Here is a 288,358-nt window from a genome sequence, read left to right as displayed (position 1 = left end):
TTTAAAGGTCTAGGGCTAAGTGTCTATGATTTCAGTTGAATTAGAGATTTAGTGGGGGATTTTTTTTCTCTAACAATATTATCAAATTAATCTGATTGTTTAAGATTTCAATCAATTGACTTCTCCTACTTGTAATTAACTAGCCACTCCCCCTCCCCCCTCTAAAAACCTACTTTGACATAGTATCTGGATCTGACCTTTCCTTGATTCTTTCCAGCTGGGGAAGTCACCTCTTCAGCCCAGCAGTTCCAGACCTGGCTGCACACTTGAATCAGCTGGGGAGCTGTTTTATTTAATGTGCCACAGCTGGCCCCATCCAAATGAATTAAACCAGTATATCCTGAGTTGGGACCAGACAACGATAGTTTTTAAAGTTCTCCAAGTGAGTTAGAGCCTAGCCAAGGTTGAAAATCTCTCTTTTCCCATACTTTCTTGACTCATCTGCCCAGACACTGCTTCTGTGCGCTACCCCACCTTATCCTCTGTTCACTAACCCACATTATCCTCTCTCTGTGCACTACCCCACATTATCCTCTGTGCACTACCCCACATTATCCTCTGTGCACTACCCCACATTATCCTCTGTGCACTACCCCACATTATCCTCTGTGCACTACCCCACATTATCCTCTGTGTGCTACCCCACATGATCCTCTTACAAAGCTTCTCACCCCCACTCCCCACAGTAGACTGTGCTCTCTCTTTCATGTAGCTGTACAGAAGAAACAGATCAGAACGAGGCTTTTAATTCCTTGCCCCTCAACTGTGATATAGCAGACCTAGTAGCAGCCTTAAAGTCACCCATGTGCTCCCTGGCCTTGTTTAGTCTAATCACTCAGAATGTGTGTTTAACAGACGCTATGCAGTTTGAGAAGCACTGTTCTAATGGAGGCTTATGTCCTCATCTTCAAGACAGGGACACCCAGAAGCCCTTCCCTGATTCATGGGGTTTGGAGCTATATGGTGTAAACCCTGTTTCCCCAGGCTATGGACTCCACAAAATTCTGTTTCTCTTCATTATTATCATTCTCTCTCTCTCTCTCTCTCTCTCTCTCTCTCTCTCTCTCTCTCACACACACACACACACACACACACACACACACCCCACCCCATACACACCCCAGTATTTGGATTTTTGAGACAGGGTCTCACTGTGTATCATTGGCTGTCCTGAATTTTGCTTTATACCCCAGGCTGGCCTTAAACTCACAGAGATCTGCTGGCCTCTGTCTCCCAGTGCTGAGATTAAAGGTATGAAGCACCACCATCAGCCTGCTTAAGTGTTTGTGCATGCTCTATACTGCTTTTGTGAGGCAAATGTATTATTATTCTCTGTTGAAAGAAAATAAGGCCGAGAAAAGTGAGGTGACTTGTCTCTGCTAGTTTACTTCAGGACACGAGGGAGATCTGATGCACACAGCAGGCAAGCAGCTGGTGTGATACCAACTCTTCTTGCTTTGGACTGAAACTTTAAGGGCTTTTCTGAGTTACTGTGAGAGAGGGGATGGGAGGGTGAGGGAAATGAGAAGGGGCCCCCAGAGGTCTTGCTCCAGTGGCAAGCTAAACATCTCACTTTGGAAATGACCAAGAAAAATGTCATGCTAAATGCTCATGGCCCCTGTGGGAACGGCCCCCAGAGAGTGATGTCTGGCTGCTCAGTGGCTCCTGGACATGAACTCACTTCCTCTCCAGCACAAACTCTTATCTCCTGGGTATGAAACTTCTGGTTTTGTTTCCATGTGCTCTTCTTCCACACCATACATAAATCATCAAACCAGATGCCCCCCTCTCTCTCTGTCATGGTTAGGGCTTGTGTAATTTAAAGGAGTTTTTTAAAAAAAGAATCATAGAACTTGATTTTGAAAAAAACTTAGCCTTCATTTGTAGCTCACAATTGGGGTCAGCAGGCCAATTGCTCTGTGTCCACTTTGCCATTTAATTGAGATAATCACTGTCATGGGCTAAGGTGGAAATGAGACCCAAATGGTGGCTCCTGGCATTCCTTGGGCTTGTAAAACGGATGAGTAGTAGACTGGATTGTTATTTCTTCATAAAAGTAGTTGTAAGAATTTGGGCCTGTATAGTTAGAGCAGGCTTCTGGCTTTTCCGGTACAATTAAATTCTACAGGACTACCAGAAGATTGGTTGGTTTTTATGTCTGTAACAATGAAGCAGGTGGAGAAGGGGTAGGAGAGAGGGTGGGAGGAAATGAGGAGATGGGAGGTAGTACTCAGCTCTATCCAGATATTTGCATCTGTGACTTACTAGTGGCTGCGTCTGCATCACCCAGGACTTCAGTGTCCAATATGATAGTCACTGGTCACATGTGACTATTCAGTAGCATGAACTAAAAGTGAAAAATTTACTTTCTCAATCATATTAGCCACATGTAACTAAATGATAATCGACAATGCAGAAGAGAGGCTTTTCCCCAGTATTCCAGAAACTTCTGTTAGATTGCTTGCTTTTGAATACTATTCTCCATTGGATAATGTGAAGCTGACAAGAAAGCGGTAAGAAAGAGGAGAATTGTGGAAGGTTACCGAAGAATATCAAACTTATTTCACCGCTAATGCTATTTTCAAAAACTTGAGTCGTGGCTCGCACTACTGGAGGAGAAGTGCCCGATTTGTGCTTAGGAAATATAAGCATGTGCTTGTCATCACAATGGCATGGGCAGAAGTGTGAGCTGTTTCAGACACCCCCTGCCACATTCCTGATTGTACTGCCCAAGCTTCTAAGGGACAGTAACTCATCCTAGTATGTGGGGTTGCATGTATTGCTGGGAACTGACCACAATGCTTTGAGTCTGTTATACAAGGGCTGTACCACGGACTTATGCCCCAAGTCCTCTTACTTCATTCTTCATTGAGCCACATAGATATTACCTCTTGCTAGGAAAATGAGGAATCCAAATATTAATAGAAATTAGCCAGTAGGCACAGAGCAATGCCTAATTAATGGCTGACAACTTTACTTGACAGAAAAAGCAAGGCTAGACTTCTCACCACTGGAGGTCATAGAGAAAAGCTATTTTGTTTGTATGTTCTAAGCCAAGTGATGAAAAGACATTTTTTGTAAAGGGCCAGATTAAGAAATATTTTACGTTGTGTGGGTCACACAGCTTTTTATCACGACTCAGCCACCACTGTAAAGTGTGACTGTGCTTCACTGAAGCTTTACAGAACAGGTGGTGGGTTGAATTTTCTCCTGGGTGCAACCGCTCTAAGCTGTTTCCCAGATCTCTTCCCTCCTACCATGATTCATCTTGGTCATCAAATTGACTGGACTAAGACATGTCTAGGGGATTAGTAAAGGGCCTGTGTCTGAGGGCTTTTCTGAAGAGGACTGACATGTGGAATAGCCTCTGAGGGGGTAAGGCCTTCCTGGAAAATGGGCAGCACCATCCATTACAGTGGTAGTGACCTGAATGGGGTGGAATGGTTGGAGAGAAACCCAGCCTGTTGGATGCATTCTTCCAGAGAACAAGACGCCGTAGCTCTTGTTTTACTGCATCCTTTCTATGGAGATGCATTCCAGAAAGTCTCCATGGAGCATCCAGACTGTCAGCAGTGTTGGGACTCCATCAGTGCTCTTGTTTTTCTGAAGCTTTTATCCTGGACTAAGAATTTCTGGGTTCTCTGTTTCTCCTGTGTGCACACCCCATTGTAACAGGACTCTCTAATCTCCAGTCATGTAATCCAACCTAGTAAATCCCCTATACGCACGTATAAATATTTACATACATATTATTGGCTATGTTCCTCTAGAGAACAATACACCTTCCTGGCAAAATCACCCTTCTCTCCCTACACAAAAAGAGTGGTAAGTGCAAAGGCAGAAATATTGGGGTACATATAGAATTAGCTTTTTCACTGGGCGAAAAACACTCTACTTGAGTTAATTAAACGTAATTCTCATGACACTTTGAGTTTGATTCTAGGGGTCTCAGCTTCCAGAAGGGGAAGCTGAGGTGATTTGGGGTGACAAGGTGTCACACGGCAGACAGAGCTGGGATCAAAGGCCAACTTCAGTTCATGAGCAGTGCTGGATCCAGAGTGCAGTGGTCTATATTTCATTCTGAGCCAATGGTGCACAAAACACCACTGTTTAATATTCCCCAGCATGGTAATCAGGGAGGAACTCAGCCGGAGATATTCCCAGAGGGCAGAAACAAGAGCAGGGACTGAAAAAGAAATTACACAGACAGTAGCTTGGAGTAGATGGGTTTTGTCTGAAACACCTGTGTGTTAAAATGACTTGAGGAGACCATACACTGTGGAGCAGCCACTGGGCTCTGGGGGCAGCCAGAGAAGTCAATATTGGGATGAGCAGGAAGGCTTATTAATTTGCCCGGCAGTCACTTTTAGCCCTCTCTAGTCTTACTCAATAAAGAGAAATCTGTCTTTGACATCAACTTTGCTTTTCTTTAGTACTTAAAAAAAATCACAAAATCAGGATGCTGCATATAGAAAAACAGACCCCACTGGAATAGAGGAGCAGGGGTGAGATTTTGTTTGTTAAGCATTTTGTAGATTTTCCTTTGTTGTAGGAAGTGTGGGTATTACGGATGGTGGAGAAGGAGCCAGGATGAAGAAGAATCAGTGGGGAAAAAATTGATCCGCTGTGTTGCTGAGAGCCAATGCAGGTGAGAGATAATGAAATAGCCAGGCCAGGCCTGTGGGCTGCTCTTAGAGAGAGCTGGGGTGAGGCCAGTGGGTGAGATGCTCTGGCAGTCTCAGGAAGGAAAGGGAAAATGACCTTGAGAAAGTCTATAAAGGTTACAAGTTGGAAGCTGTAACCTAATGCCTTCTTCTGACTCCATGGGATTCTGCACTCATAGATTAAGGCACTTACAAATACACATGGATAAACCAGCTAAATAAAACGTTAAGGTATCTCTGAGAACAGCAGAGCGAGGAAGCCGATAGGCAGCATTCTTCCATGGTCTGAGCTTCAGTTTCAACTCCACGTTCCTGCCTTGAGTTCCGACCTTAGCTTCCCTCCATCATGGAGTGCAAGCGAGCTTTAAGATGAAATAAACTCGTTCCACCAAGAGTTGCTTTTGGTCACAGTGTTTATGGCAGGAACGAACACCAAACTAGGATAACACATATCCAGTAACTGCCTATTGGGATGCTAAGGAGAGACAGCACAGACGGGGTAGAAGTGTTTCTCCGTGCACAGGATTCCAACCCAGGTTCCTCCTAGTTCTGTGATGTCGTGGAGCTCTGACCTTTACAACAGCAGGGGATGCTGAGGTTTTATGAACTCAAGATGCCTACCTAGTGCTGGAGACTGGAGCCCCGGCGGCACACTCCTCATGAGCCTCTTCTTTGTAGAATAATACATTGTGGAGTCATTTAACCAATCAAAGCCTTCTCTAAAAAGAGTATGTGCCTAAAGGATGCCTCAAAGAAAGAGAAAAAATAAACTCACCATGAAGCAAGTCTTGCCTCTTTTTAGGTCACCTTGGATGATATTTTGGACACACTAAACTAGTCCATTTGTTTATTTTTATCACTTTTTTTCCAGATCTATTCACTAGTACCTTTTCTCCAAGTTTACTCTCTAACCCCTTTAAAACCCCTAATGGGAACTGAGAACCATAGGGGGAAAAAAAGAGAGAGAGGAGGGTAGACCTAACACTCGTACATGCACATGCACACACATCTAGAACACAAGTAATGATGCTAAGAATTATGTTGGGACACTGTATGTTAAGCTTTTGAAAAATTGTGCACTTGTGTGTGTATTTGTGTTTGTGTGTGCCAATGTGTACACCAGGCTAGTTGGACAGGGATTGTCCTGTCTTGGTGTTCTATCTCACTAGAAAAGCACTAATAATACTGGCGTGTTCTATTGTGTCTGGTTTTACATGATCTGGTGGTTTGAATGAGGCCCCCATAAACTCATATATTTGAATGTTTGATTCCCAGTTGGTGGACTCTTAGGAAAGTAGTTGGGGTGTGGCCTTATTAGAAGAGATGTGTTTAATTGGGGGGGGGGCTTTGACTTTTCAAAAGCCCACGCCGGGCCTAGTCTTGCTTTCTCTTCTTCTTGCAGACCGGTGCAAGCTCTCAGCTATTGCCCTAGTACCATGCTTGCCTGTTTGCCACCACGCTTCCTGCCATAATCATTATGGACCAACACTATAAGCAAGTTCCTAATTACACACTTTCTTTTATAAGTTGCCTCGGTAGTGGTGTCTCTTCACGGCAATCAGACAGTAAGACACACGGGTTTCGGGGACCTTGAAGTCAGGCCTTCAAGCCTTGGCACACAATTTTCCCACTGGGGTATCTCTCTAGCTCATTGCCATCCCAATGACAGTGAGCAGTTCTTATGACAGATGCTAAAGGAAAGGACACTCTCTGCAGACTTTTATCTTAATTTCCCCCTTATTTCAAGAGTTTAAAACAAAGAAAAACAAAAGAAAAATTTAATTTCACTGAGAAATCAGTGACTTAAAATATTTTGGAGTACGTTATTTAGATGAATAGGCAAGTATGAAGATAAACACACACATAATCAGCTTCCTCAAAGCTTAGAACAAAACAACGTGTATTTCCTTGTAAAAATGCTTTTGTTTTTCTTCACCCATCATGCATATTTTCTCACACCACCGATATTTTTCTGCAGCAATTTCCAAAGTATGTATAAAATCCTATTCTACTGAAACCCTTGCGATTACTTTCAATACCTGATGTGATGGACGATGCCACTGGTTCCCATCTGTAGTATTTTAAATCAAAAGCAGTGGATAGAAACAAGAATCCTAAGTAAGACAGGACCATGCTAACTGTAAGCCTCCATTTCATGTGTTCTCATGTGTGAGTGCTGAGGTGTAGGGTGGGAAAACACTGCATTCCTCCGCACATGCTGCAGTTACTGAAGGCTGCGTCAGCCTTCACGGGGATCAGGAGATACATACATACCCTCGGGTTCTCTAACATGCTGTCCCACACTGTCTCCAGGATGCCAGAGGCCCCTCCCAGCCACTCCAATACTAAAAACGATATTACAGTGAAGTCAACGAAAAAGAAAATAAATGGTTTCTATTGGGGACTGAATTGTGTCTCCCAATTCATTAGAGCCCTCATCCATAGTATCTCAGGATGTGATGACTTGAGTGTGAAATGTCCTGAGTGGGCTCATGTGCCTGAACATTTGGTCCCCACTTGTTTGCGCTAATTTTGAGAAGCTGTGAAACCTATTGAAGGTGGGGCCTCACTAGAGGAAGTGGGGTTCTGGATAGTCATAAGGCTTTATAGGCTGGTGCTGTTTCCCAATGGAGATGGATCCTCTCTGTTTCCTGATCTGCAGTTTCCTGATCTGACACGTTCTTGTCACCAAAGCTATGAGCAGATCTAGCTGCCATGCCTTGCCCACCCTGATAGGCTGCACCCAACTGCTATACCTTATTTGCCATGATAGGCTGTACCCTCAAGTCATTTTGCCTTAAGTTGCCTCTGTTGAGTAGTTTGTCATGACTGTATAATAAAGTAACTAATAAGTCTGTATTTGGTAATAAGATCTTTGAAGAGGTAAGCTAAAATGAAGACTTGGGGTAACCCTAATCTACTAGGATTGGTGTTCTTCTATGAAGAAGAGAGACACAGACATGGAGTGTATAAAACCTCAGTCAGCATCCCCTGCAGAAAGGTCAGGGCTTCCCAGCATCCCAGAACTAAAAGGGTTGGGATGCTGTGCATGAAGAACCCTGTGTACACAGCTCATGCTTTCTTGCCTTAACATTGCATTAGGCCATTACTGACCATGCATCATCCTAGTTTGGTTTCCCATTGCTGTGATAAACACTGTAATCAAAAGCTGCTCTTGGTGGAAAAAAATTTAATTCATCTTATAGTTTATACTCCATCACTGAGAGAAGCTAAGGCAGCACTTCAAGTAGGAACCTGCAGCAGACATTGAAGCACTGCCTACGGGAACTGCTACTATTGGCTTGCACTCTCTGTTTGCTCAAATAGCTTTAAATTATTTTGTTATTTTTAAAGAAACTGGGTATGTTTGTTAGCCAGTGGCCTATACAAGCTCATATCTATTTCTCATGAATCATCACCAACTATATAACTTCTTCAGAAAATAGTTGCACACACACACACACACACACACACACACACACACATGGGGTAGGGGCATGCCATATGTATGTGTTTCTTTCTTTTGTTTATTTTTATGTGCATTGGTGTTTTGCCTGCATCTGTGTCTGTGTGAAGGTGTCAGATCTTGGAGTTACAGTTATAAGCTGACATGTGGGTGCTAGGAATTGAACCTGGATCCTCTGGAAAAGCAGTCAGTGCTCTTAACCTCTGAACCATCTTGCCAGCCTGCTGTGTGTGTTTCCTGAGTTACCTGTGGCATCATGATGTCAACACTGTTGCTTTTACAGGATTAACTTTAACCTTGGACATACGTCTTTGGTGTCATACTCAACAAAACCAATATAAACACCTTGGGGTCCCATAAATCCTAGAAATGAGGATAAAACTACATTCCTCTTCTTGTGGTTTCTAATTTTACATATAAGGGCATACAACCAATATGTGCCCCCAAATTTTAGCTTGGGAAAGTAACTCAGAAGCCACCTAGTGGAGGCCAGATGGGTAGTGCATGCCTTTAAGCCAAACCCTTGGGAGACAGAAGCAGCTGGATCTCTGTGAGTTCAAGCCCAGCATGGTCTATCTAGTGAATTCCCAGCCAGTCAGGGCTGCATAGTGGCACCCTGTCTCTCCTGTTAACACACACACACACACACACACACACACACACACACACACACACTAGTCAGTCTTTGTAAAAACCTTCACCTGAGATAAACAAACCATTTTCATTATTGTATTTACTTTTGCTAAAGACAAAACAACAAAAACCCTGAACATCTAATTATCGAGTTGATTTTCTTTCTTTCCCTTTTTGCAGTCTCCAAGTATTATTAGACCACCCCATGGCATTCCTGAAACAGGTTTACCTCCACCCAGCCCAGTGAACCTCAGCCTTGTCTTAGATCAGTTGCTAGGTAACTGAGGAAGATTTATGCACATCTATTGTTAATTTTGAAGACAGTTTTCAGCTCTGCCATAAACAGCATTGGAAGCAGACACCACACTTGCACTGAGACACTCCTCTATATTTCCCTGAGGTGGGGTATTCCAGGGCATCTCTCCAAAGGTCCAAAATATGCTGGTAACAAAAGATTATGTGGGTGAATTTACAAGCTGTCTGCAAAAACAGTTCAGCACATTTGAGAGTATCCCCTTTGTACTTTGCCTGCATGAAATTTAATATTGTGTTTTCTCTCCCCCATTCTTCCAATATCAACAGAATTCAGTCCTTTTTTTTTTTTTTATTCCAGAAACATCTTCAAAATTGTTTCTCAAGTCAGTGGCCTCATTACCATCTTAAAAGCATGTTTTAGGGATAAACATTCTTAATATTATTGTAGACCACATGTGTGCTTTTTATTGTCACTGCCCAGGTAAAGTAGTAAGAAGGCCAAGAACATCATTTTCTCCCTTTGCTTTCCAACTTCAGTCCTTGTCCTCTGTCCATCCCCCTTGTTCTCTCTCAAATTATTCCTGTCATCTATTTCTTTAATTGCACACACACACACACACACACACACACACACACACACACACACACCCCCTGCTCAGTCTGAATAGATGTACTTTTATGTATGATTTCGGCACTGACCATTTGGTATCTTATAACCAGTTGGTGTGATGTTCCCCAAGGAAGACTATTTTTCCTACACTCACACCCCTTAGCTGCCTATAGATCTTTGTGGAGGGTTGGGGTCCCATGAGACTTCCCTTCCATGTGAGCATGCCCATTGGTGTCACCCTTGTTTGCAGCTTGTTTAGGCAGCCATGTTGGTGAGAATTCAAGGGTGTAACTTCTCTGACATTTCTAGGAGATAAAAATCTCACAGCAAACTTACTGTTCCTCAGGCATTTACATTCTTTTGCCCCCCCCCTTCCATTGCAACCCCTGAGTCTTAGGTGCAAGAGTTATGTTGTAGGTGTATCAGTTAGGCCTAGGCACCACATGGTCATTTCTTTCTGTATTTGGATTGGCCTATGTCTAGTTCAAGGAGATGTTTACTTGATGTGTATTAAGACCTTTACTTATCTGTGAGCATAACTATTTAGAATGTAGTTAGGAATTATGCTGGTTCAAGAAAAGTGGTAATAGTAGTTTCATCAGGATCCATGACTTCACGCATACTGGGGACTTGACTTGGTTTCCAGTACCAGGTATGACTTGCCCCCTGTTCAGTAGGCCTTACATTCAATCGGAGAACTGTTGGTTATCACAAAGGTATGTGTGTTACCATTGCATCCTGAGGATGGCATGCCATGCTGGCACTAGTCATTGTTTTAGCTCATAGGTATTCCAGCTGGGTCTGACTACTGGCTGCTTCCCACAGCCTATATGAAAGCTTATATGACACCTTCTGCAGGCATGAAAGCCAGTCTTGAGGGAAACAGGTTTTAGGTCAAATCCAGCTCAGATAGGAGGCAATTTTTGTTTTTTGTTTTTGTTTGTCTGTTTGTTTCATAATGGGCTCCCAAATCCAACTTTTACAGAGTGACCATAATTATGCTGACCCTATACATACAAAAAGTAAGTCCTGCTGCTCTGGGCTTCCAGGAGTGTCTGCTCACTGGACAGTTCCTGCAGCTCTGTACGTAGCTTTGCTCCGGGCATCTTTCCTTCTGGTTTAGATGGCTTCCTGAGCGCAGTAGTCTGGCAGCTGGTGGCCTGGCTTGGTCGGCCTCCTTCTAGTTCATCTTCCACAGTGACCTCTCTCCAGAGAGGTCCTTCTGACTGGACAACTGCACGTGCCACTCCACTGTATTCTAGCCAAGAATCTGGTTAGCTTTGCATGTTTACTAGTGATTGAAGGAGGCAGGAACAGTCGGAGGGTGATTTATCCAGGGAGTAGGAAGTCCGATGATGGTGATGTGCTGAATTCTGGTTCACATCCCGATGCCTCTGCTGCCCCTCCAGTTCTATCTCAGGTCTCTCTTGCCCCCCACTTTGCAGCCCCATGAAGCTATCTTTCCTATACTGTCCCATGTTCTCTGTTTTTTCTTATATCTAGGTATTTGTTCACAGCCTCTTCTGCTTCTACTCTGTAATTAGTTGAGCAATGTCCAATAGCAAAGCGTCCTCTGACTCCTTCCCTATGTCACCTCCATCACGTTAGATGCCCCTTCTCTGTGCTCCCAGGACAGCCAATGGCTGTCTATCGGGCAAGCTTGCAAACAATTATCTGTTTATTTTTCTGTCCCCTTCACTAAATGCTCGCACTTTTGCCGAATCAATGTCTATATATCTTTCCGTTCCCATTAGTGTCCCTGTTCCTAGCACAGTGCCTACCACCTCATGAGCACTCGTTTGTTGGAGGAAGCAATAGACAAAGGGAACATGATCGTAAGAGGGGGATCAATAGCTCCATCAGCTTAACTCGCAAATGAAGCAACCCAGACCCCAAGAGAGTCGATAATCCTAGAAACCCTTTTTAGCAGGAAGGAGAGGCAGAACTTTGGCAGGGGAAGGATCCTTACCAATAACTTATCATTTCCTGGAATAGAGAGTTTCTGCTTGCCCGTAAGCCTGCGGAGAAGGTGTTCAGAGCATCTCTTTAGACAGCCCTCCCTGTGGTCGCTCAGCCATCCTGGCGTCCTAAGAGACTGTTCATTCCTTCTTGGGTGATTCCGAAACCAGTTTTCTGTGATTTACTTTGGTCTTCTGTTGTTAGACATTTCCTCTCGTCGGAGAAGAAACCTTAGACTTCCTACTCCCTGGATAAATCACCCTCAAATTGCTCCTGCCTCCTTCAATCACTAGTAAAAATGCAAAACTAACCAGATTCTTGGCTAGAATATATAGTACTTTCCGTGTGCTATCTAACCCAAACCTCCCAAGGCACAAGTTAAGAAACACACCCATGATTACACATGGAGGAATCCACAGATACCAAGGAGTCCAACTCCAAGATCATGGCCTTAACCACCTCACAGTCTTCCTGCCTGTCTGAATCCTTCTGCTATCCTACAGGGAGAAGCCAAGCTCATTAAAGGCTCAGGATTCTCCACCCCCCAAACCCCCCATCTCTCCCCCCTCTAATACCAGCTTCATGGAGACCTAGCAGATAGCATCCTCTGAGGATTATTTTTAAAAATGAATTCCTTTCTCAGCTCTCCTCCCTCCCAAGCCCCATATGATGAACAAAAGTTGCCAGGTCGCTGGTTCCACACATGGCACGTTATTCATGGGCTGCTCTGATGAGATGAGCCAACTCATTAGTTTCAAAGCTTCGGATTAATCTTACGTTTCTGTTCCTGGAGGTGAAAGGTCAGTTTTTATCTCCTTAGCTTTATCCACCACCCAGGAGGAAATTGGATCTTTAAGCATGAGGGACCTTTCTCCCCGCGAAGCAGCTGTTCGTGCTTCTCTTCTATGTTTTGAGTAAAAGACGGATACAGAGAACTGGAACTGTGTTTTTTTTAAAAACCAGAAGAGCATCTTTTAATTAAGTAGGAGAAATCTTGTAAATTGTGGGGCAGACAAATGAGTAAGAGGCTAGTACAAGTAGTGTTGAGAACGCTAGAAACAAAACGAATGCTCCTGGCAGGATGAAGTTGATAAGATTTAGAAGGCGAAAGCCTCCCTCCCCTCCCCCAGCTCAGAGCTTTGCACTCGCCCTCTGATGCCGCCTAGTGGTGAAATCTAACATGGCACCAGCCCGAGAGAAGAAATGATTATTCAAGCACCACCTCCCAAAACACAGGTAGATTTGGGCCTGAGAGACAGCAGCACTAGAAATCATTCGGTTTCTAGAACGATTGCTAACAAACGGTAAGGGGACCCTGCTGCTGTGGAAGTGGTTCATGTCCATGAAACACTTCAAGCTTGGTCTCAGTTGCTTTCCAGACCGTGAAAGGAGACAACCGTAGAGAACAGCAGCACATGATTCCCAGGTTGCGCTGCCCCAGTTAGATCGCCATTTCTCCAGGGTAGCCATGGCTGAATCAGAGTTGCATTGAGGAGGGAAGAAAGCTGCATTGAACTCTGCTTGCTTGGGCTCACAGCAGCTATTGTCTGGCACTTAAGGCTGTAATCAGAGTGAACACACTGGCCACTGTTTATTTTCCCCACCGGGCTTTCTCCCAACATTTTCTCCCATCTCCACAGGGAGATTTGGCATTTAAAGAGAGCATGGGGGAGGGGAGAGTATGGCAAAAGGATTGGGTGAGTCCAGAGAATAAAGAAAGCAAAGCCTCTTTCTAACTGTAGATGGTTCTATGTGGCAAATGCCCTAGAGGAAACGCAAGATGCCTTACAGCATTGAGATAGATTCAGTCAGAATGAGGCATAAAGTAACTTTCTCGCAACATAGGGTCCACCAAAAATACCCGAGAAGAAGGCTGAGATGTCCCAGTCAGTAAACTGCTTCCTGCAGAAGCATGAGGACTTGAGTTCGTATCCCCAACACCCATGTAAAAAGCCAGATACGACAGCATGCACTTATAATTCCCTCGCTAGGGAGATGGAGAAAGAGGATGCTGGGGCTTGCTGGCCAGCCAGGCTAGCTGAATTGGTGAGCACCAGATTCAGTGAGGGACCATGTCTCAAAAAGTAAGGTATTGATGGAGGAGGATACCAGAAGTCAACCCCCAGCCTCCAGTCTCTAAGTGCACCCCACCCACCTCACCCACAAATAAAATAAAGATGATGCCCACCATTATCTTAGAACTGGGTGCCGCTCCTTAAAGACACCAACTACTAAATAAAGCAAGGACAAAGGTGGGGATAGCAAACAGGAAGAAAGCAAACGAGGCTATGGCAGCTTTGGATCACGTAGTTTAGCACTATATTCAGAAGGGGGCTTAATGACCCCATGAAGCGGGGCTGTTCTCTATAAAGGACAAACATGGAGGGATATCAGTGTTCTGGAGACTAGGGACCCTCCATGTCCACTCAAACCCTAGGGCTGGCAAAGAAAGGATTGGACTAATTGAGAACCAGCCATGGACTAAGCAGCTAAACATTACTTTTCTCCTTTGGGTGGAACTGTACTTGGAGGAAAGTTACTGTGTTGCCAGGTGGAGCCTGATAGCTGGCCAAATCTACCTTGCAAGGGAGAGCAGTCAGGGTACAGATGTCTTCCTGATTTTGATTGCTGTAAGTCTGTACTGGAGTCACTACATGGCCCTGTGTGGTGGTTAGCTCCTAGCTCTTCCTCTCCAGCTACACGGAGATGAGAAACATCTGAGTCCTGGCTTGCTATATACTTGACTTACTATGGGGCTTAAAATTTCTACAATGCATTCTGGGATGGTGAAGGAGAGTAAGTCATGTTCTCTGCTCAGCATCCTTTATCTTTCTTTCATTACCAACACCATGATTTCTTCTTCACATTCAGCCGTATGACTTTGTACAGGGCCCATTTCTTTCTTTACCATCTGGGCACTGGCAGCAGGTTCATGTCGGCTCAACTGAAAGTCTCTTGTGACCATAATTGTTAGCAGATGGTATGTGTATTTATCAACCGTGACCTAATAAGGACACACAACATATCTTCTCATAATTCAGTGTCGTGGGACAGTATTTGTTATCACATTCACACGTCTCCAGGTATCCAGAGCACCTCTGCTCCTGGAGGTAAGGTACGCTTGTAGCTATGCAGGGTAGCTCTCGTCTCACAGTCTTGGCTTTGCAGTGAGCTAGCAGGCTAGGTGTGGTGAATGCTCATGGCACTTGCAAACATACAAGGAAGCAACAAAAAGAAAACAGGAGATTTCTCTTAAGACCTGGGCTAAGAACTAGTATCTTGTGATTTAGAACTATATTCCTTCAGCTTAACTAGATCATCAGGCTCCCTACGACATGGATAAGATGCCAAGTGTACTCTACCTCTGGTGAAAGAAACTGCAAAGTCATAGGTAGAGAGCAAGCATTGAGGAAGGGTGACAGCCGCAGTTAAGCTAGTTAGGTCGTTTGCTACCTGCTTTGGCAAGTATACAAATAAAACCAAAAGGAAAGACAAACAACAAAACAAACAAACAACAAAACAAACAAACAAGACAAACAAACAACAAAACAAAACAGAGGTAAACAACACAGAGCCCGCCAACATTGCCTGAATCTTTAGATTCTACCGTGTCTTGACTTTGCCATTACATAGATGTTAAGGTGACCTCAATTTGGGTTTCTGTCATTTGCTACAAAGAGAAACCAGATCCACTTGTATCAGTCAGGAAGCAAGGTACGTCTACAGTGTCAAGTGCACAGAATCCTGGCAGAGTTCAAAGAGTAGGCAGGGCAGAAAAGTGGGTTCTGGGGTTGAGCCCTGCAAGGTTGCCAGGAGAAGTAGCCAAGGGTGGTGGAATATAAGAGTTTGAACAGGCTGCCCTTTAGAAAACCAAGCAGTGGGAAGGGAATAATGACTCGGCAGTGTGTCATTGGTATACTCCTGACCAAATATCTGACAGAAGAGAGTAAAAAAATACTGGAGTGGTCCATGTGGATGGCAGCCACATTGTCAAGTCCCAATTCAAACCATACGTTCTGGGAAAATGCCAAGGGAGGTCTGTGATCATAGATATTGAGAGAAGCCCTTGATCTTGTGATACTGCAAAAAGAACAAAAGAATTAAGAGAGGCCGATGAAGAAGAGTGCCCAGGACTCAGCTATTTGAATAGCTTTAGCAGCAACATTCCTGACAGCCATTACCATGTACTAAGAATACACGGTATTCTTAGCCAGATGCCAAGCACCAGGCCAAGGCTTTGCCTTTTATTAAAGCATCTAAGTCCCTATCAGTACACTAGGTATTTTAATTTCCATTTTCCAAATAAGTAAGTGGAGTTCAATAGAACCTATCCCTTTATTGTTCTTGGAATGAACTGCTGGCTGTCCTGCTTCCAATTCCTAGTAGTAAGCTATAGGCTTTGATTCTCTCTAATATATAATGCTATGAGATTTTGTTTTTGTTTTGTTTTGTTTTTATCATAAAACCCAGTAGTGACCTTTTAATTATCACTTCCTTCCTCTGAGCTTTTTATAGATAGCCCCCTGTCCTTTGAAATCAGGGCCCAACTTCAGACTGCAGAGAAAAATACCCTCTGTGTTAAAAAAAAAAAAAAAGAAAAGAAAAGAAAAGAAAGAAAGAAAAAAAAACCAACACACACCCACACACCAAACTATCTTTTTTTTTCTTTTTTTTTCTTTTTTTTTCTTTTTTTTCGGAGCTGGGGACCGAACCCAGGGCCTTGCACTTGCTAGGCAAGTGCTCTACCACTGAGCTAAATCCCCAACCCCCACGCGGAACTTTCTATAGTCTCATTGTAAAAGGTACTTGAATGGTACCCACACCCATGTCTCCAGAGAGGAACACTGTATTTCCCATAGGAAAAACCCTCCCATACTATCAGTTTATGTGGCTGAAGTGCTAAATTGCACAGAACTGATTCTTTATCCTGTTCCCCTCCCAGACATAGGCATGGCTATCAACCAGTACATTCCAAGTCCTTAAAGAGGCACAGGGCTCTTTAAGTGTACTAGCTCTCTGTCCTGTGGTCACTTCTCTGATCATTCTCTGCTTTAGTCTCTTCCCAGTTTTTGTAAAATGGGGTGATGACGATAGCCCTTAATTTTTAGAGCTATTGAGAAGAATGAAGAACAATAAACGTCAAAAACTTCTGGCGACAATGCAAAAAAAGCATAGCCAACAGCAAATGAATCTCTAGCAAGAACATAATTCCTGGAGATTAAACACATTATCCCAAACAACCAGAGCTTCCAGGGACTAAGCTACTACCCAAAGACTATACATGGACTGAGCCTGGGCTCCAACTGCATAGGTAGCAATGAATAGACTAGTAAGAGCACCAGTGGAAGGGGAAGCCCTTGGTCCTGCTAAGACTGAACCCACAGTGAACGGGATTGTTGGGGGGAGGGCGGTAATGGAGGGAGTATGGGGAGGGGAAGGGGTTAGGGGGATGTTGGCCTGGAAACTGGGAAAGGGAATAACATTTGAAATGTAAATAAGAAATACTCAAGTTAATAAAGAAAAAAAGGAAAAAAAACCCAACACATTATCAAATAATGAGTATGTCAAAGAAGAAATCAAAAATGAGATAAAAGATTTCCTGGAACTAAATAAAATGAAAATTCATTACAACAAAATCTTTGGGGTACTTTAAAGGTAGCTCTACAAGGAAAACTTATAGCTCTAAGTGCTTACATAAAAATCCAGAAGGAACACAAATAAGCAACTTAATGATGTCACTCTAGGATCTGGAAAAACAAGGACAAACCAAACCCAAATTCAGTAGATGGCAAGAAATATCAAAAAAAATGAAGCATAAATTAATAAAACAGAATCAAAAATGACAACACAAAGGATCAATGAATCTTAGAGATGATTGTTTGAGAAGATAAACTAGATAACCAAAGAGAGAAAGAGAAGATTTTTAAGGCAAAACTTAAAAAAATCTACACTTCATTAAGTCAGAAAATCTGAAAAGAATCAATAAATTTCTAGATTCATCCAAACCACTGAAGTTAAGCCGAGAAGAGATTGACAACTTAAGCAGACACATAACAATAAGGGGATCCAAACAGTGATTAAAAGAACAAAACAAACAAACAAATAAACAAACAAACAAAAACTTGCAACTAAGAACAGTCTGGGCACAGATGGGTTCACAGCAAGATTTTCAAAGAATATCTATTTTTAAAATAGTCAAAAGAACAGATACAGAAAGATCTCTCTAAAACTCCTGAGAGAGGATTGATATCCATAATATATAAAGAATTCAAAATACAAAGAGTCACCAAAGCAGGCAACCCAATTAAAAAATGGTCTATAGATCTGAACAGAGACTTCTCTAAACTGGAAACCAAAATAACTAAGAAATATCTCAAAATTGCCCGACATCCTTAGTAATTAGGGAAATGCAAATTAGAACAGCTTTGAGATTTCATCTTACTGCAGTAAGAAGCAACTGACAACAAATGCTAGCACCAATGTGGAAGGGGAGGGGTCTAACGCACCGTTGGGAGGATGGCAAGCAACCACCATGAAAATCAGTGTCTAGACTTCCCAAAGGGCTAAAGCAAAAGCTTTTCTTTTCTTTCCTTTTTACTTTTTTCAGCAGAGTCATTACAAAACAAAAAACAAAACCAAACAACAACAACAAAACAGTAGTCAAAATGCAGAGATCAACTGACCATAAGGTGCTTGCCCCAATATATATATCCACAACACAGCTCCTATACTTATGGCTTAGGGAGACATCACTGAAAGGGATGTGAAAAAGATTGTAAGAGCCTTAGGACTAGGAAAGTCTCTCACTTCCTTCCTTCCTTCCTTCAGAGAGAGAGAGAGAGAGAGAGAGAGAGAGAGAGAGAGGATTGGGGTGAGGAGAGGGTGGGTTTAAGAGGAGTTGAGGGGAGTGTGGGGTCTCAGTATGATTAAGATACAGTGTATGAAATTTTCAAAGAATTAGTTTAAAAAATTAAAGAAGAAATTTATCACCATGTGCCAAGGACCAGCCTTGGCTTGGAGGGGGGTTTTGAGGAAAGGGTGTTTGAGAGGGCAAAACAAACAACTCGACATCAAATCTGGGATTAAGAGCTGAAGGCTCAGGTTCTGCTCCAGACAGCTTTCCAGTCTTTTCTGGAGATCTCGAGACAGCCTTTTTTTTTTTTTTTTTTTAAAAAAGCCCATTCTTTTATTTACATATCAAGACAGTCATTACCCCAGGTTGCCTTTTGATTATCCCATGAATCAGCATCCCATGATCCCAGCCCCTTTATTCTTAGATGAAGACAGCAAGCACCTTTTTTTTTCTTTAACATTGCAAAAGAATTCAGAGATCTGTCTGTCTTTGTAAGCACAGATGATAAGATAGCTGGGTGGGACCCTGCCCTGAAATTATCAATCCTACCATGACTGGGCCTCGATATTCCTGCTATCCCCTCTATCCGAGGCTGACCTAGAACTCATAAATCTGCCTTACTTTGTAAGAACAAACAGTAAACTTAGCTGGGTGGGATCTTGCCCTGTGATCACCACTCCCTAAATCTCTTTGTCCCTTCCCTTAGTATCTTTCTGTCAAGCACTCATAAGTGCAGCTGCCTCTGTTCTTTTAGGTCCATGAAGCCCCTCAAATAATTCATATTGCATCCTTATACTTTGCATACTTGAAAAATTATTTTTTTGAACTCATGTTTTCAGAATTCCTTCCCACAGCCTTAAGGTCTATCCTGAAGGTCTCAGTATTTACCGCATACCCTTGACTCCTGGACTCATACTGCTTCTAATGATCATGGCGTCATTAACCTTGGAAGGAAAAACATTTCCTGAAGGAGGAACATGAAGGAAAAATACACACACACACACAAACACACACACACACACACACACACACACACACACACACACACACACACACTCATGCCTTATGCCCACAGCAACTCTTGGAGGCACACATCCTACTGGCTCTGTTCCTGGGGCAGGAATCATGTTATGCTATCCCTGCCATGGCCAAACCAGACTTGGCAACCATAATGTATCTTGTTAGTTGTAGGTTTGGGGAAATGTGAAGATAGAGATATGAAAAGGAGAATTTAATAAAATTATCAAATGCAAAAAACTGGGGAGAACATTTGCCATATCCTCAGGAAGAGAGGGAAGGAAGGGACCATCACTGCTCAGGCCTTGATACATGATATGGTAGGCCAAAGGGACTGCTTTAGAAACACTTCATATTCTTTCCTACCTTCACTTTCTTCCCTCCCTTCCCAGCAGGGTGGTTGGCCATGTGGTATGAGCCTGTACCAACAGGTGGAGAGAACATCTGATATATCTACACAAAGATAATTTCTTTCCTCAGTACTGTTGAATGATCTGCCTGGATGAATCTAGACTTTCCAGCACTGAATCTATGAGTCTGTGGTTGGCAAGATGGGTTTCAGATGGGGCTAGGGTGGGAATGGGTTAGCAGCATAAGAAGGTGACACAGAAGCTTTTCAGACCTTGGCTATTCTCACAGTTCTCTCATCTCCGAACCCACAAATCACATAGACTGGTTGCCAAGGGCAGGAGAAAGAAAAACAAATCTTCATGGTAATCACTTCCTGCTTCTTTCCTTTCCTATCTTTTTCATTCATCCATCAGAACAGAACTTTGGTCCTCCGTACAAATGGGTAGGAATCTCAGTCCAGCATCTTCCTAGTCATGAACTAGGACCAGTTTTGCAAGCCCTACATCCCCTAGAGAAAAAGAAAAGTAACATTAGTTCCACTTTATGTAATGAACGTTCTGTATAAAACTGTCAGATCCTGACAGTTTCACATCACGCTAACAGTGCTTATCCTATGGACTTCTGCAGAGATTCAGTGAGAAGGCATACGTGGAACCCTGGGTTCCATGTCTGACAGGGAGGCAACACCTCATGTTCTTGAGCTTGACTTCAGTGTTGATAAATACAATGGGCAAGAAACAGAAGCACACATGAAAGATGACAATAAGACCTCGTGTTTCCAGTGACAGTCTGCATTGCACCTCCGAATCTGTATACATTCCTTTAAACCTTGCCCTCCAGGCCTTTAGGTGAAAGTGCCTCCACCACCATGGTGAGGCCCAAATCAGACCAGGGCTCATCATGTTTCCCTGGTTCTTTCCACTCGTGAGGTCCCCGAAGGTCTGAAGTTCTGATCACTGGAGCAGGAACAGATCCGGGAAAAGCAGGAAGGGGCTATTTTAAACTTGCCACTCATATTTTTAAACATCTTGACGTCAATAAAATGCTTTCCAATTCAGTGACAACTGGGGCATTTGTTTTGATCGTGGGTTTCTCACCCACCAGTCAGTTATTTTGGTTCCAACAGAGGAGCATTTGTTTTTTGAAAGGCGGCAGTTTGGTGCATGATTTATTTCTCCTGGTTTCCTAAGCCTCCAGGATGTGTCCTCTGGGTTACCGGGTTCTTCCTCCTGACCAGGGCCCTGTGAGACACTTTCCCCTGGTCCATCTTCCTTTTCTCCACATGGTAGACTCATACAGAGTACTTAGCTTCAGTGTGACTTCCCATTCCTGATATGCTAAACTCCCTGGCCCTTTGTTATGTGTCCTCATTGGCCCTCGTGATTTTTCTCATAGTATGGACCACACAGTCTTACCACTGTCTGTGCACCTCTGTAGAACATCTGCCATCCCTGTGGGGCTACAGGCTACAGGATGATAGACACTGCCAACTATATTTTCTAGTGTCCTCCAGACGCAGTCCAAAGCATGACGCGTGCTCAATGCTAAAAATAATAATAATAATTCATCACCGAAAAGTCATAATGATTAGCTTAATAAACAGGTGAGTTGGTAACAGAAGCTTGGCTACAAAGAGTGTGACCTGTAAAATATCCATTAATAAGAAATGAATGTTTATCAAATGCCTACCATATACCATTATCCCCCAGCGCCTTTGAACTCGGTGTTGAGGACAAGGAAAAGTCTGCCTTCTGAGGAGCTGAAAGGCGTAAATGTTGACATAATTGGACCTGCAAATACCTACTCCACATTGGGATTTCAGGAAGTGCCAAATACTGGGCAGGTGTCTTGCCCAGGTCACTTTTCAGCTAGTCATTAGTATGCATGGAGCTCCCGCTGCCAGAAGGACTGTTTGCCAGCCTACTCAGTGTGTCTAATCTGCCTCTTCCCTTCCTAATTTCTTCTTGCTTGTTGTGAAAAGCTACCGGATACATGGTAGCACAGGGTAAGCCTTGAATAATAACAGTGCCAATAGCCTATGGTGTCCTGTGAGGGTGGATGGGTGAGAACACTCTATAATCCTTCTCAGTACAATCTCCATCAGCATTAAGCAGTCAGCTTGGGATGCTAAGAAATTCAAAGCAGAAAGTCCATGAATGGGGGTGAGCAGATGAGTTTGCCAAGAAGAACACAACTACAGGAGTCTGACTAGGGAAAGGGGAAGTTAAATAAAACAGCTCCTAACACCCCCACCCCCAGAGTCTCATTATACTGGCAAGAAGAAGTGAAATATGTTTTTAAGGAGAGTTTTCAGAACTGGTAATGATTATACACACCTATCACCCAAGCACTGAGGGCTCAGGCAGAAGGGTGAATAGCTGAATGCCAGCCCGAGGTTGCATAGTGAGACCTTCTGGGCTACACAGTGATACCTTTCTTCAAAAAACAAAGAGCGAGCAGAAATAAAGATGCTAGTGTCAGTGCTATTCTAGGTCTTCCCCTTCTCCAGCCATAGAGTGTTGCATCTCAAAGTTATCACCAGCATTGCTATGGGCACAGAATTTGCTTTAGACACTGAAAAGTACATAGAAGACCGACTAGTGCTCGGGGCCCTGGTATATCAGCAGAGGACTCACCCATTGCAGCAAAGTAGGGATGTAAGAAACAGGAGGAAACTTCTGGTCAGGCTGCTTGAAACTGAGTGACCTTGAAGCAGCCCAGGACTCCCCAGGCCCTGCCCACACCCACATATATTAGGTAAGTAGTAAGTGAACGGGAAACAAAGTTTGCTGAATTAGGGGAATGGAAGAAAGAGGCCGTGTACAGTGGAAGGGAAGGAAGGAGGAGGGAAGTGAGAGAGGGATGTTGCTACTGTTTATTTGAATGAAGAAGGTCCTGATCTCTGTTCTTTTCAGCGGCTTCATTTCCGCCTATGAATATGTTCCTTGATATGTAAAATGTATGTTCGATGAAATCTGTCCAATTTAAATTCCAATTTAAATTTTACTACTCCATTCTTAGTGGGAAATTTCTTCTTAATGTAAAAACATTAAGTATTAAGTATTAAGTATCACTAGAATGGAAATAAAAGTAAAATTTTTTTTAGCTACATAAATTGTTTCCCCTTTTGGTGTATATGTGTATTTACATGTTTATGCATGTGCACATATGTGCATGTGTGCATGTGGGCCACAGGTTGACATTGAGTGTCTTTCTCAATCACTCTCTCTCACTTCATTTTTTGAGGCAGAGTACCTCACTCTACTTGGAGGTTACTGATTTGGCTACCCTTACCAGCCAGCCGGCAAGCTCTGGCTTCTCCTATCTTTACCTCTGCAGCTCTGGGATGATGGAGTCCATTCATCCCCTTGGCACTGGGAATCTAAGCTCAGGTCCCCATACTTGCACAGAGACCCTTTGCTAAGCCATCTTATAGTCCCTACTTTATGTAGTTTTTCAACTGTATGTCATACAAAGAAATGGCTCTGGCAACTTCCTACTCCCGAGGCAAAATAAACAACACACTCAGAAGGTCTTTGGTCTTAGGGATCTTCCAGAACATGAAGCCAGAGAAAACAGGACTATAGGAAACAGCGAGAAAAGCAAACTTGAAGAAAAATACATGTGATTTACTTTTTACATGTACGTATATGTGTAGAAATGCAAATAAGTCTGGAAAACTACACCCTAAATATATAGTGTTTTCACCTCCAACTTAGATAATCAACATTTAATTGTTAAATAAGGAAGCCTGGAAGAAGGAGGAGGAGGAGGAGGAGGAGGAGGAGGAGGAGGAGGAGGAGGAGGAGGAGGGGAGGAGGAGGAGGAGGAGGAGGGGGGAGGAGGAGGAGGAGGAGGAGGAGGAGGAGGAGGAGCTAGATGACTTTGCTAAGGGTTAGATCTAGGTTAGATCCTAACTGTGATGTCCTGGAACTTGAGAGGTAAGGTTGTGAACTTCATCATCAGCTAAACTGAGAGAGTGGTTTTTCTGGAGCCTGAGGATTCATTTTTACATTGATATCAACATGAAGATATCAACATGATATCTTTTTTGTTTTAAAGAAAGCATCTGGCTGTGTTTTCCCAACTGTTATTAAAGCAAAATCAGATGAGAAGACAAATGCGCACAGATTGCTATTTTAGGAAACAGTTGAGAAAATAAAAATATGAAAAAATGAGAAATCAATGGAGCATCGGGAAAATGTGCTCAGCTGTGGGTGTTATTGTAGCTGCATCTTTAACTCTTTGTCAGTGGATTGTGCGTGTGCACGTGCGCGCGCGCGCGCACACACACACACACACACCCTCCTTCCTGACACCTTTCCTAAAATTCTCAGGTGCTTAGAAATAGCAAGTTGTATCACCCCCCTTCATACACCTGTCACTGGTCACAGACCTTCCAAATGTCCAAGGCAACTGTTGTGATGGGTGATGACATCCGATGCAAAGCCACAAGCACTCAGTGTTTTCTTGTGCTGTGTTTTCCTCCCTCCTAAGTCTGCTAGAATTTGGTGTTAGAATCTCCCTCTTGCTGTGCACGGTTTGGTAAGAAAAGAGCCGTGTGTCTCTTGATGCTTCCCTCTGTGGCATTGTGAAGAGCTGGTACTTGACAGGAGATCCTAAAAATAATAATGCAATTTAAAACTCCCTTCTGTTGCCCTCCACCAGTAAGTATGGGTGATAGGAGAACTGAAGTATAAGAAGCAGGTGAGAGTTTGCTCTCTGGTTATATCGGGAATGTGAGGATTTCTTTAATGATCACAGCTCACAAAGGTGCTTCAGAACCATGGGTAATGAGGACAGAGACCACGTAGAAAGGCAAAAAAGTGAGTCCTTGGCAACCTAAGACACGGAGAAGGAGAAAATGGCATCCTTAGACGTTGCTCAATTGGTGCGACAACCTCGAATCACTAGCTCTACCTTCCAGATGTGAAAATTTAAAGTACACAAGCCAATATCACAATATCAGTGGGTAGATGACCTGGGACTTAGGCAGTCCAGCTCTGGAGTTTATATGTGTAAGTGACCAGGAGAAAGGGCAGACAAAGAGACAGGAGGGAGGGCAAACCATGAGAAAAAAGCAGAAGGACAACGAATTGATGTTTTACATAAAAAGGCGAGACCTGAGACACTTGAAAGGTGGGAGATTTAGCAAACATATCAACCCAAAACACAAAAGAAAATGTTGCTAGGAAGGTTCACAGAGAAACCAAAACCAGAAAGAAAGCAACGGCCAAATATATCACCATGCCAATGCAAGACAAACCAGTGAGTGACCTGAGAAAGTCGGATGAGCCACTCAAGCTAGGCTAACTAGGTATAGATAAAATATGCATTTAGAGGGGTCATGTCCAGGCAAACTTAGATACCAAGAGAAGCAAGAATTCAAGGGTAGAAGCAGCAAAAGGGCTAGCATGCTCAAAGGACGAGGGGCAAGAGGAGAAAACTGTGGTCAGCACCTGGGAGAGAAGTATGACATTGGAAGTCTGAAGCAGCAGAGACCTTAGTCTGGGGACACTGCCTGGCTAAGCAGGAGCTCAAAAGCAAGGGTCAAGGAATCCCATTTACTTGCTGTTCTTTCAAGTCCCCTACTCTGCATTGGCTGAGCCCATCAACGCCGAAGGTCTATGACCAATAATCAGTCCTCATGGGCCGAGGGAGGGGGCGGGTTCTGGAGTGGAATATTTTAAGATGCCAACGCCTTCCCCTGAGACAAGGTTGAAGTAGTTCAGAAGGGCTAGAGAGGGGAGGCAGGGGACAAGGGTGCAGGATGATCCTATATTACCAAGCAATAATGTATTGTGAAAACCCAGCCAGCCACTAAGTCAATTTTAAGAAGGAGCCAGCTAAGCCTGGCAGAAGGTTCCTGTGTCCTGCAGAGCCTCAAATGGTGTCTTAGTGTTCCGTGGCTGTGAAGAGACACTGTGATCCTGGCCACACTTACAAAGGAAAGCACTTAACTGCGGCTGACTTACAGGTTCAGAGGTTTACTTCATTATCCTCATAGCAAGAAGCACGGTGGCACTCAGTTAGACATGGCGCTGGAGAGGTAGCTCAGAGTCATCTAGAAGCAGGGAAAGGGAGATACTGAGCCTGGCTTGAGCATGTGAAACCTCAAAGCCCACACCCAGTGACACACTTCCTCCAAGGAGACCACACCCACTCCAGTGGCCACGCCTCCTAATCGTGCCACTCCCTATGAGCCTAATGGGACCATTTTCATTCAAACTGCCACGGACTATGATGTTTATCTCACCACTGACCGCAGTTACACACACCTTATAGACATATCTTCATGGCTGCTAGGTTGCTACAATTCTAGGGAAAAGGTCACAACAATTTGGGGATGATGAGGACATTAAGGTGAGGGGACTTCTTACTCGTCAGTCTGTAGACGTCTTTGCTTCTAGTACAAGATGGAGTCAGAGAGGCAAAGTGCTTTTTATTTTCATCTGGACCCTATTAGTTCAAATGGACTTTAGTGGCACAATTGGCAAAGTGCTGTGTCAAGGAAAAGAGTCTTAAATGACAGAAGGACATTTGGGCAGAAGGTTCTCTACCTTTCTGCAACAAGGGAGAAAGAAACTAAAAGAAACAAAACACAGGAAGCAAAACCAGCTCTTTTACTTGAGCTGTTCACCACCAGAGCCATCAATCTTTCTCCAGTTACTGTGATTAGGTCTACATGAGGGCAGTAGTCAGGGCACCCACAGAGAATGCAAGTCCTGGGGAGGTGAGAAATGACACCAGGGTCTAACTGACCACCCAGAGAAGCAGGACATGGTGAGCCAGCAGTAAGAGTGTCTCTGGAAGACAGTGGCTGGGTAGTAATTGGGCCAGGGTCAGATGAGGGGCAAGCTAGCAGTTCAAGGTATCAGTCTGCAAGGAACACTGCTCATGGTTTAGAATGTTCTGGGAATAATGTGCCTGCTAATTCAGGTTTCCTTATATAACTGGAGGCAAACTGAACCTAAGAGTGTCAGAGGACTGCCCCTCGGGGAGACATGAATAACAATGTCCCCAATGCAAACTGACCTTTGCTGGGCAGCTTTTCTGCCAGTGGACTCTGGATCCCACCAATAGCCACCAATTAAAGGCAAAGTTCAAATACCTATAGGGACAACGCTGAAACCGAGAACTACACTGTGGAACACTGTTAGGAGGATCAATTATTTTATTATTCACACTTTGAACCTTTAAGAATTTTCCGTGACACCGTCTGTCTATAAAATTGTAAAAGCAAGCTGAAGTGTGAGAGGCTTCAGATGGGAGGCTTTCTTTAGGCAGCAAATGGGTGAGGAGAATTTGTGTTGAACACCACACACACATTGTGGCTTTGTTCTGCCTTACAAACACAAGGTGAAGAAATATTTAAAGAACTCTGCTTGAGGCAGTCGGGGAAGGGGGGGAGGGGAGTCAAATAAGACTGCCCATCACATCCATCCCTCTGCATGTGGTAGGCTCTGCTAGGGGTGGGGGGCAGGGTGAGGGTGTCCCTTAGGAAAAGTCTAGCCCTGCTCCCCAATTCACAAAACCTGCCAAGCACAAAACCTAACAATGCTTATAGATTTTCCTTTCTCTTATATTTCCTCCAAACTCAAAAGCACCAAACCCTTGCTGTAAACCAGGCTATAAATGGTGAGCGCTGTCTATTTTATTTTACACCCAAAGGGTTTCCGGAGAGATGTAGATTTTTTTTTTTTAAACTTAGATACATTGTAGAGCTGCACTGTTAACAGCATGGCCACTAGTCAAACATGGTTATTTCGATTTAAATTCATTGTAGCTGAAATTTTAAATTCAGTTCTTCAGTTTCCCAACCTAGTGCTCTAAAGCCACCCGTGGCCAGGACTTGTCTAGTGGACAGCAGGCAGAGAACACTCTACATTATGGAAGGTGCTTACAGAAAACACAGTGTTGGGGTCCACAAATGGGATCTGCCTCCTGTGAAATCATTTAGCTCTGAAAAGTGGCTTTTCACTGAGCCTGTCTCCTGAGACAGGAAAGGTTCCCCGTCAAGTTCACAGGTTCGTTTCACCACAGGCACATTACCTCACACATGACCTCATTTTAGACGTGTGGAAACTTTATAAGGGCTAAGTAACTCACCATCACACAGCAGATGTGTAATGTAAATCTAAGGAGCCAGACCCTACAGCCTTTTCTTACGTAAGGTGGTGATGCTACCTTCCACGGCCATCTCCTTAAGACATAGAAAACACTACCATGGGCAAGGAGCTACGGGGGAGCGGGCATTTGTTGCTGACACGCATTTAGAATCAAATAGGCTGGAGCACAAGTCCTTTTGCATCTCTGCATGGGTGACACAGGCAGTGTCACTTCTAACTCCGAGTGTGTGTAACACGGGGGCACCTAATGAGGAGTAAAAGAGAAAACATCCAACGCACTTACGCAGAATCTAACGTGCAGAAGCCGCCTCAGTGAAGTGCACGTGATTCTGATTTCCCTGCGAATTCTTTTCTACCTGGTAAACCCCACAGTGCAAGACCTGCCTTGCGCCTGGCAAAACACATTTCTGAGTCTTGCTCGCCCCCTGCTGGTCATTTTCCCACTTGAGTCCTTTGATAGCACAGAGGTCAAAGAACCGGGTGGAGGAAGAGAGACTGGGACCTTGAAGCCTCAGGAGAAACTTAGATTGTTCTAACCTCCTTACAGTCGTCACAGCCTTTTCTGCAGAGGAAGAAAGGGAATTGGTTTGGTCCCTATTTTTGTATGGTCCTCATAGCCACGATCCCAGAGTGTCTAGGGGCTGTCTTACCCACAAACACGAGATTACTTAATCTTCCATCTGATGCTGAACCCAAGTGCACTTCCTGCCCCGTCAACAGGAAAGCAGCTTGAATATGTTTACAGTGGTCCGCGCACTTCCTGTTGTCTGACACCACCTTAGGACAAGCTTCCATCACCGCTCCCCAGACTGGGGCGTTGCCTCAGTCCCTGGTCTGTTGTCTTCAGAAGGCAGTAAAGCAATGGATCCAGCTTCTGTAGCCCTTGGATTACCCTAGGGACTGTCCAAGAACTAACGGAGCTAACCCTCCATTAAAGATGTCTTGAAGACACCGAGCAGAGGGAAGAGTCCAATATTCATGGTTCCTTAAGCTTCTAGATGATTCTTCTGTGGATGACTAGATAATCACTCAACTCCTAGACCAGACCAGAAGTTCCGGAAGCCCCACAGACCACTGAGGCTCACCTATAGTTTCCGATTTAGTGTACATGAGAATTCCCATTCTTCACAAACCCCCAAGGGCTACTGTTGGCCTGAGGACCACACCAAAAGCCTGCAGGGGTAGCCAAACCTATGGTTCAGTGGTATAGCACCTGCCTAGGACTCACAAAGAAAGTTCTGGGTCCTATCCCCAAAACTACGATAAACAAAAATAAAAACAAAACCTTAAAAATTCACATGCTGTGCCACATGGTCTGCCAGGCAGTAGATGGCCCAGCTGGTCTTGTAGATTTTCACTTCCTCTGCTCCAGCTCCACCCTCGTCTCCTGCCTGCCCTTGTTCACCTAGAGATTTTGACGCCATCTTGGCCAGATGAATCTACCTATAGTTCTGCTGACTAGGTACCCCGTGGTTTGTGAGAGTCATAAAAGGTCACATCCTCTGGGATGCGTTCCCTGACTGCCCTATTCTATATGTGCCTCCCCTTATGCTTTCCTATTCTTTTCCTTACCAGACTTATTTCCTTTACTGCAATTATTTTTCAAGTCTGTTCACATAGAACACAGTGGCTAGGTTTCAAGGCTCCTGAATGCAGGGGCTTCATCTTGATAACCCCATGGGTGCTCAGTAAATGACTGCAGGACAAAAGAGTTAATAGAGCCCCTGACCAGAAAGTGTGACATTCAGACTCAAAGGCTTGTTAGTGTGCTGTCATCTTTTGACATCATGTCCCATTGTATCCACAGGAGGACTCGGAAAGAGTGGTGATGGTATCTTCAACAGAGATCAAGAAAAGCAAAGAAACCTGGCTGAGGCCATACTCCTGGAGAGGCAGAATTGGTCATGAACCGTGGATAGCTGCTTCCACACTTGCCACCACACAGAGAAAGAAAGAAGCAGAACAAAAAGATGAGAACTCTTCCTGTGGAGATTTTAAACTCTACATTCTTAGCCAAAACAGAAATGTCAAAAGGAGCCGAGATACAAAACTTCTTGCCTTTCCCTCTGGCTCTATGGTTCTCCCAGAATCACCTCTGAAGAGACCAATGATTCAGTGATGGGTGGCAGAACACTTCCCATTTTTAAAAAACTTGTTCAGAGCTTTTGGAAGCACAGCACAGACAGGAAGTAGTGGGGGCAGGACCAGAACACTTCCTGCCCAGTCTGTCCTGGAGTCATAGTGCGGCATCAGCATACAGTGCTCTTCCTCAGCAAGCTGTTGGCACCCACATGGGGATTAATCTAGACCCTGCTGTAGAAACTAAAATCCAAGCGGGGAGTGTTTGCACATACTTTCTGTATATCCTCCCAGATATTTTGACTCATCTCTGGATTACCCAGAGTGCCTAATTCAAAATCAATGATGTTCAAACAGCTCCTGTACTGTGTTCCTCAGAAAATGATGTCACAAAGAGAAAGTGTAATGTTCAGCACTGACACAGACAGAAGCCAAACTCTGCTTTTGATTGATGGCTGACTAAATCAACAGTAAGGGAACCTGTAGATACAGAAGACTGATGGCATATCATTCAGCTTTCTTTCGTACAGTCACCTCATTGCTGTAACAGCGAGGTAGCACTGGATGTGATATCAATGGTAAATATCTACCTCCTCAAACTCAAAGCCTTAACACAAAAAATAACTAACTTCCACTTCTGAGTATCACTTCAAAGACACAACCACCTTCTTTCTTGGGATTCCTCTGTCTGGAACAGGTGGCCTCCTGTAAGGGAAGGGGAAAGGTAAAGCTAAGGAGGTTGTAATGGATCAAACCTAGAAACAGAGTACAGCTTCTTTCCAATACTCTGTGTCAGAGAGACAACACATGGCTATACTTAGTTGCAAGGGAAGCTGGGATATGTAGTCTCCTGGTCAAGGTTACTGAACAGCCAGCAGTTTCTACCTTATTTCCTGAGTCTGTGATGATTTCTCTACCATGGTGCGGGGTCTCTTGAATTGCAGTTTCCAAAATTATAGAGATGACTTCAAAGGCTACTGGCCATAGGAGAGGTGTCCTTGATCTCTTGTTCATATTACAGAAAAATTCAATTGTCGGGTAGTCTGAGAGGAGACTGGAGGAAGGAGAAAAGTTGGGGAGGAAGATGAGCAAGAAAGTTTCTTTTTCTAAGTTCAATTCTAGCTAAGAAGAAGACAAGTGTGGTCTTCAATTTTTGACCTTGAGTTCAATTCCAGGTCTTTCAAAATTTCATTGCCCAAGTGAACCCTCATCCAGCATTCAGTGTCTTACAGGAATTGTCCTAGCTTACAGGAATGCTAGGTAAATGACCCAGTCAATAAATGAACATAACATCAGCTCTACTCCTTCTTTGATAGAGCCTTTAGAGACAGTTGTAATAGAAGGCTCAATTATAAATTATATATCATAGATAAGATAATACTCATTATTACAAATTTTAAATATAATATCCAGACTGTCTTTCAACACACAAATTCTCATTTAATTTTCACAATAATCATATGTCAGAGCTACTGGCTCCATTTTACAGAGGCAAGGACTGAGACCTTAAAAGATGAAATGATTGTCTCCAAACTCTTGTTTCCAAGAGACAGGCATGATTCTTGGTTCTTTTTTTTTTTTTTTTTTTTCCGAGCTGGGGACCGAACCCAGGGCCTTGCGCTTCCTAGGCAAGCGCTCTACCACTGAGCTAAATCCCCAACCCCCAGGCATGATTCTTGACTGCATAATACTGCTCCTATTCTTATCTTGCAGAGTTTTTTTTTTGTCTGTTGGCTGTTTTTTGTTGTTGTTGGTAGTGTTTTGTTGGTTTGGAGCTGCTGTTGTTTGATTTTCTAAAGTATCTATTTATTTGAGGCAGGCTCTCAGTATCCTGTAAACTCACCACCTAGCCAAGGATGACCTTGAACTCCTAACCTTCCTAAGTCTACATCTTATGTGCTGGAATTATAGAACTGCAACAAGCTAGGACTGAATCAGGGTTTTGTGTATACTAGACATCTAAACTCATCACCAGATTCTTTGAGGATTTTATTCAGAAAAGAAAAGGGGAAGTGGACACAGTGACCTTCAGTGACTACACAGTCCTCCATGATTCTCCACTCCACAGTTCTCCATGGTTCCCACAACACAGTCCTCCATGTTCCCCCACTCCACAGTCCTCCATGGTCCCTGACTCCACAGTCCTCCATGGTCCCCACTCCACAGTCCTCCATGTTCCCCCACTCCACAGTCCTCCATGGCCCCCACAACACAGTCCTCCATGTTCCCCCACTCCACAGTCCTCCATAGCCCCCACGACACAGTCTTCCATGGTCCCTACTCCACAGTCTTCCATAGTCCCACACTCCACAGTTCTCTATGGTCCCCTACTGCACAGGGAAAAGACTGAATTCTGCATGTCTCACAAGGTCTGGATTATTGTCTTATAACCTCAATTCCCTTTGGGGCATTGGCTTCCTTTGGGTTCTTCAAATACCACCCCAAGGTGTTTTGTCCATCTGTCTCCTTGATGAGATACCTTGACCTCCAGTCTGTAATAGCTGTCACCTGCTCCTTCAGGTTACACATTTCCAAATTAACATAATAACCCCCTAACCTCACATCCAACCACTCTCTCCTCTTCCTTGTTTCTTGAGTCTTTTTCTTGTTTGCTCCATTATAGCATAAATGACACCTTGAGAGTTTCATTTAATGATCCAATACAACAAATGCACTACAGGTGTGGACTCTGGTACCTGCTGGCTTCTGTGCTTTTCTGTGCTTTGTGTCTCTCACTGGAAAAGAAACTCTATGGGGGCAGGGACTTATCCTTCTGTCAATGCTATCTCACTAGATGCTTGTGAGATAGCCCAGTGACTAAGGGCACTTGTCTTGTAAGCCTGGGAACCTGAGTTCAATTCCTGGAACCAAAGTAAAGGTGAAAGAAGAGAACTGACTCCTAAAAGTTGTCTTCTGACTTTCACATGGGCATTGCAACTTGCACACCCATATACATACATCACACACACACACACACACACCACCACCACCACCACCACCACCACCACCGCAACCAACAACGTTAAAAGACTTCTCACCAGAGTGTCTCTTCACAAACACCATTCCTCCACTGTATCAGGGAGTCTTAGTTAAACATATTCAGTAAAAACAAGTCTGTTTGCTTTGAGGGGGCAGAGTGTCTGACAGATGAGTATTGAGGTTCACGTGCTGAGACATGAAGACTCATGGGCCCAGCAGAGGTGGGACACAGTGTTCACGGCCTCACAGCAGATCTACAGTAGCCAGAAATGTGTTCAGGGCCATTTTAAGACTCACGTCTGCCTCCATCCTGTATCTCTCTGCCCTGTGCTATGTGCGCTCTCTCTCTCCTCTCTCTCTCTCTCTCTCTCTCTCTCTCTCTCTCTCTCTCTCTCTCTCTGTGTTCATGAGTGTGTGACTATGTGTGTATGTGTGTAAGAGACTGTGTTCATGAGTGTGTGTGACTGTATATGTGTGTGTGTGTGTGACTGTGTGTGTGTGACTGTGTGTGTGACTGTGTGTGTGTGACTGTGTGTGTGACTGTATATATGTGTGTGTGACTGTATATGTGTGTGTGTGTGTGTGTGTGTGTGACTGTGTGTGTGACTGTGTGTTTGTACATATGTTTACTCATATAGGTGGAGGCTAGAGGACAACCTTGGGTGGTCTTCCTCAGGAACACCTTTCTAAGACAGGCTTTCACTGGGACTAGCTTAGGCTAGTCTGGCTGTCTAGAGAACTTCATGGGTCTCTTTGCGTCTGCCTCCCCAGCACTGGGGTTGTAGCTTCTGCCACCATTCTTGGCTTTGGTGCCAGTGCTGGGGACCAAACTCAGTTGCTTGAGCTTGAGTGGCACAAGAGTAGAGTACGGGCTCACTGAGCCAACTCCCACTTGGGGTAATCGACACGCAGCACCTAGGGCTTTTTGCTTTTCCTTGTTAGCAGCTTCACAGCCTTTCTAGAAGAGGGTGAGGTATCAGTATCTAAAAGAAGCCAAGATGACATATGATCCACTTGCCAGGAATAGAAACCCACTCCTAGCAGTGCCAAGAAAGTGTCCCAACGGCCTGCAGCCCTATCCTCTGAGAATATCCTGACTCTAGGCCGCCTGTGACTTGGAGGACTAGGAGATGCTTTACTAGTATCTCTGACCTCTGCCCATGACATACCAGCAGAGCAGAGCCCTAGCCCTAGCTGCTCAGGCCCAAATGTCTCCAAACACTGTCAACTGTCCCCAGGAGCTGATCCCCATCTGTAGCTGAAGATCTCTGGAATACAGCAAGGACTTATTTCCCTGATTGTGTGGTTCACATCTTACCTCTGCTATGCAACATCATCCAAGTTCCTCAATTTCTTGGGGCCTACAGTTCACTCAACAAAGTAGGAAAAGCCATGGTCCCTTCAGTACACAGAGCAAACTAACAAATATGTTTTTTTGCGGCCATCTTGTTTCAGCTATAGGATGGATCTTCTTCCTCCATTTCCTCCGAGACACCATTCTCTTTCCTACCCCTAAGAGCCTCTGTGGGCAACCTCCAACAAAGCTACTTCACGGGCTTTTTCAAAATAAAGACAAACCACATCTGTGACAGAGCAGCAACTTAAATGGTTGAAACAGACAGACTTGCTCTGTTTGATGGGATAGAATGTTCATTGCCAAGGGGACAACTAAGTACTGTAACAATCCCTAGCTCTATTGTCCAGCCACAGCCTGCTTCAGAGCCTCTGTCCCCTAAGCTGTTTGCAGAGTGGTGTTTCCTGAATGGGTATAGTTGCCAGGTTACAGGAAGACACTGTATAGTGTAAGGGCAACCGTGGAGAGCACATAGTAGGGGAAGAATAGTAGGGACACCTTTTTGTGATGTACATTCCTTACCTCTGGCAGAGGTACGAAACTGACAAAGACAAGAGACCCATAACGCTGCATGAACATGCTCCTCCATTTGCCTCCTTTGTACACGTAGGGAGTGGCTGATCCTCGCCCCCAGGATAGTACTGCTGTAGAGCTGACCTTGAAGAAATGGCCCTTCACTTAGTGCATCTAGTGAGCGGACAAATTTTAAATCCTGGAGTGACACAATTATCACCCACATAAATTAATTTTTAATGGAATGCATACACAGAATTCATTATCTTTTAAAATGAACTATTCTTATTTACTTCATGCATCCATTCATTTAAAATAAAAGTGAACTATGCCTGGCCGTAAGAACACATCCTAGCCAACGGAATTAGCGCTGAGTGGTTATAGCATCTCAGAGTCAGAGGGGCCAGTGACTGTAGAAATATTCACCTTTGCAACAGAAATCTAAGGCTCAGGTTGGAACAGCCTGTACAACCCATGTCACCCAGGGGTCAAGAACAGCATCTTTAAGAGGACTCTAGAGCTCTTGGGACTAGGCCGAGCATTGCAAGCAACATGTGGTGTGTGTGTGTGTGTGTGTGTGTGTGTGCGTGCGTGTGTGTGTGTGTGTGTGTGTGTGTGTGTGTGTGTGAGAGAGTGTTTTCCCTACTCGCTTACTTCTTCCTAGGTTGTGAAGATAAACAAAGGCAATCTTTCCAAACCCTGTTCTGCATACAGGCATGCTTCTCCAGGTGGAGACTCTGCGTAAACTCTAATTCTAATCAGTATGAGCAGTACTGGGCTTTGGATGTAGTAGACTTGGGGGATATCCCTTTCAGATACAATCCTGGTCCTCAGCTGCTGCGGCAAAGACACCTTTCTGTCATTCTTGGGTTATTTAATAGGATCAAGGCCTCTGGAACTTCACAATGTAAGCTAACCCGAGACCTGTATGTTTTCAGAATATAAAAATAAAGCCGAGAAAGAAATTAGGGAAACACCTTTCATAATAGTCCCAAATAATATAAAATACCTTGGTGTGACTTTAACCAAACATGAGAAAGATCTGTATGGTAAGAACTTCAAGCCTCTGAAGAAAGAAATTGAAGAAGACCTCAGAAGATGGAAAGATCTCCCATATTCATGGATTGGCAGGATTAATATAGTAAAAATGCGATCTACAGATTCAATGCAATCCCCATCAAAATATCAATCCAATTCTTCAGAGAGTTAGACAGAACAATTTGCAAATTCATCTGGAATAACAAAAAACCCAGGATAGCTAAAACTATCCTCAACAATAAAAGGACTTCTGGGGGAATCACTATCCCTGAACTCAAGTAGTATTACAGAGTAATAGTGATAAAAACTGCATGGTATTGGTACAGAGACAGACAGACCAGCGGAATAGAATCGAAGACCCAGAAATGAACCCACACACCTATGTCACTTGATTTTTGACAAAGGAGCCAAAACCATCCAATGGAAAAAAGAGTATTTTCAGCAAATGGTGGTGGTTCAACTGGAGGTCAGCATGTAGAAGAATGCAGATCAATCCATTCTTATCACCCTGTACAGAGCTTAAGTCCAAGTGGATCAAGGACCTCCATATCAAACCAGATACACTCAAACTAATAGAAGAAAAAGTGGGGAAGAATCTCGAACACATGGGCACTGGAGAAAATTTCCTGAACAAAATACCAATGACTTATGCTCTAAGATCAAGAATCGACAAGTGGGATCTCATAAAACTGCAAAGCTTCTGTAAGGCAAAGGACACTGTGGTTAGGACAAAACGGCAACCAACAGATTGAGAAAAGATCTTTACCAATCCTACAACAGATAGAAAGCTTATATACAAAATGTACAAAGAACTCAAGAAGTTAGACCGCAGGGAGACAAATAACCCTATTAAAAAATGGGGTTCAGAGCTAAACAAAGAATTCACAGCTGAGGAATGCCTGATGGCTGAGAAACACCTAAAGAAATGTTCAACATCTTTAGTCATAAGAGAAATGCAAATCAAAACAACCGTGAGATTTCACCTCACACCAGTGAGAACGGCTAAGATCAAAAACTCAGGTGACAGCAATTGCTGGCGAGGATGTGGAGAAGGAGGAACACTTCTCCATTGTTGATGGGATTGCAGACTGGTATAACCATACTGGAAATCAGTCTGGAGGTTCCTCAGAAAATTGGACATTGAACTACCTGAGGATCCAGCTATACCTCTCTTGGGCATATACTCAAAAGATGCCCCAACATATAACAAAGACACGTGCTCCACTATGTTCATAGCAGCCTTATTTATAATAGCCAGAAGCTGGAAAGAACCCAGATGCCCTTCAACAGAGGAATGGATACAGAAAATGTGGTACATCTACACAATGGAATATTACTCAGCTGTCAAAAACAATGATTTTATGAAATTCATAGGCAAATGGATGGAACTGGAAAATATCATCCTGAGTGAGGTAACCCAATCACAGAAAAACACAGATGGTATGCACTCATTGATAAGTGGATATTAGCCCAAATGCTTGAATTACCCTAGATGCACAGAACACGTGAAACTCAAGAAGGATGACCAAAATGCGAATACTTCACTCCTTCTTTAAAAGGGGAACAAGAATACCCTTGGGAGGGAATAGGGAGGCAAAGTTTAGAACAGAGGCAGAAGGAACACTCATTCAGAGCCTGCCTCACATGTGGCCCATACATATACAGCCACCAAACTGGATAGGATGGATGAAGCAAAGAAGTGCAGGCCAACAGGAGCCGGATGTAGACACTCCTGAGAGACACAGCCAGAATACAGCAAATACATAGGCGAATGCCATCATTAAACCACTGAACTGAGAACAGGACCCCGTTGAAGGCATCTTAGAAAGGACTGAAAGAGCTTGAAGGGGCTTGAGACCCCATATGTACAACAATGCCAACCAAGCAGAGCTTCCAGGGACTAAGTCACTACCCAAAGACTAAACATGGACTGACCCTAGGCTCCAACCTCATAGGTAGCAATGAATAGCCTAGTAAGAGCACCAGTGGAAGGGGAAGCCCTTGGTCCTGCCAAGACAGAACCCCCAGTGAACGTGATTGTTGGGGGGAGGATGGTAATGGCGGGAGGATAGGGAGGGGAACACCCATAGAGAAGGGGAGGGGGAGGGGTTGGGGGATGTTGGCCTGGAAACCGGGAAAGGGAATAACAATCGAAATGTAAATAAGAAATACCCAATTTAATAAGATAAAAAAAATAAATATAAGTATTTTGCCTGAAGAATTGACCTGAAAACTCCAGGAATATTTCACTCTGTTTAGTTACATAGAAATTAACTTTAAAACTCCTTCCTACCAATTTGAGCTTTGGGCCACAGAAGTCAGCCAGGCCTGACACAAACACAGTGTCTTAGAGGACAGCAGAGCTGAGGGGACCAGAGAAAGCTGTGCTGTGGCCGAGACAACCTGAGTTCCAACCCTGACCAAATTACTGACCACCACTGTGTGCAGGTTGCTTTATACTGGTACGTGGGAGCCTGGATTGTTACTGCCCCGAACTGAGAGGGTTAGATAGAATAGACAGGGAAAACCATGAGCGCTTAAGAGGGCCCCCTCCTCTTTATGCTGCTCCCTAAAGCTGGGACACATGCTAAGCTTCACCAATGATCTTTCACCAATGATTAGTCAGTAGCAGTCAATATCGAGTCACCAGTAATGTGTACGCCCAAGCAATGGCTCTTTAAATACTTCACAGCTAAAGGAATACGGAAATGGTGGTATCTTTTCTTCTGTGTAAGCACCAACTGGACATAATGGGTTCGTTAGTTGCGCATCCCCCAAAGATATCATGCGTTCCGTCTCTCAGGCCTTGTTAGTAAGGCTTTACTTGGAAAGGGGATCTGCGGAGATACAGTTAATTAATTTACAGATCTGGAGCTGCAACCATCCTCTGTCACCTGAATCCAATGAGAAGTGTCCCCATGAGAGATGGCGTAGAACACAGGAAGAGAAAAAGGCTTGTGAACTCAAGAGGTCAAAACTGAGGCGCTGAAGCAGCAGGAGTGCTGGCAGCCACTGCAATTCCTCTGCGCACCTTGGCTTGGGGCCTCTGGGCCCAGGAGAGAAAGTGTTGGCACTTACTCAGCATCCGGGTAAAAGAATACACCAGCATGTGAGAAGAACCACCACGAGGCCAGAAGTTGGCAGGTGGAAGGACTCACATCAGGACTCTATGCTGAGTCCTTAGCCTGTCACATGCTTTGACTGAACTGGACACCTGGCACAGGTTAGCCTTTGAAATCCCACTACAAGAAGTAGTTAAGCATCCTAGAAACCTACTCGGAAGGCACCGTCTAGTTGTCTTAATAGAATGGACCAGGTCCTTCCTCTAGAGCCCTTTCCCACCGGACACCCAAGGCAGACGGTGCTCATGGGCAGTCACTACTTCCTGCTCCAGGTCACAGATGATTCTTGGACACCCAGAGGGGGCATCAAGGTACAGCTGGGCACCATCCTGAAGCTCAGCGTGGATGAGAGCGGATGCTAACCGTGGATTCCACCTTCGTCCCAGCTCCACCTTCACGTGTCCGTGGTGTCTCCCAAGTGCCTCCCACCTGACAAGTCTTAGGCTCAGAAATGACCCACTTCAAGCTTCCAGGTGTGGTAGTTCTCTCTGTTCCCTCCACTCGCTAATCACTGTGTTGCTATGAAAACATGTCTAAGAGCTAGACACTGCACCGTTTCCATGGTAATCACAGACCACCTGCTTTCTGGACTGGCTTTTTCTAGGAAGTTCATTCAACCATTTTTCTACTTCTACCTTGGCCCTGGCCTCCTGCTCTCTAACAGGCACAGAAGGTTTCTTACAGCTGAAGTCAAATAAATGTCTTCTTGATTAGAAAAGACCTGATTGCTAAAGCCATGCATAAATGGCCCTCTGTTCTAATTTCACCCCTCCTACTCTTCCCTCACATCCCTCTTTATGTTCCTTCAAAAATGCCAAGCACAGTCCTCTGCCTTGAACACTACTCTCTCAGGCAAGGATGTCCATGGGCCTGTCTGTGTCCATCCATCCTCAGTCTGTGATCCCATGGCTACCCCTGGTCACCTATAAAATGGCAGCCTCTCATTACCCACAATCCCCCTGCTCTCATTTATTTTCAGTTCATGCTGTACATCTTATCAGGAAGATCATCTTGGACATCAGGTTTTAAAATTCCACATCTTCCAGAAAGACGGTCATGATTCAGCCATACATCTGTAATTGTCCTGGAGCTGTGGACTTAGTTTAAACATGCCAGATTCTGCTTAAGTTCATGTACCTGTTAGGCAAATAGGATAGGGTGGACTTAACTGTGACTAGAAAAAGAACCAATGCATGGCTAACAGAGTAAGGAGGTGTTTACTTTCAAAACATGGGAGATTTTTTTTTTCCTGTTTCTTGATCGTGGGTTTTAGGCACGGATCACCACATCATGAGTCTCATCCTCAAAACTTGGTGATTTTATGGGACAGGACTAAGACTGTCCCCAACCCCTTCTTAGGCATCTTTTGAGAGCTGGAGAGTTAGAAGTACAAAGACAAAGATGAAGCTCAGCGAACCTGAAAGGTGCTCTCTCACGCTGGAAGGGGCTGCTGCCATCATTGCAACCCTGGGAGATATAGATATATATATGTACATATATATATGTACATATATATATCTCCATCATAATATATATTTATATATACACACACATATATATATATGGTCAAATTCATTGCAACATGTTACATATTTTATGTGAGAATATACTTTATATGCTTATATTTAATAATTCTATTAGAATGTATTAGAATGTGGCCCAATAGAACCCACTTAAGCTGTGTAATTGAGCAATAACTGATCTTGACTCAAGATTTTAATTTGAAATCTAATTAAGCTGATATGTTAGAGTATTCAAGACACTTTAAGGACACTAACTGTATCAATTAGCTTAATTTAGTAGATTTATAAAGATTAAACACCTAGGAAGGTTTATCAATATCACAAATGAGCTACTAAAAATGAAACCAAAAAGAGGGTTTTTAAATGTGGCTTTAAAATGTCTGCTTTCATATGTAGCAGAGAATAGCCTTATTGGGGCACCAGTGGAAGGGGAAGCCCTTGGTCCTGCAGTGCAGGGGGAATGTGTGTGGGGGGTAATGTGAGGTAGATGCAGGGGGGGGACACCGGTATGGGGGAGGGGGAGGGATGGGAGGGGGCTTATGGACAGGAAACCGGAAAGGGAATAACATTTGAAATGTAAATAAAAAATATATTTAATAAAAACGATGCTCTGGTTCTTCCAATGCTAAATGTTGAGAAATCTCCCCAAACCACAGTAATTAATTTTCCAAAAGTAAAGCCATCCCCTAAACACACACACACACACACACACACACACACACACACACACACACGCACACGCTCGCGCGCGCATGCACACACATGCACACACACATGCACACACATCCACCCCACATGTCATGTCTGGCCATAGTAGATAAAGCCTAACTTCCTGGCCACACACACCTGTGGAGCTCTAATGATGGCTGCCCACGAGAAATGTTCACCAGTCACTTGACATCCCCCCCCCCTTCCCTCTTCTGTATTCCATTAACTTCCGTCTGCCCCACAAGGCCTCTTGTGAGCAGTGACAGGTGAAGCTCTGATTCTTACAAGGTCCTCTCTGGACTGCACCCGTCCTCCAGTAGAGGCCTGCACCGTCTGAAGTTTTTAAACCTGCTTGCTAGTGTTAGAATTAAGGTTGAAAATGAAATCAAACATTATTCCAAAGAGTTTGAAAGACAATAAGACTTAAAAGATACATGAGTTGAATTTAAACCTTGCTGCTCCTCTTTTCTTTTTCTTTTTCTTTTTTTCTGTGTAGAACTCACTTTGTAGACCAGGCTAGCCTCTATCTATCCTCCACTGCTGGGATTAAAGACACCACACCCGGGTTAACCTTGCTGTTTCTTAAACAGGAGACATTAATAAGTTAGCAATCAATTTCAAAACAATAAAACACAAGTCAGTGTTGTCTTTTCTGAAATCCACTGGTAAAGCACGTGCTTCTTCTCATTTACCTTAGACTAAGCTCGGAGCTTTCACCAGCTCCTGACCGTGTGTTCTGACATACACACAATGGCACATGGTAGCTGCTCAGGAAAATTCTGCTGAGTGAAGGCAAAAGGTTGCCCTTAGCCCTCTCTGGTCCTCAGTCCCAGCACTCCAAGCTTCCTAAGCAGAACTAAAGCAGATCAACAAGAGGGAAGAAGGGAGAAGGCACGCCCTCCAAGGGGAAATAAATCTTTTTGTTTACATGTCCCCAGAGAACTGAAGTGGAAGGCGGCAGACCGACCAGGAAACGTGACGCCTCTGGACCAAGAGCTCCCGCACAGTTTGCATGACAATTTCAATGTTTACAAACAGCTCAAGTCTGGAGGGAAGGAACTGAGCAGATGCGCCTTAGATAAATACTTCAGGAGGCACCGGAAGCTGCTTCCTGGGTTGGGCTCTGAAGTTTAACAATGGCAGTGGCTGGATCAGAACTGGGAAGTGGAGCGGAAAGGAGGGAAGGGTTCAGAAGTGATCAGGTAATCTCTCTGACTTTAAGATGCACCCAAAGGAAACGGAATCGTACTAGATGTCCATCTGCTGGTGGATAAATTATGAAAACGTGGCACAATCACACAATAGCATTTTATTCAGCTGTAAAAACACAATTATTAATTTTTTAGGAAAATGGATAGAACCGGGTGGTAGTGGTGGTGGAGGACCCTGAGGTAACCTAGTCTCTCTCTCTCTCTCTCTCTCTCTCTCTCTCTCTCTCTCTCTCTCTCTCTCTCACCTTTTTGGCTTTTTTACATATGTGTATCTTCAGGTCCAATCAAATATGGGCAAGGCTGGGGAAACTAGAAGGGGGCCTGGGAGTTGGGATAAAAGAGGGTTAAAGTGGGGAGGAGGATTGAGCAATAAAACGTGACACAAAATTAAAAGTGTAATAATGAGGATGAAGGGGTACAGTGGCAGAGGTGAGTGGGGGTGAGGGCCAGTGGGTGGGAGGTGAGAGTGTGGGCAACAGGGAGATGGCAAAACGCAAGGGGGTATAATGGACGCAGACTATGTATGACAACGCATGAAGAAATCCATTACTTTTTATGCTAATTTGAAACTATGGTAAAAGTTAATAAAAAGACCATAATAAGCTATAATTCAAATAAAATGCATGTGACCCCCTGGGGGTTTGTAACTGCAGCTCCTGTTTGGTAAGTCTGGCCAGGTGCCTTAGATTCTGGTGTCTCACAAGGGCCAGCTGGACACTGAGAAGACGCCTTCTCTGGTGTCAAACCATTACAGGGCCCTTCAAAAGATAAGGAGAAGTAGAATCAAATTAAAAATTCCCCAGAAGAACTGGCCAGTGCTTCATTTTGTTCTTTAGTAGATGTTTTCCACTCTGCATCTTGTGAACTAAAATATCCAGGTAGGCTGGCTTAGCTGGCTAGGGGGCCCCAGGGATCCACCTCCTCAGGCTAGAACTACAAGCAGGATGGGGGGTGAGGGGGTTTACAGGAATTACACAGTTTCTGTGGGATCAAACTTAGGTCTTCATACTCTCTCCCCACCCCACCACCCCGGGTCTTCATACTTTCAGAGCAAGCACTTTACTCATTGAGCTATTGACCCAGCCTGGGACTGGAGCATTTATAAGGATCATCTGGTCCATTTTAAAGCTTCAAGTAGTAATGAGGACAGTCATTCTGCATCTCGGAGAACTGGAGGGAAATGAGAGCACTTAGGAAGTAGCTCTGCTGAACGCTGAGATTCAGTATCTGTGTAATAATTCAGGAGTTAGAGGAACAAGTGTAAGAGTGTCCGTGGAAGTACTCAGACCAATCCACAAGATGTCAGGGCTGCACTCTTCTTTCCAATAAGTCGATAAATAGTGTGTGTGTGTGTGTGTGTGTGTGTGTGTATGAAGGCAGTTTGGTGGACTGGGTTAAAAGAGTTAAGAAACCCAGGAAACAACTTTATTCAAGATGTGGATTTCAGTTGGATCATGGACGTAACAAAACATCTCTAAGACATCTTTAATTAATTCCTTCATAAAATTCCGAATGAAAGACACACACTCAGCCTTTATATTTTAATATTTAATATTTTAATATGCCTTGTGTAGCCCAATAGCTGGGCCACTTCCTAACCTCCATGAGTTTAATCCTGAGTTATTACTTACTAAAGTCTGTACTCATATAGGCTGCTCTGAGCTGCACTCCCCAGGCTCCTTCACATGGCAGCCATGCCTCTCTGTCCTGCACTTTTCTCAGACATGATATGTCTCTCCTCTCCTCCACACTTCCTTCCCTGAACCTCCACCCTTCCATCCCCACCCTTCCATACCCACCCTTCCATTCCCCCATCCCCTATCCCCCAACCCCTATCCTCCCACCCTTCCATCCCCCACCCCACCATCCCCCCAATTCAGCAAGGAGGCTGGGAGGTCACCTCCAAGATTAGTGTATTTATTTTAAACACACACACACACACACACACACACACACACACACATACACACACATACACACACACACACACACAGAGACAGAGACAGAGACAGAGAGACAGAGTCCTTTTTTTTTTGGCTTCCCAGAAGGGTGCTTCCACCCCCCCCCCACCCATTCCCCCAACCCCCCCCCCCCCATGGTGGATCTCCTTCTCCTCAGGAATCCTAGGTCAGGAATCCTAAAAGTCCCATCTCTGTCTGTCCTTCCCAGCTCTTGGCTGTTGGCATCTTTATTTACCAATCACAATCAACTGGGAGCAGATTCCCAGAAGCTGTGTACAAACGCTTGGGTAAGCAGTTTTGGGGACCCAAATTAACATTAGAATACAAGGAACTTTAGGACAAACCCACTACAAAGCGATGTTTGGGGGACAACCAGAAATGCCTGAAGATGAAAATGTGGTCTAAGGTGACAATAGGGAATTGTTTTAATCACACTAGATGTCATGATTGCATTGTGGTTGATGAGGTCAAGGTTCTTACTCTTGGAAGATGAATGCTGAACAGTTTAGGATTGAAAGCTCATGATGTTAGAAATTCTAATGAGTTGCTTCTAACGTCTAGAATTCAGCAAGGAGGCTGGGAGGTCACCTCCAAGATTAGTGTATTTTAAACACACACACACACACACACACACACAGAGAGAGAGAGAGAGAGAGAGAGAGAGAGAGAGAGAGAGAGAGAGACAGAGAGAGACAGAGAGAGACAGAGAGAGACAGAGAGAGAGAGAGAGAGACAGAGAGACAGAGAGAGACAGAGAGACAGAGTCCTTTTTTGGCTTCCCAGGACCTACTCTGATATATAGCAAGCACTATGTCTGGCACTGCCCTCTGGGCTAATGACGAGATCAGTCGGATCCTTAGGATAAGGAGCCCAGATAGCCAACTGTCTGCAAGGAAACAAATCATACCCAAGCCTGTGGGCATGTGCCTGGAAGCAGCCCCTCTCCAGCCATCCCAGACTTCACTACAAGTCCCATCACCATCTACCGTAGACTCAGCTGAGCCACCCCTGGTTGCCAATCCACAGATACTGTGAGAAAACAGATGTGGTGTTTGGGTTTCTTATGATTGCTTTAAACTGGTACATAATTGGACAGACTGAAGCTGCCGTGTCTTGGCCTAGTTTGTTAAGCAGCTATAAGCAACGAGTATAGCATTGCATAGCTTACAGCACCTTATACAACTAATCCACTGTTCAGGAACATCCGAGTTACTGTTCTGCATGGATAATGATGCTCTGTATGCCTGCTTTAAGGTGTTTTTACGGTGGACTTAAACCTTTGGGGTTGTAAGATTTCCCAAACTGACTCCAGATGATTCACCAGTTCGCACCTCCATCAATGCTGCTTTCTTGAAAGGGCTGTAATCAGCTATGAAAAGTAAACACAAATGTATTGCAGAGGACGCTCTATCAGCTACTGAGCAGTAACAGCTGTCCCTCTGTTGATTGCTGACACTTTATCTTTCACTGGGAAAGAAACAGGGCCGTTCTCACTTATTTGTTATTTATTTTAAACGTTGTGGGGGCTGCCCACTTGTGTCTTTTCATCATTGATTTTCTATTTCTTCTCCTCCTCGTCCTTTCTCTATCCTTATCCTGTATTTTAGCTACTTTGCTTTCCTTCAGTGAGCACTTAGTTGTACGTGTTTGTGTGAATGACAATACATATGCACGCATGGCGCCTGTACATGTATGTTTGTGTGCATGTGGACACAAGGTGACAACTCCGGATGTCATTCCTCAGGTGCAGGTCCTTCCTTATTGATAGAGGTTCTCCCTTTTCTCCTGGTTTCTCTTTTCCTCTTCCTGAGGGATAAGAGTTAGACAGATCCCTGGTAGACAGAGAGACGGGAGAGGGGGTCACAGAATAAAGATGGTGACTTTCTGGCCTCTTCTTTATGCTTCTGACTTGACACAAGGCCTGGTCAGCTTCTTCTCCTGCCAGCAAACCCGCCTGTCAAGTTCAAGGCCAATGTGGATGGCTGTATTTACCCGCAGTTGTGAGCCAATCAGATTCCTTCTCTTTGTACAAACTGTGTTCAACTCTAAATTGGGGAAAGAAGACCCTCCAGGACCTTTACAAGGCCCAAGTCCTCTAGAAGAGATAGGATTCTGACTCCCCTCTCTGTTTCACAGGGGGTCTTTCTGTGTGTCTTGCTGGGTGTGTGTGTACAAGCGTGTTTCTTTACTTATAATCTAAGTCTTTTACTCCAGTTTATTCTGTCCACTGTAACTACGGCTTTCCCTGCTGCTACCTGTTACCCTACAGATTTTTTTCTGCCTTTTAATTCTTTAACTGGCAGAGAAAAATGAACCTGATCTAGACTTCTAGATAGTAACATTTATTTTAAATACTTTTTGAGAATTTCATATACAAGTATATGCACTTGATAAGGTGCACTTGTTTTACTTCTTCTGTGTCCCCATAGACTCTTTTTTAATTCATGTCCTCTTCACACACAAACATATGTATACATATACACATATACACACATATATACATACATTTGTATACATGCCCAAACATGCATGCATATACATGTGTGAATATGCACATGTACATGCATTATACATGCATACATGTATATAAATATCTGCATAAAGATATATATATATATACATACACAAACATATATATGCATATCTATGTGTGCCTAGATATACATATGTGTACACACGTACACACACACACACACACACACAACCTGTTAGTGTTGGTCAAAACACATGAGTGTAGGGCTGACTACTGGGGCATGGACAACTTGAAGGAGGGTCGGGGGGCTTGGGTCTAGCTGGAAAATAGGAACTAGACTCTTTAAGGGGGCCTGCCTGCTCCTTGCTCCTGAGGAACTAAAGGCTGGGGTGGGGGTGTAGGACCAATGAGAGAGGGAGAAGCAGGTGGAAAAGGAAGAGTCCCTGGGTCCTGTGGAACCTTTGACCCAGAGCTCCCCTGGTGGACTCCCGCTTCTGGAACCACTCCCATAATCCCAAATGGAGCTCTTCATTCTCATAAAGTTTGTGTGTCTGTCTGTTCTGTGACTGTCACCTGGTGCCTCCCACATCTGTGCTCCCCACTCTCCCCTCCTGTCACCCACTTTCCTGGCATGGGTGACTTTTCCTATGTCTATTGCTTCCACCCTCTCACACACAAGACTCCTGATGAAAGATAACCCTCCCTCAGCAGCCATCCCTGAGGCTCCTCTGCTAGGGGAGTCCTCACGAGCCCTTCTCCAACCCCATGCTGGATTGTTGGCTGGTTGATCCTGTGTAGACAGCCATTGCCACTGAGAGATACGAGTTCATGGGAGCAGCATCTTGGCCATGTCCAGAAGACGTTTCAAATATTTCAAAGCAGTCACCCTGGTCCTCTGGCACTAACTGCAAAGGCTATAAAATGTAATCCCCCACCTCTTTCCCTATCTTCTGCCAGGGAACCAGAGGGCCGGGCTGCAGGCTCTCAATATGAAACTTCCCTCATCTGTTGTATGGGCTTGGATTCTCTTCAGAGACCTCACTATGTCTTCTGAGGACCAAACTCTATTTGGAGCCTTTGCCATACTGTTGTCCCCTTGTCTATCTGTCTGTCCATGGTGCTAGTCACTGGCCTAGTGTCCTCTGGAATAGTCCATCCCATCCAAAACCTCATGTAGGCGAGGCTAGCTATCCAGTGAACACCAGGGAATCTCCTAACTCCACCTCCCCAACCTCGAGCTTACAAGGATGTACCCGTCCTAGCTGGCTTCTTTCCCCAGGTGTTCTAGAGGTTGAGCTCATCCTCGGCTTGCAAGGCAAACACTTCAGGGACTGAACTTTCTCTTCAGATCAACATTAAGCAACAAACAAAAGGATAGAACTAGGTAGCTCTTCTTTGTCTGGCAGATGTGTGGAAAGCATTTTTCCCTCTCCCTATCATCTATTTTTGAATTCAGTTCTGGATGTTTTCTTTCTTCCCTGTGTGATTTTAAGCTTTTCTCATGTTCTCTAACTGATTGCTTTTCCCACCATTTCTTAAAAGGAGCCTTTCCCCAAAGACGAGGATGAAGCAGATGGCAAATGGAAGTAAGAGAAAAGCGAGGTCAAGACGATTTCTTTCTGTCCTGTGTGCCCGTCTCTGTTCCAAGGAAGTGTGTATTATTCTGTTAATCCCTGACTCACTCTTGTCTATGCTGGACTGTTCTGACAGATAAGGAAACTGAGAAGGAGACTTGCTCAGCTGTTCAAGGCTTGCACCCTTGAATGCCATCCCTGCCTATACACGCATACCTCTTCCTAAATACCTACCCATACCCACATCCACCCACACCCCCTCTCACAGACCCAACCCCTCCCACCTATCCATATACACCATCACCCCTTCTATATACCATACCCCTCATTTCCGTACTCCCCTCCTCACTGACAAAGACTGTGCTTGACAGTAGGCCCGCTAAGATTTTATGGCAACACAGAGCACCTTTGCCTTGTGGCAACAAAGCCAATTCCATTTCTTGGACACCAAAGGGTGAGTATAATGTGTTTTCATTACCAAGGAAACTGTTGAGTCCACAGAAAAAATGGAGCCACAAAATGATTAACGCATACAAAAAGGCAGAAATGGAAATGCTTACCAGGAACTAGCTTCTCTTGGAGCCATGACTGAGCCAAGCCCAGAAGTGTGTCCTTTAGAATGGCTCACATCCTGTACCAATTAAGTGTTTGGGGAAGCCGACAATGGCTTCCTGGTGTGGGAAATCACTTTGAAAGTGTTGGGTGGTAGTTAAAGCCATTAGTCCCACTTGGGCTTCTAGGACAACTACAAAGAAAATATTTTGTAAATTGTACAAGAAGCATGGATTTGCTAACCCCTGGGTTAGCCTAAACCAGCCAAGCAATTGCTTTAACACTGTACTTTCCAAGTTGAATAATACCTACGAGGAGTCAGAAAACAGCCCTTACCTCAGAAAGACAACGAGGGGCTAGTTAACAGCCACAGGGTTCTTCACAGCAGTGAGCTGCTGAGTGAAGAGCTGGGACAAGAAGTGTTTATTCCCCTCCCATCACTGAGGGGCACAAATGAGCCCACACTTTTTGCTGGACCTTTCTGTACCAAAAAGCAGTCTGGAAGGACTGGAATGCCTTCCTAATGACTTCTAAACTGTATTAAAAGTAGATTCAAACAGTGCAGGTTTTTAAAGGCAGCAGATCTAGCTAACTAACTAGAAAATGATTTGATCTTTAGTCTCAGGAACCTGGAGTTTTTACCTGTTCGTTTCTACTGCAGAGCAGTCTGGAGGTACAAGAAGACCATGGAGGACCAATGGGAGCCTCCATGGGATCTCGTGAAGCACAAGGTTGTTCATTTGCTCTGCTTCCTATGAGAAGGTGTGCAGGCCAGCATGTCAGGGCTCTCAGGGGCTCTGACTCCAGCCTTGTGCTGAAGAAAGCTTTGCTTTAGGCTCCATGACTTTGGAGCTCACTTCATTCGATGGATTCAGACAGCAGGCTTAAGTCAGCTCAATCCCCCATCTTTAAAATGGGAATAAAAAACACCATATCTAGTTGAGAGGTGTCATAAGGATTTCATAAGGGGATGGGAGCCCAGTGTTTAGCATAGCTTTTAGGGCTTGAGATTTGGAGTCCATGGCACCCTCGGGAAGCAGAATAAACCCTGGTCTCTCCTAGGCTGTATGGATCATTGGCAGGATCTCCACAGAGGGAGAACCAACAATATTCAGACACACAGTGTCATCCACACCTAGAGCCATGTCTGTCTCTCTCCTGGAAAGGAGCTGTATCTGCAAACACTGAAGAAGTCTTTAGAGTTTCTATGACGTAAAGGTAGGAATATTCAGGTCCAGAGCCGATGTACAATTTACCTTGAGCTATCAAATAGCCATCCCTAGCCCACCTCAGTGTTGTAACTGACATCCTATGACTAACAGATAAAAAAACCTCTTGGAATGGCTTAATAAAACCATAGATTATAGTTATAAACCAGAATACTAAGATTCATCAGGTAGCCTCTGAGGCCTACTGGTGAGATTCCTTAGATTTTTTTTTTTAACTGCCTCCCTAAACTACCCACCAGGGCATGTGAGAAGCATGTTGATTTGTGACTTTCCTTGTTTTGTTACTAGAAAAATTTCACCAAACAGCTTCCAACTTGAAACATGGAATCTGAGGTAATCTAAATCTGTGTTCCTAGGCTGCAGCCACTAATAATCAACTCCAGAATAAACTCTTATTTCCCTTTGAGGTGAAAGTTGTATTTTGTTGTTGTTGATTACACACACACACACACACACACACACACACACACACACACACACGCTCGCGTGCACGCACTTCTGCACTGCTCTGTACAGCAATGACTGATGGGAGGGGAAGGAATCACATGACAGTTGGACCGGGCAGTTGGGAATCTGCAAGAGGATGTTCAGCTGGAGCCATAGTGTGAAGGGGACGTCTATAACTGCTGCAGCTCTGAAGGGAAAAGCTTCCCCTACAGAAGTTGCACTGTAGCTGCTGGGAAAGTTTCCCAAATGCAAGTGTTATAGCTCTGTTCTGGGGAGCCCCGTAGAGGGGTGGGAGGGAATTTTTCCCAGCAAAACTGCAACTCTGCTCTGGTAGGGAGATGTTTCCCCGGGGAAGGTGCTACAGCTCTGTTCGGAGAGGGATGGAGGCAGTCGGGAGCCAAGGAATACCATAAAAATCGCACCACACAACAAACCTCACACATGAGATTTATTGGGAGAGAAAATCCAGGAGGATGGCTGCCTCTTCTCAGAGGGGAAACAGCAGAGAGCTGAGCAGAATGCAGGGTTTACATAGTGTTCCTTGAGGGTGTTGGGGTGGGGCTTTCCAGGGTGGCCTGGGATTGAAGGGCCTGATCTTTGGAGCAAGCTCAGGAATTGGTGCGATTTTTTTTTTCTTGTAGGCTGGGTCCTGGCCACTCTTCAGCCTCAGCCTCCTTAGAGAATATTAGAAAAGGACCCTTGGTGCTTTTAGGAAAGTCTAGGGGCACAGCCTGGCCACTGGTGCTGCTGAGTGGGGCGCTGACCTCTTTGTAAACCCTGCCTTTACAATGCCTACACGGTTTACAAAGGGAGTCCAGGGCAGGGAAAGCCTCCCTGCTGCTCCAGTTGGTGTGAAAAGCCAATGATGTTGAACCTTAAATATGGAGGCCGACTCTGTAATTTTACATTGAGCTATGTACGGTCTTTTTCTTTAAAGGTCTTCAGCTGATTGGATAAAGCCCAATGGAGGGTCACCTGTTTTACTCTGTTTTGATTTAAATGTTAATCCACGTATTCAAGAGCAACATCGATGAGACTGCTGTTTGACCCCCAAACTGGATCCCATAGCCTATTCAAAATTAACACAAAAATTAACTACCATAAAATCTACTGTCGTGTTGGGTTTGTTGGCTTGACACAAGCCAGAGTCACCTGGGAAGAGGGAGTCTTAATTTTGGAAATTGCCTCTGTCAATCCGACTAGCATTTTGGACATGTCTGTGGGCCATTTTCTTTATCAATGATGCGAGAGGACTTGTAACTCCTGGGCAGTCTAAAAGTGAGAGCTGAGCAAGCCAGGAAACAACACACTTTCACGGTCTCTGTTTCAGTCCCTGCCTTGCCTTCCTGCCCTGGCTTCCCTTCATGATGGAGCGTAACCTACAGGCCAAATAAGTGCTCTCCTCAAGCTGGCTTTAGTCAGTTGTTTGGTCAGCCAAACAAAGGATGGCTCCTGCTCTTCTTTCTTTGTGTTCCTCTGACAAATACCACAATCAAAAGCAACTCAAGAGAAGAAAGGTTTCACTGCACCCTACACTTTGAGTTATAATCCATTACTGAGGGAAGTCGGAGCAGGAACCTGGACCAGAAACCATGAAGGAACACTACTTGCTGGTTTCCTCCATGGCTCTCTTCCTAGTACAGACTTTGCCTAATTTTTTATACAGCCTAGGACCACCTGCCTAAGGAATGGTGCCACCCACAGTGGGTGGCCTTCTACACCAACTAATAATCAAGATAATTATTACAGATATGTCCACACGGCAACCATTTTAGGCAGTCCCTAAAATGAGGCTTCTTCTCTCACGTGACTAGGCTGTGTCTAATTGATAGTTAAGATTAACTAGGACAGCTGCACTTAAAAATGTTTGTTCTGCTGCTGGCAAATTTGTATATAGAGATCTTCAACTCCAAAGAGACGCTCTCCGCAGCTGGGACTCTTGGAAAGTAATTAGGTCTTGGGGGCAGAGCCTTTATGAATACTATTAATGACCCTGTAAAAGGAAGAGAGACCCCCCTCGCCATTCTGTTGTCTGGGATTAGAGTGAAGAGAATCTCCTGGCATCTTAATCTCCAAATTCCTAGTCTCCAGAACTAAGGAATACATTTCTGTAATTTATAGCCACCAAGTCTATGGTGTTTGTCTTGTTATATTTCACACAGGCTGAGACATGAGCCATAAACATAGTTTTAGTTATTCCTGTGGTACAGTTCCCATCTTCCCTGCTTTATAGGCCTTATTAGGATCTTTCTGGTCCCAAGAGTCTCTGATTTACAACCTTCATTCATATTCTTGGAAAACATCCAGAAAGAACTCTACTATACTATGTACAAATGGAATCTAGTGGATATATTCAGGAAAATCCAATTTTCTTTTTCAACACTGGGCCCTGTGGTGAAGTTAAAATTGCAGCCAAGAGTGTCCACATGATAATCTTCTCCCAATCAAATAAGGGATGATATGTAGACATCATTTGCTCATTCATATCTTTTCTAATAATAAAAGAATTAAAGTCATACTGAGAAGTTACTACATGCCATGCTATCTTCTAAATGCTTTAAATGTATTAGTATATTGACCCTTGTAGCAACCTTATAGCCTAAGTTAAAAATGTATTATATATATTATATCTCTATCCCACTATATCTATACCTACCATCTATAGATATATAAGACAGACATAGGTGCATGTATGTTCTTTCTCTCTGAAGAAGTGAAAGAGTCATATCCCAGGCTCCACAGGTAAAGATTAAAGAAAATATCACAAGTTACATCATCTGCGCACGAAACTGTAAACAGAGATAAAAGGACAGAGTGACAGGATGAAAGATCTCATACTGTACAGCCTACCACAGTGTGTGAATAAAGTGCCTTGGAAGGTGGTCCTCTGGAGTGTGCATAAGGCTTCTGGGGAAGTCTGTCAGTTAGGGCAATTCTCAAGCCCCTTCTCAGGTAGGCCTGAGTATGTTCAGGAAACCCCAAAGATCCTTCTGAGGTCTTGTGGTTTGCTTTGCGTATGATGGGACCCAGGAGGCTCCAAGTTGTGTAGCTGCTGTTAAGAGGCTAAGAAATAAGTGACGGTTGTCTTGCAGGTCACCCAGAATAATGAAAGCTCTGCTTCCTCCACATACCCATGAGAGTTTCTGTAGTTAATAACTGCCCATGTCCCTAAAGTCTGCCCTGTCAGAGCCTTGGTCAGATAAAACAACAAAAGACATTAGCATACACTCAACCACCCCTTGATAGCTCTAAGAATTCTGTGCCCTGGAAAGTATATTAACGAATGTAGAATTCTATAAAGTTCAAAGGTCTCTGGACCCAGTACTGTCTTAATTTTTCCTGTCCTGTACCCAAAGATTGTGGTGTCTCTAGCACTAGAACCTTACTATCAAGTACTCGTGGGCAACCGAGATCAATGGCAATAGCCTGTATTAGTTGGGGGGCAGCTGCAGCACAGCCATGAGTCAAGGGGAAGCATCCTGCTTGATTTGTTTGTTTGACAATTTATGGTTGAAGGGAAAATCATTCTCATTGTAAGTTAACTCTAATTAAATTGTGTGTGTGTCCTATAAAATAGTATATTTCCATAGAGTCTCCTTAAATATCTTTACTGCTAGTTATCTCTCACACTGCCCCTGTGCCTTGAAAGGTAGTCCTCTGGGGTGTACATGAGGCTTCTGGGCGAGTCTGTCAGTTAGGTGATTCTCAGGCCCCTTCCCTAACCTTCCATCCTTCTCCTCACTGAAGCCCCTTCCTATTATCTCCACCTTTTCTTGCCTGTCTTCCTAATTGGATAGTTTTCACAGTACTAGAAGGTGCTATGCAGGTTTCTTGGGGAAAACGTCATCAACATTTGTATCCAGCTGTGTCTATCTTCAGCTGCAATAACAACTGGCTTGGTAAGCTATGCCTGTGGGTGCATTAGTGGCATGGGTGTTATTGGAGTAGCCAACCATTTGCTGATTATATTTAAGGCCTGCTTCACAGAGGAAATGCACGTTTTATGGGTGTTAGGGTCTGTGAATTGCTAAAGAATGATGTAGCATGTAGTTTTGTCTACAGCGCTTTGTGTTCTCCGTGGTCACATGTACACACCCACCCAGGAGCTATCTCAGATCTGCAGATAAAAGACACACCCACCTTAGCTCTTTTTAAAACTGGCTTACTGGCTCTGTAGCTGGACTCTTCTAAGCCCTCCGCAGCTAGCTTGCCCTTACCTTCACTCCTAGCTCAACACCTCTACATTTGTCTTCAGCTTAGTTGCTCAATTAACTTCACTCCTAGCTCAACACTCTCCATCTTCCTTCAGCCCAGTTACCTTCTGTGAAGCCCATCGGTCTTGCTGCACATTTTCGGGGCACTTTCTCTTTCCGCTTACATTTTGGAAGATCTCCCCTGAAGCTACGAGTCTGTCCTATATCTCCCAAGTATTTTGATCTCTTCCTCTCTCCTAGCCTACAGGAACCTGGAAGTCCCACCTCTTTTTTTTTTTTTTTTTTGACCAGTCATTGGCCACAGACATTTTTATTAATTGATCAAGAACCAATTGAGGACAAGGATGTTCAGTGTCAGTACTCCCAGATTCCCCATTAAAACAAATCATCAGAACCACCCCCCTTCAGAATGATACCTCAGACTCAAATAGCATGCAAAAGCAAAGAACTTTTATTCCTGCACGCAGGGGCCCAATTCCATCTGGATGGAAGGACCCTGACTGAATTCACAGATTTAGTTATAAAGCCAACTTGCAGAATTTTGGGTGGGTGATCTATACCTTGATTGGTGGGCTCTATCTCTGGGAGTCTGGGTGATGCTATGATTCAGACTAATTATTCTTGCTTTATGACAAGGAAAGGTAGCTCTAGACCTCTTGGCCACAACCTTAGCTAACTGTCCTTTTGCAAGCTGGGGACCAGTACCTCTTGACATAAGCCTGCAGTTGTTCCCGTAACTGACTCTCCCAGTTCTGGGAAATATGAACTCAGGCCTGGTCTCCTAAACTGCTAGTTTGCAACTTGTCATGGAGTCAGCCTGGCTCAGCCACCAAGATGGCTCAGTGGTTAAAAGCACTGACTGCTCTTCCAGAGGTCTTGAATTCAACTCCCAGCCACCACAGGGTGGCTCACAACCATCTATAGTGGGATCTGAAACCCTCTGAAGATACTACCAGTGTAATAATATAAATAAAATAAATACAATGTAAAAAAAAAAAAGAAAAATTGAGTCAGAACTTGGGACGGATTGGAGTGGAACAGTGTCTTCTGCACACGGCAGGACTACAACACTGATGAATTCATACTGCCTGTGGTTGCCTGCACAAGACCTGCATAAGATTAACACAGTTAACACTTCAATGTGGAGACTTGCTTTGTGTCTTAATGGGTGGTCAATTTTGGAGGACGTTCCGTAAGTTGCTGAGAAGAACGTATATATTTTAGTTTTGGGGTGAGATGTGCTGTGGGTATCTATTAGGTCCATTTGATTTAGGCTGACATTTAACTCCATGTTTTTGTTTGGTGTTTGTTTGTGGAGGGGCAGGCACTCATGGTTTCCCAACACAGTAGCTCAGGATCCATTAACAGTTGGTTTTTTTTTTTTTTTTTTTGGGGGGTGGTAAGTCAGTTTTCTTTAGGTTATGGTTTGTGGTAGGTTGTCCATGTTCTAATGGAAGGCCCTGTACCTATGCATATATGACAGAACAGGTTGAGCACACTTCAGGATATATACTTTCTGAATGAGACTCCAGTTGCTCGGGAAATACGACAACGATCACTAAGCAGAGCTTCCTAAAATTAAAACTGCTTCCTTCCTGCAAAGGGAACTTTCAGTCAACTGAGGGTTCAGTCTGCAGAGTGGGGATCTGCATGTGTTCAGCTGGCTGTTAGTGTCTCTGATACACAAGAAACTAAAAAACAAACGAACAACCCAATGAAACAGCGGGCTATGGGGGTAGGCGTCACAGAAAAAGCCTTTAACCTCAGCGCTCAGGTGGCAGACACAGGGGTATCTACATGAGTTTGAGGTCAGCCTGAGCTGCAAATTGACTTCCTGGCTTGCTAGGGGTATGTAGTGAAACTCATTTTTTTTTTTTTTTAAAAAGTGGGAGATGTAACAGAAGAGAAAATTTTCAGAAAAAGTACAGATGGCTAGGAAACATTTTTAAAGGTATTCACCATTTTTTGGCCATCGGGGAAGTCCACATTTAAACTACTTCGATATTTCATCTACCCACCCCCTGTCAGAATGGCCAAGTTAAGAAAACAAAAGGCTCTAAGTACTGACGATAGGTAGTCATGGAGACCCCTGTGCACTGTAGTACCGAAAATTGGTGCAGTTACCAGCTGGTGGAAATCAGTGTGATGGTTCCTCAGAAAACTAAAACTAGATCTACCCGTTGACATGATTCTACCTATCCTGGGCATATACCCAAAGGGCTGCTTATCATGAAGACGCGATCATCCGTGTTCATAGCTGCTCTATTCACAACAGGTAGGACATAGAAACAGCCCAGATGCCCATCCCCTGATGAAAATGTGGTACGATGGCATTTTATTCAGCTGTAAAGGAAAACAAAATTATAGACAAAGGTAGACACCATTATATTGAGTGAAGCAACCCGGACCTGGAAGACAATTGTCATGTATTCTCCTTCATGTGCAGCTCACTGAATCTTTAGAATCATGCATTTAATTTGAGGTACTGACAGAATCAGGGAAACTCGAAAGGGACAGTTAGCAGGGAAGTAGAAGAAAGCTCTCAAGGGAGCTGAGAGAATTGAAGGGAAATGTGGAATGGTGAGGAGGAAGGCTTACCTAGGAAGAGGGATGGCAGGGTAGAGCAGAGAAGTGGGTTGAGGGTCACGATAGCTAACTCTAAGGGTATTTGAAAAGCCACATGGAAATCTAATTCACACATAAATTCATATACAAACATTTAATTGAGAGTTATGTTCAATCTAGAAGTTGCTAAATAAAAGCCCACTGCCAGGTATGGGATACTTCCACTTTCTTGTTTCTCAGAGGTGTCACGGACACCCCTAAAACAACACAGGCATTTTATAGTTTATGATTGCCCACCAGAACTTGATGGTAAGGGGCTATTGCTGAAGACACCATAGCACACTGGTCACAGGCCACAAAAGAAGTAGTTAACTGGGTGGAGAGGAAGCCCACAGAAGGGAAGAGCACCTGCCAGATATGCATTGGACAAAGGATTAATATCCAGACTATATAAAGAACCTCACCCCCCAATAATAATAAGAAACATCAAAAAACAAAATTCAAGACAAAACAGAAACTCAAACTGAAAGAATAAAGATTTTAAACTATCCCCCAATGACCTTGCTGTGAGGACAAGTGCACCTCACAGCAAAGAATAACATAACATGTCCTGAGAAAAATGAGAATTAGGGTCAGCTTGCCCCAGAAGCAGGGTGGCCAAGAGTTGAACTGAGCCCAAGTTACAAACCAATGATATTGCGCTGTGTAACTGTTGCCAACTACCTATGTAATTTTCCCTATAAATCCCTTCCCCTAATTGGGCTCGGGGTCGACTCCTCTGTCTCCTGTGTGAGATACGTGTCATCCCCAGAGCTCTGGTTCCTCAAATACAACTCTTGTTTATTACATCAAGACCGGTTTCTCGTGAGTTCTTGGGGGGTTGCGTCGTCTTGAGATTTGAGTGGGGGTCTTCCCCACCCCGGTGGTCTTTCAAAACCAATGATGACCCATTTAAAAAAAGGGCCTAGAACCTGAACAGAGTTCTCAAAAGAACAGAAAAAACGTTCTTCGTCCTTAGCAATTTGGAAAATGAAAATTAAAATAACCTTGAGGTTTTTATATTATCCCTATCAGAATGGCAACTAGCAACAAACACTGGTGTGGATATGTGGGATGATGTCATTACACAGGTGAAGGCAGGACAAGATAAAACGAGGCCTGCCATTGGACAAGAAGGAAGGATGGGCGGGAGTAAAGTTTTAGAGAGAGGAGGAGACTGAAAGGGAGGCAGAGGAAGCCCCAGGGAGAACATGAAAGCTGATGTTAAGATTCCACTCTGTGTATTTACAGGATATTATGAATATTCTTAAGGGGTGGATGTGTATAGGGCTTTGTATGTTTCAGTGGGCAATTATATCTTATCAATTGGATCAGAGGTTATTGTGTTGTGTTTTCTTTCATTTGGTGATTTGAGTTTAAGAGAGTATGTGGCTGAAGGGGACACTGGGCCACCATAGAATTAAGATATGTGTTTCTGGCATGGTGGCAGCCTGCCTTGGGAACTGGATGGGTGGAGGGATTGCTGCCAGGCCCAGGGAGGGGCCTTTGGCAGTGTGATATAGGATGGAACAAAGGTGAGAGGCTTTGCTGACTGAGATGAAGATATCTACCAGATATCTTGGGGTGCTATGGTGCCAGATCTAGTGTGGGATAGAAGACAACCCTTTTTTTTAAAACAATAATTTTACAACAATATGGATATGGGGAAAGGGGAACCCTTATTCACTATTGTTGGGGTTGCAAACTGGTACAACTACTATGGAAATCAGTGTGTAGACTTCTGGGAAAAAAACTAAATATAAATTTACAATGTGACCTAGCCTATTCCACTCCTTGGTATATGCCCAAAGGACTCAATACTCTACTCGATGTATACTTGCTTAGCCCTGTTCGTTGCTGTTCTAGTCACAGTAGCTAGAAATGGAAACTACTTACATGCCCTCAACCAACAGATGATGAGAACATGGTGCCATTCAGCTGTAAAGAGAAGTGAAATCACAAACTTTGCAAGTAATTGGAAGGACTAGAAAATATCTTATTGAATGAGGTAACCCAGAGAAATATCACATGTTCTCTCTCATCAGAGGCTCCTAGCTCCAAAATTTCAGCTGTGAGTACATATCCTGTGGTAACAGCAGAAACAGCAGGAGAGAGAGAAAGAGAGGAGAGGAGAGGGGAGAGAGGAGAGAGAGAGGAGAGGGAGAGAGAGAGAGAGAGAGAGAGAGAGAGAGGGAGGAGGGAGGGAGGAGGAGGAGAGAGAGAGAGAGAGAGAGAGGGAGGAGAGAGAGAGAGAGCATTGCCAGGGTAAGATGGACAGGGGGGCAACAGAAAGGGGAACAGTAGCAGTAGGATACAGGAAATGAGAAAAATGGGGGATCCAATGGGGAAGGGAGGAAGATAACTACAGAAGAAGGAAGGTAAGACAGTAAGGCTGTCTGAAAGGCCATAAGGAATCATATTATTAGCTATCTACCCAAATAACCACTATACCTCACAAAGCCTTATGTATAAACATGCACATATAGTTTACAAAAGAGAAGCTCTCTTTTGAATCATAGAAAAGGGTTGTCCAAGAGACTCTCCAAACATTACAAACTATTGCTATTGCCCATGGTTGCCCCATAGAAGTGGAAGGTGATAGCTGAAGTCACCATGCACAGGTGTCTTCAGGCACGAGGCTCAGTGGCTCCTCGGCTGGAGCTGACCCGAATGCCTCCTTCCTGAGCACTAGCTCAGGTACCAGAAGGCACTGTGCAAGCTTCCAAAGGAGGGAAGCGATCAGCAGTCCTATCCAGCGACAGTGCCTGTAAACCTTAACAATGACCAGCATGGCGCCATAACCCTAAGGATGCAGCAGTGGAGTGCATACCTTGGTGGTTAGCAAGAGCTCTCTAAGTGAGCTTGAGACCTGTTCAACAAGGGAGAACCATATCTAGAACCCAGGGCTAGGGAAGTCATGAATTCTGGAGGAGAAGCCACAGCCATCACTTCACTAATTCAACATAATCATATTCTAAATATCTGTCCTTACACCCAAAGATGAGTGTAGTCCTCATTCATCAAGCAAACTCTTCTTTGCAACAGATTGATGCCTTTACAGATAATCACAGGCAACCAAAAATGTACAGTTGTGGATCCCAGTCCCAGCGTATACTTCCACAAAACAATTCCCACAGGTAAGGCTCAGGGGACATTATAGAAGAGGGACGAACGATTGTAGGAGCCAGAGAACCAGAGAGCTTATCAGCTGTCTCCTAGGAGTATCAAAAGCTACCCTCCTAAGAATCTCATTAGCATGACGACCTAAACATGAACAGAAGAAGGACAAAACAGACATGGCTAAGTGGATGGGGAAAGACCACAGAACCTTAGCCTTAGGTGGTTATCCAGGGCCAGAAGATCAGCCCTGAAGACAAACATACAAGTAACATTATACAGACTGAGCAAGTTACATTTATATATGTAACAATTAATTAAAAAAAAAAGAGGCCATGAACTTGAGAGAGCAAGGAGGGGTATATGGAAGGGCTTGGAGGCTGGAAAGAGATGGGGAAAATAATGTAATTATATTGTAACCTCAATATACATATTTTATATACATTGAGGTTATAATTATATGTATATAATATTTTATACATGTATGTATACATAATATGTGTAATATGCATGCAATATATGTATATGTACATATGTATATATGTATATTGGGGTTATAATATATAATATTACATCTTATATACAATCTTATATACCTATACCTATATAATGTATATTGATATATATCCCTAGAGATTCATATTTGAAATTTAATCAAGAGTCCAGAAGCCAAGAGAAGCATCTATGGTTTGGATGTGGTCACAATATTTATTCATAATATGTTTCACATGTATTAACAATAGAAAAATGACACTTGTTCATACACCAAGTGCTCTGGCATTTCTGTGGAGTTGGAGAATACTGTCAGGGTTTTCCTAATCTCTTTGGTCTTGGAAAGCTTGGGCAGACTTTCTCAAGTAAAATGCCTGTGACCACTGCCTCCAGCATGTTCATTCCTGAAAGGAGTAACAAAAGGTGGATTCCTGGAAGATCAGAAAGACCTGGGCATCTCATACACCAGTTTGTTTTTCACACAAACGCTGAAGACCACAGGAAACCCGGCAGGGTATTAGGCTACCAGCCTCAAGGGACGTCATATCATTGGCCAAAGTTTTCAGGTAAAAGGTGGTCGATCTCCTGTCATTCTCCAAATATGCCGGGGGGTGCTGAAGGCTGTGAGTATGCAGAGGCGTGTTAAGGCCCGGCCATGCTCCTCTGGTATATCCTTTGTCTTGCTGCTCATAAACTTGGAGGATATCGTGACAAATCAGCAGGAGAGCCTCCTTTCCCAGTGTTACTCTGTAATGAAGCTATTGGTGGACCCTTCCAGTGATTGAAAGGAGTCCAAGGCACCATGGACCAGAGTAGAACATATTCCCAACAACAACGGTAAGTAAGAAAAGAGTCCAGCTATTATAAAAAAAGAGACAGGTCTAAAAAGAAGCGTAAATAGGGGGCCTTACTGGGGCAAGCGATTTTATCCATTGGGAATTGTCTAGCTCTTGCTCCCTTTTGTTAAGTGTTTACAGTTTTTCCTCTTGACAATTACTTTAAAAACATAATATATTAGCACCAAGGCAGCATAGTTCTTCCCAGAGATCACATGAAACGGAACAGAGGCTATGATTAAAAGTCGGTAGAACCTGTGATGTTGCTTAACTTACACATTGGCTAATGAAACGGTCCCACAATTGCCAAAAATACCCTTATTCAACTCACGTAGCACCTTGATGTCAGCTAGGTTGTTAAAAAAATAATTACAATTTTCAAAATGTAACAGTAAAACACATTTCCAGGTAAAAGGTAAACAACAGTGTACCGTGATAACGAAAAGGCATTTTGTCATATACTACATATAACGTAGAGTACGTAAAATGCAGCGGTCTGACTGCAAGGGGGAGCATCATGCGTGGGCAGTCACAATAAAATCATTTTACGTACAAAAATATTACATCGCAATAAATAATTTCAAACATAAATATTAAACTTTACATCATTAGGGGATTCCGCAGGTTGAGTATCCCTCGTTGAAATGCTTGAGACCATCAGTGTGTGTTTCAGAAGTTTTGAAGACTTGGCGATGTTTTTCCTATTTAAAATGAGATCTCTTGGGGGTGGGGCTCGTCTAAACATGGTATTAATTTATGCTTCTTTCTTTTAAATGGAGCTGTAGTCTACTAGGAGATTTTAGCATAGGTTTTAAGAAATAGGGTAGCCAGGAAGAGAGCAATACATGCCTAAGAATGTGGGTTCTGCGTCTTGTTTGTGTTCCCTATACGCCTTTACATGCGTGACAGAAATATAATTCTGTGTATGAAACGAAGTTTCATGGCATGAAGTTTGAGATCTCATCCTGGCCCTCAATGGGTTTCGGAATTTGGAGCATTTCAGAGCTTAAATTTTTAGATGAGGGATGCTCAACCTGTATATATATATAATATATATATTTATATATATGCATATGTACACACATATACACACACATTCACACACACACACACAGATAGATCCACACACACTCACACAGATGCACCCAAATTTAAGGTGGAGGTATTGAATTACTATCCTTCATCCATCTCATACGGCTTCCTCTTCAGAGCCCCTGAAACAAACAAACCAGAAGTTACAAACCTTCCACATCAAAAGCTGAGAGTCAAGAATAGGGAAACCCTGCCCTTCCATGTGCAGAAGTACACAGTGTCACTTAGAATATTCTCTAGGTTGGAAAGTGAACTTTGTCTGTCTGTCTGTCTATCTATCAACTATAAGCACTACAGAAGTGGGTTGGGGATGTAGCTCAGTGGCAGAGTTGCCTGTCCAGTGGTGTGAAGTCCTGGGTTTGACCTCCAGTACCACGGGGGAGAGAGAGAGAGAGAGAGAGAGAGAGAGAGAGAGAGAGAGAGAGAGAGAGGCAGGCATGGAGATCGAGGGAGAGATACCTGCGGAAGGTGAGAACTGACTCCAGTGAGTTGGTCTCAGATCCATACCCCAATCCATACACACATAAATATACGAATGTAATTTAACAAGAGTAATTACAAAACAATGAAAGAGAAGAGTCCATGCCTAGAAATCTCATCTAGTACATGCTAGTACATCTCCTTCTAGCCTTCTTACATACATGTAACTTTTGTATGCATGCACTCATATTTTATGACACATGACAGACACAAGAAGATATAGAATGCATACAAAAATGGGGTCTCTGGAGTATATATGCTGAGTTTTGCATACTGCGCCCCATCTTCTCTTTTTAGATGTCAAGTCTTTCCTCAACCACTGTGATTGTGAATGTGTGTATGTGTGTATGATGTGGTATATATATGGTGTGTGTGTGTGGTGTGTATATGTGTGATGTATATGTGTGTGGTATGTGTGTATGTGTGTGTGTATGTGTGTGTATGTGTATGATTGGTGTGTATATGGTGTGTGTGTATGTGTGTGTGTATGATGTGGTGTGTATGTGTTGTGTGTATATGTGGTGTGTGTATGATGTGGTGTGTATGTGGTGTGTGATGTGGTGTGTGATGTGGTGTGTGATGTGGTGTGTATGTGTTGTGTGTGTGTGTGTATGATGTGGTGTGTATGTGTTGTGTGTCTGAATGATGTGGTGTGTATGTGTTGTGTGTGTGTGTATGATGTGGTATGTATGTGTTGTGTGTCTGTATGATGTGGTGTGTATGTGGTGTGTGTCTGTATGATGTGGTGTGTATGATGTGGTGTGTATGTGTTGTGTGTGTGTGTGTGTGTGTGTGTGTGTATGATATGGTGTGTTTGTGGTGTGTGTTGTATGTATGTGTTTTATTCTCTAGCCCAGGCTGTCCTGGAACTTACTCATTATTGTTTTGTTCATTGTTTTGGTTCTAAGGGTCAAACCCAGTGCCTTGTTCATGATGGTAAAGTGCCTTACCACTAAGCTATAGTCCCAAGTCAAACCTCCCCTTGCTCTTTTAGAACTGACTCTCTTCTAAATGCAGCTGTCAGTCACTTGTCTCTGTATGCACGAGATCTCAGGCCACCAGATGCTAATTGCTTCAGAACTGACCCAGTGATCCAACCAGACACAAGGAGAGGTCTTTTGCTTGCTTGTTTGTTTTAATATCTATTTTGTATATGGGTGCTTTGCCTGATGGTATATGTATGTGCCATGTGTTTGCTTGGTGCCCTGGGTAGCCAGAAGAAAGTATCAAGTCTTGGAACTGGAGTTACAGATGGTTCTGATCTGCCATATGGGTGGTGGGAATCGAACCTAGATCCTCTGGAAAAACAGCCAGTGGTAGGTACTCTTATCTACTGAGCCATTTCTTCAGCCCTGGGAGAGTTACTTTCCAGAATGGTTGTGGAAGGCATTTGGTTTAATCAGGAGCTCTAACGATGATGTAATCATAGCGAGACCTAGGTATGGGAAAGGTAGCGTGTTGAGGGAGAAGCACCACGAGGGCTCACTGCTGACCAATGGAGAACGATACTGAAGGGAACACACCATGTGAGCGTCCCCGTTATTTAACAATTCGTCTTTGCCTTTTGCAACACAAACAATACTAATTTTAGATGGCAATTTTGCCTACGTGTGGTGGCGTGCAACTGTGTGCAAACAAAATCCCGGCACTTGGGAGACAGAGGCATCAGAGTTCCAAGTGTGAGCCTAGGTTGGGCTAATAAGCAAGAGCCTGTTTTAAAAAATTAAAAGAATAATTTTTAACACTGATGTTTACTGAAGCACTTGTCCAGTAGTAACTCGTGTGTCAGAGCATGAATGGGCTATTGGAGGAACTGAAGGGACCACTGGACAGTATAGGGAAGGTGTTAGAAGGCCACACAAGTCGGTTGAACTTCCGTGTCATGCAGTTGAAGGCACCAGGATAATGAAAAGTGACCTGTTTCATCTCTGTCCAGCAGAGGGAGCACTTGCTGGCATACGAATTCGTCTCCTAGGGACTTGGATAGAATAAAGACTCAGTTTTCACTGTGGGCAGAGAGGGTCTAAGATCTGCATGGATAACAAGATCTCAGATGACACTGGCCCTGCTGTGAGCGGCACATCTGTGACACTTCAGTGATTGAGAGCACAGTTCATGGTGTGAGGAATCACTGGAGTCTACAAGGGAATTCACTGTGACCTTAGAAGGCTACTTAATGGTTGTGGCCTCTGCTTCCTCTACTGCAAAATAAGGACAAGAGCTCTCTACCTCATGACCGCCTGTGAGGAGTCACTGAAAACGATTCCCGTAAATTGCTGGTGCAGTGAAAGCTCAACAAACATCAGCACCACTGTGATTATTATATCCCTGATATTATTATATATAACATACTATGTATATTTTATTTTCATAAAAGTAAAAATTACTATATATTATACATATTCCAGGATATATATTATATCCAGAGATATTATATATCTCAGCCCCTACTTCACAATTTCCAATATTTAAAACATAGATTCCTGGATCTACCAGAGACCTTAGGAAGTAAGACTCCTGGAGGTGAGACGCACAGAAAGAATCATTTTCAGCAGGCAATGAAGAGAAACTTAGTGTACGAGGCCTGGGGACCTTGGGTTCAGGGGTGAGGGACAGATGGCCTCAGACACAGAAAGACAGACAAGCAAGAATGTCTTACTGGGTCAGCTTCACGGTGCTCTGTTAGGGGGAAAGGTTGCTTACCCACATCTGTTTATCACTAGGCTATAGATTAAAATGAAAGAGGTCAGGGGGTAGGGAGATCTTACCTTAGTTATGAAACTCGCACCTCCAGGCCAGTGCCGGAGGATGGCGTACACTTCCCACAGTAACCGCCGCATTTCCCTACGACTCGGGTACCATCCTGCAAAAACATGTGTCCTCTTAGACAATGTGTGAGGTTACTGTTTTGGGGACTTGTGGCGGTTTTGACGGAAAGTAATTCCTGCACCCATAGTAAGTACTGAAATGAAACTCAACACACTCATAATGGTCTAATTGCATAGGTCAGCAGACTAGGCTCACAGGGTCAAATCCAGGCTATCGCCTGTTTCCGAATGTCCTAAAAGCTAGAGTGGCATTTGCATTTTAATTTGTCTGATACGAAGCAAGGGTCTTGCTATATATCCAGGCTTGCTTCAGCCTCCTGGGTATGGAATTATAGGTATACATCTCCATGCCTGGTTAGTTTATTATAAGTATACGCCTCCATGCCTGGTTAGTTTTGCCTTTCTACAGAGTTGAGAAAAACTATGATAAGTGTATCTTGACACCTAAAAATTGTACACGATTCAAATTTTGGCACAGCCAGCATCACTCATGTCTCTAAAGCCTGTAGCTGCTTTCATGGTGTACTAAGAGGAATGGGTAGTTTGTAGCTCCAAGCTACTGCTCAATACACCATGAATCCAGCAGCGCAGCCCTAACTCGGCTGTGTGACAGATGTGAGGTGCATTGCTAGATCACAGCGTTTTCATTATTTTCTTACTGCAGTGGTGATGGTAAATCTTCATTGTCGCCTTGTCTGGATTTAGAATCACCTAGAAATGCACTTCTGGATATGTCTCAGAGGAGGGAACACCAGTCTAAAATACGGGCTCAGAGCTCAGGCTGAGTCAGCGTGGGGAAGAATCACGAAAGCATGCGTTTCCCCATTCATCTTTCGTTTTCCGGCTGTGGGTGCAATGTGATGGCTGTATCACTTCCTGCTTCTATCGCCACGCCTTCCTCACAAAGATGGACAGTGTACCCTCAGACAGCCAGAATAAATCCTTCTTTTTTTTCAATTGTTTTTATTAGACATTTTGTCACATCATTGGGACGAATCACTAATACATGATCAAGCCCATCGGACCATGATACATCAAGAAAATAAAAAGATGAGGGCAGTGGGTTTTAAATGTCCTGCTTTTAAGATACAGGGGGATGTGGAGTGTTCTGCGATTAATTAATTTTAGGCAACAAATTATTGTGTTTATTGCACAACAGCATTACAAGTGTGCTTAAAGGGGGAAAAAAAACCAGACACTGACATCCCCACCCTAAGCACTTGTCACAGTATTTCCAACTTACGAGAAAGCTGCCATCAAAGTGTGGAAAATTTAAGATAGAATATCAACACAATGTAGTTTGCTCACAAAACCAAAAAGTGGGAATAGGTGCATTCCGTGTGCCTCAGTTCTTAGCAAAATAAGAAAAATAATTTGCCGGCTGAGTTAATTATATTTTACTTAACAGCAAGAACTGAATTAGCATATGCAGGGGAAGCAAACCAGCTTAAGAAAATCAGCTCTTGGCAAGAAGAAGGGGTTCTCTAAAGTGCCTGAGAACGGGAGTGAGACCATTAGTCAGTGAGGGGCAAGGGAGGTCGCTTTGTGTAGGTATTTTTTGGCTTCTGATGAGTCAAAAGACCTTGCTGTTTATTCAAGGAGACAATACTCACTGTACAATGACTAGGATAAATGTGTGTGCACTGTCTCTGAGGAGCAGACTTGGATTCAAAGATCTCCAAGATGTGGAGAAAGAACCAGAGCAGAGGGACCGAGAGACTCCCTGGAGATTTCGGTAACTTTTCTCATCCACACGAACCCAATCGAAGCAACTCAAGAGAGAAGGCAGGGTTTATTGAGGACTCCGTTTGAGAGTACAGACTGTCATGTGGGAAAACATACGGCAGGAGGGGAGTGAGGCAGCAGGGCGAAGGGTGTGGGACCAGGGACCTCTGGGACCAGGAGAAGACCTGGAGCAGGAGTGAGGCTGAGGCACGTCCAAACCCCGAAAATCTCATCCTGAGATCCGCAGTAGGATCGCTTCCCCACCTCCGCACCCTCACCTCCGCACCCTCACATCCTGCACCACCTTCTCACCCCTGCCGTGGGCCAGCACGTCCTGATGGACACAGCCCTGTGCCTCCTACCCTTGCCTTACCAGAGGAGGTCACATAGCCAGTAGCCAGGCTAAACTTCCTTTCCCCCTACAAAGTCCCGTCCTGCAGCACCCGGAATTCTTTCTTATGCAAATGAGGCATCCCCAGCGACTAGCTCCAGCCAATGACGCGCACTCATCCTGATATGATATCCCCTACACACCCCCAAAGGTTTAAATAGTCTTTGTTTCCCTCAATAAACTGAACTAGTTCTCCGAAGCTGCTCATGGATCCTGTCTGCACCCAACCATCCCAGCTAAGCTCCCTCCCTCCCGTCCAGCCTAGTGTGAGTGTGCAGTGTGGCAGGCTACCCGAAAGGGCGAGGCAGACACTGGATGGCCCAGTCAGAAAGCAGGGAGGGAGATGAACAGTGGTACTCAGCTCATTTTCTCCCTTCCCTTCAGCCACCCACAGTTTTAGGATTAGTTGTGGTGAGACCTAGAGTCCAAACCCTTGACTTGTCCTATTGTAAGTGCTAAGAGCTGAACAGCAGCCAATATTTTGAATACATTTTTGAGGTCATAGATGAGAATAAAATCTGGGTCACTACAACTGAACCCTCAGTGGCTTTGAAAGTTAACTTTGCTATCCATAGAAAATTAGCCTATAACTGAGGGAGATGATCCTTATAGACAACCTTACACTATGTCAAAGTAATACTGTTTGAATAACGAGCAATGTTAAGTGTTTTAAATGCTCTTCCTGGGACATCACAAGTTAAGACTAAGAGATCCATCTCTATTCCGTACACACTGGCAGTGATTATGTATCCTGAGCACAAACTGCAAAGGCAATAGTGTGACCCGCACTGTGATGTGTGGAGGACATCATTTTCATATTTCAAAAGCCACTTAACCAGGCCATTTAACAAGACGCTTCCATATCACTTTCGGTTGCGAATGATTAATGGAAGAGCAGGTATCGGGGTGCAGGAGAGATGGCTCAGCAGTTACGAATGCTCATTGCTCTCCGGCACCCACAGCAGGCAGCTCACACTGGCTCTAACTCCAGCCTCAAGGAGTCCGAGGTGTTCTAGCCTCCTTGAGCTCCTGCACGCACACATCTGGAAAGTCAAGCTCATGCAGTCAGGCAGGCGCTCACAAACAAAACAATAAACTTTGTAAACAAGCAAGCACCAGAAGAAAACTCTAGTAAAATTTTACAAATGCCTGGCAGACATGAGCACACTTGATTAAAGTTGTAAAGTTGTGAAGAGATAGCAGAGTTTGGCAATGGCTGTCTACGTAAAAAGGCATTTACCAACACAAAACGTAAGATCTCCTTCCCATCAGCATTAACAGACAAATGGTTACCATAAATTTTAATAAGAGAAACCACCAGTGAGACAAAATATTTTTCTTCTCCAATATTCCGTTATAGCTTTGGTAGATTTGGGTTGAAAATGTTACCCAGTTATCTTTAGAATTCAACAGTAACCAAGCAACCAGAGCTTCCAGGGACTAAGCCACTACCTAAAGACTATACATGGACTGACCCTGGACTCTGACCTTATAGGTAGCAATGAATATCCTAGTAAGAGCACCAGTGGAAGGGGAAGCCCTGGGTCCTGCTAAGACTGAACCCCAGTGAACTAGACTGTTGGGGGGAGGCGGCAATGGGGAGGGTGGGAGGAACACCCATAAGGAAGGGAGGGGGAGGGGATGTTTGCCCGGAAACCGGAAAGGAATAACCTTTCAAATGTATATAGAAATATTCAAGTTAATAAAAACAAAAAAAGAATTCAACAGTAACATTTAAGGGAAAAAAAAAAGGTTTACTTGTGTGTGTGTGTGTGTGTGTGCGCGCGCACGCGTGCTCGTGTGTGTGTGTACGTGCGTGTGCGTGTGCGCGCAGGCCAGAAGAGGGCATTAGATCATCCTGGGACTGGAATGGGGATTCTAGGAATGAACCTGGTTACACTGGAAGAACAATTAAGTGCTTTTAACCATTGAGCCATCTCTCCAGCCCACATGACAACAGTTTTGAGAGTGTCTGTAATCTCTTGATATGTACACACACATATTACATATATATAACTAATCCTGCCATTTGGCAAAAAAGCAAAGCCAATCGAAAACCCCCAAACCCATCATCATCATCATCATCATCATCATCATCATCATCATCATCATCAATAACAACAACAACAACAGCAGCAACAGCAACAGCAACAGCAACAGCAACAACAAAAACCCCAAATCTTTTCTATCTGGCCCTTTCCCTGAATAGGGCTGCTGATCCCTAGTCTAGCCCCACACCGTCCACACTGGGCCGCCCTGGCACACTTGTCTCCTGCCAGTCTTTTCCACACCTGCATTTCTTTGGATTGCACCTCTGACATGACGGGAGCCTTCCTCCACAGGACCTTTGCATATGCCATTCTGCCTTGGCTGACATGCTCGTTTGTTCTTTCCTGTATGTGCTGCCCAGCCTGGTAACGCCCGGTAAATGTGCCGTAACTCAGTTCAAGGGCAGCCTCCACTGGGACATAACTGGCTGTTATCTGCAGCTGGCTCCCCACAACTGGATCGTGCTCTTTAGCATCCCGTTTCATGCTAGAATGTAAGCCCCATGGTGTACAAGTGCTATCTTGCTAATTTGGAAGCATCTAGGACCAAGGACTGTGCAAGGCCAATAGTGATCCTAACCACACATTTATTAAATGGATGAGATGAATAGTTGGAGAAACAAAGCTGGATTTCCTTTTGAGCTGTAAATGTCTTGCTAATTCATTTCCCTGATGCTTTTTCACACTTTGAAAATATCCTCTTCTGCAATGTAGCGCTATACTCTGCTCTCTGTATGGACTGTGCTACCTAAGCCCTGCCCCGCAGCCTCCTTGGACAAGACTGTACTTTCTCCACAACTGTGAATGAGTTGAACACACGTACACCTCATATCTTTGGGCTTCATCCCCAGAACTGGTCAAGGGTCATGAAGAAATGGTTCCTACAGCCCACTTGTGATGTCTCTTGCAAACAATGGCATTGGGTAACCTCAGGGTTTCCCCCCCCCACCCACCCAGAAGAGAGAATGAGAAAGAAAAGCAGTGCCAATTTAACAATAAAAGGAGAGAACAAAATGTCTTCTCCACCTTAACATTTTTCATGCATTTGATTGTGGGAGTGACTGGTATGAGAATGAGTCCCAACATCATCTCCTGAGTGCTGAGCTCGGCCTGGAGGCAGATGTTGGACCACCTGGTTCTCCAGTCGGGAGCTGTAAGCAGAACACAGGATGCTGACATGCTAGGACCATCTTCAGCATCATCAAAGCTAATCTAAGCTCAAACTTTCCTCATCCAGCAGGGGAGAGGCTCTGGCGCACAGGTCTGCAGCGGACGCAGCCTCTTTACAGACGTTTTGGTTTGGTTTGGTTGCCGAGGTTGGAGTTGGCTTTAATTAAGTCCAGGAGGCCTCAGTTTCCTGGAGCATCTGTAAAATGGGCAAACAAGTCTTTCCTCATTCTTTGCTGTAGTGAAAGAACACGCATTAGCCACCTGGCATAGGACTCAGCCTAACCTGCGGACTTCACAAGTGTTAGCTGTCATCATCATGAAGGCCTTTGTGCGTGTATCTGTGTGTGTTGGTAAGCACACTTGGTTTGTGAGTATGTGTGGGACCTGGGGCCACGGCGTGGTGTCGTTCTATACTTGCTGAAACAGGGTCTTTTACTGACCTACCACTCACCACATAGGCTAGACTGGCGGACCAGTGAGGCTGAGGGATCTGCCCATCTCAGCACTGGGGTTGCACGTAGGTGCTGCTATGTCTAGACAGCCATTTTATGTGAATTCTGGGAATTGAACTCTGCACTGTGGTGACTATATTTCTCTGTCCTTACAAAGCCACTCTCTGAGGACATCTATAATGGCCTCTTTTCATCAAATGAGAAAAGGCCTTGTAGTCATAAGTTGAAAATAAGGTAAAGTTGATATTGGCTTTACAGTAGTTGTACTATGTCCTCCACCGAAACTCTGCTAATTTAGGCAAAACAGAAAAAGTACGGCTAACCTCTTACTGCCCGTGATGGCACTGTCCTCAAATGACGTTGAAGATGGTCCTAGCATGTCGGCATCCTGACAGCCTCCAAATTCAAAAGCAAAAAACTTCACAGTGAGAAAAACATGGCTGCCATGGAGACAGCTTCTTTCAGAAGGAAAGGGACCCAGAAGCCCTCACTGGTGTGGAACGAAACTGGCTTTTATTTCTTTATTACAGGCGAATTCTCTTTAAAAAATAGTTTGTTAATAATAGCCCCAACTATTGCATATAAATTAACTGAATGACTCACACCCCTATTAGACATAGTTTGTATTCCCAGTTTTCACCAAGCCTTTAATTTTTCCCGGTGGACAGGATTCAGGGAAGCTGATGCCTGTGATTTAGGGAGGGGCTTATCCTTGGTGGAAGCATGTTCATTCTCCTGTCTTTAGTGGAAGGGGTAAGAGGCAAGATTTTGGTAAGAAAATCCATAACGATATTAACAGAGACATAGTTTTAGGACCTAAAATGAAATGCTAGGGTTAAGAGGACACACAAAATTGACTTTTTCTGAAACTTTGTAAAAAACATATAACACATAATTTTCCCCAATACAGTCCTCAGACAACTATGGACATACATCTATGTATGTATAAACACTGTCCGCTTACTATAGAAATGTGCAGACTGGGGTTGGGGATTTAGCTCAGTGGTAGAGCGCTTGCCTAGCAAGTGCAAGGCCCTGGGTTCAGTCCTCAGCTCCGGGAAAAAAAAAAAGAAAGAAATGTGCAATAAAATGTACATGCATGTGAACCTATGGAATTCCACTTTATAGGTCTGGGTACTTGCTGGGTTTTCACAAGTTGGAGAGCAGTACAGGCACATACATGAGATTCTACTATACTGGGTACACACACGTGCAAACACATATGTTTGTTGTGGTAAAATTAATAAAGTGCCAGAAAGGGTTCCTGTGAGTTCCCACTCCACGAGGATCCACATGCTCTACCTGTTTCTCTGTCAGTCACTTTCACACACTGTCCCCTTGGAGGGTTGTTACCACATCTGACACACACATCTCGATCTGCAGGTTGTGCTAGAGTGACCCCACGCCACGCTAGCCCCAAACATTCTATAACATAGCATGGCTTTCTGTCATGAACTGTGCTCACACTCCCAATAACCCAGTGAAATCCTTACTCCACAAACTGTAACCCAACGACCAGATTTATATGTTAAATACTCAATGTATAACACATCTACACAATTACCTTACAACCAATCGATAAGGATATAAACTGCCCACCTAGATAAGACAAATTTGCCTATAGAAATCCATCCCTTAAGAAATATTCATAACAATCTGTATCTATGTAGAGATGCATGGCGAGGATCATTTACATCTGCCTCCTTGTTCTTTCTCCCTTTCTGTTCTCTATCCCCTTTCTAAACCCTCTGTTCCTGCCTCCTTTTCTTCTCGTCCAATGATTGGCCTCATTTTATTTTGTGTCTGTCTTCACCTGCATAGGACATCAACCTACATATGTTCATTTCTTAACTTGTTGTAAAAGAATTCAGAGGTAGGAAAAGCCTGTTTGTCCTACATAATATAACTTTCATTGTTTTATAAAGCAACTATTTTATTTACAATCTTTTCCATAGCACAAGGAATCCCTGGTAGATAGCAGACTCAGAGAGCAGGCTCCCTGTGCCTTAAAATTCCCCAGACATATACGGAAGGCAGAAGAACCCCAGAACACCAACCCCAAGCACAGAAGTGGGCTTTCTTTGAGCTCCGTGGCCCTGGAGACCTATTCAAGCTCTTTGCCCTGAAAGAGCACTAGGTAGGCAGTCCTGAGGATGGTGAGCAGGGCCACAGCAGAACTGTGAACAGGCCTGAGGAGTCCTTTAATGCCACAAGCACCATTAGCGTTGAAGGGACCAGAATGTTCCTGGCAGCTGATCTCAGACCTTGGAGTTTTCCCTCATGCCTCACCTCCATAGTCACAGCCTTGCTTCTGTCCACTTAGTCCTTAGCAGAGATCTAGGCTGAGACTGTAAGAATTCATCAGACCCTCACTGACCTGCAGCATCTCCCCAAGGTTCAGCCTGGACAGCTCCCCCAGGTTCCACCTCTAGCCTGCAGTCCTTTTACCCACAGCAGGCAGCCCTTCTGCAAGTTAACAATTAGTCACAGGGCTGCAACGATGCCACATCACTGGCTGTTGCTTATGCTCCTGTGGCTGCCCTGCTTTCACAGGAGCCCAAGGTGACAATGTCAATGACCACCCGCACTGTATGTGTGGAGACTTCCAATATGGACGGTGGAGGCCTCTTCTCTCAGCAGCTATGAAGGGCCTTCACCAGAGAGTCAATGGCTAGGCTGCTGCAGGATAGTCTGAGCCTACCATGGAGGATTATCAGGCATGTAATTGTCAGCCTAGTCTTCAATCTGACTCCCTCAGATTGATCCTCATTCTCACTTGCTGTCCTGCTAAGCTGGGACGGGCCCAGAGTCAATGTGAAAGTTTCCCAATGAAGAGCAGCTCTGGAAGCCCTGCAAATATCAGGAGGTCACCTTGCACAGTTTGTTTATCTGCAGCCCATGGTGGCTTGAACATGACACATGGAGATTTCCAGAAAAAAAAATTCCTAAGTTTTAAAACACATGCCGCTCTGAATATGATGAAACCTCTCATGGTCATGCTTTACCTGCCCATTCATTTGTCCCGTGTATCTATGGCATACAGACAGCTGCTCCTTAGTAACTCAGAGCATCTCTCCTGTCTCATCAATGCTATGCCATCAGTTTGTGCTCAAGGGAGTCTGACGTAGCCCAACACTTCCTCACAGAGCTTGACCATCCCCCTTGTCACGTAGGCATAGCATGTAACATCATCACAAGAGGAGGCAAGCACAAGGCGTTTCTACAGCACATACTCACACATCCTTGTTTACAGTACATAGCTATATTGCTTTGATTTTATCAAAAGTTGTGATTAATCTCTTACTGTGACTTATTCATAAATCAAGCCATCATAGGAGCGAGCAGACAGAAGAAAGGCAGTAGTCAGAGTTTGGTATCACCTGAGATCTCAGGCCTTGCCTGAGGGCCTTAGAAATACAAGGGGGAACCTCTGCCTTTGAATGAGAATCTTAATTTGTTTTAGGGGAAGACAAGCTTCTGGTTGCACTACAGATCCGGGTTGAGCCTACATCACTGAGATCTTGCAGCTTTGTTCATGGAGAATGTGTTATTCTTAAGCAGGCTTGGAGAAGCGAGGTTTTCACTGAGGGGCGGGATTGCCTGGGAGTGGAGTATCACACAATTCCCAGAGTGCTCCAGGTAGAACTGCTCGTGTGGATATACTATAGGCGTAAATGTGAGACCCAGGTTGCTTAACTTAGGACAGAAGCTTTCAAACCGTAGTTATTGACTAGGATTAGGATATCAGCCTGGAAGACATTAGAGATGTTTAGTTCTGGTTTCTTATACAAGTTATGGACATTTGAGGACTCGGCCCGTAGTGACAGAGCAGGTGCCGAGCCCTGCATGTGTTCTCAGTGCCAAGAACGGAAGTGGAGGGGGCGGAATAAGAGGCTGACCATGGATTAATAAGCTTTGCAGGTGACACTGCAACACGCCCCTCTTCTGAGGATTCTGCTCCAAACAAAGTCACATGGCCAATGGATTTTACTGTTGCCACTAGCAAGGTAATGCTTTCACATTGCCCTCCTGCCTCATATTTTCTCCTTCTAGTTTCTAAAGTCCATTGAGTCCATGGGAAGCCAGCTGTATGTGTGTGGATAGGAGATGATATGTGGAACACAGACCGTATCTCTGCAGGAAACTGACCCTCTCCCCCAGCAACTGTCAGCTGCCAATAGCGTCTCAGGTGGCTCTTGTGAGCCCCTCCTCTCTCCATTGCTGGACTTGGGGTTGGTCTGGTTTTGCTCAGGTCCTGTGCATGGTAGACACTGTGAGTTCACAGAGTGCAACTCCGACACTTTTGCCGCAGGTATCCACACCATGTGACTCTCACAATGTTCCCACCTCCTCCTAGGAGATGATTCCTGAGTCTTGGAGGTAGGAGGTGTTCTTCAGGGAGAGAGAACACCATCTGTATGTTCCCCCAACCATAATAGTTCTGGAAGTCCTCTGGTCTGGCAGGAGCTAGGAAGACTGCAGTCCTAGTTTCTACTTACCTACCACCTTCAGGGGGAGGAGGGGGAGGGAAGAAAGAAGGGAGGGAGGGAGGGAGAGATCCATGCTACTCTCTCACGCAGAATTGTAAGGGTGGAACAGCCTTGCAGTACCTGACATGTCCATAAGATGGCACTCGAGTTACTTTTAGCCTCTGGCTGAAATTTCAATAGTCTAGCACCACACAGTCTAGCAAATTTCTAACATATGTATGTATGTATGTATGTATGTATGTATGTATGTATGCATGCATTCATGTATGTATGAATGAAGCATATATATCTTACAAAGATGATTTCATTCAACCACATTTAAAATAGTTAAACATTTCAAATATTGTCATAGAAACATAATGCACTTGTCAAAACATGAACACAATAAAAAATACTAATTTTATTTCCTGTAAAAAAGTCTACAGGATCAGGGGTGGGGTGGGGAGTAGTAGGGGAAGATATTGTGCTGTCAGGGCTCAGGCAAAGATCACAACTGTCTCTATTCCATTTGGTGGGAGGGCAATACTTATGATTAAGTCATAGCAATCACGTTGAATTGAATCAGATTTGGGACCCCTGGTTAGATTTGTGGCGAGACCAGGACCTGAGATACAGGTAGGATTCCAGAAGTTTAAAAAGGAGTCAGGAAACACATCGTCCTGAGGCGCCCTGCGGGATCTTCCCTGTGCCGGGGCTTCGGGGCAGGGCAGACTGAGTGGCTGCTTCATCCCCTGGCTCCAACCCGAGGCAACACACTTGGAGGGTTGCTAAACTCAGCCAGTGAAAGCCCAAATGCTCATCAAATATGGATTTCAGGTAAACAGCATATTAGCATTACGTGTCATTATTTGTAGTACTAGTCATTAGGAGACAGGGTCTAGCTATGTGGGCCAAATTTGTCTTAAACTGAAGGCTCTCCTATTCTGCTTCCCCAGTGCTGAGGTAATAGCTGTGTCCTGGGAACAGACTGTTTAAAAAGATGTAAATCTCCTATGCAAGCTTAAAGAAATAATAAAAACAAAGCAAACCAAAAACCGTGTCATGGTTGACTTGGCATTCTAACCTGCAGTTCTAACCAGGTAGCTGCACTCATCTGGCCAGGTTATTCTGGACTCAGATCTCCTTTCTTCCCCCTTTCTCTTCTCAGGTCACGGGTGCAGTTCCTGAATAGGTACTGGGAAACATCTCATATCTCCAGGAGGCTGCACTGGCCTGAGAACTCCGTGGAAGGGCTTTAAGGAGGAGTTTCTGCCTCACTGTCCTTTAGGATCACCATGGAGACACAGCCCCAGAGGTTTGGATCCCCTCAGCCTAGTCAGAGGGACCAGAGGGTACAATTAAACAGGTGGCTCCACAGGGTGGGTGATTCTCGGGCTGTGCTTGTCAACCACTAGCCTTCCAAATGCTTCGAGGTTGCTGACATGCTAAGTGCACAGGGTTCAACCTCCACCCCCCAAAAGTGGATTATTGTATTCCCAACTTTCCAGAAAATATCACCCCATAACCTCTTCCTACTGGAACTGCAACTGTTTCTGGGCAGAGCAAACCAAACCAAAACATCATTTTTTTCGAGGTTCACACAGGCAAGTTGCATTTGATTAGTTAAGATATTTGAGCTGTGTGTATGCTAGAGCCCTGCCCCGACCCCATTTGATCCAGTAGTCTTTCCAGGCGCTTGGATGGCTTTGCATTTAGTAGGTGGGAAAAGCTTCAACCAGTGAGTCTCTCCTGTTTCACCCACCTCTAAATTCCTTCCCATATTTGCGTTCTAAATTTTCTCTATGGCATTTTGGGGAAGAAAAGTTTGGTGAATGGGAAAAGCATGCCGGCACTGCTCCTTCAGTACAGAGCCACTGTCTTCATAAGATGTTAAACAAGAACCATCCCCCAAGCAATACAGAGCCTTACCGGAGACTTCTTGATGTCTGAAACGGCATAATTCCCTTGTGATGTCCATCTGGCAGACTCGGTTAAGGACAGCCCGGTCCCATAAAGGTTGATGCTAAAACGGCCCTGGAACACAAAGCCAACACAAAAGACTTTCAGCCCATGTGACATACCAACCAAGGCAGAGCTGACACGTTCAAAGGGACTTTGGTAAGTAGAAGGGTGTTAATTAATTTTGATGGGCGCTAATCATTGAAGGTATTTTGTTGTTCCATTGTCAGAACCAGGTGTGTTACATTCATGATTTCTAGGTAGGGATTTTATTTACAGATGGTGAAACCCTGGATCACAGTCGATTAACTCCCTCCTGAACACAGAAAGCTCTCAGGTCGTCTTTACTGACTTCTAAATCCTCTCTCAAAGCTTCCTCCTGCCAGCCTCCGTAGCACAGTAACCCCGATGTTGCTCGCAATTATCGGATTCCTTCACGACCAAAATGCCACAGTGTAATTTTTCTAACAAGATCTAGCTGCCAAAGTTTCCCGGGCTTCCAGTTCCCTGGGGCGAAGAGCAAGCACACTCTGTACCAAGCACCGCTGGGTGTGAGTTCAAAGCAGTGGCGCGTTTCCAAAGGTAGCCAGAAGAGGGCGCTCTTGGCCTGCTGAAGATAGCGCACACTCCCAGTCCATTTTCTGAACACCCCCCCCCCCACGCGCACGCGCGCGCGCGCGCACACAGACACAGACTTAGTTCGGGAACAGAATTCCCAAAGGCCACAAGGGTGTGTGGTCTGGGCCTTTAATTTTGATATTTATCTCTAAGGAGCCAGTGCCGTAGTACTAAACCGGTCTCCCCTCTCTCAAAACCAGATCCAACATTGGCGGTTTCCAAGTTGAGAATGTTCTGTGACCCTGAACATGTTCTCAGGATTACTTTCTCCCAGAACTGAGAACCCACGACTTTGAAGAAAGTTAAAACAAAGAGATAACGGAGAGCTGTTACTCAGAACCAAGCCCTATTATGTCAGAGTTAACTCCTTCAGCAATGATTAGATCAGAGAGAGAGAGAGAGAGAGAGAGAGAGAGAGAGGGAGGAGGAGGAGGAGGAGGAAGGAGGAGAGAGAGGAGGAGAGAGAGGAGGAGAGGCAAGGGAGGGGGTGACAGAGGGAGGAAGGGAGGGAGGGAAGGGAAGAGGGGAGGGGGGAAGGAGGGGTTAGTTCAGCCTTTCCAAACTTCAGTTGGTCCATTTTTAAAATGGAGGTTAATGTACATACTTCCCTCATTTACTGTAGTAATGAGAAGTAAATAAAGTTAGATATGTAGAAGCTGGCTGTGGTAGGCCCTGCCTATGATATCACTGCTCAGAGGACTGAGGAGGAAGATGGCAGTCAGATCCAGGCCACCTGCATTACCTAGGGAAACCGTGCCTTAAACAAAACTTGGGAGAAATATGAGAGTAAATAAGCTCTCATGTTGTTGATACTTAGGAGAAACACTGGCATCTGTAACAAAAATACAAGTATCACTTCTGTGTTTTCTAAATTTCTAAATGCTCCTGAATTTCCGAACTGTTTCATAACAAATTCTTGTTTTCTTTGCCCCGGTTTAATGGCAATTACTTAGGGGAGGGGCTCAGTATTACTTGGTCTATGTATATATATTAGCTATTGGTAGTAACATGTCCCTGGAAGTTGACCGTTTTTTTCAGTAAATAGCACATCTTAGGTCTTCGGGTGAAATTTCTAAGAGGAGATGTGCCTCAGAGTTTCTTCTCCCTGCAAGTTTCATAAATAGGAAATAATGACTTCCCAATCCTTCTGGAGCTAAGGCACTACAAATATGACATGGGAAAGAGGATTTCTGCTTCCAGAGTGACCAATCACTGATACCAGTGGGGGTGATGCATCTTCCGAAGAAATGTGGCAATGTCTACAGACAGTTTGAGACACTCCAGCCAGCGGCAGGGATGTATGTAACAGGCGGACACCAAGAACTCCATGGGACTGCTGGAAGTAACAGAAGAGTTCCCCTTTCCCCTCAGAGCTAGCCGGCCTGCTTCTCCAGGTCCAAGCTGCTGCACTGAGAAATGTCGGAGCGGGTGCAAAAGGTGGATCCATTCCACAACGGCCTCTCCTGCATCTGCTTCAGGGAGGGTAGACAAGTGGCTCACTTCTCCAGCCTACCCATAAAGTAGGTGAGACCAAACTTTGTTTTCCAAAGGAGGCTATGGGATGGAAGGCCTCCCTATACTGTACCTAGCTTTTTACCTGGCAGAAAAAGAGAGGTATTATTAGATAATTTAAATGACCATACTGTGTAGATGTTAGTGGTCCTTATATTGAGTGGCTTCATAATAAGGTGTTTGTGAGTATGGCTTGCTTGGGACTTCCAAGCCAGGTTCCTCTCAGAGTTTTCTGTTGCTGGCATTTTTCCTTACTATTTTCCCCTATTATCATTTATTCATTCATTTTATATCCCAATTGCTGTTCCCCTTCTGGTCCTCCCCTCACACAGTCCCTCCCCCATGCCCTGCCTCCTTCCTAATGAAACAGTTTGGAGAGAAAGTCTCATTATTGGCCTAGGCTGTCTGGAGCTTGGTGTCTTCCTGCTTTAGCCTCTGGAGTGTTGAGAGTGCACAGGACCGTGCCCAGATTCCACCGGCCACTCCCTGAGCTCCTGGTCACTGTTACTCAGAGGAGCAGGAGCCACCATGCGGAGTGTCCCACATCACAGGTGACCCAGGGCTGCTTGTTTTCTCCCTCCCACCTGCTGTCCACTCCACCTCGCTGCATTGCAGAAGCCACACCTGGTCTGCTTTGTTATTGAAGTCCCCAGAATGTAGATGCTGTGAAGGGGCTGGCATGGAAATTCCAATCCAGTCACTCTAAGAGCTAAGTACCTGAGAGGGGAAGAAACCCTGATGCTCCTTCTATCTCTCTTGTGGAACATATTTGCACCAATAATCTTGTCGTTGGCATTTAGGAGGCATATGACTTGTAACTGCTGCCTCTTGGTTGGGTGGGAGGCAGGGGGGGAATGAGGATATATACTGAGGGTCTGCAGAAAAAGGCACTTAGACCAGTAGGGATTCTATTTGTGACCAACAGGAGGGAGTGCATGAGCCAGAACTCAGCCTGTTAACAGAGTGAGAAAGACATCTACCATAGTGGAGATGGAGTCAGACATCTTGAAATCAAGTCCATCCTGTCCTTAGACATCTGTGTGGTTGGGAAAAGTTAGAACTTCATCTCAAGGGGATGGGAAAGTGAGATTCAGTGCTAATGTCTTAAGGGTGTTAAGCACAGCGTCTGAAATACGGAAAACTCTCAAGAACGGCGAGTGATTGATTTCAGGGGCAATGGAAGCAATGCTGAGTCTACTACAGTCAGAGTAAAAATAAACCCACATCCTAGCATCTGCTGAGGTGACGGGTCGGGAAATTTACTCGTACTGAAAAATATGTTTTTAAAGCAAAGACCAAGGATGAAGAGGAGGAGACAGAGGCTCAAATGGAGCATCCTTCTGCTTTGATGCCGATGCAACCATGAAGCTGCAGACTACTGCACACAAGCAGACGACCTATAAACCTTTCCCTTGAAAATCGAGTTGGAATAAAAAAAGACCCTCATGGTTTTCGTAAGTACAGTTAGTGCTCAATAAATTTTTAAGGAGCCCAATAGAGTCTGAAGTATTGTCTGAGGGGAAAATATAAATCCTCTCCCTGGCGTAGACTTTTCCTACTTAGCCATTGCTTCTTATCAGAATTTAGTAAATGAGTTCGTGTCTCTGAGTTATTAAAATAAATGAAAACAAATTACCCTTCATTTACTGAAGAATTAACTTCCCAAAGGATATGCACATAGAAATGAGGAAATCCTGAGACGGTTGAAAAAGGCAGGGCAGGGCCAGCCTCTTAGCCACTGAAATGCAAGCCACACTGACAGGATATTTGGAACTAGGCACCCTCTGAAGAACCTGCAGTGCAAGCATTTAGACCCTGGTGATGGAGGAAACACCCTCCAACCATTAAGTCCTTTGCTTTCTGTCTCTCTCCCATGGAGCACCTGTGCATGCCTCTAAAATGCTTACCGATGTTGCCCTAAAGCTCCAGGCTCACAAAACACTTTGAGAACACTTCTTCCGTAGAAGAAAGTTCACATGAGTTTGGATGAATCTGTGGTTGGGGACAAATCCATTCATCCTTCAGAGACAGGCCTGGGGTTTTGAATGCAGCCTCCAATCCCAATGTCCAGGCTTCTGAATGCTCCCAAGCGGAGATTTCCCAGCACAGCCTAACAACAGTTTTGCAAAGACCTTGGAGGAACCAATGGAAGCAGTGGGCTGGGTTTTCTGTCTAGAAGAAGATTCTTGAAGTTTGTCCTTTGCTCCAAGTGTTAAAGATTCTTGCAAAGACCACTGGCCATTTTGCAAAATTAGCCCAGGCCTCCTAACACAGCATTTTCCCAAGGCTGAACCGTGGAAGAGGCAAGAAAGCCAATGACTGTAGAGTGGGCAGAAAGGGCTGAAGACGCCGAACTTGCATTTGTGGTGCGCACAACACGAATTGTATACATCTGCAATGGAGCTAGCAGTTGGAATCAAGACACCCACAGACACCCAAGCCTCAGTCGAAGGGGACTTCTAGAATATCATAGTTGTTTGTTTTATTCTCCTCGCGGGTGATGGGTTCCTTGGGCTCAGGCGTTGTTAATCTCCAGCAACAGAGATGCGACTTGGCCCAGAGTACGTGTAAACTTGCTGAAACTGTTCTAGAAGCCCATTAACAGAGTCAAAGGAAACCCAGGAACGCCTTACAAAATTTGAGACGAGGGGCTGGGGATTTAGCTCAGTGGTAGAGCGCTTACCTAGGAAGCGCAAGGCCCTGGGTTCGGTCCCCAGCTCCGAAAAAAAGAACCAAAAAAAAAAAAAAAAATTTGAGACGAACCAATTCCAATATTTATTTATTTGAAACCATAAAACACCCACTGATTAAAAAAAAAAACTCATCTGAAGTTTTTCTCTATCAATACACATTTTCAAAAGCATACCAAGAGGGAGGGGTTGGAATAATGTAAACTCACTACTCATATGAAATTCTCAAAAATTAAATTAAGAAAAACGGTCGGGTAGAGTAGCTCAGCTGTTCAGCAGGTATTTAGCATGCGTGAGGCCTTGGGTGCAATCCCAAGCACTACAACCCCCCCCCCTCTCTCTCTCTCTCTCACACACACACACACACACACACACACACACACACACACACCCTGAAAAGCAACCTAAAACACATAGGTGGTATCATGCTACATACTCTACTTCTGATATTGGTTTCTTATTCATAACCCCATGTGTGTTTTTCTATATTTTATAATATTCAGAATTTATAATGACAAATGGCTATGCTGAGGATCACTTGAAATCTTTTTTGTTCCCGTTTCTTTGTTTGGGCCGGTGTTGGGGTTGAATCTGTGCTCTTGTGTACAGATGCTGGGTAAGCTCTTTTGGGGTACGGTGTAACTCAGTAGGCTGCCAAGCTTGTTTGGAATTCCTTTCAGCCTAGGTAGGCTTCAAACTTCTAACCCTTCGCCTCATCTTCCCAAATACCTGAGATTTCCGACCTATATCACCAACCTTGGTTCTATGCTGATTTTTTTTTTTTTTTTCTGGGACTGGGGACCGAACCCAGGACCTTGCACTTCCTAGGTAAGCGCTCTACCACTGAGCCAAATCCCCAACCCCCGATTTTTTTTTTTTAAGAGTCAGTTCTATCCACGTCTTCTCATTTAGTGACATACTGTTGGTGACAGTTTAAATCAGTTACGGGGAGAATATTTATACCAGAGAAATGAATTTTGTGGATGAAAAGCCCATCTTTAAGCATTATCCAACATTCTACTGACCGTTCGAGGAGCCATAATTTATTAAATCAAGTCATTGCCTCCAACATCTGATTCGTTTACAAGTCTTGACCACTATACCTGATGCATCTTGCTGAATACAGAGTTATGCCTGCAGCTCTGAGCGTTTCTTAGGTGTCAAGTTCCTGGTCACACTCCAAAAGTATTAGTGAGGCCCTGGATGGAACAATGCAGCTAAACTGTCCCCTGATCAACTGTTCTAGTTCTATCTATAGGAGCAATGGGCAGAGTGGCCTGAGAAGCAGCACGAGTAGCGGGTTCCTGGTAAGGGTAAGGCTTGAGGACATACCTGTGGGCATTTGGCAGCACTGTAGCAGTCCCCAGCGGTGGCAAAAGGAACAGGATGCCCTTCACTTGTCCTTGCAAACTCTAAGTCAGTGGCTGTGGGTGGGGGATGGGTTAAAGGGAGAGGAAGAAATGAAGGGGGAGAGAAGTAGGGAAGGGACAGGGTATTGATGGAGAGATGAGGAAGAGGAAGGGGAAGAAAGAAAAAGAGAAAAGAAGAGGAGGGGGAGAAGGAGGAGGTGGAGGAAAAGGAGGAGGAGGAGGAGAAGAGAAAGAGAAGGAGGAGGAATGGGAGAGAAAGAAAAAATTTGAATTATTAGTGGGCAAATGGATCCAGATGTGCTCTGGTGTTTCCCTATTACATTTGTGGTTCTGAGAGCTTTCCCTGGGCTTTATCAGCACTGACTATCTGTCTCGGCAGAGTATGGAAGCCAACAAGAGGTTTAACATGACCTTAGAATTGATTCCTACATAAACAGGAATACTTAAGCACAGTGTGACTGAGCATGGGTGAACCTCCTGTTCCCCGGCGTCCCCAGCTTAAGGACAGGGCAAGAAGCCAGGGAAGTATTTCCAGCCACTCAGGGGCCATCCCCAACGTGTCTCCTGTCCTCCTGTGGCCCAAGGCCTATTCTTGCCAGAATGTAGAACAATTAGAAGGCACATCTTGAAATTATTAATGGCAATTTCTCAAGTTCGGGGCTAGCTTAAAGTTTAAAAGGGGGAAAAAGCCACAAAACAATGGGGACCCACAGTTGTTTGTAACCCCATTACTGCTCCACACATACACAGGAGGATCAACAGCAAACCAGCAGAAGGTCTGCAGATGGTGGCTCTGGGGGATGGGTAGGGTTTTTGTTTGTTTGTTTGTTTTTATCTTTCTGCCCTTTCAGAAACAGCTCCAGGCCCAACACTTCCCACAGCAAGTCCTGCTTCTGAGGAACAAAGATCTGGGATTCCCATTCTCAAGCAAAGACATCTTCAGTCACTTTAGTAGCTCTTTGTTGGGGTCCTTCTCTTTTTAAAGCTGTCATTAGTAAATATTAATTATATATGGTGGTGGGTTATGGCCTCTTCACCCACACTTATGCACACACATCGGTGCACACACATATCTTTGGAACATATTCACCCCATTACCCTCTCTTCTCCCCTTCCTATGCCCACTCAACTTCTTTCCTTCCCAAGAACTTCACTGTCTATGTGTGGGACCCAATAATTCATTACAGTCATTTACAGTTACATGGGTGAGGAGTTATTTAAAGGGCAACTTATCCATGACTACACCACTAAGGAAATGCCTCTCAGTTGGGTAGGATTAAAGGCAATGCTTGCTACGGGGACAGACTCATGAGCCACCCCTCCACATCCAACCCCTGCCGATTTTTCTTAACAAAGAAACTGCAGACCCACACTGCATCTAGGTCTAATTTGTATAGCTGACAGCAAATTTAAAAAAAAACCCTCCATATAAATCACATTTAATCTAACTTAAGAGGGAACCAGGGTAATATTATGGGTGCAATGTTAATGAGAAAAAAATTAATCCTTCATTGTTTCTGTTCTTTCACTATTCAAGAGAATGTGTTTAGATATTTTAGTTATCTTTACCGGCAGCAATGATTAATGTGGCCAGCAGAACCAGAGTGCTGGCCAGAGTATGAAGTCAGACTGTGCACGGGCTTGTTAGGAAAGGTAATTCTGGATCCATTTTTCTTCCATAAATCAACAATCAGATCAAATTAGTTTTCTGCCTATGTGCGTGTGTGCTTTGTGCTGGGAAGAGCCGTCTGGAGGCGAATGTGTCTTACAAATGACTTTGCTACAGGGTTTCCTGGCTGCTGTTTCTTGTGCTCTAGAAACTTCTTTCTGCTTTATTGCTTTCTCTGTATAGACACCTGGTGCCTAACCCTTTCATAACCTTAAGGTCCTGATCCCAAGGCCATGCTTACTAGGACGCCACCCTGACTGGTGAATCTTCCAAATATTTATCTATTTCCTTTCCTCATTCAATGCAAACCTGACGAAGACCTGACCTATGGCAGCCATCCGATAGGCCCTGGAGTTCCCTACTGAACACGAAGAACAAAGTTTGGCCTGTTAAGCATATGGTAGGGTTGTCACTCCTGGATCACCTTCTGTGACTTCCCTCTGTACCTACCTACTCAAAGGACCTATGTCCCCTGAGTGTCTAGGAGGTGCTCACGACTGTGGGATACCTCCATGAACTTACTTATGATCTGCATGCTGGTCAGGTCAATTCGGATTTTCTGGAAACTGGAGAAGCCAGCAGCTGTGTAATCCTTCCGGCAATGGCAGTCATCCCGTCGGCTCCCGTTATAGGGACATTCTGTTGGGTTGTGCAATCTAAGCCGTGGAGATAGCGTTCTGGTAAGAATGGGATGGTTTTCTCTAGGAACCTTCAGGCATCTGAGCTCTTCTGACACCGAGCCTCTTACCTGTGCCCGTAAACTTCGGAGAAGTTCTCTGAGTCACCATGGGCCAGTGTCACGTACTCCTTGGGATAGTCAGAACGCATTCCTGCACAGAATACCTGCAAGATACACAAGGAAGGACCCAGCAGAGGCACTCGGAAGGAGTGATAAGTTTACCCAAACATTCTGCAAACAATGACTTCAATACTCACCTTTAGTGGTTTTCCCCTGACAGCCAGGAAATATTCCCCATCAACACTGGCGCTATTGAGTTTTTTTACCTCCTTGCAGTTCTGGGGTAACTCACCTAGGAGACACAAGTCATAAAAATGGAGGCAGTAGTCTTAGATGTTCAGTATCTACCAACAGAGTACATCACACAGTCTGCACTAACTTCCCAAGAGGTAGATGAGAGAGAGAGAGGGAGAGGGGGGGAGAGAGAGAGAGAGAGAGAGAGAGAGAGAGAGAGAGAGGGAGAGAGAGGGGAGAAGAGAGACAAGGAGAGGGAGATAGCTCAGTCAGTAAAGTGTTTGCCAGGCCAACATGAAGGCTTGGGCTTGGTACCCCAGGACCCACGCAGAAAAGCTGGGTGTGAATGTGCACTGTGTAATTTCGGGACTTGGGGGTGGAGACAGAATGAAAGTCCACTGGAAGTCAGTTTAATGAATCAGTCAGCTCTAGGCACAATGAGCAACTTTGTCTCAACAGGAAGGTGGACAGCGATTGAGGAAGATACTTGAGATCAATCCTTGTCTTCCAAAACCTTGAGCATACAAGTATGGGCACCCACCCCGCACCCCCACATGAGCACATCACACAGACACACAGAGGATTACTACATCTCTAAAACGGATGGACCGACAGATGAACAGTCACTTTGTCCTCCGTGACAAAGAAGGCTTCAGCAGAGTGACTTACAGTTATAAACATTGTGACAGGTTTTTCTTTCTTCTGGCTTCATATCAGTGGGACATAAGTGGCTGGGTTGATCTTCGTTAGTTAAACACTGCACAGATCTATGCATCACTCCCAGGCCGCAGGACACTGAGCACTGGAGGGGAAAGGAGAGTGAGTGGGTGGCTCTGGAGCCTGAGAGATCTGAGCATCCGATGACAGGAAGCTCGGAGTCCCAGGCTGTGCAACTGGAACGGGCATTTATTGATTTCTTACTAAGAGCGGCTGTTGTGTTAAGCTTCACATATATACACTTAAGCATTATATATCCATATATATTTCCATATATATGAAACATATATACTCTACCTCTCTCTATTTAATACCCATTTCTACATAAAGCATTTATACACATGGGCCACACTGTAGTTATACATACGCTCTCCCCCATTTAACTGCATAGTAACCCCATGAGATAGAACGGCCATTACTGCCATTACTTGTTTTTACAGAAGGAAGACCTGGGCTCAGATTAAGGAATCTGTTCAAGGTCCTCATTAACCTGGGATTCAAATCCCAACAACGTTCATCACATCACACACGTTTGCCTGAGAGCTTCATAGCCCAAAGCCAGGAGACTGTGGCAACGGGTTTTCCAAATATACTCAACAGACTTCTGTTTTGTGCCCCGAGTAAACCAAGTCCTCTCTACAGAAACAGACTGGAACATAGAGTCTTTAACAATGGAAGCAAGCAAAATGCATCCTGTGCATCTCTTGTAAGATGTCAGATTTTAATGGCTCGTCAAAAAAAAAAAAAAAAAAAGCGTAGTAGAAATGTAGAAAAAATAGGAAAAAAATGTAACATAAAACCAGCCACAGAAATCTAAGTGCTTTTGATATATTAACTCACTTCATCTTCATAGCCGTCCAGTATATAAGTGAAAAAATGGAGGACAAACCTTGGTGACTTGCCATTTCTTTGGATGAAGCAAGATGAACTTTTAGCTTGGATTTAGATAACCAGTTCTCTTCCTATCAGCCATGCCAAGTTGTAAGCAGGCAGGAGGGTTCAGAGAAGATTTGAGGTTTCAGAGTTGACAACCCAAGGCCCCTACTTACACTGCCCCAGTTACCAACTCTCCAGGTGGCTGAGACAGGACAGTCCCTCAGGTAGCAGGGATGGACGCTGGGAGGCTGTGTGCCTGGGCAGTTCACTGTGGTTTGGTAGCTGTATTCGTAATTCTCCTTGCCGGTATAAATCTCACTGCAGGAGACCAGCCTTTGCCTGTAGCCCTTTCCACAGGTCACTGAGCACTGAGAAGAGAGGGGTCAAGAGGGGACATTTCAAAGATTTCCTATGACAGTCACAGAAAGCCTCCATCCTCCACACCGAGTTTGCCCTCCTGTGGAAGCTGCAGAATGCTCTCTCTTACCTATCTGCTCAACCCTTCACCCTCCGGCCACAGCAAGCTCCCCAGGACACTTTCCAAACTAGGGCTTCACTCGGCAGGCATTTCAAAACCTTTCTTTCTCTGGGACTCCCAGAGAAGGAAAAGATACTCATCTGCCACCAGACTCCCCCTTCCTGGACCTCTAAGACCATGTTGGAAACCCACCAAAAGTGGAGGGGGAAAGGAGCCTGCAGTTGACCTGTGAGTCACATTCTCGGAGGCCCTCCATTTAGTCCCCTGTTCTCTGTGGGGCTCTGCTTTGCACATCCATCTTCTCCCAGTTTCTCTTTTCTCTTTAGCCACCAATTAGTATTTGGCCACCAAGCCACCTCTCTCCTTTCTTTTCTTCTAAATCATGTCATCATGTGACTCTTATTGATTGTAAGTATATGGCAAAAATGCAAAGGACAGGCTAATATCCCAGATAAAAACAGACACAAAATTATTAGTAAAATACTTGCAAACTAAATTCTTGAACATATCAAAGATATCATGACGAAACTGGCTTTATTCCAGAGACAATGAGGTGGTTTGGCATATGCAAATCCATAGATGCAATTCGTCACATAAATGGACTCAAAGACAGAAACCAGGTGATCTTCTCAGTAGATGTAAAAAGGGCCATAAATTCAAAATCCATTCATGATAAAAGCCACAAAGAGTCGATGAGTCCAGGGAACATACTCCAATGAAACTGACTTACAGCCAAACCCATTCAATGGAGAACTCAAAGCATTTCTTCTAAGATGAGGAACAAGAGGAGGCTATCTATCCAGTCCCTCCACCTGGTAGAATGCTTGAATCCTGAGTTAGAATGGTAAGATAAAAGAGAGAACTAGAAAAAGAAGTAAAGACATCCCTATCTACAGATAATATGATTCTATACATAAAAACCTCCAAAGACTCCACTAGAAAATGCTGTAGGCTGATAAACACATACAGCAAAATGGCAGGACACAAGATAAACATATAAAAATCCCTAGCCTTCCTGTATATCAGTGACAAACATGGGAAGGGAAACCAGGAAAACAATCCTATTTACAGCAGCCTCAAGCAACAAATCAACCCTGAAATAAAACTAACAAAGCAGTAAAAGACCTCTACTGTGGAACTTTAAATTACTGAAGAAACAAACAGAGGAGGATGTCAGAAGACGGAAAGACCTCTCATGGATTGGATTAATAGTATGAAAATAGTCATCCTACCAAAGCAACTACAGAGCCAGTGCAGTCCCCATCAAAATTCCAATGTCATTCCTTTAGGAAATAAAAATAAAAACTCATGAAAGCACCGATGAGCCAAAGAAATCCTTAGAGAAAAGAATAATTCTGGAGGAACCATCACTTCTGACTTCAAGTCATACTAGAGAGACACAGTAATAAAACCAACATGGTACTGGCACAAAAACAGACAGGTAGATCAATGGAGTAGAACAGAGCAGTAATTCTCAACCTTCCTAACACTGCGACCTTTTAACACAGCTCCTCACATTGTGGTGATCCCCAACCACAAAATTATTTTCGTTGCTACTTCATAACTGTAATTTTGCTGCTGTTATGAATCTGATATGCAGGATATCTGATATGTGACCCCCTAAGGTCACAACCCATAGGTTGAAAACCACTGGGGTAGAGTATCTACATATAAACTACCCAGCTATAACTTCAAGGTCTTTGACAAAGATGTCAAAAGTACACATTAGCGAGAGATCAGCCTGCACAGAAGACAGCACTGAGAAAACTGGATTTCTATAGGTTAGGTAACTGAAACTGGACCTCATCACTCCCTTTGCACAAAATCAAACCCAAATATCTCAATGACCTTAATGTAAGACTCTGAACTCCACAACTAATATAGGAAAAAATAAGGAAAAAAACACTCCAAACTTTAGACATAGGTAAAGATTTTCTGACCAGGAGTCCAGTTACTCAGAAAATAACTCCAACATTCAGACTCCATAGAATTAAAACATTGCACAGCAAAGGAAAGAGTTAATTGCATTAAGGGGCAGCCTATAAGGTAGGAGAACATGTTTGTCAGCTATACATTTGACCAAGGATTCTAAAGACATAAAAGTTTTAAAAATTAAAAAGATTCAAGCAACCCAATTAAAAATGGCCTCTGGATCTGAACAAATAATTTTCAGAAGTATTGTCTGGGCAGTGGTGGCACACACCTTTAATCCCAGCAATCAAGAGGCAGAGGTAGGTGGATCTCTGAGTTCAAGACCAGCCTGGTCTACAAAGTGAGTTGCAGCACAGCCACTTTGCAGAGAAATCCTGTCTTGAAAAACCAACCAACCAACCAACCAACCAACCAACCAACCAACTAACCAATCCACCCACCTACCAACCAACTAACCAACCAACCAAACAACCAACCAACCAAGATAACAGCCAGTAAAACATTTAGAAAGTGTTCAGCATCATTTGCTACCAGGGAAATGCATATTATAAGTTTTTGAGATTTCATCTCTTCTGTCAGAATTCCTACTATAATGTAAACAAATCCTGGCAAGGGTATAGAAATAGAGACAGCTTATTCACTGTGGGAGGTAAACTGATGTGCCTACTATGGAAATCAATGCAGAAGTTTCCCCTAAAACCAAGATCTAGAACAACCACATGACCCGGATATGCCGTTCTGGAAATGTACCCAAAAGACCCTATACCCCAGTACCCAGACACTTGCATACTTACTGCAGCTCTGTGCACAACAGAGAGGAATGGGGTCAGCTCAGGCGTTCATAAACTGAAGAATGGATAAGGAAGATGTGGAGCAATCTTTGTTTGTTTATTTTATGTATGTGAGTACACTGTAGCTGTCTTCAGACACACCAGAAAAGAGCACTGGATCCCATTACAGATGGTTGGTGAGCCACCATGTGGTTGCTGGGACCTGAACTCAGGACCTCTGGAAGAACAGCCTGTACTTGTCTTAATCATTGAGGGACTGAGTTTGATTCCCAACACCCACAATCATCACTGGAACTGCAGTTCTGTCGTACCTGACGTTCTCTTTTGGCCTCATTGAGCGCTACACTAAGGTGCCCAGCCTCACACAGATGCATACATATCTACATAATTAAAAATAAAATCTTTAAGAAAATACAGTGCAATATACAATGAAACTTAATCCAGCCATTCCTAAACATGAAGTTATTAAATCTGCAGGAAAATGGGTGGAGTGGAAAACAGTCTGTTAAGTGAGATAACCCAGACTCTCTTTCATTTGCAGGTCCCAGCTGCTAATTTTTACATATGCATGTTTATGTGGGAGTGAGTATGTGTAGAAGCCAGGAAACTAGAAAGGGACCATCATGGGGGTGGGGTAGGGTGATTGAGAGTGGAACAGGGGAGGGGGTACTAGAACTTGTGAAAGCATCAGGAGGGATACTGGGGTTGCGTGGCTTAAGTGGAGAAGGTGGGCAGAGCAGGGAGATGGGAGAGAGGATGGTTTGAGGGGTCTGTGAAAGCCAAGGGCATATGAAAAAGGTGCAAAGAAGTGTGATACTTGGTGAGCCGGTTAAAAAGTAAAACTAAAAATACAAAGTCTAAAAATGGTATCCTGAAAAGGTGGGTAAAGCTGACCTCACACACCACAGATAACAAGATGAAATCTCAGTGATGGGGTGGGCTACCTCCCTGTGAATTTTGGTTGGGGAGATTTCCAAAACACCCCCCCCCCAAACAGTACAAGCAATTGTCATTGTGGCTGATTGCCACATATTGACTAAAGGCACCATATGCTTTGACTGTAGGACCTAGGGAAACCGAGCTGGGATTGCGCTGGAAGCTCCCTCCCCAGTTCCACCATGACGGAATGTGCTCTGCAGGTGAGAGAATTGTCAGCAACAGTTTTACTCGCACACTTCCAGTTTGCCACTTGGGCAGCGGTGGACGTGACACTCTGTCAATTGCCTCCTAAATAATTACATTTATGTCCCTGGTTTAGTGCTGCTGTCAGCTCTGGTGAGAAATGCTTCTTTTTTGCAGTAATTACAGAGACACATGACTGGGCGAAGCTGAAAATAAGACTGTTGGGTGCTCAGCCACAAATGAGACATCCTATGACCCCCTTCTGCGCATGTGCGCGGCTCAGGGAAGATTGTGGAAGAAAGGGCAGAAGGGAAGGAATTTAAGAGCCAGAGGATGAAGAGTTTCTTGGAATGCTGGAACCTTCTGGGCATGGTGTATGTCTGTGGCACTCTTGAGTGCACAGAAGCTATGACAACCTGTATTAGAGTTGCACAAGATTGTGCCAGTCAGCCTCTGATGATGGACGGAAGAGCTCACAAGCCCCACCCCTCTCTGAGGAGTTATACAAAACTAATGGTTGGTGGGAGAGAGAGAAACATTTTCTATGGTGGTGTAGCCCACCATTTACTTCGGTAAATAACGTCTTACCCATGCTCCTTTAAGCAACACTAATGAAACTCAACCACATATCACATGTATGCACGCACACACACACACACACACACAAACACACACGCACACGCACACGCGATAAAAGAAGGACTAGCAGGGAAGGGAGGGGATCAGTGGGGAATAGGAGGGGGAAAGAGGGTAATTGGATGAAATTTTCATAATGAAGCCCATTTTAGTTTATAATTAACATATGCTAATAGAAATGATAAAATAAAACTAAGTTACAGCCATGTCACTCAGAGGACACCTCTAGGTAGTGTCATTGAGTAAGGGCCATTCTTTGTAAAGGCACAGCACAAATGCAGAGTAGGGTCAATCTGTATACCTCTTCCCCAGACCTTGGGCTCTGTAGGACATGAGAGGAGCTCCTGAAAATAGCATGTCACATGCACGTCATGTTTTTCAGGGGTGAGGGACCCATTTTCATTAATCCCTAAGGATATTTAAAAGTCATCACGTCTGCCTGGCACCTCTTGCCCTGTCGCTTTAAGCCACTCCATTTTCTTTTCCTTTAACCTTTCTGGGTGGGCCTTGAAGAAATCCTAGCAACAAGCTGGAAGGCAGTGAGCCAGAAACACGCTGAGCATCCCCGAGCCCTCCCTCCCGGCTGGCTGGAGACCTGGAAATGGGCCATCCTTGTTTCTTCCTTCTTTGGCTGCTGCTCACATGCTGGAAAGACCCAGCTGACTCCTGGCCAGGGCACTTCAGGCTACCCCAGTGTCTCAGTGCAGAGCAATGTTGACAAGCTCTGCCTAACTGAGCTGTGGGTGTTCTAGAGGGTATGACCTCATGCCTTCGAGGTCTCAGTCTGTACTGACTTCCCCAAGGCTGTATACCAGAGAAGACAGATGTTGAGACCCCAACCCCTATAAATAAAAAGCAAAAGCAGCATGCCCAAGAGCTGTACTTAAGGAGACACACATTTGCTGACAAACCTGGTCCGCAACTACGGTCAGAGGCCTCGGAACCCCTGAAAAGCATCCGGAACAACTCGACACTATGGGTCGGTTGACAGCCGTGATAGGGAACAGTTGACGGCTTCCAGCTTCTCCCATGCTGGATTCTGAAGCTGTGTGGTAAGTAGACTCCACATGCTGAGGCCTTATGTGTAAAGCTCATCATGGGTAACTTCATTGTCTAACTTGACTGCACCAACAAAGAAACGCAAACTTGCTGTGTTCACCAGGACTGCATTTCAGACCTCCTGTTGAGTTTACACAAGCTCCTCTCAGCTCCCTTCACATGTCTGTTTTAGGCCCCACACACTCAGGTGGGGTGAATGTTGAGCAAAACACAGAGAACTCTACCAAAGCAAAGGGCCCAGAGTCAGGGAATGGCTTCCAGTGGCTCTAGCATCTTTAAGCACAGTTTCTAGAAGGTGTTCTGGGGCCAGCCTCTCCCTGCGTACATCCTTGCAGTCCCTGGCCCTGCAGCCCCTGGCCCTGTGCTGTTGTCCTTGTGTTTGTCCCCAAATCTGTTTCCAATTGTTTGCTATAAAATATGCAGGTTAGCTTTCTATCCATAGCATACTTGAAACTCTGTAGAAAGCTATGTCCCAAAAGGTGTTCTTCTGGGCCTGAGGAGACAACCTGGTGAGTTTGCTGTGCAGTTCAAAGGAGTTACGTTTGGTCCCCAGAACCCAAGCAGAAGAAGCCAGAAATGATGGCATGCACATGAAATCCCAGCACTGTGGAGGCAGAGATTCATGGATCCTTGAGGCTTCCTGACCAGCCAGCCTAGCCTACTTGGTGACTTCTAGTGTAATAAGACACCCAGGGTCCAAAACCATGGCAGAGAGGAATAACCTTTGAGGCTGCCCTCTGGTCTCCACATAGGCTTAAACACATGTATACATGACTACACTCACACATGTACATGCACTCAGAGCCATTCTTTGTCATGTCTGTTGATGATTGAGGCTGCATTAAAACTACAGACAGGTACATCATGACTCTCAGAAAGAGACCACAAGTCTCTTGGCATAATAAAGCCCCATATAAGAGGCTAACCGAGAGGAAGATACCAGTATTGACTGAGTGGGAGGCATAGCAACTACAGCCAGAAGGAACCAGAACCAAGAAGAGGAGTCTGCTAGGAGGCAGAAGGCTGGAAAGGCACAGAGACCAGAAAGACCTGTGGATGGACAGAAGAAGAAGAAGTGTGAGGGAGAGCTCTCTGCTTCTGAGAGCCAGGGGAGGTGAGTCTCTTGAAATAGCCAGAAGCCCACGTCTGACAAGGAGCAGAAGAACAAAGGGATGAGAAGACAGACACCCTCTCCAAACTTCCCTTGCTGGGATCCGAATGTTTGGAAGCTATGCCTTGAGCCAGTCAATGAATTTTCTGAACACTCATCTGGACTCACCTGTTCCTGGGTGGCAATTGTATAAATGTATATCCTAATGTTCTATCTGTGTGTGTGTGTGTGTGTGTGTGTGTGTGTGTGTGTGTATGTGTGTGTGTGTGTATGTGTGTGTGTGTGTATGTGTGTGTGTGTGTATGTGTGTGTGTGTGTGTGTGTGTGCACATGATCATAGGCACAAATGTAGCAGCTAAAGTTCAATGCTGGTTGCTTTTTCTATTTTGAAAGGTTTCTCACTGAACCTTGACCTCATTGATTGGCTAGTCTGGATGGACAGGAGGATCCAGGGAGGACTCTCTGCTGCTTCCTACAAGGTCTGCAATTGCAGATATGTGCTGGCATGCTTGATTTTTTACATGGGTCTTGGGGATCTGAACTTAGGTTCTCATGCTTGCACAGTATCCACTAAGCCATCTCCCTTCACTGTTTAAGGGCTCTTCTTGCTGTCTGGAGACACATGAGACATAGCAAAGTAGGGCTTTTTACTCTGAACTCTAGACCTCAGATATATAAGTGTGTGTTGTGGTCAGGTCCAGTGCAATGTCCATCACTTTGTAATGGCCCTGGACTCTACCTTCCAGATACCAGACATATCTCTGTCAGAGTTGTGACAACTGGACATACCTCCTAATGTTGACATCTTCTGAGAGGACAAAAATCAGTGCCATAGAGTACAGGGTCGGGGGGCATGGTTGGGAAAGACTTTTTGGACCAATTTGAGTACAGACACAGTTCAACAGGCAGCAAATATATCATTAAAGGCAAATACTCACGTCATTTGGGGGTAACTTTCTGGTCTGTGTGGAGAACCCCAGGTGAATGTGTATGCTATCTACCATTGCTATCCCCTCTACTGTGAACCAAGGTGCTTCCACTTTGAATGTCTGTGTTCTTTTGGGCAATTGCAATGCTTTTGAAGTTTAGATGTTTTAGTGCTTTGAAAATACCATGAAGTTTGAAGATCAGATAACCATGCTGTTATTGGTATTGTTTTATTACTAACTAAAGGTATCTATGAAGGCATTGTCCTCAGGAGCCCATGGGGAAAAATAAGGCTTGAGAGTCATTAAATATCACAGAACATTCTTTGGTTTTGCTGGGACCAAGGTGCTTAAATGGTCAACCCACACTTGGATGGCAGAAAGCATTTGGTTTTGCCTAAAAATGTTTTCAAATAAAAATATTAGGCCCCCTTTTCAAGTTAAGAGACCACATGTAAAAGTCCAGACTTTTATCCTTTTTTTGAGAATTCTAGTGGGGGAATGGTGAATGCATGTTCCTATACAACTATTATCACCTTAAAAGAGTGTCTGGTCACATGGGTCAGCCCCTTACCTCTACCTAGCATCTCCCGACACTGAAATATTATTTTTTTTTTTAGTGTGTGTATTGAAGTTCATCTGTGTGCACATGTCACAGGGTGTATGTTGATCAGGGGACAACCTTAGGTGTTGGTTTTCACTTTCCACCTTGTTTAGAGACAGGGTTTCTATCTTGTCCTTCCTCTGCATACAAGAGGCTATGCGGATCATACATTTCTAAGCATTCTCTTTCCTTTACTTCCCATCTCCCAGTAGGGGTGCTGAGGTCACAAATGCTCAAGTCATGATGTCCAGTTTCTATATAGGCTCTGGGGATTGGAACTCGGGTCCTCATGCTTGTTCTGCAAACACTCTTATTCACTTAGCTTTCTCCCTAGCCTCAAGATACAACCTTCTGCTAGCACTTAAAGGCATCCTATGAATTATTAGCCCCTGTCATAAGTCCCTTTTTATCTCTAGTAAAGGAAATCAAGGTGACTCACAGAATGCTGAACTCAGGGAACTTGGCATTGGGTGAGAACCCATGATTTTCGGAAGCAGACCTGGAAGGTAGGTTTCCTGTCCCCTTTCCTCTGCTGCTCCTACACTGAAGGCATCACAGATTCCCCAGGACAGTACCTCAGACCATTCTCCTGTGATCCACACGTACTCGCAGGGCTGTAGGCTGCAGCTCTCACGGTCTGGAGGCCGTTGGTCCGAGTCACAATGTGCACTGTGCACTTCACTTTGGTCCTCTGCCACACATACCACCTGCCGGTACCGGGAACCTTCTCCACACGTCTTGGTGCACTGCAAGAGACAGATGGGGTGGGGTGAGATGACGACTCACAAAGCTTCAAGCTCTTATGCTTGCAGTTGTTCTATGACTTAGCTACACAGCTGTTAAAATGTGAGAGCTCTAGGTGTTGACTGTTCCTATCTAGGCACCTGACAACTTTGTCCCTAACATAGGGATCGTTTTCCCATGCATATCTGTCTGAATGAGGAAACAAAAGGGTGAATGAATGAACACCAGGTTGGATGAGGCTCTCAAGGTATTTTTTTTTTTTTTAAATTCAACACTCACTTTAACACTAAATCCATGGTCAGGGATGTAGCATAGCGGTAGAACACTTGCTTAGCCTGTGTAAGACTCTGGGCTCACTCTCTATTGCTGAAGAGAAAAATAGGAAGTAAAGGAGGGAAGGGAGAGAGAAATTGAGAAAGGGAGGAAAAGAAAAGAAGAAAAGCACTTTGGAGGCTGAGATAGGCAGATTGCTGAGTTTGAAGCTAGCCTGATCTATGTAGCAAGTTCCAGGACAGCCAAGGAAACTCTGTCTGAAAAAAGAGGGGCAGGGGAGGATGAAGAGGAGAAAGAGGAGGAAGAAGAAGGAAGGGAAGGGGAGGGGAAGGGAGGGGAGAGGAGGGGAGGGGAAGGGAGGGGAGGGGAGGGAAGCATGACCTCTTGCAGGTGATCTGCTCTCAGCTCTAGTTTCTTAGCAAATATTCACCCAGTTAAAATTGAAAGTAGGTCCTGATGGACAAGGGTGGCCATAATCGGGACTTCCCTTGTTCTCAGGAAGGAGCTGTTTGAGCAGGAAGGATGGATAGTAAAGAGGGACACGTGGGCAGTGTGAAGGAGCAGAGACTATCATCTCCAAGCCTTAGCTGCAGAACCTGGAACAGTTAGAGCCTAAGCCACCTTCCCTGCCACACCCGCTTACTTCCATGATCCACAAAGGGAATCAGAACATGTGGAATGCTTCCTTCCAACAGCAAACTCCACTTGGAAGGTAGACTTCTATCATCTGCTTGGTCACCAAAGCCTGTTCAGAGCTTTACTGTTACTTGGTATTCTAAGTCTGGATTACTTCAGAAAGCTGCAGGGGAGAGTTGCTGAGTCTTTTGCGTGGAGATTGGGTGTCTGTTGCCCGGGCTCATAAAACATCAGCAAGCTTTGGGTGTGTTGTCACACTCTTCCCTTCAGAATTCCGCATTTTAAGCTCTTCAGGGAGAGCCCAGACACCTCTCTTTTTATGCATAATGGCAGTGTCTTATTTACTCTTTCCATTGCTGTGATGAAACCCCATTTCCCAAACCATTTCCTTTCTTACAGGGGAAAGGGTTTCTCTTGCTAACACTTCCACATCACTGTTCATCGTTGAAAGCGGGAGCCTGGAGGCAGGAGCTGATGCAGAGGCCATGGAGGATGCTGCTTTACTGGCTTACATCTCATGGCTTGCTCAGCTTGCTCTCTTATAGAACCTGGGACCACCAGCTCAGGATTGGCATCACCCACAGCGGGCTGGGCCCTCTCCCATCCATCACTATCTAAGAAATTGCCCACAGCCTAATATGACGGATATGTTTTCTCAACTGAGGATCCTTCCTCTCAGATGACTCTAGCCACGTCAAGTTGACATAAAAGTAGCCACCACAGGCAGAAATTCTCTTTTATCTGCTTTGCCTCGAAGGTTTTTGAGTTTGAGACACAGCTTCACTCTGAAATGTCTTCCCCAATGTATCCTACATCTATTACATGTGTGCATGATTTATAAAGGGGGGGCACAATAATACAAGGGCTATGATATGGTTCAGTGGTAAACACATTTGGCATGCAAGTTTGAAGACCTGAATTTGAGTTCCCATAATCTAGGTAAAAGCTGGAGGAATTGTGTGAGTATCTGTAATTCCAGCACCCCTGTGGGGGAAATGGGAAATGGGACAGGAAGATCCTGGGAGCTAGAGGGTCTTCTAACTGAGCATACACAGCAGAGAATAACTCAGGATTCTCTCACAAAAGCTAATGTTTGTCCTCTGACCACCTCATATGTATGTGACTCCCAAATACTCCCATTCATACACATGAATGCACACATGTATGTCCACATGTGCACATACATCAATAATGGAAAAAGAAAGAACCCTTTCTTAAACCCACCATTTCACCATCTTAAAATGTCATTTCAATGACCCCAAATGCAAGGCTGTGCAGCCATCACTACAGTCCAGTTGACAGAACACTTTCATCACTCCAATCTGACTCCATGAAGCAGTCATTTGTTCATCTTGCCTCCCTCTCCTAGACCCTAGCAACTATGACCATGCTTGCTATATCCATGGATTTGCTTATTTTGGGGACTTCACATTCAGAGACCCACCCAGTGTGTGTCCTTTTCTGCTAGGCTTCTCTCACTTAGCATAGTTTTTCCTAAGTTCTTCCAAGTTGGAGCATGTCTCTGTGCGTCATCGCTCTCACGGCTGGGTGGTAGTCCAATGTGTGGATATGCCACACTTCATTCATTCACCCATCTGTAAATGAGCGTGTTGTGGTTTCCCTTTGAGCTACTGTGAATGAGTCTATTATGGGCGTTCAGACAACAATTTGAACTCTTGATTTCAATTCAAGTGAGTCTGTTCCTAGCAGTGAAGTTGTTAGAGCATATGATGGAGTCCTCTGTGTTTCACGAGTCATTGTTCTTTTAGGAAGCAAAGGACACATGATCAGTCATTCCAGTAGCTTTATCATTGGATTCTTAAAATGTTTAGCTGCTTGGAAGCAAACTTTCATAGCTGGCATGTTTCTAGAGGCACAGATATGAGCCGAAGTCACGGGATGATGAGAAGACTCTAAACCACTTTAAACTGGTGGGAAACTGCTGAGCCTTGCTCCCTGGTTCAAGCTTTAGGAGTCCGGAGTTTCTGGGTTTCCTTGAAGTAAACCGGCAACTATTAGGGAGTTATAATGCTTTGCTGAACGTTAAAAACCACACGACCTTCGAAGGAAACTTTACTCACAAAATAATAATTTCTTGGAAAATTAGGACTGAGGAACATCAAATCACAGCTGAACCTCAACTAAACCCTGCCATGTCCAAGTACATTCTCACTAATCCGCGAGGCTTGAATCAGTGTCAATAAGTAACAGCTCCCAGCAGAAATATCAGGGTTTGTCAACAGTTTCTGCTTGTTAAGTATTTTCTTCCCATCTTGAAGAATAGTTAACTCATAAAAAACTGTTTTGACAGGGGCAGGGAATTGCACTGAGAAAACTTAGCTAGAATAAAACTTTCTGGGAAATTAAATTTTAAACCAGGTAAATAATTGACTTCTTTCATGCTCTGGAAACCATGTGACCAAGGTTTTTCTCCTGCAAACTTAAGTCTTAGCAAAGTCACGGGGGAAATAAGTCCAGCCCATGCTACTGGGTGTTTCAGCTTTGGTAAATGCTACTTCCCCTGTCCTCAATAATCAACAGTACATCTTATCCTGGGATATTATCTAGACTGTTCTAAGGAAATAGAACGTTCCCGCTACCTCATTTCAATTTGCAGAAAGTCTTCTGGGTTTTCATTAAGGCTTTCTGAATTAATAAAGCAACAACCAGATAAATGGCTGGGTTACAGCCTTGGCCTCTGTGTATCTCAGCATGCGTTAGATGCAGAAAGGAAATAGTCGCAGTGCCAAGTTAAACAGGCTAGCACATCCGTCGTCCTGCAGGGTGCATACCTTCCCGGGTGCTGAAACTAACCGGAAATAACTTTCAAAATTGGAGGGTGAGGAGGACCTAAAATAAATTCCTAAATTTCTTTCAATATGTCGATTGGCTTTAGGTTGGTGGTCTAAGTAGGGTCATTCAATGCAATCTTTAAGTATTATAATAAAGTTGTTTTTCATCTTGAAGCATATATCTGGTCACAATTTCCCAACCACAGGGAAAAGGAAAACCATTGGACATTCACAGGTTGTACTATTTGAAGGCTGTTTGCCCCAGGGATGACAGGATTTGTCACTTCTGGTATCAGATTACTTTTGTTGGGAAGCACATGGACAGATGAAGGTCAGACCCAACTGGGGCAGTTGCTAACACTGAGTTGCTTTTGCTGGGTTTTTATGTCCCAAGGAAAGGTAAGGATAAAGGGATTCATCCACTGTTGTCTAAAAGAAAGAAAAAGCGGCCATTTGAATGGAAAAGGTAGGCGGAGACACTACTGTGGAGGTATTCGCTAACTCTTAAGTCATTCATCTGACTCACATCTGCAGTGGGCACAGGTCTGTGTTGTGAATTAGAAGTCAGCTTAATGATTTCTAACTGTTTCTGTACTTGCTTGACAGCCAGGGAGCCAGCCACTCTCAGCTTGGGGTCTCACATGTCCTTTAGGTAACCACTGAGGCTTAATCCTAAGGGTCCCCTGTGTAATCATGCAAGTCATCGTGGATTCCAGAATAGATAATGTTACCGAGATAGAAGCCATGCATTAGGAAAGAGGAGGGAGTTGGAGTCCTTCTGATACTGAAAGTGTACACGGCAGCTGATGAAAAGAAATGAAGGAGCAAGTGAGTTACCAGGGCCAGAAGGGAAGGGACCATCTCAAGATTTAGTAAGGATGGAGGTGAGCAGCTACAGCCGATGTAGGGGTGAGGATTATAGCGGGTAGGGGTTGTATCTCAGTTCTTCTCGCCTTTATCCTTTCTCAGGATGGAGGGGCCTGACACCAAGGTCTTCTATGGTAACCAAGCACTCTAACCTCTGCCACTGAGTTATTACAGGCTCAGCTCTCTTTCTGGACAGGGCTTCCCCATGTAGCTCTAGCTGGCTTCACTCTTGCCACCCTCCTGCCTTCTCATTGCTGGGGTTGTGGGCACATGCCATCATGACACTTAGATTCGGGTAAAGGCTTTTAGATGATAGGATTTGAGGTTTGGAGATTTAAAGACAAAACACAACAAAAGCAATAAAACCCCCAAACTCCAAACGCATCTAACATCCAGCACCTGGTACTCATCAGGTCACTGACACATGCTGTTGAAGGAGAGAATGGGTAATAAAGGGTTAAGGTCTAACTCTGAACACACCAAGTCCTCTCCACTTCCTGCTGTAAACATCATGAAAATCTTATCACTCAACTGACCAAGGAATTGCTCCTCATTCCAATTGTTCTGTTCTAAGGAGATGAACTCGAGAATCACTCTACAGCGAGTACAAGAAATGCTCTTAAACTTGAAATATGCTCTAAAGGGGCCCCAGTTCCTGTTCTGGGCCAAACAGCAACAGATCGGGCAGTTCTACAAAGTCACAGCATGTTCATGGCCCTGTGACAAGAAAACACAGCAGCTGCTCTTCCAGAAAGAACATTTGCTAACTGATCCCGAAGACAATGGAATGTCTTTATTCTTTAGTTCAAGAAGCAGGCATTGCCCACTCCCCAACCCCTGCACCCCCACCATTTTTGCTCCTCCATTCATAAATTCAACTATTCAAAGGTAGCTTACGTGCTGTAGGTACTGTGCTAGATGCTGGGGAAAATCTGGAAATGAAGTCCCCGCCTTAAACAGCTGCCAGTCATATTCATTGGCACAGTCACAGGCATCACTCTGAGCAGACTGGTGCTAACACCAGGGCCCTCCTACCATCCTTACGTCAGAGTTACCCAACGGCACAGAGAATCTTGGTTTTAGTAGCCAGTGGGCATTGCAACCTAGGAAAGTGAGCAATACATTGAAACCAACTCTTCAAGAGGAGCCTTGTGGCACTACCATGAAGGAACTGAAATAATTCAGGCAAGCGTCATTCTGATGGGACCAAGGGTACAAACTCTCACCGCTTGTGTTCTAGAGTCCAGGACCCTGGGCCTCAAATTCTCACCTTACATGTGAGGACTGTGATGGATTAGCCTATCTTAGCTGCTTGTTTCTTCACAATAAATGGGATAAGATAAGATTACATTGAAAAGTTAAGGAAGTAGTTCAATAGGTCACTTCATGTAAAAATACTCATCGAATGCATTATGCATTGCTTAGCAAATGCTATATTCTATTATGATTGGTATCATCAGTGTGGAGCCTCTGAACTGGGCAATTCCAAGGGAAGCCCCTCACACTGTACCTCACAGGAAAAGCTCTCCCTGGGATTGTGCAGTTCACAATTTTTGCAGCTGTAGGAAATATCCCTGATAATCATCTCAGGGCGAGCATGTGAAAGTTCTGCTTCACACAGATTCCCTAGTTGTTTCTTAACAGGAGAACGGTGTCATTTGCTCATGTAGAAAATGCACCTTGATAACTAACTAGCTAGCTAGCTAGCTAGCTAACTAACTAACCAACCAACCAACCAACTAACTAACTAACTAACTAACTCACTAACTAACTAACTCACCAACAAACTCACCAACAAACAAACAAACAAGCTAACTAACTAACTAACTAACTAACTAACTAACTAACTAACTAACTAACACTTAAGGTGTCACCAACCTTAAATGATGTGTCTCTAGAACATAAGCCTATTCGGGGATGAGATCAGGTGAAATGGCAGCTGAGAGGATGTGAGGAGAGACCAGAGGCAGACAGGAAGAGAGAAGGTGATGCAGGGGAGGGTGGGAGGTGCTGCACTGTGCAGTGAGCACCACTGACTGTTTGATGAGAACATCTTTGGTAATATCATCCCGCTGCAGGGGAGTGTGACTGAGACACAGCATTCTGCTGTGCCTACTTAAGATGGCTGCCTTGTGGTTTTCAACCTCCCCTCTAAGCCTTGGTGCTCTAGTAGGCTCACACAGTGCCGTGCACAAGGGTTTGATGGGGCCTATTTCTCCTCTGCTACCTTGGACTTTACTCTCCCTCACCAATGTGATTCCTCTTGAAACTCTCCTCCTTGGGAGAAAGCACATTAGCAGTAGGGTAAATGCTAGAACCTGTTTCTGTTTTTGTTTTTGTTTAATCATTTACAGAGTCCATTCTCTCCATGACTACGGTTAAACTCTGCTGAATTTACTATAGACAAGCCCCATCAGGCCATCTCCTCCTCATGCCATTGTCTTCTTCTTCCTCTTCTTCCTCCTCCTTTGAGACAGAGTCTCATTATGTACCCTTGGCTGGCCTGGAACTTATACAGATCTACCTGCTCCTCCTTTCTGAGTGCTGGGATTAAGACGTGTCATCATGCTTAAGTCTTTCTACATGGAGCTTGATAGCAATATTTAAGGAAGGATTTCAAAAGACCCACCTGCATAGCTCATGCAAAGACAGAAGCTTCGGGGCACATTTCTTGTGTGGTTTTCTACATTGTGGGATTCAGAAGGAATTGGGAATGGAGCTTGGATGCTCATGATTGGCTCTTGAACTCTCAAACACTGGTTACAGCATAAGCAGTTAGCTTTGCCTCATCTATGAGTACGTTCTCACTTCTTGAGCTTTGGGACAGAGACAGAGTTGAGTAGGATGTGAAGAGTGAGTTGGAGAAAATCGACAGGGGTAAGTCTGAAGTAGGAATCCCAAAGACAGTTGCAAGTCTCAGTGAGTCAGGGAGTGAGGTAACCTCTTCTTTATCTGACACAGCCAGTCCTGAGACTGCAACGGATGGCTGATTAGTATCCTTTCCAACTTTCTCAAAACAGCTACTACCATTGCCATCCTACAAATGGCAAGCCCAGACTCGGAGATATAAGAATTCTTGCTCCAAGTCATGTGGCTGAGATAGAGACCACAGTGGTATTATTCTAAGCATACAAGTTCCTGATACTCTATCTGCCTCAAGTTCAAATAATCTTAAACCTAACTGCCTTAGGTGTTGTTCCCGATACTATCTGACAGAAGCAAGAAAGGTCTAGAAGGAAAACAAGCAACATGACCAAGCAGATGGAGAAGGAAGCGTCCCTAAAGAGATGAACCACTGTGGTAAGGAATGGATCCATCACCAGGAGTGGACAGAGGAGAGCAGGGCTGGGAAGCCAGTCCCAGGGGTGCAGAATACAGTAGAAAATCATAAAGATGAGAGAAATCAGACAGGGCCACGTGTGGCTTCCTCGAGCTGCTAGACGTGGCACCCTTGGACACCTGGCAAAGTCTGTCTGAACCTTAGTTTTACCACCTGAGAAAGGGGTAATAATAATTCTCACCTCGTCTAGTTGTCCAAAAGATAAATTGAGATGATAGACAGAAAGCTCCCAGCACAGCGCCAAGTGCAGAACAATCACCCTCAAGCACGCTGCCTCGGGTTGCCAGCCAGCCTCAGTGCAGGTGGGTCCTTCATCTTCCCTCCTCAGCAGTGTGCATATTTTATGTCATTCCAGGGTCAGCAGATCTGATTCTACTTTCTAATTCTGTCCTACTCATTCTATAACCCAGCATTCTGTTCTGGAAACTGGGGTTACCTCCCTCTAATGTCTTACACCACCTCTCCCCTCCTCCCCTCAGCAACTAGACTTTCCAGCACAGACAGTTAAATGTCTGCTAAAGTCAAGCATTAACTTGAGGAGAAGGAGAATAAGTCCAGCCTATTTCTGCACGAACTCAACAGTTCCTGCGGATTCTACCAATTGTGGAAACCACTGGAAATTCTACCCTAATTGGTGAGTGTTTCACTCGAGAGCTCATTTTCTCTCCGTGACAGTCAATGGCACAGGAAAAGGGAAAATAAGAGACTAAGCTTTACCACAAGTACTAGCAGGTTAGGGCTATTCAAATGAACACAGAATAACCCAGTCCAAACACATACTAAACTATTCCTCCCGTCATCGTCAGCTGCCCTCCTGTGAAGGGCAGTTTCCTCCTCTATCCCTATACTCTTGACCAGAGGCATACCAAAGCTTTTTTTCCCCCTTCCCATTTCAGTGAACCCAGCTCTGGAATATCCAAGAACACAGGGAGAGACGCAAACAGGAATTGTCTAGAGCCTGACAGCAAACTTTTTTTTTTGGGAAGGAGCCAGCAATGCCACTGTGCTCAATGGCTTTGCCGGCTCCATAGGGTGCGGATCTGATGCTGACAAGGGGGTGGAGCGACATGCAGACTGGTGTGCACTTACTTCATGGCGCTACTTACTTGTTGCCATTGCTCTGCCCTCCAAGTGTAGAGAGGACATGGTGAGACTTGGCAGACACGCTCCGACTCTGGTCTGCTGTATGAACTGCACTCACTCTCTCTGGCTGTTTTGTGTGTCCCGATCTGACAGCCCACATGCCTCTGCTGCACTCCTTGGCCACAGGACACAGAGCACTGAGAAGACACAGGATGTAAGTAGGCACTTGGGCTCCTTCTGGAGGGCGGGAAGGGGTGGGTCACGGGGAGGCCAATGCTTTCTTAATCCAATGATTTTCACAGCAGTCAAAATGCTTTCTCATTTCCAAGGAGGGGGACACCAAGGCAAGGTCTAAAAGCTGGAAACTTGCTGCCAGTGCTGGGCAGGGAGCAGGAGCCCACAAGTGGGGAGGAAGCAAAGCTCTCAGTGGATGACAGAGAGTGGAGAGACTGTGGGGGAAATAGCACAATCCAGAAGTGATGCTGCCACATTGAAACAGACAAACGAAAAACTGTGCATGACTTCCTTGCTGGAAGATGGATGGGTTGTGAAAATTGGGAGATGCAGTTCTATAGTCTAACCCATAGAGAGCCAACCACTGACAATTAAGACCACATAAGCAGAATGACTTTCTCCTGATTCTTTATTTTTCTAGTTTCTATTCCTGGAGGCAGAACATTGCTTCGCTTGTTGTTTGTTTGTTCAAATCATGGAATTCACTTAACTATCTCTGCCTCCTTATAATCTCAAATGAATAGATGAAGAATAAAAGCTAGGAAGGGAAAATAATTTCCTCGGGCTTACTGTTTTTCAGTCCTTGAAAAATCCCATTAATCACGAAGAAACATTTTGTTGACCAAGTTGCAAAACACCAATTAACTTTCCCCTAAATTAATTTTTTAATGGTTTCCTCCTTGCTGGTTGCATAATCTCACTTATGGGCAAGCCAAGAATTATTGTCTTTATTAAGGTTTTGGCAGTCAGAAACCAAAGGCAACCTTTGATTAGAAAGAGCTGCATAACACTGCACTTGGTTATTAGAGTTTATTAGCAATTTGGGGGTGGGTATAATCAGTCTCTATTAATTTGCCTGGTGTCGAGAAACCAAGTTATCAGACATTCATGCCATGTAGTGAGGAAGAGAGAGGTCTTCTTCTGAATCAGAACCAGGTTCTTTATGTTACAATTGCACGCTTGTCCAATTTACTCGTAGGGAAATTCAAGGTGCTCTGTGAAAGATGGAAATTCTGTCAAGATGTATGTAAGCCCAAGGGGATGATTCTGCAGCTTAGGCTTCTTCCGAGAAGGCGGCTTGGGAAATCCTATTGTTTCAGAGAAATCTATGCTGGGGAAGAGGTTCATAGCTCACATCAAAGGGAGTGGAAGACAATGCTTCGTCCCAACATGGCTGCCATTGTCTGGGTTTAATTGGATTAATTGAATTGAATGAGTTTGTGACCCACAAGGAACCAGACTTTAAAGTCATTATGTTCTGGGAAGGATAAGGGGAGGACTCTTAAATACCTTGAATGGCTTTGTCTCCAAACAACAGCCACTTAAGGCTGACAGGGACTACGTGAGTTATAATATTTTACACTGGCTGCACTGGAAAAAGGACCGGAGTAGAAATGCCCAGCAAATGATAGAAATATTCAAATGTCATTAACAACAACCAAAGAGTTCTGGCTATTTAGATTTGGATCCTTAAATCCAAGAATATACTTCTAGAACGGTATGCAATAGAAATACAAAGAGAAGAATGAGGCAAACACACAGGGATTTGATATAAAGTTGGCAAGTTAAAAAAAAATCACATAATGTTTTCACAACAAATAAAAGTAGACAAGACCTTTAGAATGTCTAGTACTAATTAGGCTGTTAAGTAAATGAAACTCCTTTGCGTATGTAGCGGGTGGTGAAGTACTTATGGTGGCCAGTATTCAATGGTGGGTTTCTTCCCCAATCACTCTTTTTTGAGAAAGGCTCCCTCACAGATTCAGCTACACTGGCTAGCCAACAAGCAACGGAGATCTTCCAGGCTTTGCCTCCCTTAGAAGTGGGACGACAAGAGTGTGCCGTCAGATTTTGACCTGGGTGGCCCAGAGTCGAATCTTCATTCTCATGCTGACAGAACATGGACTATTCTGCCGAGCTATTTCCCTAGACCCCCCCAAACCTCTTTTTGAGGCTATCACTACTAAAAACGAAGCACCTAACGGGCAGTGAAGGTAAGGAGCTGAGAGTTGTAAGTGTCTACAGCTTTAACAATCACTTCTTACGGTGCTTCACAATTCTGCATGAGACAAATTGAAGACACAGGAGACCTTTATCACACAATACGTTGTTCTGGCTTCTGATTATCATAATACCGAGGGCGACTTTGAACTAATGCTTTTATTAATTAAATGCAATTACTATGACTTAAATGAAGAGTGACGTGCAAAGCCTGCCTTTCTGGACAGTGCATTTGTGGTAATCTCCTCACGGAACGAGGTATGCTCCAACTGTATTTCATTCTCCTGCACTGGTTCCCGGAAGACAACAGTTTATGTGCAGACTCGTCCAGCTTTGCTTGATGAATTCTGAGGGACTTTTGCTGAATCCCTTAGAAAAACCCAGCATCAGAAAGTCCCCAGAACGATCCCGGATCTAGCTATGCTGAGTGAATTTTTTAGTTCCAAGGCAGAGGATGTCTGCACTCCCTTTATTAATGCACCCCTCCCATCATCTTGGTAGGGCCAGTCTGTTTGAAAGGTTGTGAAAGGGGGTGTTTTTCACGGTGAGCTGAGCTGGGAGCCCGGCTTCATCTCTTTTAGCTCCCTGCTGTGCAATGCTTAGAATATAGAACTCACTGGCTTAAGTGGAACCTGTCACTTACATAGATTTAAAAAAAAAATAAAATCTGTGAAATTTCTCATGTTTGGGGGAATCGATGTATAACCTGAAAAATTAGAAAGGATTTTTGTCACACAATTTATTCTAGACTTATGCTGTGCTTTTTTGTGGTAACATTATTTTAAAAATGGGAATTAACTTGAAAATGGATGTATAAATCTTTTAGAAATAATAATAATAATGATAATAACTTCTATAAATAATAACATCACTTGCTAGGCTTTCACTAAGTGCAACCCGTATGCTGAGTTCTATACAGGGCTCTCGGCCAAGTGCTTCTCTGTTGTTGGGATGTTCTGGGCACCATAGAAGTTCGGATGTGTTTTTCCTTTGTCTCCACTAAACCCAGTTAGGGATCCCTCAGTACAAGCTGTGAAGACTCCATCTCCAGACTTCGCTAATTGTCTCGTGGGGTACAAGATAACCTCCAGTTAAGTGATTAGCAGTGTGCTAAGCATCTTCTATAAACTAAATTTCTATTTCCTAATAAGCCTTTCCAATAGACATTCCACAAACACAGTGAAGAACAGAGACAATTACCTTAGCTCAAGGGAGAAAAAAAAAGCAAAAAAAATTGAATCAAAATCAAATTTGGCACGGCAATGTGGCGAAGTCATTGTAGATTAGATTAAAGCTTGGCTCTCAGTTTTCAAACTCGGTACTACCATGAGGCAACGTTTTATACTGTGCAGGGAATTCAAACCATGTACCATCAATGTTCATGGCTCAAATAAAACCCAAATAACCAGGAAATTAGTACCAGAAAGTACTAAAGCAACTGTTTCTAGTCACCACTCACAGGACTGTCCCCTTAATGTCCCAAAGGGCACAAGCAGCATATTTACCGCTGTCTCCAGAACACAGCCTCCTGCAGCAAGCACCACAATCAGGTTGCTTCCCTTCAACACCAAGAACGGCGGTGATTCAGAGGGCAACCTGCCAGTTTCATTGTTACGTTTGCAGCAGAGATCACTTGGTAGTGAAATCTTATGAATCTGAGACATCATGGCTTGGAGAATTCCATTACATGTTGCATCAGTAAGGAAGTGAAGTCGATGGAGAGAGTTCCATGGTTCGTAAGGCCCATCCTGACCTCACCCATCAGAAAAGGGGCAGCGCCTCAGGATCAGGACCAATGAGGAAAGAAGTATTCCTTTTGACCCAATATGCTTTTTTTCTGATCATTTTAGGGGGTGATCTTCTAGAAGATCAGCATAATCCTAGCTAACTGTACCTCACAGGACATTGGCCCCAGAGGACACCATTGAGCCTTCCTATCATCAGGCTGAATCAAGAACCCAGTGGTGATTTTGTCTTAGAATTTCATCAACATCCCTTAGCCCTTGATCAAAATCTTCCAAACAAATTGAACATGAATGTTTGAGGGAAAAAGAAATCCTTTAAGACTTTACTGAGGATTTTTTTTTTTAAGTGAATTTCCTTTACAGCTTTAGGATTTCAAAGGATCCGGAAATGGAACATCCACTTTACCTCACAAAACACTCCATTTTGGGAGGAGATTATTAAGGATGGTAGAGCTCTATGGCAACATTCAATACATCCTAGAATCATCAGACCTGTTGACAAGATGAACAGTCGTACTAATAATTCTTTATATCTGGAAGACAAGATGACTGGAACATAGACTACCAGACAATAGAAGGGTCAGATTAAAAATTTGAATATGATACAAGTGAGCATTCATTTCTTTTGCTCAACATCATAGCCTTAGGGATAGCCTTGTTTACCAGTAGCTAATTAGGGAGCCCATAATCCTTAAGCATGCAGTTTTTCTCCATCAACCGGAAGCCCAAGTAATTTTCAGGTCTTGCCTCCTTTCACAATATATCCCTACAAATCAATTCTGAGTGGCTGTTTTGAACAGGTGTGCTTTTTTTTTTTTAAAAAAAGAGACATTTTTGATAATAATCTGTGTTTAAAAAAACAAAGATACAAACAAAACAGGTTTTAGACCTAACATCCTACTTTGTAAGCAATTTTAGGCGTCTCCTGGATATTGAAATAAAACCCAGTTCTTGTTTCCCAGTAAAGAGCAAACGACTCTTTTATGCATCTCTTCAGTGAATAAATTGGTCTTTAAGATGTATGACGGTTACATGCTCTAAACTTAATATTCTGGGGTGGGGGAGTGCATTAGATAAATAGATAAGAAAAGGCCAAGGAACATAGCAAAGAGTAACAGAGCATGAAAGCCTACGAGAGGACAACCTAATTAGTGTGGCATCTTAAATAATGTTAGCTGCAGGCTTTGCCTGAACTGAATAGCTCCAAAAACAAAAGGGCTGGAAGTTAAGAGATGATAATGGTCACTTAGAAACCATTAGAGAAGATGACAAGTGTGACATAGTGCCTTGAACAGGATCCCTGACAGAAGCCAGGGGAAGGCAGAGCACACATTCTTTGATTGCCAAATTAAAGCCAACAAGCAAATCCCAGATGTTTCTTTATGACACAAGCCTCAAGAGGGCCAGGCCATTGTGCTGGGGAATGGTGCCCTGCATTGTACTCTTCTGTAAAGTAGAACGCGGGTAGAGAGAACAGCAATATCAGTGGAGGACGTTTAAGCAGCATTCAGATTCTAGAGGGATTTTCCTCTGGAATATTAAAGTGGAAAATCCACAGCTCTCCTGGTGCTAATATGGCTACATCCAGAGCTGGAAGAATTCTTCCGGAGACCATGAACCCTAAGCCTAGTTTTCACTGATCCTTGGGAGTCATTAGCGTGACTCACCACAGCTTGGGAGAATGAGAAGACTGGATACCTCCTGCTGAATCTGATCAGCTCAGCATTAAGAGTAGAATGTTTTAAAAAGAAATTGAACCTCGCTACTTTCAATCGAGCACCGTGAACCATAGTGAGAGAATATACAAGCAGTGGGGTTCTAGGAGACCGACTCTAAGGACATACGAATGACTTGAGTTTGTCAAGCTTCTAAAGTTGCTTTTGCAGGTACTTGGAGTCCTGGGTCCCTCTTCTCTTCCCCATCTAAAGCATCACCCTTATCCAAACAAAATGACTTGAGACTCTACTGGATTCAACTCCCCCGACTCCCTCCCACTAGCAAAGTGCTTGGCATTCATTGCTACTTTAAATCCCCCTAAGAACCACATGGAATAGGCCCGGGAAGGTCAAACAAGCCACCCAATGTTCCACAGCTACAAAATGACAGAGAGCTCTCCTTCATGTTCCCCATTTCAGTTGTGAACAAGCAAACTGGCAGAGAGATGTTAGCCAGCATTTCATACTGACAATTGTTAGGGTTCGAAGGTGAATTGTCCCACATGTCCATCCTCGTTCGCAGATGGTAGCACTGTGGGGTGGGAGTTATCACTAGTGGAGACAGGTCGTTGGGGGTTGCCCTTGAGGGTTACAGATTGGTCCTGCTTGCTTTTAGCTCTGTCTTTCTCCTTCCTGACCTGCAAGATTTGAACAGCTGTGCCCCAAACCACTGGTCCACAGACCGTGCTGCACCAGGTGCTATGCTTTCCCTGCCATGCCAGACCAGTATCCTCTGAAATGGAAATTCAACATATACTCCTTTTTCCCAAAGTCATCTCTGTTAGATACTTTATATGATAGGAAAGAATCTCTGAGGTAAACTGAGTGTCTGTTCCAGCCAGGTGACAATAGCTCATCTCAGTGCACTCTAAGTGACACCTTTGTCAGTGGCAAATGATGGCACATGGCCACCAGCCACAAACAGAAGGGCTACTCTGTATTAGACGTCTGCTGCCTATCACCATCTGAGATAGCCCCACAAGTGCACCGAAGCACTGTTGGCTGAGGTCACTTGTCTAAGGCCACCCAGCCTGCCTGGTGAAGATTCCTCCCAGTTTGTTAAGTGAGAGCAGGGCAGAGAGACACAAGAGAATATGCTGGTGTCAGGCCCGGGGCTGGACAGTAAGAAGCAGTAGAGAAGCATCGCTCACCTGACTCCATGCGCCAGCCTTCCATCGGGGACACCGTCCTCCTCGGCACCTTCTGTGCCCATGTGGCTTAGGAAGGTGCTTACAGTAATCACTCTCTAAATGGCTTCCATCTTTTGCCAAGCAGTAAACATTTCGATGTTTATGCCCTCGACCACAAGAGACAGAACACTGCAATATAAAGCAATGGCAAGGTTGTTGTTGTTTTTTTTTTAAATCACAATGACTTTGATTTTAAAAAAAAAGAAATCGTGTCATATGCCGATAAGATCAAGTCTAATGAGAGTTACCCACTTATTTCAAGGGCCATTCTGGAGAATAACTCAAAGCCTTACAGGGAAGAAAGGTAGCAAAAGAAAAAACAAACAAACAAACAAGCCCATGCAGTGTAACATTCTGGCAGGAGCCCTGTGTGGTGTGTTGCTTCGTACAGGAGCATGGGAAGATCCTGACAATTTAACCTGAAAACTGATTCTGAAATTACTATGACCGTTTTACTGAGGGAAGTCCAGCTACGAAACTTTAAAAACACATCTTCAATGAAATATCTCCCAATTCACTGATTGGTATAAACTACATTTTCAAGATGGCTGCGCCCAACTTTTTCAAGATCGTATTTAAGGAAACTCTCCATCTATTTCTTTAAGGGAAAAAGCTCTCATTTTCCCAGCCCATTGGAAAGAGGTAAAAGAGGCAAGGAAAAAAAACCCCTGAAAAGGTTAGCTGGTGGGTGAGTGTGCCGACCTCCGGAGGGAGGCATTACCTTTCAACTTTGATCTGTGGGTTCACTGGACTGTTTTAAATGTGACCCTGTCTGACCACATCTAGGGAACTTGACTTTGATTTCAGATTAGGTTTCTCAGAAAGGTTTAAGAATCAAAGTGCCCATGGAGTCCGGACAGGAATTTGATGTGACAGCTTCTTGTAGAACAGGCAAGAAGCTGGCCCCAACGGGCGCACTGAGACCTTCAACATCCAAGGCTTCATTAGCAATTATGAGTCTTTACTCAGCCATCATAAACCGATGGCTCAGATCTTTACAGACATTTTATTTCCCAATATAATTGTCTTGTTTTCTAGAGAGGAGTAAATTTAAGAATGGAGGGGGAAAAAAAGCAAAGTCTCAATGAAAATAGATTTCACATTATATTTCTCTTGATTTCACATTTCTTATCCCCACCCCCTGCAGTAACTTTGTTATTTTTTGGCTTAAATTACCAAAGTGCCCTTTTATGCCTAATAGACAAACAGCTCCATGTAAACTAAGGAGCCAAATACTAATTTTATCATTATTACCAGACATCCTCAAAGTTATACCATTCATAAATGTGCCAAAAATGTTTTTCTGTTAAAAAACAAACCATTATAAAATTTTCCACTGGAGCTGGTAGAGAACTTAAAATATGTATATTAGTGCATTTGGCTTTAACTTTTTACTTTAAGGTTAAAATATTCATGAAAATATGATTTGGAGTAGCCATTATGGAAATCTTAATATTTTACAAGTTGGAAGGAGCAAGCCTAGTTGGAATGTCTGTATCCAAACAAAAACTACAACAGTTAACCCATAGTGTTTGGGTACATGTAGAGTACTGGGTATCATTCTTATAGGCTGCTTGTAATAAAGTTCTTAGAAGCTCAGTTTTGAGAATGGCTAATGACTTGCACAAAGATAATCTCTACTGTAAGCGATCAGCTGATCATTTTCAATAGGAAAACATGAAGTCATAACTACAATTTTGGTAAGTTCATTGGCTTAATGAACAGAACATCTATTGTGTACATGTCCTGTGATAGAAATCATATGACACACTAGAGATAAGGTGATAACAAAATTGACATAGCCCTTGACCTCAGGGAGACAAGTCACGGAAATGAATATTGTCCAAGCGATGACAAAGCTCATTATTGCGGAGTGTGACTCTTCACTGAGTTGCCTTCTAAGAAACAAATAGCTGGAGTGAGTCACAGAGAGCTCCCTGAGGTCTTCTGCGGAGCTACACCAGGGGAGCCTGAAGGTCATAAATATGAGGCTGAATTATATATGGCACATGATGGGAAATCTTAGTGGAGATTTAATTCATGATAAGGAATATTCTAACTTTTGTTTTGAAAATTCTACCTTGACTAAAGAGGCAAGTACTAGACATGAATACAAGGTCAGTGGAAATGAAGCCACCATATTTGTGTTGGCAAGAACCACTGTGGTGGTGGGGGCTTGGATGAATATATAGAACAGAGGTTCTTAACCTGTGGGTTGTCACATATCATATATTTACATTATGATTAACAACAGTAGCAAAACCAAAATAATTTTATGTTAGGGTCATCTCAACACGAGGAACTGTATGAAAGGGTCATAGCATTAGGGAGGTTGTGAGCCGCTGGTATATACTTGGGTGGGGAACGTTGGTAGATAAGGTTGTACCTTTTTTTTTTTTTAAATAAAAATGATATTACCTTATGGGTCAGGAGTAGCATGAAGGGAAGAGGGCAAAAGATGACGTTCAGATTTCTGGTTTGGGTAGCTAAATAGATGGTAATATTTGCTACCACTTTAAAGATAGTACACACTGGGAGGAAAAAAAACGCTGAGAGTCAAGAGTGTTTTTATTTGTAAGAAATGGGTCTGATACAAAGCATATGGAATAGTAGGTGGTAACATTTGCTTGACTAGAGTGAAAAAGGACTAGATTTTTAAATGTTCATCAAATAAGCATGAGTGAAATTAGTGCAAATACATCCTTAGGAATAGTCATTTCAGTGTGCAAACTGTACAAACGAACCATCCCTCAATGTGAAGTAGGGAAACAGTCCACGAGAGAGTTAATAATCTGCCAGGGTCATTAGAAAACAGGGTCTACACATTGGTAATGATCTGTAGAGTCAGAATTAGAAGAGCCTCAACATTCTCACATTCACTATGTGCTAGACAGGGCCCTAAGAGGTTATCATCCCGAAACCTTGTATAGTTTCGCTATCCCAACCTCCCAATACACTGTGATAACAGAGACAGGTACTGTCACTTGAGATAAGTCAAGTGCTATCTACAAAACGGTGCAACCACAATGCCTTGAATTCTGTTTCACACACACTGCTCCAGTACAAGTAGATAGATTTCTACTGGGAACAATGATGGTGCAACGATAAAAAAAAAAGTATTTTACTGTCAATGACGCATGCAAGGCCTGCTATTAACGTCATTGCCAAGGAACCAGTGATGAAGAGACTAAGTTCTAAATATGCCTTCAATATATAGATTAACTACCCCCATCCACCTCCATACACATTTGCTTTGGATGGGACTTGAATAGAAGTGATGAAAGAAAGAAAAAATGTTACTTTAGCATGATGCACCACACATGTTAGTCCCCTGCAATTACTAAGATCTCAAAGTGATTTGGAAATCCTCACGGAATCTCCTCTGACAGCAAACACTCTTCATTCAATGTTTTCTAAATTACCATGGAAGAAAATCAGCTGTTCACAGAAATACTCAAATCTACCAGGCTCACTAATGAGTCTATTATAACTTCATAAAGGAGCTGTCACCCTGATAATCAAATAAACACAGGTTCCAGCTCTTACATTCCAAGGGAAAATGCCATCTGATCATTTTGTCTTTTCCCGGGGAAAAGATGATATTTACATCAGCCAGCGTCACCAACACACAGTAGTTACATCTAGTACGTCATCCAGTACTCGTTATTTACTGGCTACATATCTCAAAGTTCTTGCTCCTGGGAACATTTAATTCCTTACATTCGCAGCCGAAATAGCCTCCTAGTTTGCCTGGAATACTGACTTTTTTCTCTTGGGAAATGACTCAACATAGTTAAGAGACTGATTCTTCCTTGTCCCAACTCCCACCCCAAATTTGAGCAAGAGTCCAAACAGCATTATCACTGCTTGATACTTAGAAGCACTGAGGTCAGCCGGTCTGAATGCCTGAGATTTCAAGCTTTTGTTTCTGCGAGGCCATTCAAAGGGCATGCTGGAAGCTGGGCTGTGGTCAGAAGTGCTGACGTTTTCCACTCACTACTGTCTGGAAATGTGAAATCTCTGCATTTCAACTCAGCTGGTGGGAAGGAAACTCAAGATGAAGGCAGCATGCTCTTCGTTTCTCCCCAAAGGCTTAAAGCTCTCTAGGGACGCAGTTCTAAACGTGAGGATGGATGTGGGTCTGGTGCACTGGTCCTGGTCTTGGAGGATCCAGGCATTTTTTAGTTTGAACTTGGGCTAAGGGTCAAGTTTCCTTAACTATCAAGAAGTCTGCAAGCCACCCTGGTGTACACGTCTGATGGAGAGGGATTCAACGGTGAACGCGGATGAGCTGTGACACTGCGGAGGAAATGGACATCCCTATGATGATGGAGTTCCTGATGGACTTGGTAAGTTCATCACAAAGAACTCAGAAGAAAGAAGAGGGGACTACGGAGGTAAGGAGAGGAGGGTGGGGGCCAGGTGTGCTCACAGAATATGGCTAGTAGGAAGCATTTGGGTGGGGCTTGACTTTTCTAGCTCTGGGAGACTGTGGGCCAGGACTAGTCAAACTGTACCAGATGTCTGAAAGATGTCGGTTAGTGGGTGGTCCAAGAAGACAGCCCTTGTCTAGTGTCTGCCTAGATGATTTCTAATCTCAACAGATGAGGTTTTGCCTATGAGAAATGTGCAGTGAGGGATCCTGATCAACTAGCAGATACTTCTAAGCTCAGGATTGATTACTTGCAGGTAGAGAATAACAAGGATTGGGAGACCAAGAGGATGTCATGTGCCGGAGCCAATTAGCAAAAGAGTGCGAATCTTCTAAGTGGTTCTGGCAGTCAGATGGCTAACATCATACTGAGGTAGGTGAATAGAGTTCTATTTAGACACTGTATTTATTACTTCTCAAAGTCCTTCTCTTCTGATTCTATGGAATTTGCAGATAATACCTAAATTGTTACATTTAAAAGAAGTAGTTTTTCTTGATTCTCCTTTCATTTTGCCTTTAACAAAATAAGGTTAAATGCCACCCAGAAAGTATGCCATCAGGGAGGATGCAAGACCATTTGCCAGGCTTGGGCGTGTCTTTGTCAATACAGGGACAAATGAAACGAATAGGGCACCAGTGTCACAACATTGGGGAAGACAAAAGAACAACTGCCTACAGCTTTTGTTCTACAGACTCGGGGGTCATAGTTTCAAACACTAATGAATGGTAAGCCTAGAGAACCATGCAGAAGATGGAAAAAGACGGTAGGTGTGGCTCCAGTTAACATACATTTATTCTCTTCTCTGTATACTATAGCTAGTCAGAACATATTTATGAAATGAACACACATTAAGTTGTAGAATAGAACCATAAACTACATACTATATTGATAAAGAAAGAGCCCCTCAGAATCTCTCAGTTCTAGTGCAGAACTAATCTGATATAAGCGAAGATCAAAAAAAGGCTACCCAAAGATAAAGGTTGACCATAATTACTAACCACTAGATTAGGCATCTCTTACTTAATTGTTAATGCGAACAGGATACTGGGCTAAAATGCATTAGCTTCCCTCCTTTAATCACAAAGAAACATGTGACTCAGGTATTCTTAGGGGTCCTTTATATAAAGGAAGTAGCTGAGGGCCTAAGAGTGACATCACTTACCCAGGGTCACAAAACTGGGAAGCAGCAGAGTTAGGATTTAAGTACTTCTCCATGAGCAGCATGTTAGTCCTTAGATTAGATAAGGAGCTGGGTAAGCAGGGTAATGTTCATGTCTACCTCCCTATGGGAATACCTAGAAGCAAGGGCCACAGAGAAATGCCTTGTAAGACTCTTCCAGAGTCCTCTGATCATTCAGCTTCCTAAAAGGAAGAGTGGCTAGGTAGTGCTAATAGTTCTGATATCAACACCTTTTTACAGTGGCCTGCCCCTTAGCTAAAAACACGCCCTGCTTCTCTCTTTGTCATTTTTGAGGTATATTAACTAACCCTTTGTTAACTGCCTAATATCCTGCAGTAAATTATCATTTCTGTTGATTGATGAATGGATCTTAGCACAGTTATGGATGGAAGGGTGCAGGCTCTAAGTTATGGGCTGTCAATTCACGGAAGGTCAATTTCTCAAATATTTGAATTGTAAGCCATCACAAAGGTTATCCAGTCCACCTATTAATTTCAGGCTCAAGGATTGAGAAGACACTAGATGACACACATAAGGTCAGGCAGAAAGAAAGCCATACATAGCATTTTGATCAACAGAAGAGGAAATCATTTGGCGCCAGTCTCACCAGAGGTTTTAATGGTTCTGCATGCTGCCCAGAACCATGGCTAACCAGGCACCCACTCTTGGCTTTACCAGTTGGGCGTGTCATCTACAGCTAGCATAAAGAGCAGAAAAGAGTGAATTCAAGCAGATACTATGCCCTTCGGATTTTGAAGGATTTCTAGTAAGAGTGATCCCATGAAGCCAGTAAAGAAGAAAGTCCAAGAGTTGCCTGTTCACCGGAGGTTAAAAAAAAAAAAAAAAGAACAGCTGTTTGCAAGTGGTCCACCTTGCTCCAACGTGCAACCAAGGGTTTGAATGGTAACCAAACTTTCTTGAAACACGAAAGTGGAGTGTGATCAAAGGTCTTGGGCTGGAGTCATCAAGGCAATCTGGAGATGTTCGTCAATTAGCAGCTGTCAAGTCTTGGCAGTCCAACTTGGTGTGGCCTATGTTAGTATCCAAGGTCTGGGAAGCTTCAGTTACAACTAGGGATGCTTTTGTAGGAAAGCAATTCATCAATTTATCTCTAGACTCTAGTGTTTCCTGCTGAACTGCATCTCTCTCAGGCCAAGTACCAGTTGGTCAACTAAAAGACATAGAAATGGTGTGTCGTTTCTGGTCTCCTCCGATCCACACTGCTTTCTCAGTCTATCTGGCACTTTTTCCATAATGGGGATACACTGCTTGGTGTAATGGAAGCATCTTTATACTTAGAAGCTATAAAGTAAAGCACATAGGTGGCCCCCCAATGTCCCTGGACTCTGAGTCCACAGATGCAACCAACCTTGGATCAAAAATATCTGGGGAAAAAAAATCACACCTGCACGTAACATGTAGAGACCTTTTTCTTATTATTCTCTAAACAGTGCAGAAATATTTGTAGAGCATTTATATTGATTTATAGTATTAAGGAAGACACGCACAGATTGTATTAAAAAATGCTACGCTATTTCTTACAAAAGACTTGCACTTCTCCATCTACAGACCCTGGAGGTTCCTGCAAGGAGTCCTGGAATCCTCACACAACTCCAAGATACTAAGGGAGAACTGAAAACTCCCCTGTGTTTTAGGAAGCAGTCTGGGTAAGCAAGTGGCATCTGGGTTCTAACACTAATGCAGTATGCATACATATTTGAGCCTGTTTGCAGAGATCCATGTCTGAACAGATGGGCAAAGGTCATTGAGTCAGATGGTCCTCCAATTTCACACTACTCTACTGAGAGATCAAACCACACTCCTTCCCTCTTAATGCTCCATTCAAATCCTTCATCTCTTCTCCTTCTGCCCACATTTCAGTTAAAAAAAAAAAAAAACAAGGTTAAAAAAATGCCACAGTGAATGAGATGAGAGGAGAAGAAAACAGACAAAAATAAACAACTTGACTAAGGGAAGGACTAGGATTATATTTAATTTTTTGTTTTGTTTTACAAATTTAAAGTATTCCTGTACTGCTCTAAGATTTATTGGAGAGGGTGACCAAAGACTAAGGAAGAAGAATACGGTCAGGTAAGTGCTATATTTCCCTCTGTTGTCTACCTAAAGACATTCAACACTGCCAACATCTGCTTGCATTGGTGTTTAGCAGAGATGTGAAGTCAAAGCCACTGTGCACATCACATGACTAGGTTCCCAACAGAAGTTCTCTTTTCTCTCCACGCGTCTGTTCCTCCTATAGGCAGTTCTATTTTAAACAACAGGAATGCTGTCCTTCCGTTTTCCTACTCCATAAAACCTGCAGTCATTTGACTCCGTTATTTCCTTTTTATTCTATATCCCAACTCTCAGCTAATCCTTTAGTTCTACCTCAAAGATGTTTCAATGCCTCATCATCTCCAAGGACAGTTCTCCAAGCCACAGTTCATTTTAGTTATCGCAATGTCTTCCTAGAAAGGGATTTCCCCTGCTTCCTTCCCTAAATTCAGAAGCCAGAGTCACCCTTGTAAAATACCTCGTGTTCCTGTTCAACCCATCCCACCCCACCCTAGAGGCTTCTTATCTCTCTCTCTCTCTGTGATCTAATCCTTGCCCCTCTCTACCCACACCGTTCCCTCTGTAACTCCTATATCCTGTGTCTTCCTCCTCCATTTCAGCTCCCCTGCCTTTCAGGATCACTAAATGCAGCACACTCCTGCCTCCAGAAACATACTGTTTCTGGATGCTGCTTGGTTTTCTTTTGTATTTCCCCTTATCTTCAAATAAAGATTGTCGGATACCTTCCTCCAATCTCCTTTAAACCCATGTCTCCATTCACTCTTCCGTGGGAAGCCCTACTTCTCCCCCTAAATCTATACATTTTTATCACCTTCTTTCAAAATCTCTATTTCCTTTCTTTACTGTTATTGATAGGCTTCCCTTACTCCCCAAAATACATACTTCATATGCTGAGAGAGAGAGAGAGAGAGAGAGAGAGAGAGAGAGAGAGAGAGAGAGAGAGAGAGAGACTGTACATGCATGTGTGTTCTGTTCAATCCCTAGAGACTAAAACCAAGTCTGGCATGTGGAAAACATACAAGTAATTATAAAACACACCAATGAGTGCTGCCATAGCACTGCTATTGCCATTTACCCTACAAGAACAGTGAAGTAACAAGTCCACCTTTCCCACAATGCTCAGCTTATTTTAAGGACAAATAAATAACAATCTTCTCTCCAATCTCCTGTGTACCTAACCCTACCTGACTAGTCACCCTTGTACTTTAATGCTAATTCACAACTATAAAGCTGGTTACTGTGTAAGAGACAACTAAGAGGAAGCTTATCTGAGATCGTAATATCAAACAAACAGCAAAAGGCAGAAACTAGAGACTCAGAATACTATGCTACCCCATATGCTAGACAGACACAGAAAGTTCCGCCTAGCTGGACATGGAGGCACATGCCTATGATCCCAGCATTCAGGAAGCCCAGACAGGATGATCATTGTGAGTTCAAGGTCAGTCTGGGCTACATAATGAGATCCTGTATCAAGCAACAGTGAGGATAGTTAAGAAGACAGAAAGACAGAAAAACGGGAAGACAGAAAGGAAGAAAAGAAGGAAGGAGGAAGAACTAAGAAAGAGCTCCTCTCTAATTGCTGATGGATGATCACCATGGATCTTCAGTGGTCCAGAATGCTACTTCTACCCAGAAGTGCCACTTTAGATAGAATTTTTTCAGATAGAAGTATATATATATATACATATATATATGTATATATATATGTATATGCATATATATGTATATATATAGTATGATACGTAATGAGTGAGAGACTATGGGTAGAGTTTCATTGGCAGAGAGTTCTCCTAGTGTGTATGAAATCCTGTGCTTGATTCACACCACCACTTAAGAGCACTGTGGTAATGAAACTTTTGGTACAGAGTGCTGAAGGCCTGTCTGGGATCCATGAGGAGGAGGAGGAGGGAAAGAAGGGAGAGGAGGATAAGGAGGAAGAGAAGGAAGGAAGCACATCTATCAGACAAGGAAGCCTATCAGGGCCAGGTAATTTCTATTTCTATTCTGACTAAAAACCTATGTGAAAAACACCTGCAAACTCCCACATGGCTCCCGAGACAGTATGCCCCTGTTTAACACTGACCCTTTAAAAAGTACCTTTTCATTGTGAACAGATATAGGCTTATGCGAGACTAAGAAGCCAACGGGAGCCCAGGATTTTGTAACTGAATTGTGCGGTGTGAATCTGAGGTTTGTGTTTACCAGATCCTGATAAGCTGCACTAGTGTGCCTATCTATTTGGCAAGGTCCTACCCCCTGATGTTAGGATCAGGCCATGTCCAGAAAGGCCTTCCTCACAGACATTGGAAGCCCCATCCTGTAGGTGCTGCTAACAGCCAGGTGAAAACCAAGCCATTTCAAACTCAGTGCTCAGAGAGCGCTGGGTGATCAAATCCAATTTCCAAGGTACCTAGATAGCTTTATCAAATACAGTACAGTGTAAAAAGAAATCCACTTCGAACAATGCAAACGTTCAGCCCCCACAACTAGTGAGAAGTATGACAAAAAGCAGGTCCTAGCTAAAACATTCAGATCTCAAGGATTTAGCCTTAAGGAATTTTCAGATGCAGGGGTAGGGCTAAACCATTCCACCTGAGCAAGTGATGGTGTTCTTTTAATGGAGCTTTCAGATGATTAGAGTCAGCTCAAAACTTTGGACTCTATCAGATCTGCATCCACAGCTTTCTGACACATGAAATTGAAAAAAGTTCCTTAACTTTCTGATGCCTCAGTTTTCCTACCTGCACAATGGACAGGACAAAATATATTCTGCGGGATTATATGAGGACTATCAGTTGTGGGTGTAGTACACATGATCTGGACCATGGCCCATAGCACAGAGCCAAAAAAGTTGGGAGTCTTGGCTATTATTTCTCCATCCCAGTCAAAACCATCTGGCCAACTATAGATGGGTACCGAGTGTGCCAAGTTTAGAAGTGTAAGACAGTCAATGAGATACCAACTGGAGACTGTTCAGGACTACACTGAGTCAAGCAGGTATGATTTTTTTTTTTTTAGAAGTGGCTTGTGGGTTTTAGGGAAAATCTGGACATGTTAAATCCTTAATCTAGAATTACTGGCAAGGTTATATATGTATTCAGAGGTCAAAATTCTAATATTTGGAACAAATTCAATTTATTTATTTATTTTTCATTCATTCATTTATTTATTTGAGACATGATCACATGCATCCCCTAGACCTGCCTTTAACTTACTATGTAGCTGAGGATAACCTTAAGTCCTTGACCCTCCTGTGTCTACCTGATGACTGTTGAGATTGTAGGAATGTGCCACTCTGGCCAGTTCATGTATATCAGGATTGGAGCATGGGGCACCCTCTATACATGCTAGGCACTACCCACTGAGCTGTTTCCCCAGGCCTTGTAGCTTTAATTTAAAGAGCCTTTGAGATAGGTAGTCCATTAATAACTTTAGGTTCAATTTAATTATAGAAAATGGCACCCATTATCTCGTGGAGAGCCAAGTGCAAATGCCCTGCTTTCAGTCAGGTTTTCTGCAATCTTCCAGCACCTAGTTTAAATATGGAGTGGGAGGTGCAGTGTTCCACGGTAAGTCCCGCTACGCTGTTTCTTGGGCTAATCGTAGTCTCTTGGGATTATTTCATGTGCTTTTTCATCCCTACCAACAGAGCACTCTAGCATCACAACTCCAGCACCACTTGGGCAGGGTTTTCATACACAGAGCTTGGCTGAGAACAGAGGCAAAATATGGCCCAATAGAAAAGTACAAATTAACTTAAAACATAGGGGAATGTGTGTGTGTGTGTGTGTGTGTGTGTGTGTGTGTGTGTGTGTGTGAGAGAGAGAGAGAGAGAGAGAGAGAGAGATTATTTTTATGAAGACTTATTTTTAGTTTTTTTGCTATGTGTATGTATGTTTATGTAAATGTGTGCCACCTGTTTTCAGGTTACCATGGAGACTACATGGGTGTTGGAACCCCCAAAGCTGGAGTTACAGGAAGTTGTGAGCTGCTTGACTTGGGTGCTCGAAAATCAAACTTGGGGTCTCTGAAAAGAAGCAAGTGCTCTTAACCACAGAGACATCTTCTCATCTCCTTTGATATTTTTGTAATTGCATTTGTACAATTATTAAGTATGAACTATACAGTTATCAATGCCAAGATACAGTGTCAAACTGTAGGCATCTGAGAGTCTAGAGCGTTGGTCATGTTTATGAGTTTATTGAAAGAGAAGAAACAAGATTGATTTTTTTCCTTTTGGATCCAAGAAATATGTCATCTACAATGTTCTCTGCGCATATGATCTCAGACCTTTCCATTCTGAGTATATTTGTCATATTTGTGGCATGGGATTGGACTGGTAGGCTGAGATATAATTTGTCGGCTGCTAAAGCAGTAATGATTTGCAAAGAGAAAAAACAATGTTGGTTTGGAGGAGTGGAACTCAGAAACTCTCAGAAACTCCTGTTCAGGAGAGCCAAATCAACACATCTGGAAGAGCTGGCTCCATGAATAGTTTCTTCCAATGGGTTAAAAAATAGCAGAGAAACAACCAATGTCCCAAGGTCATAAATCAGTGAGAACTACGCAAAACAACCCTTCTTTTCCCAGAGAAGAGAAAGAGAATAATTGTATAACTTCAAAGACTTTATTGACCTAAAAGTAAAGATTTGGTATCAAATATATTTTTGGAAATGTTGAGCATCACTGACCCAATGCTCATAAAAATATGAAAAGCCAAATTCTGCAAGGAGAAATCAATAAGCTTAAAGGGCATCTTATTTTGTCATCCTCACCAGATCATCATTTGGTGATGTCTGAAGACATTTTCCGTTATCACGATATAAGGGTATGCTATAGACACCAGGTAGGTAGGGGGCCAAGGAAGCTAAGAAGCACTCTACACTGTCCAGAATGATGCTACACAGAATGGAGTTCTGGGGTCGCAAGTGTCACGTTTCGGAAAGTCTGATTCATACTTATTTACAATATAGAGATTGTACTGCTGTCTTAGTTCCTAATCAGAATTGTGCTCCCCATTTCCCAGACAAATGCTCACCAGAATGAATTTTACTTTTGAACGAGTTTCCCAAACTACAACCAACATATTCAAACATGACACACAGACCCACCAGTTGCTAGGGGGTGTTGGACTCGTACACAGGGGCAGAGTTCTACTATTGATGAAACATCTGATGAATAAGAATCAAATAGGAACTATAGCCAATGTCCTGAAATGCTGAGGAATATTCCTATCTACACCATCACTATTTTGTTTATAAAAGCCATCACTCAAACCAGAATTTCCATGTGAAATTCAGCTCACCATACTGGGCCACGTTAGTACCTTTACACTACCCCACCTCCACCCAGTGCACCCCACCTCTGGGATAAGTGACACTCCTTATTGGTTTGCGAATTCACACTCTGGCTAGACAATCTACTTTCTGGAGCCTTCTGCTCCCGGCTTATCTTTACCGACCTTGTTGGGAGTTGACAGATATGGAAGGTATCCTAGGATTTCAGAATTGTATTTAACGGCAACGTCACACCCTCTCAACGGGAATGACTCCATTTTAACCAGACCTAACTTTAGCATCTTTTGAGACACTGGGTGAGGTAAAATTCTCAGGTTGGGCTACCCTGTCTTTGATGCATCCTCTTTCCTCCTTTCAACTGTCTGATGCCTGGAGAGCCTCCACTCCCACCTCCACTCACGGAAGTCACTACCAGAAGTGTCTCCAGACTGATTAAAGGTTCATTAAGGGATAAAATTGCCCACAAGTGAGAATCACCAATTCACCCTAAGGCTCCAGGAAAGTCCTTCAAGTTTCGGAAGTGACTTGATTTGAATGCATGTTGAGGGGGCAGGGCACATAATCTTCCTGATAAATGGAAGTTGTGGACTCATGCAGATTTCATTTCTGCAAAGTTAGGGTCTGGGCTGATAAGTTGGGGAGCCTTGCTCTATAGAGAGTGTGTCATGTGGGTCGTGAAATCCCTTACACCACATTTCACAGGATTTCAATTACAGCCAACAAGCTCTAGGGGACAGAGCTCCTCCCTGACACCAGCAGGTCACTGGCCACCTAAGGGGTTCTTAGATAGGTCAGAGCTGATTCAAAGGAAGAAGGGAACATGGCTTCATCAGTGTCCTGCATGCAGAACTGCAGAAACAGGTAAGCTGGCTGGGTGAGGGGGTTTGACTAAGTTCAAAGAAAACAAACAGTACACGGTTTTGGAAAAAGTCTCTTGCTTTCCAAGTTTAGACTTTGGGCAGGGGCAGGTTAAAGGCAGGGTGTTGCTATTTATTAGAATTTGAGAGCAGGGACTGTATTGAAAGAAAGCTGGGATTTCCTTGGGGAAGGGAGGCATAAAAGGCACAATTTTCAGATACCCAGAGGCTTTTTATTTCAATTACACAGGCCAGGGGGAACCATGCAGGAAGAGAGAGAACATGAAAGAGAAAACTAAGAAGGTGGGCAGATTCTATCCCGGGTGGGAGGGAGGGGGCAACACCCCTTATTTCTGTCATTACAGGGCCAAAGTGGGATTACAAACAGCTCCCTAAAGCTTATCCAAAATTTCAAAGGCTTGAAATAAACCCAGACCTACTCTTTTCTTCCCTGTGAAGAAAAATGCAGTCTGAACATATTTACTTAAATAAGTGTTTAAGAATAACATGTTTTGTAAAATTGCAAATATACATAAAAATTATAATCCTTATTACGTTCTCTCTAGAGTGCTCGAACCAACAATATTAACACATGCACACACACACACACACACACACACACACACACACACATATCCATCTCTTCATTTAGAACCTTCCAACTATGTGTTAGCTTCTCCTTGCCTGGAGACAGGCCAGCATTATTTCGTCTTTTCCTGATCAATCAAGATATCAGGTCACTTCTGAATGACTGGGAGTCTTGACTGTTTTTTTATTTGACTTACTTATTTAGGTCTGAGATGCTTGGAAGTGGCTGGGGGCTTGGGGAGGATTACTTTAGTCTTGTTCTAAAGCTTAGGTGCTCTGAGAAGGAGACTGGTAAGTACTTCTTGATCACAGCCCACCTTCAGAAAGAGAATTGGTAGCTTCATAGAATGCTTTTGCATGTATTTCAACTGTGTGTGTGTGTGTGTGTGTTGGGGGGATTGTCTTCAGTTTGAGGCACGACTGTGAATGGACCCATCCAGGTTTTCTTAACTCTGCAAAGGATGATGAGGTTTGCCAAGACCAAGGCCAACAATGGAGATGAAGAAAGAGAGGCCACCACAGCTTCTGGAATCTTCTAAAGTGTCTTTGAAATGGAGTCGGCAAAGCTAATCTGCTCAGTGTCACCTACGGTGTTCAGTGACTGTGAAAAGCTGTCTCCTTAAAGCTTCCGCTTCAAAGAGACAATGATCTCTTGGAATTCCAGAATCTACAAGGTGGATACCTGGTGCTCTCCATTTTCGCCCTTTCCCTAAAGGCACTAGTCAGGTCTTGCACTTCCAAGCCACTGCACACGTAAACATCTCTCTCCTTACATGAACTTCCTGCCACTGTGAACTTGAACTCTGCCCGGAAGGAGAGGAGTTTGTTGTAACAGCTGCTTTTGCGAGGAAAGGCTGGGGTTAGTCCTCCCGGGGACAGCTGGTTCTGATAGTCCGTCTTTACACCATCCTGCTTTTCTCTCATGCCCAGCTGTGGCCAGCTGACATTTTGTAAAACAAAGCACAAACCACCAGAAGGGCAAGAGAATGCTAATTATTGGGGCCATACTCTACTACACAGGAACCTCTCAGCGCTGAAACAAAAGTTGTCTGGGCGTTTACTTTGTTAAACTTGGTTTTTGACTAGTTTATAGCTGTATTTGTTACTATAATCCAAATTGTCCATCTGGTAGTCACCAGCAACAGGAAGTTTAGAAAAATTTGGGGTAACTATGGTTAAAAGTGTTAAATTAATACCTTCGAAGATGTAACTTCTTGCCTCTTATTTATATTGTAAGTGTTTTGTTTCGGGTGGTATGGGGATAGAGTTTCAGGTCTGGTACTTGCTAGTAAATGCCTTACCACTGAGCTGTATATACCCCTAACTGCTTTTTAACCCTTTGAAAGGACTTTTGGGACAGGGTGTGGCTAAGCTGCCCAAGCTGATTTATTTGGTCGCCTAGGCCAAGGCTTGGGATTCTACCTCCTCAGGCAGCCTCGTTGCAGGCATTATAGGTCTGTGCCACCAGGTCCACTTTATGTGTCTAGTGTTGGTAGCATGCTACTAGCGACTTCCATATCGGAAGACAGGAGTACAAAATATTTCCCTCACTGTAGGATGTTGTCAGGCTCTGGATCAAGGCATGTTTCACAGAAGAGCCGTGGGATGCAGACCTAGACAGATGATGGAGTGTGGACTAACCTGATGTGCGTTAATCTTGCTTACTACCAACTGCACACGTTTATTTAGCTGCCAGTTTTCTATTTTATAAACTTCTAGAAGTTTTGGTTTTAAAGCCGTTTTAACAATCCCACTTCAAGGCAAATGGAGAAGACACAGGGAAGGCAGTGATCATCCCCACATTCCAGGTCTTTTTATTGGCCTCTATTAAATAACAAAGGGGGAATGTGCTCTTGGATCACAACTTCCCCAGGAGAAGCCTCTGGGTCCCAGCAAGGAGGAGGCAGAAAGCGGGTCCTCCATTGACTGTGGGCCTCAGACCAATCAACCACATTTGGGATAAACTATGTGTAGTTTGTAGGGCAGGGCTTTAAAAACAAATAAATGAACAACAACAACAAAAAAAACATTTTAAGGTCTCTGTTCCCACAGCGTTGGTGTCTATTTAAAAATGATTGGACAACGTCACATGTACTTGGATGGCTAATTTTTATTTATTGAGTGAACATCATCAGGATCGGTGAGGCCATGAGGCCATGGGTTCTAGCAGCCATCTGTCCTTTTAGTTGGAACTGGTGGAGCTGCCAGCAAAAGGTGTGACTGGTCTTTGATTACATGAGTCTGGATGTCTCCATTTCCTGTTAAAATTTCCCTTGGTCATTTGCAGAGCCCAGCTCTGACTTGCTCCTCGCTGTGTCTACTGTACCTATAACAGGGCCACCCGCAGTAGGCGCCTTGGAAGGATTGGCTGGGAAATGGATGGCTTTTATTTGGAAGGGAACAAGGAATGCCAAGTCATTTATTCCTTTACATTCCCCCCAAGACAAACCTTCTGGATAAGCCCTTGCTAATGTTGGGGATCCCCTCCCAACCAATCACTCTTGGGTGCAACCCCTGCTGCCCCCAGCACATTCCAGGGTTTTCATCCCTTTCCTCAATAGAGCGACAACTGCTGAGTGGGGAGGAAGTAGACTCCCTTGAGTGCACAACACTTCTAGTTGTGCTCAGCCTCCCTAAATCCACAGAAGAGAAATCTACTAAGCCACCCTGAAGTAGCTAACAAAAGATGTGATGAAATAGCTCACAAAAGAAGTGACTTAGGCGTACAGTCACCATAAACACAAAACAAATTTTGTCGGTTGTTTTCCCTTCAATAAGCAGATGTAGACATGCATTCCGATGGCTCTGAACACCCCAGACAGGGGTGTTTCATAAATAGTCTTAATCTATATTGAATTTAGTGAATATGTGATTTCATATGTCATGGTATTTTGATAAAAAACAAAATCCAAAACAATGTATCCAGCTCAGGTTGAGCGAGACAATCAGAAGTCCAAGGCCAACCAAGGCTATAGCAAGATGTTTGCCTCAAAACAAAATAGGTCGTGTGAGTATTTCATTTTTAAAAGTGTTATCAATATGCTTATTTTAGTAAAAGTATCACTTAAATTTTTATACTTAATTATAGTTTTTTTTCTCAAAGTCGGAATCTTATGTGATCACCCAACTGTGGCCAAAAATGTATCTTTAACATGAAAGAGAGGGTTGTTTTGGCAATGCCTACCTTAAGGCAGTCACATGACATTTCTGTAACTGCTGGGTATAGGAAATTGCCAATAGCACCAATATTTAGGATATTCTGGTGTTCGGCTGAAAGGCACAACGTCCAGGTTGGGTGATATTTGAATTTTAGGAATCTCCTACCAAAAGTCTTATAATTCATTAAACATAACCTGCTTTATGTCTCTCAAAGTGGGATTAATAGAGTAGGCACATGACTTGAGAGGTCTTGTCACTAAAGCAGACTCTAGCAGCATGCACTGTGGCATAACGGTGGTCCCCCTCAGAGGACAGCAAAAGGACACAGACTGCTCAGTAAGGTTAGCTGTGGTTTTTATCACTACTTTGCAGGGCTATTTCATGTCCCATCTTTATAAACCTCTAACTCACACAAGGATCTCCTCTCCCTTATTATGGATGTGTTGTGTGTAGGGACCACTGTAAGCGAAAGGAGGAAATGGAGGACGGGCTGAGGCATTATCCTCTGGATTTACATTTTTGCCAAGGGAAGGTTGTCTTGGAACTTCCACCTTCGTTGCTATTCCATTTAGTTTTCTTTAGTAATAAATGCTTTCTGAAGCTGACTGAAGGTAAGCAAACAAAAGAAGTGGCAAACAGAAGCCTTCTGCAGCTGTCTGGGCAGAGACGCAGGTGTAATCCTGGGTGCGTACATTAGTGGTTTGTCTCAGAATCACCTCTTCTAGTCATCTTTTTGGTTTTTGTCTTCTGGGTATGGTATACCATTATCTTCAAGTTCAATCAACAGAGCATTCCAATTTTGTAATTGAAACTCAATAAATCAAGACCTCATTATTAGAAAAGAGTGAGCTAGCCAACACAGTGCTAAGCCTCACAGATTTTTGTTCATGAAACCCATCATCACTTTTGATTCAGAATTCTTTCAAAGTAACCTTTCAAAATGCACACCTTAGCTTTGCCAAGGACAAGAAGTTTAATACATGGCTGCTCAGAGTTTGGGGGAAGGCGACAGGACAGAGTTTACAAAATTAATATATATATATGTATATTTTTAATCTAAAGAAACATACATTCATTTCTAATTCACATAGCCTATTGGCCTTCATAGTCAGCTCACACATACTAGTTTTTAAACATTGCTTATGAAGTTAAATAACATGAAAAAATAAATATACTTTATTATATAAACACGTAGAAATCTGTACCACTCAAAATACTCAGAAATATGTAGATGTGGCAGCTTAAAACTATTTTTAGCAATATGGTTGTGATATTTATAGTTTTTTTCTTTCTAGTGATATAATGAGGTTGTGAAACACTGATGTCAAACATCTTCTCTTTCTACCTATAGAAACTGCACATTGTGATATGAAAATGAGGTAGACACAAATACTTAAGTTTGCCAGGCTGAAACAAAAGCATAGCTCCTGGGAGCTCACAAAAGCTTACCATCACCCTTGTTGGTAAGCACAGGCCTCAGAGGCTCAGAGAATGCTTGTTATAGAGTTGTCATGGAAACACCCGAATAAGCAGCTTCTGCAAAGAAGCACCATCTCCAGTATGATCAGCAAACAGAAATACGGGGCGTTGCAAAAAAAGAAATGTCACCTAACTGTCCTGCGAATGTGGCATTGATACCGACGCCACTTCTAGACGGATTAGCTCGGTCTAGAATGCTCTTACTTCACCTTGACAATAGAGGGTTCTCTTTCCAGTTTGTCCCATTTGTCATGGGACAGTCTATTTGCTACCCAATGTGCTCTAGGACGGGCTCGACAGAGCCAAAGAACACTATTTCCCAAATAAAACAATATCAAGAATCCAAGGACATTTTTAAACCGCCAGAAAAGACATTTTTTTGCAGGATATTTTTCTCAATCATTTTTTTTTGCCCCCTTTTTGTTTGTTTTTGTTTTTGAGACAGGGGTATTTGTAGCTCTGGCGGGCTGGGAACTTACTATGGTCTCGAGCTAGAGGTGACACCCCTGACTGAGACACTGCAACCAGTGTTATACCCACAAGAGGTCTGCAGTGACTTGAGCCAGAACCTGTAGTCTCTCTAAAAGGGACGTTTGAATCTTAAATTCAAAGCAGCTTCATGGTAGAGACTCTGAAGCTTGAAGTAACAATGACCTGGGGTTTCTTCCTCAGATACTGCTCCTTCACGGGCAGCGCAGACGTAAGTTGTCTCCACTTGACCTTGGCTGTGTCACAGAGCAGTAATTACTGTCTGATATGGCAGTGTCTACGTGTGGGAGTCCCTGGGAGCAAAAGCAACCTGCTGGAGGAGTCACTACCACTCTGGCCTCTTGTCAGTCTACGTTGCTTTCTGTTGGAAGCAAGGCGTTAGCACCTCAAAAGCATTATTCTTTCTTTTGTAGTCTTGTTAACTTCGCTGTAGTTACCATGGTTAAGCACCATAAAAAAGACTTTATGGCTAGAAACAGGTGTCACTGAGGTATGCCAAAACGTAAATTCCTAAGAACATCCATGTAAATAAACATAAAGTCAAAATCCTACAGTAAGAGTTTGAGTGATTGCATTCTCACATGTACATAGAATTAATATATTTAAATTATCTAATTAAACGAAGCGCTTTTGGTTTAATTCTTCAAAAAAAAAAGTCACAGCTTAAAAACCTAGTAAAAGTGGCCTTTCTCTTAAGATAGTAGAATTGAAATCTAAGCCAAACAAACAAAAGCTTTATGAGATTACATAGGCAGTGAGACTAGCTTTAAAACCCATAATCTGCATGCCAGAGCACAGAAAATTTAATCTCCTTTCTTCCTCTCTTATAGTTTAGATGACCGTATGCAGCCCCAAGGAGACTAGCAATGCTGTTCAGTTCAAACAATAGGCAGCTTGTGCTTACATTTTTAAGCTTTTAAATCACCAATAGGGGATATAGTAAGAGAATGTTCAAAGAAGAGAAGAGAAACCAGCATATATATATGTATGTGCATACACACATATACACATCCATATATGTGTGCGTGCGTATATTCATACATATATACACACATACATATATACAAGTCAATATATCCCCAACACTACATTTTATAACTCACTATAAATATATTTCCCCCACTTTCCTAAACAATTTATTTTAGAAAAATATGGGATGATGTAAGGGTTAAAATCTGGAGAAGGAAAACACAGATTTTTCTTCATCAAACCACAAGACTATGTAATAAGGAGGCTTCTAAGGATCTCACAGGGACCTGCCTAACCAGTGACTTTGGAACTAGTGACACACTACATTTGAGAGTGTGAATAGCCGTGGAAGAATTAGCTCAGGCCAAGTGAACATGCCACGGGCTTGAGAAGGAACATTTCATGTATGTGGAAGTGGCAGAGGGAAGTTGGAGTGTTCAGAGGACATCCTGCCTGTCCTAAGGTTACCTAAAGCCTCTTTCAAAGCATACGCCTGGAAAAGCTGCCAGTGTGGTAGACAGAATATCCCTGGAGAACCGTAGATGGGACACCGTAACTTTTCTTAAACTCTGGAATAAAATCCCATGGCCTAGCTACTGCTTCGACTTCCAGCTCAGTCGAGTATAGAGCCTTGCAACTAGGTTATAGGGCCAATCCCCACCGATGCAGCCACAAATGCTGAAACCCTTGAATTAGAAAAGCATCAGTGGGCGTCAATCATACTACTTCCGTTAATTCGCTCTTCACCTGACACTAGGAATGAGAAGGAGTTTCCCAGGACCGGACCAAATCAAAAGGGTTTCTGGAAATGACTTTACATAATGGCTGACTTCAGCTTCACTGCAATTAATGTGCTTACATACATCAGACCTACTGGCTCCATAATTTTTGCCACAGCTTAGCCAAGGTATTGTGTTGACACGGTTAATCCTTCTGTTTGCTGAGCACTGCCCCAGAAGTTTGTATAGCATTTACAGTGGCAAACCTGCCTCACCGTGTCAGCTACTGGCTACAGAAAAATAGGAGCAAAGTAAGAAATGGTCTGAGACGGACTTTCTGTCTGGGGGTAGGGAAGAGACTCCAGATACCTTAGAAGATATTGGGTCACTGGTTATTACACTGGAAAATAATAATTCTAATAATAATTAATCTCCTGGATTTCCAAAATGACTAGTCTATTGGTGGGTATAAACTTCCTGTTGATTGTGCTAAGGTATATCCAAGTTTCACAAAAGTAAATAATAGTCGCTGAAGAAAAAAATTGCCTGGCCCTCAACAAGCCGGAACCTTACTCCAATAGTCACAGCTACTACAACTTAGAAAGCAAAGATTAGCTACTACCAGCTGTTTCTCTAAGTCATTAGCAATATATACACACATTGTTCTTCTAAGCCAAGGAAGCTACTTCTTGGTGCCATTCCTGCATGAGGTATATGTTTTCTATAAAGTCACTTTGGCAGTGTCATCCAGTGTCAATTGACTGTGCTATACAAGGGAGAGCGCAATGAGTCGCTCATAGCACAGTATCTAGTGTGCCTTCACGGGCGTGACAGTTCTCGGCTATGAAGGCATGCACCAGAATACTCCTAACAATCGTCTCAGAGCTTGGGGAACAAACATGAAGCATTAGGGCCGTACCGAGCTCCACGGGCCAGTACTCCACGCAGCATCTTGTGGGCAAGCGTGTGTGTTGCACTGTTCACGGTCAGGAGGTTTGTCGAGGACTTCACAACTCAAATCTGGGAAGCGGTCACCGTTGGCCCGCTGACAGACCACCAGTCTTGTCCGCATGCCTCCACCACACCGCTTGGTACACTGGAAGAGGGACAAAGAATGCTACTGTTATTTTGTGTGAATAGCACACGACAGATTCTATTTCCCCACAGGAAGCTTTTCTTGGCTATACTTTATTATAGCATTGGGGCAGCCTAACTGACAGGCAGAGCCAAGGCAAATGACCAACAATGATACAGCCAATGGACCATGATTCCTCCTGTGAACATTAGGTATCCCTCAGTGAGGGCTTCCTTTCCATCTGTACTAAGGTCTTTTATATAGTTTACCTCATCAGGTTGAGAACACGGTTACTTGCTCATACATAATAAACTGAAGGTTGAGAAGTTAATCTCAATCCATTAACCAGTAGCCAAGATAAAATTCTTCGAGCTATACAAAACCCAGTAAATAAATAACTAGAAACTACTCAATATCAAATAAAGGGAAAAAGGCTTGGCCAGTTATATTTTATTTGATGGCAGTTGATAATTTCTTTCTTTGTTTTTTGTTCTGAGACATAGTTTCACTGTGCAGTCCAGGCTGGTCTGGAGGAACTCGCTGTAATCCAGACAGGCTTCTTGCCTCAGCCTCCTTTGTGCTGAAATTACAGACATGAGCAACCAGGCCCACGTTCAAATTTTATTTTTAAACGTTGCTGGGGATTTAATCCAAGGACTGAGTTTTACACAAACCCACAGGTTCCAGCAACTTCTATGAAGTCGTCATGGATGAGCCTTTGCTGATTCTCTTACTCTAACGATGCTCAGCTGTTTAAGTCTATTTCAAAGCCCAGGACAAGTATAGTTTTCCCCTGGGCTAAACAATCAGCATGGGAGCAGTGACTGCTAGCTGAGGTTCCCACTCCTGGCAGAATTCACCGTTGTGAGACAGGAAAAAGTTGTAGTTCTTGGACAGCGCTGCTGTGCTCAAATCCAGGAACACAGACATTCAGTTTCCCTGTTGCGTCAAGGCCAGCTCTCCCACAACATTTGGAAGGGTCGGACCATGATAACGAAAGCGTTGTAGCAAAGGCGTAGGCTTGCCTGGCTTGGATCCAATTACAGAAGCCTAATTATGGATCCTACAGGACAAAACTGCCCAGAGCGTTGGGAAGACTCACATCAAACTTTCCCCCTCCTCCCTCCCTCCCTCCTCCCTCCCTCCCTCCCTCCCTCCCTCCTCCCTCCCCCTCCCCCCTCCCCCCTCCCCCCTCCCTCCCCCCTCCAGCAGCACTACCCAGAATGACATCAGTGAGAGGCAACAAAAGTCCCCCAGGACAACTTCCTGTGACTTCTAGGTTCTGTGTATGATCTGATGAGACGCAAGACTGGACAAGTGGCCCCGTCGTCTCTTATGTCATTTTTTCTTTCTCCTAGTGCTGGGGTCTCCCAGGTGTTAATTTTCAGGCTTTAATTGGTAAACAGTCACAACAGAACAACTCAACGAACTTTAAGTATGTGCCTTTCTTACAGATTCAACAATAGAGAAGGATTTTGATTAACGTAAATATGTATATAAGTCCCACTATAAAATATAACAGGAGCTCAACACTCCCAACCATACTACTACTAATGCATATCATTCTTACTATTAATAAATTACTACAGTATCACTTGATTGATCAAGGACTACATGTTAAGCATTTAATAGATGCTGTCTCATGTAATAGTCATAAACATTATGCAGGTGGTACTATAACTATTCCAGTTTTTAGATAATGATGTGAAAATTAGGTTAAATTATTACTTGCAAATATCACAAAACTGATAAAGATCATAGCTAGGTCCAGTCAGATTCTGCACATCTCGAACCAGAGTCTAGTGGGATGAGACTGATTCTTCCCTCCTCAATTCCCCAGCTGTAGCCAAAGTTCCACAACCAGTGCCCTAGAAAAAGCTGGCATCCCAGCTTGTGTGGCCTTCAACCTCCAGGCATACAGAGAAGGAATCATGCACACACTCCCATTCACAATAGCCTGGAAGAAAATAAAGTATCTAGGCATAACTTGATCAAGGAAGTAAAAGACCTCTACAATGAAAACTTTAAGCCTCTGAAGGAAAAGTTAGAGAAAAAACACTGGGAAATGGAAAGACATACCATTGTCATGCTCATGGATCGATAGAATTAGTATTGTCAAAATAATCATTTTGTCAAAAGTTATTTACAATTTGAGTACAATCCCAATCAAAATCACAGAAAGTAAAATCAACAAAAATATGTTACCAAAAAGAGCCTGGATACCAAAAAAAAAAAAAAAAAAAAAGTCCTGAGCAGTGCAGGAGAGATTATCATTCTAGACCTCAAGATATATTCCAGAGCCATAGTTGTAATCAAAACAATACCTGCCTTAGGTTTTTCTATCGCTGTGATATAAAACGCCATGACACAAAGCAACAAGGGTTAATTTCATCTTATGCTTCCAGGTAATAGCTCATCACTGGGGAAAGTCAGGGCAGGAACTCAAGAAAGGCAAGAACCTGGAGGCAGGAACTGAGGCACAAGCCATGGCTTGCTCTCAATGGCTTACTCAACTTGCTTTCTTATATAGCCCAGGAATGGTACCACTTACAATGGTCTGGGCCCGCCAACATCAATTACTGAAGAAGAAAATGCCTCACGCACTTGCCTATCAGCCAGGTTTTTTTAAGGCATGTTCTCAATTGTGGTTCTCTTTTCACAGATAACTCTAGCTTGTGTCAAATTGGTAAGAAAAAACAAACAAACAAACAAAAACAAAACAAAAGAACCCAAAAAAACTAAAACAGTGAGGACCAAAGTGCTGGTGCAATAACAGACATATAGACCAATGGAACAAAATTGAATACCCAAGTATGGGCACACTTAATTACAGCCATCTAATATCTGACAAGGATTCCAAACACATATACTGGAAAAAAGAAAGCATCCTCAACAAATTGAGCTGGGGAAACTAGATGTCCATATGAAGAAAAATGAAATTAGACCTATATCTATCACCTGGCACAATAACTAAGCCCAAATGGGTCAAAGAGCTCATTGCAAAACCTAAAGCATGGAACTGGCTAGAAGAAACGTGGGCAATAGGACGGGACATAGGAGCAGGGAGGGACTTTCCAAATAGGACCCAATTTGCCCGGGTATTGAGGGCAACAACTGGCAAGTTAGACGTCACAAAACTAAAAGCCTTCTGTACAGCAAAGGGACCAAGCAGTAAAGTGAAGAGGAATCTCACAGAGTGGGAAAGAATCCTTGCCAGTTATACAATATGACAGAGAATTAATATCCATAGAACATAAAGAACTCTAAGTTCGAAGAATTGCTAAACTACAATTTCTCATGAAAAACAAAAACAGCAACTGGGCCTGGGATCTAAAAAGAGCGTTCTTAAAAACAGATGTTGGAGGGAAAGGAAACCCTCATTCACCATTGATGGGACTGCAAAGGGGTCCAGCCACTATGGAGATCAGTATGGGAAATTCTCAAAAAGCTGAACATAAGTCTGCTCCATGACCCAGCTACACTACTCCTTGGCAGATCCCAAAGGATTGGACTTCCTACCCTGCAGATACCTGCTCAGCTGGGGACACTGTGGGTCTCTCTGTTCATGATAGTTAGGAATCAGAAACAACCCGAGTGTCCTTTAACTGACAATAGCTGAAATGAAAATGTGGCACACATACATCATGAAATATCATCCAGCTGCAGAGGAAAATGAAATTATGAAACTTTCAGGAAGATAGGACAGAACTAGAAGAGAACATATTGAATGAGCAAACCCAGACCCAGAGAGACAAATGTCACTTGTTTTCTGTCTAATCTGAGTTTCCTAAAAGAGAAGGTAGGGTGTGGGGGAGCAGTAGAGAGAGGAGTAGCAGTGTACAAATGATTTCAAAGGAGAGATTGGGAAAGGGGGGGCTCTTTAGGGAGGGGAGAGGGAAATAAAGAAGTGGAGAGGAGGATTAGATAGTTAAGATGTGTGGAAAAGTCATAGGACTCCTTCTCTAGCTACCTAACTTTACATATAATACTGACAAGTCTGTGTATACATATAAATATATAGTTACATATATTGTCTGGGCTGAGAAGCCTTTTTTGTAGAGTTGGGAGGGACACAGTTTCTCTGTGTAATAGCCCTGGCTGTCCTGTACTCACTTTGTAGATCGGGCTGACCTCAAATTCACAGAGAACTACCTGTGGGATTAAAGGTGTGAGCTTTCTTTTGACTTGTTGGTCAGACTTATCCAGGAGACTCCAAAACATAGGTGATTGCTGTTATACTTGATGCCTCCCTGAAATGGAAGCTAAGTTCCTATTGCTGAAGACACCACGTCTTCATCAGAACTGGGATCCAGAGGACCTGAGCTCCTGCCTCCTTCATGAGGACTGTCTTTCCATAACGTGCCATACAAACTTCCCAGCTATAATGCTTAGGTGTTAAAACAACATTCAGCATGACAATATCCCTAAGGGTGCACAGTGGCATGCATACCCTGGTGGTAACCAACAGCTGTCTACTTGGACTCAACAAGAGGGAAATCACGCATGGTAGTGGAAACATAGCCAGCTACCTGAGGCTAATGAATTTGTGGTCTTGGAGGAGAACCTGCAGCCACCACTTTACTAAAACTCCATATTTGCCAAATTCATTCTAAATATTTATCCTTATACCCACCATCAAACAAATATCTCTTTGCAACCACTACAGAAAACCACAACTGTTCAAAATGCAGAGAACAAGTGGCCATATGGTACCTAGCCTCAAATGGACTATAATACAACTCGTGCACATATGCACATATGCACATATGCACACACACATACACAGACATATACATATATATATGTGTGTGTGTGTGTGTGTGTGTGTGTGTGTGTGTGTGTAAACCCAGCTATTAACACAACTCATGCACCTAAAGCTAAGGGATCAGAGTAGAGAGCTGTGAAAAGATTGTAGCAGCCAGAACAGGATGTTTGCTGTGAGATTTCATGTCTTAGAAATGCCAGGAAGCTACAATTAGGAAGTTTCATCAACATAGCTGCCTTAACAAGCCCTAAATAAAGATGGCATCAACAGATAGATGCTACCATGTAAGGGAAATCTCCTCAGACTCCAACCCTAGACCAAGAACTGTAGGCAACTAATGAAGATTGAAACTGAGAGGACGTCTTCCCCAGGGAAGAGCACCCAGATCGGTTATCCAATAACAAGTGGTCATCCTTGGAATCGTAACACAGAAGTAACAGTATACGGAACAGACAAGGTTTATGTACGTAGTTAAGATTATTATTATTGTTGTTGTTGTTTTGTTTTCTGAGGCAGGGTCTCTCTGTATAACCCTGGCTGCCCTAGAACTCACCCTGGCTTTGAATTCAGATGCTTCTGCCTCCCAAGCGCTGGGGTAAAAGGCATGTGCCACCACGGCTTGGTTCCTATTTAGGTTTATTTATATATGTATAGAGAATGTATATAAAACAGCAATTAAACAAAGACCATGAATTTGAGAAAGAACAAAGGAGTGCACAGGAAGGGCTGGAGAGGAGAGGAAAATATAATCTTAGAATTATATTCTAAGATATAATTATACTCAATTATATGCTAGAAAAAAAAAGAGAACCGCAGTCAGGAAGTGGACCTGTTTTCACACACTCCAAATACCGTGTTAGCCTTTATCAGGAAAAGTGGGCAATTCTGCAAAGCTAACGGTCAAAGAGATCTTTATTGGAGAATGGAGAACATACACCTCAACATTCACTTAGTGTCATCTGTGATAAGAGTAACACTCATTTTGGTTTTGTAAAGAATTTGAAACCTTGGAGGGCACTCCGCTATGGGAACGAGTGCACTCAAAACTATAAGAATAATGGCAAGACTCCCATAGCTACTTTAACACGTGGTTTCCACCCCTCATAGGCCTTCATTTTCTTTTTAACTATTAGCAGCTAACTAATCAACAACCCAGATTTATGCACAGCCTTTCCTCATCACCCCTTATATAGTCAAGCTTCCTCATTAGTAGTAAGTGCATTTAAAAAGCAGTATGGAGCCAACAGAGATCTCCTAGGGAATCCCAGATCCAGAAGCTTCTTCTAGATCTGGTTCTGAACAATGAAATCTTAAACAACAGTAGGCAGGCAACAAAGGACGGACAGACGAACAGTTTGCTCTTACCTCTCCCCAGCTGCCGTAAGCCCACTGGGGACACGGGCCAGATTGACAGGCTCTTTGCTCATCGGGCTTGATTCTCTCTACGCAGTCGGTGGCTGTGTATCCGTTTTCGTCCTGACACACCACAACTCGCCTCTGGGAGCCTCCGGCACAGGTACTAGAACACTAAGCACACGGAGCAGCGGATTTATCCTCAGCGTCACCTGCCTCCCCCTACCCACCCCTACATCAGCCAGACAGAGACAGCATTCCAGTCCTCACAGACAGTGGAGAGAGTTTGTAAAGAGGTTGGGTACCTCCCCAAGCTGGGGCTGTTCACTCTGTACACACATGCAGATGCCTGGACGATAGAGGGGGCCTCCCTTCACACTCTCCAGGCTGTCAGCAGGGGCTCCGCTGCTGTTAGCGTTCGTGTGTAGCGTTCTCTGTGCAGCCCTCCTGCTCATTGTCCACCCCATGTCCATTCTCATTTCTGAGAGGGACAGAAGTGTCACAGTTTGTGGACATTTTTCAAAATGTCAAGAGCATCTAGAACCAATGTTTGAGTCTCTTTCAACACCTAGTGTGCTTTCTAGCACCTTCCACTATGATGACCAGGAAAGACTGGACCGCTTACACTCAGTGAGTCTTTGAAGCAATGCGATTTTCTCTTTCACATGAGAGGTTCACTCGTACTTGATAAACTGCCAATTATGGAAATAATCGATCTTGCATGTGAACTCCTTCATTGACTCCAGAATGGTACCACCGAATGTCATTTAGACATTAGACAGTGGGCGACTACCCCCCTCGTCCCCACCCTTGCTTTTTCACAAGAACCTGTCTCCTTCAGTAGCTGGTGCTAGTAAGGCGTACTTTGTGTTTTCTGCTTCCTCAATGAACTCAGTTGAATTTCATCTCGACAAATCTCTCAATCCATTTCAGTGGAATGTTCTTGAATGGCCATTGCTGTTTGCATTTCAGTGCTTTCACACACACCCTTCTCATAGCTCGCCTATGAACCGACAGTTGGAGTGTTTCTCTTTCCAGAAATTCCGCACCCTCCACTATGATGACCAGGAAAGACTGGAACACTTATACTCAATGAGTCTTTGAAGCAATGGAATTTTCTCTAACTAACAAGCTGAGTGGTTTGGTTTTAGTTGTAGGTTCTAATTTTCGGAGAAAGTGTCTTACTGTGCAGCCTAGGCTAATCTCAAACCTATGTGTGATTCTCCTGCCTCTAGATTCTCTGTGGCCTCTAGGGTTCTGGGATTGCAGGTATGGGGGCCACCAAATCCATCCCACCACTCGCTGGTTCTCAAAGCCAGTGCCATTTAAAACCATCCTCCGACTGTGTTTCTGCCAGCCTGAGCCATATCAAGAGGTGAAGAAAAAATATGTCGCTGAGTGCATTTGATTACAGTTCAGTTTCTGTGCTGAGAAATAACAGTTGCTCACCTATCTTGGTCAATTTATAAGTGATTTAAAAAGCTAAAAACCTCTCATAGTATCCTGGGGCTATATGGTGCAGCCGTGAGTAAAGGCTCTTGCCTCTAAAGCCGATGGTCTCAGTTTGATTCCCAGGACTAATGTGGTGGAAAGAGAAAATTGACTCTGGGGAGTTGCCCTTTGATCTTCTCTCATGTGTGCACAAAGGAAAAAGAAAAAGAGGTAAAAACACACCCTATTCAGAACCGCCACTTTCAATCATAGGGCAGGACCATAGATCGATTGGTAGTGTCCGAGAACTATTTACGTGCTTTTTGTCTTACAAATTCTTTTTTCTCTGAAGGTTCTGGATATTTGCTCTCAGCCTACTTTGTTTTTTGCTTGTTTGTTTTAGTTTCAAGCTAATATATAATAAAGACACAGAGAACAATTATCTTAATAGCTTTGAGGAGCAGAATTTAAAACATTAGGCCTGCATGCTGCAAATGGACTTGCAACATCCCTTGAGCTTTCTGCCATTTTGTATCGCTCTTTTATGTTGTCACCTATGAGTTTTGTCACCCTACCATAAGGAGCACTCAGTGTTACAAGATGTGCACACCCAGTTGCCATCTTAAATGCAAAGATTCATGGGCAAATTTCACTCCCCGAGGAGGATACATGACAACATGAGGCAAAAAAATAGACAACATGAGGCAAAAAATACAAAAATAAAGATTAAAATTACACTGCCCAGTTGAAGCCTCACTTAGAAAAAGAGAAAAAATAAAAATAAACACAAGAGAAAACCAAAAGCATCATAAGGAAAATAATATTCTTTTCTGATCTAATCCTTCTAGATTGGGGACTCTGCTTCAGGGCAGAATCATTCAACTGGAAACAAACACATCTTCCCTATAAATGGATTTAAATTAAAAATAGCTAAATGACAAAACGAAACCCCTCCCCACACCAAACATCGCCAACAGCAAAACAACAACAAAAACAAAAACAACAACAAAAAACTTTTCATAACATCATCGAAATATACACATGTGACTTCTGAATTACACATTTTGTTTTGTTTTGTTTTGTTTTGTTTTGCTTTGTTTTGTTTTGTTTTGTTTTGTTTTGTTTCAAACCAGGAAAACCCAAGTAATCACTGACTCTGATCACAGGTCAGTTTTTTAGAACTGAAAACTTTCTCCTAAGTAGGGGAGGGAGACTTACAGGAAATAAGAGAGGAAGAGGAGGAGGAAGAAGAGGAGGAAGAGGAAGAGAGGAAGAGGAAGAAGAAAAGGAAGAGGAAGAGGAAGAGGAAGAGGAAGAGGAAGAGGAGGAGGAGGAGGAGGAGGAGCGCAGGTGAAGGTGCTGGGTCAGAAAGCCAACAGTCACAGGAGTCTACACAGACTCCAATCAGCGTTCACAGGCCAGTATTTCCACCACATTTACACTCACTGTGGGGGAGCGGCAGACTTCTAATTCCTTTCAGCCCAGAAATAACTTAACACAATTAGCAGTACTTGGGGAAACTAGACATAAAAAATCAACAAGACTCCCAGGGACCTGCATGCCCACTCTAATTACTCAGTCTGCAGAATCTCTTCTCATCCTTCCCTTCAGAATGCCATGACATGTTTCAGCATTCTACAACACAGTTTTGAAAAATCATCCAGCATAACAGTTTAAAACCATCCGAATGCAATTTCTTTCCTTTTGACATTAAATATTTTTCAAGGCCTTGGTGGCTGGGAGGCCAGTAATAATGAGCATGATAAAAATAACTCAGCGGTTGCCTGGCTTCATCCCGAAGCAGGTGAAGCACGCAGCCCTTTCATTTAACCCGTGAAATTACAGAAAGGACTTAACGTTGTCATCCTCTCGTAGATGAGGAAATTGAGGTTTACCTAGGAAGGGACACCTGCCTCCGTTCAGCCTGGGGGATAGCTCCTCAGGGGAACAGGCCTGCTGCCAAGCCTGCTATCCTGACTTCAATCCTCCAGCCCACACAGTGGAAGGAGAGAATCCACTGCAGCTAGCCATTGTCTGATTCTCACAATCATGCAGTGGCACACACACACACACACACACACACACACACACACACACACACACACACACACACACACACACACACATAAAAACATTTAAGAAGTAAAGAAAAAAAGAACGCCTCTTTAGGAAAGTCTCTCTGCTCTCTCTCCTCCAGGTATACTGTGTCTGGCCTTCATGGTGCAATCATGACTCCTCACCCAGGAGTGAAACCCCCTCCTCCAAAGGAGCTCTTCCCTGGGACTGAAATGAACCCATCGGTATTTACCCCACTTGACTGCAAATGTGTGCAAATAATCTTTCCAAGGAAAACGGCCTCAGAAGCAATTCTAGTCCGCTTCCCACCAGACACTACTCAAGTCGGAGAGAGAAGTAAGCAGAGTGGGTACTCACGGCTCCCCAGGGGCCAGTTCTCCACTGGTTTCCTCCAAGCACGTGTGTACGGCTAGGGCTGTCACTCCTGGGACGGAAATCCTCGTTTTGAAATGGGTAAGCCGAGCCAGTCCATTGAGGGCATGGTGACATAGAGCAGTCCTGTTCAGTCTCTGGGATATAATCTGGGTCACACTCACTCTGATCGATCACGTGGTCGCTGTAGTTGACACACACCACTTGTCGGGTTGCCTTACCTTGCCCACAAGTCACGGAACACTATGTTGAATATTTAGAAAGAAAGAGGGGGGCCGTCATTTGGGAGTCAGAGTTATGTGTTTGAGTATATGTTTCTTCGGGTGGCTAATGGTTTTCCCAGGTGCCCAGCTAAAAGCGTTAGGCTCAGCCTTGATGGCTCTCTTCCGTTTCCATCTGATGTCTCTTGCCAGAATTAATGTCGTAGCTGTCAGCTGGGCTCTTCTGCTTAGGACTTGACACACCCCACATATGTATTGTTTAGCAGTGACCAAATTACAACCTAACTCAGGCACCCATCTGGTGACTTCCCAGCTCACTTAAAACAATAGCCAAACTCCTGGTCGATTTGCTAGGCCTTTGATTACGAAGCCTCTGGCTACTGCCTTGGCTGCTCTTTCACTCTTGATATAGCGTATTTAAAGATTCTCGAACGAGCCGAGAGGCACTCATCTCAGGGCCCTTCTGTGAACGCAGTTGCTGTGGAACCACAGACGGCTTCACTCTCTTTTCCCCCTAAAGTGAGACTGTTTGTCATTTGTTGAGCCCCTATTTTCTGATAAGCATCCAAGGTATATAATCTCAGTCACACCAACAATGTGTGTGTGTGTGTGTGCGTGTGTGTGTGTGTGTGTGTGCGTGTGTGTGTGCGTGCATGTTGTCCTTCTATAATTCCTTGTCTCATTCCCTTGGGACAGTGTCTCACTAAACCATAGACTCTTGGTTTTTAGCTAGGCTGACAAGCCAGCAAGCTCTGGGGATCCTTTGGAATCTGTTTATCTCTGCTCCCCAGCACTGAGTTACCAGGGTGCCCGCCATGCCCAGCCTTTATGTGGGTGCCAGGAATGTAAACTCAGGTCCTGCTGGCACAGAGAGAGAGAGAGCTCTTACCCACTGAACCATATCCTAGGCCCATTCTTCTTTTAAGAGCAGAGGGAAAATGTGGATCAAAGAGTTCACATTGCTCTGAATCAGGCAATCAATAAATGACTAGGTCTCAGTTTTCCTGTAGCTCTGTGACTCCCTATCTCACACATATATTTTGAAATGTCCTGTAATACTAATCTTATTTTTCCACAGCCTCCCTGTTTGCCTAACCTAAGCTACTTCCTGGATTGTGGGAGGGTTGAAGGGCTGACATCGGAAGTTGCCTGAAGAAAGAAAGGTTCATCTGCTTTTATAAAAGTCCACACAGATGGTGCTCGTGTCCCTAGAAGACAGGGCTCACAGCACTGTGAGAAGGTCCCATGGCACTCCTGGAAGGGAACCAAGGGACACACCTGCCTTTGAGAGATCACAGGATGCGTGAGCAATCAGACTCAGTCAGAGAAGCCCCATCCTGCTTCCTCTCCTTGCCACTATTTGGGCTCTGTAAGTCAGTCACGTACTGATACGCCTCTACAGACTGACATCTGCAATCCACCCAGAAGGACAGGTACTGATTCACATGCTATTTTTAAATGTGCACTCCTTGGACATTTGACTAATGTTTATTTCACACTTAGCTAGATATATATGTGTGAAATAGGGTAATTTAAGTCTCATGCCCAATTCTGAAATATCATGTTCATAATATGGACCCCCCGATCCTTATCCCGACGCCGCATCTTCCAATCCCATCCAACCCCACACAATCCATGCTTACAGAGCTCCAGTCTAGAGCCTTCCAATGTCCACAGGGTGTCACGGAACACTCTTCTTTGGCTACTGGTTTAGGCAAGGTAGCACAGGCACTCTCATCAGCCACAGAACCGTCCTCGTCCCGGCAGCTAACATATCTCATCCGGGTACCTTTTCCACAAGTGGCTGAGCACTGGGTGTTGGAGTGAGTGAAACAGACATATTTGAAATGGCTTCCTAGTGCTTTTCACTTAGCCCAGTTTCTTCTCCGTTCTTAGCCACCTTTCTATAGTCAGGTCAGAGAATTTCTGTCTCCTCTGTGCACCTCCCCACTTTTCCCACCCCGGTCCGTTTCTTACTGGAGTCCAAGACCCAAATCGCCACTGGGTTCTGGGTACACCGTGTACATTTCTCCTTGGTTCCAGGGTCAGTATGGAAGGGTGACAGGACGATAGTTCACAGTCCTAGATATGAAAGGAGAAAACATTTACCTTCGAGGCAGCACATAGAGACAGTTACAGGAAGAGAGCACGCCACACTGAGAAGTCTAAATTCTCTTATTTCTGCCTGTTTCTACAAACCCATGTCTCACTTAGCCCCTGACTTCTCTTAGCCCCAGTTGCTTCAGTTTCAAAGAGGGATATGACCTGAATCCTTTTCTGGATGCTTTTAACACAGGGCAGGGTCTCCTGAATGATCAAGAAAGTCCTCCTTAGTCACCGGCTTATAGGAAAGGAGAGGAAACACTGTGAAGGGGTGTGTGTGTCTGGAAAGAGCAGGATAACATTAAAATTTTATTAACTGTTAATGTTTAAATATTCTCAAGGCTAAATTGTGTTCTCACATTTCAGGTAGTTTCCTAATCAAAATTTGCTAATCCTAAACTTGTTTTCCCAGGGGGCACCTAGAGATAACACCCGGGGCCCTGAAGGTCAACCATTGATAAAGGAATTTTCTGCAGGCCAGTGGCAGGAATTTGCATAATGCCCCTCAGTCACTTTGAGAACATTGCAGTAGTGAAGTCCATCATCTGTGGGTGGATACACTTCTCTTATTTACAGAGTGGAAAACAAAAGAGCGCACCTGTTTAAAATCACTCCCAACCTCAGGACTGCCCTCAGCTCCTCGGTTTGATACATAGTTATCAAAGGCCCGGGAGTCAGCTGACTCGGCGCAGAAGTGCTGGGGCCTGAGACTGAAGGTCACCAATGCTTGGTCTCCTTCAAACTTTAGTATGGCATAACGTTCCATACGACCTGGCTCCAGGCCTGGCCTTCTCCTTTGCCTGTGCTCCAAAGAGAGTCCCAGGGGACTTTCGCAAAAAGTAAACAATTTGTCCATGGATTGTGGGAGCCCATGGATAAATGAACACTATAGAATGAGAAAAATCCCACTGAAATTACTAAGGGAATTACTAACATTTCTCCTGATTGTGAAGACTGGCATTTTCTTGGGATGAACTACTATGTGTGCGTGTGTGTGTGTGTGCGTGTGTGTGTGTGTGTGTGTGTGTGTGTGTGTAGGCCAGAGGTTGATATTGGATGTCTTTCTTAATGACTTGGTACCTTAGTTTTAGAGACAGGGTATCTCCCACAATGTGAATCTTACGGGCCCAGGAGTTCCAGGGATGCACCTATTTCTTCTCCCTCCTACCTCAGGGTTACAGACTCACCCCTGTGCCCAGCGTTTACACGGGCCCTGGGGAACTGAACTCAAGTCCTCACGCTTGGACAGAAAAATATTTTCTGGACAGAGAAAGTTCCCCACCCCTGCAACCCACTCCATGTCATTTTGAACATTTTAATAGAATCGTACAAACAAAGTTTATAGGGGTATACCATTTATCAGGTTAACTGATAAGCAGCCATAATATGACGAATGTCGTTACATTCACCCTCCGTGAGTCTTTACCCATCAATGAATGTCGTGAATGGACCCACCTGGACACAGTCCATTGCTGCACGGGCCTTTTTTTTTTTAAATCTGAGTTCTGAGGACAGACTTGGCTGGCTTAAATCTATCTTTAGTAGTAATCAAATCTGTTACACAAACTCAAACCTTCTTTCTCTTGATGTAAATGATAGCAAGATCACTCACAGAACAGTAAGCTTGTGAAGCACCATATTTTCACGAGGGGAAAAACTGTGTGTGTGTATGTGTGTACATGTGTATATGTGCGTGTGTATGCGTGCATGTGTGTATGTGTGTGTGTATGTGTGTTTGTGTGTGTTTGTACATTTAAGCAGATATTACATACAGATATTTGTATTTCTGTGCACACTTGGACATTTTATTGAGTTACATGATGTATAGTGAAAAATTTACCAATGACATTAAAACCGACAATCATCTCAGATTTCATATAGCCAATTGGTTCTAATAAGAGACTTCTATTGATCTTTTTGTTCAACTTTTGAACCTACTGCCAAAGGATGACTATAATTGCTGAAAAAGATAGTTGAAGTGTGTTGCTGAATTTCATACAGTGTTTGGGTGAGGGGCGGGTGGGGACGTAGCTGAGTGGGTAGAATCCTTGCTAGCATGCATGAAACCCGAGGCTCAATGCTCAGGACTGCTTAAACCAAGGCAACGACACATGTCGGGAAAGAAGGATCAGAAATTCAAAATTGTTCTTAGCTACAAAGAGTGAAGCCAGCCTGGGCTGCCTGAGAACTTACCCTACTGAAATGAAATTCATTACAGAATCGGATAATAATTTTCAAATATTCACCTGCAGGCGTTATTTGTAGTGAACCAACTACAAGTTGTTAAAGTGTCTCTGTCACTTTCTGAAGTTAGAAACAATGGACAAAACAGTAAATGAAGCTGCAAGCTATAGCAACCTGTGTGCTGTGTGCTCTCTCACCACGTCAGATGCCAAGCTGTGCACTTGACCTTGTTAACAGAGCTGAGGAGCCCACACAGACGCATGCAGGGGTCAGTGACCTCACGAGCACAGGTGACTTCGATAAAGAGTATAACTTTCTAAGTGGTGAGTTGTGAGGATATATCTGCTGTCCTTCCTCCCCAGTATTTCACAGTCCCAAGAGCAGCCTGCAGCTCACAGGGCCCTGTGAAGTTTGTTGTTGGGTCTTAAAAGTTGCTTCAGACAAGCTTGAACATCGCACACTCCTTGCATTTAAGCATGAACTCCGGGAGGAATCTTCAGATAAAGTATGTAAGATTTCCAAGTTCAAGATAAAGCCAGCTAATATTTGTTATTCAAGAAGAATGAAACGCTAATCCACAGATACTTAAACAACTTAAAACAACTTAAAAAAGGAAGTTAGAGTCCAAATGGAGAAAATAAGTAATTCCCAGATAATTTAATAACCTAGCTGTTCAGTCTATGGATTTCTCTGTAGAAATGCTTCAGTTTTGTCTGAACCAGTGAGATTTTGGCCCTTTATGGCCCAAAGCCAATACCTGTGTTAAAACAGGAGACTCACCTGGGTATCGGTTGGCCTAGTGGCTGCATTACAGTCATTGTCATCGACCACTGACATGTAAGTCCCCATGATGCACTTCACTGCTCTTAGCTGGTATCCCTGTCCACAAGTGACACTGCACTGGGGGAATGAAATAAAGCAAAATGTCACCAAAACCTTTCTTTCACATACGCACCTCATAATATTTTCCAAGAGAAAAGCCCGTCTGTCACAGTGGACCTCAGGACTGACACCAACACAGAATTGGTAAAACTATGCTATCTTGCCTCACACAATCTACACTGATCAGTTATTATAATGATATTTAGAACTCTTTCTGTCTAATATTAGAGTTACACTTGTAAGGGTTCAGCTCCAGGGGGAAGAGGAACACGTCTCTATAACTGTCAGGTCTTTCACACTCCACCAGCTAGAGTATCCTGGTTAACACAGGGGTTTTGTAGACTTCTGTGATCATTAACTTCTGGGAAATAATTTCCAAAAAAATCATTGAAAGTTATCAATATTTTCGCAGAGTTATTAGTAAGAAGTAGACAAGATATTGGAAAGCACCTACATATACTATAGTCAAAAGTTAGTTAAACATATCATAGCATACAAGAAATACAGAGATCAATACAGTGGCTGCAAGGCACTCTGTCAGAATTACAGGCCAAGGAAAGGGATGGGGATGGGGATGGAGATGCTATGGGTAAGACAGCAGAAGATGTTGAAAGAACCCATCCCTACACTGAAAACGTCACTAATCAAGCAACAATGGATACAAGCCAACTGTTAATTGGAGTTTTACTGGTAATAACTTTAAAACCTTATGACTTTGCAGTAAGTAGACACGTACTTAATGAAGTAAGAAGCTGCCAGATTGAGTAACAAAGGATGACGGCAGTTTTTACTCTTCCAAGCTCACTGTGCATTCATCTCAATGTACATGAAACATTGTTTCGAGACAGGCCAGCAGTGAGGCCACACAGCCAGCATCAGTACAGCGATGAGATAACACGGGATGTATCTTCTCTGGCCACAGTGAAACCGGGCCGTAACAAAAGCAAACCTGGAAAGTTTACCAATGCGTGGGAACTGATAAATTCCCTGGATTGATGAAGCAAGCAATATGCCAGAGAACAAATGGTGGAGACATGAGAAAATACTCCGGGGGAGAAAGATGAAAAAAGCAGAAGAGAACTGGAGAGACAAGGCGAAAGCAAGGCATGCAGGGAAATGGATCTCAGCAAATGGCTACATAAGAAGAAAGACTTCAAAACAGTAGCCTTACTAACAATAGGAGCTTACCCTCAAGTTGTGGAAGGGAACCTATAGCATTGGCAATGTTCTATGGTGATGGTGATGATGATGGTGATGGTGATGGTGATGGTGATGATGGTGATACCTACGGGACCCTTTGGCCAATGACACAAAAAGATGTAACCAATCTTTGGTACTAGGGTTTTTAATTTGGTAGCATTTAGTGGCTAGTTAGGGTACCGTCCTCTATTATGCGGTGACTTTGTTTAAGTTCAGTTGTCTTCAGTGAAGTGACCCTGGGTATATTAATCACACTCTGAGTCACTCTCTGTACTCAGAAGTAGATAACCAACACGAATCAGACTCCATGGTTTTTGGTGGCTCTGTGGCCACTGAAAGAAAGAACACAAACTTGGGTGGTTAGGAAAATGGGGAAGATTTGTGAGGAGTTGAGGGACAGGAAAAAACATGAGAAAAATGTACTATAGAAAATTCCCAAAGAAATAAAAAATAACCTAAATTTTTATCTCAGGGAACAAAAGGACGAGCAAGCTAAATCCAAAAGAAGAAGAAAGTAATAAATACCACAGTGGGCTTGAATGAGTTACAGAGTGAAACAAAAACTCAGAGGACAGGAGGCGTGGCTTGGTGGGAAAGCACATGCCTGGCATACATGAGGGCCTAGGTTCAATCCCCATCACCACAAGAGAGAGAAGAAATAAGCATATGAATATATCTACACAAAGAGATTGACTCAATAACATTTTCAATAAAGTCCGAGTGAATGCTACTAAATATTAAAAATACTGCAAAGAGCATTCTAGGCAAGAATATTGATACAACTTTCAGTTATTTTTTTGAAAATTTATCCCAAAGGGCCAGGGATATTAATATCAAAAGTGTATGTGTGTTGGGGGGATATGGACAAATATCTCTTGTAAATAAAGATACAAAACCTTTCAAGGAAATACTGGCAATTAAACCCTGTAACACAGTATGGTTTGTAGTCATGTGGGATTTAGCCTAGGAAGGCAAGGCTGGCTTGCGATTAAAAAAAAAACTAATGAAATGTATCGTATAAGTATATAAAACAAAAAAAAATGCCTAAAATGGTCTATGATCATGTCAACTGAAAAAAAGTCACTTGGCAAAATTAAAAAAGAAAAAACCCTTTTCATGCAAATGCACCCAAAGAACAAGTGAGGGGGCCCTTCCTCAATGTGGTGAAATGCCCCTCCCTCCACATGCTTCCTTCTTACACAGGGCAGGGAGGGAGGTTTTCTCCTCTGAGGTCACTATTCTGAGCACACTGGAGGTCTAACTGGAGATAAAGCAGGGAGAGGTGGAAAGAGAAGCCAAGCCTAGCCTGTCTGCAGGCGTTATAACAACAAACACAGACATCCCAAAGACTCTGCAGAGAAACCACTGTAGCTAACACTCAAATCCAGCACTTTCTGGACAACAAATGAAATAATAATAATAATAATAATAATAATAATAATAATAATAATAATAGATGATGATTAATTATGTTTCCACAAATCATCAAAAATAACTAAAAGGGAAATTAAGAAAATAAGTGCATTTATAATATTATATGAAAGAATAAAAACATCAGGAAAAAATGTAGCCATAAATGTGAAAGACTTCTACGATTAAAATCTGTAGAAGAGGGGCTGGGGATTTAGCTCAGTGGTAGAGCGCTTACCTAGGAAGTGCAAGGCCCTGGGTTTGGTCCCCAGCTCCGAAAAAAAAAAAGAACCAAAAAAAAAATCTGTAGAAGAGTGAAGAAATTAAAAGGCTTAAATAAATGGAAAGGTACTTATTTACTGTATAATAAGGGTAAAAATGTCAATACTCCCCAAACAGATCTAGAGTCCACTCACACCCAAAGAATCATATGGCCTTTGTGAATCGTGAATACCAACTGATTCATACAGAAAGAGTTTATATAAAATAGGAAGAGAGTCCAAGCACCAACAAATATAGAAAAAGGAGAATACAGTGGGAGGACTCATATTTGAAAGGAGTTGAGATGGTTTCATGCTGGCATCGGGACAGGTAGTCAGACTAGTGGGGCAGAGCTCCGAGTCCAGGAACAGACGTCTATGTCTATTATGCTCTAGTGGTTTTTGACAGGTGCGCCAATACTCTTAACGGAGAAAAAGTCTCTTCAACAGATGGTACAGGGACAGCTGTTGACCCACACGTGTGAAGTCAGACTCCCATCTCATATCTGCACCGCCTGCCTAAAACCAGCATCTCCAACTATTTTTAACTCTAAAAACAAAAAGGGCATTCGTGCTATTGGATTTGCCAATGGTCTGTTCACTATGATACCATAAGCAAAGACAACAAACGAACAGATAGATTCCACTGTGCCTGAATGAAAAACATCTGTCCATCAAAGGACATCAGCAGCAGAGTTAAAAAAAAAAATGAAGCAGCAAATGAGAGAGAAGGAAGTATTTGTAAATGATGTATCTGATTTTTAAGGATCGGTACCCAGGACATGTACAGAACTCAAATAACGTCAGCAGTCTCCTGACCTCTGAACTAGACTGGATGGGACTAGGAAAAGGAATGGTACTGGGTAGATCATGTGAGAAGTGGGGAAAGGGGTACGCTTTAAAGTGGTTGACAGGTTTGTTTGATTCCCTTTCATTTGGACAGAGTTCTATGTAGCTCAGGCTGCCCCTATGCTGTCTATGTCATCAGGGTCGACTGAACTTCTGACCCTCCTGCCTCCATCTCCTGGTTACTGAAATGATAGGATATGCCAGCCTTCCTAGTGTATGTGCCATGTCTGGTGCAAGGGGTGCACCGAGGACTTGGTCCATGCTACAAGAACACTCTGCCTACAGAGCCTCAGCCCAGATCAGATGGGGCACATTCTAATCTTTTTAAATGGACGAGAAGTTTGACTAGCCTTTTCTCCAAAGAAGATATTCAAATGGTGACAAATGCATGACGGATTGACCAACATCTTTTTCTATTAGGGAAATGTGAGCAGAAGCCATAGCGAGACAGCACTTTACACTCAGGAGGAGGGCTACGATTTCAAAGAGAAAATAGCAACTGTTGACAATGATAAGAAAGAAATTGTTTAGTGCTTATATAGTGCTGGGAGGGCTGGAAAATGGTGCAGCCTCCTGGGAGAGCCACTTGGAAGTTAAAACCTAAGCACAGAATTACTATAGGATCCAGCAATTATATCCCTGGGGAACAGATTCCAAATAACTGTCATTGGGCAGTGAAATAAATACTTGTTCATTTATGTCAGCAAAATTCATAGTTGTCAAAGTGTGGGGAGAACCGAATCTCTATTTTAGATACTCATCCACACAATGGGATAGGATTCAGAAGTTGACAGGAAGCAGCATCGGACACGTTGCTATGCAGATGAGTGTGAGAAGCTTTGTGTAGTGTGAATGAAGCCTGTTATATACAGACGCCCATGCTTATGAAAAGTCCAGCTTATGCAAATCCACAGACCCCGAATGCAAATTGGGGCGTTGCCAGAGGCTATCGCAGAGTGGGGTGGGAAATAATTGCTAAGTGCGTATAGGGCTTCTTTTGGGGTGCTGGAAATAGTTTGCAAGTAGATCAAGGTCAAAACCATGAACACACTGAATAACACCAATTTCTTTAAGATAGTCAACTTCATGTCCTGTGTGTTTCTATCCAATCAAAAATACAGGCAGAATATAATTGTAATACATTCCAAAAAAAATTTTTTTTTAAATGCTGTGCTCAGTCAGCAACGTGTTTGATTTTTTTTCTCGTTGCTAACACATATTTTGGAAATTTTTTCTTACGAGTATTTTTGACTCTTTAATAACATCTTAAAAATAAGTGTTTGCCTAAGTTGCACGATCAGTTAGAGAAAGGCCAGGTCCCTTGTGAGAGAGATGGGGGAAAGGATGGATGAGAAACTGGCCTGTCAGTTGTAGTAGATATGACAGTCCCTTCTTGACAGTGAGCCCAAGGTATGTTAGCACTCTCTCATTAGTCAGGAAGTGCTATAGATATTTGGACCAATAAGAAGCACTGTTTGAGAGGATGAAAGGGCTCCTTTTCTTTGTTTAGAAATGATTTGCCACTGGACTGGGGTGTCCTCTGTAGCAGAAGATTCTAGCAGAAAGGTGACAGTATGGGGGTCTGAAAATGGTTCAGGTGCTTGCTTCTAAGTTGAGTCATTAGGACCTACATGATGGAGGGAGGAACCAGCTCTGTAAGCTGTCCTCGAGCCTCCAAATGTACAGGACAGATCTCTCTCTCTCTCTCTCTCTCTCTCTCTCTCTCTCTCTCTCTCCCTCTCCCTCTCTCTCCCTCTCCCTCTCCCTCCCCCCCCCTCTCCCACACACACACACACACACACACACACTAAGTTTTAAAAAATGTAGCAAGACAAATTTCAAAAACACTGTCAGTAAGGCTGAGGAAGCCGGAAGCACGGTTGTAAAGCTGCCTATGTATTGCATGCACGTTTGAAAATGGAGACAGAGGCTAAGGAGCAGGAGTAGCTGTGGCTGGCCAGGGCGGAGGGAGTCATTCTTCAACAGATTGCATAAGTGACAGCAGACAGCTGCTCCACTTCTACTGGGGACTTGGAGTGCTGCTTAAATAGTACACAGCACTCTCTTGCTTCTATATTAGGAAAGACTAGATTCCAAGAGCAAACTGGGCCCGGGGGACGTGCACTCTCTCCTTTTGAAATGGTAGACATGGAACCCATTACACACTAGAAGACTGGGAAAAGATTCCCAACCCGATGGTTATGATGCCGGACCCCTTTGATCTGACTACATTTGAAGACTCTCACTTATTTACGAGAGAGGTGAGTTTTGGATTCCTCTCACTGGCAGCCAAAAGATCCCTTCCAAAGCCCAGCCCAGACCCCTCTGGTCCAAATCAGCTGGCTGGCAGGATCACATACCCACAGAGGTTCACTCCAGGGAAGATCACATCTGCCAGATGCCATGTCTGTTGTGAATTTGTTTAAATACTTGTGTGCAGTTTAGAACAGGGTGAAAACCTGCACGTGGAGTTGTAACTGGAGTAATCAGTTCCAGCAGGGCAAGGTAACCCTGGAAGGGCTGCAGGACAGCAGGCTGCTGAGTGCCATGTGCTGGACCTGGAGCCACTGAAGTATGGCGCAGGCCAAGTCACACAGTGCAAGGCCGTAAAACCTCACCACTGGAATGCCCCTCTCCAGATAAGGGGGGAAAGAATGCAGTTAAGAATCTTATCATTCAAAATACCTGTCCCCAGGGACCCGCCTGCCAGGCTGCGCACTCTGGCTGCTGACACATCTGCATGGGCTCCGGCTTGGCCTCGGGGTCACACATTCTATCGCTTAATCGATCTTCACCAAACTGACACCAGACCTGGCGGTGCTTATGTCCTTTTCCACAGGTGACCAAGCACTGGAATGAGAAGCAGAGGCCATCAGGGTTGCTTCTGATCAATGTGCTGGGGCCCGTGGGGGCTGTTCTCTGATGAGAGCAGGTGGCCTCTTCCCACACCAGCCCCTCCCCACTGCTGGCAGCAATGAGCAAACACATCCAGCGAGCTTCACTTCCTTTCATCCCGTTCTCTTTCTTCTTTCTCCTTTCCCTCTTTCTTTTATCCTGGCACGGCCTCCTGAGGCCCAGGCTGGCCTCCAATTCACCATGTAGCTGAGGGTCACTGGGCATTCTGATCCTCTCGTCTCTACTGCCCAACTCCTGCCATTGTAGGCTTGCCCACTAAGTCTGGGCTATATGCTGTTGGGGATCCAACCTAGGGCTTTGTGCATGTGAGGTAAGTGCTTTCTCCAACTGAGCTACATCCTCAGCACCTCCTTCTGGCTTCTTACTCGATTTCAGGATGGAATTCTCATGCGTACTTATCATTATGTTTCACTCATATTTGTGCACCCCTCATTCCTTCTACTCTTTCCCCCACCTTCTTCTTCCCTTTTTCCTGAATCATTTTCTCTTATTCCCTTCATATTTGAGGTCTTATGGCCAGATTTGAACACAGAAAAGCAGAGTACCATGCTCTAAGGAACAATCAGTAGTCAGGATTTTCCAATCACAGTGTCTCTGTGCCTCAATATTTACATCTATAAAATGGGGATAACAATAATTTTGACCTAGAGAAACTAAAGTGTCTAGCACATACATTATGTATATATGACATTCTAAAAAATGTTAAATATAATCATTATTATTATTTGGGCTCACTTTGGAAACATTTTAAAAATGCCTAAAGAACACAAAAGACAAAGTAAAATAATCAAATGTCTCTTTACTCTTCCCTTTCCAGTCTTTTTATCCAAGGGTACTGAGTGTTAACTAAGTGTTGGGACAATTGAGCTGTATGCTCAGTATTTATTTAAATACCTGGTTAGTCAGGGCTTGCTATAAAGTTTTTCTCTTTTATTTTTTATTTTTAAGACAAGGGTCTCATGTATCTCCGGCCGAGCCTTAAATTCACTACACTACACACAGCCGAGGGTGCTCCTGAATTCCTGATCTCCCAAGAGTAGGAATAGAGACATGCGCCACCACTTCTGGCTTCTCGAATAACCGGACATTAAAATATTCACTATCTGCGTAAAATGGGAAACCGCTATCTTCAATAATGTTTTTTAAAAATAAAGGATTTAGTGTTTAACCTACTGGGAAAGCACCAAGTTTGTTGATCACGTGTCCACAAATCAGACACAGGATGCATGTTGCTACTTGACCATTCCAGCCCCATTACGGGTATTCTGTTCAGATTTGACACCTGAAATAAACAGTTAACATTGCACTCACACGCAGGGGGATAAGGGTGTGTGTGTAAGGAGCTATGGTTGTAGCAACTTTGCTTCCCCACATTTCTGGCTTGTCCAGTTAATAAGGGACGTCTCTTCTTCAACTACTTGCATTCCCTGAAGGAGGTGACGTGAGGATCCCTCTTGCTGAGGATCTCACTGGGTTATAACAATGTTGAGTTAATTAGTTAGTACATTAATAGTGAAGATGAAACTGTATCCAAAGATCCATAGACAGGGCACAAATGGGATCGCCTTGGGCATCATAAAGCAAGAGATGAGAAGTCATCATTCTGGAACACTCAGACTGGGCTTCCCCCTAACCAAGTGCTCCCATGTGACTGGACGTGTAAGCCAACGGTCTAATCTCTTATTTCAAAGACAAGGAAGACATGGAAATCTTCTTTGTTGGATTCATGTCCAAACTATTTTAACCTCACTCTTAATTAAGCTTCAGTTTCCAGCCAATGATTTGTAGTTCAAAGTAGGGGAAGGGGAGAGCCACTGGGTCAGAGTCAGCAGCAGAAGCTACTGAGCTATGAGATCCAGCCAGAGCCCTAGTGACTCTGAGGTCCCAGGCAGACTAAAGGATTTCAATCATAACGTGAATGGAGGATCAGAGTCATTGTTTCCTTAGGGTTGGGGTGTGGGAGGGAAGAACGATACAGCAGTCTACACCTCCACCAGAGGCTGGGGAATCCAGAAGCATCTGAGCTGAGCTAGAAACCAGAGCTCCCCTTTCTCACCTCTGACCACTCTCCTGTTTTCCAATGAGGACAGGAGAACTCATTGCATCTCTGTACGATGACTTTCTCCTGCTGTGCGCATTTGCTGTCATCCAGGACGTCATTGCGGGTGTTGACGCAAATTGCTCTTCTTCTCTGGGTGCCACCATCACAGCTTTTAGAACACTATGATCATTTAAAAAAGTAAAAGAAAATAGGGCATTTCTGAGTTCCTTATTAAGAATGCTTAAAATCACGGCCATGCTGTTTCTTTCAACCCTTAAGAAATAAATGCCCCACCATAGCCAACTCTAGTTTTTATTTATGAGCATTTTTTTCAATGCTAATTATTAGGTTTATACTGAAGTCAATATTATCTCACTGGCAAATTGAGACTAAAGATTGGATCTAAAACAAAAAGATGGTTGGCTGATTAGTTGTACCGTTAACAGTCTTCTGCATGTTATACTCAAATCAGACATTACAAATTAACGTTGGGAGTTGTCCTTGCAGGGTTTGACTTAGCTAGGCATTGTAAGTCAATTGCAGATCTCTTTTCCATGCGATTTAAATGGGTTTCTTAACACCATCCCAGAAGGAGACATGGGCAGCTAGCTCAGCAGACTTGGTGTCTGAGACTCAGGTGAGAACCAACTTACTTCTGTCCAGGCAGAATAGCGCCACCCGCCTGTGCTGCACTCTCCTGAGCATTTCTCCTGGTTGCTTGGTCTGGGTTGACTGCCACAGAAACTGTCATCCACCTTCTCCGTCTTCCCGTCCACCCTGCTGTATTTGGCACAGTGGATGTCTAAAGTACGGTAACCCAGACCACACTGGGCACTGCATTCGCTCTTGCTGGCGATGTGCCACCTAAATGTAAATAATGGTGGAAAACCAACATTTGTGTTAAATGCGACTGTCACATCCAACTCGTAGGACAGCTGAGTTCTTTCTTTCTTAATTCAAATACTGCGAAAGCTCAAAGTCACAGCCCATTACAAGCCAACTTCAAGCCAGTGTGTCTATGTATTTTTCATGGGCTGCCAATGTATATGGAAGTCACACAACCATAGACAGAAATGCTACCTCTGTGAAGAGTCTCTCAGTACAGTTAGTCTGAAATTCAAGCAGCAGAAAGAAACAAAACAAAACAAACAAGCAAAAAACCCCAAAACAATGAAACCAACAAAACCGAGAACTCAGCAAAGCAGGGGCAGCAATTTTTATATGTGGCATTTCGCTTGACTCCTTACGCCTGCTCTTGGGAAACTCACCGGTGGAATGTTCCTTTTTTATTTGTCTGTGTTTGCAAGTGCTCAGGGACTATTCTGATAATAACACAGGGATGAGTAATATGGAGTAAAATTAAAATTTCAAGTGTACTTCTTACACACATTATTGTTGTTGTTATTATTTTGGAATAAAGATTAAATTTGGGGGGGTAGCCATCAGCTCAATGTTAGGATCAATAAGAGACCCTGTCTCAAAGGAATAAAGCAGGGAGTGATGGAACAGGACAGAGTGATGGAACAGAACACCTGACCTCTTCCAGGTTCTGGGAAGCAGGTGCACACACCCTTGCACATATGTGTATACACTACATAGACACACACAATGCTAGAAACTTCTTAAAGATGGCAGATTCTGTGTGTGTGTGTGTATGTGTTATTGTGTGTTTCAGTGTATATGTGACTGTGTGTCAGTGTGTGTGCTTGTGTTTATATGTGTAAACTTCTGTGTCCGTGTGTGTGTGTGCATGTGTGTAGATGTGCATGGGTACATGTGGAAGCTACTAAAGGTATTGTTTCTCTGGTGCCTTCTACCTTGTTGTTTTAATCACTGTTGTGTGTGTGTGTGTGTGTGTATGTGTTATTGTGTGTTTCAGTGTATATGTGACTGTGTGTCAGTGTGTGTGCTTGTGTTTATATGTGTAAACTTCTGTGTCCGTGTGTGTGTGTGCGTGCATGTGTGTAGATGTGCATGGGTACATGTGGAAGCTACTAAAGGTATTGTTTCTCCGGTGCCGTGTGTGTGTGTGTGTGTGTGTGTGTGTGTGTGTGTGTCTGTATCTGTGTCTGTGTCTGTGTCTGTGTCTGTGTGTATATACCAGGTGTGGAGCTCAGAGTACAGTTCTCACCTTCTATCACGTGGTTTCAGGGATTCAATTCAGGTCATGAACCCTCTGAACTATTTTCCTAGCCTTACCTTATTTTCTGAGACAGGCTCTGTCACAGAGACCTGGGAATCTCAGATTTTGCTAGGCCAGTTGGCCAAAAACCTTCTTCCACCTCATGGGTTCCACTATAACCCCATCTTTGAGGTTGCACAGCCACACCACTGCACTCGAAATTTTAAATGTGGGCTCTGGAGACTGAACTCAGGGCCCTGTGCTTGCAGAAGCAGTTTATAACTGCTGTCTCCCAAATACTCATTTTACACTTTTAAAATGAGATTTGAATCCACAAGACTTTGCCACCTTTATATCCCTGATATTCACAACAAAGCCTTCTGACACAGCAGGTACACAGAATATACTAATGATGACTCTTTTTTAAAATTTTTTTTATAATGCAACAGGAACAGAATCCAAAGTGCTTGAATTTAAAATATAAATAAAAAATGCTTAATTCAAAGTTTTAAGTCAGTGATCTTGAAATGTATTTGGAAATCTAGAAAAAGATAACTAATTTCCTTTTAACCTGCAGGGAATTTTATTTTCCACTGTTAAGTCTCTTCATCTCCTCAGTGATTGGGTAGTGCGGCACTCCTCAATGTTCTAACACTTCACTCATACACACCTGTCTAGGGGAGAGATTGGGAAAGTAGAGGAACTCAGGCCAACATGCTTATCAAGGAATTTCTAAGTAATGTCCAAAAGTAGGTCAGAGTTGACCATGGGCAAGGAAAGTGGGCTGTGATTTTCCATTACACTGAAGTAACGTCAGGGAGATTTTGTTCTAACACAGTAAATGAGGGCTTATAAACTCATGCTTTATCTCATCCTGTCACAGGCCAGTTGGGGCAAACTGTCACTTCCTACAGGAAGTAAGGAAAAAAATAGTGAACTCGTTCAACAGAGGCATCTGGAACTTTCATCTGCACTTTGTTGGCTACCTCCTCATGCCTGCATGGTCACTTCCCTGTGGGAAGGTTATTTACCATCTGGGGAAAGGAGGGAGATGTCCTGACAAGAAAGCACTTTGCAGTTCAGCTGCCAGAGTCACTTCCCTGTCACCCTTTAATGCCTAGAGGCCAAGCAGAGATCCCCAAGAAGAATCTATATAAACAATCAAATTCTAAATGATATCTAATTTGCTCTATATTCTTTCTAGATAGGTATCTTTTCTTCAGTGACGTGGTCCTGGTTCATTTTATGGGAAATAAATGCTATGATTATATTTAGCTATATATATTTCAGGAAAGTATTTTCTAGTCATGTGTATGTGTATCTTGGGAGGTAGGAGCTGGAGAGCTGTGGGCTTAAAGACAACTTGAGCTGCATAGAGAGTTCCTGCCTCGGAAATCCAAGGACTGGGGATGTACTTCAATGGTAGAGCTCTTGCCCAGTAGGCAAAAAGGGCTGTGTTCGGCTACCAACACTGAAAAAGTAAAATAAAATGCGGTCCAATTTGTTAATAAGTGAGAATTGAGAAAAATGTGTTACGAATGTGTAGGGGTAGATATGGGGGCTGGATTAAACGATTCTGAGAATTACTAGAAGAAATGGGTTGCTACACTGTAGATCTGTTTGTCAGCATCGCGAAGCTCCCCACGAGGAAGCCGATCTTTTGGAGGGCTTCTCAAACACACAGGCTGAGAGTTGCTTCCTCTGACTATCGATCCCATGAACATGAGTGGGAGAAACCACTTTGGAGTCTGACTAACTGGACTCTCTGTTCTCTCAGTTGTGCTCACAGCCGATTGGCCAGATTTCAGCAGGAGTTTTGATTAGACGGACTGTCAGATGGGTAAAAAGGGACAGCGCATCTTTCTGAGGGTTGGTTTGCATCTCCGCATATTTTAGCAGGGACTTTTAATTTTCCCAACGGTCAGTAAAAAGCCCGTAGTGAGAGATGCGTCTGAGCACTGACTGAAAGCTACAGTCTTTAGCTGACTTCTAGGCACCAGCATAAGCTTGCCCCTTTGTGTGGCTCTAAAAGCTAGCCCTCTGCTTTTGACTTCCTCCACACTCTGATCTGCTACCTCTGTGAGAAGACAGAAATGCAGTCCCCTCTTATCTGCAATCAGAACTGCCTTTGTCATTCAGCGCTGTGCTTCCGGCTCTTGTCCCTACTTGGCCTCTGCAGAGTTTAAAAAAAAAAAAAAGCTTTTAAAAGTTGACTCTAAAGGGGGAATTTAGAAAATAATAACACATTGACCTCGTTATTGATCAGAATAGAATATTCAGGCCGAAGCATCATTTGGCATTATGATGAGAATATCAAAAAAATCAGTATGTGCTATTATATAGGGAAGGAACGGAAGCTCTCATGCTTATTAGCAGAGAGAGCCTGAGTTGACCATTTGAGGGGGGGGATTAAGTGGGAGAAGGTGGAGAGTAGCATGTAACACCCGTGGAGGACACACAATAAATTAGCCATTATTACTATAAAATAATAATACATATATATAATTATAATATATTATCATTATTATTATTATTATTTTATGACTATTGCTATCCTTGGCATTTGAGTCTCCAAGCGGCTTCTATTTTTGCCTCCTTCTTTTAATTTTTCTGCAGTGCCGGGGAGCAGACCCCAGGCCTCGTCCATACTTGTCCATGCTGTATCATAGACCTTTGGTTTTTGAGAGACAAGGTCTTACAGTGTAGCTTAGGCTGGCTTCAAACTCTCAATCTTTCTGCCCCTATTTCCCTGCTTCCCTCACCAATGTTAGGCCACTGTGCCTAGTTTCAGCTCACTTTAAAAGTCAGCCAATGAGGAAGCAGCACCCTTGTGATAGTCCATGCAACCAAAGGTGACACTCTTCCGAGCGAGTCTGCCTTGTCCTACCCTGGCTTCTAAGATCTGTGTGAACATTATGCTTACCGGTGTCTACTGCAGGGTAAACCAGAACTATCACATCCTGAATTGTGACTCATCTTGAGATTGCCCAAAGAGAAAAGTACTTGGTTCTTAAAGTAACAATAAACATTAACTCCTCTTTGAAAAGGGTATTTACTGGATAAGCTGGGAATAGGATTATTGAATAGCATTTGTTTGGTTTCACACGTTTGGTTTCTTGAAATGCTTTGCACAGACTCATTTTCTTTGCCACCATTAGAGTAGGAGGGTTAATGTTCGAGGTAGCAGGCCTGCAGACACTGCATGTATCATTCAGGATGTGACTAGCCCCAGTCTGAGTCAGACAATGGCGTCCCAGACGAATGGATGGCGCAGGACAAACACTGGCAGAGGTTACTTCTTTGTATACGGGATGGCAGAATGAGGTGCGTAACTACCATTCTACAGCGTTAACAAAGTGAGAATGGAAGCAGCTTTCTTCCAGAGCTGAACTACACAGACTCCCCCATTGGATGGGCCACATTTAAGCCATGGCTGCTGTGCTAGCCAGTGTGAGCTGAAGCAATCTGTAGAGCAGCTGTCAGGTTTAATATTTCTATATGTAAAGTAATGATAAAAATCTATGCTGTGATGAATATCCTAGTAAGAGCACCAGTGGAAGGGGAAGCCCTGGGTCCTGCTAAGACTGAACCCCCAGTGAACTAGATTGTTGGGGGGAAGGCGGCAATGGGGGGAGGATGGGGAGGGGAACACCCATAAAGAAGGGGAGGGGGAGGGATTAGGGGGATGTTTGCCTGGAAAGCGGGAAAGGGAATAACACTCGAAATGTAAATAAGAAATACTCAAGTTAATTAAAAAAAAAAAAGGTAAAAAAAATTGAATTAATTTTAACAAATTAAATGAAAATATTTAAAGAAAAAAAATCTATGCTGCGGTTGTAGTGGTTTGAAAGGGAATGGCCCTTATAGTCTCATCTGTTTGAATGTCACGAGGGAGCAGCACTATTGTAGAAGGATTAGGAGGTGTGGCCTTGGTGGGACGAGTGTGGCGTTTTTTTGGAAGAAGTGTGTCACTGGGATGTTCAAATGTCATGCCAGCCCTCCCACCATACACATATACTTAAGGATCAGAATATGGCTCTCGGCTACTTCTCCAGCACCCTGCCTGCCTGCAGCCATGCTGCCTGCTGTGATGATAATGGACTGAACCTCTGAAACTGCAAGCAGCCCCAATGAAATGCTTTCTTCTCTAAGAGTTGTCTTGGTCATGGTGTCACTTCACAGCAATAGCACAGTGACTGAGACAGTAGCAATACCTGAAAAATTTATAGACTATTAATTGTAGTAATAGAATCATAAAGCACATCCTCTGACTGTGGCGCTATTACATAGAGCTGTAAAAAATAGTTCTCGGCTTAGTGAGACCCTATCTTAAAATGTAGAGAGAAAGCTGGGGTTAACTCAACGGCCTGAAATGTATAATTCTCTCGGTTCCATGTCTACTTCTGTGAAAACAATAGCAACAGCAAATGCAACGAACACAAACCCAGGTCTTAGGGGATGGCTTGCTCTACCATAATTACTTGGAGGATGGCGGAAGATGTAGCATGGCTAGACTTAAGGCACTATGAAAGCACAATCTTCCTCAGCTTGTTAACAATGCTTGTCAAGGAAGTTGTGCAAGAATTCAGTGACTCGTCATCTTAACTTCCCATCAAAGGGCTACTTAGTCCTAACTTATCTAGTTAGACTCAGCTGACTGAAGCAAATAGGTTTACATGAATGACAGACACTACCTAAAATAAAGCACTGCCTAATGTTTCCATTCCTTTCCTTTTTGTTTTGTTTTAACTTTTTAACATCGTGCTTTTACAGTGACTTCTGTCCATACTTTTTGACAAGCCACTGAGCAACCTAGTCAGTGACAATAGCCTCAGAAAAGGTGTGACAGGGTGGAAAGGGCCTGGTGTTGAAGTCAGAGCCTCAGGTCAGGACGGGAAGATCCATGATGTGCACATCACTACTGCTCCTCTGATTCCTAGAATGGAACACTAGTGATTGATCGTGACACTTCTTTTCTCAGACACGCAAAAGGGGCTTATAATCTGTACTCCTGCACCAGGTAGCTAACACTGTGAAGATCGGGCATGGTAAAGTGGAACTTCTTCACTCGGCTCCTAGTGAATGGAGAGACCTTAGCGCATTCCTGTACTAGTCTATGCCAATTATCTCCCAGAGCAGTTGCAGACTTGGCATGCAGATTGTACAAGACGGCCTCCTGCTGCTGAATATTTATACACAGTCACCCTCTCAGGCAATAGAAACACTTTAGAATTTCCCACCCCCTCAATATTTCTTCCATCAGATGCCACACCTTTCTTAAACACAGAATTGCGTGAATACCTACATAGCCATATTTGGATTTTCTTCTTATTCCCTCTATGCCTCTACAATAATGCATAGCATTCTCTCTCTCTCTCTCTCTCTCCCTCTCTCTCTCTCTCCCTCTCTCTCTCTCTCTCGCTCTTTCTGTGTGTGTGTGTGTGTGTGTGTGTGTGTCTGTCTGTCTGTCTCTTCTTTCTCTGTCTGGTTTGTGTATGTGTTTGATATATGTGGACGCTGAGACTTTTATGCACATTAGAATTTTGCACTGTGTCTGCTCTGGATGGAAAGGAAACACCATGAGGAATCTTACATAAGATCTGATTCAGTGGGTTGTGAAGATCGAGTTGTTTTCTGACAAGTGCTCTCTCTGCCCTATCAACTATTTTTAATTCTTAGGAGAACAAGAAATCCAGAGTTATAGATCTCGGCTAAATGGTTTCAGAACTGGCTGGGGCTTGTGTGAGGAAAACACTGGAAGGCTAGGAAAAGATTGGCAATTCTTGTCTCGATTGCATTCCCCACAGAAACCGCCCTCAAGCCCACTTGACTCCGGAAGAAAGAGACAAGGAAAACAGAGGCCTCACCTCAAATCACAGTCTGTACCACACGCTTCAGTGACAGGTCCTGGCTGGGGCAGCCGGTCACATCTTTGATCAGAAACGGTAAGTTGATCAGACTCCCTGGTGCAAACAAGTTTTCGTCTCCGCTCCCCTAAGCAAAGAGTGGGAACATTATACTGAGGACATAATCTGCTCTAAATTACTGAGATCAAGGACTCTCCGACACTTACTATCAAAGGCTAGATAATAAGTATTTTCAGTTTTGGTGGTCGTATGATCTCTGCCACACTCCTTAACTCTACCAGGACAGGACCAAACCAGCTGCCCACAGACAGATTGTTAACTAATTGGTGTGTCCAGGCTCTAATAAAACTTTATTAGTAAAAAGAGGGTGGGGGCTGGCTGAATTTGATCCTGTTGCTGTAGTTTGCTGACCCTAATTTAACAAAAGAAAACAAAACTAATATAAATTATTGCCAGTAAAGCCACATGATAGAAAATTAAAGTGGCAGTATTGATTCTGCATGGCTTTGCACATATATTCAAATTTCTTAGGCGAAAATGACCTGATATGACCTGAATTTTATAAAGTTCAACTTGACAACCAGAAAGGTCCGAGTAAAAGAGGTGAGAGGATGCATAGAGTTAGAGAAAGGTTTGAAGATTGTATATACATAGCTGTTCTTAAAAAAGAAAAAAATAAAAATCAGTAAATCAGTAAATAAATGAAACAGAGCCCCTTGCCGCCGCCCCTCTTCCTCAAACCCGCAGAAGCAGAAACTCGAGCAGGTACCTTGGCAGGGTTTGCTGCATGCTTGCCACGGCCCATGACTGTTCCAGTAAAACTGTTGAGATCTGTCCTCAATTGGAATATTGAATGAATACCGCACATCTGGGTTGTACAACTTCCCCACTGACAACACCTGCAACGTGCAGAGAGATTGGGGAGAAGTCTGCTGGCCTGCAGTGCCGAGAGGAGAGGGCCACTAGCCAGCAGCCGAGCGTTTACCTGTAGGAGAAGTTCTTCCTCGATACGGTCCGAACAGTTCAGTCTTTCCACCACATTGTCGGATCCGCTGTACTCAATCATGGCGCTCCCCACGCGGACCTCCCTTTTGGACATGGAGACAACAAAGTCTCCATTGAGCAGGAATTCACCTCTACTGTTTGATAAAGCTGTAGACGGAAAAGAGTATTGGGTGAGGTGATGCCAGTGACCAGCTGTGTTCTAAATAAATGATAAACAAACAAACAACCAAGAACACTCTGATTGGCAAGGGCTGGCAGAAGAGAAGACCTGAGGCTTGTGAGCCAGGCCATGATTCCACTGTCTTGGTTTCCGTGTGCTAGCTATGTGACCTTGGGCAATCAATCCTTCATGTCCTCAGTTCCTTTATTTATAAATGGAGATAAAAAAACCGCCTATGTACTGTGGTTTTTATGTATGATATAGAAGTCCTCAGTAGCCTGAAGTGGCTCATACACCAGCGACAGTTGCAGGTAAAGACGCCTGCTGCCAAGCCTGACAAACTGAGTTCAACCCCCAGGACCCCCATGGAAGGAATGAACTTGTTCCTTCAAGTTGTCCTCTGACCTTCATATTACACACAGTGGCACATGCATGTCATTTCAATCAAATAAATAAAATGTTAAAAACACATGTGTTTTTAAACCTGATGAGATCATTTTGTCTTTAGCACTTACCATACAATTCTGGCCGCAGGTTAAGCCTGTTTTCTACACGTGCATCCCATTGGCCAGCCATTCCACCCTTAGTAGCTTGCAGTGTACTACTTATCACACCTCTATGAGGCTGCTGTGTTATACGCATCACACATTTGCAGATAAGGATGTACAAATGAGAAAAGTATGAGTTACCAATCAGTAACTTCATTTACCGAGGGCAATCAAACGGTCCAAGAAGAGAGCCAGCAAACATTTGTCAAGTTGGCAAATCCACTCATTCATTCTTTCTCTTGTTTGCAAATAGAACCATAGAACCGAGATAGGCTAAGCTCTTTAACAGCTTGGCAGGTTTTGCTAAACCCCAGGAACCTTTTCATACAGTGAAAACCACTTCACAGCTCACCTCTGCAAAGCCCAAGATCCCAACCCATAATAGGCCAGTGAAGATGCTGTTGAGATGAAAGGGTGGTTGAAGCTGACAGCCCGGTGAGGAGAACAGAACACTTCTATCCTGAAGCCTATTTCCCTCGCTGGTATGAACCTCAGAAAATCACATCTCACTCACTCTTAGCTCCTGAACCTGGAGACCTGCCAGTTGAGTGAGAGGCGGGGTTTCCAATGGGTTACAAAGAAATTCAATTGTTCCCTTGGCAACGCAGGGTGGTTCCAAGGCAGGTCACTTGCACATGATCGCATGATGCGCTGTCAACACCATCACAAGTCACACACCAGCTACCCCAAACCAGGGAATGAAGTGCCACATGCCAGAGTTATAAATTGAACATCAGTCTGGCTTTGTTGGCAAAGAACATGGTCTCTCCTGTGTTAATCCCCAGTCTCTTCCCATGGCTTCAGCTGCCTCTCTTGCCTCTAACCAAACTGGGGAGAAGGCCACTCATCACTGCCTGTTTCTTGTGCCAGTTAGTGGTGAGTGCACAATGAGACAAGACCTCATATGATGTAAAACCCATCTCAAGATTTGTTCCTATAACGATATGCCCACAGACTTCGGTAAAGGTATCAGTGAACTGAAATGCTGGCTTTCTCTTGCACCGCATGAGATTTCCCGTAGCCAGAATCAACCCAGGGCTAAGCATCCAAGAGGCAAGTAAGTATCACAAAAATGCTTACACCTCCAGAAGAGAGAGGAACAAGGCAGGGGCAGTACAACATGGCTTTAACCCAACAAGAGGGATCCCCTTGGAAGTTGACCTTTGACTGGCAGGCTTTCTGCTTCAGTACCTCGAGAAACAAACCATTTCCCCAAATCCAGAGTCCCCTGCTCCACTTCCTGCTAATGAGATTAGGGAAGCTAATTTCCTGAGCTGCTGTCCCTCCTGCTGCAGCCATCAGAACTAGAGTGCTGCAGACGTTCCACTAGGAAAGCATTCCTCCTCAAAACACACAGGGAGAGTGTGAGACTTGACCAATCTTCACATAGCTTTTGAGAATAAGGATGAAGGTTGCTTAGCAACAGAATGCAATGACTGGGCTCAGCAAAACAGGGTGGTTTTAGGTACTGTAAAGGACCTAAAAGGTTCCACTAACAGCACCTTGCTTCAAGCCAAGGGTAAATATGCACACACTCCAGCCAGGGTGACACCAGATCCTCCTTGTGAACAAGATCTTCTTAAAGAACCATTGTGAGGCTCCCTCAGAGGCCCGTTTTCACACTCAATGGGCTGTGACCCGCCATCCTGCTTGCACACTCCACATTTGCTTTCAGAGAGGCTTCCCTTGGGCGGAGCAGTGACTTCCCCATACTTGCCCGTTCCTGATGACCGGTCCCCTTTAACTTTCTTCTCATTCTTTCACAGGGAGATTAAGAAATGCCCAGGAAAGAAGAAAAGATTGTCAGCAGACTCTGCTTGAGGTCAGCCCCTCACACGTGCTGATTACCGATCAACAGAAGCGAGGCGGACAGTACTCGGACAGAGGTTATTTCCCAAGGAAAATAGAAGAGGACCTTCTCCTTTGGAGCAGAGGGACAGATGATTCAATGTGGTGTTTTCAGCTCTCAAGAGATTAATTTATAAGGGACGCTTCATGCCACGCTCTTTAACTTAATTAGGATGAACTTAGAACACTAAAACCACTACAAACTCTAAGTATGGGGGTGGGGGAAGATGCCTGACATATTTCGAGCAGTCATGGAATAGGAAATGTGAGATTCCCCAAAAGTAACTTGAAGCCTGTTAATTATCTTATTTTAGTTCATGCATGTGTGTGTGTGTGTGTGTGTGTGTGTGTGTGTGTGTGTGTCCCTGTGCATACATGTATTTATCTGTGTGTCTGTGTTGCAGAACCTAGGGCCCAATAGATGTTCAGTTGTAAACACACAGTTCCTAATTGAGCTACAGCCCAATCCCGGTATCATTTTCCTGTAAAGCTGCTGCTCCATTTAATACTCGGTGTTAACGGCGGATGCAGCTGTTCCGTAATTAATTACACATAAGGCTTTATTATAGCCTTTTGAAAAAGGTGAACCTTTATCTCCCAGAGAATTCCATTCTCTGTGAAGCACTAGCCATGGTGGTTGAGCAATCCAGCAAGTGTTTACTCAGGGCTTCTCACATGCACACTGCATCAGGAGCTGAAGATGCGGCAACGGCCCTGACCTTGAACTGCTGGGATTGTGTGGATGAGTAAGTAACAAGTCCTATCTCCATGGTAGTGACGGCCTCCCATTGCTTAGGTCCAAACCCGAGGATTCTTCCCTCCTTTGACTCTAAGCTGGCTCTGACCTTTGTCCTTCTCCCTCTTCTTCCCCACCCCACTCCTCCTTCTCCTTTCTTTTTCTGAGTGGGTCTCATGTAGCCCAGGATAGCCTTAAACTCACTATGTAATTGAAAAAAACCTTGAACTTCTGATCTCCCTGAGTGTATCTCTGGAGTGCTGGGATTACAGTGTCTGCCATCATGTTCTGTTCACAGACTGCAAGGGGTTAATCCCAGGGATAACAGCCCCTGACCCTTCTTCTCCCTTCTATACCACACTCAATTCAACAAATCAAGAGAGCTCCAAACTAAAGACAGATAACCCCTACCATTCAGTCTCACCTCCATACCCCTCAGCGAGGCCCAGCCACCAGCATTCCTCTTCATAGCATCTTCCTCTTTATTCTGTATTTGTTTTTCTTTTTAATTTTTGAGACAACACCTTCCTATGTAGCCCAGAATGGCCTCAAATCCACACCCTCCTGCCTCAGCCTCCTCTGTGCCGTAGTAAACCATGTTAAACTTCTCTTGGACTCTTGATATAACTTCCTGACCAGAGATGCTCAAGATGACAGCCCACCATTCCTTTCGAAATGTCCAGCAGCAGCCAGCAGCAGCTCAAAACCATCAATAGCTTCCCGTGCCCTTCAGAGTTTACAATGAGGTCCTTACAGTAGTTTCATGGTTCAACATGATCTCTCTTCATAAAACTGTTTAGTCCTAAGATTCTACCCCTGCATTTGGCACCAGGCACACAGACCTCTCTGTCTTTGCTCTTTACCTAGTTCGACTTCAAAGACTTTACAAAGAGGGGCTGGGAAGGATGAGTCAGAACAATGGCTGCACACAGCCATTAAGGGCAGGAAAACAACCACCCCCACCCCCACCCCCAGCCCCACTGAAATAAGTAGGGGTGTGTGTGTTTCTACAGGCTTGTAGCCCAGGTGATATGGTTGCCAGGTGCAGAGAGATCATTTGCTGGCCCTCAGGCTAGCCTCGGCTTCATTAAGAGGCCTGATAAGAATAATAGGAGAGATAGAACAGGGTAGGTGATAGGATCTGTGTGTGCGCACGCACACACATTCCACCACCAGCTACACACACACACACACACACACACACACACATACCCAAAGACTTTACAAACACTCCTTCCCCTACAACAACTTTCTTCATGGTCTGTCCCTATGATGTAAATGTTTCGTCTCCACCTTAGCCTTGAAACCTGCTTTCTGTGTGCAGTTTGGATTTCCAATACCACTTATCACCGTCTTCCAGTATAGACCCTGCCTGTTCGGTTTCTGCTTATTATCTTTCCCGTCCCACGAAAAGAAGGCTTCACAAAGATAGATTTTCATGATTTGAGTCTGTCTTCTTGTGTTGAAAGTAACGCTGGTGCACAATAGCAAGTGACTAGGGGACGGTGACAGAGCAGAGGAGACTGCAGCAGAGCCACATATAAGTTAGCATGACCAGCATGCCTGGCTATAAATGCTCGAGCTCTTACAGACATTACAAAACACACACGTAAGTTCTCATTTGATTCAACACTTATTGGTTAACCAGTTCTGCGGGTCCAAAGCTTGAGTAGACCTCTCTAGGCTTCACTCGGACAAATGGAATTCCTGCCAGCACATTCTAGAGAAACAGTAAATCAATTTCTTTTTTTAAAAACAATGACCACTCAGCATGACAGCTTTGATTGTTTCTACAGCTAAGTACCAGCTATGGTCAAGCCCCAAGGCCTGAGGAGGAGCCTAGTTGTACAAGGTGACCTGCCAAATCCCTTTCTGTCACTCCTCTCTTCCCCATATCCTTCTTTCACAGGGCCGAGGGCAAATTTTATAATTACTTAAGGTGATTTGAAGAGCAAGAAGTTGAAGTTAGTCTTGGTCGGAAGGCAACTAAAAAAAAAAAATCAGTGGAGGTCTTTGGTGTATTGTGCTTTTAAAAAGTGAGAAATATATACGGACTACTTATGTGGTTTAAGTATAAGAAAAGATATAAAATAGTTGTGTGGTTAGATGTAAGGAATATATGTGAGAGGAAAAATAATTGAAAAACCTATAACAGGCTGACTTCTGTAATGATGACTTAAATAACGAATGCCATGATAGACTCTTTTGGAAAGGAGAAATGGAGATAGGAATCAGGATTAATAAAAAAAATGGAATAGGCCTAAAAAGAGTCTGTTCCTGGTTAGAGCTGATAACATAAAAATGAAGTCAAATAATGCTTCTAAGAAAACATTTGCAAGTCACTTTACACAGGAGCCACACGTTCTTAAAGGGCTCCTCCAGATCTGTGCTAAAGTCAGAGGGTATTACTAAGATCTGAAGCAAATCCCTGGCTATTGAATGCCCCAACAACATAACCCCTGGGGTTCTGAGGGGTATGCAGGAGAAAAAATGATGATCATCTTCTTTACGGAAGGAAGCTCGCCTTGGGAGACAGAGGAAGGGAGGAGTACCCGGCGCTCCAGAAAGAGACTCGGGATTCCTGTAAATCTCAAGGCTGTGTTCTTACCTAGGTAGTTGTCATCCTCAGACTTCCCTGAGAAGCTGTGCTGTCGCACATCAAGGCTGGTAGCACCGGCTGGAATTCGGACAACAGTATTGTAACCTGCAAAGAATTTGGCAGAAAATCAGTATTCTGCTGAACATCACGCAGTCTCCAAGGACGGAGTAAAAGGCAGGCAACAAAAAAGAAAGACAATTACGGCCACGAGATGCTGTATAGCCAGATTAATAATATAACACAGCCAGGCTGATCTTGCCCTTCACAGTAATACTTTTCTGTATGACATGAAGTTAACAATTTATGTTTAAACATTCCCTTCCCCCTGATTCTCAGGAGCAGAGCCTTACCATAATGGACCGTGTTAAATGTTCCCGCCACTGTTTTGCATGAAGAATTATCGCCACCACAAATCCCACATTTATCTTTCCGGGCCTTTGAGTTTAAAATATGATCACATCCAGCTTGCTTTTGAAAAGAAAAACAATTGAAATAAGTGGTAAGTACTACAGAGATAATAAAATGGCAAGTCGTGCATTCCCGTCACATGAGTCCAAAGGTGACAAAGCAGCCATCAGCTTTAAAAGTTGCAAAGGTTGGGAACTCAAATTGCCCACAGTTGGCCATTTTAAGATGTGGTCACTGGACCCGCAGCCACCTGACAGCCTGGATTCTGTTGACAGAGTGAACCTCTAGATCAATGGTTCTCAACCTTTGGGGTTTACACAATCTTTCATAGAGATAGCCCAAGACCATTGGAAAACACAGACATTTACATTACGGTTCCTAACAGTAGTTAAATACAGTTATGAAGAAGCAACAAAAATAAATTAATATTGGGGGTCAACACTGCATGAGGAACTTGTATTATAAGGCTGCATCATTAGGATGGGTGAGAAGCACTGTACTAGACCCTCCTCTCTAGTGAATCAGAACCAGCATTTTAGCCAGTTTCCCAGGTGCTTCATGCAAAACTAAAATTTGAGACATAATGCTGTGTGAATAAGCAGAGTAAATGAGAAAAACTGCCTAGCAACGAAAGCTAAAAGAGAGCAGGGAGGCTGGTGTCGCACCAGGGAACTCCTGCACATCCTAAGGGATAAGTCACATCACTCCTGGCTACTGCTGATGTTGAAATGTTCCAAATTATCAGGAGAGACTGGGAGTCTGTTTCGCAGTGCAGTCTGCAAGGTTGAAATGTTTTCTCTGCATACCTTGCAAAGTATGACAGGACAATCCGTTTACCTAGCAAAGCGAGCACTGAGGTCCAGGGAGAACTCTGACCAATCCTAGGAGGACCCTGGCAACAGCCAAGTCGTCAGGAGAAGAGAGCCTTCTCATCTCTTGTTTCTTAGTGAGAACGTGTCTTTGAGAAGCTCAATGTGTTGTCATTGAGTGGAATGACAAGAGAGTCCATACTGTCAGTGCAGTAACGTCCTAGGTTATGCTCTCTTTTTAAATATTTATTTAATTTTATGTATGTGAATGTTTTGCCTGAATATGTATGTCAACCACACACATGCCTGTTGTCAGAGGTCAGAAGAAACCATCAGATCCTCTTTGAACTGGATTTAGGGGATGGCTGTCAAGTGTCATGCAGGTGCTGGGAACCCTACCCAAGTCCTCTACAAGAGCAGCTAGTGTTCTTAACCATGGAACCATACATCTCTCAGGCCCCTTAGGTGATCTTTCAATCAAATCTGATCCTCTAGTAACCCTAATTGGCTCAGGGGCCACCTACAGTGACCATTTTCATCAGTTTAGAGCTTGGCTGAGCTAGCAATGATTTCCGATTAATGAAAACACAAAATAGTGTCAAGGCCCTGAGCGATCAGTCGGATTCTGCACATTGCCAGGCGTTTCTTAGCTCTCTTTCTAGTACTAACAGGCAGGGGTTTGGGTGAGGCAATTGTAGTTAAAATGACAGAGACATCTGGGAGAGGCTAGCATCTCCTCCTTCCATTGTTCTAGAATACAAGCAATTCAATCAGGAAACACTTCTGTTAGGAAGCTCTTGGTGTTTAACCTTGAGCACTCAATTGTGATAAATGTGTGTGTGTGTGTGTGTGTGTGTGTGTGTGTGTGTGTGTGTGTGTGTGTGTGTGTGTGTGTGTGTGAGGTGGTGCCGGTTTAACCCCATTACACAGTTATGGGGAGAACTTTTGCATAGATCCTCATGGAGATTGAAACCACCAAGAAAAATCCAGAATATTGTTCCTCAAATTTTGGCATAACATGCATCAGAATCATATGAAGACAGATACTAACTGTATCCATGGACTACACCTCGAGATATTCTGCCTAAGAGTTAGTCACAGATAAAACCAGCTGTCATCCTATTAAGGAAGCCACAAGTCATTTTGGTAACAGGATGGTTTGATGAAGAAAATGTCACATGGACTCACCCGGCAAAGGCCTTGGACACAGATGTCATTTGTGTCCTGGCCACAGGGGGTTCCGTCAATCACTCTGTCTCGAAGCTGGTAGTAGGCTGTGTTCCCTGCCACTCTGCAGAACAACTTGCATCGGTCCTTCATCAAAACTAGAGAGGAAGATCGTGATGCAATGTGACTTCCATGCCTGGACTGAACGCCGGCCTGTCAGCCACTCGCTCCAACCCCAAGTACACTTACTTCCACTGTACTTAGGGACCCAGCGTACGCTGGGCAGCAGGCCATTGATGTTGAAGTGCTTGCCGTCAAAGTAAGCACACTGCTCCTCACGGAAGTCTCTCTTATGCTTCGGGCAGGGCTCGGTGTTGCAGGATTTGAACTTCATTCTCCTCCCTACACAGTACCTCCCACCATTTTTTGGCCTGAGGAAATGGAGAACGACACACACAATGGATTGGAAATTATGTCTCTATCATGACCTCACTTATGACTTGCTGGGTCTTAAGGAAGCAACTCTGAGTTAGCGAATGACAAAAGAAGAAATCACTTGAGCACTTTAAAGCAAGAACTTACCTGAAGCTGTTGGGCCAGTATTCTTAGTTTGTAACGTTTGTGTCCTGTGTCCCTGCCCTTGGAGATACAAGGCTCCCCTGTCCCTTGCATCCCATCCCATAGAAGGTTCCCCACCATGTCCATCCTATTAGGGTTCCATCCTATCTTTAACACCGAGCACTTATCTGTGGACTCAAAACACTCTCCTGGGTGACTCTGCCTCAAGTTTCTAGGCTGCCCGTGAAGGCCTCTGCATCCTTACTGTGTTGGGGCTGGATCACCACAGTGATCATCTCCAGAGACTTCTTGAACAACTCTGTAACCTTCATCTACTCAGGGCTCAGAGTCTTCAAGTCTTCCAGCTTGATCCAGCTCATTTTAAAAAAGATACTGACTACTAATTCTGTGAAAATGATCCACTGGTTTATCTCTGCAGAATAGCTGCTGTGACAACCTTGTATGTCTCAGGCCCCTTGTCCATGAAACTGATTGGCCTCCCCACCTCAGTACCTGAAGGAGGTCCCCCCACCTTCCTAGTAAGAACATGGCTCCAGATTCAGGTCTGCATTCTGTTGCCCTTCAACTCCTCTGGGCCCAGTTTTGCTTACCTGTCAACCTAAGTAAATCAGTTTAACGTTTGCCTTGGTACTTACAACTGTGAAACGGGATGTGGCTACTTTATGTCTGGGTTCTGTGTTGTTTTCCTTGAGACTAGGTGTCATGTATTCCAGGCTGTCCTACAACTCCCCATGGAGCTGAGGATGACCTTGAGCTCCTAATTCTCCCACCCCTGGGTCCAGAATGGCAGAGTTAAAAGCATGCATCACCAGACCTAGATTTGGTAAACCTGCTCTGAGGAGAGTATGTCAAGTATGAAACAAAAAGCTTTGTTCCCTTCTCCCAAGTGACTGTAGTCCTTCAACTGTAAGAATTTTGTAGGAAAAGCAGCACTGCCACTAGATTGCTTCCTGTCAGTCTTCTCCACCTTGACCTCCACACAGGAGACCACAGGAACACACCCTCTTCCACTGCTTGGCATTTTGCCCTTCCCCGTCTTCTTTCCAACAGCCTTCTTTTGTTTTGATTTATAAACTAGAACAGCATACACGCCATATGTTCACCTTTGACCCCCTTCAGAGGAGGAGGAGAAAACACCCCAGCTTCCTTACCTCTCTCTGTGTCGCTCAAGTAGGTACACTCTGGTGATACGCCATAGTGCAAATTTATTCTCGGCATGAAACGTTGCACATGTCTTTTCCAGATGTGACCCCAGAGTATAAGTTACACAACTCCCCCGCCCCCGGCTATCAGCAGCTGGCCAACTTCATCACAAAGGTAGGGAAGGCCTCAGAACCCAGCCACAAATGCTTGAACAGCTCAGAACACACAACTATCTCAGAACACCATGGAGCTCCAAGAGGAAGTTTACAGTTTTTTTTATCTCAGTGAATTTTTCAGAGTAATCATAAACAAGAAGTGGATTTTGAAGGGGGAAAACCAAACAGGTTTTGTTCTGTTTTTCAAGAAGATGTTTTAGGGACTGGGAGATGTGTCAATCCCAAAGAGACAGGGGCAGGCTGTAGGTGGTAAGTTTGGTTCTGGCTACCAGTCTTGCCCACTCTTTACTGTGCCCTGAGCTCCAGTTTCCCCTTCTCTAACACATGTCTTCAATCCCAGCACTCTGCATATCAAACTCCGTCTGTGACTTTGTTTTTTGTGTAAAGGCAGATTATAATTTCCTCCTTCCCTCTGCATATGGCTTTAATGAATGTAAATGTGCCCTTTTGAACTGTATGTCTCCTAGACAATGTGGTTCCTATCAGATTTGTGTGTAGCGTATAATATGGAAATCTATAACCATAAACCTTTCAGAATGGAAAAAAAATTAATCTCATAATTAAGAAATTTGTTTGGCTGCTACTATATTTTTTTCCACATAGGCAAATACTGAAACGAGAGGAAACTCAGCTTTGAAAACACCGTTTGTTAGCTGTATCTTCTAGATAAAAGGTCTTTTAAGGATACTTTGTGCCAAATAGACATTGAAAGGACTTCAGGAGACCGGGAGATTAATTATCACTCTGTATAGGCAGCTTAGATCATCCCTTCAATGTTACACAACCCAAGCTGTTAACTTTGGATCTTACACGCTCAAGGTTAGGAAGGAGTTTGTGCAAAGGCGACCACAGGTGCATCCTCCTCTTCGAGACAGCCGTGTTTTTGTCTACCCATTGGCTGGAGCAGAAGTACCAACCGTTTGATGTATTTAGATGAATCAGATTTGGGTTAGCCCAAAAGATTCTCTCCTGGAATAACGAAGGTGGGCTGGTTCCTATACTTCCAGAGAAGTATAGGGCAGGATTTCTATTCCAGAGTTAGACGAGAAGTTAGGGGTTTCAGGCGACCTTTAATGATTCTTTCTAAAAGGGTATGCTATGGGACTGATGTCTGCACTCTTCATTAGTTACTGGATCTTTCATAATCACCGGTTCCCAACATTTTGAAAATGGTTCATTCTAATCAATGCCTCAAAATCTGGTGCGCTGACAATTACTCAACTTTTGGGGGTTCTTGCCACCAAGTCTGACCATCTGAATTTGATCCCTAATGTAAGACTAGAATGGACACCCTCAGGTCATTCTCTGACCCCTGCACATGTGCCGTGCACAAGCACAAAGGGATACATATGTAAAGGAATTTAAGCCTTTCGGTTACATCTGTACTGACAAAATAACATTTAGATTTTTTTTAATGAAACATACATGTGCTGATTTTTTAAAGTAAGATTTTTATAAGAAGTTACTATGGTAAGAGCCTGAGTGGGAAATATCAAGTTCATGATCTATTTTTTTCCAAATTGATAAATTTGAAATTTCATTGTAATTTTGAAATTTGACCTATTTTTAATTTAAAAGCAAACTAGAAGCACCAAGAAAGAATAACTGACTTTCTTAACTAGGCTTTTGTTCTGATTCCTCTTTTCCTATTTGTTTCTCTTTTCCTATTTCCAATTTTCTTGTTTCCTATCAACAGATTATAGATAGGTTCTTTTTCCTGCCATCAGGAACCTCTGAGCCAAATTTGCAAGTAAAATAACAAGAGAAGAACCCACAAGTCTGATGGTGCCCTTTCTAGCTCCAGTTAGTGCTGGACCCTTAAGTCTGATGGTGTCTCTCTTTGCCCCAGTGCTGTACATGCCGACTTGTAATCTCTCTGCTCTCTCTGAGCATGCTATCCCAAACTCTAGGGTACAAGGACACTGCCTGATCATGGAGAGCAGCCAATGCAAAAGCATCAGTTGTTTGGTGGACAAACTTAATGAATGGCAACAGATCTGGAAAGGAGAATACCATGGGATTAAAGTGCCTCGGGTACCTTAGGTCTCCCAGCCCTGGAAGTCCACCAGCTCTCTCTCCTCAGCACCCATCTTAAGAATTCCTTTTGAGTATTTTTCCATCTCTCTGCACAAGAGGGGTGACAGCAGTCCCTTCTGGAACTTACTCTGGTCTGTTGCACTCTCTGATGGCTGTTCTGATGCCTCCTCCACACGTTCTTGAGCAGGCCCCAAAGTGACTCCAACTTCCCCAGGATCCATCAATTGCAGGGCCCTCCATTTCTTTGGGAACACAGAATCCAAACTTGCAGTGCTGCATTTAATAAAAGGAACAGTGAGGGAGAGCTTGGAGCTGGGAGCCATCATAGGACCAGCTGTCCACGGAAATACATCACATTTCTAAGTCCCCCTCTCCCTCATGTGCTGGATTGAAACCAGCATGAGTAACTGATACTGCAGGCATTTTCATATCATGCTCATCGATTTTTTTAGGTGGTGTTTGCATTTACAGTATGCTCTAAAATAAAATACAAGCCAGTGAGTGGCTGGCTCCATGCTGAATGGGTAGCTCTAATGGCCAGCTTTAAACTGCTCAATTAGTCTGTGTACTTGGAAAAACAAGGAGTGGAAACGGGGCACGGACAGCAGAGAGTTGCTGATAATGAATTCGAGAATTTGCAGAATCTACTAGCAAGGCTTCGAGACTCTACACTCTCGCTAAAATCGAAAGCTTCATTAATAGCCCTGATTTGAAAACCCCAATTTTGATTACAGTGAGGGAGGGGGGTTAGCTACTTAATTCTTCTAAACCCACTCCCACAAAAGCCCTTAGGATCAGACTAAAGCAAAGGGGCAGATTACAGAGAGTCCTAAACTTTATTACATTTTTTTTTCCTTGTCCTGATGGTTTCAGACTCTCCAGCCTGGAGCAGGAAGAGGCCTGTGATGTTAAAAAATAATGATAATAATAAAAACACAATAAAACTCCCCAGCAAGACAAGGAGTGGAGGAGCCTACTTCAACTCCCTGCTTTTGTTCATGTGTGACATAAAGCCCAGGCAACTGAGCAGGGGACAAAAGAAGTGGCAGTAGCTACAGCGACAGGGGGGTGACTCCTGTGGCTCTCTTGAACCTCTGAAGTGGAGCGCTAGAGTTGGACTGTGGTGATGTCTCTGTGGGGGAGGGGAGAGGAGAGGGGAGGAGGAAGGAGGAGGCCTGGGTAGTTTGCAGAGGCAAACAGGAGACAGGGGAAGGACACAGAGGGATGATCCCTGCTAGGAAAGGAAGACACAGTGGGGAATGGAGGAGTACAATCTTGGGCTATCCCAGCCTCTTCCTCTTTAACCTTCTTCTCAAGGCATCTGAGGAAGGACTATCTGACAAGGTGCTAGGAACCTGACTCAGATCTTTAGTAAAAACAATATGTCGTCTATGCCGTTGAGCCATTTCTCCAGCCATGAAGTGATTTTTTTGTCTGTTGTTTTGAAGACAGTCTTTACTAGCCTGAAACGCTCTATGTTGATCAGGCTGCCCTTGAACTCACAGAGACCCACTTGCCACTGCTTCCTGAGTTCTAATATTAAAAATATGCACTATAAAGTCCAGACTGTAAAATTGTTTTGATCCCCTTTTTCCATAACTTGTCTCTAGATCCTGCTGTGTGCATAAGTAGCATCACAGACCACAATGACCCTTCAAATGCTCAAGAGGCCACATGTGGTTCGTGGCTGTCCTGGGTTGCATGAGAAAGACGGTTAAGTAAGCTCTAGGGAGCAAGCCAGTAAGCAGCAATTGTCCGTGGTCTCTGCTACAATTCTGCCTCCAGCCTTCCTTGGCTTATCTCAGTGAAGGAGGGTGATCAGCCAATAAACCCGTCTTTCTCCAAGTCACTTTTGCCATGGTGTTTTATCATGACAACAGAAAACTAAGACAACAATCAAGGTCTAAGTGGCTAGTGGATTGAGTTAGAGCAGATCAGACTTTGATGTATGCCTGTGCACACACATGTGCTAGTATGTGTCTCTGTGTGAGCACGGAGTCGTATGTATATGAGCTCATGTTTGCATGGACAGAGGCCAAAAGAGGAAGTGGGTGTCCTCCTGTGTCACTCTCTACCGTATTCTTTTTGAGACAATGTCTCTCATTCAACCTGGAGCCAGGCTGATTCCTAGCAAGCCTCGTCTTTTCCTGTAATGCTGGGGTCACAGGCCTGTGGAAGGCCATGCATAGTTGTTTACATGTGTTCTGGAACGTGATCCCAGTTCTCAAGCTAGCACAGCAAGCACTCCTACCGATGAGTTATCTTCTGCTCCAACGTTTCTTAGATTCACACCATATTTTCCATACATGCACCTTTCTAAGAGGTCAGAGAGGGGGATGTGGAGGTCAGGTTTGCTCTAAGAAGTATTGAAACAAGAGAATTCCAAACTTCAGGCTCACTAACAGGATTGAAATGAAAATGTCCGTGGGCTTAACAAGAGAACAGAGAAAATAAGGAGACATTAGAAGTGAGTCTTTCATCAAAAATAACATTGTAGTAGAAGTCTAGTTCAAAATAGATTACTGCTGAGTCAGCAGGGCAGAAAGAAAGGAAGGGGAGTGGGGGAAGGGCTTGGACAAAGAGAATGAGAATGAGCTGGAGAAAAGGAATACACTGTCAAATCTGAGCACTCAACACAAAACAAACAAACAAAATAATCACAACTCCTATGCCAGCGTAAACATCTCCTTTGGCATCTGCAAAACGTATACAGATTCCTCGCAATATGAAGAATATGTGTCTATCTCTCTATCTATATCTGTATCTCTCCCTCTATCTCTCTTTAATTAGACTTGGCCAAAGTTCTAAAACACAATCAAGAGTGTAAAATCAAGCTTATTTATTTATTTTTTTTTTGTACAGACATTTTTCTAAAACTGCTTGACACCGGTCTGTATCTTATTCTGTGGCAGGCCTCAACTCCATTCTCTAGGCTGAATTCATTAACCACTGAGGAAGGGTCTTCTGGAAGGTTGCCCAAGAGCACCCCCCACACACACACACACACTCTCTCTATGAGAAGCTATGAGAGTGTCCTGAACTGCTTTCTCTTCTGGTTGGCTGCAAAACCTAGAATCTGAGAACCTGGCACAGTAGACCTCCTCTAAGGCTTTCTGTGGTCCGGAATTTGTCAGAAACCCTGAAACTGCATGGAGCTCGGGAGTCCCTTCGCGATGATTTTACTAAATACAAGTCAGTTCATCATACTGTGCTCCTTTAGTGTGACTTTCCCAGCAGTAACCCATGTCAGAAACAGACAGTGGGTGGGTGGATCAGAACACAGGTGAAGAACCTCCATATAACGACCATGATTTTGTTGAGATCAGTCAATCTGAGTGATCTGGGTTGACTCTACTCTAATTAAGGAAGCAAGTTGTCAGGGATCAATCATGCTTACTGTTATCTACTGTCAACTGGTAGCAGCCCCTGGGCTACTGTGTTTAGAAGGACTTAGAAATCATGCTTGATTGTGTAAGAATGAGTGTCACATTCGACTTTTAAGGATTGCTGTGGAAACCCGAGAAGTACATTCCTACAAAAGCCTGTGACCCTGCACCCACAGACACAACCAAGTTTTATTTTATTCATGTTTTTATTTTATATGTACTGGTGATTTGTCTGCATATGTCTATATACCACATGCATAAGAGTTATAGACAGTAGTGAGTTGCCATGTGGGTGCTGGAAATTGAACCTGTGTTTTCTGGAAGAACAGTCAGTACTCTCAACAACTTAGCCATCTCTCCACCCAGACATACTAAGGTAAATGTTCCACAAGAAATTCAAAACTGGCCCTGAGTAGTCTGTTGTCCTCGGTGGACCTCCATTCTCCTACAACCTCTCTGAGACTTCATCAGACTTGTGCATCTGGAGCCATACAGCCCAAGGATACCCATCAGAGGCCTGCCATACCAGGCCTTCGAGGTTAACCCCCCTCCCAATACTTACTACAACAGGACACATCCAATACCAAAATCATCCAGATAGCCAGGGCAATAGGACACCTTTTGAGCACAGCTATCCTACTATAGCAAGCCCTGGATATCCTAACACAACCAAAGCACAAGAAAATGACCTTAAATCCAATCTTATAAAGATGATAGAGGCTTTTAAAGAGGAAATAAATAAATCCCTTAAAGAAATACTGGAAAATACAATCAAACAAGTAGAGGCCTTTAAAGAGGAAACTAATAAATCCCTTCAAGAAATACAAGAAAATGAAATTAAGCAGGTGAAGGAAATAAATAAAACTGTTCAAGACCTGAAAATGAAAATAGAAGGAAAAAGAAACAGGAAAAAGGAAAAAAACCACCAAGTGAGGGAATCCTGGAGATGGAAAACTCAGGGAAGAGAATAGGAACAACAGATGCAAGTATCACTAACAGAATACAGGAGTTGAGAGAAAGAATCGCAGGCGAAGAAGATACCATAGAAAAAAATTGATACAGTCAAAGAAAATGTTAAAGCTAAAAGAATTCCTGACACAAGTCAACCAGGAAATCTGGGATACATGAAAAGACCTAACCTAAGAATAAAAGGAAGAAGAAGGTGAAGAGTCCCAGCTCCAAAAGCCAGAAAATATTTTCAACAAAATCATAGAAGAAAACTTTCCCAACCTAAGAAAGAGATACCTACAAACATACAAGAAGCTTACAGAACAAAAATCAGATGGGACCAGAAAAAAATAAATCCTCCCACCACATAATTATCAAAACACCAAATCTACAGGTCAAAGAAAGAATATTAAAAGCTTCGTGGGAAAAAGACCAGGTAACATACAAAGACAGACCTATCAGAATTACAACCGACTTCTCAACAGAGATTCTAAAAGCTAGAAGGATCTGGACAGATATCTTGCAACTTCTAAAATAACCACAGATGCCAACCTAGGCTACTATACCCAGTAAAACACTGAAAACTGAATAGATGAAGAAAACAAGATATTTCAAGACAAATCTAAATGTGAACAATATCTATCCACAAATCCAGCTCCACAGAAAATACTAGAAGGAAAACTTCAACCCAAGGAAGACAACTACATATAAGAAACACAATAAGTGACTCCATACCAGCAAAACCAAGGAAAGTTCTCTCTCTCTCTCTCTCTCTCTCTCTCTCTCTCTCTCTCTCTCTCTCTCTCTCTCTCTCTCTGTCTCTCCCAACACCACCAACATCAAAATAACAAGAATAAGCAATCACTGTTCATTAATATCTCTCAACATCAATGGATTCAATTCCCCAATAAAAAGACACAGGGTAACAGAATGGATATCAAAACAGGACCCATCATTCTGCTGCAAAACCAGGATCTATCATTCTGCTGAACACAAGAAACACTTTGGAAATTAATTTGGTGTTTTCTCAGAAAACTGAGAATAGCTTTACCTCAAGACCCAGTTATACCACTCCTGAGCATGTATCCAAACATGCTCTACCATCGCACAAAGACACTTGCCCGACTATGTTCATAGCAGCTTTATTGGTAATAGTCAGAAATTGGAAACAACCTAGATGTTCCTCAACTGAAGAATAGATAAAGAAAATGTGGTATATCTATACAATGGAATACTGTTCAGCTATTAAAAACAAAGACACCATGAATTTTGCAGGCACAGGGATGGAACTTGAAAATGTGTGAATGAGTCCCAAAAGGACATGCATGGTATGTACTCACTTATAAGTGAATATTAGCCATAAAATACAGGATACCCATGCTATCTCCACAGACCCAAAGAAGCTAAACAAGAAGTAAGGCCCAAGTGAGGATGCTTGAATCTCCTCTAGAAGGGGGAATAAAATAGTCATAAGAGGGGGATGGGAAGGGGAATGGGTTTGGGCAGGTCCCAGGATTGGGTGTGGGGAGAGACAAAAGAGATGGTCAGATGGCCACGAGAATGAATGGAAATCTGCATCTGACGATGTGGGGGGCATCTTGAGGAGTGACAGAGACTTGGGATAAGGGAGGCTCACAAGAATCAATGGGGGGTGATCTTAGCTGTGATTCACAGCATCGGGAGTTATGGAACCTGAAGAGGCCACCTCCTGTAGCCAGAAAGGAACCCCAGTAGAGCAATGGGGACACCAACCTACCCACAAAATTTTGACCCAAAATTTATTCAGTCTACAAGAAATGCAGGGTCAGAGGATGGAGCAGAGACTGAGGGAATGGCCAACCAATAACTGACCCAACTTGAGACCCATCCCATTGTCAAGAACCAATGCCCAACACTATTAATGATACTCTGTCATGCTTGCAGACAGGAGTCTAGCATTGTTGTCCTCTGAAAGGCTCCACCCAGAAGCTGACTCTAAGGGATTCAGACACCCACAGCCAAACAGTGGCTGGAGCTTGGGAATTCTTATGGAAGAGTTGGGGGAAGGATTGAGGGGCCCCAAAGGAGATAGGAACTCAACAGGAAGACCAAGAGAATCAACTAAACTGGACCCTTGGGGCTCTTAGAGACTGAACCACCAACTAAAAAGCATACAAGGGATAGACCTAGCCAATTCCCCCCAAACCCCACCCCCCATATGTAGCAGATGTGAAGCCTGGTCTTCAGGTGGCTCCTGAACTGGAGCAGGAACTGTCCCAAAAGCTGTTGCCTTCATGTTGGATATATGCTTCTAGCTGGGCTGCCTTGTCAGGTCTCAGTGGGTGGAGGATGTGCCTAGCCCTGAAGAAACTTGATGTGCAATGGTGGGAGTACACAGGGGAAGGGATACCCTCCAGAGGATAAGGGGAGGGGGGAAAGATTGTGGGAGGGGGGTAACTAGGCAGAGGGGCAATAAATGGGATGTAAAGTGAAAAATAAGAATAAATTTTAAAAATATATAAAAAAGAAATTCAAATTTTGAGCAAAGAATATACTTTCTCTCTTTCTCTCTTTCTTTCTTTCTTTCCTTCTTTCTTTCTTTCTTTCAATCTTTTCAGATGATGAAAGTTCCAGAAGCTAGGATGTCTATTGTTCCCTGCTAAGCTATTACTCTGAAAAGCTGTACTTTGAATTAATTTTTTAGGACCCAGCCCTGGGGAAGAGAGAAGATGAGCTGACTTTATCCTCAACTTAATTCAAAACCAACTTCATAAATAAAATTTGACAGGTACTTTTCACATCCTCTGTTTCCTTTCATCGTAGCCACCTTGAGAGATGAGTCATGAAAATCTGTTTGGGTCATGACCTCAAGTTTGGCATTGGAAAGTGGAGTCACTCAGAGGACTGAGTTCAGGGTCTGTCAAGCAACCCACTGTCCCTCAGAAGCAAGAGGCTTCCAGGCTTTACCCTGGAAGGGTCTGGGGCAGTTTTTCCCAGATGACTTGACTGATCCCAGGGGAAACACTTGTTTTGTTTTGCTTTGTTTTTAGTTCCCTATGTATAAAATCAGTTAAGGGAAAATAAAATTCTGTCATTGATTTCTTAGTTCTCCTTCCAAGAAAACAGCCTGGATATGATTAAACCTACAAGGTAAAGTAGAGGCACAGGAACTCAGATGTTCAAAACTGTTCAAAGGGAATAGTAAAATAAAATAAAATAAATGGGAAGACAGAGAAAAGGCAAGAAATGAAAGGAAGGATAAGAGTTTTGGAAATAGCGCCCACAGATTGCATCCAGGCTGAGTGACACAAGCCCAGGTGGACCTAGCACTAAGACTTTTCCTTCAGCAGACAGTTGGGTGTGATGAGGAAATGGAGGGACCACTGTCATTGTTCATGGGCACATGCCGGCTGCTGAAGGTCAGATCAATCATACTCCTAAGGGCATGGAACCCTGTTATGACTGGCCCAAACAGTGTGTTTTTGTTGAGATATTAACGAACTGGTTGGAATCATTAAAACTAAAACCAGCTTATGAGAACCTGGGTTAAACTATGTCCCAGGTAGCATCATGGAACTATATAAAAGAAAACAACATACTCGGTAAGAAGCCTGGGAAAATAGCAATGAAGACACCAGGCTAGCAGGGTCATGGTGTTTCTTTGATTCTAATAGGCTCAACGGTAATAGCTTTCCAGAGCCCTTCTCAGAAGAGAGATTAAGTGGCTTATATGTTAAAATTGTTTCACACCACTCAATTGTAAGCCACACCTTCATCCTCAAAAGAATACGTGTGCTGGAGCACACCATAACATAGTACACGACACCGTAACATAGTACACGACACCATACCACACTGCCTCCATCCACGTCAGGAGCATTTCTGTCTCAGGGGGACAGGCGACACAGGGTGTTACTTGCCTTTCCAGGCTCACACTCGGTTCCATCTGCCCAGGGCGTGTGCTGAGTCCTGCAGCCTTTGTGTGCTCCATCCACGTTATTGCACCAGAGCCGTCTGCACTGCATCTGTTCCATTCGGGGGAAGGGGAGACACAGTGTAAGCATGCAGGGCAAGAATCCCTTTCAACTCATGCTTTGCAGGTGGTAAAAGTTGGCTTGCCAAGGGATTCTTTCTTTCTTAGTATGACATACTTATCGTTATTACATATTCCAAAATGTAGCCACCCAAGACACATTTCTGTCCCAGCAAGAGAGATGGTGCTGTAAAAGGGGGACTACCTGAAGGAGCCTCTGAGATATACATGACATCACAGGGTCCTTTGTCAGTCCTCTCCCCCATGTACATGCATTTGCATAAGTATGCATATAATACCATGATCATGTAATGAGCTATTTTTAAGATCTGGAGGTTGTGGGAGGAAGTATAGAAAAAAATACTAAAATATATTTCTCACACACACACAAAATATAATACCTAATTGTGTTACCATTATTACCAAATTAAGGAAAAGAACAACTCACAGGGAAGCTAAGGTCTTGTATATTCCCCCTGAGTTCCAATTCCTTGTCCTTTTACCCCAGTGGTGACTCTCTTTAGCACAGCATTTAAGCTTTCTATCAATGGAAACCCATGGACACATTTTGTATCCTTCTTCTTCTACTGAGTACTGCTCTTAACACTTAGCCCATGAATATACTTTAAGTATATTCATATTTAAAATTATATCCAAGGTATATTCCTTGTGTGTTGGTATATGTTCAGGTATGCTCACACATGTGTGTGAGGGTACCAGAGGACTGCCCGATCCAGTGTCATCTATAGTCTTTGAGGCAGGGTCTCTCAGTGGCACAGAGCTTACCGTTTAGGCTAGACTGGCTGGCCGGCAAGACACTGGGTTTCCCTGTCTCTGTGTCCCTAGCATTGGGATTAAGTCAGGGCTACCACACAGCATCAAACTCGGCTCTTCCTGCTTTCAAGGGAAGCATTTTATCCACGGAATCAAACCTCCAGTCTCTCAAGGTATACTTTAAAAGATGGTCCTAAATCCTTAACGTTATCCTAATTATTAAAGCAAACCAGACTTACAGGAGAAATGTTTAAAAGTTACCGGAGATGAGATGCATTTTTTTTAAAAAGCATAAAAAGAAGCCTTTAACCACTTGGATTTTTAGTAGTTTTCCTTCTCCTGATGAAGAATCTTCCTTCTCATTGATGTTGAAGACATATGCTCTCAAATAGTCTACTCTGTGTATATTCCCGAGTACTGAGCCTCACTGCCATGTAACAGTTTATTAAAAGGTGACACTAAAGTGTGCTTGGCCTCTCTCCCCTCCCCCTATGACATTCTGATATAGAGCTACTCGGCTCATGCTGCCCTCAGGAGGCTTTTCTATCATTCCGCCTCAGCACTATCATGCCCAACCCAAGGGCTTCATTCCCGTGTGAGTGACAGAGAGGTAGACATCATTTTAGATGGAGCTATTTAAACTTTTAAATCATCTCCACAGAATCCCTATATTTTCCAACCTTCCCACCATTATTGAAGGCCCTCTTCAGTAAAACTAACACACATTCCCAAAGATGAGCCCGAGGCACCCCAGGACAAACCATATGTCCTCTTATCTACACAGATCCTTAACTCATCAAAATACTACCCAGACACCCAGCCAACTAGACAATGATCAGAAGTGATCAGAAGTGACCCAGCTGGTCACAGAACACATTCTTGACAAGTTATGTCAGCGAGCTAGGATTGGTTCATGAATTCCCTGTACAGATGTGGAGAACTCCCAATAGTTCAGGTTACTTTTACAAGCTGAATGGCATAGAAGGAGAGCAATGAGCTGACCTCCTCAACCCCGGGCTCTCATTCCTACTTTCTGCAAATGACAATGTCATCTTTGAGATGTTTTAGGAATGCAACGAGAAACCCAAGTTAAACTACCAAGCCCACCACAGTCTCCACGGACAGCGCCGCTGACAGCAAGTTCATTCTGACCCTTCACTTGGGTAATTGATTCAGAGTGAAAATCAATGGGAAAAGGTGACCATAAACAAGTCCAGAATCAATCACCAGTTGAGGGCAGAGACTACCCCGAACACTTACCATATATGGGCACACTTGAGAGCCTGGTCCAAAAATCAGTTCACATTGTTTATTCACGTTGTAGAGAAGGCCGGGCAGTTGGGAAGGCAAAGGATAGGTCCTGGATTGAGGTTCATTTAACAAGCACTCTCCATACCCAGTGCTATCGGAAACAGAAACATATGGATGGTGAGATAGGCTCTTGAGGGTTGCAGAGACAGGCAAAGGCTACACGTGCACCTAAAGGCAGCAAGGACTGGTTCTTTTAGCCTTTATTCCCTTCATCCATGGTTAGGTCAATGGTAATTCTAGAATCGAAAACTGTATTTTTGACACATACTCTGTAGAAAGATATTCTACACATACGACACAGCCAGGGCACATAGTATCTGAAGGAGCACTAATCTCCTGGAGGTCATTATCTGCTTTCTTCTTTTTTCAATCCTTTCCAATAGACAGTAAGCATCTTAGGGCCACAACTCTGTCTGATTATCTTCGCACTGGGCCTGGTCTGTAGCACAAGATATTCAGTAAGTGTTTGCTGAACAATGAGTAAGGGCTCGATGACTCATAGCAAGGTAGCATCTCAAGCCACCTGCTTAGAGGGAAAGCATCAGCCCTCCAGTTCATCCAGGTTTCTGCGAACATCTTTCGTGGAAAATCTGTACCAGTTAAGTTCTGATTAACAAAGCCCCCCTACCCCATCTGGGATTGCAGAAATATAAAGCAGTGATGAGGTAATTGCTTAACCTTCTGCACTTCTGGGAAAGGAGACCCCTGAGTCTGTGATGTGTGGCCATTGCATAACATAACTGGATCTTTGAAGTACCTTAAAGAAAAGAAAGGACATAAGGAGGAGGGCAGAAGAGATAGAGATAGAGATAAAGACAGAGACAAAGAAAGAGATAGAGAGAGCTAGAGATAGAGAGAGAGATAGAGATAGAGAGAGATAGAGAGAGATAGAGAGAGATAGAGATAGAGATAGAGATAGAGATAGAGATAGAAACAATGCCCCTATTTCTACCATATACTCTCTTCTGGCAACCTCTCATTACCCTATTCCTTCCCAAGCCTCGATTACTAGGTCAGCAGTACATAAATATTTGGGCCTTTCATCATCATGGCACTTTCCAAAGGCCTGAATAAATTTCAAAGCATTTACACAAACATAGAAATATTTGCATAGTCCCTTTACAAACCCTGCTCCGTGCTCAGATGAGTTTGTAATCTTGCAAACATTGGCAAGGCTAGGAACTAGCAGATGTTACAGAGTAATTTTTTTCCTCCTCCAAGGAATGTTATCAAGAAAAACAAGACAAAAACAATGCCGAACTCTGGATTTTCTTTCCCTTCAGGAGTTACCTCATTTAGAGCAGACACTAGAGCAGTAGTTCTCAACCTTCCCAATGCTCTGACCCTTAAACACAGCTCCTCACATAGTGGTGACCCCCAACCAGAAAATTATTTTGTTGCTACTTTATAACTGCAATGTTGCTACTGTTATGAATCATAATATAAGTGTCTGATACGCAAAGCTTCTGATATGCGACCCCAAAGGGTTGCTATCCACGGGCTGAGAATGGCCGCCCTAGAGCTGCCGCTAAAAGGGAACTTGTCTTACTCTAAGAACTCGGTGATGTACTTCCGACTGCACTTGGACCACATCCAGGGGTTGGTGTAGAAGTTCAGGGTTGGCGCCATGACATGCTGGGGGCTCTTAACGCCTTCTTCTTTGCATTTATTGCTGTCATCGTGAGGCATATTAAACCTAAAGTCAACGAAGCGACGGCGAGAATGTCAGAACACACCAGTGGTTCACGATGGCATCATTGCCTAACAAATCTAAGAAGAAAGTACAACCATTGACCTACTGTGCCGGGGGCTAAGACTCTGAATGAGCAGAATGAATTACAAGACAATTCTAGATGGAGCATAGAACATCAGAGGATTTTTTAAAATCCAATTTGATTGCTATAAATGCCTTTAGTTAATGCAGAAAGGTATGCACAGGTCACTCGTTGGGTGTGTGTATTTTGGAACTGCAGAGGCTCTGAACGTGCAGTAGTTGGTGCTAGACTACAGTAGTTGGGAATGCTAGTAGACAGCCAAAGGGCAATCCGTAGAATAAGGTTTTGGCAGGATGTTATACTGTTGTCGATAGATATAAAGAATAAATCGGTGTCATAAATGGAAACCAAGCACTTTGTAATAGGAGGATCCCTGTGGGGCTTGCATCTCCCATTTTTGGGACAGAGTGACAAGTGATATACCTGTGTTATCAAATAAAGTCTCATTATGAAGCTATATAAAGTGTGCACATGAACTCCTAGGGAGTGACACACAGCGCACAGGCATATATGCCCAGCCAGCTGAAGGCAGAGATAGCAAAGGGATTCCCACACCAATGTCGGCTCACAGGAACTGGCTTCCTGAAAAGCCAGGCATAAAAAGGTTCTTAAACTCTTTCTCGTTCTGCCTGAGGGGAGCCTACGGAGCACCGCCAGTGTCCTCTCGGGCTGTGGCAGCGTCCTTCACACATACTTTCCATTCTTGGCTTCACCAGAGGAAGTGGGGGAAAAAACGATAGCATTTCCTCAACGTACACCCCCTCCATGACCCACATGGCCTTCCAGCCCAGGCAATTATCCACCAGTTGACAAGGTCAGGGGGTCATCTTTTCTCTCTGGGAAAGGCTGCTGTCAATCAGAACATGGAGCATGTGGTTAATTTAGCACCCAGAGAGGAATTCCCTTCCTGAGTTCATCAGGAAGTGTGAGTGAGATACAGGAGTGTAGACCTGTTTTATATAAAAGAAAATTCTGGACTAAAGCCCGTGCGTCTGTTCCACTAATTCTTTTGTGTTCTGTTTCTTTTTTCTTTAAAACATGTGGGTTCTTCAGTTTGCCAGTAGAGATGGAAAAAATGTGATCTGTATTAGATAAATTTACTAAAAGATTTTAACATCGCAAAGCCCTCTTCTTCAAAGAAGCTACGTGGCTTGTAGGTGCCAGCTATGTAGTCACAACACTGATTCAAGCTCACCTCAGGCAAGGATGGCACATGACCCTATCTTGCTCCTCTGTGGTGGACAGGAGCTGCCCTCTACTCCCAACTCCCCATAACTTGGTAAAATGGAGTTTATTTATTTCCTCAGACAAATAAGCAGAAACTTATTTTCACTTAAACTAGCACGTTTATTCCTGCTGGAGATGTAATAATTATTTTTTGAACATTTCCTGACCGATGATAACTGAGACTTCACAAGAGAACGTGTATTCAGTGTTTTGGATGTTCCATTATGTCACTCAGTGGATGCAGCGAACAGTACCATTGACCCACTGCATCCATGAATCACATGCCCACAGCTTCCACTCACTGTGGATGGAAGGTATTTAGGGGGAAAAACAAACTTGCTTCTGTACTGAATGGGCAAGGACTTTTCTTCCCCTACTCAGTGTAATATAGCAGCTATCTGTGCTGTACTAGGTATTATGAGTCACCTAAATACTATTTAAAGTATATAGCAAATATGCACAGGTGATGCCAAAATCAATGCCTCTTCATCGAAAGGGTTTGAGTACCTGTGGAGTTTGGTATTTATGACAGACCTGAAAAGCAGCTTCCCACAGACACCTAAGGATAAGTGTAGAATTCCCTACTCTTTGTAGATGAACAAGTAAGGATAGAGAACTTTCCCTGCCTGGTCCGTTCAGGTCATGCTATTGTTACTCACAGCGGGAACCTGGAAATATACATCATCTTGAGGATTCTTTGCATTTCATGACTGACTGTCTGGGAATCAGACAGACTAAGGAGATGCTGACTAAAAATCTGTGTGGCCTGCCTACCCTGAAAGCTTTCACTACATTCTAAACATTACATCTCTCACAGCGTTTCCTTGGGCGAGAACGGGAAAGATGTGTTCTTACACCGGGTTGAAAGGCACTCAGTGAATTAAACTTGTGAGTCTGTGCGTGTACATGTGTAAGTGTGAGCGTATGTTGTACTCCACCCCTAGCACAGCATGTACAAGAGGCCTTTGCAAAGCAATGGAGCTGCAAAGCTTTCCTCACTGAAGATGTTAGCTCCATACGAAGCTGAAATCTGACCCAGAAGGCCATACAGCCAGACTATACTAGGATGATGTTAGCTCCATTCAAGCTGACATCTGACACAGAAGGCCATACAGCCAGACTACACTAGGATTCTCTTGAGGAAGCCGTTAAGAAGACACCAATGATATATACTTCAATTATTTTGGAAATACACTAATGTGGTCCCAAATCAGAACAATTTCAGGTATATTTACACTGATTTCCCTGTCTTCTCTCTGTGCTCTCTCTCTCTCTCTCTCTCTGAAAAACAAACAGGAGAAGTCATCTCATAATGGCCGCATTCTGATCATAATCTGGAAATGAACCTTTCTTTGTTTCGCTGTTCATTTTCTTCTCTGAAGGAGTGACATTGCTTTTCCAGATAATACCTGTCTAGGTTAGAGCTATGTATAACCAGCATCGGGAATGATACGGATTTGTCAAAAATCTGTGGACCAGAGCCATGTTGAGGCAACCTTCCAGACTTATATGTTGAGTCAAGAAAGTTCTCCAAGTTAACCCATTCTTTACTGTATTAGAAGGAATCAAAATGCAACTTTCTTTGAGTCCCCAATAGTAGGAGAGGAATCATGGAGACTTTGAACATCAGACATATACAGTTCAACCAAGGGCACCAAGAACTGGGCCTGAAGAGGGTGGATTGCTTTGACTCTTTCCATCCTGTCAAATCTACTCTGAACTCTGGGCTCCGCTAAGGTTGAGGAAATGCTCACTGGTAAAAATCAAACAAGTTTTAGGAGACTGTAAATAGAATGACTTACACATGGCCCAGCTCGTGGGCTATGGTGAACGCTGTGCTCAACCCACTGTCTTCACTAATGGAACAGCTTCTGTAGGGGTCACAGATGGTTCCCAATTCGGCAAGACCTGTTAGGAGGGAGGGGAGAAACCAATGTGGATTTACTTTAGAAAAGCAATTATGATTCAAAAGAGAAACATCGAGGAAACCAGTTTAGCTTTAGCCATGGGGACATGTATGAGGACTCACCTAAGGTGTCGCATTTATCCTGAGCTCTGCAGATATCCTCCCTAGGAGCAAAACAGACTTAGGCTTTGATAACATCAGAGTAAAGGTCGACAAGAGAGAATCCCCCAGAGACTTCTAGTTCCTATTAGGGAGGGGATTAGCAAAAGGCTAGCTAGCAAGGTCAGGGTTTTGCACCCCCCCCCCAAACTTTGTGAAGCATGGATTTAAGGGTTAAAGGTTACATGGAGAAGTCTACTGTTGTCTCCAGGGTAGCCACAGCACAGTTAGATGTCCTCCACCTGTCCCCAGAAATGCTTTCCTCAATATCCTTGAGACTACAGAGCACTCACTGATTTGCACTTAAGACCATTTAAGAGGAATGATGGGCTGAGAGCTGTGGCTTTGTTGTAAAGTACATGAAAAGGGGCCGGGCAAACCTATCGGTTCAATCCCCGATAATGGGTTGTGGGGCAATGGGAGTGTTTATAACTATGTCAGAGGTGGTAAGAGAAACCATGATAAGAGAAACCAATAAGCCAGTACCTCTCTGTTGCCTTGTACATTTCAAACACATCCTTCATGATTAGCTTATCATATAAACATGGAGAGGTTTTTGTATTGTTAAAAATTCCTTCTTTCTGGCTTCTTGCAAAAACGAAAAAATCCTATCAGTTGGCAACACTAGCCTCAGGTCCTACACAGCAGCTACAAGCTGGGTGTTATTAGCAGCTTCCCTTGCTGGAGAAGGGCATTTGCTTTTGGGCCTGCCTTACAGACTGAGTCCTCCTATGGCTTGTATGTGAGAGAGATTCTCAGCCAGAGTGGCAACACCCCCTCACCCTCAGGGCACATGCAGCAGTGTTTGGTGACCCTGCTGGTTGTCAGAGTTGAGACAGTGCTACTGGTGTGTGGAGAACAGAGGCAGGGATTCTGTCAAAAGCACTGCAGTGCTCAGAGCAGCCAGAGCAACAGAGTTAGCTGCTATAATTAGCCCATAGTGACTATGCTAAGAACCTTTCCTGGTAGGACTGCCTACCAGCAATCTAGGGCCCCTCCCATTGCTGACATCAAGGGTCCGAGGAACCAATGATCCATTTACCTTGTGACTAGAACAGCGGTGTCATGCTGAATCCCACCCAAGTGGTTCTTGGAATGCTGCCACTGGCAAAAGTTCTTTAATGTTGTCTGGGCATTGAAATTTATGGAAGGTCCTTCCTAAACACAGAGAAGAAGTGCTCTTGGTCTATGCAACAACACCAATTAGATATGCCATTTCGGATACAGATAGAAAAGAAAAGAGAAAAATAAACTTTATTACCTGTTCATTATGAATCACAACTAAGTTCACAATAACAATATTAATTAAATTTCCAATACTTGAGTCTTTATAGATAGAAGCTACCTGCAACCGAGATAAATTTTTCAAAGTTAATGGTGGGCTCTCTGTGTAAGCAACAAGCAATTCACTTCTTAGGTTGGCTTCCATCGCTTCCTACGTTTCCTGCAACACACGTGGTCTACGGTTCTGAACGTTCACGGTACAAATATTGACTTACGGCATCGTCGTAAAATTCATAGATGGCAGGATTTTTTTTTTTAAGATAAAAATGAACTCTAGCAAATTTAAATTCTGAGGCATTTTCCCTTGATGCTGCACCATTGTATGACTTATTTGTCCCAAGGCATTGCATATTAATTTTCCATCAAGCACTTCGCTGCCATTTGAATTCCTGAGTTCCCACATAAATACTGATACACATTCCTCATGCTCATTGCCCATTTATATGCTCAACTGCAATGCAAACTCTTCCTGCACTGTTATATTATTATTATTATTATTATTATTATTATTATTATTATTATTTATGTCAGCTATGTTGGTTGGCACTTACCATAGACTAGATTCTGGCAGAAAACTGGATTTGCACTTAGTTCCCACAGCGAAACCCTGGGCTAGGTACTACAACCATCCCTTTGAAACAAGAGAGGTCACGGAGGAGGCTCAGACAGATAAAGTAACTAGACAAAGGCTATACAGCAGCAAATAGCAGAGCCAGAAATCCCAATCTAGGTCATCTGACCCAAAGGCCAGGTCTGTAGTCAAAATCCCCTGACATCCGGAAACAGTGTTATGGATGTGGAGCTGGGGCTTGTGAGGTCTGCTTAGGTTTTCCCTCTATCCCCTGGGTATGAGAGGGCCTATGAGGCATGGAGGGTTAGAACTGAGGAAAGGCAGGAGGAGGGAAAGATGGTCCACAGCAATGAGCAAGAAGCAGGACAGGGTGTGGGGAGGGAAGAGGACAGCCTGGAGCAATAGGCATCGCCAAGCATAGTTGGTGGCTTTTCTCACACACCTAGAAATTCCTACTAAGTAGGCTGTTGTTCAGGTAAAGAAGGGTTAACCCATCAGAGACAATGAGTGACACTGGATCTCTGTGCACCACCGAGTAAAATTAATTAAACAAACAAACAAAAACAAAAACAAGGTATAGGGAGTGCATGAGAATGCTCCCTTTCTGCCTCAGTGGAAGTTGTGAAGTAACTTCCCTGTATCTCTGAGCTTGGCTCCAGGACTGCTGAGGATGGGGAACATGCACACGTTCAAGTTGTCTCTGTGAAATGGTGCGTTACCCGCACAGAGCCTATGGACAACCATAGCCTGTCAGTCATCTCTAGGTTACATACGAGAGCCAAAAAAAAAATGTAAACAGTTGTTATATTGTCTTGATTATAGAATGAAAAGAAATTCTATGCATGTTTAGCATAGTTGCAAGATTTTTTTTCTGATGTGTGTATGTGTGCATGTGTGTGAACATATGTATGTGCCTGTGCATTTGAGTGCACAGCTGTGTATGTGCATGTGGAGTATTTTTTCCTCAGGAGCTGTCTACCTTGTTTTTTGATACAGAATCTCTCTGTGGCTGGGAGCCTGTCAAGTAGACTAGGTTGACTGGATAGCGAGCTCTAGCAGTCTCTGCTTCCCCAGTACTGGGATTACATGTGCCCACAACATGTGTGCTTTTTACATGTAAGCTAAGGATTGAGTTCAGGTCCTTATGTTTGAGAGAGAAGCACTTTGTCTGCTGAGTGATCACTCTGGCTTTTCCAAATATTTTGGATACATGGTTGGTTGAACCAGCAGAAACTGGACTTTGGAAGCTTGGTGTGGAAAACTTATGGAAACTCTTTCACCATAATTATTGATATGATAATATATGGACACAAAATAGATTAAAATTAATTTTATCTGTTTTGTTACTGTCTAAAATGTACTACTAGAATACTCAACATTCAAAATGTGAATTAGATTATAATTTTGTTGGACCATGCTTGTTAGAAGCGGCAGGAACCTTCCCAGTGTTTGCCCCCGGGGAGGTGCAGGGAACATGTATGCACAAAGATGGGCGCTTAGTGTTAGGTTCTACTTGGTTTTCTAATCATGCAGACTTACTGTGTTTCCAATATAATACAGGAGCAGAAAAATACAGAGATCCCTAGCTTCTCCCCTAGCCTACCTGATTATAACCCCTAGTAAGATGCTAGACTAGGCAGATATGTTTTTTCAAAGCATCATGGATGACTGAGACTTAAACCAGCACTGCATAGTATCACCAGACTGTGTGAAGCTCCTTAAATAACCCGAGGCTCCAGAAAACAAACAAAGAAACGAAGAAACAGTAAACTGAAGGTCACGCATAGCCTCTAAGGCACTTACTAGCTGTGCCTGACCACGGGCAAATGGCCTAACTCCAGAGTCAGTGTTCCTATCTACCAAATGAGGATGATAGTTTGACCTAAGCCAAGCAATGCTTTCCCAGTAATAAGTGCAATAGCCATAGGAGAACCAACACTCAGTGCTGGTGTCTACTACTACCTTTATTATAAAAAGGAACCCCTTGAATAACCACATACTCTCTTTGGTCATTTACTTGAATGGCTGAAATGCCATCTCCAATTGATACTACAAGCAGAATGGAAAAGCAAGCCCGCCCTCCGGCAGCACATTGAGTCAGCTCATGAACCGCCTTGTCTCTGGTATACTTACAATTGACATTAAGGTTAAAATATAATGCTGAAGGTTTGATCCATGGTATAAAACCATCCTGTGGTCAGCCACTACCATCACTTCTACAAACCGTGGATAGGACAGAAAGCGTTTGGTTCTTTTGTGGTTCCTTCTGTCCCTCGTGCCATTTGTCCTGTTGTTATAACCAGAGAACGCCTTTGTTGCCACGCCTCTCTTTAACGCTGCCACGTCATCAGCCAGGCTATTCCTCTTTCTCCTTTTTCGCAGTCTGGTTTTCCTCTTGTCTTTACTGTAGCTATTTTTGAGTTCTGTAAGAAATCAGATGGCACTCATTACACATCAGTCTCTACTTATGCTAAACATTGTACATGCTTTAAAATGATGCCTTTAGGTGCTAGGGAGATGACTCAGTTAGTAAAGTGTTTCCTGTCTAAATACCAGGACCTGACTTTAGATCTCTAGCACCCATATAGAAAACCAGGTTGGTTCTGAGAACTGAAATACCATGGCTGGGAAGACAGACACAGTTAGATCCATGGAATTCACCGGTAAGCCAGAATAGCCAAATTAGTGAGCATCAGGTCCAATGAGAGATGCTATCTCAAAAAAATAATATATACAACTATGGAAGACACCTAACATTGACCTCTAGCTTCCACAAGTATACACAAACACATACATACATGTGCATGTACACCTGGATGCACATATACAAGCACCCACATGCACATACACACACTGCACACACACACACACACACACACACACATACACTATACACACACATATACACACACTACACACACACATACACACATACACACACACTAAATAAATAAATGCCTCTATACTCAAATGACATACAAAATAAACTACAGACTATGAGGTGTATAAATAGAACCCACGCCACACTCTCACTGTGTGTCTGACTGAAACTACATCTGGAAGTAGTTTCCCTGGGAAGCTTCAATAGATTCATACTGACTAGCCTAGACTATCAGGCCTGGGTTAAGGGAAATGACAGCATAAGGCTCTTTCCATTAGAATTTAAATGGTTCTTGCCTGTTGATCTTTATCATGGATATAGTAAAGGCCAAGGAAGGAAAGTTGTATTCCCGTTTAAATGGGTTTTGTTTGTTTGTTTGAAATCCAATGGTAGACAGCAGAGAGATGTCTGAGAGGTAACCGGCTAACAATGTAAAAGACACTAGAGAACAGAGTAAAATGTCCTATTCCTTCCTCAGGTCATCATGGCAGTGAGACAGAAGAGTCACTGCTATCTGATACCTCTGAACTTGCAATTAATTCATTTCAGCGATCAGGAAAGGAAACAGATTCAGGGCAGAGTGTGGGCCAGGAGTTGAGACTCCGGCTTCTGCCAGGGTAGCTTGATGCATCTCCAAGCCTCCTGGCTTCCAGGTTTTCTGCAAAGCATGGTCCATGGTGCAGCAGCCCTGTAAGGACCTGTAGTCTTGTTGGGAAAGAGACTCCTCTGTCCTACCCAGGCCTAGGTGTGTGTGCATATACCTGTGGAAGCCAGGCTGTTTCTGAGGAATTTAATAAAAAGCTCAAATGTTGAAATGCAACATTCAATTTTCATATCACCAACCACAGAACAAAAAGAATACATATGAAAGGGCCTGCCAAAACACATTTTGAAAAAAACTTGATTTAATCAGTTACCTTGCTTACTGTTCATAAATGTGCATTCAATTCATGTTTAATAATGGAGCAGAATTGCATGACTAAGAATTATCCCTCAGTGCCTAGGACCTGAGAAATGATTCCTTTCATGAATGCCAAAGATACAAATTGAAAGGATAGACTTTAAGTGTTTTCATACTTGATGGGCCTGAGTACTTGACAATTATAACCACTTGCTTAAAGAATTAAGCCTGGGATGTGCATTGGGCCCAATTGAATATTTTGATCATTAAAATGGTGAAAAATTTCGAACTGTCAAACAGGTCCTGTGTAATACAACTACAGAGAACACAGCTAACTCAAAACCTGGGACATGAGAGCATGCAACATTAGACGTGTCGTCCTAGCTTCTCTTTCAAGTATAATCTCAGTCTACCAATGCCATGGGGGTTAGGCCATCATTCAAGTTTCACATCCCCAGACGAACGCAGAACAGATACTGATTAGCATCTCACACAGGCCAGGCACTGCGCTTTTGCGACTCTTAGGCTTGTCTATTATCTCACAGACTAAACTACTTTTCAAACTCAGAAAACGACCTCCCCCTTTATAGATAAAGAAGTTAATATCAAGAAGCCGAGCAGCTGGCCAAAGTTACACAGCAGTGGACACTGGTAGAAGGTCCCAGGCACATATCCTACCAACACCCTAACTGTGCTGGTCATTTGGCGACATTTTTCAAGAGGTGGAGATTAACCATTACCAAAGGGAAGCTGAACAGGTAACAAAACAGCCGTGGACATTTTCCAAGGGAGTTTGCCTTTCGCATTAGGTGAATGAGGCATGTTGAAATGTAAAATTAGTCCACACATTTCCATACAATTCATCCATTGCGTAGGAAATACTCTGTGCTTAATGACATCTGCGAATGTTCTTTTGAGGAGGGTGTAAGGATGGAACATATATGCACATGAATGTAGAGGACAGCAGAGAACCTCATATATATATATATATATATATATATATATATATATATATATGTTGTATGCATTTCCTAAAATCTTTCCACCCTAGTTTTGAAACATAGTCTTTCCCTGGTACCTGTGCTCACTGAAAAGGTAGCACTGGCCAGTGATCGCCTGTCTCCATCTCTCCACTGCTGGGATCACAAGTGTACACCCCTACACCACGACTTTTCTTTGTTTGTTGTGTGGGTTCTGGGCATTGAACTCAGGTCCTGGTGTATAGCGAAAGGGCTGGACTTCAAATTGAATGGAAACAACTTGACCTTTGGGTCATTAGAAGACACTGTGCTGAACTTCACTGTATCAGTCAGATGATAGATGTCTGTCACTAAAGGCCACATGTGACATGATGTTAGGCACGTGAAATGCTCAGAAAATGAGCACAGGCAGAGCCACAGGCAGAGCCAGAAGAAAAAGGAGCAGCTGCATCAGGCTGGGGATGTAGTGAGGACAGGAGGAGTGGCAGTAGTGGCAGTGGGAGGAGGAGAGCGTTTTAATCTCAAAGTGTGCTAAACAGTAGGGTTTTCACCTGTGTGTGCCCCCCGAGACACCGATGATGATCACACTCATTAATACATCGAGGGAGTGATTCATATGGTTAGAGAACTGTGACTCAGTAACATTGTTTCCAAACGATAGTAGGAACGACCTATGCTTTCTTCTGTGATTCATAGTTTCAGGTTTCACACTTGGGTCTTGGATTAATTTAGAGTCAATTTTCTGGGCAAGGTGATAGATACGGGGTCTGATTTCATTCTTCTACATGTGGACATCTGGTTTTCCTAAAACCATTTGTTGAAGATGCTGCCTTTTCCACAGTGTATATTCTGACACTTTTGCCAAATATCAGATACCTGTAGCTACATGCACTCATCTGCAGGACTTGCATTTGGTTTCATTGATCTACATAGCTTTTTTTTTCTTTTGTGCCAGTACCACTCTGTTTTGATAACTGTAGCTCTGTAACATATCTTGAAATCTGGAACTATAATCTCCCCAGAATTGTTCTTTTTTGCTCGAGATTACTTTGGCTATTAGGGTTTGGGGGTTCCATTTGAAGTTGAATGTTTTTCTACTTCTATAAAGAATGTTATAGGGATTTTTATAAAGATTACATTACATTTGCAAATGGCTTTTAGTAGAATGATCACTCTTCCATGATTAATTCTGCCAGTCTGGGAGCATGGGATCCCTTTCCATTCCCCAATATCTTTCTTAGTCTCTGTCTGCAGAGACTTGGAGTTTTTGCTGAAGAGTCTTTCGCCTCTTAGGTTTATTTCAGTTTTTGAAGGTGTTATGAATGGGACTGTTTTTACAATCTCCTTTTCAGGGTGTTTCTTGCTGAGGTATAGAAAGCCTAGTGATTTTCTAAGTTCATTTCACATCCTGCCACTTGACTGGAGTTTTCAGAGGGCATTCAGAATAGGATTTATTTCCCCAGGAATTAAGACCAATCATCAACAGAAGGGACCTTATAAATCTGCAACAGTTCTGTACGGAAATAATCAAGTGAATGAAGAGAAAGGTCAAGTATCCATGCCCACTATGCATCTAATAGATGATTAATATCTAGAATATGGAAAGAACTAAAAAAATAGGGTCAAGAAAATAAATGAGCCAATTAAAAAAAAGTGGGCTAGAGATCTGAACAGATTGTTCTCAAAAGAAGAAATGATGATGGCTACGAAATATCTCAGAAAGCGTGAACATTATTGCCAATTAGGAGATTGATATTAAAACTATTCTGAAACTTCATTTTACATCAGGGAGAAAGTGCTAAGCTCAACCACAAATGCTGGAAAGGCAGTAGGGACAGGAGGCATTCACAGTCGGAGGAACTGCAAACTGTCCAGTCACTACCGGCATCAGTGTTGACAATTCTCAAAAAGCTAAAAATAGATCTAACGTATGGGCCAGCTAGACCACTGATTGGCAGATGCCCAAAGGACTCCAGAGTCTATGCCACAGATATTCGCTTAGCCAAGGTCATGGCGAGTCTACTCGATAGTAGTCAGGAAATGTAAACAGACAAACGTCCTTCACCTGAGGAACAGATGATTAGAACGTGTAACATGTTCAGCTGCAAAGAAAAATGGAATCATGAAATTTGCAGGTGAATAGAATTAGAAAATATTATACCAAATAAAAGCTGGGCGTGGTGGCACACATTTTTAATCTTGAGCACTCAGAAGATAGAGGCAGGCAAATCTTTGAGTTCAAGGCCAGGCTGGCCTACAGAACCAGTTCCAGAGTAGTCAGAAGGACACAGAGAAACTCTGTCTTAAAAACCAAAACCAACCAAACAACCAAACAAATGAAATACTATACTGAATGAGGCATCCCGGACCCAGAAGGACAAATGCGATGTTTTCTTTTCACAAAGATCTCAGTTCCAAATCTTTAAATATAAATGCATGCTTGGAATAACTGCAGACACCAGGAAAGTAAAAAGAAACTACCAGGAGTGGAGAAGCAGGGGTTGAAGGAGATACAGAAAAGGGAATAGCTACATGTAGGTGCCATGGAGAGGGGAATGGGAAAATGGCAGGGAATGAAAATTACCTGGGAGTGTGCGTGTGTGCATGTGTGCATGTGTGCGTGTGTGTGTGTGCGTGTGTGTGTGTGTGTGTGTGTGTGTCTGTGTCTGTGTGAGTAGTAGTAGTAGTAGTAGTAGTAGTAGTAGTAGTAGCAATTATCATTAGTGAACAGAGATCACAACTTGAGGGGTAGGAGGGACTTGGAAGGAATTGGAGGACGGAGAGGAAGTAGAGTAATGTAAATACAGAACACACGAAATTCTCAATACATAAGTAGCTGTATCTGGCAAAGAAAATGTGTGAGTAAACTTCTTCATTTAGGTCCCAGTTTTGGAGGTTGGAAACCTTAGTTCAGGTAGCCAGTTTGTTTGTCTTCGGGTAAGGTTCTCAGGATAACATCATAGAGGAAGCCATTGTGAGAGACATGGGGGTCATTAACCAGGGACTCAAGAGAACTACTTACACCTCTTCTAGGGACCTGTCCCCAGCAGCCAGGCAACCTTCCCATTAGGTCTCACCTAGTAAAGCCTTCCCTTTTCACACTGCCTCACTGGGTTGAAGCCAGAACACACCCACCTTGGAAGGACAAGCTACAACCAAACCATAGCACACTACTTTAGGCATTAAGGAGAAAAATGTTTACTCTTGTCAGAAGAAACTTAGGAATGGGAGAGCCTGATCTTCAGGCCCCATATGTGGGAGGGGAGAACGGACTTTGGAAATGTGTGCTCTGACTCCACAGGCATGCACTAGCCCACCCCTCCCCAGGCACACCAGCACGCACTAGCCCACCCCTCCCAAATACAAATAAACGAAGAGTGAAATAAATATTAAACCAAACTGCAGAAATCGAATCACTTCTTCATAATGAAATGAAGACATTCTTGTGTGTGATACTCCTCAGCCTTTCACCTACTTCACTTTTCCTCCTCATGAGTTATCTACTGATTTAATCAGCACACTGGTCTAGCACACTGGTCATTTTAGCAAGTTATTTAAAATGTTGCATTAGAGCCAAGCATGGTGGTGCATGCCTTTAATTCCAGAACTCAAGAGGCAGAGGCAGGAGAATCTCTGTGAGTTCTTGTCCAGCCTGATTTAAAAGGTGAGCTTCAGGACAGTCGGGATTACATAGAGAGACCCCATCTCAACAACAACAACAACAACAACAGCAGCAGCAGCAGCAGCACAGAGATACTGAGCCAATACACTTACTCATTCTCTAGCCTCAAACAGAAGGGTAGTTCTCACCCTGGAGAACATTCTCTTCAGTGGTCTTCCAGCATAACAGAATCAAGGGGTGTGTTTCAGGAATTTACAGTGTCACTTGGTTTAGACTTTTATAAAAATGGACTAATTAATTTTATTCTCGTGGGATGTATGCTACAAATGGCTAAGTCTTGGTGCAATTCTTCATACATAGCTTCATATTCATCATCACCTTTCAACAGCAATTCCGTTTAGATTTACACACCACTGAACGTGTCCCTTTGAAGTGTATCCTCGCCCTGTGTGTAGGTGTGTATGTGCTCTTACAGGTGCTCATTCTCTCATGATACCGTATAAATACTCTACCACCGAGTTTTCCCCACCTCTAGCCCAACTCAGTGGGTTTTAATGTACTCATAGAATTGAACCATACGGCCATTGTCTACTTTTAGAATAGTTTCATTGTCTCCAAGACAAACCCTACACCTATCAGCACTCACTCCCCCACTGCTCCCTTTTCCCAGCTCTACCAATTACGAATCTACATTTTGACATCTGTGGGTTTGTCTCTTTATGCAGAGCATATGAACTGATTCATACATTGTGTAGCATTTTGTGCCTAGATTCTTTTACCTCATTTAAAGTTTCCATGTTGTAGCATACGTCTGTTTTCTATTGCTTTTTATTGCCAAATAACCCACTGTAAGGGATATACCAACATGTTTCTCTATTTGATATCTGGGTGGATAGTCAGCAAACTGACGGAAGGAAGCTGATATATGGATGGGTGTGTTTTCATTTCGCATATATATATGAATATACACATATGCATACATATATTCATATGTATAAGTATATATGTAGGAGTAGAATTCTAGATCACATAACAACTCTACATTTTGCATTTCTAACAGCAATAAAATTGCTTTCAAAGTGCCTAGTGTTCTCTAATTCTAAAAATTAAAAAAAATGTATATTGTTCTAAATGTGGATATACATATATATGTACATAGATGTATATATATGCAGGAGTAGAACTTCAAGGTCACAGGATAAGTCTGCATTTTCCATTTTTAGCAGCTATAACATTTTTTTCTCAAATGCCACGTTGCCTCCTGGGGATTGAATAAAAACCTTAGAAACAAGGAATCCTTTTTCATATCTCTTCTTCTTTAATCAGTCTTGGAAAATTAAGCTCATTTACTTTGTCCAATCGCTTATAAGAAACCTGACCTCATTCAAACACTACGATAGTGTGTTGATTCTTCTGAGAATCAAGGGCATGTCTGAGAAAATGTAATATTTAAGCAATATGAATCTCATCTGTGCATGTAAACAGATTCTTTGCTGGGCGGGGAGGTGCACACCTGTAACCCCAGTACTTTGGAAGTAGAGAAAGGAGGATTTGGAGTTTGAAGTCAGATTGGGCTACATATGACCATGTTTTACAAATCAAAATGAAATGAAATGAAACGTGTGTGTGCTTGTGTGTGCTTGTGTATGTGTTTGTGTATGCACATGCATGTGCACATGTGACAGAGACAGACCCAGAGAGATTTTCTGCCAGGCAGTTGTCTCTCCTGTGACTAGAGCTTAGGCACTACAGTTCCTACAGGCAATTACTAAAACTAAGTTAGTGTTGGCTTTTGCAATCATTTTGCCTTTGGTGTCATCAAAAGTACTAATGCTTCTCTTCCACCAAACACCCTGGGCACTAAGAACTCACACACTGAGAGGAGACATCACGGAAGCCCCACTTGACATTGGGCACATTCCTGTCTATCTCTCTGTTCTCCCACTTCCAGACCAAGGGAAAACAGTGTCTGTTTGCAGCTCCTTTGAGGGATAATGGGTGTTTATGAATGCAACATGCTAACTCTTGCCTGGTGCACAGGAAGGAGTAAATAAATCCTGTCATTATTCTTGCTTGCTATTTTTAAACCAGTCCTAAAAGTATAATATGAGTTAGATTTTAAAAGGAACCATTTAGGGTAGAGTGATTAAGTGCACTTAAAAATAATGTTTTGGCTCAGGATAATGATTTCAATGATGTTTGTCCTCATGGGTAGGGCCGATGAGCACAGCACACCACACTTCGGTCCTGACATCACTGCACCTTAGGGTGAAAGGAGTAAGATGGGTGTGGCCAGAGGAACTGAGGGTGGCCTTCCATCTCCCAGTGGAGCAGGAAAACAAAACAAAACAAAACTCCTGCTTCCATTTCAAGCCTGTCTGGGAATTAAATAAGAAAGTGCTTATAGGAAACATTCCTTATAAATTGGAAGTTTAAGACATCGTCTTGAGCACCTATTTCATGCCCAAGTAAGTTGAAAGGGACAAGAGTAACCACAGAGCAATTTAAAAACTGAGTTCAACTCTTAAAAATCTAATATCGTAAACATTTAGCATGCCTCACTAGGGAAAAAAATTTACAACCAAATTTTGGGGATGTTTGCTCATACATTGTTGAAAACATTTTAGGTAAGTTTCATTTTATAATGTATGGAAATGCTCACCGCGCTACTAAAGAGTCTGGGTTATTTCAGAGAACCACACACACACTCTTGTTACTTAGTGGCTACTCACCAAACTGTTTCTGCCAGCTGGGGCTGAGTGGAGCCGATCCAAACGTTAATGTTAACAGTCGGGAGGTTAATTACTGCTGTGCACTTTCGCAAACTTATCAAAGTTTAACCGAGTGTTCTTAAGGCACAGGGTGACCTTGTGACTTCATGGTCTTGGTGGGCTGAGGAATCACATGGCGAGGACCAAAGGGAGGCCTCAAGAACAAAGCCCCCCACTCCTTTCTGTTGTGCTGGAACTTGGCCGAGGGGAGGAAAGGCAGCGGCCACCATTACTGTTCCCCACTTAGTTAGGGGAGTCAGGTCTCGGCTCCCGTTCCTGCTCTAACTCACCAGCTGCCCTTCCTTGAACAATTTCCTGCCAGGGAACCTCACTTTCCTCCTTAGTAAAATAAAGATAATAATAGTAAACCTACAAAAGGAGAATTGTGGCTATTAAAGGGGACGGCACATCAGATTCTTTTAGAGCAGGGCCCTGGAAAGCATTAAATACCCCCACTTAACACTGTAACATAGTGGGTGCTGTTATACTGACGGTATCGAAGAGACCCCTTCTGTTTTTTTCATTAATTCATTCATTTATTCACTTTACATCCTGATCGCAGCCTCCTCCTTTCTCCTTGCAACGAGAAAAGCCACCAATGCACCACCCTGGGTCGCTGCAACAGACACCACCATGTCTTAACTGACCGGAGAGCTGAGGACACAGCACAGAGCTGATCGGCCTCTGCCGTCATAGTTCTAGCTGGAGCTAGGATTCCCACTGCTGGGGTCATGTTCATAGACACGTAATGAAGCCTTCAGACAGAGACTGAAAAACGCAAGAAAGTCCCATTGGGTCAGAGGAGTAAGAAGCAACAAAGGACAAAGCAACGGGGCAAGGGAAAAAGGGAGGAGAAAAAGCCCCCAAACCCCCATGGATAGTTCAGTAAAGTTGCCCCGAGCTTCAATGCAGGTGCAGGAAGAGTTAAGTGAGGGTCAGGATGTTACAGGTGCATAAAGCTCCAGTCGGCGTGAGTGGAAACCAACAGGGTTTAATCATTCTTTAAAGGCCTTCGGTGTCCTGACTTCAAAAATGATAATGGGCTCTGAGATACTCTCAGGGTTATGTTCCCAAGACCAGAGTCTGCAACCAACTATAGGCTCTGTTAAAAAAACAAAATAAAAACCAGGAACAAGAACAAAAAGCACCATGTTCCCCACTGTCCAGTGACACATGCATGGTACAGGCAAGCGATGGGTGCAAACACAAGGGCATGAGAGAGTTTGGGGCAGAAGACTTATTTTTGGCTGCCTGGACTTTTATAAATGATGCTTCTGTGAGAGTGGTTTCTGGACATTTCTGTCATAAGATATTTCCGAAAACAAGTTAATTAGGTTAAACATGACGTACGATATTCACATCTGGAACTTTCTCCACACATATAAGCATTTTGAAAGCTCAGAGACATCTTTCATGAAGGAAAACAGTTTTCATCTGTTTAATCAGTTTGTGTGTGTGTATGTGTGTGTGTGTGTGTGTGTGTGTGTGTGTGTGTGCGCGTGTGTGTGTGTGTTATGGGATCTTTGCCCATTTAAGAGAAGGGTGGGGACTAAACACCCCCGGGAAATACATCAGGGCAGAGGGACTGCACACGAGTTTTCTTCACAAGGAGAGAGAAGTCTGTGTCCTGGGGGAAAAAAGCTCCAAGAATTGCAATGGCGGCTCTGGGCTAGGATGCTACTGGCTGTTCTCTGTGAGTTTTCTCTGTGAGTTACTGTCCTAGGCACTTTACAGCGATGAGCCCCATTATTCCTCACAGAGAACACATATGATAGGGACTATTGATTTCAGTTCATAGTCATAAAACTGAAGGGTGCTTGAAATAATTAAAAAAGGTATTTCCAGGAAATCTACTTGGAAAACATAGGGAAGATACTTGACAGTACAGGCAGAGGCAAGAACTTTCTGAGAAGGGTTCCAATAGTTCAGGATATAACCCCAAGAACTGACAGATGGAATCACGTGAAATTTAAACATGTCTGCACAGCAGAGAACACAGCAGAGAGAAGAGACAGTTAAGAAAGCATGCACACACACACACACACACACACACACACACACACGTGTGTGCACATGCACGCACGGGAGTGACAGAGGAAAAAAGGGAGAGAAAGAGGAGAGAGAGAGAGAGAGAGACACAGAGACAAGGAGAGAGGACTAAGACATGAAACTGGACCACTGTGTGGTGGTTTAAATGAGCAATGTCCTTTATTCTCTGCAGCTCAGGTATTTGAATGCTTGGTCCCCAGCTGGTAGTGGTGTGTACCCCACCACATACTCACACACTTACCATAAATACACATTTAAAAAAGAAATCAATCTTAATATAGTCTACTTAACACACCACAAACAGCTTATCCAGAGTATTACCATTTTAACATGAAGCCTTAGTCATGTCCAAGATCAGTTGGAGATCACAGAGGACAGAGACTTCTAGGCAGTTTGCAAAGTAAATGCAGGAGGCAGTGGGATTTGGGGGTTCAGATGTGGGGTCAGGATTCAGAGGGACTATGTTCAAAAGCCAGCTTCTCCTCATCTGCTCTGTGTGACCTTGCACCCGCACCACTTTCTCCTTACCTATGAAACAGAAACTCCAGCCACTCTGATCTGGGATGCTCGCTGGCCAGTCTTAAGCAACTAAGGAGGTACTGGATGCTGAAACAGGATCTATACCTGACCTGTGCTCTAGAGGTAATAGCTGCCATCACCGTCCATAGAAGAGGGCTGCCTCGGGGCTGCAGAAACCAGGCCACTCCAGAGCTTGGTGCTGTCTGACACTTCAGTGCAGCTCGTGGGTGGCCTTGGGATGCCTGTGGGGGAACCAGGTTTCCTTCCCAGAACTGAGATTAAAGAGCTTGTAGGGCTGGAGTGCTTTAAAAATTAGGGACCACTTCCCAGAGAGCATTCCTTGTGAATGCGATTGATACAGTAGGAGCCTCCCAGGGATGCCTTCTTCTACCAGGACTTGGAACAGTAACTCCTTCCCATCCCAGGGCGCCTGGACCACTGGGCACAGAAGGGAGTAGTTTGGAAGTGGCTTCCTGTATTTTGATGACAATGAGAACTGTATAACCATAGGGCACTTCCCCCAGTGTCCTGGCCTGGTTCTAAAAAGTTCTGTTTTTCTTTTTCTCGTGTGTGTGTGTGTGTGTGTGTGTGTGTGTGTGTGTGTGTGTGTGTGTGTGTGTGTGTGTGTGTGTGTGTGCATTCACATGTTCATAAAGCTGCACATATACATATGTTTGTATTATGTGTTAAGGACAGTGGGGCAGCATCCCTCTTCTTGAATACTATCCTGAAGAGGCCATCGTCAATCTTGTTTTCTCACTGAATCTGGAGCTCACCAATTTGTCTCTATCTCCCAATTCTGGGGTTTCTGACACAGGCTCCTGAGTCTGGCATTTTAGTCTGAGTGCTGGGGACACTTGTGTGCCCAGCACTCACTGACCAAGCCATCTCTCCAACAACCACTCCCTATTTTATTATTCTTGAATTATATTTCATGTAAATTCAGCTCTCACTGGGACAATTTAATCTTTTAAATGAACTAGAGGGTGAAAAATTCCTCTGTGGGTTTGAAGCAGCTTCTTGAACAATCTCACACGTTTATTTTTAATTATCCTCACGCTTACAGCCAAACTCCAGTTTGCACCACCCAGAGGCAGCTTTCCCTTGTGTCACATCCCAGAAAGGACATGGGCCTGAAAACCGAGGCCTATCTTGGGGACCTAAAGCTGACATTCATCCCACCTCTGGTATCCTGACCTTGATCCTTTCAATACAGAAAAAAGAAGGAGAACATTTGTATTAGATAAAAATAGACAGAGATAAGCAGAGTCCTTAGCCTCGAAATCAGTAAAATCCAAGGTTTTTTTCTTGGCTACGGTCAATCGAATGACTGTATTAGGAGTTAGATGAAGTTTGACATCATGTGTTAGAGTCTTGTCTGGTTTGGCAGTACGGTGGTTGGATCTTCAAGATTCTTAAGCCACTCAATAGGAATTTTGTCCTGGGGTTGGGGATTTAGCTCAGTGGCAGAGCACTTGCCTAGCGAGCGCAAGGCCCTGGGTTCGGTCCCCAGCTCCGAAAAAAAAAAATAAATAAAAATAAAAAAGAAAAGGAATTTTGTCCTGCCCCTTTTGTAAGACCTAAGCCAGTTCTCACAAGAGTGATTTTAAATCCTAAATTATCCTACAGCTGCTGGTCTAGTGATCTGATCTCTGTCTCCCACTTTCTCTCCTGTCGTGATGCCAATTTCTGTTGGGCCCTCACCACAGGTCTAACTAGTGGCTTCCCAAGTTATAACCTATTTCCTGTACATGCTACCCACACTCAGCCATTTTGTTATAGTAACGGAAACTAGACTCACAGAGGCAATGTGGATGGAACCAGCCCTCAGCAGGGTAGGATGGAACAATTGCCAAGGAGAGACCAACATGAAAAAGATGGATTTTAGCTAATGTTAAATTATGCTGAAGAAGATATAGTGAGTTATTTTGCTTTTGTTTTTGACCTTCTAACACATATGATAGTCTGAAAATAATTACTTCCATTTGTATCTAATATGACATCAGACGTGAGGATTAGCCATTGGCTTGAATGAGTGAAAGTGATGTACGGGGGAGAACCTGCAAAGCCCAAAATAGGAACTTTCAAGAATAATGGAGTTATGTGTTTGTTTTTCCTCCTCCCCAAACAGCCCGTGGCTGGGTGGGGCTTACTTCCACTGCCAAGTCCTCTGCCCAGGTCTGCCCTGTTGCTCCCCTGGCTCCTTTGATCCTCCTATGTGCACACCTGTTCACAGGTACAGAACAGCATCCTCGGGTCTGCCCTGACATCACCCACATTCCTAGCACACAGCGCGGTGGATGAACACTGGAACCACGCTGCTGGATGCCAGCCAGAAATAAAAACATCAGCGTACCCATCCTGTAGGAGAAACTGCTTTTGACTAACAATCACTAAATAAGCCTCTCCTGTTCCGTTCTTCTCCACTTATCCTTGACAAACCCTTGGCTTTTGCTGCCGTGGAGGTCCATGACAGTGTGGAACACTGAAGTGCATTAAGTGCTGCCGGAGAAGGGAAGAAGCTGCCTGGGAAGCTCGTGTCTGCAAACGATGGAGCTTCCGGAAGAGACAAGCCTCAGCCCAGGACACGATATTCACAGAGACCGTGTCTGATAAGGGTCCTGTATCCAGAATGGATAACGAACTCTCAAACTTTAATAGTGAGGAAAAAAAGCATTCCTGTTCTTTAAAAAATGGACAAAATATATAAATAGCTATTTCATCAAAGATACGCGAATGGCGAACAACCCTGAGTACAGATGCTCAGTACCAGCAGTCACGAGGGAATGCAAATCAAAACTGCACAGAGACTCTGTTCCATCCTAGACTTGCTAAGCAAATAAATGAATAAGTAAACAAACAAACAAAATACAAAAAGTAGCAAGACCTTGTAAGGACCCAGAAAACAGACTTTCATACCCTACTGCAAAATGACACAGGGCTTAGTAAATTGGTTGCTCCTTACAAATTATATACACATTTGTTATATTAGCCAGTCTCTCTGAGGTGGACATACAGCTAAAATGAAAAGTATATTCATAGAGAGATCTGTACTCCAGTGTTTAGAATGGCTTTATGTGCAACAGAAAAATCAGTGCTCACCAATTGTACAGTAGATGAGCATTACATTCATAGAATGGAGTAGTGCTCCGTAGTAAAAAGGACAACTGGCTACAACTGGCTGGGTAGATGACTAGCAAAGGCAGGGGTGTGGGTGAATCTCTTTTTCTTTCTTTCTTTTTTTTTTTTTTTCCAGAGCTGGGGACCGAACCCAGGGCCTTGCACTTGCTAGGCAAGCGCTCTACCACTGAGCCAAATCCCCAACCCCAATGGGTGAATCTCAAATGCAATGAATTGCTGATCCTGTTTATAGAGTATTGCTGGGAAAAGAGAGACTACTATTATGGTATCATAATATTTGCCCAAACTCGCACAACTGTATGCTAAGACTCTTCCAGCAGGTAAGTAAGTTGTACCTTAAAATTAAATGGGAACAGGAATACTGGGAAACCCAAGAGGAAAATAGAAAGATCTTTAAAAGTCAGAGAAGAAAACATTCTAAGGCTATGCTGAAATCAGGTTGAACCCTCTCCAGACACAAGCTGCATTTCTCAACATTCTAACATCACAGAGAATGGATGAAAACGGAAGGCACACCCCAGATCAGCCTTCACTGGGGTCTCTTCTCTCCTGAAAGCCACCAGCCCCACTATAAGCCTGACCCAGCATCTACCCGTCTCCCTCTCAGTGGTACTTCCTATTTATTTAAGATTTGCATTCACATAGAATGTTCACCCAGACATCTAGTCCAAACATTACAAAAAGTGGCATGAGAAAGTTTACCTGCAAAAGTTTACCCAGAAAGACCATAATATCAACTCGGCAATGGTCTGATTATCCCAAAGAATCAAAACTTGGCGGAAACAGAGTTATGGAATCTAAATCATCATCCTATGATAAATAGTCTATGATTATTAGACCAATTGTTTCCTCATACAAAGAAACCTTGGAAATAGCCAATCCTGGATAAGGGTTGAAAGAAGGATCCTCATACTAACTCTAAGAGCTCCTGCTCCCACCAGCAGAAGCCCTCTGACAATTCTCACTGTCCCTTTACAGAAAGATGTGCATCCACACCCACTTCAAGTGGCTTCTGGGAACATGAACACATTAGCAAGCAGCGCTTAGCAGCAGAAAGAGATTTCCAAAGTACAGCAGGAACTCCCAAGATCCTGATGGGCAGGAGACAGGAAATACCTGACCCTGGCAGTAGTAAGGGAAATGCACCTCCAGGCTCTCTCTGGTTCAGAAACTCAAAATGCTCTAAGTAAGGAACAGGAGAGTCCTTCTCACATCATGTCCTCAGGTCCAAGGCTATCTTGCCACTTTACATTTCTATCTTCAAACTAGTTCTTCTGGGAACTCCCAGGTAAGGGACCACCCTGAGCGTCATAGAAGACAGTGGGAAGAAGTGCTATGAATAGAGACTGTTTCTATTGGTAGGAAAACTCCAAGAGACAGCAAAGCAAAGCATAGAGTCACACACACACACACACACACACACACACACACACACACACACACACACACACTAAAACAAAGCAAAGCAAAACAACAACAACAAAACAGTCCAGCCCAATGCTAGGCAGATGGCTCAGTAGGTAAAGATTTTACCATGCAAATGTGAAGACATAGTTCAGATCCCTAACACCCATATAGATGCTGGATTGGCATGGAGGCCTCTCTGTAATCCCAATATTTGGGAGGCAGAGATACAGAGCAAGCTTGTTAGCTAGATTAAATGAACAGAGTTGGTGAGCTCCAGATCTAGTAAGCAATCCTGCCTTTATAAATTAGGTGGAGAGTGACTGAAGAAGATACCTGACAGAAACCATTGGTCTGTCTACACAAGAACACACATACACACAGGAGCCCACATAGGCAAACACATATACGTACATGCATGTGAAACACACACACGACCACCACCACCACCACCAACAACCACCACAACAACAAAAGTGCCCAACCACACTGCCTTTTGTGCTTCTTTCTCTGAATTCCTCCATAACTACCAGAGACTTCATGTGATACCCACCCTGTGGTTGAGGGCTAGCTCGATCTTCAAATTTTTTTTTTTTTTGGTTCTTTTTTTCGGAGCTGGGGTCCGAACCCAGGGCCTTGCGCTTCCTAGGCAAGCGCTCTACCACTGAGCTAAATCCCCAGCCCCGATCTTCAAATTATTGTAGCAGCAAATTGACCAGGATGAAGCACAGACTAGACCAAGCAGACAGAAAACAGACAAGCAGACAGACAGACAGATAGACAAACTGGGCCAGCTTGAGCAAATCTAAAACCACACGGCGATTTTAACATCAGCAACGATAACAACACAAACACTATTGAAGATGCAACTGCCCCACCCAATTCCCAGACTGTGTGGAGAGCCCAATCTGAACAAATAGGAAGGAACTGCGAGACAAATAGGAATGGCTTAACCGAGATGCTGTTTGGGTGCTGTGGAGGAATCGGTGCTAATTTTGCTTACCACAGAAAATGGATTTCAGTTTTGTAGAGAAATTCCCTTAGGTGTCCAGACTGAGATATTTAGAGATGTAAAGTCATGAATCTTGAGCTCACTTTAAAACATTCCAGGAAAAAGCAAACCAACGAGAAGTAAGTGGGAAATCCTTAGTCTCTATTAAATATAGATGGCGTTTTCCTTTTGCTATCACCTCTATTTTATGTACACTTAAATACATTCATAATAAAATATGGTTTTAACAAAAAACAAAAAACAAACAAGATGGCACTAGATGTGTCGGGATATACCTATAATCTTAGCACTTTGGAAACTAAGAGTGAAGGGTCAAGTTGGAGGCCAGGCCTAGGTGAGATAGTGATACTGTGAGAACAAACTAAAGAAGACATCGTTCATTCCTACATCCGAAGTCCTCACTCTGTTGTCAGCAGGGCACTTATCTGGAGTCCTGTACAATAATCCGAGAGTCCCCCTGAATTAGAAGTTACCTGTTCTTATTTCACAGGGTGAGAGATGGAGATGAGAGGGAAATGCAGGAAATCAGCCTAAAAACTGATCAGTCCACTGTGGACCACCATTAACCCAGGCACTGGCCAGCTGCCTCTGGGTTGTTCATAAAATTCCCCGGAGGGATTCCTGAGCACTTCCCTACTCTGGAGATGCTGATGGAATCAGTAGGTTGATGCTAAATTGTTAAGGGGATCCCAGAAGGTAATCTGTAACAAGCAGACACTCCAACAGGGGCATGCAAGAGTCACAAAGCCACAGGGTGTCATTGCAGTCTAGGTGAAAGGTTGGGGCATGGAGTTCCTCATAATCAAACCAGACTCCAGGCAGGCCAGCGGGTTATCTGTCCAGGAATGGTAGTTTCTATGATTGTGGTTGAATCCACAAAGGAGCAGGCCTGGGAAAATCTTCTAACTAGACCAGATCTAAGGCTTGGGGGAAATCTACACTTATGAGTTATTTAGACCTTACATCGCTCTGCTTTATGAGCTCTGTGCTTCAGTTTTCTCACCAACAAGTGGGAGGTGTTTGAAGAATTACAACATATGACCCAGAGGAGTAGCTCCCAAGGCCCCACCCCCTCCTGGGGGTTGCTACTCAGTTAATGGTTGGTAGAGTTGAGGGAGAAACATTTACTTCAATGGAGGAGCCACTGATAAGGTGCTCATTCTTCTGTAAACCTCCCTTCACTTACCCTCTGTAAGCAACAGTAATAAAACTCACTGGGTCATTTCAAAATGGAGTTGGGGGCATGTAAGCAAAGGATGGGAAAGGGAAAGGGATCAGTGGGAGAGGGAGGGGACAAATGTGTGTAAGAGGGGGATGAATTGCATTACAGGCCATACCAGTTCCTACTGTATGTAATTAACATATAACAATTAAACATAAAAACCAGGAAAAACCCTCATGTAATTTATATAAAGACTCATAACCATACAGGATGCATGCTCAACACAAGCCATAGGAAATTTGCTCAAAAATGGGACATTAGATGCAAATCAAAAACAACGCTCTGAAAATTTAAGTCAGAAAGAATTTACCATCTGGGTATGATGGCATCCGTTTGCGATGTCAGCCAGGAGAGGTAGGAGGACCAGAAGCTCAAGGTGAAGCCAGACTATATAGTAACAACATATGTATCTCACCAGCGTGGGGACAAAATAGAATTCTCTAGAAGGCAGCTTTTATTTGTGTTTTCAGTGAAGTCTGGCTCCTAGTATAGAACAAACTAAACTTGTTGGTTTGGGGTGGAGGTGTACGCCCACTTCCGGCCATGAGTGTGACTTTAGAAAGCTGTGTTTTTTCTCAATTGTTGAATAGGGATGATATGACTTCCTATGATGGCGAAGAATGTAATGATATGATAATATGTGGTAAAGCGATCTCAGATGCACACGAGGAGAGGCCCATATGATGGCCTGAACTGTGTTGATCCCCAGTCTTTAAGTATGCACCCTTGAGGGCCCACTAAGTAGTCAGGATACACACTAACTGCAGTACCCAGCGGTCAGTCCAGGAGGCTGCTGAGCTGAGCTGAGATAGAGACTCAACCTTGACCATGTATGTAGTAAAGAAGTAAATACAGAGAAGGGCCTTCACCTATCTCACTGTGACAAGTCCACTTAAAAGTAACTGCAATCTCTAGTCCTAAGGGATAAGAATCAAGTGGGTATGATTTTTTGACCCTGTGACATGATGTTGTCATCTACAAAGCTCATGCTCAGGAACTGTGCAATTTAGCCACACACACACACACACACACACACACAAACACAAACATACACACACACACACAGACACACACACACACACACACACAAAAACACACACACACACACACACACACACAAACACACACACACAAACACACACACACAATACACACACACACACACACACACACACACACACACACACACACACACACATACACACACACACACACACACACACACACATACACACACACACACACACACACACACACACACACACACACACACACACATACACACACATACACACACATACACACATACATACACACACATGACACATACGTACACACACACATACACACACACACACAATACACACACACACACACACACACAAACACACACATACACACACCTCAAAAGCTTTGGGTAAGCTTTATGTTTTGGTCAAAGTACCCTTACATTCATGTGGCCAGTAGACTACAGATTGGACACACTTGCCAAATTCTGTGAAAAGTACCACAGAATAATAGCAAAAGAATAAAACAAAGCAAAAGAGTATAAACTTGAAAAGCAAAGATTGCCTATGCTCTTTAAAACAAGAAATAATCACTTTCCCATACTTTTGTGCCTCTGCATATACTGTTATATTATGTTACAATTATATTATTATAAAATCATGTTAATTATAAATATACAGTTATTGGTAAACTACTGTTAATATGGCCCACCGTCCTGTGCCCTAGGATACAGCACAAAAAACCATAAGCACAGATCATCTTGGTCATTTTTAAAAGCTGGGACTTTACGTGCATCTAATTCATAATCTGCATCTGCTCTGTACTTCCTAGTGTTAAATCTGCACCCTCATTTGTAATGGCTCCACGGGAATCCTTGCATTAGCACAGTACCATATTCATCTGTCTTTCTTGGGGGGGTACTTGTTTCTAGTTCTTTCCTACAATAAGCAGCACTGAAACAGTTCAGAATCGCTTGAACACAACTGTCCAATTGTTTTTTCTTTTCTTTTCTTTTCTTTTGGAGCTGGGGACCAAACCCAGGGCCTTGCGCTTCCTAGGCAAGTGCTCTACCACTGAGCTAAATCCCCAACCCCAACTGTCCAATTGCTTAAGTGTGGCATTGATGAGCCAAGGAGCAACATAATGCTCAAGGTCCTAATGGCGGTGGGGGAAGCTGGTCTTGGTGCAGTGCATACTAAAGGAGAAACTATAGTAACACTTACCAGCGAGTCTGATCAGCTCATTGATCAGACTAATTTTCCTGTGAAAGGTTCCGGGTCAAACAAAAGCAGAACTTGGGGATGGGGAGTTGGCAAAATGTTATGTTGCAAGCATGAGGGCATGAGTTCTGTTCCTGCATCTATGATAAAAAGCCCACTCGTGTGCCATTCTGTAATTCCAGCACTGGGAGGATAGATGGAGATGCAGGATTCTGGAGGCTCCTTGTCAGCCTGTCTAGCCAAGTTGACAAGCTCCAGGTTTACTGAGAGTTTCCATTTTGAAGAAGGAGAGCAGTGGAGGACAGCACCTGACGTCAACTTCAGCCATCTCATGCACTTGCACACAATTGCACACACCCCAAACCTACACATAAACAGACGAAGAGAGAGACAAAGGCAGAGAAACAGGGCTTGTGTTTTTACCTGGAAGCAAACAGTGGAAATGAGAATGGTCCTTCTGAGGGCTGCCCCAACCTGCCGCTGGGGGTCCCTCAGGCGAAGAACAGGTAGACAGAGAGATCAGTAAACCTGTCTCTGCTCTCTCAAAGGGATGACAACCGGAAGTTGACACCCTCCTCGCCATTGTGAATCTCAATGGATTTGCAAACAGAATGAAAAGACAAAACATATAGATATATCCAAGGAATCAAAATATACAACCAATGGCCTCAAAACAAAGCCATGTCAGAAAGGGTAGACACTAGGCCAAGAGCTTTCCATCAACAAAATACTACACCGGCTGAAGAGGAAATAAGAGACAGGAAGGCACTCAGTCTTACCAATGGTGGTCACAACAGCTTTGGGCAAGCTGCATATTCCATTAACAATGTGCTTATGGAAAAACTGCAGGTGATTACATCTGGGTTTAGTGTTTCTATTTTCCCTTCCCTGACCACAATGTTATCTTCCCTATTTTCATGAACTTTCCTCTTTTTTTCTTTCTCATCTTCCATCCTATGAATACATACTATCTGCAAAACCCTTTCCTGGGACCTTCATTATTTCATGCTCAGTCTGAACATGCCTTGGAGAATTCACGATGTTTTTCTTTGGTATCCTATGATATGATTCAGGTCATATAAAACAGGTGGCTTCTAGTTTTCTCATCAGGAGGTAGAAGAGTTGCTCAACAAGTACTTGATGGCTCAATGAATAAATGCATACAAAGCTACACCTTCCCTTGTAAGTCCCCGGTTCCCAGCGCATTAGGCTCCTTCACACATTTCTAATATACCATCTCAGACTCTGTTCTGAGAACGAGACCTACATCAAGAATCAGAAACGAGTGAGGCTGACATCGCATCTGTGTGCATCAGTACAAGGGGCGGAGTAGCCTTCCCTGCTGAGAATCCCATTATCTGGCAACTAAAAGGTGACACCCAGCTCTGTCTAGGGCTTCCAGAGGCCACTCCCAGACTTGGGCAAGAGAAAGTTCCATCAGTTATTGACAGTGCAGGGTGACTGCTCCTTAAAATAAGCACCGAAGTCCACAGCCCAGCTCTGATTTCCCCTCCCATCTATAACTAGAGTATTGAACTAGACTTTACTACTCAAGATACCCGTTCAAATACTCTATTGCTCTATCAGCAAAGATCAGAAGGAATTGATATAAGAAAATGAAGTCCTGGTGGTACAAACTACACGAGTCAGAGAGAGACATATGCCTTCCATTCGGCTTTAGCAGTGAGGCTTGAATGTACCTGAGTATCCCAATCACCTGGACCGTAATTAAAAGTGCCAACCTGACCCCATCCCACTTGCCTGAGAGACGCAGACTAGTCGGTTTCTTTGTTTTAAGGGAGTCTGCATCCGTATTCTCCAGAGGGGAAGTGACCAATCCCTGCTAAGGACTAGAAGGAGACAGACATTACTAGGCATATCCTTTCCTCTCTACCAAGAGCTATTGCTTCCCACCAGCATGCTATGTTCACTCCCTAGGCTAAGGCTACCTGTTATCCAAGACCTACCTGTCAGTGCTGCTAAGGGTGTTGGTGAATTGTACCACATTCTGAAGTTTTTTAAAGACTCTTCTGAGAATACTGCATCTGAACTCAAAGAGATACAGAAGCAACTGGAACAGAAAAGCCTAAGGGGCGAAGTCCAACAGCAACCTTTGGTAGAGGCAATCAAAACTGCCAGGCTCCCTAGGGGTGTTGATACACATCCTTAATCTCAGTACTCTGCAGGTAGAGAGATAGGTGAACCTCTGTGAGTTCAAGGTCAGCCTGATCCACATAAGTGAATTCCAAGTTAGCCTGGGCTGTGCAGGAGCCCCTGTCTTAAAGAATCCAAAATTGTCAGGCTTCTGATTCATTCCATAGGGTGAAGGAAGTGTTCAGGAGATCACCGGTCACTGGCAAATTAATGTCAGAAAGTAAACAAACATTTGGTCTTGGTGATTTGGAAGGCTGCATCCTCTGACCCCAATAATGCAACAACTAGAGGCTAAGTGACAGATGAGCTATTTTCCATCGATCATCTTCAATTTCCTGCATTTAAGTTTGTTTGTTTCTTTCTTTCTTTTTCTTTCTGTCTTTTCAAACAAGATCTGAAAATGTGTCCTCTAGCCCAGAAAAATCAAAAGTCTATTAACTTGTGTCATGTAATTCATTAAAGCAAAAGCAAGCAAACAGAAACCTTGAAAATTTTCTTGAATGATATGGTCAAGACTTTCTCCTGCTTCGCTTTCCTACATGCATTTCTGCAGAGTGAAGATGAGTGGAAGAGAAGGCAAACCTTGCAGGGCTTTACTTTGGGCTGTCAATGAGGTCTTGGGCAGGCTGCTTCACCCACATGAGCATCAGTTTCCTTACCAGATAGGAGGCAGAAGAGAGTGTGTTCTGCCTTGCTGGGTCTGTAGTAGAGATGGAGGGGAAGAGTGTAGAGCCTGTGCTTTGTACAGTGACTATCCAAAAAAAAAAAAAAGGCAAGGATTTCCTAGCTACCCTTTTATTTTATTAGATATATTTCTTTACTTACATTTCAAATGTTATTCCCTTTCCCGGTTTCCTGTCCATAAGTCCCCATTTCCTCCCCTCCCCCTCCCCCTCCCCCATACGGGTATTCCCTCTATATATCCCCCTTATTAACCCCCATATTCCCCTTCCACTTGTTGGTGCCCCAACAAGGCTATTCTCTGCTACCTATGCAGTTGGAGCCCTGGGTCAGTCCATGTATAGTCTTTCAGTAGTGGTTTAGTCCCTGGAAGCTCTGGTTGGTTGGAATTGTTTTTATGGGGTTGTAAGGTCCTTCAGCTCTTTAAATCCTTCATCTAATTCCCCCAAGGGGATCCTGTTCTCAGTTCGGTGGTTTGCTGCTAGCATTGACCTCTGTGTTGGACATCCTAGCTACCTTTTAAAAGCTATTCTGCAGTCATGTTAGGGAAAAGAACCTTAGAGCATGGAAAAGCACATTAGCACCTGGATCACGTGTTCAGGGCATCAAACACAAGTATCATATCCATTTCTTTTTAACACATTAATTAGACAGAAAAGGGGAAATCATGTATTTCCTTCTATCCTATGCATAAAATATGTTTATAATATATAAACACATAAAATACGTTACTAACACAGATTAAACATGTATAAACATGTTTACAACACATATAAACACATATAACACATGTTTAAAATATGTGCTCGCTAATACAGATTTGAGAAATTAAAATAAGCCTGGCTTACCATGGTCTACAAAATAAAAGTTGACGAATCTTAACTATTAACCTAGCCAATGGCTCGCAGGCTTGTCTCAACTCAAGCGTCTGAGAGCATTGTTTCTCAGTACATCAAACCAACATCAACATTTGGCTTTTCTTTTTGTTTCTTTTGTTGTTAGACAACATTTCAATACATAGACCAGGCAGTTCTGGAGGTCACAAAGTAGCCCTGGCTAGCCTTGAACTCATGATCCTCCAGATGTGTGCCATATGGCTTCTTCAGTCCTTTAGAGAGATTGAGTAACGTGACTTCAGTCATATCCCGCCTTCCTCTCAGGTAAGACCACCGCAGTGGATGCAATGAGTCTGGAGATCGATAATTCTACCATTGCCACTGACTACTCTCAGACTATAAGCAGCTGTCTTCATCTTTTAGGATTCACTTTAGAAATATCACCTGTAATGGAGATGAGGACAGGAGACAGCTTCACTCTGAGCAACTCTGCTACATATAGAAGCTGAGGCTGGCAACTCCTTGGGCAAGCATTTAAAGCCACTCCAAGGTAGTCTCGGTCTTGTATGGAGATACCAGAAAACTTTGAATAGATGGTCACTTTGTTGACGCAGTTTTGATGAAGACAGAAAGAAAGAAATGGTTCCACAAGCAAGAAGTCAATGGGCTTTTAAAAACATTGTAAGAAACACCTTAATACTTGAGAACACGGTAAGGATGCTACTCAGTGGTAAGCTACAAGCGAGTGAAAGCAGCCAGGCTTAGGAGTCAGTAGGAAATGCTGCAACCCTACAGACTGAAGCTCACAGACAAGTACCTGCTTCCTCAGGAGCTCAGGAAAATACACCCCTAATGATGGACCCACACATCAGCCCAGAATGGAGTGAAGTTTAGCCCTAGAGTTGTAGTATAAGGATGGGACTGAAACCTACTAAGAAGCTCGCAGATCCATTCTTGGATTTCCTGTGGTTACAGGGCATTAGTCAAACTGAGAAATACATAGCAGGTGTTGTGAGTTCCATTACAAGATAAAAAAACAAACAAATGGAAAACCTATGCCAGCATGCATAAGTTACAAACGTGGCATGAAACTAAAAGTGGAACCAAATGAACAGAAGAGATGAAGAAAACCAAACCATTGCTCACTGAGTCACAGGTTCAGACTCCAGCCCTGTTCTAAGTATCAGTAACTTCAACAGAAGTGGAGGCTTTGCCCACGGACAGACTGGAGTCATTGCTTTCTGAGCTCGAATCCTGACTGGAATTTCTTAGCTGTGCTACCTTGAGCAAGCCAGTAAACCTCTCTGTTGTTTCCATCTATACAAGGGGCTATACGTACCTTACTGGGGGAATGACTAAGCCATATTATACGGGGTAGTGGTCCTGCAAACAGCGAGAAAGCTGCAGCATGGCAATGAACCCATGTCAACACTCACTGTATCTATATTTAAGCAAGACGCAAATACCTGAGGTGTCACAGGCATGCTTTCCTGTGGAGGGTTCCCTCTGAGGGTTGCTGCGCCTATAAATGACGTGGGGTTTGTTCTGTTCCTCCTCATCCTCTTGCTCATCCACGGACAGCAGTGGTTCAATAAAATAATCTCCATCGTGAGACCGGAACGTGCCCATCTGTGAAGAAAGAAGAGAGGTTGATTTAACACAACTCAGACAACAGAAGGGACAAAAACAACCCAAAGAGTGAAGTAATTCCAGGGAGGAGCAGAGCAGTTTGTTGGCTCCTCCCTGGGGGGAAGGGGAGGGCTGCTGAAACTCTTCCGAGGTAGCCTGGGGCAGTCTTGGCTCATCTCCACCTTCTGCCTTAGTGGGAGCTAGTTCTCAACTTCATCTCACCTGCTTTTCATAGCTAGCTTTTCCTCGGTGCTCAAGTCCCAAATCTCTTAATGCAAACAGGCAGCTAAAAGAGATCCTGTGGAGTGTTCAGGCTGCCTGGAAAGTCACAGACACCAGTGTATAGCTGAGGAACAAGCCGAAACCCTTCCCTTCACATTCACCAGGTACACGTAGGCCACCATGCCCTAAAGGTAGTGAGGCCTGTAACATGGGCTCTTCCTGTTCCCTTAAGGCAGAGCAATATCCTGAAAACCAGTGTCGTCACAGGCTGCTACTTGCACGCCCAGGACCACACCTATCCTCATCAATCAGCTTCCTTACTGGTCAGTTGGAGGTGAAGTTCCTAAAGGGCAGTTGTGAAGGTTAAATGGGATACCAGTCATTCGATTAGCCAAGTTCGAGAACCTTCTCAGGCACTGAACTGACCAGTGGGTTCTGTTGTAGCTCACTGGTCTTGGGCCAATTTGCTCTTACCAAGCACTATGAAGGAACACCTTGCAAAAGGCCATTCTCCTGGTCCCCTCTCCGCATCTGTACAAAGTTTGCAAATGATTCACAAGGCCTCAAGCTCGAACCATTTAATGTTATATGAGCATTCAAAGTGCCAGGTCTCAGAGGAGACACAAAACTGTTCTCTCTTCACAGAACACAGAAAATAAGCAGAAGCCTTCTCTCATTTCTGATGCACAAGAGAAACCATTACCCCTGAATACAAGTGTGGGTACCTACACCAGCGTCCTCCAGAGCTGATTAGAGAGCCAGATCACTGACCCGTGCCTCCTCTCTGCTGAACTGCACCAAAATCTCTGGGGTCAACTCAAGAATCAGAATTTCAGTGTGCTTTCCTCCCAGGTGTCTTATTCGAGAAAATGCATTCGAAATCCCAAAGCAAGGAAGATCAAAGCAGCCCAGGAGAAAAACTTTTTTTCTGATGAGATTCTGAGTGACGCACTGTATTTCCAGATTCAGAATTTCTAGGTGCGATGTCTAGAACCTGACATTTTAACACAGCTCCCCTCATGACTCAAGAACATAGACTCAGGCAGAGGTCAGTTTTAGTAGAGTCTGTGACAGATTGACGGGTCACCAGAGAAGCTGCAGGTTAGTACATCCATGCTCACCTCTGTTGGCAGTCAGTCTGCAACTCTGGTATCTCACAAACACAGGACTTGCAAGGCCTAGGGAGAGAGTAAACGGAGCCCCAGAGGCACAGACAGGAAGTGATTTGCTTTTCAGTGGTACAGAGCAGGCTGGTGTTAGTGCCGATTCTTGGACCCAGAGATTCTTGGACCCAGAATCCTGATTTTTAGTTCAGTGTATGAAAAATCAGATCCAGTCATTCTCTTGAGTAATATAATTCCAACCCGGTCACCTATCATCATGAGGCTGGGAGAGGGTGGTAGTTCTCAAGGCCCAGATATTCTTACAAACAAAATAGGTAGCTTGAGGACTGGGCCATTGTATCCAAGAGCCTTCAGCAAAAGCTCAATAAATGCTGACAACATGGAGACGAAATCAGTTTTGTTGTTAGTTCAGAAATAATCAATGGGGCCTAACTTGTCTTATGCTGGCCAAGGTGACCATTCCTTTAAATACATGCATTACATACATATAGACACCATGTATCATCTAAACTGTAGTATGGAGAGAGAGAGAGAGAGAGAGAGAGAGAGAGAGAGAGAGAGAGAGAGAGAGAGAGATATTCCGGTGCCAACGCCTGGGACAGAAGAGAACACACACCCTGAGAAGACAGTGTCTATGATTTTGGAACAAATATTACATGGAGGACTGTGGAGTATTGTGGAGAGAATTTAGAGAAAGTATAAAGCCAAATACTTGAAATACAGAATTTCAGAAGAGAAAACGAAGGTGAAATCGGACCCCAGGCTATGTAATATCAGGATCTTATTGTCAGCTGCCGAGTTTGATATCACTCACTAGGATATAAGGAGACGTGGTGTAGGCTATGTGATCAAGGGTGGCTGGCGGGGAGATTTCGAAGCCCACTGATTGACCTGTTACTGGTGTGTGGCAGGGGTTGAGAAAGAAAAAAGAAGCTGGGAGAGAAGCAGGGAGGTGGAGGTCTTTCTCAGACAGTGGTCCTAAAAAGAAAGGAAGAAACAAAACAAAACTGTGGTACAGACATTCTCTCGGCAGAGAAGAGCAATGTGCGAGATGGGATTCCAAGAAACTGCCAAGGGGAGCAGTGGGGTATGATGGTATGGATGTGCGGTACACCGTGTGGGATCACTCTGATGAGGGCAGATCATCTACAGGCCTCTCTGGATGAAGTGAGGAACACCATTATACAGGGACTGAGGGCAGCAGAAATGATGAAGAGGGGTCTTGGGAGGAAATAAAAATTCCAGGAGACAAAGGAGGCAGGAAGCTCTGAGCTAGATTAGTGGCTAACGACATAAAAATCTAGCTCGCTTATTTTTAAAATATATGCAGGACCCCCCCCCCCCGACATGCTGCAAGTTACATGTCATGATAATGGGGATAGTATACCCCAGAGAGTCTTTACAGGAGCCCGGGTTCTCAGTTCTTAAGGAGACCACGTGCACTGTGTTACCATGTCAAACCACCAATGGAAATTAAGGACCTACGCAGAAAAATATTTATACAACTGCTGGGGCCACTCAGATTCCACCGGTGTGTAGGCGGGGAAAGAGGAGGAGTAAAGACTGTTTACCAACGAAGTACACAAGCAGTCCTGTCGAAGATCCAGGAATTGGGGGGTCCCTAGTTTTAAATCGTGAGGTGTACTGATTCTCTGGGATCGGCCCCAAGACTTCAGCCTAGGCCTACCTAGGCAATAACCTCTCAAAGACTGGAGCCATTCTAGTGTCTAAGCCCAGGTTTGAGGCCCGTGATGACTCAACGCCGCATCGCCTCCCCTTGCTAAACTGCGGTCTCCGCCTACCCTCAATCAATCTCAAGGAAGTACTTTGGGCGTCAGGATTCCCAGCACTTAGCTGGTGGGTGAAGGGGTTCACCCCCTTCCCCATATCCCACCTTCCCTCCTCCCAGTCTTCCGGAGTGCGGAACTCCTGCCGGGATCCAAGAGCAGGCTCTTGGTAGTCGAAGAAGGATATAACCTCCAGACCCGGAATTTAAGACGCAAGAACCAGCCAGCAAATGTGGCAGCCGAGAGCATGCGAGTGAGTACCCAAGCCCCATTTAGAAAGACGAGAGGGAGGGTGTGTGTGTCAAGGGGAGAGAGTAAATGCGCCAGGGGCACAGACTTTTAATAACCAATTGTGCGTAATGCGCGGTGCAGTGAGCTGGGAGAGACAGCCGCGGGAAAGTTTCTGCGTCATACGCGCGTGGTAGAAACGCACGTCGCTTGGGAAAGCGAAGGGCTACCCTAGTTGGGTCCAGAATTGTACAAGACTCTCAACTGTCAGAGGGATTGGGGACTGATGCCTTGTTAATCCCAATGGAGGGTAACAGAGGGGTCAGGAAAAAGAGGGTGGAGATACCAACTTGGATCTCGCACTAAACGCCTACTAGACAGCGCCCGGCGGTATCCGTCGCACCCAACTTTCCTAGAGAAACGTGCGCTATACATTTTCATTCCTACATTTTGAAACAGCCACAGGTTCTAGAATAGGGCTCTTCTTAAGGTTATCTCTCCAGGCTCTCTCCCACTACTCTAACGCCTCCAGCCACCACGCCAGCAGGGTGCAGAGTCGGACTGCAGTGCACCACCCCTCCCCCCCACCTTCCAACCCTAAACACCGCCTTAGAGACAGGCTCCGCCCTCACTCCCGGCTCTCAGAGTATTTGGCCCACCCTTCCTTTCCCGGGACAGGATCGGCTTCCCTGTCAATCTGGTTCAGTTTCAAAATTCCTTGACGTGATAAAAAGCTCCGAGAGGAAAGAACGCGGGGACACTAGGTTGTGTAGCCCCGTCCACAACCAGAGATATCCCAGAGCGCCAGTAAGGGTGTCCAGGGATTGTCAGTTTACATCCCTGACTCTGGACGCGCCAATGAGGAGTTGAGTCCGCCCTGCACTCAGCTGCAGGGCTCCAGAGCAGCCAAGTTTGCTACAAGAAACCACAACCCCAGCAACTTTCTCCGAGTTTGTAAACCTACATGCAAGCTACGCTGCAGAGCTGGGCTGCGTACAGCAAACCCAATTCATCCAATCTAAGACAGCTCCAAACGATACACGACCTTCTCGGGACAGATGTGTACACCCTTCTTGAGTGGAAGAGCACGCACTACACCGGTAGACCCCCCAGTTCCGAGACCTAAGCCAATGTTGATATTTAACGCCAGAGCATAGACTCGGTAGGTTCAGACTAGGGTGCAATTAAGTCTTAAAGAAGCAGACGAGGAGGCGGGGAGGAGGGAAGGGGCACGCGCCCACTTACCATTCCGGAGCACAGGCTGATGACCGCAGTGTGCTCAGACTTGGTATTGACATGGCCTTTGTAGAAACAGTGCCTAAGTTCCATTTCCTCCTCGGAATACAGTTTGGTCTGGTTCACCCCTGGCTCTCCAAGGAGGGTGACAGTGAACAGTGGAGCGATAAATCCGGTATGGGCAGTGAGATTAAATAGAAACTGCTGGCCGAAGGCTTTGAGGCGGTAATGCTCCTGGGAAGAGGTAGAGGAAGACGAGGAGGAGGAGGCGAAGGCAGGCCAGGGGTCAGAGGCAGAGTTAATGCTTCGTCGCCTTCTTTTGAAGTGCACGTTCGTGGGAAAGGGTTCCCCGAGGGGGTTCACTCGGATGGGAGACGCGATCTCATATTCGCTCAGACTCTCTAATAATTTCACTGCAGGGAGAAACAGAGGCAAATGAGCTAATCATTCATTTCCCCCGAAAGTTTTAATTTAAAAAGAAGATGGGGGGCTTTGTCCTAATTTATTTTGCAGCCACTTTAAGTCAATTCTTTCACGCTCCACCACTGGATAAATATTTGTTGAGCGCCTACTGTAATAGTAACAGCCGAGAACTAGGTGAGGGGCTGAGATTAGAGCATTAGAAGGCAGATGATGAACAAATATTAAAAACAAAATAATTACATATTCTGATAAATATCCTGAATACAGTGAAATGTGCGCTCTCTGGCGATCCAAGTTATTAAATAGAGTTGATTTGGGACAGGGGGTAAGATGGTAAAAAGTCAGGTAAAAAGAACTGGGGGGGTGACCCTAAAATTCTTGCAGTGCTTCCCTCCCTAATAGTTGACTAAGGATGACCCAGAGAAGGGAGAGGTTCCAAAACGGGAGGTAATTCTTTCTAGGAAAAGGAGAGAGGCCTCTACTGCGGGGTGCCCGCCCCAGAGCGTGTTCAAGGAGGTGGAGATGGAGTGTGTGGGGGCGTGAGGGGGGGCTTGAGGGTCCAGAGCCATGTTACCTTGCCTCGGGTGCAGCCTGTCCTTGCGCACGGCCGCCGCGGAGTCGGGGCTCCTCATTTCAACCAGGTCCGGCACCAGGAGCGTTAGCAGTGTGGCCCAGGATACTAACTGCATGGTGCTCCTCACCCCTCCCCCCGCTTCTCCCACCCCCTCCCTCCTGCCGGCTTTGGTGGCTGGCGGCGACGCGAGGCAGCGGCCGTGGAGAGCGCGCGGAACCCCGGCGCCCTGCCGCCAACTTTTTGACTTTAGGAGTCGCTGAGGTCCTGCAGAGAGGGTCCTGTCTGCGCTCCGCTGAGCAACGCTGCCGCCTGCCGTGAGCTGAGGCGCTCGGGCCGCAGGAGGAGGAGAAGGAGGCGGAGGACTAGGGCTCGGCGGCTCCGCCGCATAATGTCCAGCCTGCGGGCAGGAGAAGGCGCGGAACGTGCGCTCCGAGGCGCGCCGGGCGCCCTTTGCTGGCTGAGTTAGCCGAGCCGCTTCTTGAATGGGGGGCCAGGGGGCGGGGGCCCCCGCGGGCGCTCAAATACCCTAGGTGCACGCCTCCAGGAGGAGGAGAGAGGAGGAGAAAGCGGAGCAGGCGTCCCGCCTCCTTGCAGATCCTGTCCCCTCCTCGGCCGGCCGCGGGTGCCAGGACTCACCGCTTTAGGCCCCTCCAGCTGCCGGAGGCGGAGGCCAGAGACGCCGGCCGCGCTGGAGCAATTGGTGGCCGTCCGCGTCACCTCCCCGAGGTGGGGTTTTCTGAGACTGAGGACGGAGAGCAGAGAAAGTTCTCGGTGGCGCTCAGCCACCCACTCCGACTCTCCTTTACGACTTAGGTCTCCCCTTTGGAATCTCTCCCTAGCCAGGTCTTGGTGAAGGTCTCTTTGGGCCCCTGTCCCTCTTCTCCAATGGTCTCTCCCTTCTCCGCTTTCTACTGCGCTTTCTCCATTTCACCGTTTCTGCCGGTTCCCTTCATTCTGCCCTGGTCTCTTTCCATCACCCCACTTGGCATTCCTTACAAGAGAAAGTAACCTTGCTCGGTCCAGATCCTACACTTGATCACTAGAAACCAGATTTGTCACCTGAGCTCCACTCTACTTAATTGCCCCAAGTCAAGAGTTTAAAAGTCAGGGATCTAGCTCAGTCCTGTAGTTCCAGTAGTGTTTCAGATCCGTAGTTGCCTGAAAGTTTCGCAACAGTTTAAACCCGGGTCTTCCCGGGACTTCTGTCTCTGTGGCTAGAGCGTCTACAGGTTTCTGTAGGTCTTTTTCCCAAAAAGGTTAAGATGCTAACTGTGTAGTTGGAGGGATTTGGGGTCTTGGAAGCCCCCAACTCTTCCCGACATTGGAAGGGAAGGGAATAGGGAAGGACTGTGAAGCTGTAGGTCCAGGGAGTTCTCAGTCACTTCCGCTTGCTTTTAGCGGTTAGAGAGGATGCGAGCATGGAAGTGGCTCCAAACAGATACTTCAAGTTATCTATCATCTCTCTGGTTGAAGATGAATATTTGGAATTTAAAACGCTAGAAAAGGAAAAAAGAACAACAGGGAGAAGGGGGAGGAAGTGAAGAGGGAAAATGGTTAAAACCATGGATTATTCAAAAGCACCTTTCTCCCTTTGCTCTCGGGAAGAGAGGATGCGCTAATTCAAAGGGAAAGGAAAGGGCATTTTCAGTAACTGATATGACTAACAAATTTATAATTGTCCACGTTTCCTAGAACCGGAGTTCACTGCTGCTTGGCCCGCTAGTCAGAGCTGAGAATATTGAAGTGCTGATAGAGACCAGAAAGCAGTGTGCTGCGAGTGCCACCCATCCTGGAAACAATGATGTGTACAGTTCTGATGATAGCGGAAAAATGACTTGGCTGCCATTTCCTAAAGATGTTGCTGATCCAATTGGCTAGGCAGCACTGCCACAGCGAAAGGGCCAGGCATCCGGTATCCCTGTGCTGGCGTGCACTTGAAACCTCGCTATTCAGGAGGCTGAGACAGGAGGTTGGAGAGATCTAGGCCAGCCTAAACTATACAAGAGACCCTGTCACGATGTAAAATAAAATAGCAAACAAAAGAAGCAGGGAATTTAAAAGGTGTCCTTTCAACCTTGCATCTTCAAAATAACTCACGAAAATGAATTCCTTCCAGCGTGCCACCTTCCTTTTCATTAGGTGGTAAAGACCACTCTTAATGTGGTGTTTGGGAGTTGCTGGGAGTTGAGCATGGAAATCAGTCCACAGGAACCAACTGCAGCGAGGACTTTATAGCACTACCACAGTAGCTCATAAGCCTAGCGCTGATAGTATCTTCTACCAGGCAATTCCTCAATTTTAATTCAAACACCTCCTGATCAACCTCACAGACCGTACCACGTGAGGGGCTGAAGAGATAGCTTTTTGCTAAGAAACACTTGCTGCCCTCAAAGAGATCCTGGGTTTGTTTTCTACTACCCATGTTTGGATGTTTACAACTGTAACTTGTTTCAGGAGGTCCCACACTCTCTTCTGGCCACTCCCCCAAATTACTCTCTGCATGCATATGCACATATGTGTAATTAAAAATAAAAAAGGTCTTAAACATTACCACAAAAAGGGACACATTTTCTCCGGTGTAGCTTCACACTTTTGCTTTACGTCTCAGACCTTAATATCAGATTCTGCTTGCAGCTGATGGGACAAAGAGAGCCAAAGCACCTACCATGACCTCCTGAGGTGTTGGGGACCATGGGCTTATGACTTCCTCACCACCAGGAAAGGGATTATCAGTGCATAAATGTCTTAGCCAGCCTCAGAAGGCACACCTGTAAAGGAAATCTTAGAGAGCCCTGTTTCAAATCGCGAGAAAAGCAGATAAATGAGCTTGCTATTCCAGGCGTTAATCTTAAATAATAATTCCTTCATTGCGGATTGGCCGCGTACCAGACCTCGCACTAATGTACTACATCTAACTCAATTTTTAAAATAGCCTTACAAGGCAGGTGGTGTTAACTATTTTGCAGATTAAAATACCAAGGTGAAAAAAATGAAGTACTTTGACAAAAATACTTGGCTAGTAAGTGAACTGATTCAAATTGCGTTGGAAGTTTATTCTAATGTTGCAATTGTGTGTAAGCTGATGCCCTGGTGTTTGTGCCTCAAATCCTACCTAGTACTAGGGAGGCAGAGGCAGGCAGATCTCTATATAAATCTATATAAGTTCCAGGCCAGTTAGAGCTATCTATAGAGTGCGATCTTGTCTCAAAAATCAAACAATAAACCCATAGCTATATAACGTGTAAATGACTAAGTAGAAATGTAGCTAGGTTTGGAGGTGATTGATATTGTCCAGAAAATTGTTTTTCAATGTTTTATTCCTTCCTCTTCTCCCTCCTCCCCTTTCGCCCCTCCTCTCTTCTCCCCAGGGCTGGGGATTAAACCATTAAATTCAAGTCTAGTACATTCTTTGTTACCCTATACCACTGACTTACATCCCTGGTCCCGAAAGGGGCTCAGCTAAGTTGTTCAGGCTCATCTTGAGCTCTCACTGTACCCCAGGCAGGTCTCAGGTTTTGAACTTGTCATTGTCTCCTGTCATCTTCAAGAGTAGCTGGAGTTAGAGGCATGAGCCGCCACTTTGGCTCTTTTTTCTGATGCCAAGTAACAATTACCGTCTCCTATTTTCATAGCTTCTCCATAGGACACAGACCAGTCCCTGCCCATAGTGTGCTCGAAAGATCTGAACAAACAAATAATCGAACACACCCTTCGTCTTCAATACACACACACACACACACACACACACACACACACACACACACTGGGGAAAGAGTATTGGAGGTTGACTCTATAAAGTGGTATTAAGATTGGCCAAGTCTGAGAGAGATATGTAGATTTTGAGCACTGCCCTCCCCCACTACCCCAATGTCCACGGAAGTGTCCTCTGAAAGATTCAGTGCTTTCTGAAGTCATTTTGAGTTCATAGAGAGAGAGTTGCTAGCCAGTTTTTCTCGGAGTCTTTACTGGAATTGACTGTTACTGTGGGTTAAAATGGAGGCCTTCTTTGGCCGACTCTGCATGAAAATTGGGTCCCGAAGGAGTGCTCCTGGCAGTGGATAGCCTAGAAGATGGAAGTAAGAGAGATCATACCATAAATTATTCCATTTGCTGAAATAAATGACAATGAAGGAACAGGAAAGAGAGAGGGAGCAAAGATCTCACTGAAGGAGAATGCCCGCACCCAAAAGATATAAAGGAACCAGAAACCAGAGGGACATGTCTCCTGAAGGGCCAGCAGCAGGAGATATGAGAAAGATAAACCTCAGGAATTGTACTTCATTGGATTCTGGTAAACGAGGTTCCCAATGAAGAACGGATGGTAGCTGAACTCTACAATCCCGTGCATTATCTGGGAGTCAGCTTCTTTAAAAATAAAAGATTCCCTCATTTTTGTGCCTATGCATGTAGATGCCTCTGTATGCAATACTTGTGGTGGCCGGAAGAGGGCATTAGATCCCTGAGACTGGAATTACAGAGGTTGTGAGCCGCCATGTTGGTGCTAAGAACCGAACCTGGGTCCACTGCAAGAGCAGCTGTTGCTCTTAATCAATGAGCCATCTCTCTAGCCCCAGGAACCACTTATTTACAGGATGGAACTGGAAAGAAACTACATCATCTTTGCTTGCCCCGTGGTTAACTGACCTTTTAGTGTCACAGCTACTGACTCCAAGAAAACTGCCACGCTAAGAATGTATCTTCCTAGCACCAGTGGAAGGGGAAGCCCTGGGTCCTGCTAAGACTGAACCCCCAGTGAACTAGATTGTTGGGGGGAGGGCGGCAATGGGGGGAGGATGGGGAGGGGAACACCCATAAGGAAGGGGAGGGGGGAGGGGGATGTTTGCCCGGAAACTGGGAAAGGGAATAACACTCGAAATGTAATTAAGAAATACTCAAGTTAATTAAAAAAAAAAAAAAAAAGAATGTATCTTCCTGTGAAATGAAGGACATTAGGTTCTGTGTACCCTGGAACTCACTCTGGAGATCAGGCTGGCCTGGAAGTTGAAGTTGACTCTGCTTCCTGAGTCGTGGGATTTATAAGTGGGCACTTCTTCCTTTGTGCTGCTTATTTGGTCCTCAGAGCAACCTGACTGTTGAGTTTTTAGTATCCTCATCTTCCTTATGAAGAGAGTCAGACAGCAAAGGGCAGTGCCCTGCTGAGCATCACTGAAGTAAGAGTACAGAGCACGTGTGTGCACTGAGCTCGGCTCAGCTCCTAAACCTGTGATCTCCATGATTCAGTGCCGCCTAGTCTGATTGTGCACCGTCTTTCAGCCTTTATATCTGACCTGGTAAACATGATGGGACAGAACCCTGCCTGTTCTTCTACTGAGTTTTGAAAAGCTTCCACTGAGACCGCCCCATAAAGTCATTGGCCTGGCTTGTGAGGTGGCTCTTTAAAACACCCATCAGGTCACAGCATAGCTTCCACCTTTAGCCCGCTTAATCACCAGGTGCTCCTCGTCTCCTTGTCATTCAAACCTCAGGTCGATAATTCCTTATATGAATTCTACAGCGGTTTCCTTTGCTGGTCACAGGTGCTCACGTTCTTTCTCTGCTTCCTTTGCTGTCCTGTGGCCCCGGGATTTAACCACAAATGACATTCAGAAATACTAGACTTCTAGATTAGATCAAAACCATGCAAGTGACGCAAGATTAGAAGACAACGGGATTTGCGCCCTCTGTTTGAGTCCTCTATGTCCTAAAAGTGCATATTGGACAGTGACAGCTACTGGAAATATGGCTTCCTAGAAGCTGGCAAGGGTCAGAGTATTTATAACTGTACATGTGTATGGTCCGAGTCCAGAACTTCTCCTGGCCCAGTTGAGATGTAAGTGGTTGTTGCTGTGGGAACCAACATAAAAGGCAACTGTATCTTCTTCAATGTATTGCCAAGATACAGGCAGCATAGGTTCTTCTGTATTTGTCAAATGTGTTAACCACTGCCACCAATTTGGTTATTGTTTTAAAAGGGACCGTTTCACTTAATTTATGAAAATCACTCAGTTATAAATATGTACTCTTACAGGTTTTATATAATTTCATACAATTGAGTAAATTTCTGTTCTTCATGATGTCACCATTCTGGGGGAAGCAAGTACTGGTTTAATAAAAATTAGTCAGAATTTCAATTTTGAATATTTATTTATTTATTTGGAAACAGAAGCTTTCAGGGCTATTCTTCCCTATTGGCTGTTTCTAGTACGTGATTCAGCATTCCTTGTCTGCTCAGTGCAGCGCACAAGAGTTAGACCTCGTCTTTATATAGCTTTTACCTAACCTGAAGGTGGAGGAATGAAGGCCACCAGACCCAGAGGGTGTCAAGAAATGACTCCAATGTGCTGGCTCCAAGCCAAGGACTCTACACTTTCTAATCAGTAGTGTCCCTGGAACAGACCTGCTGTTCAGGAGGTGCCAGTCTTGAATTCAGAACGAGAAGGAGCGAGAGGCTCAGTATGTCTTTGTCAAGTAACCTCCTGACCATCAGGGTCATCATTTAGGAGTCTTCTTCACTTTCTATCTGTGCACTTATGTGTCCATTATGTGAATAGTTCTCATACGCACACTTGCTGTTAGTCGCATTATCCTTTGGCATTGTGTGTATGTGCGTCTCTCTCTCTCTCTCTCTCTCATATATATATATATATATATATATATATATATATATATATATATAACACACATGTGTGTGTGTGTGTGTCTCTCTCTCATATATATATATATAAATATATATGTCTCTCTCTCTGTGTGTGTGCATGTGTGTGTGTGTGTGTGTGTGTGTGTGTGTATCCATCTTGTTCTGTGAGACAAAAGCCTCCTTACTGGCCTGAATTTACAGATTTGGCTAGACTGACTGGCCCACGAGCCCCAGGCATCCACCTGTCTTCACTTCTCCAGTTCCAGGGTTGCACAATCACAGCCCTGATCATTCTTTGACATGGGCCTTAGGGATTGGACTCAGGTCCTTGTGCTTGTGATGTAAGTAAGTAATTTACTGACCTAGTTATTCCTTCACTTGAATTTAAAAAAAAAAAGACAAGAGTTTATTTTTTATCTCAGAGTTTTCATATACAGCCAATGCATATAAATTGAACACTTCTTTCTCTCTCAGGCATTTTATTTTTTATTTTACTTTTTAAACCAGAACATTTTTCTCTTTGCTTCTTTGCTTTTTTGTTTATTTATTCGAGTGTGTGTGCACGTGCGTACGTGTGTGCATGCGTGCGTGTGTGCATGTGTGCGCCCTCATCCACTGTAGGTCACAGCGTATGCAGGAAGGTCAGAGTAATAATTCTTTTCTTTGTTGTCATTGTTGTTATTTTTCTTTTTATTGAACATTGATTTATTTCATACAATATATCTTGATTGCAATTTCCACTCCCTCTTTTCTCAGTTCCTTTCTACCTCCCCTCCTATTGGGATCCACCCTCTTACTGTTTCTCATTTTTTAAAAAAAGTCGCCTAAGGTATTATAATGACATATAATATCAAAATTTCTAATACAGCAGAGTAGGACTAAACAAAGAAACAGAAGGAACAGTGCACCAGGAACAGAAATAAATGCAGAGACCACTCATTTTCACACTCAAGAATCCTATAAAAAACATAAAATTGAATGCCATAGTATATATGTAGAGGACCTGTAGGGTTAGAAAGGAGGAAAAAGAAAAAAAGGGACTATTTTTTTTTAAATTTATATTTGTCCCCAGCAGTAAAGCTGCAGGAGGAAACTTCTCTGACGATGGCTGAACAAGGCACTGATCTATGAGCATAGCAGAATGCCAATGGGAGTCATTTCATTGTTACTTTACTCTAGTAGAACAATGGATTTTCCCATAGATCCCTGGCCTGTCTAGTCTCGGGTTCTTGGCCACCAAGCACTGTTGCCTATGGGTTCCACTGTGTGGAGTGGCCTTAACCCAAATCAGATGTTGGTTGGTTACTCCCACAAGCTTAGTGCCACCGTTGCCCTAGCTTATCTTGTAGGCAGGACACGTTGTAGACTGAAGGATTTGTAGCTGGGCTAGTTCTTACCTTTCTCCTTTGGTGGTATGCAGAATACCTTCCAGTACTGCGAACACTAGCCCACAGGCATAAAGGCTCTGTGTAGGCACCAGCTCGGCATCATCATCGTGTTCAATGAGTTTTGTAGGTGTTGCCTTCACTGGAGAGCAACCTATAGGAACTTACTGGGGAACAACTCAACTAGATGTAACCTCTTCCTTGTACTGAAAGCTTCATTTAGTAGTAAGAGAGGTCCAGTTGGGCCTCTGTCTTTCCCCTTATCAGGCAATTTCATTAGGATTGCTTTTATATACGTATATATTTGAGGAAGCTTCTACTTATTGGGGTTCCATACTACCCCATAATGACCCTTAATTTTAGTTGTCTCTACCCATATGTCCTCCCTTGTGTCCTTCTTCCCCACTCCCTGACTTACCCTCCTGTCCCCTTCATCCATCTATAACTATCTACTGTAATTTCCTTCCCTAGGAGATCTATCCATCCTCCCTAGTCCCTTAATACCTAACCTCTGTGGTTCTATGAATTGTAGCTTGCATTGACTTAGCAGCTAGTATCCACATATAAGTAATGTATGTCAGATTTGTCTTTCTGGGTCTGGGTTACTTCACTTGAGGGGCTTTTTGTTGTTGTTGTTGTTTGTTTGTTTGATTGATTGACTGATTGATTTTTTAGTTCTATCCATTTACCTATGAATTTTAAGATTTAACTTTTTAATGGCTGAGTAATATTCCATTTTCTTGATCAGTTCCTCTGTTGAGGGGCATCTAGGTTGTTTCCAGTTTCTGGCTTTTATGAAGTCCAGCAATGAACATGGTTGAACAAACATCTCTGGTGTGGTAGGGTGAAGTGTCCTTTGGGTGTATGTCCAAGAGTGGTATAGCTGGATCTCAGGGTAGATTGACTCCAGTCTTTGAGAAACTACCACAGACTTCTATCCTGCACAAGTTTGTTCCCACCAGCAATGGATGAACTTTGGAGTACCCCTTACTCAACATCTTTGCCAATATGAATATGATTTGTCTTGTTGATTTGGCCATTCTGACTGGTGTGAGGTGGAATCTCAGGGTTGTTTTGATTTGCATCTCCCTGATGACCAAGGATGTTGAACATTCAAGTGCTCTTTTGAGTTTCCTCTTTTGATTATTGTGGTGAAGTTGGTTCTTTCCTTCCATATGAACTCTGGGGGCATGGAACCCAGTTGATAGGCTTGATGGGAGGGCCCTTTACCAGATGTGCCATCTTGCTGGCCCCACAGTTCTTGAAATAGCCAAAATTTTATTTCCCTGTGAGCATTGAAAGAAATTCCTGTTTTTATATGGTAAATCAATTTTTACACTTGCACAATAATGTATTTTTTTTGTTTTTCTTTTTCAGTTTTTTTTAAAATAAGTAATGGAGTCAGATGGTATTTACAGGTTTTTCTGTCCTAATTACATTTAGGATAAAGCTTACTTCCAGAACTAATGAATAATACCACATGTAATCTCTCTGACAACCCGGGGAACTTTGCGGAGGAAGCAATGAAGCCACGGAGAAGTTAGGCAACTTGCCTCAAATGCACCGCTAGTGTAACTGAACGAGGATTCAAGGCCACGCAGTCTGATTTCAAGGCCCATGTTCCCCCACTATCGAACCGCAGCGTCTCTCACATGTGTTTATATTTTATCAAGCTTAGTTCAGGATAAATGGCAAAGCTTAGGGATTCTGTTCCAAGGAATGGAAGCGTGAATGTTAGCAGAATTCAAATGGAAGGCAATGGGAATCAAGGGAATTACTGGGAATGTCTCAGGGAGTCAGTCAGGGCTGTGATGCTGGGCATCAGGCCAACTGGATGGGGGATGGGTGGACTGCCTTCCCTGAGAGTTAGGGTGCTGACTTGCCCAGCTTTAGAAGACCAGCCTTTGGGAGCACTGGTCTTTAGCGGCTTCACTGTCACAATCATTTCTATAAGCTCTGGTTGTCTTCAGTTCTATCCAGGGTCTCTATAGTGTCTGGGCTATGCTGTGATTCTTCTGGATAAATAGCACCTGCCTGGGGTTGTGAAAGAGGGGCCTCTTGCAGTGTTCCTTGCAGTAAATTAATTTGGGGCCTCTCGAAAGAGCCTCTCAAACAACTCTTCAAGTTACCTCCTTACCATGGACAGTGGGAATTGGGTGGGGCTTTGGAAGAATCTTCATAGGAGTGTGCAGATATTTGAAATGTCCAGTGTCACATGTTACAACGAGACCTGGCAATGAGCTTAGGTGGTGTCGGATCAATGCCAGTTGTCCATGATGTATTCACCACAAATGGCCTCTTTATTAACAGGTACCAATAACAGGATAAGTTACTTCCTGAAATGTAAGCCTAGCAATTAGTGCCTTGTCAAGACCCATCAGATGCTGCAAAAACCCCCCTAGTTTTGCAGATTTTCCTCCTACTTGAAATGGGCGTGACTTGTGTACATCAGCGGCATTCACAGTAACGTAACCGTCCAAGCTGCAGCTGCTGTTGCACGAGGCACAGCTATGGCTGCTAGGAGCTCAGGGGGATGGCTTTCTTTGGGACATCCCACAGTAGGGCATTCCTGGTCACAGTACAGAGCACTAATTTACCTATGTAAACATTCGAAGTCAGTATTTCTCAGATTGTTTAGTTTCTTATTCCTGAACTTAACCTAGACTTGGGTACTTGTAGTACTTCTGTGGTACTATTTTGAACCAAATGAAGGTTGTGGTAAGGTTCAGCATGGCTGTCCTGCTGTGAATGGAAAGGAGCTGTCTAGAGACCTTCAGTAAACGAAACACTAGGTAGTTGTTTAAAGGACAAGGAAAAGTCAGATGTTCAGAATTTAAACATGCCCAAAATGCTTGACCCAGCAACTGAATCACAGCGGCATTTATTTAACTGGGTCCTCCCATCATAAAAAGGAAGAAAAATGATAACTAACTCCAGCTATGTCAGAGAGACTAAAACACGCAGTTGAATGTCCCAAATTATAAATACACATCCAAATGGAACCAGTTGTTCTTCCTGAGCAGTTCTATTAAAATCTCATATAGTTTCTATTCTGTTCATTTCTGTATTATTCCCACAAAATAGCATTAAATTATTTTTTTGTCATCCTATTCAAGGGTGATCGTCCTGTATTCATCTCTGGAATGCTAGGATGATAGGAATGGACTGTTATGCAAATTTATGTGGTGCTGGAGACAGAACCAATGCATAAACACACTCCATACCTCACATACAACACACATGTACATATCCACACCCCCAAACATATACACTCCCACCTCTATCATACAAATGAATACATACACACATGTATACACACATGCACACATACACACATATACACCCCCACCTCTATCATACAAATGAACACATACACACATATATACCCCCACCTCTATCATACAAATGAACACATACACACATATACATATACACAACACATATATACACGCATGCATATGCATACACACATGAATACACACATGCACACACATACACACATGGACACACACATGCTTCACAAAGCAACAACTGTATTTGATACTTAAAATATATACTTCATCCGCAACAAATGCACCAGGAATGAAACATAAAACCTAGATCAGAACTGCTTTAAAAAGAAACAGGAAGCAATATTGTTCTCGTACCTGAAGTACCAAAAAGCCCTCTGGATTATGACTCAAAATCCAGAAGCCATAAAAGAAAACCATTAAATTCTCAACTTCATTGAGAAGGAGACAAACACAAATTTTGCCTCACAAGTCTTCACTCAGAGCAGGCAATGTGAACGGATGGAACAGCTGACAGTTCCCAGAGATAAGAAGTCCTATGTCAAGGTGTCATCATAGAACCTGTGACATCTTACTCATCACTCAGGTGGTGGAAGGGTGAGGAAAGGACAGATGGAGACAGAGAGAAGCCAAAGTCCCTTTTCAGCAGGAATCTGTTCCAGCAATAATGGCATTGATTCATTTATTCTACACTTGAGACCTGATCGCTTCTCCCTGGGTCCTACTTCCTAGAAGATTAAACTTCCAACGAATGCTTTTGGAGCAAACACATTCAAGAACAAACAATCAGGAAACAATCAGATGGCAAAATGTAAGAAGAAAAGGATTTCTGCTCATAACACAAGAAGGTTCTCTTCAATTTTATATGAAAAACTTACCACAGCATAAAAAAGTCTCAAAAGAAAGGAGATAGAATTGCTTCTCTGCCTTTTGGCTAAGATCAAGTGAAGAAAGGAGATAGGGGTGCAGATACAGAAAGATACATTGATACTTGAATACAAAAGTACAAAGGATACAAAATATACTTGATTTTGCTCATAACATTTTTTTTTCAAATTGAAAAGCTCTCATTTTCAGCCTTTTAGTTACCAGGCATATAAATCCTACAGTTTGATAAGATGTGGGTACTCCTAGACACCCTTGTTTGTATGAGAATTGTCCTAATTCCTTAGAAGGCAACTTGATAACACTCATCAGAGCTGGAAAATCTTACACTCTTTGACCCAGACTTTCCATTTCACGCACGTCACATGTTTATGTGCAGAAAATGCCATGTGCAAGTTCTTCAGAGCAGAAAAATTTCTCAACTTGATCAAAAAGGCTGGGGTGGGATAAGCAGATCATTTCTAAGGACAAAAAAATCACAGAGAAAATACAAAGACATGAAGACTGAGTAATTTAAGAAGTGTGAAGACAGCATACGGCCCAATCTCTAGGGTAAAATACAGAGATACTTTATTTCTCTTCATCTCTTTGTGTGTCTGTGTGAATGTGACATATATGTGTGTGTTATATGTATACTACCTATGTGTGCTTGTGTGTGTGTGCCTGTGTGTCTGAACTTGTGATGTATGCCTGTGTGTGTGCCTGTGTGCGTCTGTGTGTCTCTGTGTGTGTCTCTCTCTGTGTGTCTGTGTGTTGTGTTTGTCTGTGTGTGCCTGTATGTGCCTGTGTGTCTGTGCCTGTATGTGTATGCCTGCCTGTATGTGTATGACTGTGTGTGTGTCTGTGTGTGTTGGAGACAGATGTTGAGTGCCCTGTTTTTATCCCTCTCCACCTCCTTCCTTTCAGACAATGTCCCAATGAACCTAGAGCGAGGCTGGCAGTCACCATGCCCCAGAGATCCTCCTGGATCTATCCGCTACTATATTTTCTTGTGGATTCTAGGATTTGCACACTAGTTCTCACACTTTGAGCCGCCCATACTTACCCACTAAGCCATCTCTGTAGTCCCTCTATTCACTTCTATAGGGAGATATGTGTTCACATTCAGGACTCACATCAAAGATGTGTGTAGCAACCTGACTTATAAGGTGAACAGCAGGAAGCTACACGTTCTCAGCTGAGAAATGACAAATTTCTATTAAGCAGTGCTCAAATGGTGGGATACTATTCTTTAGCTCAAAAGAGTGAACCATATACTTTTCAACTGGCCAGAAAGAAAAAAGGTATGATCATTTATATTAAAAAATAGGTCACTAGAAGCTTATGTAGAACGACACATAAAAAGATCTAGAAGAAATCACTCCAAACTCTCATTTGGAAGAAGGGGAAAGAACAAGGCTGTAGATGATGCTTGTTTAAAGGCACCTCAAATTTATTTGCAATGCCCTTAAGTTTTTGAGTATTTGGATAAATTCATGTATTCTATAATTTTAGTGTTGTGTTAATTTAAACTTTAAAAAAATCTCTTGAAAATGACAGCATTTCCTAATATGTACACACACTACTAGAATTTCTGACTTGTGTGAGAGACCCAAGCAGGGATATCCATAGTCTCTTCTCTTTCCTGGATTAGTTCAGAATCCTCACTAACTATATGAAACATATTTCCCAGTTTATTTTCTTATTCAAGAAAATATCAGATGCTGAAGAATGGATGGATGGATGGATGGATGGTTGATTGGATGGATGGGTGGATGGTTGATTGGATGGATGGATGGATGACAAACCTTCCTTGGTCTTTACTTTTCTTTGAAGCTTGTTTAAGGCAGAATTACATAGATTCTGCTGCCTCCTGCTAGAGTCTTACCTGGTGGATATGTTAGAACTATTCAATGTTATGCTGGAATGCAACTGTGAGATGTAGCCAAGACTTTTGTTTTACAGATTTCCGGTCTTGTACAACAGGTAATGGTGCTGGGAGAGTCTGCGGGTCCAAATGTAGAAAATCACTTCAGTCCACTTCAACCGAACGATTTCCTTGATTTTGTTAACAAATGCACTCCATGAAGTGACCTATGCTGACAAACCTCCTTAGACTCCCAGGAAAGAATTACATTTTCAGTTCTCAGAGGACCCTTTTTGGGGATTAGAAGAAAACAATCTCTCTAGTGTATGTCCTAGAAGAGTGGAGACCTTATCAGTGTGATTGCCATTGTGGTCCGGCACTAGCCTCATGCCTAGCACAGAGTAACCGTAAATATTTGTGGAATGAGCAAAGCCACACAGAACAGAGATAGAAGAGAAATCATAGATAAATTCTACCGTCATGTTGAGAAACAGGACAGAGAAGGCACATCGTGCACCTCTGTTTACGTAAAGATGAGTACAGGCAATGGAAACTGAGAGATGTAGGGTGTTGAGGGTTAGTGTATGGAGGGAGGGGTTCATCTGGGTTCTGGGGGGTCTGATCACATCTTGTTGCTTGATCTGTGTGAAAATATCTTAAATTCACTTACTTTGTGAAAACTTCATTAAGTGATACCACTGTGATCAATGTCCTTGCTACCTGAAGGTTCTTCAAAAGCTTCCCTTTAAGTAAATGCAATCAATTTCTAACATAAATATGAAGCCATGTTTCAAGTAAGTGTTTTCATTCTGACTTTGTGAACAGGAAGTTTTGAGTCCTCCTGCTGGGCTTGCCCCTCAGCCCTTCCTGAATTCAGATACCTCTCTGGAAGGTCATTTGGTTCCTTGTAAGACAGCAGATGTGGGGTGGAAAGGACTCTGCTGCCTTTGGGGATTTAGCACTTAGCCCCTTTCCGCTGCCCTCAATCCTCTGAAAATCTCCGACCCTTAGTTGGGCAAAGCTGTGGAAGAGGGAGGGAGATGGAAGGAAGAAGAGAGAAGGAAGAAGTTTCTGGTTACGGACGTCCCAAGTGCGCAGCCCTGGGAAACTGCATCATTTCTTACTCTCTCAAAACCATTACATTCATCAGCTTTTCTTCCTTCTTTAACCTTTCTTTCTTCGGTTGAAATAATGTTCAAATCCTTAAATTAGCAAGCCAGTTTTGAGTTAGCCACATATATTTGTCCTTGGACAAAGCAGTCTGTTTACAGGATGGCTCTCAGGGGTCAAAGGTTAGAGATGACTTGAAAATTCATCAAAAAAAAGGTTTGGTTTGGTGTACAGACACCCAACAATGTAGAATATGCATTTGTAAAGGAAGAGCAAACTGTATATGCTCAATGTACAAGATACAGAATGTGTGTTTGGGTTACTAGTATTTATGAATGTATCTTTTTTTAAAACAAGGAAATGCAGAAGGATATGAAAATATTGGTCACTCCCAAAAGAGCATGCCATTTGTGAACAGAAGAGGGCTGTTTCCCTGTGTGCTCGATAATTCTTTGGATATTTAAACCCTATTACATATTGTCTGACTAAAAATAAGTGTAAAAAAAGCAAAGCGATGCTTTGGTTATGAACTGCCATTTTGCTGTGAATGCAGGACAATGGTCATTCGAAGGCCGAAGGCTGTAAATCTAAAAGGAAGGAAATCTATTGGTGTCAGAATCTTCTAGATTTCTTAATCCACAGATGAGCACATGTGTCTAAGTTAAATCATTGGCTTACTATTTGTAAGGATTTTACTATCTGTAAGGATGCTAATATCATCGTAACAGAAAGAGAAATGAGAGAGATAAAGGAGGAAGGAAAGCTTGGAAATTTAGTGTCAGAGTGAAGGAAAAGTCACAGATCTCTGGGGTTTATGCCATCATGCCCTCATTATGCCCTCTTCATGAGAGAACGGCAATAAGGCCATTACAAACATCGGGAAGAAGCTGGTCATAAGAAACAGACACAGCTAGTGACAAAAGAGTCTATTCTTTGCGTGTATAGCAGGATGCTATTTGATACAAGTGTGTGTATGCACGTCATGATCCATGTATGCATGCCTAGATCTAAAATGTCATAGGTTTACATGAAGTGATCGAATGATACGTTACGATTCGCATCTTCATGTGGATTTTCAGAAGAAGCTGAATCAAGCTTATGTCAGGTATTAGAAAATGTTTGACAAAAATAGTTAATGAGAAGAAATTTTACATGGGCCACAAGTAAACCTTGCCAACAGAATGTAAATGGAATCCAGGAAACCCAAATATAAGAGATTTCTGAGCAGGGCAGCGCCCAGCCTCGCGGAATGCTGACACTAGGTGATCCCGTGACGTGTTTCCATGACACCATCCCCTTGTTTACCAGTCACACCAATCATTATGAATGTCTCTCAAGTGGACTGTCTAACTGTGAAGAAATAAAAACAAGTACATCTTTGTCCAATGAAAAAGCACACACGCCTACATTTAATGCATCACTTTAAAGTTACGTCAAGAGGGCCGAAGAGATGGCTCAGCAGTTAAGAGCACTGGCTGGTCTTCCGGTTCAATTCCCAGCACCCACATGGCAGCTCACAACCGTCCGTCGTCTTTCACTTCAGTTTCAGAGGATCTGACACCCTCACACAGATGGAATTCAGGAGAAGCATCAATGCACATGACATAAAAATAAATAGAAACTTTTAAAAATCACATCTAGAACTAGGCCTGGTGACTAGAACTTGGGAGGTTGAAGCAAGGGAATTGCTTGAGCTCAGGGCAGCACACTAAGGTTTGTCTCATGAGCAAACCTATTTATATACATTTAAAACAAAACTTTTCCTAATAAAATTATCCCAGTGGTTTCACATTCCATCTCTTTTCTGATGTTGAGGTGAATTTCGCACACTACATTAGCTGTTTTAAAGTAAATGTTTCAGTAATCTTCAATACATTCATAATGTACAGTTATAGCGTCTGATTCCAGAATATTTTCATCACCCCAGAAATGACACTGTGTCCATTAAGTGATTGTTTTCTCCACCCCACCTCCCTTTCCTTGGGCCCTGGCAACTACCAGTCTTCACTCTGTCTCTATAGCACTTATTCGAGATATTTTCCAGACATGGACTCACACGTGACCATTGGTCTCCAGCTCCTTTGAGGCACCGTGCTCTCAAGGTTCATCTAAACTGTAGCACATATCAGTATCATTCTTATGAGTGAGGGAGAGCAGGGTGTGTGGGCACAAGGGCTCGTGTGTGTGTGTGTGTGTGTGTGTGTGTGTGTGTGTGTGTGTGTGTGTAGGTACACGTGGGTGTGGATGCTACAGGCTACTAACAGGCTGATTACCATTCTTTCCAAGACAGTCTCTTGCTGGGAGTTAAGACTTGGCATTCTGCCATGGGCTCCAGGGATGCTTTACCTCTCAGTGCTGGGTTACAAGTCCATGCTACCACACCCAGTTTTATGACATGGTCCTAGGGAACCAAACTCAGGTCTTCATTCTTATGCAGCCGACACTTTAGTAAACCATAGCACTAGTGTCTCGGTTGACCCAGATTTATTTTCATCTGTGTCCAGGTACTGAACTGCTGGGTAATAGGGCAGCTCTGCTTTTAACTTTTAATGAATTGCCAATGTACTAAACATTTTCCATTCAAATGAGAAATATGCAAAAGTTTCAATTTTTCTACATCCCCTCTAACACTTGCTGTTGTCTATTTTTAAAAAAACTGCAATCCATGTGTGTGTGTGTGTATGTGTGTGAGTGCGTATGTGTTAGTGTGTGTGTGTGCGTGTGTGCGCCCACGTGCGTGTGCATGTGTATGTGTTAGTGTGTGTGAGTGTGTCTGCTAGTGCCTGCTTGCTTGCCTCTGTGTACCTTTGGAGAAATATCTATCCAAGTTCTTATTTTAAAACACAATTGTCTTTTGCTGTTGATCTGTAGAAACTCTACCTATCCTCTGCATACTGGACTCATTTGTAAATACTTTCTTTCTATTTGAACATTTTTGACAATGGTTTTTGGTGTCCCTGTTATTTTGCTTACTAATACTATATAGAAAAGTGCTATTTTGTGTTCTAATTATTATATATTGGGCTTGTTTTTCTGTTCATTCACGTTGCTGTCCTTCTGTTCTCTCATATTAATACTAATTCACTGCCTGTGACAGTTTACTTAAGGTATTTGGGTTATTTAAGCCAGTTCAATCTCATTTACCACCCAGACGCTAAGAGCGGAGTGAGGAGCCCTGTGGGAGCTCTCCTGCATTGCAGGGTTTGATCACCCATCACACAGGAAACTCCAAAGGGTCAGGTACTGTGTGCCAGGAACAGGTGGCAACGCCCAAATACACATATTCTCTCACCAAACCTATGTAAGCATCTCATTTTCCAATCTCCATCTTGCCGAATATATGATAAGGTTTCACTCATGCTATACACCACCACTCGCATTAGCGAGGATGTCTTGCCTTCCTTCTTCATAGTTATGTCATTTCTTCCTTTCCTTACTCAATGATTTCTGACCTGTGAACAAGTAGATGTAGAAACCCCACTCTATGGTGATCCTTGGGTTTTCTTTTTATGGATTTTTATCTCGTTGAGTCCACAGATAGATGTGAACACTGGTATAGGGCACTGTCCCTATCCTCCGTGCCCTGAGAGACTTATGACGGGGTAGATGGTTTAAACCCGGGTAAGTGTCGCGATAGTGGTAATTGTGGATGATAAAATGATGCATGGGAATCCATTACGGTCATCCTAGGTAATAGGAGAGCTCCATGGTCATCCCATCTAATTCGTATGTGACCAATCTTCAGGCTTTGATAAAGTCCTGAGTTTTTATTAGTTGACATTTGTGAGTCTCACCGATAGATGGGAAGACTAGAGGTATCCATTTATCCAGGCGGGCTCTGGTGAGGACTGGGTGGGATAAAAACCAGTACGAGATGGTGAGGTCCCTGCCGCAGCGTAAAGAGTTCAGTCTGATTTTCCTAAAGTTTTCCAAGGCTAGCCCCCTTAGCCCACCTTCCCAGCTTATATCCCAGCCTTGTGAGTTCTAGACAAGCCAGGATGGATGGTCACCCAAGACGTGAGGAGCACAGGCATCATTCGGAAAAACCCTTCATGGTCATAGAGTTAAGGTCTAAGATTTATTCACAAGGCCCCAGCAGTCACGTGATGTGGGTGTTTTTTTTTTTTTCAGCCTTCCCTTCAATTCTTTAGTCAATCAATCCAATGTCATAGATTTACAGTTTAGAGGAAAACATGGGTGAGTCCTACATTTCAAATCGTGAAAGCTGGTCTTACTGACTCATACTGTCAGGTCCATGAGTTGATTTTCCAGAGATTTACATGAAACCATCCATTCATAAACAACATTGATGTTTTCTTGCAAGGTGCACACCGTGGGGTCAGTATAGCTTCCAGCAATAGAGGAGGGGGGTAGCTAAAATAACCAAGTCTGGTCTAATCAGTGGGCTTTTCTTCTCTAACAATGAAATAACCTTACAAAGATGAAATTAATAGGGTATTTTCTCTTTCCTCAGTCCCAAGGAATAGTCCACAACAGGTGGTCTCCTGACCAAGCAGGTGGCTTGCCCTCGGCCACAACATACAAAAAGACTCAGAGTAGTTGATTTCTAGTTATACTAATCACCATCCAAAAGAAAGGTAAAAAAAAAAAAGATCTTTCTGTGTTCCCACTAGGATTTTTGAGTCATCTTTTGTTTCCATTTTGGCAGAGAAAGAAAATTCAGAATCAGTCACTTCATCTCAAATATAATAATCATCTGGTATTGTATTTATCATAACATGTCCTAGAGAAAGCGGATATTTCGTCTGGGAGCCAGGACCCTCGCAGGGAGACAGACTTTTTTTTCTTCAGCAGCCCCCATGTTATAAGCTCAAGAGAGCTCCATGCTGGGCTAAATGGCAGCCTTCCACCCCCACCTGCGCAGCAAACTGAACAAGAGGCAACCTTTAGGAAAACAGGATTAGATTTCACAAAAAGATATGGGAAGGGATACAAAACCTCTCCTCTGAGTCTCCAGCAAAACTCAAAGAACAAAGGAGCCAGCTGCGGCCATGTCTTCAAAGAAGAGCCCTCGGAGAAGAGTCTCCGCGGGGCTTCAACTTCTTCCCGATGGAGAAGTTTGGGTGGCTCATTTTAAACAAAATCTTTACAGAGTTAGGTGCTTTATTTCACATATGTGCCTTTTTTCTTGAGGATACCTTTCAGGGCGTATTTAGAGCTGTTTAGATTTAGTAGGAAAGACTGTAATCACGTACAAAGAAGAAAGGAGGGTTTATTTTTGGTCTGAGCCCCCAGTGGGACAGACCTGCCTGTGGCCAGCCCTGGACAATGTCCCCGGGGCTCAGGTGTCAGAAGGCTGGTTGACAAGAACAGCCCAAGGCTACGTTAGAGCTGGCTTCCAGGAGCGGATTCTTTTCACCCAGCCTCCCCTTTCTCTTCTTTCTTGACACTGCAGTTTAAGCTAGGCTATTTCTTAAAGGAATGTAGTGCAAAAGTTATGGGTCTTGCTCGCCTAAAATGTTGCCCAAGATTTGAAAACCTGCCCAAGCAAAGCAGTAGTGATCTGATAATTCAAATGGGGAAAATAACCTCAATTGTTTTTTCCTTAGCATTGGAGGCTGGGGAGTGTCAGAGAGATGGCACATCTGTTTTCCTTTGCTTTCTTTTCCTTCTGAACTGGGGTTTGCCTGCTAGTCATCCTAGCAGGAGAGGGAAAGTAGACTTAGACGCGCTGATGGGAGGGGGGGGGTGGGGAGGGGAGGGGAAGAGAGAGAGGAGGGGGAAGGGGAGGGGGAGTCTCTTCTATTTGAGAACCAGGAGTATGTGTGAAGGGCTTGATGTATCCGTTCAATAGTCACATACTGAATTGACCTCTGAGGTCATGGGGTGTGACAGTATTTGGAGCCACAGCCTTCTAAGAAGTGATTAAGGTAAAGTAAGGACACGAAACTAGGCCTCCTCCATGATCACCGACGTTCATAGGAAGAGATCGTTTAGAAACAAACACGGTGAGGCCAGACTTTATGGGTCGTGAGGCAGCTGTCTACAATTCCAAGACACAAAACCAACCACGCTGACACCCTGGCTCTGGACTTGCAGCCTTCTCACTGGGAGGGAAACAGACATCTTCCGAATTAGACCTTCCATTCTGTGACAATGTGTTTGCCAAGTTAAGTGACAATTTCCACCATGGATGTATGATCTCTGCAGATCAGGGGAGGGGAACCGCAGTTTGTTCTGAGTGTCTTCCTTTTATTTATTTAATTATCTTTTTGTCCTTCCCTCTCCATCTTCCAAACTCTTCCATTATTCCTTCCATTCCCTTTAAAATTCATGCTCTCTTATTCATCTGTTTTAACATATGTAAATATACACATACATAGGCATATATAACCTGATGAGTTCATTTTCTGTCACATGTATGGTTTTGTTGTTATTGTTTGTTTGTCTATGATATCATTTGGGATTGAGTAATTCTTTAGGGTGCTCATCTCTAGAAAAGGCTAATTCTTCCTTTCTCAGTAGCTTTTAATTGCCTGTAGTTCTTCGTCTGGGTGGCAGGGCGGTGTCCCATGTGATTCCTTCATCCATGCTGGCAACTAGTGTTGACATTGCTCTGGTTGAAGCAGCTAAATTGTAGAGATTTCATGGGCATAGTTTCCCTGTCATATCTAGAAGACTCAACCTTGGAACAGACTTTCTGGTCCTCTGGTCCTTATAATCTTTAATTCCTACTTCCACAATATTTCCTGAGCCTTATAAGAGTTGTCATACAGTGGGCCTCCTAACAGTGGAAACAGGGGCTGTCTCTGATGCTATTGCCTGCCTCTGGAGCCCTTTCCTCCTACTGGGCTGCCTCATCTAGACTCAATAGGACAGGATGCAAGATGTGGTGTGCCACAAGTCTTGCTGCAACTTGATATGCCAAGGCTGGTTGATATTCATGGAAGGCCTTCCCTTTTCTGAAGACAAAGGAAGGAGGAGTGGATAGAGGGCAAGGAAGAACTGGAAGGAGAGGAGAAAGGGGAAACTGAGGTTGAGATACAAAGTAAATAGATTAATTAATTAAAATAAAAATGTTTTAAAAAAGAGTTATTGAATAGCCAGACTTGCTGGCACATGTCTTTAATCCCAGAATTCTGGAGGCAGAGGCAGGTGGATCTCTGAGTTTGGGGCCAGACTGAGCTACAGAGCAAGTTCCATTACAGCTAGGGCCACGAAGAGAAACTCTATCTTGAAAAACGAACAAACAAACAAACAAATGAGTTACTATAGATGTATCAGTTGGGCCGGGCACCCAAAGTTAGTTGTTCTCTGCATTTGTAGTTTCTGTAATGATTTCTGAAGGAAACTTCTTTGATGAAGGTGAGAGCTCGGTATTTAGAATGCCACTAGGAACTGGACTGGTTTAGGAAAGTGGTGTTAGTAGGTTCTCCTGAGATCTGTGACCTCACTAAGCACAGCTTGTTGGTTAGGTTATCAGTATCAGGCATGAATTCTTTCCTGTTCAGTGAGCCTTAGGTCTAATCAGATAGCTGTTGGTTACCACCGAGATGCCAATGCCACTGTTACACTTTGGGGAAATCTTCCCATAGCGATCACTGTTGTGGATCACGGGTGCCACACCTTGGCAGGGCCATTGACTGCTTTCCTCCCTTGGCAGCTTAAATAGCACCTTCTAGAATTATGAGAGCTCACCTTCAGAGAAGAGGCTTTTGAGTCAAATCCAACTCCATTTCTCTAAGTCCTTTATCCAAAATGAGTTGTGCCTTCGGTAACAGAGACTTATTTTCAAGTTTTGAAAGGCAGTCAATGGCAACAGCAATAGTCTATATTGTTTGAGGGGGGGATCTCTTGGACTCCCCTGACCAACCACAACAAAAGAGGATCAAAATCATAGGGGAAAGAACTAAACAGAGAGTTCTCGAAAGATGAAACACAAATGACTGACAAATACTTAAAAATGATAAACAGCCGTAACCATCGAGGAAGTGCAAATTAGAACTTCTTTTATATGTCGTTTCTTCTAATTAGGATGGCTAAGGTCCAATAGAATGAATGGCCATAAATGCTGGCATGAATGTGGGGAAAGGGGGATGCTCATCTACTGCTGCTGAGAATGCGAACAGGCACAAGTGCTCTGCCAATCAGTGTGAAAGTTGCTCAAAAAACCTTCAAGCCGATCTACCACCCTTGGTCTACCCACCATCCCACTCTCAGGCATTTGGTAGGACGTCCAAAGCATCACATCTCCTACTCTAGAGATCCTCACTCACCCACGTTCATTGCTGCTCTACTCACAATAGCCAGGTAGAGTCCATCAACCAAAAAAAAGTGGTATATTTACTCAGTAGAATATTATTTAGCTCTTAAGAAAAACAAAACCTGTAGGTAAATGTATGGATCTGGAAACAGTCATCCTAAGTGAGGCAACCCAAACCAAAAGGAGAAAGATCACGTTCTCTTTCATCTGTGGACGATGGCTTTGAATGGTCACTTATGTACGTTTCCTTCGAAATAGTCAAGGGGGAGGGGCTGATGTTGGAATGTAAAGTGAATAAATTAATAAGTTAATAAAAAAATACTCGCAGAGGTCAGGAAGGTAGTAAAGGGCCCTGACTAGGGACCTGCAAGGGAGGGGAATAGAATGCTCTGGTATAGAGGGTCCAAGATGGACAGTGGCCTTACTATACTCCAGATAATAACAAATTAAAAGCCTGAAGCCCAATCCCAGGAATGGGTGACCTGTTTTGTAGTTGTTGAACAACAAGGTCTCAAAGACTCCTATGTGCTATTACTGTGGCTCTCAGTTACCCTCCAGAACCTGATGGTAAGACATATTGCTTAAAAGACAACATAATTGAGTCATAAAATATGAAGAAATCAATCTGGTGCAGAGCTGAAATCTTTATTCCCTCTGGCTAGATTTCCTGGTTCTAGAAGCTCCTGGAGGAGAGAAGCAGCTACTGTCACACCCAGCGGTGAACCCTGCTGGCTACGACCACAAACTGAAACCGATAGCTAGTACTGTTATTGAATCGTGAACCTGTGTCTAGACAAGCTTGTGGAGGCAAGAAACAAACACTACTGCGCTGGTAAAAATATACACATCATCAAGCCAACTCGTAACCAACATGTTTTAGTCGTAGATCAGTGTATCTCTCAACCTTCACCTAAGAGATGTCTGTTGTCAGCAGATGCTGATGAATACAGGGCCCACAACTGACTGTGGTGCGTAGAGCAGCCCCTCACTCAAAATCCCCCACCATGGCTCAGAGATGTTAAAGAAGGAGAGGAGAAAGGGTACAAGCCAGAGGTGATGAATGACTAAACGGAAGCAGCGTCTTCTGGATGCATCAGGGCGGTGTTCATGTAAACTTCGTGACTGTGATAGCATAGCAGCATCTGTCAAGCCCATGACAGACAAATCCCAGAGCAGAGAAGGGCGTTGGACACACAACTCCACCCTTAGCTGAGATGCTATTGGCAATTGTTAGCTGATGGGAGAGATTTTTCAAAGGTGTAGCTCCTGGGAAGTTGATCATGCTTCAGTGGAAGAACACTCATCCAAGAATATTTGGAAAGCATAAATCGATTTCAAAGGGTTTAAAACGAAAGAAATAAAGGGTCACAAAGTTGGTGGGTGGGTAGGGAAGATGAGGTAGACCTTGTAAGAGCTGGGGGATGGAGAGTTAATATGATCAAAAAATGCTGTAAAAAACTTACAAAGAACGAATAAAACAAGGTGACAACACTTTATAAGAAAGCACTTTTGGTGTTGACTGAAAAAATAAACCATTATGCATTATTACAGCTGTGTCAGTACATGTAATGCATGACACCTGTAATTTAATATTATTGCAAGTAGATTTTTTAGAAAGCCTTAGCACACAGGGCATATATATATATATATATATATATATATATATATATATATATATATATGTATATATATGTGTGTGTGTGTATACACATATATGCAATATGTATATATGTGTGTATACACACACTCATATATATAGATACCCTCAGCATATATATGTGTGTATGTGTGTGTATACTTATATACACACATACATACACATGAAACCAAAATATTCATATGTAAAATAAGATCTCAAAAATTTTAACCTAGAAAAAAATGAATGTAAAAAAATACTGAAGGCTGGAGAGATGGCTCAGAGGTTAAGAACACTGACTGCTCTTCCAGAGGTCCTGAGTTCAATTCTCAGCAGCCATATGGTGGCTCACAGCCATCTGTAATGGGATCTGATGCCCTTTTCTGGTGTGTCTGAAGACAGCTAGCTACAGTGTACTAATAAATAAATAAACAAACAAACAAATAAATAAATAAGTAAATAAATAACTCTTAAAAAAAGAAAATACTGAACTGTAATTATTTCTTGGGCATGTGATTATCACTTCTTCCCAAACATATTTATTTTGCTAATATCCATTTAATATTCACGTGTTAATTTTATGAGTAAAGAATATGCATTTATTGCTTTCAGAATTAAAGAAGGTTGTATACTTAGTGTGAACATGCCTATGAGTCCCCTGTATGGTACTGGCCTAATGAATTCACCACTGCAGGTAAACCCCCAGCAGAGATCTGAGTCCACAATATGAGGTTAATTCATTCCTTATACGTGGATCATATTTATGTCTACTGATCCAACAGGGTACACATGTCTCAAAAACTGCCAATAATTTTGAATTGAAAGCATCAGAGACACAAAACTAGAGTCACAGAATTTTAAGATGTGGATCCTGGACTAGAGGAAAGGTTAACACAGTGGAAGATTTATATATTTGTTTATTAGCACATTATCAGTTGTATATTTGGTGGAATTTTAGATGACTTTCCGAATTTCCTCCCAAACAAGAGATACTCTCCTCCAGATAGCTAGATAGATAGATCGAGAGGGGGGGAGGAGAGAGGGAAGGGAGAGAGGGAGAGGGAGAGGAGAGGGAGGGGAGAGGAGAGGGAGGGAGAGGGAGAGGGAGGGGAGAGGGAGGGAGGTTGAAAAGCAAGTTAGAGAAGTCGCTGCCTTGAAATGTGTAGTAAAAAGCCTTCTGCTATCTTTAACAGCCTTTGGTTGAAACAGTATTTGGAACTAGTGAGGTAAAAAAGTCTTTTTCCTGTTCAGGCCGCTCACGCAAGGTGGCAGACACATGGGAGGGAGAATACAGGTGCTCCACACTGCCCGCCCACAGCAGCTTGTCAACCTTGGCTGCGCCTGGAAATACCACTGAAGCTTTGCTCAGTACTCAACTCCCTGACCCTCCTCCTTCCCTGGAGGGAAAAAAAAATCCCGAAGCCACTTTTAGAACAGCTAAGGAAATTGTGTAATGAGGGGCAGGAAAAGCTGTTGACTCTAAGGAAGGGATTTTCAATACAGACTAGCCAACTGCAGAATTTAGAAATTCTTTTTGTTTTTTTTTCTCTGTAGACACTGAAAGGCTGTGGACTTAACCAACAAAATATGAATTGCAGGACACAGTCTGAGGCTGACCACGTTCTGTTGTGTTAAGGAAGGGCCTGGTTTGTCAGCAATCTTTCTCACCTGGTACAATCCTGCCAGGATCTTGGTAAAATGGTGGGGACAAGTACCTGGAAAAAAATCTCCCATAGACCATCCAAGCTGTGTGAGGACCAGGAGTGATTTGCATCCCTGGTCTGAGCTGAGCAGCTCTTTCCCTACCTGAACTAAATACTTCATTTACTTTTACTGTGAGTTGACCTGAAACTCTGGGTTCAGGCCAAATTACAAATGGATTCAACCAAGAATTGGCTGTGTTGATGAATTCCTAACTGAAGTCCCATTTTCCTAAGGTCTAGCTGACTCTCAAAACCACAAGAGGACTCGAGCAGTGACAATATGAGCTTTCATAGTCATGCTATTTAAGATTCCCCCCCCACCCCAGACCAAATAAGCAGAACTTGTTCCCAGACATCCATCAAGAACCCTGAGGACTGACTTCTGTATCACATAACTCAGAACCTGGCTGTTGGCTTTCTCCAGGATCTCTGACTTGAGTTGGTGACCATCTGCTGATTTTAAAGACACTGTATCATTTGGCTGAGAAAATAGAGGGCCAGATGACTTTATATAAATATTAAATGGCCGAAAGCAGCCTAAGATGCCTTCCTTGTTTCTAGAAAGTGTGCAGACATTTCTTAGGTTGTATTCTGTGTGAGGCAAAGTGTTGCTACTATGCAAACTAGAGAAGTGAAAGAAGGCAGATAATTTCAGAACGTTTCATTGTTAAAAAACAATGGAGGCCATTTGAACAATAATACAATGTAGAAGATTTTTACGGCAGAGTGGTTAGGGTAGCCACCTCACTGACACTATGTGTCATTAGGAAACATGTGTTTACTGTTAGCTTTGAGGAGTGTTTTCTTACTTGAAAGCTTTTTTGGAATATTAGAGTGAAATTCTTTGGTCCTGATACGGAAACTTAACCACACATCAAAAGGATTCAACGAAAGGATGTTGATGTTCTCTTGATAGAATTGATAAAAATGATGTGGAAAAAAATCCCCAAATGAGGCCTACTGCACCGTAGTTGCCCAACAGACGTAATCAATGTTAACAAATATGCGTGAGCTCTGAGCTCTGGAAGATCTGCTCTCTCCACTTGGCTCTCTGGCAGACAGCTCAAATTTGACATATTCAAAATCTGTTGAATTAATTCTATGCGTTGAGTTAATTCTATGTTGTTAATCTAGCGTCTCTCGGTCTTCTCTGACGCAGTGAAGGGCACCCCACCATTGTTTAAGTCAGAGAGCTACAGAATTGTTGCACTGGCTAATTTTGAGTACACTTGACACAAGCTATAGTCACCTGAGAGGGGGGATCCTTGATTGAGAAAATACCTCCATAAGATCCAGCAGTAGGGCATTTTCTTAATTGGCAATAGATGGGAGTGGGCTCAACTCATTATGGATAGTGCCACCTCCGGGATGGCTATCCTGGGTTCTGTAAGAAAGCAGGCTGGGCATGCTATGAAGAGCAAATCAGTAAGCAGCACTCTTCCATGGACTCCGCGTCCGCTCCTACCTCCAGGTTCCTGCTCTGATTTCATTCAGTGTGGAAGCATGAGTCAAATAAACCCCTTCCTCGTCAACTTGCTTATCATGGTGTTTACTCACAGCAACAGTACCCCTAAGACAGTCCTGCTGAGTACCTCCATCTCCCTAGTCACTCCACAAACACTCAACACTTTTCTTCCCCAGTTCAAATAAAACGACTATCAGCTTGTGTTTGTCAGGACCTCAAGCCTATAGCATGGGGTTTTCCAGTTGTACTAGTGACATTTGGCCAGATGTGTTCCTGTTATTGTTGTGGATGCTTTCCTTGGAACTGTAGCGCCATTAGTAGCTCCCTGTTCTCTCTGCTTTTGCTATCACTGGTGTCCCATAACTCAAACATCCCTTTAGACATCACCAGTGTTGCCCTGGAGGAAATCTCATGGAGCTAGAAAATCTCAATCCAAAGAATGAACCTTTCCTCCCACTCTTACAGAGACTTCTCGATAGTTTCTCCAGTAGCAGCAAGACCTTTCTTCTTTCTGCCCAGAGCAGACAGGATGGTCTTCATAGTACAGCAGCCCACAATTAGGGACCAGCTTAAATTCCTTGCCTTTTCCCTTCACACACAGGATAAACATCTTGAAACTGGGTTCATCTTCATTAAGGCATAGCTGCCTCACATGCCTAAGCTCACTCCTCCCTTACAAGGCTTCAGCTACAACGAGTTGCTTTCCATGGTGTCTAAGGACAGATGCACATTTGCACGTCTGAGCATTCTGTTCCCCACTCAGAGCACTCCTCATTTTAGCAGAATGATTACCTGCTAGGACTTCCCAATTATTTCCACCTCAGGACCTAGGTTGCTCCTAGGGAACGGGAACACCACCAAGAGGAGCTGAGAACTTTTAATCGTTTACTATGAGTCTCATATTGCACACTGAAGCCCTCGAAGATAGAAGCAAGTCTGTTTCACTCTCTACTCTGTCTCACATTCAAGGGGCAAATGATGACTAGGAGAAATGCAAAGGTAGCCGTAGCAGGAAATTGCTTTCTCTGTTCTTCACACTAGGGGGTGCCAAGTGAAACAAACTATCTAAATATGTATATATGTTTATATCTGTACCTTTTTAAAAACAGTATCTAGAGGCTTGGGTATTCTTTTCCTCTGATGTCATTCAAACATTGTAGCACAACATATCCTTCGTTTTACTTCATAGAAGCTTTCCTATTCAGAGAGCTGTGATATGTACATGAGATGATAGATATTCAGGGAGTGCTTATCATAACTAGTGCTATATGAATCAAAGTAAAGATCTTTGAGATTTTGGAGCAATACATTATCATTATCTTGACTATTTTTCCTTTGCGGGACTCTTTGCCTACTATTGGACCTTAGTGGAAGCTTAACACTAGACAATAGGTCACCGAGTTATCACTCAGCCTGAGTTTCCCACCATGAGTTAGATATTATCTGACTCATTTATCAAGCCATAAAGTAGGACATACACAGCAGCAATTCAACATCAAATGGAAGTGGTGCATATGTGATTGGGCTCAACAGGTCCCGAAGGCACAAGCAAGTTACATGAAGAAGTTGCTCAAATGCCTATAGTTTCTGCTCCCATTGCAATGCCTTCCCTGAGCATGCACATACAGCCTCATAGGGTATGCCCGATGATTAACTGACTGAAGAAAAGAAGACTAGGGCCTGGTTTACTGATGACTCTGTGTCTTATGAAGGCGATTGTTCCCTGATTTATGGACTGGTAGCAATGAATTAGCTGGATGGTCACAACTGGAAAGAACTCAATTGGAAAATTGGTGAGAAAGACATTTAGGGAAGTAGAGTGTAGATGGTTCTCTGCAAATATGCGAAGGATTCAAAGATATTTGTGTCTCATGCAAAGCTCATTGAAAGGTGACTTCAGCAGAGGAGAAATTCAGCAATTGAGTGGCTAAGATAACTTGCTCTGTGGACTGTCAGCCTCTTTCCCCAGTCATCCCTGTCATTGCCTAATAGGCCCCTGAACAAAGTGGCCATGGTGGCAGAGATGCATGGATTCAACAATACATGGACTTCTATTCACCCAAGGCTGACATGGTTATATCTGCAACTGAGGGTCAGATCTACCAGCATCAGAGACCAAACATGAGGTCTGATATGCTACCATTCCTCATTCCTCGGAGACCAGCCAGCAACCTGGCAGCAGGTTGACCACTTCTTTCATGGCAAGGGCAATGTTTTGTTCTTATAGGAGTGTACACTCATTCTGCTATGGATTTGCTTTTCCTGCATGTAATGCTTCTACTAAAACTACCATCTGTGAACTTATAGAATGCTTTATCTACCATCATGGTATTCTACATGGTGCTTCTGATCAAGGAACTTATCATAGCCATAGAAGTGCATCAGCAGGCCCATGTTTATGCAATGCACTGGTCTTACCATGTCCCTCACCATCTAGACATGGCTGGCTTACTAGAACATTGTTTTCTATTGAAAACACAGTTACAGCACCAATTAGGTGGCAGTAGCCTAGAGGGCTGGGGCAGGTTTCTCCTGAGGGTGGTATACGCTTTGAAACAGCATCCGATGTAGCTTCTCTCCTATGCAGGATTAATGGATCAAGAAATCAGGGGTAAAATTAGAGACGGTCCACTATCACTCATGGAAACAATTTCTGCTTCCTGTTCCTGGAACCTTAAATTCTGCTATCCTAGAGTACCAACAGATCTCTAGGAAATGTCTGGGAGGCCAGCACCAGATTGGGGCTGCTGAGATATTCAGTCTCACGGACTAAACCATTGGTTTTTTGGCCTTTTCTTTGACAGACCCATTGTGGAACTACAAGAACCACAGCCTGCCAATTGCTGTAGTAAATCCTCCTTTAATTATTTATGTAGGCCCATATATATGCAATAAAATGTAAAATACATGTATACTAATTCTATCAGTTCTGTTCTTTTAGAGAACCCAGACTTGTCACCTTTTCCTCAAGTGACTCTTTCTGCATCCTCCAGGACCCTCATTATTCACACTGAAACACTAGCTTCCAACCCTTAGTGAAACTCGATCATGTTCAAAACAAAGTCGAATTAAAGAACTCAATTACAAATATTAGATGAATTTTACTTTATCAATCTTTAGCATTCTAACTCCCAAGTAACAATGTGAGAAGGTAAGATACGTGTCTAAAAATTCAGGCTTAGTTCCATCTAAATTTACTAATTTACTAATTTTGAAAATGCTACAGCTAAGTATTGTGTGACACATTTCACCAGGTTGGAACAGCTACAACGTGAGTGCCTGGCCTTGCCAAAGCAGAAGCCAACTCCTAGAAGTAGTGTCAAATGCTAAGATGTCGCTTCAGTTCTCAGTCTATTTCGAACTGTGCATTATTCAAAGCTTTTACTTTATTGAGTACACTGACATTCTTCCAGCTAATGCCATTAAAAACCAAACTATGTAAAAAAAATAGTGTTGTGAAAATATCTAATTCCTATGTATAGAGTAATGGATATTTTCTGCTCTGTAAAGAAACTAGAGTTACAAAGGAAAGTAACTTACTATTTGCTGTCTTAACTTTAGAATTTCAAATTGACTTGACTTTTCACTATGGCGCTTGCATTTTGGGAGCTCATTAGATGGTCACAATGAAATGGAGTATTTATTCTTAAGTCCCAGGAATGGGAGTTGCTTTCCACCTTCTTACGATTCTTGCTGAGAGAACCATTGCAATTCAAAGGAAACTATTTCAAATGAACATTCACTGGGGACTTTTAGAAAGGGCTAGAATAATAAAAATATCTCTTGTAGCCAGTTCTATAATGGAGCCAATGAAAATAACCCAGGGACTGTTTTGGGACTGTGTTCATTCTTCATACTGGACTCATGTTAGCTTAGTTGGGTATGAGATGACATTGGTGAGGCCAAGATCTTATCTCTGTCTAGGCCAGTTAGTTTTGTGAAAGCAAGTTAGCCATCTCAGATGAATTAATTTTGTTTCCTAGGAGGGCTTAGGAAATCTGGAGGAATAGTCGCACATTATTTGGGGTTTGGGATTATTAGATTTCAATGTAATTCACTTGCGTGACATCGCACAATTGGAAATAGGAGTTGGGTGTGAGAGAAAGACACTGAACAGATGAACATCATCCTCGTCAGCATCCCTCTTGGATACCGGCTGCTCTGGTGCTGTCCCATCCCTACCTTCACTGTTCCCAATGACATCATTGTCATTACTGCTTTCCTGTTCATATTATAGGACAGGCATTGGCTTCGTTGTTGCGCAAATCAGTTGTCTTCCCAACCACTTCTTGAAGAAAGATTACTTTACCCTATCTTAGGGCTAACAAATTGATGGTTGAGGTTTCTCATAGCTACTCTCACTCACTCTCCAATTCCTGGTTCACCACGGTGTGAGCAGCCTCTGTCACACATTCCCACCGCCATGACTGGAGCGGCCTTCGTATTCTTTCTCTACAGTGATAGAGTAAAGTGCTTTGAAATCACTAATCAAAATATATCTCTTCTTGAGTTATTTCTGAATGCATTTTGTCATAGCTATAAAAAGTAGCTAGTGTCCAACTGCAGTTTAGGAGAGTCTAGGGACAAGTTTCAAAGGTTGGTCTCGCTGGCTCCCAAACTCATGATCTCAGCAAAGACATGCAAATGTCAACATCAGCTTCTACGCTCTGATAACCTGTCCAAAAGCTGGGTTATCTTTTTCGAACAAGAAATTTATTGTTGGAAAGCATACAGCTCACCTGAGGGAAAGCTTTTGGTGACGCGATTCTCTTGAAGTAGGCCTTTTCAGGTAGCTGACAGCTGACACATACTCTCTCAGTGATTACTTAATAAAGCATTCATATGCTTAGGGTCCCCAAAGAGAACACAGTGTTCAGTCTGTGCCCAGGTACAAAAGAAATGAAGGCCACTTCTTAGACACTTAACATGTTATAGGAGTGTGGATGAATTTTGAACTCTTAAAAGAAAAAAACCAAAAAGGAAGTTTTTGTTTTAAAATTTTATTTTAAATATGTTTTTAATTGAAATAGAATCACACCCTTTCCTCCCTCCAGCTTCTCCCAGATCCTCTTCCTTGAATCCCTCCCCAACTGTCAAGATAATAGCTTCTTTTTCTTTGATCATTACTGGTATGCATGTATGTGTGTATGTGTCTATACCAATATATAAATACTGCTTACTGAATCTGTCTTTGTTGTTTGTATGTATATGGTTTTAAAGCTGACCACTTTGCACAGAAAAAACAATAAGAAGGCTCATCACTGGGAGAGCTAATTCTTCTTCAAGCTGTCAATAGTTGCCTGAAGATCTTTGTCTAGGGGTGGGGCCCCCTGATACTTTCCCTTTCCAAATTGACATGCCCATTGATAGTGACACTGTTCATGTTTTGCTTATACAGCCATTTCTGGGATAGACTGTTTCATAGCAGACTTTCTGATATTCTGCCTCTTATAATCTTTCTACCTCGTCTTCCAAGATGTTCCCTGAACGTAGGTAGGTACAGGAGCTGTGATGTGGCTGTTGCATGGGGATTGGTGTCCATGGTCTGCTGCACATCTCAGCTGTTGTTTTCTCTGATGGTCTCAATTTGCTGTAGAGAGAGGCTCCTTATCTATGGGTATAAGGACAAGATTCCAAATACAGTATGAAGTTATGCTTCTCTAGAAGAGCAATGGTAGGATCCTCCTTCTGTTCTGGTAATTGTCACAGTTCACAGATGTCACAGCTGGATAGGATTCTTTAATGGAGTCCCTCCCTTGGCAGATTGCACAGTATTTTCTGGAACCATGGAAGCTAGACGGAAGGAAAAAGACTTAAAACAGACATTTTAAAAGAGCTTTCTGAGAATGTGCATGTTGTTGTTTATTCTTATTATATTCTCTCTCTCCCCGTCAGAGGACCATTGGAAGGAGTCAGTTCTCTTCTTCCACTATGTGAGTGCAGGAATACAATCATCTTGACAGACTTGGTGGCAAGCATCTTTTCTCTTCGAGCCATCTTCTGGCCCCTCTCGGTTTTAAACATAAAAAGGGGAGAGAGTTTTATTTTAGGGACAAGTCAACACTTCTCGATGTTAGCAGCATTTGATAATGGTGAGTGTTCATTCACTTAAAAAATGCTAGACAACACAAAATAGTTACTTTATTCACATGTATGTAAATTCTCTATGGCTTTTGCAGCTTATTACAGTAGTCACTATATTAAATTTTATAATAACAATGTATTAGTTTGATATGGTTTCATCTAGCCAAGGTAGGCTTTGAATTTGCTATGTAGCAGAGCCTAATGCAGCAATTCTGATCCTCTTTGTTACATTTTTAAGTAGTGGGACTGCAAGCGTCTGCCACATCTCATTGGGTCCTAGGTTTGTGGGACTCTAACTTTCAACCCATACAGTTTTTCCTTTTCTTTGTGTTTTGTTTTTACATAATAAGAACTTGCCGCATGTCACTAACTTTTTATGGGAATTGGTGAATTAAAATGAGTATAGATAATCCTCACAAACCTAAAAGTAGATCTAGCAAATAGATCTTTACTATTTGCTATTCCTCTCCTTGACATGTGCACAGAGGGCTCCACACCCTGGCTCACAGAGAGTTGCTCCGTCACTTCCTTGTCACTGTAGCCACAATAGTTAGGGAACAGAAACAATTGAAATGCCATTCACCCAGTGGATGGGTAGTGAAAATGTTCACACACAAAAAGAAAAATGAAGTTTGTAGATAAGTGGATGGACGGAGAGAATTTTGTAGCAAGTGCTAGGGCAACTCAGACTCAGAAAGACAAAGGCCACTGTTCTCTCTTGTTTGTGGGTGCTACCTCCGAATCTTCTCCACCATATTAGATGTATAAATACACGCAAATGTATTCAAGAATTTCATAGTTGCATTTGGTTGAGTGACTTGACCGCTTGCTGCTAGGATTCCTGGCAATGGGCGTGCTCTGAGTCTTCATCCTGCTTCACTCTGTAAAGACGGTAACCGTGAAATGGAGGCTAGCAATCTAGTAACACCTTAAAGCTCCAAACAGAGGAACTGACCCCTTTAGGATCAAAACTGTGATCTCAACCTCTTTAGTCATTGCTATGGTAATCTAAAAAAAAAGCCATCTTTTAATACAAGGGGAAGTTTAGGAGCAAGTGAATACCATCTGGCCAGCAACTATTATTAAGCTGTTACATCCATCCCAAGCTCGCTTCTCAGCATCCCAGTCAACTAAGTTATATTTCTAAAGCAAGGTCTGAGGTGCCACGTGCTATGTTAGTCTAGAGAACTCATGGCTTAAGTTTCTCTTAAAACAAACAAACAAACAAACAAATACTTTGTGAGTTTTGGGGGAAGAGATTTCCACCTAGAGTTACCTTCAAAAGCTAAGCAAGAAATAAAAAAAGACGAAATGTGCCTATCACATCCAGGGATGTCACTTTGTAGCACGGTGTAATGGAACTCTCAGAACCTGCTGTCAGAAGACCCGGATGGAGTACTAGCTTTGCCTGGGTGAGCAGCAGCCTCCCCCTAGGCTCAGCCGCCACCTGGTCAATCTTGTGATGTAAAATAATTGTGTTTCAAGGGTCATTTGACCCATTCCTTGTTCCCAAAGAGCTCCGAATGGAAGTGTCTGGCATTCTTACTGTGCTAGGTTTTGCTTAATGTACCTTAGATCATTGACAAAACAGGAAGTTAATTATATTGCTTTACATTCTTACGTTCTTGTTTTATCATTGGACCATACTGTTCATAGTGTATTAAAAGTTAATGGGTTTTGTTGGTTTGATCTTGAGAGTTAAATTCCGTTCCCTTGCTTTGGCAGAAGAAAGTTACATTGCATTGTTTCAGATATTAAGAAAATTAATTGACTTAGTTAATGAAAATATTTAGGAATGGAGCATACATTTTTTAACTGAAACATCTCTGTAGAGTCTTTAATAACTTTAGAAGCATACAATGGAGAGCTAGGTCCAAGGCTCCGTTTAAGACAAAGTTTACATACAAATTCCCTGTTTGTGCATATGATTTATTTGGGAGGGCTTCCAAAAATCCTTGGGCAGCAGGTATGCACAGGATGTACACATATGAAGTCAAGATACTCATACATGTAAAAGAAGATAAATATATTTTTTTGTTTTATGAGGCAGGGAAAAATAAATATTTTTAAAAGTCTCTAAAGTAATCAGATTCATGAGACATAAGATACTTTACCAGGGCATGGAGAGAAAGCAATGAAGATTTGTAGCTTAATGTGCTTGGTGGTTTATGGATAATAGGGATGACCACAGCGGACCGTACTGAACTGTTACTTAAGAATGTGTATATGCTGTGTATATTTTGTTACAAATAAAAGTTGTTTAAAGATGATGATATGATGATGATGAGATCTCGTATTAATGAAAATTGTACTATTAATGGAAATATTTGTACTGTTTTCAGTGAATCAGCATTTCTTTTCTCTCATCTTATTTCATCTTTTCTATAAATATTAATTGAATTTATCTGCCAACACTAGTGGAAGGTCTTTGGTGGTGTGGAGAGAAAAAACTGAGTTCTGACGTTCGTGGATTTTACGTTTTCCTATGAGGTAGAAGTGGATAATAAAAAGAAAACCACCCACAGGTAGATAAGAATGCTGGGTGCAATCAGGGCATCAGAAAGAAATGTCAAAGAGTGGTGAGAACCACTTCCTGGTTGCTATAGTTTAAAGCCGTCTATTGGTATAGCCTGATAGAGCAATCTGTTGATATAGACAATGGATAACATGTCTGTCATTCCCTGCACAACTCATGTTGAAATTAGATTCCCAGTGTGATCTTGTTGAAAGCTTGAAGAGGCGCTTAGGTTCATGAGGGATTTGCCCTTCTAGCTCCCAGGAGAGTGAGTCAGTTTTGCAGAGTGTGGTTTTCTAAACAAGGTCACACCGTGTGATTTGTCTCTTTGCTATTGAGTGATCATCCTTCTGCCTTTTACAACCACTTAGGGGCTTATCAGAAGGTACCCAGATTCCAACCAGGCTCCTGGACTTCCATACTTATGAGGTACATAGATTTGTTCTTCGCAAAGTGCCAAGACTCATGGGTTCTGTTATAGCAACGAAGAAACCAGGCTAAGAGGCTAACAGAAGCCACCTTGCAGAATGGCTGTTCAAGAGGAGGGCAAAAGAAGGAAGGAAGTGAGCCTGAAAACATCCACAGAAGCAGCTGCTTCCAGGAAGTACAGATTGTAAGTGGGAAAGTTTCGGATCGGTGTGCTTGATGCATCCGGAAGACGTGTGTGGGCTCCCTGGAGGAACAGGAAGAGCAAATTGAGGAAATATGTCCATAGAGGAGATGCAGCTGGACGCCAGGGAAGTTAGAGCCCATGGGTCACTTGACACTGATGCCATGAAGGTCTAGAAAAGTTCATTTAAGGGCGTTGTAGTCCTCCTGTCCTTCTAATCACCTGAAATCTCTCTTGATCATGTAGAGCTCTGGGTGAGTGAAAACGAAGCTGACCCAATCTTATTTTGGCGTGTTCTGTTGAAACACAAAGTTGATGATACGTGTCGTCCTACACAATAAAGAACACTTTATTATCTCTCTCCCTACTTTGGGAATATTATCTGTAGGCTCTGCAGAACATCCAAAAAGTTGTCAGAGGAAAAAATATCATGATGATTAATTATGTGTGTCAACTTCACTGGGCCAGAGGATGCCCACAGCGTGGCTCAATTATTACTTTTGGATGTTTCTGTGTGGGTCAACAGATTGAGTAAATAGCAGTTTCACAAAAACAGACAGGGCTCGTGTAGTGCTTTGAGAGGCTGACGGGAAGAGCTGAAATAAGGGTTTTTGTGAGACTGTGGAACAGTAGCCCAACTTCTACCCTGCCACCTGTCCCTTCAGGTCTTTAGCTTTTGGTGAAGGCCCAGGTTGCTCCAGCCTTCACACTGAATCATGCCACTGGCTTTCCCTTACAATTCAGAGTATGTGTGCTCTGCAGGCTGTTCCAAATGCTTTTCTAAAGCTAGTCTTAGCATAGTCTGCTAAGAGTTGTAATCTGTACAATCGAGCAAGTCTAACATTCCACATTAAAACATCTTTTTAAAGGTTATGTATGTTAGATGCAAGAGATGATAATGTTTTCTATGACGTGCTTTTGGGTATATATAATATGTTGTGTGTATAATGTGTATATGTTAATGTAGGTATGTGCAGATGGTACTTCTGAAAGCCAGAGATAGATGCTGGTCTCTTTCCTAGAACTTTTTCTATTGTGAATGGTTTTGATTGAGGGACTCTCACTAAAAACCAGAATCTCGTTGATTCAGCTAGGCTGGCTAGCCAATGAGATTCAGGGGTTTACCAGCCTCTGTCTCTCCCAGTCCTGGGGCTATGGGTGGTGTGACCAGCTGTTTGTGTGGGTTCTGGGAATTCAAATTCAGGCCCTATGTTTACATGGCAGACACTGCTGTCTGAGCCATTCTCCCCAGTCCTGTCAAGTGTTTTTAATATTTCTCAGATCCCAGACAGCAGCTTCTAGGTTTTCAGGCATGCTGTACATGATTTTGTATTAATTACTTAGCCTTTTGCTTTTAAACCCAGGATGCTTCTGGATCATTGGTTGTCATTGATTCTTGCTTATGGACATCGAGTAGTTTCCCCAGCATTTTAAGCATTTTTTTCTTCCTAGCTCCATATATTAAATCCCAGTTCCAGGGCCGGAGAGATAGCTGAGCAGTTAAGAGAACTTGCTATCTTTCGGAGAACCTGGGTTCTGTTCACAGCACCTACACACAGCTTAAAACTGTCCTTAACACCAATGTAGGGGGTCCGGTGTTCTCTTCTGGCCTTTGTAGGCACCAGTCTTGAACACAGTGCGCGCGCGCGCACACACACACACACACACACACACACACACACACACACACACACACACGAAATAAAAATAAATGAATCTTTGAAAAAGATTTCAACCTTATGGGCTTCAGCTAACACAGTTACACTAACAGGAGAGTGTGCTGTAGTCTTGTTACCAGGCAATGACTCCTCCTCTATGAATGTGGGATAATTCTTGGCTCACCTCCCTGAGTTGTTTGATGCCTTGAAAGCAGGAATTTCAAGAGTAAGAGTTGGGATAATGCTGAACACAGTCATCCCTGGGCTGCATTCAACCTGGAAAGGCTTCAGGTCTGAGGAGTTCTTTGTAGCCAGCTGAAGTGCCTGGGCCATGAGCTTTGCACACTGCTGTATGCCAGTTTCCCCTCCCTTTGACAACCACGCCACTGTCAGGACAGTATTTTGAAGACAGATCTCGATCTTGTCACTTCTGTTCTGAAATTTCTTAAGAGACTCTTGAGTACTGAGAGGGAAAGCCAGCATAATGAAGGAAATTCTTTTCATCCTCTAGAATGCATGGCCACCCTCACAACCCAAGGACACAGCCTTGCAGAACTCAGGCTTTTTATCAGGATAGTTCTTGTTCCTTGGCCAGAGTTTACCAGTCTAGTTCAGCATAAATGGCCTCAGGTTCCTGTTTCTGTCTCTTGTAACTCTTCCTCCTGCTGATCCTGCCATGGTTAAAACTATGTATTAGGAGAAAGAGCATGGTTGTCCCTGGGTATCCAAGACCTTTGTGGATATCAAAATCTGTGTAAAATTTATAGCATTTAAGCACATTTTCTGAATTCTTAATAATTCAGGCCTAAATTCTGCATAGCTAATGCAATATGTGTATTATGTGCATAGCTTTTATGCTACATTATTTACACAATGATAAAAAATCTGCATCTGACCACATTGCAAAGCCAACTACATTACTTGTAGCAGCAACAATGCCACTTTTTTCTTTTTAAAGTCTTTTCTAGGTAGATGAGACACCAGTGTGTACAGAGGGCTCATTGAAAATGGTGGCAAATAAAGTCCAGTTTGATAACAATATTTATTTTCTTCTTTAGTGTATGTTGGTGTGTGTGCATGACTATATGTGTGCACATAGACATGTGTGTAGATATGTATGCATGCAGAGGACTACCTTGAGGTACCTTGGGCACCTCAGTTTCTGACACCTTGTTTTTGGAGATAGAGTCTCTCTTGGGCTTGGAACTTACCAAGCCAGCTAGGCTGGTTGGCCATAGACACCTAGAGATCCTTTTGTCTCTGCTGCCCAGCACTGGAATCACCACCACACTCCCTTTTTCTTTATGTAGACTCTGAGGGTCTTAATAGAAGCCTCCATGTTTGTAAAGGCAAGCACCTTACTAACTGAGCTTTCACCCCAGGTCACCAATATTATTTTTCATTGAAATGAGCATTTCAATCGGAGGATCCCTTGGTTGTCATTAATGTTCATGTGGACGTTCCTACCATATATCAAGGGGAGACTGGCAGCAACAAGTGCTTAGCTCTTTGTGCAGTAGCTTCTTGGAGAGGAATATTACAGTTAAAAATGATATAGGTCCTTTAACATAATTTTTACTTTAAAAATAGAATATGGAAAATGTGACTTTTTGAGAGGCTTCCGTGTGTACAAATAGCATCTGCAAAGCCTGGGGTTTGCCGGTCACTAACCTTTGTCTATTGCAGGCAAGGGTTTCTAAACCCTTTTCTTCCTGCCCAGCCCCTCTGATTCTTGTTTGTCTGGTGGTGCTTGTGCTTATTTTGCATCCACAGAATGGTCTGAAGGGAACAGGGATTGAGCAGGGATAAAGCTATGTGCAAAGTGACTGTTTCCATGCAAACAGGAAGGCTTTAAGTGTTAATTCCTTGCTGGATATACTGTATCCTGCTGCCTGTTAATTGCTTCTGGGTTGTGATGGATCTTGCCATTGACTTGTGGTTCATTTACTGCTGTGGTGTGGGTCTTCAGTATCCCACCAAAGCCCTATGCTTAAGGCCTATTACTAGCCTGACGTAGCTTTAGGGGGTGAAGCTTATAAGAAGGAAGCTAGATAACAGGAAGTGTGACCTTGAAGGAGCTATTGAAATTCTCCCGATCTTTTTCTCCACTTCCTGACAAGAAGATGAGCAGCCTCCTCTACCTATTCCCTGTTATGATGTTCTACTTCATTGCAAACCTAAAGAAACAAGGACAAGTAACCCTAAATTAAAGTCTCTAAGACACAGGCCAAGAGAATTCTTTACCCCAGGTATTTTATCACAACAATGAAAAGCTAATTAACTCACCTATTGGCTTCTTAGCACTTCTCAGATTCTTTAAAAATTTTCCTGTGACAAAAAGGAAACCATGAATGAGGTCTATTCTCCACAAGTCTATCTCTTCACTCTATGCCCCGCTAGTCAGGGATTGCTCTAACTATAGGTATGAATATATATAGAACTGGAGACTCATATCTAGGATAGTGAGAAATTCCCAGATATCACATATCAACTGACAAAGATCATGCTGTTTAATTGTCAGTGAGCTTTAGACATAGCTTATGTAAAATGAAAATAAAATGATTAAACTTCACTGGGCAGTAGTGGCGCATGCCTTTAATCTCAGTGCTCAGGAGGCAGAGGCAGGGGAATCTCTGAGTTCAAGGCTAGCCTGGTCTACAGAGTGAGTTCCAGGATGGCCAGGACAACACAGAAAAACCCTGTCTCAAAAAACAAAATAACTAAATTAACAACAACAACAACAACAACAACAACAACAACAACAACAACAACAACAATTCTCTGTTGTGTCAAGTGAGTTAAATAGAAGAAGTCAATAAACACCAAATGGAAAAGCAAATGTCTAAGTGGCTGGGATACATAAGGTATAGGTTGGCAGGGAACATTCACTATAATCAGTATAGGTTCAAACATTTTCAGAGTAGCAAACTGCAAATCTTTTCCATGGTCTCTCACTGAACAATAACAAAGCTAACATTGCGAGGAAATAGAAGTGTGCTTGGTCTGGGGAACCTTATTTCTGCCCAGTTTGTTATTTGGAACAGAAATGTTCACAGACACAAATGCTATAAATAAAATTCATGACAGCTTTCTTTTGTCAAGCCACACGCAAGCTGTCATGCTGGAGACCCATCCAGACTGTGTTGGCCTAGTGCAGATGGATAGACAGGTGTATTTTGTAACATCTGAGGATCTGAACTCATTCTGTGATAAGAGGAGTGGCTAGCTTTATCTTGGGTGGAATCTGCAGTCTGGAAAAATACCCTCCACCAATCATGATAATGCTGTCAAGAACTTTGCGTCCTTCTGAATGACTGTCTTAGGGTTACAACTGCTGGGATGAAACACCATGATTAAAACAAGTTGGGAATGGGAGGATTTATTTGGTTTCCACATAGCAGTTCATCACTGAAGGAAGTCAGGTCAGGAACTCAAACAGGCCAGGAATCAGGAGGCAGGAGCTGATGCAGAGGCCATAGTGGGTTGCTGCTTACTGGCTTGTTCCCTGTGACTTGTTTAGCCCACTCTCTTATAGAATCCAGAACTATCAGCTCTGAGGTGGCCACATAATGGGCTTCTCCCAGTCAACAGCCAGAACTGGAGGGATGGCTCCAGGGATAAAGTACTTGTGGTGGAAGTGTGAAGATCTGGGTTCAGATTCTCTTATGATTCTCCTACACCCATGGAATCCCAACTGAAATAGTGCATACCAGTAATCCCAGAGCTCCCATGGCAAGCTGGGAGGCAGAGAAGCTTGAAGGCTAGCTTGCCTGGTCAACAATACAGTACAGTGACAAACAATATAGTCTGCCTCAAACAAGGTGAAAGGTGAGGAGAAAGACTTGTGATTGTCCCTGGATTTGACACACATACATAGACATAGTAATACCCACACTAATACGCATACATATTCACCTACTTATGAACATGTCACACACACACACACACACACACACACACACACACACACACACAGAGAGAGAGAGAGAGAGAGAGAGTGTTTTTTTAAAAAAAGAAATCTGTGCCTGGTGTTACAGCTTGAGACTCCAGGCATGAAAAACAAACAAACAACAAAACAAAAAACAAAACAAAACAAAAAACCAAAGAAATATAATTTTTGATGACTTAAAATATTTATTATTGTACTAATGAAAGCAAATATCCACTTTAAGAGTGACCAGGTCCCAGACTTTGGGCCGTATTTGTGTGAATTCTATCACTTAATCCTTAAGAGTCTTATAGAGTGGATCCTTGAACTGCTTGATGTGAGAAGAGCACCGTTCACAGCCATGCCTTTAGGATGTGGCAAGCCACATATCTGAAGCCCATTCTTCTCTCTCTCTTTTTTTTTTATTGCATTTTTTTCTTTTATTGGATATTTTTTAATTTACATTTCAAATGTCATTCCCTTTCCTGATTTCCCGAACATAAGCCCCCTATACCATCCCTCTCCCCTTTTTCTATAAGGGTGTTCCCCTCCCCATTTACCTCCTCCTTCCCACCCCCTGACATTCCCCTACACTGGGGTCCAACCTTGGCAGGACCAAGGGCTTCTCCTTCCATTGGTGTCCAAAGAGGCCACTGGTGTCCAACATATGCAGCTGGAGCCATGGGTCAATCCATGTATAGTCTTTGGGTAGTGGCTTAGTCCCTGAGAGCTCTGGTTGGTTGGCATTGTTGCTCTTAGGGGGTTACAAGCCCCTTCAGCTCTTTCAATCCTTTCTCTAATTCCTCCAATGGGGGTCCCGTTCTCAATTCAATGTTTTGCTGCTAGCATTTGCCTCTGTATTTGACATACTCTGGTTGTGTCTCTCAGCAGACATCTATATCCAGTTCCTGTCAGCATATACTTTTTAGCTTCATCAATCTTATCTAGTTTGGTGGCTGTATATATATATGGGCTAAATGTGGGGCAGGTTCTGTATGGCCATTCCTTCAGTCTCTGCTCCAAACTTTGCCTCCATACCCCTTCTTATGAATATTTTTGTTCCCGCCTTTAAGAAGGACTGAAACATCCATACTGTGGTCATCCTTCTTCTTGAGCTTCATGTGGTCGATGGATTGCATTTTGGGTAATTTGAGCTTTTGGGCTAATATCCATTTATCAGTGAGTGCATACTATGTGTGTTTTTCTGTGATTGGATTACCTTACTCAGGATGATATTTTCTAGTTCCATCCATTTGCCTATGAATTTCATGAAGTCATTGTTTTTGACAGCTGAGTAGTACTCCATTGTGTAGATGTACCACATTTTCTGTATCCTTTCCTCTGTTGAAGGGCATCTGTGTTCTTCCCAGCTTCTGGCTATTATAAATAAGGCTGCTATGAACATGGTGGAGGATGTGTCTTTGTTGTATGTTGGAGCATCTTTTGGGAATATGCCCAGGAGAGGTATAGCTGGGTCCTCAGGTGATGCAATGTCCAATTTTCTGGGGAACCTCCAGACTGATTTCCAGAGTGGTTGTAGAAGATTGCAATCCTACCAACAATGGAGGAGTGTTCCTTATTCTCCACATCCTCACCAGCATCTGTTGTCACCTGAGTTTTTGATCTTAGCCATTCTGACTGGTGTGAGGTGGAATCTCAGGATCGTTTTTATTTGCATTTCCCTGATGACTAAGGATGTTGACCATTTCTTTAGGTACTTCTCAGCCATTCGATATTCCTCAGCTGAGAATTCTTTGTTTTAGTTCTGCACCCTATTTTTAATAGGGTTATTTGACTTTCTGGAGTCTAACTTCTTGAGTTCTTTGTATATTTTGGATATTAACCCTCTATCAGATGTAGGATTGGTAAAGATCTTTTCCCAATCTGTTGGTTACCATTTTGTCCTAATAAGAGTGTCCTGAAACTTGAAGCAATCCCACTAATATCAGAGACTAGACAAGGTTGCCCACTTTCTCCTTACTTATTCAATATAGTACTCGAAGTCCTAGCTCGAGCAATCAGATAATGAAAGGAGGTCAAAGGGATACAAATTGGAAAGGAAGAAGTAAAAATATCACTATTTACAGATGATATGATAGTATACTTAAGAGACCCCAAAAGTTCTACCAGAGAAATACTAAGCCTGATAAACAACTTCAGCAAAGTGCCTGGATATAAAATTAACTCAAACAAATTAGTAGCCTTCCTCTACTCAAAGGATAAACAGGCTGAGAAAGAAATTAGGGAACTAACACCCTTCATAATAGTCCCAAATAATATAAAATACCTTTGTGTGACTCTAACCAAGCAAGTGAAAGATCTGTATGAAAAGAACTTCAAGTCTCTGAAGAAAGAAATTGAAGAAGATCTCAGAAGATGGAAAGATCTTCCATGCTTATGGATTGGCAGGATTAAGATAGTAGAAATGGCCATTTTGCCAAAAGCAATCTACAGATTCAATGCAATCCCCATCAAAATTGCAATCCAATTCTTCACAAAGTTAGAAAGAGCAATTTGCAAATTCATTTGGAATAACAAAAAGACCAGGATAGCAAAAACTATACTCAACAATAAAAGAAATTCTGGGGGAATCACCATCCCTGACCTCAAGCAGTATTAGAGCAATAGTGATAAAAAACTGTATGGTATTGGTACAGAGACAGACAGATAGACCAGTGGAACAGAATTGAAGACTCAGAAATGAACTCACACACCCGTGGTTGCTTGATCTTTGACAAAGGAGCCAAAACCATCCAATGGAAAAAAGATAGCATTTTCAACAAATGGTGCTGGTTCAACTGGAGGTTGGCATGTAGAAGAATGCAAATCAATACATTGTTATCATCCTGTATAAAGCTTAAGTCCAAGTGGAACAAGGACCTCCACATCAAACCAGATACACTCAAACTAATAGAAGAAAAAGTGGGGAAGAGTCTCGATCACATGGGCACTGGGGAAATTTTTCTGAACAAAACACCAATGGTTCATGCTCTAAGATCAAGAATTAACAAACGTGTCCTCATAAAACTGCAAAGCTTCTGTAAGGCCAAGGTCACTGTCTTTTCCCTTTTGATTCCATGGCATGTAGTCTGTACCTGGCTCCAGTACTTTTCCTTATGTTCTTTTTCATAGAAACAGAAGAACCACGAGACTCGTTTTAATCCCAGAACCCCCCTGGCTTGATTGCATGCTCTGTGATAGGAATGTGAGTGCTTGTTCCTCAGACATGTCTAACATTGCCAGAAGGTGGAGGGAGCTTGCATTGGGAATAGAGGAGAAACCGAGGCTGTGAGAAAGCAAGATCGGAGGACCTGAAACCAGCACATTCTATTCCTACCATACACATTTTCAGAATCTCTAGAAACCCTCGCATGCAAGGATAAATTGCTAAGAATTTATGCTTCATGACCAGAAAGACTGTGGCACAAACCGTTTTAATTGTGTTGACCCAATAAAACATGAGAATGAAACTATTTTCCCCTGGAAAGAGAAATGCTAGCATTTTAACCAGGGCAGTCTTTCAAGCTTCTCCAAGTGCCACATGGAGCCCTGTGATTTTCGAATAGGAAATGTCCCCGACACTGACATCCTACTGCAGGACAAGAAGACGACACTAGTAAAAAGGGGGTTTCCCCAATAGTGTCTCATGTAGCTGTTGAGATGTTCCCGGGTTCTAAAATAGTCACATCCACTCACAGTCCTCTGAGTTCATTTCAGCTTTGTTGTTATTCCTGGCCTGGCCCCGATCCAGAGTACAGCCCTTAACATCTTAGGCTGCTTCTCTTTGGGGCTGAGGGTGTCCTTCTGCGCGGACACGGGGAGGTTGTTGAGTTCCTGGAGTACTTTGTGGTATCCAGTTTTTCCCGCAGAGACCCCTGAATGTTTCGAGGGTAAGTCATGATGACTAAAGGAGAACTATGGAGAACCTTTAAATAAGAACAGAACGTACACCCCGAGGAGGAAGCTTGTTTTTAAGGTTTTCTTTCTAACCATGCTGTATGTTGTATTCATTGATCGTCACAGGGAGGGCAGGGCTCAGAGCGAACAGATTTCTCTATGACAGGCGAAAAGGCAAGCTTCCTCCCCATATGAAGTCATGCTCGCTCTACACCACTGCACTGCAGGGAAGTGATGCTTTTCTAATTGTCGGCCTCACTTCCTTGACACTTTTCCTCCTTCAGATCAGGGGCAGTTTCCTGGGGTCAGGCACGCAGCAGGCTCCAGTCCAGTGTGTTAACCAGGAACTCAGGAGCCATGGCGTCCTTCAGACGGGACTTGTGGCTCAGGATGGAGTCTTCTGATTTGGGACGTGACAGTAGGGGAGAGAGTGGACACAATAAATCCATCCGCACTGTGGCTCTGTGTTTAATGGTATTTGCTGCCTTTTATTGGATGGTAACCTGTGTCTTCAGGAAGAGCTTGACCTGTCACATGAACACTATGTGCGATTGTTCAACCATCAGAGATTTTGTACAGAGGAAGTGGGTCAGTTCAAAGGATCATCATTGCCAAGAGCAGCACTGGGTATTAGATTAGCATCACCTCAAGTATGTCCTCGGATTTGACTTCCTATGAGTGGTCACATAGGCTCTGTTTTACTGATAAGGAAACTAGAATCAGAAAGATGGGAAAAACCTACCTAAGATTTCCAACATTTTGGTTTATATTCTTCCTTAAAGCAGATTTCAAGACCAGGATTCCAGCAAGGGTGTGATTGCAAGCCCGTGGGAGAACTGACAGCCTGTAGGGGAACTGAAGAACAGTAGGGGACATAGATCTCAGAGTTCTCACTACTACTATGTGCAATGCATTTTCATGCCACTTTCTGCCAGGCACTAGCTAAGAGTGGATGGGTGGGAAAGTGTGTTGAATTTTTCATAGCTTGGATAAAGCTTTTACAAGAGCTTCAAAACAACCTTCAAGAAGGTACAAAGGGAGGGAGAGAGAGTGAGAAGGAGGGAGGCAAAGAAGTGGGAGAGAGGGGGGAGGGAGAGGGGGGGAGAGGAGAGAAGAAGGGGAGGGGGAAGAGAGAGAGAGAGAGAGAGAGAGAGAGAGAGAGAGAGAGAGAGAGAGAGAGAGAGAGAGAGAGAGAGGAAACGCCAGGTTGTTAAAACACTAGGCTGCACTGAATCCCTGAATCCTTAAAAGTTAAGCTGGGAGCGCTGTGCTTTGCACATTTAGAAGTAGAGACAAGTCAGATGCTCCCTGAGTTCCTCTTGCTGAAAGACAACCCATTCCGAAATCTGATAACTTATAAACCGGTAAGACATTTAAAAAGCATCTGAGACACATATTATTTCTGGAGGTAACAACTTAATTGGATACATGAACACCAAAAGTGCCTTCTTTTCCCTATGCTTTTTGCTGTCGAACTATTCCTCACTCATTGAAGATTAACATCCCTCACTGAAGCCTTGAAATACCCCATGTGGCCATGCTAGAACGGCTCTAATCCAATCCTACTGAGGGGCTGGCTTCAGCAGTTATGTTTGTCTTCTCCTGAGTTCCCTCTGCTTGCCTTGTGGGTGGCCTTCCTTTCCCTCTCTGTATGTTTACTCTTGTATCTTTGACCCTTCTTGCAAGGTTACTGTTCCCATTGGGCTAGGACTTCATCCTTACTACCTCCTCTAATTATATCTAATTCCTTAAAGGTCTGTCCCAATATGGTCACATTAAGGTTTCATAGGACACCATTAAGTTTACAACATCTGACCTTCTCCAGCCAAGTCTCCTCATTCTTCTCATTCTTCAGAGCACTGGGAAAATTCAGCACTCCCAAAGCCTTCTTGTCTGGAGGTAACGGTTTAAAAAAAAAAACAGTAAGACCCACCAGTTTGCACATCACCTACCTTATACTTCACAGGGTATTTTAAAGTAAGTAAATAGCCAATTTCAGGAATTTTCTAGAAGGTAGGAGGCCCAGAGGAGGCTTGGCTCAGCCAATCGGTTACAGTTGTTATTCTGCTTAGGGAACCGGGGCTAGGACTCATGCATTCATAATTCTCCAACATTCTTTAATACTACCAATGTAGTCTCTAAAAAGGATGGTTCATTTTATGCTTGTACTTGGTCCCCAGCTAAGTAGAAATCCCTCTGCTTCCTGTGTCAAAGACATATAATTGCTAAGAAACTACTGCTTCCTACTAGTTTGTGAACAACAACAACAACAACAACAACAACAACAACAACAACAACAACAACAGCAACCCCAAATCAACATTTCCACATCCTTAACTACAGTGCACAGACCATTTGGAAAATAGAGTTATTTCTAATATCCTTACATATATGTTTATACTAAGCCATGGAATTCATATGATTTCTCTCGTAAACAGTTCCGTGGAAATTTGGGCATTTTAAAGGATACTTCATTGTCCTTCATCCTTTTGGTTTTCCTTCTCCTCTTGTTCCTATGGAGCAGATCTGTCCCACTGAAACCTTCTCCCTAGCCCATGCACATGTTTAAAAGATGAACCTGGAGAGAGAGAGAGAGAGAGAGAGAGAGAGAGAGAGAGAGAGAGAGAGAGAGAGAGAGAGAGAGTGTGTCACGCAACCAAATCATCATAAACTGAATTCTTATTTTATTTTGGAGATCTAACCTGACTCTGATGAAGTTTTATTAACTTTGGGTCTACTGTTTTGTTTTTCTTTTGTCTTTTGGTCAGAACATCAAGGAAGATCGCCTTCAGTAATGATGGACCAAAGGATAGAATATTTCAAATTTGTTTTTAAGAGTTATTTCCTTGTTGAGACTTAACATAAGATTTAAGATTTAAGATATAAATGATACAGGGAAATGATAAAGCAATAAAAATTATTAATAAACATGAGAGGGAAAGCCAAAGAAGGCGGTATTATTAAATCTAAAATGACAAAACTAAAGAAAAATGCTGTAATTACCGTCAAACCCCTGAGTGTTTTCTTAACAAGAAGCTATATAAAATTGTATAAAGGAGGATTTGTGATCTTTGAGGGGAAACAAGGACTACTGAATATTTTTCATGTTTTACTCTATTGTTGTGACAACCCGAGGAACCAGATTGGCTGCTACTTTCTTACAACTGTCTGTCTCTTTTTAGGATAATAAAAACCTTGATCTTTAGGGATTTTACTCCCTGGTTCTGAACCTCAGAGGAAGCATTGTGCTTTGCAGTTGTCAAATGTTCCCTTTGGTGCACAGGTGCTGAGGTATCTAAATATTTCTCAAGCACAGTGGTAGGGATCCTAAGACTTTCAGTGCTTGAGATGCTGGTATGTGACAGACACAATGTACATAACCCTCCTGTCCAACAATGATGGTGGTATGCAGATCCAAACCCTGAGTTTTCTTATTCCCAACCCTACACACGAGCAGAACTGCGCTCTGGTTCCTTTCACTTTGCTTTCTTTAGACCTGTGTTGGTAGTCTCATTTTAGAACTGTGTGGTCAGCCTAGAAGTATGACCAGCTTTAAAAAAAAAATCCTCCTAGGAGTTATATCAATAAACATGGCATTGAGAATTGGCCACCATAACCAAATAACAGTCAAATAAAAATTAACAACATACCATGCATTCCAACAACCCGGGCAAATGTTTTCGGGGGCTGAGGCTGACTCTGCTTTGCCATTAGGTATATGGACAGTGATGGGCTTACTTTAAAGAAGCAAAACTGATCAAAACCAACCCCCAAATCATGGAGTATGGGTGTGACACACCAAACTACCTGTATATAGATGTTTAATTACAGCTCTTAAAGTTACATGAAAGTCAAAAGTTTCCCTCATCTATGAATACATTTTGGACTTTTTACAGACTTATGCATATTAATTAAAATGAAGGGGGCATAAGACATGTAAAAATATGTTGCAAATAGTTAGACATTATTCTTTAGTCAGTTTTCTGGGAAGAGGGCATAAGTTTCTATGGTTAGTTGAGTAAGAATTATCCCCCATAGATGTGGGTACTTGAACACTTAGCCCTCGTTTAGTGCCATTGCTGTGGCTCATGGTTCGGTCTTGCCGGAAGAAGTAATATCATGGAGGGTGTCCTTGGAGAGTTCATAGCCTGGACCCATTTCCAGCTTGAGCTTCTTGCTTTGTGCTTGTGGTTGAGAATATGATCACTCAGCTTCTTGCTCTGGCCACCTCCTGCGATGGACTCTCCATCTAGAACCATAAGACAGAATAAACTCTTCTTTTCAATAGTTGATTTCAGCCATGGTGTGTTATCAAAGCAACAGAAGAGTTCCCAAAGAAGTTTTATCTCAGTGCAAGTGGACACTCTTACAGAAAGAAAGAAAGAAGTTCAGGAGTATTGTTCAGAAGGCTGGTGGGAGGCAGAGGTCTGAGAGTAAGAGGGTGCCTTTAGTAACATCCCCAGTGTATTGTGATAACTTGATCCTGTCACAAACCCAGAAGACTGGAATGTGTATGCTCATATTGGGAAGTGAGAGAAGATGTGTCTTCTTGGATCAGGAGTTGGGTGGTCCTGTCTCTCCTTTCAGACATAGATTAACAATGACTTAATTCTAGAAATATTGTCAGCAAGTAAAAATAAATAGACTAATGACTGTGGGCAAATTGTATGGTAATGTGTCTAAGCATTGTTTCCAGTCTGACCCTTAAGTATACATTAAATCAATCTAGATGGATGAGTCATCCTTCTCTTCATTAATCTTTTCAGACATTTATAGAGAAAAGGCAAAGTCTTTACATAGACCTTGTAAATGTGTTTAAGCTTAGAATGGATTTTTATTTATGTGCATAGCACAAGCAGCAGTTACTTCTAAATGATGGCTTTGAATGTTCTCAGACCTTCAAAATGTTTTATTTCCATCCTTGTGGAGGGAATCAGGGGTGAGCTGAAAGAAAACACATGAAGGCCGTTTTCCAATGGCATGAACTGGCCAGCCTTCTGGACTATGCATGATTGTAGTTTATAGCATCATAAGTAAAGGGGCAAGAGGACAAAATGGGTGAGGTGCACTCTCTTCAGGAGCTCAGCAGTAGGAAAGGGACTCTCAATCGGTGAGGCCCTGCCTCCAGGCTTCTTTGTTACCAAAATGATCAGTCTCACCAAAGGAAACCTGAGGCTGGATTTTACACCAAATACCAAGCCTGTGCCTGAGTGCATGTGTTGTCTTGGGTTTTTGCTATCTCTGACATTGCTGAAGATGCACCATCTCCTGTTAAACTGAGAGTACAGATCAAAAACTGTTCGCTATGGTGATGGTTGTACATTAGAGTCGGTTCCTCCAGGATAGTAGGGTGTGTGTGTGTGTGTGTGTGTGTGTGTGTGTGTGTGTGTGTGTGTGTGTTGTAGATAATGGCATTGTTACTCTGTCTCTAAGTTCCTCTTGTTCATCAGATTTGTGTTCCTAAGAACACAAATTTGTGTTGTTTTTACTAGTTTTACTTTTTTGTCTACCTTTTACTTTTGTTGTCTGTGTGTGTTTGTGTGTGTGTGTATACACATGCATGTGCATGCACAAATGTGAAGACCAGAGGTTATTTTGTCTCAGGAGCCATCTGCTCTGTTTTTATTGTTTTTTTTTTTTTGATGTGTTGTTTTTGTATAACAAGGTCTCTCAGTAGGGCTTGCTGATTACCTAGTCACTGTCTGGTCACTTGAGCTCTAGGGATCCACCTGGAGGGTGGGATTGAACTCAGGTCTTTGTGCATGCTTTCATAGCAAGTATTTTATTGACTGAACTATCTCCTCAGATTCCAAACTTTTGGATTTTACTACTCATTTGTACTGAATTCTTATTTTGTAGGGCACCATTCTAGATGTTGAGAATATTTTTGCTTCAGACACTTACACTCATGCCAGCAAGAATCATAGAAACAAATGCGAACAATGGCAAGGGGATGAGCACAGTGGGTTTAGTGGAAGAAGTAAGTCCTCTTGTGGAAGCAGCAGTGTTGACAAGGGTATGAAGAGGAGTGTTGGGACAGCTATGTGGCCAGGGCCAGGTTATGGTGGGTCTCACAAGAAGCTATTGGGGAGCTTTAAGTCAAGGATAGATGTGTTCTGGTTGGGAATTCAGAGATCTGGTTGGCACTCTGTGGATACTTTGTCCTTGAACATGGCCTGCATGTGAACTGGCAACATACCACCATCGCTGAGCTCAAATGGAAGTCAAGAAGCCTGCTGATGAAAATGTACATCCGTGTACCCATTAAGGAAGACACAAGAAATCCAGCTCTCTCACTTCTTGGTGACATTTAGGGGAGAGGAAACGGGGATACCAACGAGATGTATGCATCCAGTATTTATTGCAACACTCCTAAAATCTAACAAACACAATCAGCAAAAGAATGCAGAAAACCTGGTGTAGATGTACCATGGATTATCATTTAGTCACTAAAACAGAGTGAAGCCCCATTATTGGTGGCAAAAGTGACAGAACTGTAGACTATTATAGGCAGTGACACCAAATTCTGTGTGTTCTCAACCGTACAAAGAAGCAAAGAAAGTTGATATCAAAGAAGAGAGATGTCACTAGGAGATTTAAGAGGGGTGAGGAGGAAGAAGGGGTGGATTAAGGAAGGTTAGAGAGTGACTACTAAAATTCAATGAGAGAGAAATAAACGAGATGTTTCTTCTATATACAACATGGTGAATATTGCCTATAACTTACCACATAATTTCCAAAGGCTGAGGAAAGATTTCCTAGGCTGCAAAAAGAAAGAAACAAATGCTTAAGGAAGTGGAAATGACAAAATTGGAAGTTGGCTCATTACCTATTTTGTGTGTATACTGAATTTTTACCCTCTCCCTTGTAGGCATACACAAGTATTAAAGTGTCAATGAATGGTTTTAAAAGACTGTTTGGAGGTCTTCCCAGGCTACCTGAAGCAGTATCTGCCTTTTCAGTGTGGCCAGGTCGAGAGCCGTTTTAATAGAGTAGATGTGTTAACTACAGATTCAGAGGAAATTCAAAAAATCATCAGATCTTACTATAAAAGCCTATATTCAACAAAACTTGAAAATCTACAGGAAATGGACAATTTCCTAGACAGATACCAGGTACCGAAGTTAAATCAGGAACAGATAAACCAGTTAAACAACCCCACAACTCCTAAGGAAATAGAAGCAGTCATTAAAGGTCTCCCAACCAAAAAGAGCCCAGGTCCAGACGGGTTTAGTGCAGAATTCTATCAGACCTTCATAGAAGACCTCATACCAATATTATCCAAACTATTCCACAAAATTGAAACAGATGGAGCACTACCAATTCCTTCTATGAAGCCACAATTACTTTATACCTAAACCACAAAAGACCCAACAAAGAAAGAGAACTTCAGACCAATTTCCCTTATGAACATCGACGCAAAAATACTTAACAAAATTCTGGCAAACCGAATCCAAGAGCACATCAAAACAATCATCCACCATGATCAAGTAGGCTTCATCCCAGGCATGCAGGGATGGTTTAATATACGGAAAACCATCAAGGTGATCTATTATATAAACAAACTGAAAGAACAAAACCACATGATCATTTCATTAGATGCTGAGAAAGCATTTGACAAAATTCAACACCCCTTCATGATAAAAGTCCTGGAAAGAATAGGAATTCAATGCCCATACCTAAACATAGTAAAAGCCATATACAGCAAACCAGTGGCTAACATTAAACTAAATGGAGAGAAACTTGAAGCAGTCCCACTAAAATCAGGGACTAGACAAGGCTGCCCACTCTCCTACTTATTCAATATAGTTCTTGAAGTTCTAGCCAGAGCAATCAGACAACAAAAGGAGGTCAAGGATACAGATCGAAAAGAAGAAGTCAAAATATCACTATTTGCAGATGATATGATAGTATATTTAAGTGATCCCAAAAGTTCCACCAGAGAACTACTAAAGCTGATAAACAACTTCAGCAAAGTGGCTGGGTATAAAATTAACTCAAATAAATCAGTAGCCTTCCTCTACACAAAAGAGAAACAAGTCGAGAAAGAAATTAGGGAAACGACACCCTTCATAATAGAACCAAATAATATAAAGTACCTCGTGTGACTTTAACCAAGCAAGTAAAAGATCTGTACAATAAGAACTTCAAGACACTGAAGAAAGAAATTGAAGAAGACCTCAGAAGGTGGAAAGATCTCCATGCTCATGGATTGGCAGGATTAATATAGTAAAATGGCCATTTTACCAAAAAAAAGCGATCTACAGATTCAATGCAATCCCCATCAAAATACCAATCCAATTCTTCAAAGAGTTAGACAGAACAATTTGCAAATTCATCTGAATAACAAAAACCCAGGATAGCTAAAACTATCCTCAACAATAAAAGGACTTCAGGGGAATCACTATCCCTGAACTCAAGCAGTATTACAGAGCAATAGTGATAAAAACTGCATGGTATTGGTACAGAGACAGACAGATAGACCAATGGAACAGAATTGAAGACCCAGAAATGAACCCACACACCTATGGTCACTTGAATTTTGACAAAGGAGCCAAATCCATCCAATGGAAAAAAGATAGCATTTTCAGCAAATGGTGCTGGTTCAACTGGAGGTCAACATGTAGAAGAATGCA

At 43.4% G+C, this 288,358-nt stretch overlaps 1 protein-coding gene across 1 annotated transcript; it reads right to left on the bottom strand.

The window, feature by feature from the left end:
• Positions 1–61,271: 61,271 nt before the first annotated feature.
• Positions 61,272–232,964, bottom strand: Adamts9 (ADAM metallopeptidase with thrombospondin type 1 motif 9). The gene is made up of 40 exons (XM_032906059.1): positions 232,850–232,964; positions 231,862–232,265; positions 227,093–227,255; positions 201,359–201,648; positions 198,632–198,715; positions 198,413–198,528; positions 197,335–197,375; positions 197,108–197,213; positions 193,853–193,999; positions 192,253–192,394; positions 190,106–190,210; positions 182,000–182,145; positions 178,187–178,368; positions 177,959–178,095; positions 175,904–176,021; positions 175,563–175,658; positions 169,643–169,809; positions 169,427–169,556; positions 168,658–168,784; positions 161,322–161,532; positions 160,684–160,848; positions 158,397–158,561; positions 151,891–152,010; positions 148,801–148,905; positions 148,467–148,634; positions 146,588–146,845; positions 142,736–142,897; positions 136,450–136,626; positions 114,243–114,410; positions 107,420–107,593; positions 98,237–98,407; positions 89,176–89,370; positions 88,079–88,211; positions 87,373–87,467; positions 87,185–87,279; positions 86,959–87,092; positions 84,730–84,821; positions 78,548–78,652; positions 66,304–66,398; positions 61,272–63,177 (listed from the first exon to the last, which is right to left on the bottom strand). Exons 1-39 carry the CDS (start codon positions 232,962–232,964, stop codon positions 66,309–66,311), a joined length of 5,799 nt encoding a protein of 1,932 aa, XP_032761950.1. The 3' UTR covers positions 61,272–63,177; positions 66,304–66,308.
• Positions 232,965–288,358: the final 55,394 nt, after the last annotated feature.

The sequence above is a fragment of the Rattus rattus genome, chromosome 6 (assembly GCF_011064425.1).
Source record: "Rattus rattus isolate New Zealand chromosome 6, Rrattus_CSIRO_v1, whole genome shotgun sequence".
Taxonomy (NCBI): Eukaryota; Metazoa; Chordata; class Mammalia; order Rodentia; family Muridae; genus Rattus; species Rattus rattus.
Note: the sequence above shows the minus strand (reverse complement) of the source record. Positions and strands in the feature narration are given on the sequence as shown.

What these genes read in the sequence shown, in the direction of transcription:
- Adamts9 (XM_032906059.1), bottom strand. Translation starts at nt 232,964, where the DNA reads ATGCAGTTAGTATCCTGGGCCACACTGCTAACGCTCCTGGTGCCGGAC. An exon ending in GCATGCCTGTGACACCTCAG is followed by an intron (nt 201,649 to 227,092) that starts GTATTTGCGTCT and finishes GATTTCTTACAG; the next exon opens with AACTCAAAAATAGCTACAGT. An exon ending in CAGACATCAAGAAGTCTCCG is followed by an intron (nt 66,399 to 78,547) that starts GTAAGGCTCTGT and finishes ATGTTTTTGCAG; the next exon opens with GATGGTACCCGAGTCGTAGG.